At 46.6% G+C, this 284,728-nt stretch overlaps 7 protein-coding genes, 4 long non-coding RNA genes and 3 pseudogenes across 22 annotated transcripts in view; 7 read left to right on the top strand and 7 right to left on the bottom strand.

The window, feature by feature from the left end:
- Positions 1-1,895, top strand: part of LOC119618264 (uncharacterized) — a 4,406-nt gene extending 2,511 nt beyond the window's left edge. The window contains exons 3-4 of the long non-coding RNA XR_012089526.1: positions 438-691; positions 1,164-1,895. This is a non-coding gene — a long non-coding RNA (uncharacterized lncRNA). The remainder of the gene's footprint in view (positions 1-437; positions 692-1,163) is intronic.
- A 24,188-nt stretch (positions 1,896-26,083) lies between these two features.
- LOC140709131 (uncharacterized) lies at positions 26,084-27,039 on the bottom strand. The gene is made up of 2 exons (XR_012089527.1): positions 26,806-27,039; positions 26,084-26,540 (listed from the first exon to the last, which is right to left on the bottom strand). It is a non-coding gene; the product is annotated as an uncharacterized lncRNA (long non-coding RNA).
- Positions 26,421-49,481, top strand: LOC140709130 (uncharacterized). The gene is made up of 2 exons (XM_073006955.1): positions 26,421-26,893; positions 49,031-49,481. Exons 1-2 carry the CDS (start codon positions 26,643-26,645, stop codon positions 49,479-49,481), a joined length of 702 nt encoding a protein of 233 aa, XP_072863056.1. The 5' UTR covers positions 26,421-26,642.
- A 1,112-nt stretch (positions 49,482-50,593) lies between these two features.
- Positions 50,594-53,434, top strand: LOC119622546 (palmitoyltransferase ZDHHC8-like; annotated as a pseudogene).
- A 4,647-nt stretch (positions 53,435-58,081) lies between these two features.
- Positions 58,082-58,872, bottom strand: LOC140709183 (coiled-coil domain-containing protein 188-like; annotated as a pseudogene).
- A 36,148-nt stretch (positions 58,873-95,020) lies between these two features.
- Positions 95,021-97,388, top strand: LOC140709182 (putative POM121-like protein 1-like). Its single transcript, XM_073007116.1, has 2 exons — positions 95,021-97,051; positions 97,150-97,388. The coding sequence occupies exons 1-2, from the start codon at positions 95,068-95,070 to the stop codon at positions 97,386-97,388; spliced, it is 2,223 nt and encodes a 740-aa protein (XP_072863217.1). The 5' UTR covers positions 95,021-95,067.
- Positions 97,389-97,467: 79 nt separating this feature from the next.
- On the top strand, positions 97,468-100,068 carry LOC140709204 (putative POM121-like protein 1-like). Its single transcript, XM_073007133.1, is given in 4 exon segments — positions 97,468-98,880; positions 98,882-98,956; positions 98,959-99,235; positions 99,238-100,068. Coding segments are annotated over 4 exon segments (2,397 nt in total). The 5' UTR covers positions 97,468-97,491; the 3' UTR covers positions 99,894-100,068.
- Positions 100,069-104,715: 4,647 nt separating this feature from the next.
- Positions 104,716-108,244, bottom strand: LOC140709128 (uncharacterized). Its single transcript, XM_073006953.1, has 3 exons — positions 107,359-108,244; positions 106,306-106,411; positions 104,716-105,840 (listed from the first exon to the last, which is right to left on the bottom strand). Exons 1-3 carry the CDS (start codon positions 107,990-107,992, stop codon positions 105,804-105,806), a joined length of 777 nt encoding a protein of 258 aa, XP_072863054.1. The 5' UTR covers positions 107,993-108,244; the 3' UTR covers positions 104,716-105,803.
- On the bottom strand, positions 108,135-109,025 carry LOC140709129 (uncharacterized; annotated as a pseudogene).
- A 2,208-nt stretch (positions 109,026-111,233) lies between these two features.
- On the bottom strand, positions 111,234-115,508 carry LOC103223049 (small ribosomal subunit protein eS10-like). Its single transcript, XM_007975166.3, has 2 exons — positions 114,980-115,508; positions 111,234-114,674 (listed from the first exon to the last, which is right to left on the bottom strand). The coding sequence occupies exons 1-2, from the start codon at positions 115,096-115,098 to the stop codon at positions 114,296-114,298; spliced, it is 498 nt and encodes a 165-aa protein (XP_007973357.3). The 5' UTR covers positions 115,099-115,508; the 3' UTR covers positions 111,234-114,295.
- A 125-nt stretch (positions 115,509-115,633) lies between these two features.
- SPECC1L (sperm antigen with calponin homology and coiled-coil domains 1 like) lies at positions 115,634-258,804 on the top strand. 11 transcript variants are annotated; one of them, XM_037994803.2, is made up of 18 exons: positions 115,647-115,785; positions 121,476-121,579; positions 149,967-150,156; positions 158,463-158,616; positions 163,810-163,845; positions 163,927-165,440; positions 166,737-166,944; positions 172,257-172,330; positions 173,662-173,837; positions 177,526-177,689; positions 181,364-181,455; positions 190,071-190,161; positions 206,653-206,736; positions 208,820-208,976; positions 212,866-212,968; positions 252,717-252,833; positions 253,749-253,808; positions 255,609-258,804. In XM_037994803.2, exons 3-18 carry the CDS (start codon positions 150,004-150,006, stop codon positions 255,696-255,698), a joined length of 3,273 nt encoding a protein of 1,090 aa, XP_037850731.2. In that variant the 5' UTR covers positions 115,647-115,785; positions 121,476-121,579; positions 149,967-150,003; the 3' UTR covers positions 255,699-258,804. The 11 variants fall into 11 exon arrangements, 10 of the variants coding, with proteins under 10 accessions (XP_037850726.2, XP_037850728.2, XP_037850731.2 ...); XM_037994798.2 differs by having other exon boundaries at positions 115,634-115,785; positions 163,810-165,440; XM_037994799.2 differs by lacking the exon at positions 115,647-115,785 and adding an exon at positions 116,076-116,400 and having other exon boundaries at positions 163,810-165,440.
- On the bottom strand, positions 242,244-245,525 carry LOC140709127 (uncharacterized). The gene is made up of 2 exons (XR_012089525.1): positions 243,338-245,525; positions 242,244-242,638 (listed from the first exon to the last, which is right to left on the bottom strand). It is a non-coding gene; the product is annotated as an uncharacterized lncRNA (long non-coding RNA).
- Positions 258,805-264,977: 6,173 nt separating the features above from the next.
- Positions 264,978-284,036, top strand: ADORA2A (adenosine A2a receptor). 2 transcript variants are annotated; one of them, XM_037994815.2, is made up of 3 exons: positions 264,978-265,308; positions 274,498-275,100; positions 282,276-284,036. In XM_037994815.2, exons 2-3 carry the CDS (start codon positions 274,778-274,780, stop codon positions 283,180-283,182), a joined length of 1,230 nt encoding a protein of 409 aa, XP_037850743.2. In that variant the 5' UTR covers positions 264,978-265,308; positions 274,498-274,777; the 3' UTR covers positions 283,183-284,036. The 2 variants fall into 2 exon arrangements, with proteins under 2 accessions (XP_037850743.2, XP_007973388.3); XM_007975197.3 differs by lacking the exon at positions 264,978-265,308 and adding an exon at positions 267,355-269,121.
- On the bottom strand, positions 269,210-283,801 carry LOC140709126 (uncharacterized). Its single transcript, XR_012089523.1, has 3 exons — positions 283,685-283,801; positions 280,361-280,437; positions 269,210-272,924 (listed from the first exon to the last, which is right to left on the bottom strand). It is a non-coding gene; the product is annotated as an uncharacterized lncRNA (long non-coding RNA).
- Positions 284,037-284,728: the final 692 nt, after the last annotated feature.

Here is a 284,728-nt window from a genome sequence, read left to right as displayed (position 1 = left end):
CCACAGAGTAAATGAGATAGAATCTTTATGTTGACAGCTAACTTAGATTTAACATAACTGACAAAAATTAAGATTTCTGATTTCTTGTAAGAATATTTTGTATGTGTTAATACATGATGAATGTAAAGTGGTTAACAAAAAGAATCACACTTGCACTCATGGAGGGCTTTTCATGAATTTGTCAATTTCTATTTTTTTATATTTCCCCACTTCACTGGATAAAGCATATCTGAACCTGGAAGCTGATTCCCACTGCAGAAAGCGTTCTGAGTCATGTCCCTTAGCTTCGCTAGCACAGGTCCACCCGGGAGGATGGCCCAGCATCAGCTCGGCCCATGCTGTGATCAGCCACCTCCATGCACCACACCAAGCAAGCTCCCTGGGTGATTCACAGTCTCCACCACCAGGGCACTGACCTTCACTCTGTGTTCTCCTAGCCCCCTGTGGGGACCCTATACAGCACATCTCTGACGAAGACACTGTATATGACATCTGTGATGAGGACGCCGTAGACATCTGTAATGACACTGTGGACATCTCTAATGAGGCTGCTGTACCTAACATCTTGAATGACGCTGGAGACATCTGTAATGAGGACACTGCAGAAAACATTTCTAATGAGGACATTGTTTACAACATCACTAATGAGGACACTGAACAACACATCTCTGAAAAAGAAGACGCTGCCAAGGTAAGATACTTTTCTTTGTCTTGAACAGAAATGTTACTTTCCTGACTTCTTTCCAATCAGATGTAGACATGAACATCTGCCAATGTGCATTATTTATGACATCTGCAATTCCCTTGGTGTGGTGCTATTGATTGGCAGCCTCTCACCAACCCATGCCGGGCACACAGGGGCGTGGTAGATGGCAGTATCCACGATCCACTGCAATGCAGAGGTGTTTCCCTCCACAGCAGGTTTCCCCCATGAATTAAGAATTGTGAAACTGCCCATTTAAATATACTTTGAAGGTAAATTCTGTGGGTAAAGGTCTTGCCTTTTCCATAGGTGTCCTCCGTGCTAGTTTTGGGGGACTTTGACCTTTGACTCAATCACTATACCCTTTCTAATTTTCCCAAGTTGTTGAGAGAATATCAGATCTGTGTGACGTGCATGGCATCATTTCACCCTCCTAATGTTTTCTTTTCTGTAATTGCAGGAGCCATTTATATTGGAAAATGGTACATACCCTGAAATAACCCACTTCCTGAGGGAAAAACGCTGTCTGTGGGGTATAGAAACCTGATTCTGGGCTCCTTTTGGGAAGGAAGATTTGGGATCTGGTGAGAGCAGATGATTTTGCAAGTATAAAACAATGTCCAGAGAGGCTGGAGGGATGTCTGTGAACCAGAGGAAACACCAGGGGATCCTGTGTGAAGCACCGGGGCTTCAACTGGGGTGGGAGAAGTGGGTGGGCCTCTCTCTAATGACTTATCCGGATGTTTGTGTTTTAAAGATCTGTTTTCGGAGAGCATATCTGATGATGAGGATTTGTAGGTAGGTAACTACTTTCCGTGTAAGATCCAATGGGAGAGAGTTCCCAGGGGCCTTCAGGGTATCCATGCTGCTTGGGAGGTTGAGGGAGGGGGCATGAAATCAAAAAGAAAAAGGAAATATGTGTCAAATTGGATTTGGTCTTTTCCAAGTTTCTTGCTATAATGTAAGAACTCTCTTTCTGGGCTGTGAGGGTGCTGTGTGATTTAAAGGTGATCTTTCCCAAAACACCTGGCGTTTTCTCTTCTGCCTCTGCCTCTGCCAAACATCACAGCCTTTGGGTTGGACTAGTCAGCACTGCTTGGGATTGTGCAGAAGAGGTTTGGGGTTTCATCAGGAGGCACCTGTGGCGAACAGAATCTGAGGACACAACTCCCTCACAGGCACTTACTTGAACCTGGAGACAAAGTTCTCCTGGTGCATGCCCAGGGGTGCAGGAGAAATTCACGGTCATCCTCTGAACTTTTAGGACTTTAAAAAGCACTCATGTTTCCATCTGGCTGTTGACTCCTGGCTTAAAGGGAGCTCCTGGGGTGAGTGACGGAGGCGGGATCGGACCCTGGCAGTCTGACGGCAACACCTGTGTTCCTCTGCACTGGGCCTTGGACGACATTACACACCTTTGTGAGAATCAGGAATTATACACCTTTGTGAGAATTTGCATCTAGAATTGAGATGGACCTTGAGTCATATAAATAAGTTGGAAAAGATGCATTTTATTACCCTGTTTAAAGAAACCATTTATTTCTCACTCCAGCGGGATAAATGGTTTTCAGTATCTACTTAACTGCTCATTGACTCTTACTGTAGATGAGGAGGTGGCAAGCAGCCCCTGCCCTCCCAACGTTGTAGGTCCAAGGTAACCAGCAATTGGCTGGATATAATGGAAGAGGGGTGCATTCAGAGGTATCTGTATTAATGGGACTCGCATGATATGGGTGACAGTTATTAGGGTGAGAAAAAACCTTGTGAGCACAATGAAATGTTTAAATATTAAACAAAACATTGTTGAAATCTCCATGGTACTTTAATAGTTGAAGTCATTCTTGTGGTCATCACTGCCTTTCCCAAACATAACAAGCTACTTAATGTCACATGGACCCATGCCATGAGGAATGAGGGTCAGTTTGTAAAATGCCAATAAAGCCATTGCCCGTATAAGCCACAATATTTCATCCATATATTTCAATGTCCATGTGTAAGTATAGTTCAAATGTCAGAAATTTATTATTATCTAGTAGAATATGCATGGTATATCCATGAGCAATAACCATTATACTATTTCTATTAACAATTATTTGTATGATGAAAAACGCAGACTCCCATTCTTGGAGTTTTCTGAGTTTGCACACATTAGCATGACAGCCCCATGTTCACCTGACGTGTGCCAGCAGGAGGCCAGGAACAGAGGCTTTTCCTATTAGCTAAGATTTCTAAATGTATTACGTATTCATGGTTAGAAATTACTCTAAATATCATAAAAGGTTAGCAAGGAAGTTTCCCTTCCACTCTGAACTTCCAAACACCAAGTCAACATTTTTGTTCACATATCATCCCTATAATCTATGTGCAAATAGAAACGTGTGCCTGGAATGCATGCTGATGCGGGATCGTGTTTATACAAAGTCTCTGCACCTCTGCATATACCACTGGGCAATGCACCTTAGTTATCATTCCACATTTCAACTGTGAATCCATTGTATTGTTTCAGGTCTATGAAATACTGCATCCTATGACTCTTCCCAAAATTACTTAAGCACCGCCCTCTGGGTATCCATTTGTTCTGTTTCCAGTCTTGCCCTTATGACCAATGCTGTAGTGAACAGCACTGTGTTGAGTGAAGTGGTGAACGCGGCATCTTTGTCTTGTTCCAGTCCTCAGGGGGGACGCTTTCAACTTGCCCCATTCAGGATGATGTTGGCTGTGGGTTTGTCATAGATGCCTTTTATTACCTTAAGGTATGTCCCTTCTATGCTGATTTTGCTGAAGGGTTTTAATCATGAAGAAATGTGGCTTTTGTCAAATGCTTTTTCTGCATCTATTCAGATTATCATATGATTTTTGTTTTTAATTTTATTTATGTGATGTATCACATTGATTGACTTGCATATGTTAAACCATCCCTGCATCCCTGGTATGAAACCCATTTGATCATGGTGGATTATCTTTTTGATATGTTGTTGGATTCAGTTAGCTTGGATGTAGCATTTCTTATTATTCCATCTGTGGAATGTATTGGTTTAAGTAATGAAAACATGTTCTATCTTCACTGCCTAGCACTTTCTGTTTCTTTAACAGCCTTCCCAACAGGGCAGCATAAAAGCAGGAGCCCTGCTAGTCTCCCCTTAACCTGGAATCCCCCCTTCCTACAGCTTGCTCATTGGACAGGATAGACTGGGCACCCAGGCCTCAGGGTAAGGACATGCTCCATCACCTAGAGGTGCAGTGCCTGGGAAGGCCAACCGTGGAGGGGCGCTGCCAGCTTTACAGTGATAGAGGTGTTGGGAGGGACTGACCACCAGTTCATAAGGCTGTGCTTTGTTGGTGACGTCAAGGATTGTTTCGCAGATTGTTGGGGAGGGACAATCCCAAGGCCTCACCTGGTCCTGGTCCTGGTCCTGGTTTGCACAAAGGCAATAAGAGAGGAATGGTCAGGGCTGACCTGTTGCTGTGCTGGGGAGGAAGGTGCTGGGCTGAAATTCAGGAGGCTGAGGATGCAGCAGTCCCATAGGAGGTACATGACCTTCAGCATACGGTTTCTTAATTGATGATAAATGGAAATGATAAATCATTGACGATTTTTTTCTATCATTGGATATCTACTCTCTACTGCTCGTGCTGTTCCTATCTTTATGGGGAAGATGATCAATCAGTGTGTGCCATACTGAGTGGAAGGAAGGAGAGCTGCAACAAAAATTAAGGGAGGATGAGGGACGGGAGGGCCCTTCATCCAGGTGGTCACAGAGTCCTCCTGAGGGGGAAAGCTCCGTGGCTCCCTGAGGAAGGAGCCGTGAGGGCTGTGTGACTCCCACAGTGAAGTGTGTGGTATGTCTGAGGACACCCAGGCTGGTCCGTGAGGAGCCAGTGGAGAGTGAGAAGCAGCAAGGTCAGGAGGGTGGCTGGAGGCCAGGCTCTGGGTCATTCTCCATGTGATGGAAACAGCCAGAGCCCAGTGGGCTTGGAGGTGCGGGACGTGGTGGCTGATGACAGAACAATGCAGGGAGGGGTGCCAGGTGTCAAATCCTTACTTTGTTCTGGGCATTGTGCTAAAACTTCCCGTGGCTCACCCCTTTTAGGGGCTGAAAGTTGCAGAGGTTTAGGAAACTCGCCCATGATACTGGAGCCCCCATCTCCTGCCCTAGTGCTGTCCCCTTTCTCACCCAGCCAACACCTGTTTCAGGGGAACACACAGAAGTGATAACCTCTTATGGACACACAAGTAAATTCTACTGTTTTTGTTATTCACAGAAAAAAAAAAAAAATATTGGTTCATGTGGGTTGGGAAGGTGAAATACCAGAAGTATTTCTTCTGGTTATTTCCACCAACGTGAATCCTGTAGTATTGAAATGCATAGGTTAGCATTTTTGGCCAATTTACTCAGCATTCCGGGTTAAAGGCTCTTATTTTATGTATGTATGTATGTATGTATGTATTTGATGGAGTTTCGCTGTTGTTGACCAAGCTGGAGTGCAACCGCATCTCCACCTCCTGGGTTCAAGTGATTCTCCCTCAGCCTCACAACTACTGGGATTACAGGTGCTCACCACCATGCCTGGCTAATTTTTTGTATTTTTAGTAGAAACAAAGCTTCACCATGTTGGTCAGGCTGGTCTCAAACTCCTACCTCAGGTGATCTGCCTGCCTCAGCCTCCCAAAGTGCTGGGATTACAGGCAAGAGCCACCACGCCTGACCTAAAGGCTTTTAAAATTCACTTGTATAAGCTGACTTAGTTTTCTTTAACCTTGTAGAAAAAATACAAAAATGGTAGTCTCTTTTATCACACAAATAATGTCGTTTTAATAGAGTTTTTTTCTTTTTTTTTTTTTTTTTGAGCCAGAGTCTTGCTCTGTCACCCAGGCTGGAGTGCAGTGGCGTGATCTCAGCTCACTGCAAGTTCTGCCTCCCGGGTTCACTCCATTCTCCTGCCTCAGCCTCCCGAGTAGCTGAGGCGCCCATCACCACGCCTGGCTAATTTTTTGTATTTTTTAGTAGAGACGGGGTTTCACCATATTAGCCAGGATGGTCTCAATCTCTTGACCTTGTGATCCACCTGCCTCGGGCTCCCAAAGTGCTGGGATTACAGGCGTGAGCCACCGCACCCAGCCAATAGAGTTTTTTTCTAATTGATATATTATGTACTTTTCATTCACTAATTAATTGCTTACATTTGAAGTGTTTTATGAATTAATATTTAATTGCATAGATGAAGATTACTAGTCATAGGCATTTTACTAACCAGTACTCATTAAGCATAGCATGGATTCATGTGATGTTGCACGCCGAAAGAGTGAGGGTCGTGATCAACTCAGTGTGCCACTGGAGGCTATACGAGTAAACAGCAAACTGTTCTCATGAATGCAGAATGTTGGCAAACTGACAAACTGCATCTGCCACCCAGAGGGAACGCTGAGAGCAGTCACGCCCTAGGCGCAGCATTTCTTGAGATTAGGCACATCTGAAGCCTGTTAGCAATAATGTGAACCTGTGAACAATTGAGAACCTGTGAACAATTGAGAAGGCACATCTGAAGCCTGTTAGCAATAATGTGAACCTGTGAACAATTGAGAAGGGTATAAGGTTGAGCACATCAGGATATGCTGTTTCGGGCTGCACACTGTTTGTATTGATTCTTCCTATTGGAGGCGTGGTCATTGCCTTCTCCTCCTCTGGGGAGTTTATGCCAGTGCTCTTGAATAAGATTGGCAGACAATTTTTCTTTTTATACTTAATAAAAAGAAGTAGGCTCCCTACTCTTTCTCCTCGATAAATACGAAGGGCTGTAGAAGCTCAGGGCGGCTGCCCTTGCCCACTAGAAGCTGGGAGCCCTCTTCTTCTTCCCTGACCCCTTCTTTAAACAATTTCTTTTTTCCTTGGTTTTCATTTCTTCATTCGCCCTCCTTTGTTCAGTCCCGCAGTAACCGCGGCAAACCATGGGGACTGTCACAATGTGATGTCAAGGAGCTATTTTATTTGGTGAAAGGGAAAAGATAGCACAAGAACGAATGCAAGAGTGGACCAGTGGAGACACCGAGAGTGATTTGTCTAAGATCTAAATCATTCCGTTGTCTTCCCGGCCTCCTTACCATCCTCATCACTGTCATCGGCATTGTTGGGTCCTTTTAGCAGAGATTTCTCAAAATGGGCAACTCCGTAACACTTGGAAGCTTATGAATAATTCATATAATGTGTAAGAGGGCAATTTCGGAGTACCTATTTTAAAATTCCAATAACCTGGGAATTTCATCCCATGTCTGGAGTGTTTTATGTAAAATATTTCCACAATTAGGAGAAATATGTGCATGGGGATTTTCTGTGTAGCAGTGTTTTGATATAATAGAAAGTTGGGACAAACCAAATTTCCATCACGAAGGAAATAGTCATACACTGAATAATATACAGTGAATATTATGCAGGCTTTAAATATCAAAAAAGAGCTCAACGTCTGACTTCCAATGATCATGTTGAAGTGCGTCACAGCTGGTTGACATTTGATTTTCATGTGGGAACTCTGGAAGTCTGCCTTAGTGATTTTACATGCGGCTAAATTTAGCTAATGAAAAACTGTTCGAAGTATGGCAAAATGGAACTTTAAAATAGTATCTCATTAACAACCAAGTGGACCTGTTTCACGCAGAGCCCACGCATTCATCTGCCTGCCCATCACTCTGTCTGTCCACATGGGCATCATTTGTTAGTGGAACTGAGTGCCCACTGTCGAGCTGACAAGCCCATACCTCCCTGTTCCTAGTCACACATTAATTCTTCAACAAATCCCTTTTGATTGTGATTAAGCTTAGCCGCTATTTCCAATTGCTTCCCCAAATGTGCTTCTCACTGTTCTCCCATCACACCCTTCAGCCCATCCATGCAGGTTTCCTTTGCTTTTCCCACCTTACACCAAACTCCCTGTTTTTACTCCTACTTTTACCTCCACTCTAAGACAAAACAAACAAAACTAGCATTTTAAAACTTAGTTGTAATATTTCTTCCTTCATGAAAATTTCTCCAACAGTCACTCCCATGGCTCTGTGTGTTCTGCATATTTTTAAATATTGGGTATAAGGTTGAGCACGTCAGGATTTGCTGTTTTGGGCTGCACACTGTTTGTATTGATTTTTCCTATTGGAGGCGTGGTCATTGCCTTCTCCTCCTCTGGGTAGTTTATGCCAGTGCTCTTGAATAAGATTGGCAGACAATTTTTCTTTTTATACTTAATAATTTTTTTGTTTGGTCTTAAGATCATCCATGACTGGGGACTTTATCACAGCTGGGACTTCATCTATGGCTGGGGACTTCATTTATGACTGGAGACTTCATTCACATCTGGCATCTTCATCTACAGCTGGGAGCTATATCCACAGCTGAGGCATCATTTCTGGCTGGGGGTATTATCCACGGCTGGGATTTCATCCATGTCTGGAGGCATCATCCATGGCTGGGGAGTTCATCCGCGGTTGTTTTGCCAGATCTGTATCTGAGTCCCAGATACAGATTATTAAGCCTAGTAATTGTATTGAGTTCCACTTTTATAGTTTTGTAGTTTTAGTTTCATAAGTTGTTTGTTGATAATTTAATGAAATAAACTAAATCAGAATTACCCCCTTTTAATTATTTCCTTGTGTCAATATAGAAATAATGGATTTAAGGAAACACTGAGATGCCCCTGTCTGTGTTTGTGAGTGAGAATGTTGGGTCTAAAGCCTTTCTCTGGCTTCCAGAAGATTGCCCCGCCTTACACTTGCTTTCTGCAGGTTCCAGAGGCTTCCATTTGAAAGGGGCCTCTCTCCCCCACTCTGCCACACCCCACACCAGCTCTCCCGTAACCCACTGACTTTGTAAACGCTTTCTTCCACCTGCACCTCATTGAATTCAAGACTTTGGAAAATAGTCAAAAATTCTAAAAAGGTGGTAGTGGGTGTGATCTGGAAATCCATGCTGTATTATTTTTAAGGGAATCTACTGGAAACTATTAGTTTGTGTTTTAAATAAAACCATCCCTTAGCACTAGAATATCAAGCCATTCATTTTTAACAGAACTTTGAGATATAATTCAAATACCATAAATTTCACTCCCACACAGTGTACAATTCAATGGTTTCTAATATATTCACAGAGGTCTGCAAAAATTACCACAATTGAATTTTAGACAATATCATTTATTGACATCCTTACATGCATATAGATGTAGATATATATAATTTTAATATCATCTTGAATATTGTAGTATTTAATGTACTATAATATCTATTTGTGTCTTTATATTGCTGTTTTATTTTGTTATTCTGAATGACGATGATCTCCATGTACCTTTATACAGGTTCAAAATACACCTTTTTACAACTCGAGAAACTAAATTGTTTCTAGTAAATCACATAAGAAACACACATGCTATTGTTATAACAATTCAAATACTGCTTAGGTCTGTAGAATGAAATGTATCACCACCAGCACCCAGCCCACTCAGTCATCCACATCCACTTACACACAGACAGACATGCCCATGTTTTTACATAATCCTGCTTTGTGTGTTGTTCCCTGACTGGCTTTTCCATATAGAATAGAATCTGGTGATCATTGCTTATCAGTACATATAGGTCTCTCTCATTCTTACTTATAGTTGCATCATTATTCAACAGGTTATTTTACCATAATTTGGTCACTTTTTCACTGTGGAATTTTGGATTCAGTTATTTGTTACTGTTACCTACGCTATCCTGGGTATACCTGTATATTCATCTTTTTGGTACTTTAGTTAAGTGTGTTTTTTCTTTTATGATTGATTTCTAAAAATAAAATACTGAGGCAAAGTATGAATCTTTATTTTTTTATTTTTTATTTTTTTGAGACGGAGTCGTGCTCTGTCGCCCAGGCTGGAGTGCAGTGGTGCAATCTTGGCTCACTGCAAGCTCGGCCTCCCAGGTTCACACCATTCTCCTGCCTCAGCCTCCTTAAGTAGCTGGGATTACAGGTGCCCACCACCACACCTGGCAAATATATTTTTTTTTATTTTTACAAATAGCACAGGATTTTACCATGTTGGCCAGGAGGGTCTCAATCTCCTGACCTTGTAATCTGCCTGCCTCGGCCTCCTAAAGTGCTGGAATTACAGGTGTGAGCCACCATGCCTGGCCATATTTTGATACAAAATTAAAAATCTGTTTCAAAAAACTGTAATGATATTATACTCCTACCATCAGTATATGAGAGTTCCTATTTCCACACACCTTTAATTAGAGGAAATGACCAATGCTAATCTTGGCCAATTTTATGATTAAGAAATATTTCCACATTTAATTTGGATTTCTCCACTTATTAGAGAGAGTGTGCATTTTTGCACATGTTTACTGGCCATTTGTATTTCTCGCTGAGAATTTCATGATATGTTTTATTAGTTTTCTAATTCATGTAATGATACTCTATGTATTCTGCACATTTATTAATTCCATATAATTAGCAAGTTTGTTTCTTAAGGTCTGTGTTATTACTTTTGTTTATATTGTCTTTGTTTGAATAAACTTTCATTTTTACATAGCCAAATTGTTGAATATTTTCCTTACCATTTCTGAATTTTGTGACTTGCTCTCAATAGTAAGTCCTTTTAGGGCTTTATTGATTTGTTTAAAGAATGTGCTCAAATCTTCTACTGTTTAGTAATTTACTTTTTCCCATTACAGTACAGGGACATCAATAATTCCAACTAATGTAGATCAAATGTATCGTTTGAATTTCTGTGTAGTAATGCGCATTATAGATAAGTTCTGATTTTTTTAACTCTTCCCTATTAGATGGATATTAAGGTTGTTTTTAAAAATTCCCATCACTAATGACTTTTCAATAATCATCAATATACATGGATCCCACTGATGTTTTTGCTTTATATTTCTTCTTTTCTATAGTATAGGATTCTCAAAGTAGTATAACTGACCTGTGATATATTTTATTTATAATTTTAATTATACTGGCATATTACTTTCCAAAAAGTTGATCAGCTCACACTCTTATCAACTACATAAGTAAGCCTCTTCCTATGTAGGCTAAATAACACGAAAAGATTTTTTTAATAAAAATGCTAATTTGGTTGGTGAAAAATCCCGTAGGTGCTTTAATCAATGTTTTTCCATTTCAATTAGTTGCCTATTCATAACGTGTGTGTGTGTGTGTGTGTGTGTGTATGTGTATGTGTATGTGTGTGTTTCTGTTTGGCAGTTTATGGTTGGAAACACTCCTAAAAAAGGAAATCTAAACAACACACAAAATACAAAAATATATTTGATTAGTAAGAAATTTCTGCATGTCCAAAAAATTGCTAAAAATATTAAAATTGTAGTTGAAATAGCAGCTCATGAAACAAAGCAAACAAAAATACTAAACAAAAGAAACAGGCCAGGTGCAGTGGCTCACGCCTGTAATCCCAGCACTTTGGGAGGCCAAGGCAGGACGATTGTTTGAGTCCAGGAGTTCAAGACCAACCTAGACAACATAGCAAGACCCTGTCTCTACAAAAAAATTAAAAATTAGCTGGGCATGGTAATGCATGCCTGTAGCCCTAGCTCCTCAGGTGACTGAGGTGGGAGGATCACTTGAGTTCAAGAGATCAAGGCTGCAGCAAAGCCATGTTAATGCCACTGCACTGCAGCCTGGGTGACAGAGTGAAATGCTGTCTCACTAAAAAACAAAAAGGAAAAGAATACTCTAGCTTCACTTCCCCATCACAGAAATCTAACTGGCAACTACCCACAGATGGGAATACCCTCAAGAATATATATTCCAGAAACAGGAGGAATGTTGCCCAGGCTGGAGTGCAGTGTAGTGATCTCGGCTCACTACAACCTCTGCCTCCTGGGTTCATGCGATTCTCCTGCCTCAGCTTCCCAAGTAGCTGAGATTACAGGTGCCTGCCACCATGCCCAGCTAATTTTTTGTAGTTTTAGTAGAGATGGGGTTTCACCATGTTGGCCAGGGTGTTTCAAACTCGACCTCAGGTGATCCACTTGCCTTGGCCTCCCAAAGTGCGGGATTACAGGCGTGAGCCACCGTGCCCAGCCTATTGTCTACTGACTTTTGACAAAGGCACAAAGAACATGCCAAGGGGAAAGAACAGTCTATTCAATAAATGGTTCTGGGGAAAGTGGCTATTCATATGCAGAAAATAAAATTAGACCCTTATCTTACACCATGCCCAAAAATCAACCCAAAATGGATCAAAGACTTAAAACATTAGGCCGGAAACTAAAATTACTATAAGAAAGCACAGAGAGGCCGGGCGTGATGGCTCACGCCTGTAATCCTAGCACTTTGGGAGGCCGAGGCAGGCGGATCACAAGGTCAGGAGATCGAGACCATCCTGGCTAACACAGTGAAACTCCATCTCTACTAAAAAATATGAAAAACTAGCCGGGCGAGGTGGCGGGCACCTGTAGTCCCAGCTACTTGGGAGGCTGAGGCAGGAGAATGGCATGAACCCGGGAGGCGGAGTTTGCAGTGAGCGGAGATCCGGCCATTGCACTCCAGCCTGGGTGACAGAGCGAGACTCTGTCTCAAAAAAAAAAAAAAAAAAAAGCACAGAGGAAAAGCTCCATGACACTGATCTGGGCAATGTTTTTTTGGGTATGCCTCCAAAAGCACAGGCAACAAAAGCAAACATAGAAACAGGATGGCATCAAACTAAAAAGCTTCTGCACAGCAAAAGGCACAGGTAACAAAGTAAAGAGACAACCCACATCATAAGAAAACATATCTGCAAACCATACATTAGAAAAGGGGCTAATATTAAAAATATATAAGGAACTCAGTCAACTCAACAGCAAAAGAACAAGCCAATACAAGAATGAACAAAGGAACCAAACGTATTTTTCCAAAGTACACATATAAACAGCCAACAGGTTCATGAAAAAATGCTACCTCAAAGGCAAGTCCTGGGACCAATAACATCAGTATTATCTGGAAGTTTGTTCTAAAGGCAAAATATCAGGCCCCACTGCAGACCCACTTACCTGGAAGCTGCATTTTGACAAGATTCCCAGGTAATCCATATGCACATTAAAGTTTGAGATGCTTACTATAGACAGCAAGTACTGAAGAAGCTCTGGGGCCCAGAGCAGACCGGTGGCAACCTAAATCTTTAGGAAAATGCAGATTAAAACCACAGTGACATAACACCTCCCTCTCATCAGAACGAATTTTATGAAAAAGATGGAAGGTTAAGTGTTGGCCAGGATGTGGAGAAAGGGGAACCCTAGTACACTGCCGGTGTATAGTACAGCTGCGATGGAAAATGGCATGGACGTTCCTCAAAACACTAAACACAGAACTACCGTGTGAGCCAGCAATCCCACTTCTGAGAATATATCCAAGGGAATTGAAATCAGTGTGTTCAGGGATATCTGCACTCCCATGTTACCTGCGGCCCCATTTACAGGAGCCAAGATGTGGAATCTGCCTAAGTTAATCAGCCTAAGACGAATGCATGTAGAAAAGGCGGTGCATGTATACAATGATGTACTATTCAGCCTTAAAAGGAACAAAACTCAGCTGGGAGCGGTGGCTCATGCCTGTAATCCCAACACTTTGGGAGGCCGAGGTGGGCAGATCACCTGAGGTCGGCAGTTTGAGACCAGCCTGACCAACATGGTGAAACCCCATCTCTATATATACAAAATTAGCCAGGTGTGGTGGTGCATGCCTGTAATCCCACCTACTTGGGAGGCTGAAGCAGGAGAATCACTTGAACTCGGGAGGCAGAGGTTGTGGTGAGCCGAGATCACACTATTACACTCCAGCCTGGGCAACAAGAGCGAAACTCCGTCTCAAAAAAAAAAAAGAGAAAGAAAAAACTCTGTCATTGGGAATGACACGAATAAATCTAGAGGACATACTGCTAAATGAAATACAAATACCACAGAAAGAAAAATACCACATAATCTCACATGCACGTGGAATCATTTAAAAGTTGAATTTGGGCCAGGTGCCCTGGCTCATGCTGGTAATCCCAGCACTTTGGGAAGCTGAGGCAGGTGGATCACTTGAGGTCAGGAGTTTGAGACCAGCCTGGCCAACATGGCGAAACCCTGTCTCTACTAAAAATACAAATATCAGCTGGGCATGGTGGTGAGTGCCGTAATCCCAGCTACTTGGGAGGCTGAGGCAGGAGAATCGCTTGAACCTGGGAGATGGAGGTTGCAGTGAGCTGAGATTGCCCCATTGCACTCCAGCCTGGGTGACAGCGGGACAACATCTCAAAAAAAAAAAAAGAAAGAAAGAAAGAAAAAAAAAGTTGAATTCATAGAAGTAGAAGGTAGAAGAATAATGGTTACCAGAGCTGGCTAAGTGGTAGAACAAGGGAATGGAGACTTCCTCTTCAAAAGATACAAAGTTTCAGCCAAGCAGGAGAAAAAAGTTTTGAGGTCTATTGTACAGCAGGAGACTATAGTCAATAACAATGAACATTTCAAAATAACTAAGAGGAAATTTCAAGTGTATCACCATAAAAGAATGCCAAGTAAGTGAGGTAACAGGGATGTTCATTAGCTTCACTCAATTACTCCATATTGTATTGTTAAGTTAAATTTGGTCTAAAACTGCCTCCACAATTCATATTAGCATCAAACTGGAAAGTCCAGCCACAGAAGAGTAGATGAGCAAATGATGGTGCATTCGTACAAGAGAATACTACTCAGCAATAGAAAACACAGCAACACTAAGGAATCTCAAAAACATCAGTTTCAAAAGAGTACATACTGCATGACTCCCTCTGTATGAGATTCTAGAAAAGGCAAAACTAGCCTATAATGACAGAGGGCAGACCAGGGGTTGCCAGCAAAGGGGCATAGGGATTTAAGTTTATGGAGATGTTCTGTATCACAATTGTGGACGTGGTCATGAGTGTGCACACATTTCTGAAAATTCATCCAGCTGGACACTTAAAATAGGCATATTTTCTTGAATGTAAATTTTTCTCCATAAAATTTATTTTAGTTTATTTATTTATTTATTTTTGAGATAGAGTCTGCTTTCTGGGTTCAAGTGATTCTCCTGCCTCAGCTTCCCGAGTAGCTGGAATTTCTGGTGTGCACCACCATGCCTGCCTAATCTTTGTATATTTTAGTAGAGATTGGGTTTTGCCATGTTGGCCATGCTGGTCTCAAACTTCTGATCTCAAGTGATCCACCCACCTCGGCCTCCCAAAGTGCAGGGATTACAGGTATAAGCCAACATGCCCAGCCTATAAAGTTGATTTTAAAACAAGAGAAATCAACATCAACAACAAATAAATTAATTAAAATAAAGCTGCTTCCATATATAGCACCCTGTAACCTAACTTAATAGATGTGAAAGGACAATAAATCTTGGGGTCCCAAGAAGCTAAAAGGGAAAAGTCAAGCTGGGAACTGCTTTGAGCAAACCTGCCTCCCTTTCCATTGAAAGTCTCCCCTCTGCTCACTGAGATAAATGCATATCTGATTGCCTCCTTTGTAGAGGCTCATCAGAAACTCAAAAGAATGCAACCATTTGTCTCTTATCTATCTAAGACCTGGAAGCCCCCTCCCCACCTCGAGTTGTCCCACCTTCGCTTCGAGCTGTCCTGCCCTTTCCGGACCGAACCAATATTCATCTTACATATGTTCATTGATGTCTCATGTCTCCTTAAAATGTACAAAACCAAACTGTGCTCTGACCACCTTGGGCACAAGTCAGGACTTCCTGAGGCTGTGTTATGGGCGCGCGTCCTCAACTTTGGCGAATAAACTTTCTAAATTAACTGAGACCTGTCTCAGCTATTTGGGGTTCACATAGGTAAACAAAACAAACAGCAACCTAACCTGAGAATATGCCCTTGTAATAGGTAGCCCAGTCTCAGCCAATCACAGCAGTGGAGCTGTTGGCCCTTCACAGGCCGCAAGGAGGCAACTGCAGAGCTGTAAGGCAACAGGCTATCAAACAAGCTATCAACAGGCTATCAAACAGTCTATCAAACAAAGCAACAGCAGAGCTGTAAGCAACAGGCTATTTCTTCATGAAACTTACGTTTTCTGGCTATAAATATTTCCTGCCCACTTGTGGAGCAGAGATCTCTGAACCATTTTTGGTTCTCAGTGCTCCCTGGTTCACAAATCTTTTTTCTGTTCAACTAAACTCTGTCAAATTTAGTCTAAGTTTTTTCTCTTTAACAGTATACATATATCACACATCACATTGTACTACATAAATGTAATTCAATTGTGTTTTATAAATTTAAAATAGTATATATTTTTTTGAGACAGAGTCTGTGAGACTCTCTCACCCAGGCTGGAGTACATGGCACCATCATAGCTCACTGTGACCTCAAACTCCTGGGCTCAAGGAATCCCCTCACCTCAGCCTCCTAAGTAGCTGGGACTGCAAGTGCATGCCACCATGCCCAGCTAATTATTTTTTAAATTACTGTAGAGATGGGGGTCTCACTATGTTGCCCAGGCTGGTCTCAAACTCCTGGTCTCAGTGGATCCTCCTGTGTGATCCTCCCACCTCAACCTCCGAAAGAACTGGAATTACAGGTGTGAGCCACCACTATTGGCCCAAAAATAATACATAATTTCTTTCAAAACACTAGATGATTTTTTTTTTCAACTTTTATTTTAGAATCAGGAGGTTCCGTGCAGGTTAGTTACAAAGGTATATTGCGTGATACTGAGGAGTGGGGTATGCCGGAATCTGTCAAGGGGATATTTTGGTTGTCACCTCCTTTCAAGTCAACAGCTGCAACACTATTTTAAAAAATGGAAATGTAACAATAAGGGTTAAATAAATTTTGACAAATTTATAAAATGGAATACTACGGTGACATTAAAACCATTTTAGACTGTTTAATCAAGATAGGGAAAACTAAAATATTTTAATGAATAAGAAAAGAAATTATAGATAAACCATTTTTGGGTTTTTTGAGACAGGGTCTTGCTCTGTCACCCAGGTTGGAGTACAGTGGCACAATCTGGGCTCACTATAGCCTCCGTCTCCTGTTCAAGTGATCCTCTGGTCTCAGTCTTCCAACTAGCTGGGACTACAGGCAAGTGCCACCATACCCACCTCATTTTTTAATTTTTTACTGTTTGTAGGGATGGGGTCTCACTACATTGCCTAGGCTGGTCTGGAACTCCTGGGCTCAAGCAATACTCCTGCCTCAGCCTCCCAAAGTGCTGGAATTACAGGCATGAGCCATCACACCAGCCCTGAAATCATATTGTATTAACCCAGCTTTATAAAACATAAATATAAACTACTCACACATACTGGTGGCGGAGAGGGAAAGAACAGAGAGGAAATATACCAAAAATGTCATTAATGGGTAACTCTCAGAGGGATTACAAATTATTTTTACCTTTTTTCTTCATATGTCTCTTAATTTCCAAATTTTCTGTAATTAATTAATATGTAATGTTAAAATAAGCAATAATTCATTTAGAGAACAGATTACTTTTGTCTCTAATTACTTTTGTTGGCAATAGTGTTCCTATTCCAAGTTCAAAAAAATTAATAAATTAGGGATAAAGAGAAGTGTTCAAATCTTTTTTCTTAATTCTTTTTTTTTTTTTTTTTTTTTTTTTTGAGATGGAGTTTTGTTCTTTTCGCCCAGGCTGGACTGCAATGGCACGATCTTGGCTCACCACAACCTCTGCCTCCCGGGTTCAAGCAATTCTCCTGCCTCAGCCTCCCAAGTAGCTGGGATTACAGGCATGTACCACCACACCCGGCTAATTTTGTATTTTTAGTAGAGACAGGGTTTCTCCATGTTGGTCAGGTTGGTCTTGAACTCCCAACCTCAGGTGATCTGCCCACCTCGGCCTCTCAAAGTGCTGGGATTACATACCCTAGGCTATGTGCTTTCCTATACATCACCTCCATCCATCCTCAACAGCTCAGGGGCTTCGGCATTCCTCACGGATGGAGAGCAAGGTGCCTCCATCCCCATGCCCACCAGGCCTGCACGGAGTGGGGGAAAGGTAGTTTCCACAATAGAAGCTAAGATGTAGGCACTGTTACCAAGCAAGGGGGTCTGAATACTGGGCAGGCTAAAGCCACAGTTGTCCATCATGGAGCTGATGCAGTCAGATGTCCCAGTCCAGGACCTGGCAGAAGGGAGTGGCTCCCCTAAATGTTTGCTTTGCTGGTGGTGTTTTCACATGACCTCCTGCAAGGCAGCAGTTCCGGACCAGTAAATCACCATGTAACAGTACATCTAGAAATCCTAGCTCAGTGTTCTTCATAGGCATGTCATGTTATGATACACACAGAAGATGGTATTTGAGCAGCAATTATCTGAGGTAAACTGACAAGGTGCTCCTGCAGGAGGAGACTGGCTGGGAGGCTCTGGCTACCCCGGTCCTATCTGGCAGCCCTGGGAGCTGAGGGAATCAATATGGCACTTATGGGCGATGCACTGGTGAAGAAGCCCAATTAGATGACAGAACTTCAGGCCCCCTGCCCCCTGCCCACTGCCATCGCCTTAGTCTCAGCTCTGCCTGGCCCTCCCTTACCCCTCCAAAAGTTTGAAAGAGGGTCCCTCCCCATGAGGGCCAAGGCATGAGGCCCAGTAGAGTCAGCAGTGGTACCTCTGCCTTTGCCCCACCGATGACTGCCAGCTGTCTTCTGTCCACTCAGTCTTTAGGGCTTCTCAGGAAATAAAAAGCAACATTTTTTTTTTTTTTTTTTTTTTTTTTTTTTGAGACAGAGTCTTGCTCTGTCATCCAGGAATGAGTGCAGTGGCATGATCTTGTCATGATCCCATATTCCAAGTTCAAAAAAAATCACCAAATTAGGTCCAAGTGACTCTTCTGCCTTAGCCTCCCAAGAAGCTGGGATTATAGGCACCTGCCACCATACCTGGCTAATTTTTATATTTTTAGTAGAGACAGGGTTTCTCCCTGTTGCCCAGGCTGGTCTTGAACTCCTGACCTCAGGTGATCTGCCCACCTTGGCATTTCAAAGTGCTAGAGTTACAGGTGTGAACCACCACACCCTGCTATAAGTTTTCTTCCTCTTCCTCTTCCTCCTCTTCTCCTTCTCCTGCTCCTCCTCCTCCTCCTTCTTCTTCTTTTTTAGACGGAGTTTCACTCTTGTTGCCCAGGCTGGAGTGCAATGGCGTGATCTCGGCTCACTGCAACCTCCACCTCCTTGGTTCAAACGATTCTCTTACCTCAGCTTCCCAAGTAACTGGGATTACAGGCATGTGCCACCATGCACAGTTAATTTTGTATTTTTTAGTAGAGACGGGGTTTCATCGTGTTGGTCAGGCTGGTCTTGAACTCCTGACCTCAGGTGATCCACCTGCCTCAGCCTCCCAAAGTGCTGGATTACAGGCATGAGCCACTGTGCCCGGACAACTTCTCTTCTTGATAAGGCTAGGAATATCTGGCCCAAGAGGCCTAAACGATTTTAGAGCATTTATCTCTCTGCCTACTTATCAGTGACGGTATTGATTATGAAAATCAATGACTGTGCTGTGATATATTCCCTGGAGGCTGAGCTGCAATTGCTGGTGCTCACATGGGGTTTTCCAAGCAGGGCCAAAAGCAGCACTGCAGGCCTGTGATCGCTGAGGCTGTCAGAGCACAGAGGAGACATTCAGTCTCAAAGAGATATGCGTGTTCTTCTCAATCGCTTTTCTTTTCTTCCTGTTTGTTTTTTCTTTTGGTTACCGGGGAAGGGGGGCTGCTGTTTTAAAATTGTGTTTAAGTATGTTCCATACTCCATTCTCTTCCCAAATGAAAGAGCACAAATAAGCAAAAAGAAGGTAATTTCAAAATACCCAACTCCCCACTCATCCCTCCATTCACCTGGTTGTGAACATGTTAGTATTTATACTTCTCAATTCTCCTTCTTTCTAACCCTCCAAGCCTCCACCTCCTGGCAGTGAGATGATCTGACTGAAAAAGCCTGGCTCAAGGTGGAAGGAACTCTGCTCCTTTTCTGCCAGTGGGAGCTAAGATAAGAAAAAAGGAAGTTCACTTCTCAGAATACCTTTTTCATGTCCCCATGAAATCCTACCATTCTTTTGAGGGACCTCTCCATGGAACGTTCCCTGCTCTCTTAGATAGAAGCCTTCTCAGTCTGAGACGGCACTTTCCACCTGACAAAGACTCTCTCTATCCAAGTCTCACTTTCCCTGCACTATTGTTAGCTCCTTAAGGTCAGACCCTATGTCTAATTGTCCTTGGTACAGCTCTCAGCAACCACACAAGTGCCTTGCCCATCACAGACACCAAGGGATGAATGAAAGAAAAAGAATCAGACACTTAAATCAAACCGAAGTTCACATGATCTCAAATGGGAGCAAAGAGAAGGATTTGGAGTCTGTCCTGTGCACAGGACAAAGGAAGGCTTGACATCTTTCCCTTCCCTACAAGAGGCTCCTCCCCTCAGCTGTGTCTTCTCTGAAATCTGAAAATGCCGATGTGTATGCTGGCAGTTTCAAGCTCATTAGCTCCATTCTGAGGCTTTATGAGGGTATCTTCTACCACTATTCCACTTCCTAAATGGGAAGTATCGTATGCTTTCTCCCTGCTTCTCTCCCTCCCCTCCCTCCCCTCCCTTCCCTTTCCTCAGTCCTTTCCTTCTGTAGTCTTTTAACTTTTGCAATTGAAAACAGAGCTGTGTAAAAGAAGTCATATTCAGATAGAATCTAATTGGGCTGAACTTGACCACATGTAATTTTGAAGCCAATGTTTTCATTTTATTTTTTATTTTTATTTTTAAAGACAGGGTCCCACTCTGTTACCCAGACTAGAGTGCAGTGGCATCATCATAGCTCACTACAGACTCCACCTCCTGGGCTCAGGTGATCCTCCTGCCTCAACCTCCTGAGTATCTGGGACTACAGGCATGCACCACCAGGCCCAGCTAAGTTTTGTGTTTTTTATAGAGACAGGGTCTTGCTTTGTTGCCCAGGCTGGTCTCGAACTCCTGGCTTCAACTGATCCTCCTGCCTCAGCCTCCCAAAATTCTGGGATTACAGGCATGAGCCACTATGCCTAGCCTGCTGTTTTTATCTTTAACAGCAACGTGTCTGAGCAGTGGAGGAAGGCAGGACTAGAAAGGCTTCCCCTCCTCACTGCAAAAGGAACCAATCACAAAGGCAAGTTTACTTGTTTTAGTTCTGCAGAGGTATAGCACTTATTCCTGTCTAGTGCAGAGCACAGAGCCCTAAGGTCTGTGTTCAAAGAATCAAGTCCTACAGAATGTGTGTGTGTGTTTTAATATATATTTATATATGTAATATATATATTTTTATAAGTTTTTCTTAGATGTAGTGCATATGAGAATATAAGTCCAGAAAAATCCTGTTTATAAAATTTGCTGCGTTTCCCAGAGACTTTCAAGAATCCAGCCTGAATTGGCTTAGGGAAGGAGTCTTCCTGTGAGTGACAGAAGGACTCTAGAAATCCCTGTTTTGGTGATGATTGCAATGTGCAGTTGTAGACTTTATTTTGCAGTGCCTTTGTAACTAGAGATTTCTTCTTCATACTCCCATCTTGGTTTTGTCTGTTTTCGCTACACAGAATTTCTGAACATACACATATCAATCAGTTAGGGGAAAACCACCTGATTTTTAGCCATTGTATTGCGAGAAACTGATGCAGAAGTAGATTTGCAACTGTGTCAAGTTGCATTTTAATTTCCTTTTTTTGTAGAGACAGCCTCTCACTGTGTCACCCAGGCTGGAGTGTAGTGGTGCTCACTGCAGCTTCAAATTCCTCAGCTCAAGTGATCCTCCCACCTTGTCCTCCCAAAGTGCTGGGGGTACGGGTGGAGCCACTACACCCAATTTTAATTTCCTACTTCCTGGCAGGGTGAAAACATGCAAATCAGTCTGGAATTAGTTAAAAAGTAAAAGGCATATAATTCTCTTAAACCTCGCTATGAGATATTAGCCTAGAAATAAACCCCAGAACCTAGGATGATGTCTTCCAGCTCTAGGACATCCCAAACCATGGATCTCCTTAGCTTTTCTCCAGAAGACTGGGCTGGTTCCAAACCAGTCCCTTAGTATAGAAGAGGGGCAGGAACATTGAACCTTTCATGTCTTCAGTAGGTCCACATGACTATGAATGCAGCCCAGGAATCACATTTGTTCTAAACTACTCTGTTCTTCCTTCTTGACTCTCTTAGCCAACGGATAGATGGGATGGGCTTTTGAGCCAGTCCAGGCATCCTGGGAGCCGTTAGGCTACACATGGCTTGGGATTTCCCTGGAGATTGCTTAAAGTTGAATACCCTTGGGGGTCATGATAAACTGAACTGGTGGCAGTCACGGGTGTGTTATTTGGAATGCTTGGAAGGGATGGACTCAGCTCCTATTGCACCACGCTTTTTTGTTTGTTTGTTTGAGACGGATTTCTGCTCTTTTTGCCCAGGCTGGAGTGCAATAACGAGACCTCTGCTCACTGCAACCTCCGCCTCCTGGGTTAAAGTGAATTCTCCTGCCTCAGCCCCCTGAGTAGCTGGGATTACAGGCGGACTGCCACCACGTCAGGCTAATTTTGTACCTTTAGTAGACACGGGGTTTCACCATGTTGGCCAAGCTGGTCTCAAACTCCTGACCTCAAGTGATTCACCTGCCTCAGTCTCCCAAAGTGCTGGGATTACAGGCGTGAGCCACTGCACACGGTCACATTTTTTTGAGATGGGGTCTTGCTCTGTTGCTCAGGCTGGAGTGCAGTGGTGTGATCTCTGCTCACTACAACCTCTGCCTCCCAGGTTCAAGCAATTCTCCTGCCTCAGCCTCCCAAGTGGCTGGGATTATAGGTGCGTGCCACACCAGGCTAACTTTTGTATTTTTTTTTTTTTTTTTTTTTTTTTAAGGTAGCATCTTGCTCTGTCACCCAGGCTGGAGTGCAATGGTGCAATCTCAGCTCACTGCAGCCTCTGCCTGCTAGGTTCAAGCCATTCTCCTGCCTCGGCCTCCCGAGTAGTTGGGATTACAGACACCCACCACCATGCCTGGCTAATTTTTGTATTTGTAGTAGAGAGGGGGTTTCGCCATGTTGGTCAAGCTGGTCTTGAACTCCTGACCTCAGCTGATCTGCCCGCCTTGGCCTCCCAAAGTGCTGGGATTACAGGCATGAGCCACCACACCTGGCCGACCATGCTTTTTTTTTTTTTTGAGACAGAGTCTCACACTGGATCACCCAGGCTGGAGTGCAATGGTGCAATCTCCGCTCACTGCAACCTCTGCCTCAAGCGATTCTCCTGCCTCAGCCTCCTGAGTAGCTGGTGTTACAGGTGCGTGCCACTGTACCCGGTTAACTTTTATATTTTTTGGTAGAGACAGAGTTTTACCTTGTTGGTCAGGCTGGTCTGTAACTCCTGACCTCAGGTGATCCGCCCACCTCAGCCTCCCAAAGTGCTGGGATTACAGGCGTGAGCCACTGTGCCCAGCCCAGAAAGTATTTTTTAAATTGAAAATAAGACAGCATACCCCACAAATCTTCTACCAGCTCCACTGTGGATTGATTTAGATGATTCTCCCTATTGTTGCTATGTGTCCAGTTATTTCTGGGCACTTGCCACCTCCCCAGGACACTGCCCATCTCCCCAACCCAGGGCCATTTCTCAACCTAGTGCTCCTTCTCTTACTGGGGTGGGGAGGGGGATTTCCAACATGAGCACCTCCATTTAGCTGTGGATGGGATCCACTTGACATTTTAGAGCTCTCTGGGGATGAGAAAAGAGCGCGCTATGGGAGTGAGAATTAACTTGATTGACTATGGCTGGACCTGGCAAAGAACAACTCAGAAGTATTGGCCTCACAATTACCTTGTTCAGGCTGCTTAATATTAAAAGTTTGCTGCTCCCACACAATTTTGCTTAGGCTCTCCAACCCTGTGAGGATATCAACAGTCGAAAAAGAAGAAATAATGAGCCCAGTCTGTATTTGCAGGGGAGTGTTAAAACTGCCAGCGGAGCAGGATAGTTTGCTAAACAGCCAGCTGAGAACTTTCCCAAACTGGTCGGCAGCAGCATTGCACACAGAAGTTCCTTCTTCATTGACACGGGGCTAATTCTAGCCACCAGCACTCCAGTGCTACGGGGCAGTTTTGTGGCTTTTTGCTATTGAATTTGCCAGATGTATCCGAGACAGTCTCACGGGCAGAATATAAACAACAAACCAGTATAAAGAAGTCCACAGTGATTCTCCCCCTTCACCGAAGTCTTCTTTGACTTGTTTTCCCGCCCCTTGTAAGCACTCCTTGAACTACACTCCCTAAACCCCGTGGCTTCGGTTTTGCTATTTTGTATTTGTTTCCTCCTTCTCTGGTTGTTACATGTAAAAAGGTTGTGTTCACTCAGGGAGCAGGAATTGCAGTGGAAAGAATGCAGTGTGGAAAGCCAGGCTCAGTTACTTACCAGCCTTGCTACTTTAGCCAAAAGGTCATGCTCTCTGAGCTGTAGTTTCCTTCCTCATCTGTGAATAGACTTCTACCAACTCTCCTCACATGACTGTTTTGAGACTGAAATGGTATTATAGGTATAGAAATAAACGTAAACATAATAGAAATGTATGAGGCCTGGCCCGGTGGCTCACACCTGTGATCCCAGCACTTTAGGAGGCCAAGGTGGGTGGATCACTTGAGGTCAGGAATTTGAGACCAGTCTAGTCAACATAGTGAAACCCCATCTCTACTAAAAATGTAAAAAGTAGCCGGGCATGGTGGCACGAGCCTATAATCTCAGCTACTCGGGAGGCTGAGGCACGAGAATTGCTTGAACTTAGGAGGCAGAGGTTGCAGTGAGCCGAGATTGTGCCACTGCACTCCAGCCTGGGTGACAGAGTGTGACTCTGTCTCAAAAAAATAAATAAATAAAAAATAAAAATAAATAAGTAAATATATGAGACTATCTTTCATCTGGCATGCAGTAGATTCTTAAGAAACTCAAGACAGTATTGCGTTGTGGAGTTACGGTGGGGGCAACAAGAGCGAAACTCTGTTTAAAAAAAAAAAAGAATTGTATACTGGGGCAGAGAGCATGGACAGTTGGATTATGGCAGGGCACAGAGTAGAAATGGGAGCTCTGTAAGCTAGCAGCTTCTGGCAATCAGTCTGGAAGGTTTCCTGGAGGGATGCACTTTCTGGAGGTCTTTGGATTATAGTTGGAAGATGAGTTATCTGGAGTTATTAGAACAGGTATCCCAGACACCCTACATGATTTGGAAGCTGGTTGAGTGGGGGTGGGGTGATCAGCTGTTGGGAGGTTGAAAAATTCTGAAATAAAGAAGGTGGAGCTGAAGCTTGGTAGCCAAAATGTAAGCCTAGCAGGCTAGTGTAAAACTCTTAAAACAGAGCAGGCCCCAAGGAATGGTTGAAAGTCTGAAATTTGGCTTGTAGTGTGGATGAAAGCACAACTGGCCATGTGTGGTTGAATGGCGTGTCACAGACTGAGTTAGGGACGAGCACTTTAGCAGCTCTTGGGAAGGGTGAGCAGGGGGGTTTATTGCTCAAGGCAGGAATTGTGGACAGCTCATTGGGTGAATGAATTATTAATCGAAGCTTTGTCTGGTTATGAGGAGGAAGAGAGAAGGAAGAGAAAGGGGTGACTCTTAGAGTAGAAATTATTGAATACTTGGAGGTGGGGGGCTCCACACATAAGAATAATATTCTTCTCTAAGAGATGAGGGACCCAGAAAGCAGACTGGCTTCACCTTTACCAAAGGTGGGGTTGATACTGTGGCTGAAGGTAGGTGTCAGAGAGTCTATCTACTTTCAACTAAAGTTCTTTAAGATGGTGTATCATGCCCAAAATTGAAGAATATTTGCAGGTATTGCTATCCCTGTGCAAGGGATGACAGGATCCCACACCAAGTGTGTGAAGGCCATCAGACACCAAGTGCAGTCCAGTATCCTCATTGGGCCACATGACGAAACTGAGGCTGAGGGTTGGACTTACCTGCTCAAGATCATACAGATATATTTGGTTCAATTCACTGTATATTTTCTTTGTCTTTCTTTTTTTGAGATGGAGTCTCACTCTGTTATACAGGCTGAAGTGCAATGGTGTGATTTTGGTTCACTGCAACCTCTGCCTCCCGGGTTCAAGTGATTCTCCTGTCTCAGTCTCCTGAGTAGCTCAGATTATAGGCATGTGCCACCATACCTGGCTAATTTTTGTATTTTTAGTAGAGACGGGGTTTCACCATGTTGGTCAGGCTGGCCTCGAACTCCTGACCTTGTGATCCACCCGCCTCGGCCTCCCAAAGTGCTGGGATTACAGGCGTGAGCCACTGCCTCCGGCCTCTGCTCTATATTTTCTTTTAGCTCCCTCCTCTAAAAATTTGAAATTCCCCCTAATCTCTTTGCTTCCCATCTGGATAGTGTCAGAATGAAAATCCTAGTTTTATTTTGCGGCAGCTAAGAGCAGCAAACAAGTCTCCTTTATTATTATTTTTTTATTTCTTGAGACGGAGTCTGGCTGTGTCGCCCAGGCTGGAATGCTCACTGTAACCTTTGCTTCCTGGGTTCAAGTGATTCTCCTGACTCAGCCTCTGAGTAGCTGGGACACAGGCCCAGGCAACCACGCCCGGCTAATTTTGGTATTTTCAGTAAAGACGGGGTTTCGCCATGTTGGCCAGGCTGGTCTTGAACTCTTGACCTCCAGCGATCCGCCCACCTCCGCTCCACCAAAGTGTTGGGATTACAGGCGTGAGCCACCACGCCTGGCCAACGAGTCCCGTTTAAATACATCCTCCCTTCTCTCTGCAGGCAGGCTTTGATACGCCCACCGGGTTTTTCCATTGGCCGCTTCGTGTCGCTTCTCGCAGGTTGGGCTTTGGGGAATGTACCATATGGATCCTGCCGGGAGACGGAGAGGACTAAGGGGGTGGCGACAGCTTATTTCTTTGCCTTTTGCACATATCCCATGAGATTCTGGCAAGGCTGAGCGTGCAGGTAGCCATGGGGTCCCTGAGGACGGGAGCGGCCTGCCAGTTTCCGAGGTGCACTGAGATCTCTCGCCCCGGAGGCTGGGGCCCTGTGGTGCCGCCCGAGGGCCGCAACGCCCACCCTTCAGTGTGCCCACCCCTCCCGCGGCTGTGCCGCTGCTCCAGCTGCTGCTTACCTCCACGGTCGCCGGGCCTGTGGGACAGGGCGGCACGGACCGGCCACTGGGACGCCAGCGCTGAGGGGCACTGCAGCATGAAGCAGAGGTAAGGTCGGGGCTTCGGGACTCCTACCCGCGCCAAACGCCCCCGGGGAGCCGCATCCTGCTCGCGCCCGAGCTCGGGGTCTCGAGCCCTGGGTTGGCCCCGGCGGGTGGCTCTGGAACGGGTGGCCCCAAGAGCGGACGCGCGCAGAGCCTCGCGCCCTGGGAGCGCCAAGGCCAGTAACCGCCGCGGCGCGGGCGCCTCCTTCCAGCGGCGCTTATAGCCTCGCACCAGCCGACGGGCCGCGAGGACGCACGCGCGGGCGGGCCGCGAGGAAGCCCCGGTGTCCCACTGTGGTCATCTCCCACCGGAGGATGCGCGGCCAGGTGCGCCGGCGGCTCCCGAGTTCTGGGGCGGCGGGTGCGGGGAAGCGCGGGGAGGCTGCGGGCTTCAGGCGGGAGGCGGAGGGAGGGGGCTTAGCCCGGCGCCGGGCGGGGGGGTTTTGGGGCGGGGGAGGTGTTTGTCTTTACCGGCGTCCGCGGGCTCCGGGCCGAGGCTCTGCCGGGTCCTGTCTTCGCGGCTTGGCTCCCGGGGCCACCCCGTCCCGCTGCACCGGCCTGGCGCGCGCCGAGGGTGGGCTTCTGCGACCCTGGCAAGTAGGTGGCCTAGAGGATCCTGGCGCGCCTTTCCATTCCCTAGCTGCCTTCTGAGGGGACCGCGCTCTTGGAGGTCTCCCGGGCACACTGGAAATTCCCAGCTTAGAAACCACCTTGAGGAGCCCTACACGGAGCCGGGCTTGCCTGGCCTAGCAGAAAGCCAGCGGCAGGGAGAGCCTTCGCCTGGCATGGGGCACAGGTTAGCCGCCACCCCACGTGCTCAGTGATTTGTGGGGAAGAAGTGCTCTGGCAGGCCTCTCAGGCGAGGCCTCTGTGCCGCATCCCGTTAAGGGGCGGGGACCAGCCCGGTAGCTTGGCTGATTTTCCTGACTTTGAATGAAGAGAAAGTATGTCCAAGAGTGGAAACCACATTTGTGTTCTTTTAATGGTGTTTAGTGCAGAGGTTAATTGTGATTTATGTGAAATGGGTTGATGCAGAGGAATAAAGGTCAGCTGTGGACAGGTGGACAGCTTCCCCCCACTCCCCAAGCTTCTTTTTAGTGGGATGTGCATGGAGAGGATGACTTGAATATCAGGCCCCCAATGTGTATTTGGTCCCATCTGACACTTTGCTCCATATACAGTCGTTGTGCCGCAGGGATGAGGATGAACTAGGTTCTAAGCTGAGAAAGACATCTTCCTACAGTCGCTGCAGCTTGCGGGAAAGCTCCGCCTTGTGTTTACCTGGCCGCACACAGGCCAGTTCACTGTGGTTGCCTTCTCCCGTGAGCACATCGCTAGGGCCTCTCAGGGGATGACGTTCATTCCATATTTGATTGCTAGATGTACTTCTCAGGTCAGAAATCCGACCCCAGATTGTTCGAGTCCCATAGTGAGTTTTTCTTGCGCTCCAGGTTTTAAAAGTTTTAAATCTTTTTTTATAGTGTATTCAGTAGCGTGAGTCAATTTCTTAATTATAGGAAAGACATGGTTTGTGTGTTCCTCCTGTAAAGGATGTTTCAGAACTTAGACCTGGTTCCTCAGTCACGGTTGTTTATTCGTGTTCGTAATGCTAACATTTGAAACATCTTAAACTTGACTACATATTGTGATTCTTTCCCCCACCCCCCAACATGGGATGATCCTGTTCCGTGGTGGTTATTCCATGGTGTTACTAGGCGTGGAAGAGAAAATGGGCTTTGGAAATAATGTGTGTGAAGAACTTAGCACAGTACTTGGCACGTAGCAGATGCTCAATAAACATAAAAGTACATTTTCCCACTCTTCGTTAGGTTTGAGAGACCTGGGGATGATGAAATTGGTTGCAGTTTTGGTTGCATGCTCCGTTTTTAAATTAGGGGGATGAGATCGCCCCATTCCTCCTCCAACTCAAACTTCCAGCTCTCCATACATTTCCGTGGCAGATTAAAAATGAAACTCACGTCTTGGACCTAGAAGTAAAAATAGGGAAAAATTGAGCTCTTCCTCCTGGATCATGAATTGTACTTTAAAGGAAGGATGGCAAGGATGGCACATGCCCTGGAAGAGTTGTACACCATTCAGTACAGAAGAGCACAGGGTCAAAGTGGACCCTTTCCTGCGTCTGTTGAGTAGTCCTGCAGGTGAGGATTTTGGTTGCCGTTGGTTTCACATGTCCAGGTGGAACCAGATGAATTACCTAATTTCTCCTGGCACTGGCATCTGAGAAGTGGCCCAGGATGGTTGAAGCCTGACCATTGGCAGAGTGCTAGCTTTGCTGGGCCGTGCCTCTGAACTGGGATCTGCTAGAAGCAGCCATTTGCCTCCTCCGGCTTGTAGCAGGTTCCATGTGAACAGATGAAAAGGCCATCAAACCTAATGTTCTAGAAAAAGTAAGAGTCATCATTGGCTTATTTATGTTCCATAATATTATGGGGCCCGGCATTTTAATAGTAATTATGCTTTGGATTTACTACTTGTTGCTTTTTATTTGAGGAAGTGAAAGCTTTTTCATGACCTGTTATCTCATTGATTCTTTCTCGTCTCTGAGGTCGTCAAAGTTTAATAGGGTCTCTTATTCCCGTTTTATAGGCAAAGAAATGGAGGTGACATGATTTGCTTTAAGTTGCAAGTGAGTTGGTCCCTGAATTGGGATTTGAATTGGATTTTTCTTTTTCTTTTTCTTTTTTTTTTTTTTTTTTGAGATGGAGTCTTGCTCTGTTGTGCCCAGGCTAGAGTGCAGTGGCACGATCTTGGCTCACTGCAACCTCTGCCTCCTGGGTTCAAGTGATTCTCCTGCCTCAGCCTCCCAAGTAGCTGGGACTACAGGCGCCCATCACAACACCTAGTTAATTTTTTGTATTTTTAGTAGAGACAGGGTTTCACCATGTTGGTCAGGCTGGTCTTGAACTCCTGACCTTAGGTGATCCGCCCACGTTGACTTTCCAAAGTGCTGAAATTACAGGCGTGAACCAGCACGCCCGGCCCAGGTTTTCCTTAAGTTTCACTTCACTGATACCTTTAGGGGAAAAAAAATCCATACATTTTTCTTTTTACTTTTTTTTTTTTTTTTTGGAAGCAGAAGGACTTAAAGATACCAGATCATTGTGGTTATCTGATGACTAGATAGTGAATGATAGTTAACATTTATTGTTTATCTATAGGAATCTGTGCTAGGTGCTGCATAGACATTACCTCATTTATTCCTCACAGCAGCATTCAAGGTAGAACTTTTTATCCCCAGTTTTACAGATGACAAGGTTTCGTGAGGTCCTAGGTCAATGGAGTGATAGTGAGTGACAAAGCCTTGACTGAAAGCAGGGCTGGGCTCAATCCCGGGCTTTCTGATTCCAGAGTGTGTGTTCCTCCTAACCCATTTGCTAACAGGCCTTAGGGATGACTAATGGGCAAACCTGAGAGCCCCGACACCTGCTGCTGCCACCACCCCAGGTCTGATGGGTGGTGGGGGTTGGACGGAGCTTTATGTTATGTTCTATTGCAGTACAGTTTTCACACCCTGGTCTTTTCCTTTGCTAGAAGCATTCGTCTAGCCAGGTGGAGGGTCATTACTTTAGGAAAAATAATCAGAGCTGAGAAAACATCTGCATTTGCGGAGAATGAAGTATTTAATAAGACCAGATGGGCCGGCGCAGTGGCTCATGCCTGTAATCCCAACACTTTGGGAGGTTGAGGTGGGCAGATTGCTTGAACCCAGTAGTTTGAGAGCAGCCTGGGCAACATAGCTAAACCCCATCTCTACAAAAAGTATGAAAATTAGCTGGGCATGGTGGTGTGCACCTGTGGTCCCAGCTACTCTGGAGGCTGAGGTGGGAGGATTGCCTGAGCTCAGGAGGCCGAGGTTGCAGTGAGCCGAGATCATACCACTGTATATCCAGCCTGGGTGACAGAGCAAGACTCTGTCTCAAAAAAAAAAAAAAAAAAAAAAAAAAAAAAGACACTAGATAGGGAGATTAGGGACAGAGAGAATCAAAGAGAATCAAAGTGGTTTGTGGACAGAGGAAATTAGCGATACTCTGAGCCAGAGGTCATCTTTAATTTCCAGGCCATTTTGCTTAAGCTGCTGGTGGAATTGTGAAACTGGAGGCATGGCACTTGTGCTAAAATCTGTGCAGTAAATAAGGCTCTCAGTTTCTACTTCAGGTGGCAGAGTTGAAAATCTGATTCCTTTTTGGCCTTTAGCTTCCAGTGTACTTTAATGCAGTAGCTTGTGGGCATAGTGGACATGGTGGGCATGTGGTTCAGAAATTTACCTAAACTCTGGAGTTCCCCTTCTCTCCAGCCATGCACTGTGTCATCTTTGGTCCTACTCTTCAGAATTCAGCTCTAATCCCATGGAGTTGGGGGGTGATGGGTGGTGTCAGACACTCAAGTGCTTGGGCTGCTCCGATGGAGAGAGCAGCGTTCTGCCTCCGTGGGCCTCAGTTGTACGTGACTTGTTGTTTTCTTGAGGGTGGCCTTTAGCCATCTCTAGCTCTAAAGACACCACGAAACTGGAAGGAATGACCAGGAAACTGTCACCCCAAACCCTGCAGTTGATTACATTTTTTTTTTTTTTGATTGAGACAGCATCTCACTCTGCCGCCTAGGCTGGAGTGCAGTGGTGCGATCATGGTTCACTGCAACCTTGACCGCCTGAGTAACTGAGACTACAGGCGTGCACCACCAAGCCTGGCTAATTTTTTACATTTTTTTGTAGAGATGGAGTTTTGCCATACTGCCCAGGCTGGTCTCGAGCTCCTGGGCTCAAACAGTTTGCCCACCTCAGCCTCTCAGAGTACTGGGATTACAGGTGTGAGCCACCATGCCTGGCCCCATTGACTTTGTCTCATTGGCAAGTTCAACAGAGGAGAGATGATTGCCACAGTTTTAAAAAAGAGGCCAGATGTGGTGGCTCACACCTGTAATCCCAGCACTTTGAGAGGCCGAGGTGGGCAGATCACCTGAGGTCAGGAGTTCCAGACCAGCCTGGCCAGTATGGTGAAACCCTGTCTCTATGAAAAAATACAAAAATGAGCCGGGTGTGGGTGTTGCACACCTGTAGTCCCAGCTACTCAGGAGGATGAGGTAGGTGGATCATTTGAGCCTGGGAGGCCAAGGCTGCAGTGAGCAGAGATCACACCACTGCATTCCAGCCTTGGTCTCAAAAAAAAAAAAAAAAGAAAAAATTAAAAGAAAGAAAAGGCGGCTGGGCGCGGTGGCTCACGCCTGTAATCCCAGCACTTTGGGAGGCCAAGACAGGTGGATCACGAAGTCAGGAGATCGAGACCATCCTGGCTAACACGGTAATACAAAAAAAATTAGCTGGGCGTGGTGGCAGGCGCCTGTAGTCACCTGGGAGGCTGAGGCAGGAGAATGGTGTGAACCTGGGAGGCGGAGCTTTCAGTGAGCTGAGATTGCAACACTGCACTCCAGCCTGGATGACAAAGCAGGACTCCGTCTCAAAAAAAAAAAAAGGCTGGGTGCAATGGCTCACATCTGTAATCCCAGCACTTTAAGAGGCTAAGGTAGGAGTATTGCTTGAGACCAGGAGTTTGAGACCAGCCTGGGCAACATAGTGAGACCCTGTCTCTACAAAAATTTTAAAAATTAGCCGGGCATGGTGGTGTACACCTATAGTCCCAGCTGCTGAGGTGGGAGGATCACTTGAGGCCAGGAGTTCGAGGCTGCAGTGAGCTATAATCATGCCGCTGTATTCCAGCCTGGGTGAGAGTAAGACCCTGTCTCTTAAAAGAAAAGAGAAAGGGAAGACAGAAATCAGATTAAAGAGGAGAGAAGTGAGACTGTTGGTTTATACCTTGATGAAAGGTGAGGTGGAAGGGCAAGAGCTTCTGCTAAGTAGTGAGTACCTTGGCAAGGACAACAGTATCTTTTTCATGTTCTGTTAGGCCAGGTCTCTTTAGCGCCTGGCTCAGAGTGCATGTGTTATGTATGAGGGAATCTAACAGAGGAGTCTTCCTGCATTAGGCACATCTGCAGGTGTCTTTTGAATTGTGTATCTGCCAGAGTTAACCAGACTGAATTCTTCAGCAGATAGTGTTGTATCTGTACAGTGACTTTTCCTGTGTAAAGGCAAAATGAAACCTCTTGCTGTGTGGCCCCAGCTGGAGTGGTGTGATCTCGGCTCACTGCAGCCATGACCTCCTGGTCCCAGGCCATCTCCCCAACCTCAGCCACCTGAGTAGCTGGGACTACAGGCCCACACCACCACACCTGACTTAATTTTTAAATTTTGCGTAGAGACAAACTCTCTCTGTGTTGCCCAGTTTGGTTTTGAGCTCCTGGGCTCAAGCAGTCCTCCTGCCTTAGCCTCTCAAAGTGCTGGGATTATGGGCACCCCACTGCACCGAGCCCCCTGTCTCTTTTCGGTTGCCAGTTGAAGTCTGGAGGTGGCATGGGTCCCGGGAAGCCAGTGCCAGTGTTGGAAGCTTGGGAAGAGAGGAGGAGCAGCTTGGTCAGGGGAAAGATGGAGAGTGCTCACCTGCAGCCCCCAGGGGTATGGCAGCTACCCTTTAGCATGGACTGTCTGCAGCCCATAGAAAGTCAGTTTACAAAGGTTCTAGTCCTCCCTCCTCTACCACCAAAGCTCCTTGCTGTGGCTGAGAATTGTCGGGCTGTGAGGGGACAGGGACGGGTGGGAGAGCAGCACCTGGCACTGATGAGCACCGCAGCGATGGCAGCAGCAGAGATGCTTAGAGACCACTGGCTGTGCCACGCTCTGTCCTGAGTGCCCATGTGTCTTAACGCGCTCAGTCCTCACCACAGTGGACAGGCTGGGTGCTGTTATGATCCCTGCTTTTCACACTAGGAAGTGGGGCACAGAAGGCTACAAAACGTGGTGGCGTCAGGATTTAGATGAAGGCATTGGGTTTTGGACTCGTGCTCTCGCAGACCAGTTGAGGGCAACTGACTTGGGCGTATTCCACAGGATTACCTCCATCCTGGGGGTCACCCCTTCCTGTCTTCAGACCCCTCCTCCATACTTCCCTCTCTTCACTCTGAAGTTATCTCTGAAATGCTGGGAGAAGTGCATTGAGGTGAATTGGCGTATTCCTTGAAATATTCCCAGCCTGTTTCTCAGGGGGTGGAGTCAGGAGGTAATTCTGAAGCACTGGGAGGACAGCGTGGGTGCAGGGGGGCACTTAGGACACTGTGTGTTCAGGGACCTGGGGGCTGTGCCTTGGGATCCAGAGAGTGCTGAGGGCAGCCCTGCTTCTGGAAAAGGTGAGGAAGCCCTTCCCTTCCTTCTGATACCCAAGTTGTGGAACCCAAGCAGATCCATTATTGCCCGAGCTAAACTCCGTTATGATGATTCTTTTAAGAGAACGAGCTGGGCTGCAGGTGGAGGAAGGCAAGAGGAGGGAGAGCATTAGGACAAATAACTAATGCATGTGGGGCTTCAAACCTAGATGACAGGTTGATAGGTGCAGCAGACCACCATGGCACATGTATACCTATATAACAAACCCGCACATTCTACACGTGTATCCCGGAACTTAAAGTAAAATTAAAAAAAAAAAAAAAAAGAGAACAAGCCATCTGGGAATCCTAATCACTGTATATAATTGGAACATGAACTTATAGAACAGAACCTTTTACCCAGTTTGGCCGTGACTAGTCAGAGTCATTTCCCTGAGAAAAAGGAAAAAGGAAATGTTTTAACTAGTGACATGGGCTTGGGTCAGTTTCTTTCCAAAACAGATAGGCTTTCTCAAAACCACCCTTGCAGGGGTAGGAAAAACAAATAAACTTTCTGCTTTTGGTATTAAGCACCTTTAGACAGTGGGGCATGTGGACAATTACGTAAGAAAGTCGTAACAGTGACCACTTCGCCTTCCCGTGGCCAGACTGCGCACACTTCATTTCTCGTCTTCAGGTAGGGTACTTTCACCCCGTTTTACAGCAGGGCAACTGTTCCAGTGAGGTAAAGGGCCAGAAACCCAATAATTTGCAAAGCTAATGACTCCAAATCCCATGAGATAAATGTTGAGGGAGCAAAAGGAAGAGGAATGGTGCAGAAAAAGATAGTATGAGGCAGGGAAAAAATTCACAGGTGGCAGCTTGAACCGGCCCTTAGGGTGTAGTGAGCACCATGCTAGGCCCTAGCGGAAGGTGGGGACACAAACAAGCCCCTGGGCCTCAAGCACCCTCAGGGAGCCAGGGAGCAGGGGGGATTCCTACTTTAGGAATGCTTTACACACTGACTTCTTTCAGCACATTTATTGAGCACCTGTTGTATGTAAGTGCCACGTGGTAAGACAGCCTGCGTTTGCAAGAGGTTGATATTTCCAAGAGGTTAGATGCATTGTCAACCATGCAGGTGCAGTAATCTGGATTTAACTGGCCAGGAAGCCCTTGACATAGAGTGCTAAGCAAATTTATGCTAACTAGTAAAATATTCTTCTTCAAATGCACCTAAGACTGAGAATTTCTAGAATTTACCTAACTCCTGTGGCTGCTGTTTGCAGAGTGTTTGTGTTTTGCAAACAGGATCATTTTGCAACTTCTTCCTGAGGACCAGCCCTGCAGTTTGGCTGCAGGAAAGGCTGGGACCATTTCCCTTGCCTGCAGGTTGCCCTCAGGCCTGTCACTACTTTGGATCTGATGCCCTCAATGTGCTTGTCCTTGCCCAGCTACTCATCGAGAGGTGTAGGTGCCCCAAGTGGACTGGGCAGCCCTTCCCAGAGGAGCGTTTTGCGGGCTGTGCCCTATCCTGGGTGCTCTAGCAGCGGTGGATGGGAGCAGTCCTGGGCATGGAGGCGCCTCATCCATGCTTTGGGCATTAGATTGTCCATGCTGCTTCTAGGGCTCCTTTCTAACCCTAGGACCATGGTGCTGTATCTACCATGGCCTCAGAGCTGTTTGGAGCCTTGTAATAAGGTCATCAGCCAGCACGGTAACAAGTTCCCCATTCCTCCATCTTCCTGAAGTATTTCTTTGTCATGTGCTGTATTTGGAAGCTGATGTATTATTGGAAAAGGCCTAATAGGACTTCTTACTACTGGATATATTGAGTGAGATATAGTTTTTGCTTGGGTTTTAACCTTTTATTTTCTAAGACTTTGGATCTGTTTGATCAGGTCCATTCAGATGGAAATTACTTATATCTTCTAGAAATGAGTTAAACACCTGACTTCTGCTCCCTGCTATATTAACTGAGCTGACTTGCTAACACGAAGGACACTTTTTTTTTTTGAGATGGAGTCTTGTTCTGTCACCCAGGCTGGAGTGCAGTGGCTCAATCTCAGCTCACGGCAACCTCCACCTGCCAGGTTCAAGCAATTCTCCTGTCTCAGCCTCCCAAGTAACTGGGACTACAGGCACCCATGCACCACCATGCCCGGCTAATTTTATTTTTTAGTAGTATTTTTAGTAGAGATTGGGTTTCGCCATGTTAGCCAGGCTCGCCTCGAACTCCTGACGTCGTGATCCACCCGCCTCAACCTCCCAAAGTGCTGGGATTATGGGCGTGAGCCACCATGCCCAGCCCTGAAAGACACTTTTACGTGCTGCTCCTGACAAATTCCATCTGTGCATGACCACCAACCCAGGGGAAGTGTTCATGGCTTAAAGGTATCTCTTACCCTTCAAGCAAACTTGATGTATGGAAACGTGGATTTACCTTCAAAATAAACTAGTGTGTTATCTGTACTTCTTGGCTGAAATTAAATTCTTCACAGTAAAGGAATTTTGCAACAGAATTCCTTCTGTAGGAATTTAAAAATTTACCATGCTATAGACAACATTTTAGGCAGTCTGATATCCCGCCATTGGTGGGAATGGCTGCCTGTCACTTTCACCTGCCTGCCACTCTTTGTCCACCTACAGCACATACTACACATGCAGGCTCAGAGGCACAGGTGCTCCTGGCTCTGCCTGCAGCCTCCCAGCCCGGTCATCTGGGACTGTTGGTGCGGCACATGGATCTAAGTGCTGTCATGGGCTGTCAGTTGTGGCGCGTCCTGGCAGGGCCCGGCTGACCCAGCCTCTGCTCATGCAGTATTCATCTGCACGCCAGGAGCTGTCTGGACCATCTCTGCTGCGCTGCCCCACTCAGCTCCGTGTGCAGTTGCTTTCCTTTGTTGCTTGTCTCCAGGCCATTTTTGTAAGCTTTTATCTTTGCATACTGCATGACTGAGTCGAATGACAACAAACGGGTGTGGGGGGGCGCATTTGTGCAAATATATTCGTGATGAGAACATCCTTCTCAGGCCAGCGTGGTGTCTCCCGCCTGTAACCCTAGTGCTTTAGGAGGAGGCAGAAGGATTGCTTGAGGCCAGGAGTTTTAGACCAGCCTAGGCAACATACTGAGACCCCATGTCCATAAAAACACACACGAAAAACAACAAAATCAATTTTGCATTACTTACTATAATCACAAAAAAACGAAGAAGAAACCAGAGGCATTGAGAGGGGCCTAGTTAAATAAGTCCCAGTACATCCAAACAATGAAATACCATGAATTCGTGGGTTTTAAAAAATAAGGTAAATGTTGAGGATAAACTCTTCCATGAAATGCACTTCACCTCGCTCATACAAGCAGTAACTGAAAATGGGTCACTCGCATGTTAAACATAAAACTATAAAACTTTAGGGGAGAAAATCTTTTTTTTTTTTTTGAGACGGAATCTTGCTCTGTCACCCGGGCTGGAGTGCAGTGGCCGAATGTCAGCTCACTGCAAGCTCCGCCTCCCGGGTTTACGCCATTCTCTTGCCTCAGCCTCCCGAGTAGCTGGGACTACAGGCACCCGCCACCTCACCCGGCTAATTTTTTTTTTGTATTTTTAGTAGAGACGGGGTTTCACCGTGTTAGCCAGGATGGTCTCGATCTCCTGACTTTGTGATCCGCCCATCTCGGCCTCCCAAAGTGCTGGGATTACAGGCTTGAGCCACCGCGCCCGGCCAGGGGAGAAATTCTAAGAGAAAAAATGGAGCCCTAGAACTAGGTAGAGATTTGAAACTTGACACCAAAAGCATGACCCATCCAAGTATGGATACATCAGAATTCACCAACATTTAAAACCGAGGCTCCGGGAAACACTGGCTTAAGAGGATGAAATGAAAAAGTACAGACCAGGAGAGAAGACAGGCATTCCTGGGAGATATTGCGGGTTCAGTTCCAGGCTCCCACAATCAAAGCAAATAGGGAAATAAACTCCTTTACCCAATGTTTTCGTTTCCCAGTGCATATACATGTTATGTTTACAGTATGGTGTAATCTATTAAGTATGCAATAGCATTATGTCTAAAAACCATGCACATTCCTTAATTTAAAAATACTCTCTTGGGCAGGGTGTGGTGGCTCACGCCTGTAATCCCAACACTTAGGGAGGCCAGGGCAGGCAGATGTCTTGAGCTCAGGAGTTCAAGACCCGCCTTGGCAGTGTGGCAAAACCCTGTCTCCACAAAAAAAATAAAATTAGCCGGGTGTGGTGGTACATGTCTGTAGTCCCAGCTACTAGGGAATATAAGATGGGAGGATTGCTTGAGCCTGAGACGTCGATGCTGCAGTGAACCATGTTTGTGCCACTGCTTTCCGGCTTGAGTGACAGCACAAGACCCTGTCTCAAAAAAAGAAAAAAGAATATTGGTTTGCTTAATGAATTGTGATACCAAAAAAAAAAACTTTGCTAAAAATGCTAAGGATTATCTGAGCCTTTAGAGACCCCTACATAATCTTTTTGATCTTTTTGCTGGTGGAATCACGCCATGAAGCTGATTGGCTGCTGACTGATGAGGATGGCGGTTGCTGAAGGATTGTGGGGGGAGGGGGTGCTGTGGCAATTTCTTAAAATAAGACAACAATGAAGTTTGCCACATCACTTGACTCTCTTTCACAAAAGATTGATCTGTAGCTTTGTAATGCTGTAGAACTCCTTTCAAAATTGAAGTCAGTACTCTCAGATCCTGGCGCAGCTTTATTAACTAAGTTTATGCACTATTCTAAATCCTTTGTTGTCATTTCAACAATGTTCGCAGCATCTTCCCCAGGAGTAGATTCTATCTCAGGAAACCACTTTCTTTGCTCATCCTTAAGAAACAACTCCTCATCTGTTCAAGTTTGATCATGAAATCACAGCAATTCAATCCCGTCTCCAGGCTCCACTTCTAATTCTCGTTCTCTTGCTATTTCCCCCACATCTGCAGTGACTTTCTCCACTAAGTCCTGAACCCCCAAAGTCATCCATGTGGGTTGGAATCCACTTCTTCCAAATTCCTGCTAATGTGGCTAGTTTGACCTCATCCTATTTGATTACAGATGTTCTTAATGGCATCTAGAATGGTGAATCCTTTTGAGAAGGTTTTCATTTTACTTTGACCAGATCCATCAGAGGAATCACCATGTATTGTAGCTACAGCATTATGAAATATATTTTTTAAATAACAAGGTTTGAAAGTCTTTGATCCACAGGCTGCAGAATGGATGTTGTGTTAGCAGGCATGAAAACAACACTCATCTCCTTGTACATCTCCAGCAGAGCTCTTGGGTGACCAGGTGCATTGTCAGTGAGCAGTAATCATTTGAAAGGTATCCTTTTTTCTGAGCAGCAGTGGGTCTCAGAGTGGGCTTACAGTAAACCATGCTGTAAACAGATGTGCTGTCATGCGGGCTTTGTTGATTATTTATAGAGCATGGGCAGAGTGGATCTGGCACAATTCTTAAGGGCCCTAGAATTTTGGGGATGGTGGATAAGAATTAGCTTCCATTTAAAGTCACCAGCTGGGCCGGGCGCGGTGGCTCAAGCCTGTAATCCCAGCACTTTGGGAGGCCGAGATGGGCGGATCACGAGGTCAGGAGATCGAGACCATCCTGGCTAACACGGTGAAACCCCGTCTCTACTAAAAACACAAAAAACTAGCCGGGCGAAGTGGCGGGCGCCTGTAGTCCCAGCTACTCGGGAGGCTGAGGCAGGAGAATGGTGTAAACCCGGGAGGCGGAGCTTGCAGTGAGCTGAGATCCGGCCACTGCACTCCAGCCCGGGCGACAGAGCAAGACTCCGTCTCAAAAAAAAAAAAAAAAAGTCACCAGCTGCATTGACCCCTAACAAGAGAATCTGCCTGTCCTTTGAAGCTTTGAAGCCAGGCATTGACTTTCCTTCTCTAGCTAGGAAAGTCCTAGATTGCATCTTCTTCCAACAGAAGGCTGTTTTGTCTGCATTGAAAATCTGTTGTACAGTGTCACCACTTCATCAGTGAACTCAGCTAGATCTTTCGGGTAATTTACTGCAGCTTCTACATTAGCACTTGCTGCTTCATCTTGCATTTTTATGTTACAGAGATGGTTTCCTTCCTTCATCTCATAAGCCAACCTCCTCTGCTAGCTTCAAACAGTTCTGCAGCTTCCTCGCCTCTCTCAGCCTTCATAGAATTGAAGACAGTTAATGCTTTGTTCTGGATTAGGCTTTGTCTTAAGGGAATGTTGTGGCTGGTTTTATCTTCTAACCAGAGCACTAAAACAAAACCTTTTCCCATATCAGAAATAAACTGTTTCACTTTGTTACCATTTGTGTGTTCACTGGAGTAGGACTTAATTTCCTTCAAGAACTTTTCCTTTGCATTCACGACTTGGCTAGCTGTTTAGTGCAAAAGGCCTAGATTTTGGCCTCTCTCAGCTTTCAACATGCCTTCCTGGCTAAGCTTAATTATTTCTGGTTTTGGATTTGAAGTGAGGGATGCACATCTCTTCCTTTCACTTGAACACTCAAGAGGCCACTGTAGGGTTATTGATTGGCCTGGTTTCAATGTTGTGTGTCAGAGAATAGGAAGGCCCGAGGAGAGAGAGAGACCTGAGGGAACAGCTGGTTGGTGGAGCATTCAGAGCACACGCAATATTAGTTCATGGTCTTATAGGAGTGCAGTTCGTGGTGCCCCAGAACAATGACAATAGTGATGTCAAAGATCACTGATCACAGATGATCATAATACATATCATAATGATAAAGAAGTTTGAAATGTTGTGAGAATTACCAAAATGTGACAGAGACCCAGAGTGATCACATGCTGGCGGGACGATGGCACCAGGAGGTTTCCTTGATGCAGGATTGCCATGGCCTTCAATTTGTGAAAAACAGATTATACAATACAGCAAAGTACAATGAAGCAAAGCATAATAAGATGAGGGCTGCTTGGATTTGCAAATTTCAGGTCCAACCAAGTGCTAGTATCTAGAATGTACCAAGAACTCTCAAAATGCAACAGCATTTTTTGAAAATCCAAATACAAAATAGACAAAGGACACTAATAGGCATTTCACCAAGAGTATATACAGATGTCAAGTAAGCACATGAAAAGATGGTCGCCATGTTTGTTATGAACTGAATGTACATATCCCCCAGGTTCATATGTAGAAGTCCCAACCCCCTATATGGCTGAATTTGGAGTAAGAAATAATAAGGTTGAATGAGGTCATATGTTGGGGTCCTGATAAGACAGGATTTGTGTCCTTGTTAGAGGAGACCCCAGGGAGTTGGCTCCCATTCTCTCCACCTGCACACACCAAGGAAAGCCTACATGAGGACATAGTGACAGGGGTCATCTATAAGCCAGGAAGGGCCATTGCCAGGAACTGATGCTGCCACACCTTGGTCTGGACTTCCAACCCGTAGAATGGTGAGGAAACAGTTTAAGGTGTTGAAGTCGCCCAGCTTGTGGTATTTTGTTACAGCAGCCCAAGCAGACTAATACACATTAAGATCATGGTGAGGCAACGTGACACACCCATCAGCATGCCTTAAACACAATGTAGAAACAGCACCAAAAGCTGGTGAGGATGGGGAGAAAGTGGGTGACTCACACGTCACTGGGTAAATGTAACATGGTACAGCCGCCCTGGAGAAGAGTGTGGCAATTCCCCCTCCCAATAAAGCAAACCCCACCACCACCAACAAAACAGGCAACTACAGAACAACCTGGCAACTCAATCCCTGGGCATTTGCCCCAGAGAAATGAACATGTACAGTGTGGCAGAGAATTAATGCAGTCGATCTGGGATGCTCAGAACCTGCTCATTCCCAAGAGAATATCTGGCCTTGCCTGGCTCCGGGGAGGAAGCCCAGAAACCATTGAAATACTCTGCCTGATAAGAGTGTCTTTTCGTAGCTGGGGCTGTGGGCAGTTTATGCTGATGACCTGATCTATGGTGGGGCCCTGGACCAGGTGGTGTCCTTCAGGGAGATGGGCTTCATGAAGTTCTTTGAGTCCTTCTAGGGAGTCGTCCAACTCAAGGATGCCTGGAGGACCTTACCCGACAACACTTATGTTCACACAAAATCCTGGACATGAATGACCTCAGCAGGCTCGTTCCTCAAAGCCAAAACCTAAAAACAACTCCTCAGAGGCCTTTCAAGGGCCAAGAGGTTAAGGGCTGGGGGTGGGTGTGGAAATAAAGGGGAACATTTGGAGATCCGTATTAGAGGAGGAATGAACAGGACTGGGTCACAGGTTGTTTAGGACATAGGGACATACAGGATGAGGAAACTCTCCCAGAGTCCTAGACTAATACACAAATTAATATACACAGGCAGAGGCCAGGGCAGTGGCTCATGCCTGTAATCCCAGCACTTGGGGAGGCCAAGGTGGGAGGATTGCTTGAGCCCAGGAGGTTGAAGCTACAGTGAGCTATGATCGTGCCACTGTACTCCAGCCTGGGTGACAGAGGGAGACCCTGTCTCTAAAGGAATTAAAAAAAAACCACAGGTGTGATTTATTGACAGTGAGTCTGGGTCACAGCCAAATAGAGGAAGAAGACGACCAAGATTTGGGGGTTGGATTGTTTTTAATATGTAATGTCTATCAAACAACCAAGCCAGAAAATCAACAAAGCAATTCTACATCTGTGTAATTCTGAATGAAGATAAAACCTTGGGCTTATACGCATGGAGATAAGAATTAACGCCTTGGAAAAGGATTACATCACCCAGAGGTTATGTTTTTAAGTGTAGTGATAGAATAATAAGGCCATACCTGAACTGCGATGCACTACAGACTGTAAACCCAGGCAGAGGAGTCTCTGCTGGCAAACGCTGCTGGGGAGTAGCATCCAGAGAGGGAGGAGCAGGTTCTGATGTCAGGATCCAGAGAGGAGAGGGTCCTCAGAATCACAGGTGAGCCCCTCACCCGGACTGCTGCCAGGATGTCCAGGAGGATGGGCAGTGCAAAGTGGCCATGAGGTTTTTCCCACAGCAGTTCATCAGTGGCAAGAGAGAGGAGTTCTGGGGCCATCTGGCAGGAGAGTGAAGAGTGTAGGAGAAATGAAGAGGGAACGTCCAGTGACCACGGTGTCACCCAGGCTGGAGAATGCAGTGACGCAATCTTGGCTCACTACAACCTCCGCCTACTGGGATTTTGTGTCTCACCCTCCCAGCACTTTGGGAGGCCGAGGTGGACAGATCGCCTGAGGTCAGGAGTTCAAGACCAGCCTGGCCAACATAGTGAAACCCCATCTCTACTAAAAATACAAAATTAGCCAGGCATGGTGGCATGCACCTGTAATTCCAGCTACTCGGGAGGCTGAGGCAGGAGAATCACTTGAACCTGGGAGGCAGAGGTTGCCATAAGCTGAGATTGCGCCATTGCACTCTAGCCTGGGCAAAAAGAGTGAAACTCCATCTCAAACAAAACAAAACAAAAACAGCTACATACTTCCCTCACAATTTGCCTGCAAGGAAATTCCTTGCAGGCCTCAAGATTTTTACCCTAAAACAGTTCTGTTGAATTTCACCCTGGCAATATAAACTGATAGCTGATCTTCAAATACGTAGGACAGAAAGTCATCCCTCTGCTCACCTGAGACAGGTGCATATTGGATTGCTTCCTCTCTCTGCCTATTGTTTATGTAAAAATGCAAATTCACAGACCAAATTGTGTATTCAGTAAAAGGTTGATAAAAGACTCAGAAGAATACAACCATTTGTCTCTTATCTACCTATGACCTGGAAGACCCTGCCTCTTGGAGTTGTCCCACCTTTCCAAACTGAACCAATGTACATCTTACACATATTGATTGATGTCTCATGTCCCTAAAATGTATAAAAGCAAGCTGTGTGCCCCAACCACCTTGGGCACATGTCATCAGGACCACCTGAAGCTATGTCACAGGTGTGTCCTTAAATTTGGCAAAATAAACTTTCTATTAATAAACTGAGACCTGTCTCAGATATTTTGGGTTCACCGGTATATACCCAGAAGTGAAGCTGCTGAAGCATACAGCAATTCAATTTTTAATATTGTGAGGAACCATCGTACTGTTTTCCACAGCTGCTGTACCATCATACAGCCCCACCAACAATGAAGAAGTGTTCTGACTTCTCCACATCCTCACCAGCGCTTGTAATTTCTGTTTTTGTTTTTGTTTTTTTTTTAAATAGTATTCATCCTAATGGGTGTGGGGTGGTGTCTCATTGCAGTGTTGGTTTGCATTTCCCTAAGGATTGATGATGTTAAGCATCCTTCCAAGTGCTTGCTGGCCATTTGTATACCTTTAGAAAAATGTCTATTTAAGTACTTTGTTTTGTTTTTGTTTGTTTGTTTGTTTTTTGTTTTTTTTTTTTGAGATGGAGTCTCACTCTATCACCCAGGCTGGAGGGCAGTGCTGTGATCTCGGCTCACTGCAATATCCACCTCCCAGGTTCAAGTGATTCTCGTGCTTCAGCCTTCCAAGTAGCTGGGACTACAGTCATGCACCTGCTAAATTTTGTGTTTTGTGTAGAGATGGGGTTTTGCCATGTTGACCAGGCTGGTCTTGAACTCCTGACCTCAAGTGATCCATCCTCCTCGGCCTCCCAAAGTGCTGGGATTACATGTGTGAGTCACAGTGCCTGGCTGCTTTGCTCATTTTTTAAATTGGGTTGGTGATTTTTTTTGTTGTTGAGTTTTAGTAGTTCTCTTTATATTCTGTTTATTAATCCTTTATCAGGTGTATGATTTTAAAATATTTTCTTCCATTCTGTGGGTTGCCTTTTTACTCTGTTAATAGTGTATTTTGATGCACATAAAAATTTAATTTTCTTGAAGTCTAATTTGTCTACTTTTTCTTTTGCTATTAGTGCTGTTGGTGTCATATGCAAGAAATCATTGCCAAATCCAATGTCGTGAAGCTTTTCCTCTAGGAGTTTTATTGTTTCAGTCTTACATTTATGTCTTTGTTCCACTTTGACTGAATTTTTGTATGTGCTGTTAGGTAAAGATCCAGCTTCATTCTTTTGCATGTGGATGTTCAGTTTTCCCAGCACCAGTTGTTGAAAAGATTGTTCTTTCCCCCATTTAATGGTCTTGGTACCATCATTAGAAATCATTTGACTATAAATCTGGGTTCTCTATTCTATCAGTCTGTATGTCTATCTTTATGCCAGTACCACACTGTTTAGATTACTGTAGCTTTGTAGTAAGTTTTGAAATCAGAAAATGTGAGTTTTCTAGCTCTATTCTTTTTCAAGATTGCTTTAGCTATTCAGGGCCCTTTGATATTTCATATGAATTTAGGATAGGTTTTTCTATTTCTGCAAAAAAGAAAATCATGGTATTTTGGTAGGGATTGCATTACATTTATAGATTGTTTTGGGTATTATTGATATCTTAACAATATAAGGTCTTCCAATCCATGAACATGGAATATGTTTCCACTTATTTATGTCTAATTTCTCTAATGTTTTGTACTTTTCATTGTACAAATCTTTCTCCTTAGTTAATTCTCTCTTTTTTTTTTTTTTTTTTTTTTTTTGAGATGGAGTTTCGTTCTTGTTGCCCAGGCTGGACCCCATCCGGGGTCCCTGGGCTGGAGGGTCCCATCTTTGGAACGAAGTGAGACTAGGGGCCATTCCAGAACAGTGCCCAGGAGAGAATGGGCTCTGAACCGGCCACCCAGCCCCCTCCTGCTGTGTGTGGCTCTGTGCAGAGTGCATGGCTTCCCACCTCCCAGCCTGTTTGAGGGCTTCTCCCCTCCCCTCTCTGCTGCCTGGTCACCTGGAGCTCTCCCTTTGCCGCCATGGGGCTCAGTTAAAGAAAAAAACTGATCCCAGCAGATGAGGGGAGGAGCAGCCTGGATGGGGACAGAGGTGGGCATGGGGGGATGTTGTCTCCCCTGATGCGCAGGCAGTGGCTGGGGGAGCGTCAGGGGGGCGTGGATGAAAGCTCAGAATCCAGCTTGTGGGTCCCAGCTCTAGACTTCCCGACTCCCATGTTCCCCAAAAGGTCTGTAGTGTCCGGGGCACCCAGGCCCCGATCTCAGATGGAGGGGGCACAGTGTCTCCAAGTGGCTCGGCCCAGCCTCAGGGCTCCTCACACACACCCAGGGCCTCTGGAGTGGGAAACTCCTGCATCCTCCACTTCCCTAAGCTCAAAACCAGGGCAGGTTCGAAATGCCTGCTCACCCTTCTTGACACCTGCTCAGTGGAGCCCCAGGTTGGGGGTGGGGGTTGGAGGTGAGGCAGCCTCTGGCCTCACTGGAGGGAGGTGGTAGGCTGAGCAAGCTGGCAAAGGACATGACCTACAGGGTGGGTTTGAGGTGGGGAGTGATTCAGGCAGATGCCTGTGTGGCCCTGCTGACCTAGCCCAGGCAGGGTGTGACAGGTCTGCCCAGCTCTGAGGGCACAGCTGCCTCCAGTCTCCAGCTCACTCCTGATCCCCAGGACCACGTATCCAGAAAGCCTGGGAGCTTGGATCAGCTGGACACAGATGGCCTGTCCTTCCAGCACCCCTGCTAGGGCTTCCTAGGAACTGATTGGTATAGACTCCGGGCAGCAGACGGCCAGACTCTGCCCACAGGGTCCCTGGCTCCTCCCATGAGGTCACCCCATAGAACTGACTGTGCCCCGTCAAGCCCTCCCTGCTAGCCCCTCACCAGCCATCAGCTGCTCCCCCTCTCTTGCCTGTTGGGCTCTGGGGGTGATGGCTCCGCGGTCGCCTGCCCAGAGAGTGCACCACTCCCCATGCTGCTCCCCACCTGGCTACACCCTGAAAAATGTACCTTACCAAACCGTCCCACATGCTCAGCCTGAGAAGTGGACTGTGCCTTGCTGGCAGCAGACCAACCAGCTGCCTAGCCCTGCTCAACTCTGCTTCTGCACCCCTATAACTCCCTGTCAACGCTGGCCCGCACCTAACCAGCCAGCCAGCACTCAGAAGGGGGCCCAGCTTCCAGAGAGGAGGGCGCTGGCCAGGGTGCTGACCGAGGTGGCAGACAGTCAACCAGCCTATCCCTCAGCACTCCCTCTGCAGGCCTCCGCCCTGTTCCCACTGCACAGAACTGTGGGCAGGTGGAGGCCCAGGCCTCAGCCCAGAGCAACAGGGAACAGCTGGGCTTGGTGGCTGGAGAGGGTTCCGGTGCCAGAAGCCTCCAGGACAGCCCTGGCTCCCCATTTCCTCCCATGTCCATCCCATGCCCCAGAATGGCCACTTTGGCTGCTGCAGGAGGGGTGGGAGGGGCTTTAAACCTATGAGAGAGGGGGTGGGGTCACAATCTTCAGCTGTAGTAGGCCGCTCTGGATCACTGATAATTGAAGTGACGCCTGCGCAGTAAGCACAGAAGTGTCTCTCAAGGCCTCTCTGCAAGCACAGAGCAGCCCAAGACTGGAGCCTGGTCCATCCCAGCGCTGTCCTCAGACTGATGGCCAGTGCCACATGACTCGTCTGAGGATGTGATCCATCCCTGTGGTGAGAGCTCAATTCCTAGTCTGGGGGCTGCTGTGTGCAGGGACCCTGGAGGAAGAATGCTTGTGTGGGGGTCAGGCCTTAGCCTCCCACTGGCTCTGTGAGCTTTGCCTGAGGTTCCCCATCTGTGCAATGGGTGACGACGTCTCGATGTGGCTATGGGAGGACCCAATGAGGCACAGCAGGGGCTGAGATGGTGGCACTTGGCAGCCAGCACCGACTGGGGAGGTGGCAGTGTGTGCACAGCCCACCCCTTCAGGAGGCTGGGGGCAGAGTGGCTGGGGGTGTCTGGGCCCCACCTCACCTTCTGTGTGGCTGGGAATGGCATGCACTCCACAATGCCCTGGTAAGCCTAGGCTGGGACAAGGGTGACAGGGATAAAGCAGGCCAAGGTGATGAGGGCCACAGAGTGGCAACCAGAGATGTGTGGGCACACCAGGCAGAGGGCCCGGCCCGCCCAGCATGTCTCCGCCCCGCGAAGCTGCCTACCACTGGGCTGAGATGGGAGCACCGGGGCTCTGGGAGGTCCTCACTTCCTCTGGACAAGGCAGACAGGCCATCAGTCTTGCAGCCTGCTCATCTTCCTCAGGGCCACCTCCATGGCCAGGGTCAGGCAGAGAGCACAGGACTGCCCAGTCACCAGGTCTCTGTTTCATATCAGTGGACCTGGGCTCTGAGGGGGGCCATCAAGGCCTCAGGCTGGCCCACTCCGTCCTTGGGTCAGGGTCCTTCAGACTGACACAGGCTGGCCTGCAAGACCGTCATCTGCATGGTCCTCTCATGCAGGGTGGGCCTGGGGAGGACCCAGCCCGGCTGAGCTGACTCGCAGCACTTGTCCAGGTACGGGGCAGTCTGGCAGTTGTCTGAAGACCCCGGGATGCACTTAGGAGCTCATCAGTGAGGCCCGGTGGATGCCCCAAGCAGAAGGCAGAGAAGGGACACCTGCACCCCTGTGGGGTGTGTGCAGGGGCATCACTGGGTTCTCTGGCCCCATGGCCCCCCCACCCCGCCCCGTGGGGGCTGGCTTGATAGAGTGGGGGATACTAAGCAGGTAGCCTCCGAGAGCCTCTTCTGGGTTTGGAGTCCCCATTCCACAGGAGGGGAGAGGTGGGGGACCCCTGAAGGGTTACAGGTAACATCAGGCCTGGATCCCTTCCCTGGGATGGTGCAGAGAGGACCACAAGGCCCAGGAGGGCCCCCAGAACTCTCTTAAGCCTTGAGCCTGTTTCTTAGTGAAAAATGGGGTGATCGTGCTCCAGAAAGGGGTTTCTGTGCAGGGGGCCGGGGGCGGGGTTCATGGGTTTAGTGAGACCAGGAAGGGAGTGGGTAGGCAGAGGCCATCCCCAGGCCTCGGGACAAAGCACTTGCCCGCTTGAGGAGCAGGCCAACTTAGGCCGCCACACCTCGGGCCTGTGCCCTGGTCCACTGCAGCCCAGGCCGCCATCCCCTTGGCCTCCTGCAGGGGCCGCCGCCTCTTCAGGAATGCGCCGCCTTTGGGGCCGCGCCGCCAGAGTACACTGGGCTGGCTGAGAGCCTCCTGCCGCCTGGCCTGCAGCGCGCCCGCTCCTGCCGGCCGATGCCCCGAGCTCCCAGTACGCCGCAAGGTCCATCCCTGGCCTGTCGCTGACCCGCCCCACCTAGCGGGCGGGGCAGTTGGGCAGATTCCTTGCACCTCACCTGATCGCAGACGACTTTCATCCTGCTGGCGGCCGGCGCCGCGAGCGCCCCGCCAGTCCGCGCCACTGCCACCCTCGCCCTGCGCGCCCATGGCTAAGCCCAGCCCAAGCCAGGAGGAGCGGAGCGCGCCTAGCTCCAGCCAGACTGGAGCGGCTGGCGCCTGGATGTGGACCCAGCGGCGGGGAGACCCAAAGCGACTTTCGGTCCCCAAGGCGCCCGCCCGATCCCTGCGATGAAGAGGGCGTCTGCTGGAGGTGAGTGTCCGTGGTGGGGGCCTGGCCTGGCAGTCAGGCCCTTGGATGGGGAAACAGGCAGGTTAGTGGGAGCCTAGAAGAGGCAGATGGGGCAGGTGGAGCCATAGAGATTCCTGGTAGGACCCTGCCTGTGTGCACCCAGAACTGGGAGCCACGGAGGGGAGCATGGTGTCCTGGAAGGGGCTGGCATGGGACGTCCAGGCTTGGCATTTGTCCCTTGGCCAGCATTGACCTAGGCCAGATGGGCGTCTGCCCCCAGGAGCACTGTGTACCGGGATGCCTGGAATTCCATCTTACAGAGTGGAATTAGTCACTCTGTAAGGCCTATGGAAGACTTTGGAAGATTTGAGACCTGCTTGAGAAAGCACATTGCCTTGGGTTGTGTGAGTGCTCTGTGGTCACTGGAATGGTGGGCAGCACAGGGCGGTCTGTGCAGTGATCAGGAATGCTGAACAGCCCCAGGGTGCCATCCCTCCTTCTGGGCCACCCTGAGAGGCAGGCCTGTGGCTGGACCCCATGCACCTAGACGAGCCCCATCCCTAGGGACCTCTCCCCTCAAGACTGATGTTCTTCCTGGAGAGAGTCACGTGGTGGAGCAGTAAGTCTGGGCCTCCTTGGCCAAGGGTCTGAGTCTGCAGGCATGCAGGGGCCGTGCCTTGCAGGAGGAGGCAGCTCTGCTTGGAGATGAGGGCTCTGGGTACGTCATGTTCCTAGGACTCCTGGGTCCAGTGGGGGACTTGGGTCTGGTTGGCCAAGTCCATTGAGCCCACATTTACCCTGATCCTTTTCTGGCTTTGTGGTTCCTGAGGCTCTTGTCCTTAGCCCAAGCCCAAGCCCATGCCCATGTGCCCATCACAGAGGCTAGACGAGGCTCATCCTCCCTGTGGCTGCCCTGAGTGGTGGGCCCCTGGGGCTGCGTGGCTCAAAGGGCGGAGCCCTGGGTGTCTGCAGTAGCCAGCTGTGGCCTCCCTCCTGCTGCAGAGCCCCTGCCCCTCAGCCATGGATGCTCAGGGACAGGGCCGTGGGTCACTGTGTGGCTCTTATGGCTCCTTGAGGCCTAGTTCCTGAGGCCATGGTGCCAGGTGTGGCCCCCCATGGGTGCTGACTGGCGGCTGCGGGCAGGGTGGCAGGTGGGCAGTGGTGAGAATGCCTTCTCCTTACAGGTTGCAGGCCCTGATTCCCTGACCCTGGGGGACGACAGCATCCGTAGCCTGAACTTTGTGTCTGAGCTGAGCCTGGACCTCCCTGACTATGGGCCTGGGGACCTGCACACAGCCTAGCAGCCATCCCCACCACTCAGCGCCTCTGATACCTTCTCAGCACTTTGTGCTCCCTGAGCCTCAAGGCCTCGAGCTGGCGGGGCGGGGACCACGTGGCTCTTCAGCCCCTGCACTCCGAGGGTGGACCCCCCCACGCCCCACCGTAGCATCTTTGCCCCCCATGCACTGCCCAACCGCAACAGCAGCCTGTCCTATGATAGCGTGCTCAACCCTGACCCACCTGGTGGCCACGCCTGCCCCGCCCATCCAGCAGTTGGCGTGGCCAGATACCACTCACCCTACCTGCACCCTAGGGCAACGGGTGACCCACCACGGCCCCTGCCCCGCAGCTTCAGCCCCGTGCTGGGCCGCCGGCCCCCAGAGCCCTTGCCTGTCCACTACAACAACCTGTCCAGGGCCATCATGGCATCCATCCAGGAGCACAAGGACAGGGAGGAGCATGAGTGCCTGCTGCGATCCCAGGCCAACTCACTCTTCAGCGACTCGGGCATCTATGACGTGCCCAGCTTCTATACCCTGCAGCAGGCCAGTGTGCCGTCCCAGGGCCCCCAAGGTTCCGCGCTGCGCTACGGCTCCAGAGAGGACCTTGTGGCTGGTGCCCGCAACCCTGCCCTGCAGACATCACTGTCCTTGCTGTCCAGCTCCGTGAGCCATGCACCGCGGATGTCGTCCTCCCTGCAGGCTGATAAGGCCAGCAGCAACGCCCTGGGGCCCCAGTCCAGCAGTGACTCACACAGGTCAGTCACACTCCAGGGCCTGCCCTCCCTGACAGGCACTCCTGACTCACCGTCCTACGTGGGCCCCAGAGCTGTCGCTTTCATCCACACGGACCTCCCAGAGCCACTGCCCTCGCTGGCCGTGCAGAGGTGGGTGCCGGGAGGTGCGGGTGGGCTTCCTGGCACAGGGCAGCTGTCCAGTCGTCTGCAGGGCCCCTCTTGGCTGGGCACTCATAGGTCATCCCAGGGGCCTGAGTTTTTCTCTGGGGTCGGGACAGGGAGGATGCGCCTCGCCCTGCCTTGAAGGCCCTGGCTAGCCCGTGTGGCCCAGCTCTGAGGATGTCCTGGGCACAGGGTATGAGAATTGTGTCCTGAGCCCGACAACTCGTTCCCCCAGAGCTGGCACAGACCCAGCATGTGGGAGGCCGTGGGGCTTTCTCCTTGGGGCCGGTGTCATGCGGCAACCTGGGCCTCCTTTAGGCTGTGGCTCTGGCTTCCTGGGTCACTGTGGCCCTGTCCACCCAGGGCTCTCCCTGGGTCTGCTTTGCTGCATCTCTAGGAGGCTGGGGCTGAGGACATTACCTAGCCACAGAATGTGCCACCCTGGGTGGCCAGGCCCTGGCCCTCCCTGTGGGACATAGTTCCAGGAAGCAGGGACTTCCCTGCTTGTAGGTGGGGAAACTGAGGACTGGAGAAAGCAGGTGTGCTCCAGGCACCCAGTAGGTTGGTAACTGAGAAAGCAGGGTCCGCTGGCTCGCAGGCCCAGGCCCAGGTAGGAGAACTGCACACCTGCTGGGGCCAGGACCCAGGCCGCGGTGCATGGTGTCCTCATGGCGTCTGTTGCCCCATCTGGGCCTGGAAACCTCAAGCACAGGCTCAGGTGTTTCCCGTCGTCAGATGCAACCCCAGGGGGAGAGCCCAGCCCAGCCTAGGCCAGGCCACTTGGCCACAAAGGGGCTGAGGGCACAGCAGTCCATTCAGCCCTGAGTAGACCTCCCCTACCCCACAGGGTGGGAGTCTGTCCAGCTTTTGTGGAGTTGGGGAGGAGGCTGCCATTGGCAGTGATGAATGGGGAGCCCTAGACCTAGAAGTGGGCAGCATTGCAGCCAGGCAGGGATCGCAGCCCGGGGACAAAGGGCTCTCGCCTCAAGAAGGTTTAAGCGGCAAGGGTAGAGCTGCTGTTGGTCAGCGCTGGTGGGCAGGAGGGCAGCGCCTCGTTTTCCTGAGAGAGAGCAGGAATGAGGCCAGGCAGAGTGACCAGGCTCCCAGGGCAGGGCAGGGCAGGGGCTCCGGTCAGTGCCCACCTGGCTGCCCCATGCTCTCTGGGGCCAGTGCTGCCTAGGAGGGACCCAGGGACCTGGGAGGGGTGGCAGTTCTGACGACATCTGTCTGTCCTGTGACGGCACAGCCACTCCCCAGGCAGGCTCTGCATCTCCTGTCTGCTTTCCAGATGAACCCTCCGAGCCCAGAGGGCAGGGACTGCCCTGGGCCCCCACAACATGGTTACACCAGTCCACGTCCGTGTCGTCTCTGTCCTGCTGCCTCCTCCGTCCTCTGTCCCCATGAGTTCCTGTGTTCACCGTGTGCATGCATGTATGTGCTTGTTTTGATGCAGGAACCACCCTCAGCTGAAGACTCCCCCAGGTAAGCTTAATGGGCAGTCCCCGGGTCTGGCCCGGCCCCCTACGAGGCACATGCTGGTTAAGAAGGTGTCTGGCGTGGGTGGGACCACGTACGAGATCTCGGTGTGAGGACTGACCACTACCCATCCGCTGTGGTGCCATGGGGACCAGGACCCCGCAGCGCACCCCACTCCCCACCAACTTCTCTGCCCCAGGGACACAAGGCCACCCTAGCCTGGTATGGACCCATCGGCGGGAGAGAGTGCCACGCCTCCACACCTTGCCCCAGGCGCCCTGCCTGCCCATCCACTCATCTGGCCATGGGGAAGTCGGCTCACTGGGACAAGGGCCGCTGGGCTGGTCTGTGTCTGGGCCCGTCCCATGGCTGGGGCAGTGAGGGGCCTAGTCATCCTCTTTGGGGCACCCTCTCTCAGCCAGGCTTGGCCCACTCCCATCACCCATGCACCCCAGATCATCGCCAGGCCAGCCCCCAATGGTCCCTTTACGGACGGGTCCCAGGGATGGACAGAGGCATCCAGGACCTCCGCTGTCCTTCCGACACAGCCTATGGGCTCCGGGACCGAGTGTCCCCCGCCAGGCTACTCCTAACTAACGCGATGCCTTTCATGGACCCCGCTGGGAGCTCGTAGCTTGGCAAGGCCAATGCTTCTGCTCTGGCCTGTTCTGGGTGATAGTGGATAGGTGGACAGATGGCCAGCCATGTGTCAGTGCTCCAGCTGCCACTGTCCCTTTCATCAAAGCCTCAACCTTTGCTTTATGCTCTTGTGGGAAGTGATGGGGCAGGCGGAAGCAGGCACGGGGATGATGCTGCCACGGGGCCTGTGACACCCAGAGCCCCCTCCCCAGGCCTCAGGCCCTCCCTGCCAAACTGGAGAACCCTGCCCCAAGGCATGCTACGTCCCCAACCCTGGCCTGGCTGCGGTGCCCACGCCGTGGGAAAACACACTGGGGAGGGATCCGTGCTTCCCTTGGCGTCAGGGACCTGAGAGTAAGCACACGACAGCATCCACCTGCATTGTGTCTGTTTTATGTTTTTATATCTACCTCTATATATCTATAATTTTATCAAAAAAGAAAAACTTATTTTGATTCTCTCCTTGGGCAAGACCAGGGCTGTTGCTGTAGGACCCCCAGAGTTAGGGGAGGGCAGAGGCTGGGCCCTGGAAGAGTGGGTGGCTGCTGTCTGGTGTGCAGGGGTAGGTGGGTTCCTCGGGGGCATTTCTGTGGGCTTGGGCTGAGTCAGAGGCTTGGGAAGAGGGCGTGGCCGATGGTCTGTGGCTGGGAAGTGTGAGGGTCTCTTGCCTTGGGTCTGCATCAGTTCTGGCAGTGATAGGGTGTTTGGGGGAAAGACTTGCGTCTGCCGCTACCCACAGGGGAATCCCAGGAACCCAAGAACTTGGCGAAATGAAGTGTGGGTGCATAGGGGCCACCTGCTGGCTCAGGGTCATGTGGGGGCTGCTGAACCTGCTGGAACTCTCCTGCCTGACGAATGCCGGGGCAGGGCTGAGGGAGTGTGAGGGATGCGCAGCTGTTCAGGGCTGAGACAGCCTGGGCTGGGGCTGTCCCAGTGCGGGAGGGGTGCGGGCTGTAGGGCCCCGAAGCTGGCGCTGTGCTGACCACCTTTCTGCTTCTCTCTCACGGACGCCGTGGCCCACAGGGAGCAGATTGGCACCTGTACCCGTGGATGGGGGCAACGTGACCAGCCTTGGGTGCCTCCTGGGCTGCACCTATGCCACCTTGGCCACCTGGAGAACCGCCCACCACTGCGGGCCCCCTGGAGCCTGACCACCTGGGGCGCCCCCACGTGGGGCCATGTGCCGCCTGCACTTGGCTACCTATTCTTTTCCCCAGCCTCTCTGGGCCCTAGCAGGATGACAAGTAGGCAGCTCTGGGGCCTGGGACAGCCCAGCTGGGGACGCAGGAGGTCAGACTGCCATGGATCCTAGGGCAGGGCTGGATGTGAGCTGGGCTTTCTTCTCCACCAGCCACAGCTTGACAGACTCCCAGCCTGCCAGGGCCCAAGACCCTGTGTCCACGTGACCTCAGTGAGTCCCCCACCTGCTGCAGGGGGTCCAGCACCCCACAGGGGGCAGCACCAGAGCTGCGGGGACCAGCACAAACTGCTGAGCCTCCCTGTCCAACCAAGCTCTTTAGACCAAGCCACTTCCTCCTCGGGGAGCCCAGGCCTCCGTGGGTTGGGCTGGGTGTGGGGGTCTCAGGTTGCCCCTGAAGGTCTCTGCACTTCTGCCCTTCGCCTGACACATGAACAGATGCCTTAATTTCCTGGAGTCGCCAGCGTGGTGAGCCACCAGCCCCTGCCTGCCACCAGGGTCCTGTGGTCATGGCCAGCTCTGCCTGGGCCCCACTGGGACTGCCTGCACCCAGAGACGATGCTGATGGGAACTCAGAGGGCCCGAGGCCCAAGCCCTGTGTCCTCCAGCAGAGGTATGGCCTGTAGCAGGGTGGCACTCCGGCCAGCCCTTCTTCGGCACAGGGTCCCTGTCCCTGGTTTACCCTGGGCGGCGGCTCTATTTCTCCCATTTTGGGATGAGAAAGCCACAAAACTCTCCTGCATTGTTCTTAAGGGCACCCCTGCTAATTAATTCCCCAAGTAAAATTTTTGGTGTTGATCTCCACAGCTCTGTCTACCAACGTGGCACACTGTACCGGACAGGGCCCTGGGTTGGGGAGGTGACAGGACCTGGGCAGGGAGGGTGGTGGCCAGGAAGGGAGGGGAGTTGCATGAGGGGCATGAGGTCAGTGGATCAGCAGATTCAGTGCTGAAAACCTGACCTCTGAGGTCCCTGGGAGGGCCTGGCCCAGGGGGCAAGAACTGAGGACCCCCTAGTCTTTACTGCTGTTGCCTTTCAGTGGAAACCCTCCTAAGACCCCTTGAGGGTCAGAGCCCTGTGCAGAGGGGCTGCCTTCTGGAGGGCAGGTGGGATGTGGGGTGGGAAGCCAGCCCTGAGGCTGGGGTCTCCACCTTGAGGGACCCTCGCTGTCGGATGGCCCAGGTGTCCCTTCCCCAATTTCCACAGAGACGTGCTTACCGGCCATGTATGTCGTGACTCTATGTCCAGCCACAGGCCCAGCCCTCAGGACAGACCCCGCCTCTACCCTTCTCTGCACCTCCTGGCAGGGATGGTGCACAGTGGTGCCGACATGGCCACTGGGCATCTGGGGCAGTGCTGGTCGCCTGGCCTCCTCCTTGCTGGAACCGCTGGGCCTCCAGCCTAGGACAGGAGGCCATCCACCTCAAGGTGCAGGAAGGGTCCAGCAGGGCCCAGAGCTTCCAGATGGGGGCATGGCTCAGCAGGGGTGGCACCAGCCCCTCGAAGGGCTATGTTTACCATGTACACATAGGTGCCCAGCAGGGCACCCAGCAGCAGCCTCAGGGTCAGCAGCCTACAGGTGGCAGCAGTCAGGGGCAGGGGTGTGCAGGGGGCCTGGGGGGCTGGGCTCTGCCACGCAGTCACCTACCAGAGCTGGCCTGCCAGGCCCTTGGAGCTTTCCAGCTTTGGCCTCCCTTTCTGTTGGGGAGGGGAGCCCACCCCGACGGTCCAGGCTGAGGGCGGGGATCCCTGACTTTGGGAAACCCTCCTCAGACAGGGCTCCCCCCACCACAGCCCTGGCCCCTTCCTCCTGGACAGGTTCCTGCAGCCACTTTTCAGATGCCCCCTGCCCTGGACCTGCTCTGCTGGAGCCCATTTCTCCCCCTCGCCCAAGCAGGGCCCTGGGTGGGGGGCTGGTTTCCAGACCCAGAGTGGGGTGTGAGGGGTTCACTGCCATGCTTGCCATCTGCAGCTCCTTCCTGGCCTGAGTGCGGCACTGGGCCCGCTCCCTGCAGAAGCCTGTCAGGACCCCACCGCTCCACCCCCAGCCTGGCACCCACCCCCTGGCTCAGTGCTATGGAGGTGGGGGGGTCAAGGGTGGATCTGCCCTGTCCTGACCAGGACCCCTTCCGAGACCCTGCTCAGCCGACCTAGTCCCTGCCCCCATTTTACCTGAGAATCCCCAGTTAGATGTTCTCCTTCTGGTCCAGCATGCCCCGGATGTCCTTCTTGAGGTGTTGGGGACCAGAGGAGGTAAGCACAGCAGGCCCCGGCCCCGCCCTACCCGGTCTCTCGCCTGCCCAGCCCCATCCTCCTGGGTGCTGCTCTGTGGGGACCTACCAGGAGCCTGGTGGCCTGGTTGGTCAGGGCCATGTGCATCTCAGCCATGCTGTCTGGAGGATGGTGGGGTCATGGCTGAGGAGGACCCCTGGGTGGGCCCCCAGCACCCCTCCCCCTCAGCCAGGCGGGCACCTCTGTGATGACCATCTTCTCAAAGCACAGGTGGATCTGCTGCAGCTCGTTCTGAGGGTGGGGCCCAGGGTGGGCTTGGGCAGCATCAGCAGGGTGGCCGGTACCTCCCTGCCAGGCCCACCGGCCTGCTGCACGAAGGTTCCTCCCTCCCCACTGAACCCCCCCAAGGCCCACCTGGAGTGTTGCACAAAGGTTCCTCCCCCCACGGCCCCTCCCCCAGGCCCACCTGGGACTGCTGTGCAAAAGCCTCTTGCCCCTGCCACAGCTCCTGCCACAGCAGCTGCAGAGGTGCCCTGTTCCCCAAGGGCTGCATGCTAGCTGGGTCAGGAGGCTGTGGGAGAGCCCCCAGATCAGTCCCAAGGCTGTGGGCTAGTGGGGCGTTGGCTGCATGGGGTCCCTGGGCTCTGTACCAGGCCAGGGGAGTGCAGCTTGAGTGTTCGGGACACAGGGGCAGGAACTGCTGCCCCGGCCCCAGGAGGGCCCCTAGCTGCTCCCGAAGGTCCTGGTTCTGCCTCTTCTGGGGGTGAGGGGCAAAGAGAGGGGACTGCCTGTCATGGCTGCTCCTGGGGCTGGGGCCGGGGCAGGGGCACCAGGCGGTAGGTGGGTTGGGGGTGGGGGGCAGAGAGAGGGGACTGCCTGTCATGGCCGCTCCTGGGGCTGGGGCCGGGGCAGGGGCACCAGATGGTAGGTGGGTTGGGGGTGGGGGGCAGAGAGAGGGGATTGCCTGTCATGGCCGCTCCTGGGGCTGGGGCTGGGGCAGGGGTGCCAGGCGGTGGGTGGGGTGCTCACCAGACTGTGGTTCTCCTGCTCCAGCTGCAGGAAGAACTGTTCTGCAGAGCCCAGCGGCCCACACTGCAGCTGGGACAGGGCTGCCCTGGGCGAGGCCAGGGCCCCTCCCTCCCGCGACAGGGATGGGCATGGACAGGGTCTGGGCCCTGAGCCAGTGGATCCCTCCTGCCTGGAAGCCCCCTGATTTGACCCTGGGTGCAGGGGCCAGCCCCACCTGAGCCTTGCCTCCAGGTTTCCTTGTCTCAGCCCCTCAGGGTTTCTTGCTGTCTGCTCCTTGCTGGACAGAAAGATCGCAGAAGCCTCGCTTTCCACCTGGGCCCCCTGCCCCTGTCCCCTGCCCGTGGAACTGAGTAAGGTCTCGGACTGAACTGAGTGAGCAGAGGAGATGGGGACCAGGCAGGGCCACCCTACAAATCCCTGGCAGTGCTAGTCCAGGCATCCTCCATGGCTGCTGGAGGCTGCGGCTGGGGGACACGGTGGGGGTGGGGTGGGGGTGGCCGCAGGGGCCCAGGGTTTTCAGCCCCGCCATCCCTCCCTGCAATCCCTTCCTGACCCCAAGTCCAGGCTCTGGCCTGGCCCGACCTACTGCCCTCTTATTGAGGGCTCTGGGCAACCCACTGGCTCCCAGGCTGCCCCAGGCAACAGTCACAAAGGCCTGGGTGCAGCCAGGGAGGTCGCAATGGGCCCCTTCCACCTGGTCCTGAAGCTGCCCCACCTGATGACCTCACTGCCTCCAACCCACCGACCCACCATGTGAGTTTTCTTTCTTTCTTTCTTTTTATGGGAAGGGGCCTTGCTCTGTCACCCAGGCTAGAGCACAGTGACACAATGATGTCTCATTGCAGCCTCCAGCTCCTGGGCTCAGGCAATCCTCCCACCTCAGCCTCCCAAGTAGCTAGGACTACAGGTGTGTGCAACCATGCCCGGCTAATTTTTAAATTTTTTTGTAGAGATGGGGGCCTCACTGTGTTGCCCAGGCTAGTCTCAAACTCCTGGCCTCAAGCGATCTCTTGCTTCAGCGTCTGAAAGTGTTGGGATTACAGATGTGAGCCACTGTGCCCAGCCTGGTTATTTTTCTTAAGATGTAAAACAGATAATACACACACAGTGTGGATTCAAAAAATATCAAACAATAAAAGTGGCTTCCAAGCCTTTGCCACCTCTGTCTCCTGTCCCTGCAGCCAGGAGCCCTCCTCTTTAAGCTCCTCCTGGAGGTGGGCTGCCATCCCCTGCCCCTCGTTCCCACTGAAGAGGTCATCCTGTAGCCCAGCTTTTCTTTTCACCTGATGTATCTCTGAGGTTTTAAAACATTCTTTTCTAGCTATGTATTGAACATTTCCTTTATGCCAGATCAAGTACATGCCATTGTTACCCTCTGTTTATGGGTGGGGAAGCTGAGGCAGGAAGCCCTCTAGTCACTTGCCGAAGGCCACGCTGTTACCAGTGGGACCGGATTTGGGCGACTGAAAAGCACTCATCCAACAGTGGGGTCGGATTCATGCCCCAGGCCTGTTTCCTCCTGCTCCCTGGTGCTCCTCACACCATCTGCCCCACTGCCCCTCACTGCCCCTGAGTCCCAGTGCCCATGTCCTCCTCCTTGAACCCCTCAACCCTCAGTTAACCCTCAGAAAGCTGGCTCGGAGAAGTCCTCATGTGGTAGGACCAGAGCTGTTCCCTCCTCTCCCAGTCTCCTGGCCCCACTTCAACTCCTACATCAAGAGGCAGGTCCCAGTCTCCACCACTGGGCTCTGGGCCAACCTCAGATGCACTTGGCCAGTGGGCTGCTCCCAAGCTGCTATGGGCAGAGGTTGGCACAACACTTGTGCGCTGGGCCTGGACCTTTCTTGCTTGGCTCTGGGGACTGTCTTCCATGCAGGAGGCCTGGACTGGGCTGCAGGATGAGAGGCCATGGGGCAGGAGAGGCTTCTGTTGTCCCAGCTGGTCCCCAGCTGCCTGAAGATGGGTGGACAAGCCAAGACCCCCAGAGAAGCAGCCCAGACGGCCAGCTAAATGGCTGGCCATGTACCGCTGAGCCCCAGGCTGTCATGGTGGTTTTGCCACTGAGTTTTGGAGTGGACTGTGACATGGGAGGAAACACTGAGAGCCTTGCCAGGCGCAGTGGCTCATGCCTGTAATCCCAGCACTTTGGGAGGCCAAGACAGGCGGATCATGAGGTCAGAAGATCGAGACCACCCTGGATAACATGGTGAAACCCCGTCATTGTGGGATGTCAGGGACTCTGAATGGAGGAACCGGCTGAAGCCACAGCAGAAGAACATAAATTGTGAAGATTTCATGGACATTTATTAATTCCCAGAATTAATACTTTTATAATTTCTTATGCCTGTCTTTACTGCAGTCTCTGAACATAAATTGGGAAGATTTCATGGACATTGATCACTTCCCCAGTCAGTACTCTTATTTATAATTTCCTATGGCTGTCTTTAATCTCTTAATCCTGTCATCTTTGTAAGCTGAGGATGTATGTCGCCTCAGGACCCTGTGATGATTGTGTTATCCGTACAAATTATTTATAAAGCATGTGTTTGAGCAATATGAAATCTGGGCACCCTGAAAAGGAACAGAATAACAGCAATTTTCAGGGAACAAAAGAGATAACCATAAGGTCTGACTGCCTGTGGGGCCAGGCAGAACAGAGTCATATTTTTCTTATTGCAGAAAGCAAATAGGAGAAATATCACTGAATTCTTTTCCCAGCCAGGAATAACCCTGGGAAAGGAATGCATTCCCAGGGGTAGGTCTGTTGACGGCTGCTCTGGGAGTGTCTGTCTTATGTGGTTGAAGATAAGGGATGAAATATGCCCTGGTCTCCTGCAGCACCCTCAGGCTTGCCAGGATTAGGAAATTTCAACTGGGCGAATTCTAGTCAGACCGGTTGTCTGCTCTCAAACCCTGTTACCTGTTAAGATGTTTATCAATGACAATGCATGCCCAGCAGGACACAGACCCGCATCAGTCATTCTAATTTCACCCTGGTCTTGTGATCTTACTCTGCCTCTCTGCCCTTGTGATCTTTTATTGCCCTTGGAAGCATGTGATCTTTGTGACCCACTCTCTATTCATACACCCCCCACTTTTGAAATCCCTAATAAAACTTGCTGATTTTGCGGCTCAGGTCACCATCACGGTCCTACCAATATGTGATGACCACTGGAGGCCCAGCTGTAAAATTTCTCTTCGTACTCTTTCTCTTTATTTATCAGAATGGCCAACACTTACGGAAAATAGAAAAGAACCTATGTTGAAATACTGGGGGCTGATTCCCCCAATACCCTGTCTCTACTAAAAATACAAAAAATTATCTGGGCGTGGTGGCGGGCACCTGTAGTCCCAGCTACTCAGGAGGCTGAGGCAGGAGAATGGCATAAACCCAGGAGGCAGAGGTTGCCGTGAGCCAAGATTGCACCACTGGACTCCAGCCTGAGCGACAGAGCAAGACTCCATCTCAATAAAAAAAAAAAAGAGAGAGAGAGAGAGGCCTCACAGGCCTAGAAGCATCTTATCCTGACCTCACGCCTGCTGGACATCAGGCTGGGGAGAGAATCAGGGCTGAGGGCATTTTCCCACAGGACTGGAAGGCCAGTCGTGGTCCTCGGTGGTGAGATCTGGCCAGGCTGCCAGCCTTCTCCCCGCAAGCCTGCACGGTCCCCTCTGATCCCTGTGCCTCTGGGGGTCACACCAACTGCAGGTGTTTCCTTCCTCACCGTGCTGGGCACTTGGTGAGCACATTCTGCCTTGAGACCTGGCATTTCTTTGATAACATTTCTTCTCATTTCCTGCTCATTCTGGAACTCCTGTCAGTCAGATGTTGGGCCCTTTGAATTGATCCTGTGAGTCCTTTCTACCTTTGCTTGTAGATAGACTTCCTTGAATACAAACACACACTCTCTCACTGCTTTTTAAAAAGTTGGTTTTGGGGCCGGATGTAGTGGCTCACATCTGTAATTCTAGCACTTTGGGAGGCCAAGGCAGGCAGATCACTTGAGGTCAGGAGTTCCAGACCAGCCTGGCCAACATGGTGAAACCCCTTCTCTAGTAAAAATACAAACATTAGCTGGATGTGGTGGTGTGCACCTGTAATCCCAGCTACTCAGGAGGCTGAGGCAGGAGAATGGCTTGAACCTAGGAGGGGGAGGTTGCAGTGAACTGAGATTATGCCACTGCACTCCAGCCTGGTGACAGAGCCAGACTCTGTTTAAAACAAATAAATATATAAAAATTACAGACTGGTTTTGGATTTTAGCAGTCCTGTTTTTCATTTCCAAGACATCATTCCCCAAGCTCCCCTCTTCTTGTTCCAGAGAATTCTGTTCTGCTCTTAGGGATAAAGTGGGTTTGGGGGAAGACAAATCTTTTGCTTTCTACATTTTCTCTCTTGTTCTTTTTTGTTTAGTCTTGGAACTTCCCATGAGACTCAGTGCTCAAATGTCTGGCTTTTCTTTCTTTTCGATTCATTAATAGGGGAGGCAGGCAGAGCTGCCAGGCACTCCTCTCTTTAACTTGAGGAAGCTGGACAGCCAGGTCTTGGAAGGGAGGCCTCCTGCCTCCAGGCGGTGTCTCAGGCTGCAGGGCTGCAATCTGGAGTGGGGACAGTCCCGGCTCCCTCTCATCTCTGGCTGCACGGCTGCAGTCTAGAGTGGGGACAGTACCAGCTCCCACTGCCGTCCTGCCATGCTTGTTCGCAGCACTGGTATGGTCACTTCATACCAGTGACGAGGCCACTGCTTGCCAGCCACTTGCCTTCTTCCTGCCAGGCTGTCCTGCTACGTCAGCCTCCGCTCACCACCTCAAGAAGTGTCTCGAAATATTTTGTCTGCAGATGACCTCTCTCCTGTTCTCGGTGCCACGTGGGGCCTCCCCAGCAGAGGTGGCTGGACACCTGGTCCTGGCTGCTGGAGGTTGTCTGTTTAGCTGCCAGAGGGCAGCGGTAGCCTTCAGGACCCTCCCCTGGCCTCTGCCCTATTTCCTTGCTGGAATGTCATGGGTCTCAGGATGTGCTGAACTCGGAGACCCCATGGGACAACTTGGGATAGGGGCTAAGGAAGGCCTCTTGGAGGAGCCCTGAGGCAAGATGGCCTTGGGGTGGGGTGGAGGAGGCCCTGAGCAGCAGGGGAGGGGACTGCCTCCTCCTCTCTGTGTCCCTGAGTGAGTGGGGTGGGGCTGCACCTCTTCTGTGTGTCCCCAGCCTGCCAGGTGCCCCACAGGGGCCAGGATGATGAAGAGGGAGAGATCTTCATGGAGACGGGTGGCTCCTGTAATAAGGAAGACAACACTGGCTTCCTGGACGAACAGCAAGGTGGGGTCCTTAGATCCCACCATAGGTGCCCAGGCCTGGATGAGATTCCCCAGTGGCCCCAAGGAGGCACCCAGGACACACTGAATGGCCCAGTGTCCTCCCGTCACCCTTGACCCTGGGCACTACCCTCCTTGGCCTGGAAACCCCAAGCTCCCTGACGCCCCAGCCCCTCTCCCCACCTGTGCAGGAGATGGATGCTGCTGCTCTGTCAGTCAGCCCTAGAGCCCCTCCTCCTCCAGCCCCCCCACCCCTCCCTGTAGTCCTTGCCAATCGCCCTGAGCCCGAGAAGGTGGGGGACTCTTGGAGAGACGGGGCCCTGGATCCCCAGCCCTGGGGTCCCCCACTCACGGGATCAGATATGCTAGCTTAACAAAGGCCAAGGCCGGGCGCGGTGGCTCAAGCCTGTAATCCCAGCACTTTGGGAGGCCAAGGCGGGTGGATCACGAGGTCAGGAGATCGAGACCATCCTGGCTAACACAGTGAAACCCCGTCTCTACTAAAAATACAAGAAAATTAGCCGGGCGTGGTGGCGGGCGCCTGTAGTCCCAGCTACCCGGGAGGCTGAGGCAGGAGAATGGCGTAAACCCGGGAGGCGGAGCTTGCAGTGAGCCGAGATCGCGCCACTGCACTCCAGCCTGGGGCACAGAGCGAGACTCTGTCTCAAAAAAAAAAAAAAAAAAAACAAAGGCCAAGTGCTCCGCCAAGCAGTGTCTTGGATTGCGGTGGGCATGGGGGTTTGCCTCAGGTCCAGGCTCTGGGATGTCGTGCAGGACAGGGCGTGGCTGCGGCGGGGACACTGGCTGGAAGCCGGAACTCCCGGTCTCAAGGACAGAACGTGTGGCCAGCGTGGCTTGCTGGGAGAGCCGTGGCCCCGTTGCCAGGCTGGCACCTCCCTGGACATCAGTTGCCATGGAAGCCACTTCCTGCCCATGTTGCCATGATGTCCAGATGGCCTTGGGGAGACTGGTTCAGAGGGGCTGCCCTGTGCCCTTACCCCTCCTCTGCTGCCCAGGAATGGGTTGGGAGGGCAAAGAGGAGGAGAGGCTGGGACGCCCAGCATGGAGACCTGAGTCCTTCCTGCTGGAGCCAGGCTGCAGCCCAGGGCAGGGGCCAGAAGGGGCTGTTCTGCTATCCACACTGCAGCCTTGATGTTCCATGCCCTAAGCTCATTTTATTTATTTTCTATTTTTATGTTTTAAGACAGGATCTCACTCTGTTGCCCAGGCTAGAGTGCAGTGGTGCAGTCACAGCATACTGAACCTCCACCTGGGCTTGAGGAATCCTCCCACCTCAGCCTCCTGTGTATTGGGGACTACAGGTATGTGCCACCATCCTCAGCTAATTCTTTATTATTTTATTTTTGTAGAGACTGGGTCTCGCCATGTTGCCCAGGCTGGTCTTGAACTCCTGGCTCAAGTGATCTGCCTGCCTCAGCCTCTCAAAATGCTAGGATTACAGGTATAGCCACCTCACCCATGCTTGGTTGCTCCCAAGCATATCTCAAAAGCCAAGAAACAGGCCCTGAGTGGATGGAACTTGGGGTCACTGGGCCGGCCACAACCCTCAGAGGACCCCATCTCTGTGCCCCCTAACCTGGGCTCCTGGCCCACACCCACCCAGGCTGACTGGCAGGGTCTGCTCCCTCTTCAGCCCTCAGAGCTGCCCTACGTGGAGGGTTGGGGGTCCCAGAAAACCTGGGAGAAATGGCCGTGGGCCCTGGCGTGGGCACTACCCTTCATGTCCTCCCAGGGCCTGGGCTGTGGCCTGAGGCATGAGCGCTCCTTTGCCTCAGGAGGGGAAGAGGTGCCTGGTGGCCTTCGGTCAGGGCCTGTGGGGTTCCAAGAGTGGTCTTGGGCCTCCCAATTTCCCCTAGACTCACAGCCAAGAGGACAGGTCTACCGGGGGCTATATGAGGGATGCGGTGGCCTGCAGAGCGTCCTGCCCTGTCCAGGGCCAGGGTGGCGAGTGGACACATGCCCTGAGTGCCGGGCAGCCTCCCCTGCCTTCCCACCCTGTGGGGCACCCCTCAGGGGACAAAGGACAGATGGGGGCTGGGTCCTGGGAACAGGGTGTGGGGGAAGGGCAGAGTGCTGGGGATGCTGGGCCCACGACCTCCCTGTCCCTGGGGCTTCCCCATGTCAGAGGCGAGGCTCAGAGAGGTAAGGGCTCACCCTTTGTCTGCCCTGTCCCCAGTATGGCTAAGCCGCTCCCAGGGTGCAGGTAATAGCAGGCCATTTGTCTCCCTCCTGGGTGAGTCTCTGGACACAGCTTCTCACATTTTTTATTTAAGAATCAGAGAAATATAAGAATGTCAAGGAAAAATCCTCTCCTGGACAATGCAACCCCAGTAAATGACTGTCAGCTGGGGTGTCCAGGGCTCCAAGGCCCCAGGAGGTGGCTGTGCTGGGGCTGCCAGGCCCCTGACTCCAGGGTCACTGGGGCTGAACTGAACATGCCCACCCCTGCCCAGGCCCAGAGACACCCTGCCCCTGAGGAGCCCCCCACCTTCTTGGCACTCATTGCCCACCTGCCCCTTCTAGTCGGAGAGCTGAGCCTGGGGGGACAGTGTGGCAGAGTGCCTGATGGTCGGTGCCAAGGTCATCTCTCAGGTCCTTGCTGGGGCCAAGAGCCAGGACTCCTTGCCCGTCCCCATCGCTGCCCTGTGCCTGCCCAGCACCTACTGGGACTAGGCTGCCCATTGGAGCAGTAAACAGTGCTGGGCTGTGAGCTCCTGGGGCCTGTCTCTGTGTCCCAGTACCAGGCTCCTGGGTTGAGCGAGAGACGAGGGGGCGGGGCAGGTGAGGAGCAGAGCAGCAGGGCCCAGAATCCCTCCATGCCCGCCCCTCGGTCTCCCCGGACTTGTGTGCAGGTACGGGCTGGAGCTGTGGTGCAGTTCCCAGTCTCACCACCAGATAGCACCACGCCCCTGCAGACGCAGTGCCCAGAGCAGGCCAAGTGGTTCTCAGGAGCTGCAGCCGGGGCATCCAGCAGGGCAGGAAGCTCTGTCAGGGAAGGGGCAGTACTGGGGGAGCCCCCTCCCCACTTGGATCCGAAGTTCCCATGGGGGCCTAGGACAGGGGCTGGCCGGGAAGTCAGAAGTTCCCTTGCTGAGTCGAGGGTGTCTATCCCACATTTCACATAGTGACGAATCATCCCAGACACCCCGGCACTGTCCTGGGGCTGTTTGCTACCCCTCCCAAGGGGCAGGGCTCCTGTCTTGGGACCTTCTCAAGCATAGTAGCCTTCGGGCAGCCCTGGCCTGGCCCCAAGTTGTCCCACTTGTCAGTGGGCAGCGGGGTCTGGGGGTGGGATCCCAGCTCCTGTCCAAGGTTGTGACTGCCCCTGACCAGGGTGTGGCAGCCGCTGTGGCCTGGGTCAGTGAGGCCGTGGCCGGGGAGTGGCCTGGGTGTAGGCACTGCTCTCAGCTAAGAGACAGCCCATCTGGAGGAAGAACCAGGAATCAGAGGGATGGCCAGTTTCCCAGCCCACAGGAGGCCAGCTTAGGGTCAACAGGGGTCCCCTGCAGGGACTCCAAGAGGCAAACCACATGGAGAGTCACCTGAGAGGGAATGATGGAGGCTGGGGGAGGTGGAGTCCCCACGAGTTCTACAAATATGGAAGGTTCAGTGACAAGGAAAGCAGGTGTTCAGCAATGGGCCAGGCATGGAAGGTGAGGAACATCGAGCTTATAGGAGATTGGATGAGGAAGGGGTTTCTGGGGGCTGCAATGCCCTGAAAGGACATCGTGGAGGGAAGGACTTGGGCTTTAAAGAATGAGAAGGACGGGTATAGAGGCAGGAAAAAAGACAGGTAGGACATTCCAGGCTGTGAGTGGGCCTGGGGCTTGGGCAGGGCTGACCAGCTGAGAATCTGATCTGGAGCCCTGCCTCTACTGACAAGGAAGGAGCTTGCAAAGCTGCTCCTTGCTCTTGGTGTTTCTGTCTTCATTTAGCACCTCAAGGTTGAGCTTCTAGACTCCGGAGGGACCAAGTACCAATGCAGCCAAGCTCACAGGACTGATCTCTTTGTGACCAGGAATCTTGATTCCATTCCATGGCCACAGACTGACAAACACCCATCCCCAGATGTGGTGTTTGCTAAAGATGACAAGGAGAGCCAGGCAAGAGGGTGAGGGTGATGCAGTGGCAACCTGTCTGCCACGTGCACCTTCTGTTATAGGGGCATGGGGCTAGGCAGGGGTAGCAGGATGGACTCATATATGGAGGACCAACCTGTGGCTGATTGGAGGGCATTTTCCAGCTTTCATTTTCCTAGATGCTTTCAATATCATGCTCTGACCTGGTCCTTCTCTGAAAATAGCTGCAGGTGGTTGCACATTTCTGTGGGAACAATGCCTCAGACTCTGAGGTCCTGCTGAGGTGCCTGAGGACAAAATCCTCCAAGGAGCAGCTCACCCTCAGCTAGGTGAGGACAGGGGGCAGTTTTGGGGGCAGCGTTGCCCTTTGAATGGAGAGGTGAACAAATCCTACTGCTCTGTTATTTGTTTGGATTTGGAACATGAAAAAGAGGAGGATTGGGGATACTTGGTAACAGCTGTAAAAAAAATAAGTAAGGGTACAGAACCCTTGTAGGTAATTTAAGAAAATTGTTGGGGCAGGGGTGCAACTTAGCCTGGAGAAGATTCAGCAAAGTACAAGGTTTGTCTCCAAGTCCCTGAAGACATCTCACTGGAGAGAGGGACCACACTTGTTACGCATGCTTCCAGAAGCTGAAGTCAAGATCAGAAGCTGGAAGTTCTATTAGGAAGTCATTTTAGTTTTGTGTAACTAAAAACTTTTCAAGACCTCAGTTGTCTGGAAAAGGACTGGGCTCCTTTAGAAGGTGGTGAGATGCTCACCTTTCCAGGTATTTAAGCAAAATCTAGCTGACCCAGGCTGACAAACTTTCAATCAATGAAAGTTAATTGGACCGGGTGATCTTTTATGTCCCTTCCAATCTTGAGAGCCTTTGATGACAGTCTTTGAATGAACAAGATCATTATCTTTCAGATTTCAACATTTGCTAGTTATGTGGTGTGTACTCAGTGTCCACTCTGAGCCATGCTAGAGACTCAGTGAAATGGATAATAAGTCCTGGACCTGATGTTGTGTTGAACTCTTTCATGTGCTCCTTACTACCCAAATCCCAAAACAGAAACCTAAAGAAACCATGATTAGAGCTGAGTGTTGCTTTCTGAGACCCAAAAAATATCCAGGCATGTCCAAGGCACTGTGTCTCAGGGAGACATCTGAGAAAGGTGTTAACACCAACCTCTACAGTCCTGGCCACTCCATCTACCACCATTTTTCCCTTTGCATTTGGCCAGTGGTTCACAAACTTGAACATGCATCGGGATCACCTGGAGGACTGGCTACAAGAAGGTTCCTGGGCTACACTCCAACCACAGAGTTTCTTATTGAGGACCTGAAGTGGGCCTGAGAATGTGCATTTCTAACAAGTTCCCAGATGATGCTGATGCTGCTGGTCTAGGAACCACACTTTGAGAATCTCTGTGCTAGACTGTATTAGTCTCTCTCATGCTGCTAATAAAGACATACCTGAGGCCGGGCACGGTGGCTCAAGCCTGTAATCCCAGCACTTTGGGAGGCCGAGTTGGGCGGATCACGAGGTCAGGAGATCGAGACCATCCTGGCTAACACGGTGAAACCCCGTCTCTACTAAAAAATACAAAAAACTAGCCGGGCGAGGTGGCGGGCACCTGTAGTCCCAGCTACTCGGGAGGCTGAGGCAGGAGAATGGCGTAAACCCGGGAGGCGGAGCTTGCAGTGAGCTGAGATCCAGCCACTGCACTCCAGCCCGGGCGACAGAGTGAGACTCCGTCTCAAAAAAAAAAAAAAAAAAAAAAAAAAGACATACCTGAGACTGGGTAATTTATAAAGGAAAGAGGTTTAATAAACTCACAGTTCCACATGGCTAGGAAGGCCTCACATCATGGTGGAGGGTGAAGGAAGAGCAAAGGCACATCTTACATGGCAGTGGGCAAAAAAAAAAAAAAATCTTGTGCAGAGGAGCTCCCCTTTATAAAAACCACCAGATCTCGTGAGATTTATTCACTATCATGCAAATAGCATGAGAAAGACCTGCCCCCATGATTCAATTACCTCCCACCCACAATATGTGGGGTCCCTCCCACAATATGTGGGAATTATGGGAGCTATAATTTGAGATTTGGGTGGGGACACACAGACAAACCATATCACAGGCCACTGTTTTTCTTAGGTAGATGTTATTATTCCCATTTAGCAGATAAGAAAATAAGGCACAGACAAGTTTAGCCCCCTTGCCCAAGTACATGGCAGAGCTGCCAGGAACTGATATATTGAGCTGGGCCCATAGTGTTTGCTTTTACTTTTTTAGTGCATTTAAGCCAGTGCTAGACTGGGTTGGCTTTGCTTGGCCAGGATTTGGGACAGCAGATTTTGTGAACAGAAACAGCTGCTGATTTTTTTTTCTTCCTTATTACAGGAAAAGGCTTTTCCTCAAGTGGTTGATGGTGCTTTCTTTCCTAATGAGCCTCTAGATCTATTGTCTCAGAAAGCATTTAAAGCAATTCCTTCCATCATAGGAGTCAATAGCCACGAGTGTAGCTTCCTGCTGCCTATGGTAAGAATTCCAGCTGTCCACGCTGCCACTCCCTCAAACTGATGCAGCTCTTGGCTTCAACAGCTGGGCATTTCCACAGATGACATCAGCTGTTGTAAGTGCTGGAGCCCACCAGCAAAGCACACAGTGATCACCTTTCTTCTCTCTGAAAAAGGGTAAGTGAGGACCAGGCCAGTCACAGCAAGTGTCTGCCTTGCTCCTCATGTGATAAGGTTTAGGGTGGAAGAAACAACTACATAAAAAGGAAAGAGGGGATGGGTCCATTTGGTCTTTGTTCAAAAAATATTACAAATGATTGTTTCCAAAAAATGCAGTTACTACTTCAGAGTTGACATTCAGATAGATTTGAAAAACTTCAGTCCTTTAAACATGTCATGTCCAGCCTTGGTTCTGGCATCTTGACATCCAAGAATGCTAAGGTTGTATAAGTTGCAAAATTGTTGAATCATTTTATTTATTCAACAAGTATGTACTGAGTATTTATTACAAGCTTATAAAAACTGAGCAGCTGGCAGCGAGCATGGTACCAGCTTTTTGGGAGCATACACTCTAGTGGGGAGAGACAGATGAGACACGAGGTTGAGAAGATGATTTTGGAGAGTGATAGATGCTATGAAGGGCACAAGTAGGGAGAGAAGCTATCTTTAGGGAGACAACAGGTGGTTAGGAAAGGCTCCTCTGGGGAGAGATTGTTGAGTTGAGGCCCGGGTGCCGGGAAAGACCCATTATTTTTTTATTCCATGGTTTAGGAAGACTCTCTTCACTGGAAATAAACTTTTCATCTGTCCTTAGAAGAGTGGAGGCTTCAAATTCCTAATACTGTTGAAGCTCGTGTAGACAGACTGACCTCCTCATTTTAAGCTGGAGGAAGTGGGTTTATGAAATAAAGAAGTTTGTCAAACTACAAAGCTAGCTGATGGCTGTGTAGAACCAGAATCCCGAGTTCATTGGGTTGTGAAAGCATGTTCTATCATTATTAATTTGACCTCCAGGGCAATGTTTTGAAGTGGGACTAGGGATTTTTGTCCTCGTGTTGCAGATGAGGCCACTGAATCACAGCTCATGGCTTAAGTAAGTACTTTCAGTGATTTCTGGGTGTGTATTAGAAAGAAGAAGGGAGCTGCTAGTGATGACAACCACCACTGTAACTACTATAGCCAGTTCCCCTATGCCTTCCAGTGCCAAGCACAGGCCATCGAAGCAACAACTTGAAAACAGGCATGATTATCCCTATTTTAAAGAAACTGAGGCTCAGAGCAGCTAAAGTGGCTTTCCAACATCTCCCAGCTAATAAGGAGACACTGGTATATAAATACTTTTTATGCATTTAGGCTCTGTCTTATTTTATTTTATTTTATTTTATTTATTTTTTTATTTTGCTTTTGAGTCAGAGTCTCACTCTGTTGCCCAGGCTGGAGTGCAGTGGCACAATCTCGGCTCACTGAAACTTCCACCTCACGGGTTCCAGCAATTCTCCTGCCTCAGCCTCTAGAGTAGCTGGGATTACAGGTGCCTGCCACCATGCCCAGCTAATTTTTTTGTATTTTTAGCAGAGACAGAGTTTCACCATGTTGGCCAGGCTGGTTTCGAACTCCTGCCCTCAAGTGATCCACCCACCTTGGCCTCCCAAAGTGCTGAGATTACAGGCATGAGCCTGTGCCCAGCCGAGCCTCTGCCTTTAAATGCTAAGTTCTCTGCTTACCTGCTGTGTGACATTAGGGAAGTTGCCTACCTTCTCTGAGCCTCCATTCCTTCATCTGTGAAATAGGGTTAATTTTAGCACCTGCCTCACAGGTATACATCAAACAGCCTGGCATACAGTCAGTCCTCAGTAAATGTTAGATATTGGAGTTATTCAAGTGACAGAATTTGTAGAGTTCAAAAGCCTGTGTGGGTGCTGAAATTCCATGTGAATTTGCAGTTAAACCCATTGCTAGCTGTTAGAAACCACAGGAAATTCCCCAGAAACAAATCCCAGCTCCTTAATGTGCAGAGAAAGTTTTTAGTAGTTAAAATATGTTTGTGGGTAACTTGAATGACTCTGAGGGTCCCCTGAGATTCCAGGAGCTAGGTATGGTCCTAGTATTCATTTAAGTACTGGCCATAGTGATTCATTACCCCAAGATTTTCAGCAGAAAACATACCAAGAAAATTCATTTGTCAGGTGGATAGTGTTTCTGCTGCCTCACGTTTTGAAGCTGTAATTTCACCAGAATATGGTAATTTAACAAATAATCACATGAAGCACTTACTACATACCAAGTACCATTGTAAGAGCTTTACAAATATCAACTCTCTCAGTTCTCATCACCTCCCTGGGAGGAGGTACTTGTTGCAAACTCCATCTTACAGATGAGGAGCCTGAGGCAGGAAAAGTTGAGTCCCTTGCCAAGTTCTCAGCCGGAGAGGGCAGCAAAGGGAGCCTGTACTTTCAGCCACCAGCCTCACCACCACTGCCTGACCTCCCACTGTGGTTTCTCAGAGGCCCCACCCGCAAAGGTCTTTAGAAGGAGAACAACAAACGCCAGTTTCAAAATTTTCTGGTTTCTCTTTGAACTTGGTGTCAAAGCTAAGCTGGGGCCTCTTAGGCAGTCAGAGCTGCCATAATTAAATACCATAGACTGGGAGGCTTAAAGGACAGACATTCATGTTCTCACAGTTCTGGGGGCTGGAAGTCCAAGATCAAGGTGCTAATATTGGTTTGTTTGTCTAAGCTTTCCTTTCTCATAAGGACATCAGCCAGATTGGATTAGGGCCCACTCTAACACCGCCTTTTAACATAATCACCCCTTTAAAAGTACTGTCTCCAAATAGTCACATTCTGAAGTGCAGGGGGTTAAGGTTGAACGTGTGAATTTTAAGGGAGCCACAACTTAGCCCATAGCGGGAGCCTTCCCACAAGGTGGCCACTCGGGCCCCACAAGGCTGCAGATGGAATGACAGGGAACAGCTGCCTTTTATCAAAAGTGAGAAGAAGAAATTAACTATCTGACCAGCACACTGAGGCCACTTCCACACGTGGCTGTCTGGGCTCAAGGGCTCCTGCCCTTCCCAGCTTCCCCTGTGAAAGTCGGGTGCCCAGGCCCTCGGGGAGATGGGTTTACCTTCTGATGACCAGATGGCTTATGGAGGGCACTGCTTCTGTCCACAGAAGGAGGCTCCTTAGATCCTCAGTGGCTCCAACAATCCCTTGCCTCCATCTGATACAAAACATCCTGGTGAGTAGCTTGGGAGGCTGCAGTACTCTAGAGACACATGCACTTAACAGACAGCCCTGGGTAACACTCATCAAGAGCAGCCAGGGGCACTCAGTCATTCAACAGACCTTTACTAAGCATAGGTGTATTAGTCCACTCCTGCACTGCTATTAAGAACACTGGAGACTGGGTAATTTATAAAGAAAAGAGGCTTAATTGGCTCATGGTGCTGCAGGCTGTACAGGAAGCATGATGCTGGCATCTGCTCAGCTTCTGGGGAGGCCTCAGGGAACTTACATTCATGGTGGAAGGCGAAGGAGAAGAAGGCACGTCTTACATGGCCAGAGCAGGAGGAAGAGAGAGACGGAGGAGGTGCCACACACTTTTAGACAACCAAATCTCGGGAGAACTCTATGACGAGAACAGTACCAAAGGGATGGTGCTAACCATTCATGAGAAACTGCCCCTATGATCCAATCACCTCCTACCAGGCCCCACCTCCAACATTAAGGATTACAATTCAACATGAGATTTGGTGGGGCACACAGGTCCAACCTATATCAATAGACCCACAATCCCAATACACAATCCCCAACCTGGAAGAGCTCCAAAAACCCAGAGGCTTTTTGTAACCCACCCAGCAGCCAAAAGGGACCTTGACTGATTTTTGCTATCAGTCATTTTTGTTCCCACACATTCATTCATTTTATTTATCCCAGCTTTCAGATGTTTCTCTGTGGATGCATTAATGTGGGTGTCGGGATGTTGCCCCCACCCCGAGCTTGTGTGATAACATGCAACGTAGGTGCTGCATTGTCTACCTACAGTCTGAAAAGCTCTGAATGCTGAAACACACATGGGACTGAGGACCTGTATTCACTACACACCAGCCAGGCATTGGGCCAGGTTCTGGCAAGACCAGTCATTCACTCATTTATTGTTCTATCACTAATTCATTCATTCACTGCACAAACTTAGCAGTATCTGGTCTTACTCTAGACACTTGGATATAGAGATGGATTGCTTTCCTTCCTTTCTTTTCTCCTTTTTCCATCTTCCTCTTTTCCATAAACATGTATTCAGTGTGGACTCAGTGTCAATGTTCATTTTGTTCATTTGTCCATGGAACACATGTTTAGTGAGAGTCCACATTCCCCCACATTTCCCTGGGCACTGGGGTGCAATGTACGTGGACAGAGATGACAAGACACTTCAATACAGCACATACGAAGCAGAGGAATATGTAAGGCCCTGTGGTGCCCACAGAAGGGGACAGGTGGCTCCCTTGGAGAGAAGGGTTTGGAAGATTAATGGAGCTTGTCTGGTGATGGAAGGGGTGGGTGGAGAAACTGGGAAGAAACAAGAGTACCAGCTGGGAGCAGAGGAGTGTGAAGAGATCAGCTGAGGGTTGGCTGCAGCAGGAGAGAATGCTTTCAGCTGTTGTAAGCTGTGTAATGAGCATGAACTTCATCCTAAAGACTGAGAACAGAAGGAAGAAGGACATTCTTTTATTTCTAGTTTTAGAAAAAGCCCTCTGAAACTGGGCACAGTGGCTCACACCTGTAATCCCAACACTTTAGGAGACCAAGGCAGGAGGATTGCTTGAATCCAGGAGTTCAAGACCAGCTTGGGCAACATAGGGAGACCTTGTCTCTACAAAAAATAAATAATTAGCCAGGCGCGGTGGTGTGCGTTTGTGATGCCAGCTACTTGGGAGGCCAAGGCAGAAGGACTGTTGAGCCTGGGAGTTTGAGGCTGCAGGATCTCACCACTGTACTCCAGCCTGGGCAAGAGAGCAAGAGACTATCTCAAAAAAAAAAAAAAAAAAAAAAAAAAAAAAAGAAAGAAAGAAAAAGAAAACAGAAAGAAACACTACGGGTAGAGATCCCTCAGGCCCCCGTAGTGGAGGGATGTTTGATGAGTTGCAGCTGTCTGATGATGAACTGGGACTAAGGTTTGAGAGATACTGATGATATAAGTCATACAGTGGAATTCTCAGGTGGATTGGAGATGGCCTCATGGAGAAGATGCTCATTGATCTGAACCTTAGGGGAGGGGAACAACTGAGCAGAAGGATATTTCAAGTAGAGTGGAAAGTAGGTTGTGCAGGAAAGTGCAAGAGGAACGGAAGGGCATGTGTCTCTCCTAGGTGCGGTAGTGTGCTAGGGGCTGCATTTCAAACAGTAAGTAGTTTGCTGATACAGAAGGCATAGCCTTGCTCCAGAACCCTAGGACTTTGCACTCTGTCCTATGGGGGTTCACCTGAGACTCCACACAGCATCTATACCTACCTTGGACACCTCCAGCACCATGGGGTCTGCTGGTTATATGGCCAAAGAGGCCAGGCCCTTACGCCATAGACTGGACCTGCTGCAGAGGCCTCCCTTGCTCTGGCCTGATTAAAAACCACCAGTCTCCTGAGGACCTGATAAACGAGTCTGAGCAGCATTCCCCAATGTGATGTACACTGCCTCGCCTCCAAATTCCAAAGAAACCTGTCAAGGGCTGTGCTGCTGTCTTAGTGGTAGGGGTTTGAGCTACAACACCTTTCCAGCATTTCCCAGAGCACCAGATCCCTGAATCTTCATAGAATTTACCATGCTCTCTTTGCCATTTGTGCTTGGGAAAAGTTGAGAGGGAGAAGCCTGGGAGGCAGGCTGGTGCCAGGTCAGAGAAGCATCAAATGTCCTATTAAGGCACTCAGCAATGGGGCCTGGGTGAACCGACAGGACTGAAGACCTGCTCTGGGCCAAGCTGCATGCTTTTCTCTTCATATCTTGTATAATCCTCCACATCCCTACAGATGAGGAAACTGAGGCTCCAAGAGACCAACTAGCTTAGGTAAGATAATAGCTAAGGGCTGGAAGCAGCGCTGGTACCAGAGCAGGAGTGGTTTCATGGATGTTCTGCTAGTCACAGAGGATCTTGTTGCTCAGAAGGGTCCTACATTTGGTTTAATGCTCCGCTGTCACCATCTTGAAATTCTTAATGATTTTTGAACAAGGAGCCTATGTTTTTACTTTGCATTGAGCCCCATAGATGATGCAGCCAGTTCTGCGCATGAGTGACTCATTCTGTGACATGAGAGAGAGGCCTATGGTCAGGAGCATGAGACTTGGATGCAAATACACTTGCGAAAGAATCATGGTTCTTCCAGTTGGGCCCAACCACTTCACCTCTCTAAGCCTCAGTTTCTTAATCTGTGAAATGGGGCTAGTTTTGATATTTGCATCATAGGGTTGCTGTGTGGGTTAAATGAAACAATGTGGGTAAAGCATTCAGAATCATACCTGCACAGGTGAGTGTTTATTGTGTTGGCCATTGTGGTTGACCTGCATCTCTTATGACTACGACTTTTTCACAGCATGTCCCGCTCCAGTATTTGCCTTCTGTGGCTAGTGAATACTTCTATGACAAGCACTCCTTGACTGAAATCCGAGACAGTCTTCTGGATTTGCTTGGAGATGTGTTCTTTGTGGTCCATGGGCTGATCACAGCTCAATTATCACAGAGGTGAGTCTCTGAGCACCCTGCTTCAGGACCACAGCCCAGCGAGGCTGGTGGCCAAGGGGATCTATGTTGTCTACTGACTGGCTGCCTCCTCTGCCTCTGTTTCCTCATGGAGAGGGCGTTCCCAGGTGTGCCTGGATGGAACTGTACCATGATGACCTGCGCCATTCACCTGCCTTTCAGAGTCTGGGAATGTTGATCAGTTGTTGTTTCCATTCCTGCCCCTTCCTCAGGACCAGATAGAAAATTCCCATCTCTCTATAATTTTCTGGGGGCCATCCCCCAGGAGTTTTTCTTTCTAGAAATGTCTTCCCCAGCATCTTAGCCATATGTAGTAATAGAACAAACATTTTAGCTATAGGGAGTAATGGAACTTCTAAAATAATAGACTTTAAATCAACTATTTTAAATGCAGCCAAATACTCCACCCTGTGATATTAGATTCCACATTTTTCTCAAGTGCACATGCAACATCCTCCAGAACAAACCATATGTTAGGCCACCAAACAAATCCCAATAAATGTAAAAGGATGGAAATCATGCAGAGTATCTTCTTCAACCACAAGGGAATGAAATTAGAAATCAATAACAAAAGGAAATCTAGGCCGGGCGCGGTGGCTCAAGCCTGTAATCCCAGCATTTTGGGAGGCCGAGACGGGCGGATCACGAGGTCAGGAGATCGAGACCATCCTGCCTAACACGGTGAAACCCCGTCTCTACTAAAAAATACAAAAAACTAGCCGGGCGAGGTGGCGGGCGCCTGTAGTCCCAGCCACTTGGGAGGCTGAGCCAGGAGAATGGCGTAAACTCGGGAGGTGGAGCTTGCAGTGAGCTGAGATCCGGCCACTGCACTCCAGCCTGGGTGACAGAGCAGACTCCGTCTCAAAAAAAAACCAAAAAACAAAAAACAAAAAAAAAAAAACAAAAGGAAATCTAGAAAATTCACAAATATTTATAAATAAAATGGTATACTCTTTTTTAAATTTAAAACCTTGTGGTTAAATATGCTTCATAAAAAATTTACCATTTTAACCATTATAAGTGTATAGTTCAATGGCATTAAGTACATTCATGTTGTTGTAAAAACATCACCACTATACATCTTCAGAATGTTTTTATCATCCCAAACGGAAACTTAGTACCTATTAAAAATAACTCCCACCCCTCCTTCTCCCAGACCCCAATAACCACCATTCTACTTTCTGCCTCTATGACTGAGTTTTTAGTTACTTTAATGACTTTGGTTACTCAATGTAAATGAAATCATACAAATATTTGTCCTTTTGTCTGGCTTATTTCACGTAGCGCAAGTTCTCAGGGTTCCTATATGCTGTACTATACATTAGAATTTCCTTCTTTTTTAAGGCCGAATAATGTTCTGTTGTATGTATATATCACATTTTGTTTATCCATGTATTCATTAATGGACATTTGTGTTGTTTCCACCCTTTGGCTATTGTGCAACAAATAAATGGGCTGTTGACTACAATTGGCTATTGGCTATAATGCTGCAATGAACACAGTTGTAGAAATATCTGTTCAAGTCCCTGTTTTCAGTTATTTGGGGTATATGCCAGAGGTAGAATTGCTAGATCATATGTAATTCTATGTTTAATTTTTTGAAGCATTGTCATGTTCTCCACTGTGTCTACACCGTTTTACATTCCTACCAGCAATGCACAAGGGTTGCAATTTCTCGACATCTTTATTTTGTTATTTTCTGTTGTTGCTGTTTTTTAAATAATGACTATTTTAATGGATTTGAAGTAGTATTGCATTATGGTGTTTTTGTTGTTGTTGTTGTTTTGTTTTGTGTTTTGTTTTGTTTTTGAGACAGAGTTTTGCTCTTGTCACCCAAGCTAAAGTGCAATGGCGCAATCTTGGCTCACTGCAACCTCCGCCTTTTTGGATTCAAGCGATTCTTCTGCCTCAGTCTCCTGAGTAGCTGGGACTACAGGCATGCGCCACCATGGCTGGATAATTTTTTTAAATTTTTAGTAGAGATGGGGTTTCATCATGTTGGCCAGGCTGGTCTTGAACTCCTGACCTCGTGATCCACCTGCCTCAGCCTCCGGAACTACTTTTCTAGCCATCCTGTAAAGGGGTCACTTACCCCTGAGTTGCTGGCTAACTCATTGGATAGAGCAGTCAGACCTTGCAATGCCTTTGTTATACTTCCCTTAGGGGCAGTGTGGTTTGGGATGAAGGAGCAACATTGAGTTTTAATCATGATGCAAACTCCTCCTCTTTCTGCTAATATCATGTCTAAGACTATCCTATTTTCCTAAGCCATCTGGCTAGTAGCCCATAATTGCTCAGCTATTCCTTTAACAGCATCTCTTGTGTAGTTAATAAAGCACTGTTGGTTGTAATAGATGTAGTTTATCCAATCTACATTTTTATTGTCACCCACCAAAATATTGACTCAAATCCTGCAGCTATTTGATTTCAGGCTTTAAACTGATCTGGTACTCCCCGTGGGACTCCAATTGCGTCTAATTAGACATGAGAGTTGAAAGACCCATAAGGGGCTTCTCTCACTTTACGATGTCTTATTTTTCCTTCCTCTAGTTGATGAATTGCCAAGGTGAGAGGGATAGCCAACTGGACTAAAGCACAAGTGCCACTCCAGTTATCCGGCAGAGTGTCCAGTAGGGGTCCACCACAATACCACCACACATCCACAAGGCTAGTCCCATTTACCCAGCACAACACACACATGCACGCATGCACATGCCTGTTAACCATCCTGCCTGTTTCCCTAGCCAGCTGACCTTTGCAATCCGGGAAACAGCCCTGGCTCTTGGCCTATGAAGATTTTATGGTGCTGTGCTCCCAAAATGTAAAAGGTAAGGATTAGTTCTTCTCCTGATCCACAGATCAAACACATGCCCGCGTGTGACACCCACCAATTCTGCAGACAGAGAATTTTTTGGCCACTCCTAGGTTTTGCCAGGGTCAGGCTGCAGCCTCTGAAGCCCATTTCTGGTTCAAGATGACTTGCAGATTGTGATGGGTGAGGCTGGAGCATGCCACGCCTCACAATAGATCTCATTTTTGTTTAATATGTATAACGCCCCTGCATCACCTCAGCTGTACGTAATATGTCTCTTGTTTAAATGGCAGTTATTTGGGGTTATTGCTTTTTTCTGGGGAACACCCTCTGGTTTCCCATGTGGAACTACATGACGTGGAGAGTAAAATCCTAGGAACTGGCCTTAACTTCTAAGCAGTTGGGTAGGGCTTGGAAGAGTGGGCATATCTGGGGGCTTCAAATGAACTCCCCCAAACCTCTCCACCTCCATCAATTTACTCAGCAGATATATGGAAAGCACATATTAAAGCAGGCATTGGGTCACAGCAAGCCCATGTCCTACTAGGCCCCTCACTCAGCTTGGTCTGTGAACCATGGGATTGATCAGGTGCAGATTTTGTGGCGGAGAACACTGAACTGGGAGGCAGAAGTCTGAGAATCCAGTGGGTGACATTTGTGGATTCCTTGTGGAAAGACAGGGGGTGGCTCTCGGGGAGGGGCTCTCTCATGCACCCTTCACTGTGGCTCCACACTCTGTGAATTCAGGATTCTATAACATTCTCCACTGCAGCCTAGGCGAATGCAGTGTTTCTGGAACCTCAGTTATTCTCATACTAATATCATGGTTTTTTGCCTTATCAGCGTATCATCTGTACTTCTATGAGCAGTTTTCTTTAAATGAAGTCACTCTTTTTACTTCAGCATGCTCACTCAAAAAGGAGACTTCATACCATTTCCTTAAGTGCAAAACCTGTATAACTTGCAATAATTAGAGGTATGCAAGGAAAACGTGAGTGCAGTTTTTAAAATTAAAATGAAGGTAAAAATAAAAAGTACATAAAGAAATGACAGTAAAAACACTTCTAGTTTACAAAATTGTATCACCGAAGAAACTCACTTAATGGGAAAAGTGAACCACTGAAGGCAAGTTAGTTACATGAAAGCAGGGACAGCCGTGATCACCATCATGACCACCAGGTAGGTGACAAGCCATTGGCTCTGGCAAGGGTCACTGTCACCAAAGTCATTTCCTTGAGCTTCAGGGAACATCTTCCTGTTAACATTCAGTTCATCAGGCAGGAGTTGTATTATGTTTATACCTTCCCAGGCCCATGATGCTGTGTTATACCTAGGGGGTCAGACTCCCTGAGGTCAATCAGGTCCTGGGACCGACTGGTCAGAGCATCTGGTGGAAATTTTGGCCTGGCGATGGGTCGTAGAGAAGAGAGTTGTACTTCCGTGGGCATAACTAGTCAGCCTCATTGGCTCAAACAACTGGAAATCGGGCCATGTATATTCATCAGGCAATCACCTTGAGACTGCTGAGCAAGACTTATTAGTGAGAGTAGGGTAAACTATGGTAGCAAATAGGCCCTAAATTTCAATGGCTTATTTTCCGCTTAGGTAAAGGCCTAGAGTGTTGTTCAGGTCAATAAGGTGACTGTCCTCCATATGGTCATTCAGAGATCTAAATTAGGGTGTCGGCAAACTTTCCCTATAAAAGGTCAGATAGTACACACTTTGGGCTTTGCAGGCCATGGGCTGTCTGTGGCAACTGCTGTGGTAGTAAAGGTAGCCCTTCAACAATACCTATGCAAATGGGCATGGCTGTGCTTCAATAAAACTTTATTTTTAAAAAGACAATGGGCCAGATCTGGCCCTCAAGCTGTAGTTTACTCACTCCTAATCTAGACTATGGTGGCTTTGCCATCCTTAACTCATGGTTTCTGAAGTTGCCATAGGTGTCAATCCCCCGTCACCTGGAAAAGGCAGGAGCAGAAGTGTGACTATGAAGCATTTGTATGGGCCAGGCCTGGCTGTGGCACTCTCCACTCCCACTCAGAGGACATTGGCGAGAACTTATTCACATGCTCAATCTAACTGCAACCAAGGCTGAAAAATGTAATCTGGCTGTGTACAAAGGAAAGTGGGACAGATTTTTTTGTTGTTGTCTTCAAAATTCCTTTTTTTTTTTGTAATTATACTTTAAGTTCTAGGGTACATGTGCACAATGTGCAGGTTTGTTACATATGTATCCATGTGCCATGTTGGTGTGCTGCACCCAAAACTTGTCATTTACATTAGGTATATCTCCTAATGTTATCCCTCCCCCTTCCCCCCACCCCACAACAGGTCCTGGTATGTGATGTTCCCCTTCCTGTGTCCAAGTGTTCTCATTGTTCAATTCCCACCTATGGGTGAGAACATGCAGTGTTTGTTTTTGTTGTCCCTGAGATAGTTTGCTGAGAATGATGGTTTCCAGCTTCATCTATGTCCCTACGAAGGACATGAGCTCATCCTTTTTTATGGCTGCATAGTATTCCATGGTGTATATGTGCCGTATTTTCTTAATCCAGTCTATCATTGATGGACATTTGGGTTGGTTCCAAGTCTTTGCTATTGTGAATAGTGCCGCAATAAACATATGTGTGCATGTGTCTTTATAGCAGCATGATTTATAATCCTTTGGGTGTATACCCAGTAATCGGATGGCTTGGTCAAATGGTATTTCTAGTTCTAGATCCTTGAGGAATCGCCACACTGTCTTCCACAATGGTCGAACTAGTTTACAGTCAGGTGGGAGAGATTTTAACAGACTGCCAGCAATCCTTGCCACGGGTAATATGCATTAAACCATGGACTCGATAGTAAGCTTTTTTTCCCTAATACACAGCAAAATAAATACTCATCCATTATATAAGTGCTTTATAGATTGTATTCTATCTAAAATTATCTTGCATAACTCCAGGAATAAGTGCACTATACTCTGATAAACACTAAGTTTTTGTATTTCTTTGATTCAAATCACAAAAGCTTCATTATAAACCCAGATCCTATTCGTTAGCACTACTCTATTAAGCCTTCCTTTAGCCTGTTAAGAGTAAAATGGGAAAAAAATGATTCAGGAAGCAATGTAAAAATTTAGACTCAGAAAAGCTAAGATTGAATTATAATCTGGAAAGAGCTCTGTAAATTCAAACTATAGATTACATTGTCAACATCCAGGTGAATAGAGTGGCCTCCATAGAGAGGCAAGTTCTGTGTGTTTTCTTGCCCTGAGAACTGTCGGTGTTCATATATGTTAATACCCAAAACTGTGATGTCTCTTGATGGTACTGGGTATTGAGAGATGGGCAAAATTTGGAGAGGCAGAGAAGAAATTAGCATTGGTACAAGGCAGATTCAGGGGCTTCTTGGGGAGGCCAGTTGGACTGGAAGGGTGAATGGAGGACAGAGAGCTTCAATGCCAAGCTAAGGAGAACAGACTTCATCCCTGGACAATGGAGAGATGCTGAAAGGCCTTAATTCTGAGAATGACCTTAATTCTGAGAATGGAGAGATGCTGAAAGGCCTTAATTCTGAGAAGGGTGCTCCTAAAAGTAGAGCCTGGCAAAAGCAGCCAAGCCATCTGGAGGAACCAGTGGTTATTCGCAAGGGGAACCTCTTACTCACTCATCAGGAGGGTAGAAGGTAAACTTCTCCTTTTCAAAGGTGCCTAAGTCCTACGCTTGTGAAAGCTTGGCTTTGGGGCTTACACAGGACACAGCAAGCATAAATGACATAAGCTTCTCCAAGAAGCTGGACTGCACAAAGGTCTGCCCAAATCCCAGGAGCTACTGATGCTGGCCCTGTGTTCTCACTTTAGAAGGTCATGCAAGGGATGAAATCTCTAGAATCCTTCATGGGCTGGGTCGCAGCTGGGGTGGGGAAGTTGTAGCTCTTCTGAAACTTCACACATAGCTGTCCTTCTATGGAGGCCAGGAGCACATCAGGGTGGGTACAGCCCACAGTCCTCTCCATCCCACCAACCAAGCTCCAAGGGGTCTTCACATCCACAAAATACCTTTTTGACAGATCAACAGCATGCACACCAAGACACGCAAATTCAAACCAGATACCGAAATGGCACCTACTGAATTTGCAAGGATTTTTACCACTACTCTTTTGGTGGTAGTGCCTAGTGGCAAGAATATAGAAAAACAGGAACTTTCACCATTGATGTGAGAGATCAATTAGTTCAAGCTTTCTTGGGGGCAATTTGGCAAAATCTATCCTAACATTTCAAAGGAGCATCCCTTTTGCCCTAGCTATTTTTTATTAACCGTGTTCTTTGTGATCTCCATTCTGATACTTTGACATCCAGGGCTTTACTGCTCCTGGAGGGACTGCTCCTCCCAGGTTTAGCCAATTCCTAGAGATATAAGCCACTTATCTCTTAGTGTGCCTTTCATATACAAACTCACCAATCCAGAGCCCACATCCCCAACCACCTCCTTTGTGGGGCTCTCACATCCTGTGGGGCCTCCTTTGTGGACTAATAGCCTCACATCCTTATCACCCCAGGAGCTAGGTACCAGATGGAACAGCCCCAATGCCACAGAGCCCACTGAAATTGTTCGAACTAACCAATCCTAAACCTGCTCACCCTGCCTCACCTCTTCCTTCCCATGGAAACCACAGCAACACCTCTTGCAACATCCCCCATCCCCACCACCTTCTGACAGACTCCAGCGTTCTCTGTGTAGCCTCCTGCTCCCATGGCATGGAGTGCACCCTTGTCTTGGGATATGCGAGTAACAAACTACTCTTTCTTTCTTTCCTTTCTCTCTCTCTCTTTCTTTCTTTCTTTCTTTCTTTCTTTCTTTCTTTCTTTCTTTCTTTGTCTTTCTTTTCTTTTCTTTTTTTTTTTTTTTTAGATGGAGTTTCACTCTTGTCTCCCAGGCTGGAGTGCAATAGCATGATCTTGGCTCACTGCAACCTCCATCTCTCTGGTTCAAGCGATTCTCTTTCCTCAGCCTCCTGAGTAGCTGGGATTACAGGCACCCACCACCATGCCCAGCTAATTTTTTTGTATTTTTAGTAGAGACGGGGTTTCACCATGTTGGTCAGGCTGGTCTCGAACTCCTGACCTCAGGTAATCCATCCACCTCAGCCTCCCAAAGTGCTGAGATTACAGGCATGAGCCACCACACCTGTCCCAAATTGCTTTTTCAATGTCTGACATCTGATCTGTGGGCCCTGCCATACCTAAATAATAATAAAACCTTTATTTTAAAGCACTATTCTCTAGGAATAATTCTGAATGAGCCCAAAGATATATGTATCAGATGGTCACCTCAGTGAAGTTGACAATAGTATAAAATAAGAAATGATTCGAATGGCTAACAATAGTAGATGGTTAAATAATTTAAGAGTATTATACTATGGGATGCAATGTAGCTGTCAAAAAGGTAGAAAAATTGTTTTTAAATGTTTGTGTAAATGAAAAATGGTTCACCACTTCCTGTGAAAGAAGAGGGATCCAAAAATTTTTATTTCCCCCTCCAATTATCCTTAAAAAAAAAAACAGTGAAATGAAGTTTTTAAAGCTACAAACCCACACAGACAAACTGTGGAAGAAGAGATGACAGCATTTTGGACACCGGAAGGCCAACTTTTTTGAGACGGAGTTTCGCTCTGTCTCCAGGCTGGAGTACAATGACGCAACCTTGGTTCACTGCAACCTCTGCCTCCTAGGTTCAATCAATTCTCCTGCCTCAGCCTCCCAAGTAGCTGGGACTACAGGTACCCACCCCCATGCCCAGTTAATTTTTTGTATTTTTAGTAGAGGCAGAGTTTCCACCAAGTTGGCCAGGATGGTTTCGATCTCTTGACCTCGTGATCTGCCCGCCTTGACCTCCCAAAGTACTGGGATTACAGGCATGAGCCACCATGCCCGGTCAAGAACTAGTTTTAGAACAGAGAAAGTAAACGTTAACTCATGGAGAGAAAGACACCATCATTCACCTATGCAATCAGAATAGACAGAAAAGCCTCCCTGGGTTTAGAGGTACTAGATACCTGTGAAAGTTTGAGTATAGGTATTCCCCACTTACGCCCATGGGGAGTGCACCTCTCCCCTTGAGCTCCACCCCAAGGCCAAACTTTCCTGCAGGCTTTCTGTCTCTGCCTGTGCTAGAACTGGGCTGACCTCAGGAACTCATTGATTTTGGATCAGCAATTCCAAATCTGAGAAACTGTCTGTCACAAGTATGCTTAGTTGCCCATACTGATATATGCTCAGAGGCATTCATTATAACAGTCTTTATGGTGGGTGAAGATGAGAAAAACCCAGGCTATCTCTTGGTGGTGGTGAATGTTTTAAAATACAAACCAACAGAAAATAACACTTCCCAAGGGAACATTCTTACAGTGACTATGACCTAAAACTTGTAACATTCATCACCTCTCAAATCTGGTGAGCATATTTAATATATAGTAGCATTGTGAACTCATTAAGTATTTGCATAATTATAAATAGAAAACACATGAAAATAAAAGGAAAGTTTACAATATAAGCAAACAAATGTAACTGACATTTAATTCACTGCTCTGATTAGCAGTGCACTTATTTATATTGGTAATTGAGTTTAAGACTATATGCATGCTTTTTTTCTTTGTCTCACATTTTTATTTTTAAAATAAAATTGAATATATTTAAGTGGACAGCCTGTTTTGATTCATATATATGAAAATCTACATGTGTGTTTGTATATATATACCCTACATGTGTGTTTGTATAGATATACACACATAGTTAAAAATTACTACAGTCAAACTAATGAACTCATCAATCTTCTCATATAGTTAGATGACAGCACTTGAAATACACTCTCTTCACAAATTTCCAATATACAGTATTATTAACTATAATCACATAACTGCAGCTTTGTACTCTTGGACCGACAGATCCCCTTTTCTCCCACCTCCCTGTCTCTGGTAACCACCATTCTACCCTACTTCCATGTATTAAACTTTTTAAGATTCCGGCCAGGTGTGGTTGCTCACGCCTGTAATCCCAGCACTTTGGGAGGTCAAGGCAGGTGGATCACCTGAGGTCGGGAGTTCCAGACCAGCCTGACCAACATGGAGAAACCCAGTCTCTACTAAAAATACAAAAAATTAGCAGGGCATGGTGGAACATGCCTGTAATCCCAGTTACTCGGGAGGCTGAGGCAGGAGAATCGCTTGAACCCGGGAGGTGCAGGTTGCAGTGAGCTGAGATTGTGCCATTGCACTCCAGCCTGGGCAACAAGAGAGAAATTCCATCTCAAAAAAAAAAAAAAAAAAAAAAAAAATTAATAATAATTTACCTCAACACTCCACTATAATGAACACACCACTATCGTCAATGGGCAGATCATCCAGACAACAAAAAAATCATCATTTAAGCTGCACTCTATACCGAATGGACCTAACAGAAATTTACACAGCTTTGTACGACTCCACGACCTCACAAGGCACATTCTACTCAGTAGCACATGGATTATTCTCCAGGATAGGCTGTGTGTTAGGCCAAAAAGCAAGTAATGGCACATTTTTAAAAACTGAAATCATATCAACTATCTTTTCTGATCACAGTGGAATATTACTAGAAATCAGTAACAGCAGGAACTTTAAAAATTGTACAAATACATGAAAATTAAAACATGCTCACAAACCAACAATAAATGAAAAAATTCAAAATTCATTGAAATGAATAAGGGAAAGTAAAAATTAATTGAAACAAGAATAGAAACACAGGGCCGGGCGCGGTGGCTCAAGCCTGTAATCCCAGCACTTTGGGAGGCCGAGACGGGCGGATCACGAGGTCAGGAGATCGAGACCATCCTGGCTAACACAGTGAAACCCCGTCTCTACTAAAAATACAAGAAAAATTAGCCGGGCGTGGTGGCGGGCGCCTGTAATCCCAGCTACTCGGGAGGCTGAGGCAGGAGAATGGCGTAAACCCGGGAGGCGGAGCTTGCAGTGAGCCGAGATCGCGCCACTGCACTCCAGCCTGGGGCACAGAGCAAGACTCCGTCTCAAAAAAAAAAAAAAAAGAATAGAAACACAACATAACAAAACCTGTGGGATGTGGCAAAAGCAGTTGTTAAGAGGTAAAGTGCATAGCTATAAATGCCTAATCAGTAAAGTAGAAAGATCTCAAATAGCCAACCTAACAGTACACTTCAAGTAATGAGAAAAGCAAACAAAATTAAATGCTAAAATTCGTAAAAAGAAACACATCATGAAGATTAGAGATTTTAAAAATACAAACTAAAAAAAAAATTACAAAAAGACAACAGAACAAAGAAGTGGGGGATTTGTTTTTGAAAAAAACATTGAAAAGCTGTAACAAGACTAGGAAAGAGAGAAAGAAAACTGCAGTAAAATCACAGATGAAAAAGGAGACATTACAATTGATAACACAGAAACACAAAGGATCATAAGAGATTCCTAAAAAACCTATATATAAACAAATTGAAAAAATCTAGGAGAAATGGATAAATTTCTGGAAACATAGCAATTTCACAAGCTAGAATAATAAAAAACCCAAACAGACTAATAATGAGTAATGAAATTAAAGCGGTAATAAAAATCTGCCATCAAAGAAAAACAGAAAAATTATGGTTTTACTGCTGAATTCTACCAAACATTTTTAAAAGAGGTAATACCAATTTTATTCAAAATATTCCCCAAAAAATGAAGAGGAAGGAGTACTTCCAAACTTGTTCTATGAGGTCAGCATTACCCTGCTACAAAAAAAATAAATAAATAAACAGACCAGGACACAACACAGAAAGAAAACCACAGGCAAATATCCCTCATGAACGCAGATGTAAAAATCCTCAAGAAAATACTTGGGGATTCATTGGAGGAATATGAGAATGAGTCAATAAACACAAATAAGTAAATGTCATACATCACATTCAGCGAATCATGAACAAAAACCATATAATCATTTCAGTAGATGCTGAAAAAATAAAATTAAATATTCCTTCATGATCAAAACTCAAAATAAGTACAGAAGGAACATAGCACAATAAAGGCCGTATATGACAAACCCACAGCTAACATCGTAATCAGTGGGGAAAAGTTAAAAGCTCTTCCTCTAAGATCTTGTTCAAGTGTGGCTACTTTTACCACTTTCATTCATCATGGTCCTGGGAGCCCTAGCTAGAGCAATTAGACAGGAGAATGCAATAAAATCCATCCAAATTGGGGGGAAAAAAGTCAAATTGTTCCTGTTTGCAGGTGACATGATCATATATACATAGAGAACCCTAAAGATTCCACAAAAAAACCTACTAGAAAAAATGAATTTAGTAAAGTTGCAAAATACAATATCACTATATAAAAATGAGTAGCACACACATGCACCAATAGTGAAACACATAAAAAAGAAATCAAGAAAGTTGTTTCATTACAGTAGCTAACCCCCCCAAATAATGATACCTAGGGATAGACATAACCAAGAAAGATCCTACAATGAAAACTATAAAACATAGATCAAAGATATTAAAGTAGACACAAGTAAATGGAAAGATATCTCCTGTCCATGCACTAGAAGAATATTGTTAAAATATCTCTATCACTCATTGTGATCTACAGAATCAATGCAATCCATGTTAAACTACAGACATTCTTCATAGAAACAGACAAAAAAAGATTCTAAAATTCACATGGAAATGCAAAACACCTCAAAGAGACAAAAGAATCTTGAAAAAAAGAAAAACTGGAGGCATCACACTTATTTCAAAATATACTACAAAATATACTATAAATCCATAGTAACTGCAAATCTATAGTATCATATCAGAACAGCATGGCACTGTCAAAAAAAGGGGCAGGGAGAGAGAGAGGAAGACAAATGACAGACAGACATAAATAAATGAAACAAAATAGAGAACTCAGAAATAAATTCACGCATTTACAGTCAACTCATTTTTAACCTAGGCACCGAGAACACACCCTCTGGAATAACAATCTTTTCAATAAACTGTGCTAGGAAAACCCAATACCCACATGTAGAAGAATAAATCTACATCGTTATCTTATCATATACAAAATTCAACTCAACATAAAGATTTAAATGTAGGACCTGAAACTATGAAAGTACTAGAGAAGAAAACATACGATAAATGCTTAATGAAATTGGTTAGGAGAAGGAATTTTCAAACAGACATCAAAAGTACAAGCAACAAAAGCGAAAAATAGACAAATGGAATTACATTAAACTTAAAAGCTTCTGCAAAGCAGAGGAAGCAATCAGTGGAATGAAGAAACAATCTAGAGAATGGAAGAAAGTATTAGCAAACTATGCATCAGGCAAGCGGTTAATACACAAAAAGCAAGACTACTGAAAAGCAAAAAGACAAGTAATCTAATTTAAAAATCAGAAAAAGATCTACCCAAAACCTTTGGTCCCCCACCATTATTTCCCCACCTTCTTTTCCCTACTGCTTTCGGCCCCCTCCCTCTCGCCACCCCTTTTTCTTTTGCCATCTACCCCAAAACTTTTTCCCCACCATTTTCCCCCACCAACTTTTCGCAAAGCCCTCTCCACTCCACCGCTCACCACCATCTTTTCCCCTCTGCCTGGCCACCCTCTTTCCCCCGTCACGCTCTCATCACCCTCTTTTGCTCCTGCATCCACCCAAAAACATTTTCCCTCATCTTTTCCCAAAGCCTTCTCCCCACTCCTGCTGCTCACCACCCTCTTTTCCCCTCCATCTACCCAAAAACTTATTTTTCCACCATCTTCTTCCTCACCCTCGGTCTGCAACGACTTCTCCTGCTCGCCGTCCTTTTTTTCCCTTTGACACTCACCGCCCTCTTTACCCCTCCATCTACCCCAAAACTATTTTCTCCTCTCCTACCTCCTCAGCTGCGCTGCCATCTCTGTGGCCGCCACCAACCGCAGCGAGGCGAGGCGCGCTGTCACAGGCCCCAGCCTCCAACGTGGGGCATGTTGCTCTCCCATCTCCTCATCCTCTAACTGGACAGGAGCAGCTCTCCCTGCCGGCGGCCCTCCTATCGCTCCCGGGACGCTGCAGTCTCGGTAGCCGCCACCTACCACAGCGAGGCGAGGCGTGAGGAGAGCCACAGTGCCCGTGGGCTCCAGCCTCCGGCCTCCGGCCTCCAGCCTCCAGCGTGTAGTACGTAGTAGGTGGCTTCCTAAGCTAGCAAGGAACAGCTTGGCGGGCTTAGGCAGGAAAGCATGGAGTGGCCTCACTTCCCACCTCAGCAGGATTCCTATACTGATGTTAGGCAATGGGGTTCCTGGACTACATGTTCTGATTGGATGAGAGAAAAACCTGTAGGCCTACTCTGATTGGACTTTATTTTCATGCTCAGATTGGTTGTCCTAATGCTTGCTCTCATCCAATCAGAACATGACAGTAAAGTCCAATCCAGCTTGAGTTAATTTTTTCTAAGGTGTAAAGAAGAGGTCTAGTTTCAGTTTTCTGCATAGACTCGCCAGTTTTCCCAGTACCATTTAATGAATAGAAGATCCTTTCCTCATTGCTTGTTTTTTGTCAGATTTGTCAAAGATCCGATGGTTGCAGATGTGTGGTGTTATTTCTGAGGTCTCTGTTCTGTTCCATTGGTCTATATATCAACATCATTGATCATCAGAGAAATGCAAATCAAAACCACAATGAGATAACTTCTCATGCCAGTAGGAACTGCGCTGATTAAAAAGTTGAGAAACAATAGATGCTGGCAAGGCAACATTCATTCCTGATTAAAAAAATGCAAAACTCCACGTAAATAGAGGAGAATCTACTAAACTTGATAAATGGCGTACATGAAATATCTGTAGCTATTATACTTAATGACATAAGACTGAATATTTTCCCCATAGGATCAAAAATGAGACAAGGAAATCCACTCTTATCACGATTGAAATTGCCTTTGCAAAATTATGACTGAGACAGTGAGAGATCTAACTTAATCAACTCCATCTTGCTTCTAACCTCCAAGTTGTCCTTGCTCATTCCTGGGTGTAGACTGAACTAACTTCGGGAGAAACTTAGTTTATAGTTTATAGTTTAAAACAAAGACGGTAACAGCCCTTTCCCAAAGCAGACCTCCTTCTTGCTTGGGCACTAGATTGCCTTCATAGGACTCACATTAGCCACAAGATTAGAAATTACGGTTTAGGAGTCATGCAGCTGAAGTCTAAAGATTCTGACCCTCCCTAAACTGCTCCTAAGATCAGTGCTGGAGAAATTTTGCAGACCCTGCACTTGATGGATCAGCTGGCACCATCCAGATGGATTAACTGGCTCATCTGATCTTGTGGCCCCCACCCAGGAACTGACTCAGCTCAATAAGACAGTTTCAACTCCCTTTGATTTCATCCCTAACCAATCAGCACTCTTGGCCCACTGGCTTCCACAAACCCACCAAGCTGTCCTTACAAACTCTGCTCCTCAAATGCTCAAGGAGACTGATTTGAGTAATCATAAAAAACTCCAGGCCGGGCACGGTGGCTCGCCCCTGTAATGCCAGCACTTTGGGAGGCCAAGGCGGGTGGATCATGAGGTCAGGAGATCTAGACCATCCTGGCTAACACGGTGAAACTCTGTCTCTAGTAAAAATACAAAAAATTAGCCAGGTGTGATGGCGGCCGCCTGTAGTCCCAGCTACTCCAGAAGCTGAGGCAGGAGAAAGCCTAGGGAGACTCCGTCTCAAAAAAAACAAAAACAAAAAACAAAAACAAAAAAAAACAAAAAAAAACCAGACATAGTCTCACTCTTTTGCCCAGGCTGGAGTGCAGTGGCCTGATCTCGGTCCACCACAACCCCTGCCTCCCGGGTTCAAATGATTCTCCTGCCTCAACCGCCCAAGTAGCTGTGACTACAGGCGCGTGCCACCATGCCTGGCTAATTTTTGTATTTTTAGTAGAGATGAGGTTTCACCATGTTGGCCAGGCCGGTCTCCAACTCCCGATCTCGAGATCCGCCTGTCCCGACCTCCCAAAGTGCTGGGATGCATGAGCCACTACGCCTGGCCTCCTTTTTTTCTTTTCTTTTCTTTCTTTCTTTCTTTTTTTTTTTTTTGGTAGACGGAGTTTCGCTCTTGCTGCCCAGACTGAAGTGCAATAGTGCGATCTCAGCTCACTGCAATCTCCACCTCAGCAGGAGAGCAGGAATCTTCAGTGATCCACTGGCGGATCTGCAGCCATTGTGCACCCCTCCTCTTCCAATGTCTTTTTTGTGCGCGCCTCTCCTTCCAGTACCTACTGCAGGAGCGTCCCCCAGCCTCCCGCCATTGCCAGCAAGTGCTGAGATCCGCCGTCGCACTCCAGCCTGGGCGACAAGATCGAAATTCCGTCTCAAAAAAAAAAAAAAAAAAAAAGAAAGAAAGAAAGAAAAAAAAACGGCCGGGCGCGGTGGCTCACGCCTGTAATCCCAGCACTTTGGGAGGCCGAGACGGGCGGATCACAAGGTCAGGAGATCGAGACCATCCTGGCGAACACGGTGAAACCCCGTCTCTACTAAAAAATACAAAAAACTAGCCGGGCGAGGTGGCGGGCGCCTGTAGTCCCAGCTACTCGGGAGGCTGAGGCAGGAGAATGGCGTAAACCCGGGAGGCGGAGCTTGTAGTGAGCCGAGTTCGCGCCACTGCACTCCAGCCTGGGCGACAGAGCAAAGACTCCGTCTCAAAAAAAAAAAAAAAAAAAAAAGAAAAAAAACGGATGAAAATTTTGGAAAAAATATGGAAGAAACCGAATGGATTTCTAGTTCAACTAAATCGTAATTATTCAGTATCTATTTTTTGCAAGAAACCATGTATTTCATGTCCACAGTCAGGACCACAGTCTAGCTCTCAAGTGTGGGTGTTTCCTAAGCAAACTGAAGAACACAGGCATAAAAGTGCATTAAGTTCATAACCATTTACCTCTTTTTTGCTGTTGTTTTTAAGAGGGAGCCTGCCTCTTTCTGTTGTCCAGGCTGGAGTGCAGTGGCGCGATCTCGGCGCACAACCACCTCTGCCTCCCTGATTCAAGTGATTCTCCTGCCTCAGCCGCCTGAGTAGTTGGGACTACAGGCGCGTGCCACCATGCCTGACTAAATTTGTATTTTTAGTAGAGACTCGGTTTCACTATGTTGGCCGGGCTGGTCTCCAACACCTGATCTCCGTGATCTGTCCGCCCGACCTCCCAAAGTGCTAGGATTAGAGGCATAAGCCACCACGCCTGGTCTCTTTTTTTCTTTTTCTTTTTTTTTTTTTATTTTGAGACGGAGTTTTGCTCTTGTTGCCCAGGCTGGAGTGCAATGGTGTAATCTCAGCTCACTACAATCTCCACTTCAGCGGGAGAGCAGGAACCTTCAGTGATCCACTAGCGGATCTGCAGCCACTGTGGGCGCTTGTTCTTCCTGCGACCTTTGTGCGGGAGTCTCTCCTTCCACTACCTATTGCATACCCACCCCCCACGTCCGCCTCGCGCCATTGCCAGCAGGTGTCTTGCACAGGTACCTTGCCGCGCTAATCCGTTAATCGCTCTGTCACTCTCGGCATTCTGTGCAGCCACCCACTCCCTCAGGTTTAAAAGATGCGTTGCCTGGCAACCAGCAGGTGCCTTTCCCGCTGGTATCTTGCCAGGCTAATCCCTTAAGGTCGCTCAATCACTCGCGCCCTTCTGTGACGCGCACCCACTCCCTCAGGTTTAAAAGGCGCGTTGCCTGGCAACAGAAGAAACTGCTCGCTTAGCCTTCGGCCGAGTTGGCAGCTCAACGAGGACCTCAGAGCCCAGCTCTCGAGAGTTCAAGCGTTGGACCATTCCCCACTGCTCCCAGGAGCGGTTGCCTGGGCTCTCTGTGCCCCTTATTCCTGTCCCGGCCTGCGGCTGAGGACCTGCCAGTAGGGCTCAGTTGCCTGGAGCCCGTTCAGCCCATCCCCCAGTTCACTTTGTTTGTGGGATCTCCCCGTTGCTCCTGTCCCTGGACGGAGTGGCAGGCCATCCAACAAGCATCCAGACACTTGGCATCAGTGGTGTCAAGACAACTCCAAGAAGGTTTTCCGTGATCCTTCAAGCCCTGCGTTCCTTCCTGGTGATCCTGCCTTCAATTTGATTGTACAGGTACCACAGCAAGCCAGTGCTGTGTGCTCCAAATTCCAGGGCGTCCTGCAGCTCAGCCCCTGCACTGAGCACAAGGAATCTCTGTGGGGCCAGGAGCAGGGAGTCACCCCTTTGGGGCCCACAACACCCGGCTGTCCCCAGACTCGTGTCCAGGGAAGATCCTGTTAAGGGGACCTCAAGGAGAGCGGGGCAGGGATGCCTGAGCAGGACAAGGACCCCAGAGTCCAAGAGAATCCTGATGACCAGAGAAGGGTCCCCATGGTCACCGGGGATGCACGGTCTGCATTTCAGCCCCTGCGGGACAATGGAGGCCTCTCTCCCTTTGTGCCCAGGCCTGGGCCACTGCAGAGAGACCTCCATGCCCAGAGGTCAGAAGTCAGATATAACCAGAGATCCCAGACCTCCTGGACGAGCTCGTGCACCAAACAAAATGCCATCTCGAGCTCCTACAGCTCCACGGGAGGCTTCCCGTGGCTAAAGCAGACGAGGATGGGGGAGCCAGCCTTATCCCACTGTCAGCTGACCCTCAGTTCCTCAAAGACAGTGAGTGAGGCCAGGCCTCAGGCTGTCCCTTCGGGTCACACCCAGTGTGAAAAGGCAGCGGATACAACACCAGGGCAGACACTCACCCCCAGGACTGGCTCCCCCAGATCCCAGGCCTCTAAGTCCGGTAGACGCAAGTTTCCCCTGCTGCCACGCAGGCGAGGGGAGCCTCTGATGCTGCCACCTCCCTTAGAGCTGGGGATCCGGGTCACTGCTGAAGACCTGGACCTGGAGAAGGAGGCGGCGTTCCAGTGCATCAACAGTGTACTGCGGGGTGAGGCCAAGGCCATCTGGGACTGCAGACCCTCACAGCCTTCCCACACTTTGTCCTCACTTGCAACAGGGACTTGTGGTCTGTTTGCTGTTTCTAAAGCACCCAGGATGGATGCACAGCAGGAGAGAGACAAGTCCCAAGACTCCCGGGGCCCAGTGGCTCCCCTAGCATCTGCTGCAGAGGCTCCCTCTACAGCTCCTGTGTCTGGGAAGAAACACAGACCATCAGGCCCCCTATTCTCCTTCTCAGATCCCCTTCCTGCCACCTCTTCCCACTCCCAGGACTCAGCCCAGGTCACCTCGCTGATTCCTGCCCCCTTGCCAGCTGCAAGCATGGATGGGGGCATGAGAAGAGCAAGGCCTGGCACTTCTGCTCCTGCAGCTGCTGCAGCGGCCCCTCCCCCCTCCACTTTGACCCCCACGTCAGGGTCCCTACTGAGTGGACTGGATGGAGGCCCTTCACATTTCCGGGCCTCAACCACAGCTGCAGCAGGTGCCCAGAGGTCAGAAGTCAGATATAACCAGAGATCCCAGACCTCCTGCATGAGCTCGTGTCTCAAACGACATGCCATCTCGAGCTCCTACAGCTCCATGGAAGGCTTCCCGTGGCTAAAGCGGAGGAGGATGGGGGAGCCAGCCTCATCCCACTGCCAGCTGACCCTCAGTTCCTCAAAGACAGTGAGTGAGGGCAGGCCTCAGGCTGCCTCTTCGGGTCACACCCAGTGTAAAAAGGTGGCAGATACAGCACCAGGGCAGACATTCGCCCCGAGGACTGGCTCCCACAGATCACAGGCCTCGAGGCCCCGTAAATGCAAGTTTCCCCTGCTGCCACGCAGGCGAAGGGCGCCAGGCCCCCTGTTCTTCTTCTCACATCCCCTTCCTGCCACCTCTTCCCACTCCCAGGACTCAGCCCAGGTCACCTCGCTGATTCCTGCCCCCTTGCCAGCTGCAAGCATGGATGGGGGCATGAGAAGAGCAAGGCCTGGCACTTCTGCTCCTGCAGCTGCTGCAGCGGCCCCTCCCCCCTCCACTTTGACCCCCACGTCAGGGTCCCTACTGAGTGGACTGGATGGAGGCCCTTCACATTTCCGGGCCTCAACCACAGCTGCAGCAGGTGCCCAGAGGTCAGAAGTCAGATATAACCAGAGATCCCAGACCTCCTGGACGAGCTCGTGTCTCAAACGACATGCCATCTCGAGCTCCTACAGCTCCATGGAAGGCTTCCCGTGGCCAAAGCGGAGGAGGATGGGGGAGCCAGCCTCATCCCACTGCCAGCTGACCCTCAGTTCCTCAAAGACAGTGAGTGAGGGCAGGCCTCAGGCTGCCTCTTCGGGTCACACCCAGTGTAAAAAGGTGGCAGATACAGCACCAGGGCAGACATTCGCCCCGAGGACTGGCTCCCCCAGATCACAGGCCTCTAGGCCCCGTAAATGCAAGTTTCCCCTGCTGCCACGCAGGCGAAGGGCGCCAGGCCCCCTGTTCTTCTTCTCACATCCCCTTCCTGCCACCTCTTCCCACTCCCAGGACTCAGCCCAGATCACCTCGCTGATTCCTGCCCCCTTGCCAGCTGCAAGCATGGATGGGGGCATGAGAAGAGCAAGGCCTGGCACTTCTGCTCCTGCAGCTGCTGCAGCGGCCCCTCCCCCCTCCACTTTGACCCCCACGTCAGGGTCCCTACTGAGTGGACTGGATGGAGGCCCTTCACATTTCCGGGCCTCAACCACAGCTGCAGCAGGTGCCCAGAGGTCAGAAGTCAGATATAACCAGAGATCCCAGACCTCCTGGACGAGCTCGTGTCTCAAACGACATGCCATCTCGAGCTCCTACAGCTCCATGGAAGGCTTCCCGTGGCCAAAGCGGAGGAGGATGGGGGAGCCAGCCTCATCCCACTGCCAGCTGACCCTCAGTTCCTCAAAGACAGTGAGTGAGGGCAGGCCTCAGGCTGCCTCTTCGGGTCACACCCAGTGTAAAAAGGTGGCAGATACAGCACCAGGGCAGACATTCGCCCCGAGGACTGGCTCCCCCAGATCCCAGGCCTCTAGGCCCCGTAAACGCAAGTTTCCCCTGCTGCCACGCAGGCGAAGGGCGCCAGGCCGCCTGTTCTTCTTCTCACATCCCCTTCCTGCCACCTCTTCCCACTCCCAGGACTCAGCCCAGGTCACCTCGCTGATTCCTGCCCCCTTGCCAGCTGCAAGCATGGATGGGGGCATGAGAAGAGCAAGGCCTGGCACTTCTGCTCCTGCAGCTGCTGCAGCGGCCCCTCCCCCCTCCACTTTGACCCCCACGTCAGGGTCCCTACTGAGTGGACTGGATGGAGGCCCTTCACATTTCCGGGCCTCAACCACAGCTGCAGCAGGTGCCCAGAGGTCAGAAGTCAGATATAACCAGAGATCCCAGACCTCCTGGATGAGCTCGTGTCTCAAACGACATGCCATCTCGAGCTCCTACAGCTCCATGGAAGGCTTCCCGTGGCCAAAGCGGAGGAGGATGGGGGAGCCAGCCTCATCCCACTGTCAGCTGACCCTCAGTTCCTCAAAGACAGTGAGTGAGGCCAGGCCTCAGGCTGTCCCTTCGGGTCACACCCAGTGTGAAAAGGCAGCAGATACAACACCAGGGCAGACACTCACCCCCAGGACTGGCTCCCCCAGATCCCAGGCCTCTAGGCCCCGTAGACGCAAGTTTCCCCTGCTCCCACGCAGGCGAGGGGAGCCTCTGATGCTGCCACCTCCCTTAGAGCTGGGGTTCCGGGTCACTGCTGAAGACCTGGACCTGGAGAAGGAGGCAGCGTTCCAGTGCATCAACAGTGTACTACGGGGTGAGGCCAAGGCCATCTGGGACTGCAGACCCTCACGGCCTTCCCACACTTTGTCCTCACTTGCAACAGGGACTTGTAGTCTGTTTGCTGTTTCTAAAGCACCCAGGATGGATGCACAGCAGGAGAGAGACAAGTCCCAAGACTCCCGGGGCCCAGTGGCTCCCCTAGCATCTGCTGCAGAGGCTCCCTCTACAGCTCCTGTGTCTGGGAAGAAACACAGACCACCAGGCCCCCTGTTCTCCTTCTCAGATCCCCTTCCTGCCACCTCTTCCCACTCCGAGGACTCAGCCCAGATCACCTCGCTGATTCCTGCCCCCTTGCCAGCTGCAAGCATGGATGGGGGCATGAGAAGAGCAAGGCCTGGCACTTCTGCTCCTGCAGCTGCTGCAGCGGCCCCTCCCCCCTCCACTTTGACCCCCACGTCAGGGTCCCTACTGAGTGGACTGGATGGAGGCCCTTCACATTTCCGGGCCTCAACCACAGCTGCAGCAGGTGCCCAGAGGTCAGAAGTCAGATATAACCAGAGATCCCAGACCTCCTGGACGAGCTCGTGCACCAAACGAAATGCCATCTCGAGCTCCTACAGCTCCACGGGAGGCTTCCCGTGGCTAAAGCGGAGGAGGATGGGGGAGCCAGCCTCATCCCACTGTCAGCTGACCCTCAGTACCTCAAAGACAGTGAGTGAGGGCAGGCCTCAAGCTGCCTCTTCGGGTCACACCCAGTGTGAAAAGGTGGCAGATACAGCACCAGGGCAGACATTCGCCCCGAGGACTGGCTCCCCCAGATCCCAGGCCTCTAGCCCCGTAGACGCAAGTTTCCCCTGCTCCCACGCAGGCGAGGGGAGCCTCTGATGCTGCCACCTCCCTTAGAGCTGGGATTCCGGGTCACTGCTGAAGATCTGGACCTGGAGAAGGAGGCGGCGTTCCAGTGCATCAACAGTGTACTGCGGGATGAGGCCAAGGCTATCTGGGACTGCAGACCCTCACGGCCTTCCCACACTTTGTCTTCACTTGCAACAGGGGCTTCTGGTCTACCTGCTGTTTCTAAAGCACCCAATATGGATGCACAGCAGGAGAGACACAAGTCCCAAGACTCCCAGGGCCCAGTGGCTCCCCTAGCATCTGCTGCAGAGGCTCCCTCTACAGCTCCTGTGTCTGGGAAGAAGCACAGACCACCAGGCCCCCTGTTCTTCTTCTCAGATCCCCTTCCTGCCACCTCTTCCCACTCCCAGGACTCAGCCCAGGTCACCTCGCTGATTCCTGCCCCCTTGCCAGCTGCAAGCATGGAGGGCAGCATGAGAAGCCCAAGGCCTGGCACTTCTGGAGCCAGTTCCAGCCCTGCAGCCACGCCCACGGGCTTTGGGAGCAGAGATCCAGCCCCAGCTCTGAGTTCCTTCAGAAGAAAACAGGTAAAGAGAAAGGCCCCGAGCACCACCCATGGCAATGGGGCATGAGGGGGCCTGAACACCAGGGGGCCCCCCAGGCTGAGCACATCCATGGTGACTGCGGGAACTGGCACAGGGAGCAACTCTGTTGGGTGGCACTTTTGTCTTTACTTTCCATCACATCCCTGGGGGACCATTTAAGCAGACACCTCCAGTTGCAAGTCAGGGACCCAGTGCCACTGCAAACAAGGCAGGCTGCATGTGCAAGTCTGGGCCAGCCTCTGACCCTAGCCACCCCACTTTCCGCGTGGGCACAGCAATGAGGGACCTGGCCTCTAAGGCTCCCTCGTGCGCTGTCAGGGTTTCTACTGGACACAGGTCCAAAGGACCATCGTCCAGCTCATCCTTCTCCATGTTGGGCTTTTGAGCCCGTCATAAATTCCTTGCCTAGAGTGAGGTCCAGAAGAGTTTTCTCCTTCCAGTATTTTTGTAGTTTCGTATCTTAACATTCAAGTCTTGGATCTATCTCGAGGTGATTTTTGTATATGCTGAGAGACAAGGGTCCGGGTTCATTCTTCTGCATGTGGCTGCCCAACCCTCCCAGTACCATTCATTGAAGAGGGTGTCCTTTCCCCCGTGTGTGTTTCTGTCGGCTCTGTCAAAGATCAACTGGCTGTGAACATGTGGCTGTGTTTCTGGGTTCTCTCATCTGTCCCATTGATCTAAGTGTCTAGTTTTATGCTAGGATTATACTATTTTGGTGACTACGCACTTGTCAAACATTTTGTAGTTGTAATTTGCAGTGTAATGGGATGCCTCTAGTTTTGCTGTTTTTGCTGAGGATGACTTTGGGTCTTTGAGCTCTTTTTTTTTTAGTCCTTTTTTGTGAATTTTAGGACTTTCCAATTCTGTGAGTGGTGACATTGGTATTTTGGTAGGGGTTGTATTGAATCTCTAGACTGCTTGGGGCAGTGTGGTCATTTTAATGCTATGAATTCCTACCATGAGCATGAAATGATTGTCCATTTCTTTCTCTCCTCTTAAACATTTTCTCAGTGTTTTGTAGTTTTCCTTGTAGAAATCTTTCACCTCCTTGGTAAAATTTTTTCTGTGGCATACATTTTTCCATTTTGTTGCTATTGTAAATGGGATTGCCTTCTTAATTCTTTCCCAACCACACCATTATTGGTGTATAGAAATGCTGCTGATTTTTGCTGTTGTTGTTGTTGTTGTTGATTCTATATCCTGCAAATAGCTGTATTAATTTATTTATCAGGTCTAGGAGTTTTCTGGTGGAGCCTTTACATGTTTCTAGATCTAAATCACATCTTCATCAGACAAAGATAATTTGATGTCCTCTTTTCCATTGTGGATGCCTTTTACTGTTTTCTCTTGCCTGCTTGTGTAATGTCAAATAGGAGTGGTGAGAACTGGCATCCTCATCTTGTTCCTGTTTACAGAGGAAAATGCTTTCAACTTTTCCCCATTGTGTAATAGGTTAGCTATGGCTTTGCCATATACAGCTTTTATTGTTTTCATGTATTTTTTTTTTAATTTTTGTTTTTTGAGACAGAGTCTCACTCTTGCTACCCAGGCTAAAGTGCAGTGGCATTATTTCGGCTCACTGCAAGCTCCACCTCTGTGGTTCACCCATTCTCCTGCCTCAGCCTTCTGAGTAGCTGGGATTACAGGCGCCCGCCACCACACCAGGCTAATTTTTGTACTTTTAGTAGAGATGGGGTTTCACCACGTTGGCCAGGTTAGTCTCAAACTCCTGACCTCAGGTGATCTACCCACCTCAGCCTCCCAAAGTGTTGGGATTACCGGCATGAGGCACTGTGCCCAGCCCGGCCATTTTCAGGTATGTTTCTTCTATGCCTAGTTTGTTTGTTCCTTCTTTCAAGCCCATCTCCAGTCCAGGGCAGCTCCCCTGTAAGCTGGGTGAGCTACTGAAGCCAAGGCGGGAGGCGGCTGACAATACCTATGGCCCATGCAGAGGTGGTGGAAAGGCTGGACTCAGCAGCAACACCAAATCCCGGACCAAGCAGAAACCACCCAAGACTGAAGGGCTCGTGCCAGAGCGGTGGCCACAGGTAAGAACCCAGGCCCAGGCTGTGTGTGGTGGGAGTCCTCCCTGTCCCAGGGCTCAGCACAGCAAAGGAAGACCAGCTGGGTCACCCTGGAGGCCATCTGTCCCTGTCCCACCTGCAGAGTCAGAACAGCCTCTCCCCAGTGGGGATCGTCTTTCTCTGCCAAAGCAACAGTGGTCCCTGCCCCAACCAGACTGCCCCACTCCGTGGAGTTACGGCTGCTGCTCCAGTGTCCTAACGCTGCCCAGCTGGCACTGCCTGTGCTCACCCGCACCCCTCAGGCCGGCCTTCCCTGCAGCCTGGGCTTAGCCACCTTGGCCTGATTGAGCATTGAGGCCTCCTGGGCACCCAGCCCCATCACTGCACCTGCTGCTTCCAGCCCCACCTCACCGGCTCAGGGGTTCTTCCCAGTGGCGCTGATCATGAAATCAACATGCACGCAAGTTGTCTCAGGGAACTTTATTGAAAGTGTTGGCAGTTCTTTCCCCCACGGCGGTATGTAGGTGGCTGAGCTCAGATTGCAGCAGCTAAGACACCAGCCATTGACCGAGAGAAAGCCAGGCTGCTTCAAACCCAGGGCCCGAGGCAAAAAAGCATCACTTCTGGTCAGGGAGTCTTGAAGCCATGCCTTGTGGGAGGTCACACTGGCATCTAGGCCTTTGCCTGCATTGCAGAAGGAGAGCCGGGTCCCCTCCTGGAGAATGCTGCATTCCCCAGTCCCGTACCAGTTTTACCACCACACAGGCTTTTGAGGCAGGAGCTGTTGACCCAAAGCGACCATCAGCTCTGGGGCCCTGTGGGAGAGGAGCACTTTTAGAACATGGAAAAGTGTGGTCATCCCATCATTAGACAGCACACATCCTACATAAATAAAAAGTCGCACGGGGAAGGAGGTTGGGGAGGGAACAAAAAATTGGTAGAGACACTGATAGATTGGTTTTCAGTTTCAAGGCGACAGATGCACATCATGAGACCAGAGGAGACCGAGACAAGGGCTGGATTTGGTTTTTCTAAGAAAGATGTGTTTCCTTGCAGGGCTGGATGGCCACTGAGACAGAGATGGAAGCCAGGACAGGGGAGCTCACAGGGCCCAGACAGGTACAGAGAGCAGAGGCTCCTCTTCTGTCCTCACCACCCATGAGGGTGACACTGCTTGCAAATGGTGGCCGTGCTCTCCCAGCAAGAAAAAAGCACAACAAAATCCACACCGCACACAGACACAGACAGAAAACCTTCAAATGACCCTGACTCTGTTTTCTGCTCCCTGCCTCACCAGGTCCACAAGCAGAGAGGAGTGTCAAGTGCACGGCCCCGCTGTCAGCCTCCCCGATGAGCTGCAGGCTCAGCAGGAGCTGCCCATTGACACACAGGGGAAACCCACTGCTTTCACCTTGGGAGCGGTCGCCAGACAGAGCCACACTGGGTGCTGGTGTCATCCAGGGACCCCACACACTCTCTTGAATTCGATCCTGCTTCCCTCTGGGCAGCTGCATCTTTTCCACCTGCAGGACCATCTGGAAACTCGGCTCTGCTCTCCCTTCTCTCCTCTCCCTGCCCCAAACCCCTCTTTCTAAAAAAGTGATGCAGTGTTCATGGGGTTATTTCTTGAAAATACTTGGCGGCCTCCATGCTTCCGTTTTCCTTGAGCCAGGTGGTCATGAGGATTTACAAAGAATGCCTGGGCTCCCCCGCAGGTGCCGGCAGAGGGGGTAGCGATTGGTCCTGTGCCTCCACCTGCTCTGGGAGGGAATCTTCCATCTCTAGGGCTGGCCCCTTCCTAACCCTCCACGTATCCTGTTCTCCAGAGACTTTGGAACCCCACTCCTAAGAGCAGTGGGGCCAGGCGCTTAGAGGAAGAGCAAATGCTGCCAGGACACGGATTATCCCCAGAGTACATTCCAGCATTGTATTAGGTATCTGGATCTGTTAGGAAAAAAAAAAAAATTAGAAACTATGCATAACACTTGAAAATATTCAAGTATCAAAAGCTTATTTAGGTTGAAAGTTTTAAAACAAGTCATCAACAAGCTGCTACCAAGTGGAGACTTTTACAAAAGTTGAGCGAGTCTGCTGAGCTGAGAGGACAGAAATGAAGTCACCTGTGCTGGGGCAGGGGCAGGGACACCTGGGGCAGGGAGTGTGTGGGCAGAGAGAAACCAGAGAAGTCCAGGTCTGTGGAAGCCAAACAGGAGAGCGTGCGCTGGAAGGGCGGTCAGGATCAGGGGACGAGGTCGCTCTCCCTGGAGAACGAACCCTAAAGTGCGTAGCCTGGGACTCCCTCCCTGGGGGTCCTGTCCCCCAACATTTCACAGCCTGCCTGGAGCTGCCTTCCAAGGAGGACAAACATGGCAACAAGAGACCCATTTCTGCACAACAATCCTTCTGGAAAGAAAAAGAAGCCAAGAATGGAGTCAAAACGCTACCCAGTGCTGACTAAGCCTCTCAAACCCTGTTCTAAATGGAGTGTGGTTTCTAAGTTAGGGAAATGGAAGAGGCCCCACCCACACAGGGACAGGGCCATGGCCCCACAGGATGAAGCAGCAGCATTTATTCAAGATACAACAGTGAGGGAATCTGATCACGTTCCCTTCTCCCTTGAGAGGGCGTATCTTGACAAGTGATCCAGTAGAAACCTTTTAAACTCTGTAAGTTCTTAAAAACCACTGTCTTCACCCTGTCTCCCAGGGCCAGGCCTGGACTCTCAGATGCACTGGCTTGGCACGCCCTCAGGTGGCCACATAAAAAAAAAACACAATCTGAGGGCAGCCTGGGATTTTCAGACTTGGGCGGGATCTGCCCAGGCCAAATGTCCTTCTGCTTTGGGCCGCTGTCTCTTGGCAGATGGCCTGACACTGAGGCCCAAGGATGCCTCAGAAAATCTTGATTCCCACTCTATGGATGGCCTGATTAGCCAGAGGTTTCCAGGCTGTCTGTCCACCTCCTGGAGATGGACTGGGGCCTTTAGACTTCAGTGGAGAGGAGGATGCTCTGTCTCTTGCTGTCCGGGGCAGGGATGGTCTCCAGCTGCAGGAAGTACAGCAGCACCTGGACCTGCCCGGGCAGAGTGGGGAAGAGGAGAGCAGCTCAGAGGGGGGCTCACAGCTGCTGGTGGGGAGGTCTTTGGGGCCTAAGCCTCCAAGTCCACCTCAGGTGCTGGAAACCCCTGCTGGTGTCATGAACCCCCTTACAGTGAGACGGGGGTGGGGTGGGGTCCTGACAAGGCATGACTTCGTAGGGGGGTGTATATTTTAGAGATGCACAGGGCCTTGCTCTATCCCCCAGGCTGGAGTGCAGTGGCTCCATCATGGATCTCTGCAGCCTCTAACTCCTGGGCTCAAGCGATCCTCCTGTGTCAGCCTCCTAGGTAGCTAGGACTACAGGTGTGTGCCACAATGCCTGGCTAATTTTTCTTTGTATTTTTTCTAGAGATGGGGATTGCTACATTGCCCAGACTGGTCTCAAACACCTGGGTTCGGTTATCCTGCCTTGGCCTCCCAAAGATTACAGGCATGAGCCACCACACCCGAACACTTGAGGTGATTTTAAGCTTCCAGCAAAGTGCACCAGCAGGACCAGGAGGTGGCCTGGGCCCCCCCACGTCACTCCCATCCATGCAGACCTAGGCAAGTCCCTCTCTCTGGATCTCTGCCACCACTACATACAATGCAAGTAGAAAGATGGGCAGGACTGGGGGTGGAGAAGGTAGAGGCCACGTCTGTCAGGCTGGGTGGGCTGGAGCCTCTCTTCCCATACCTGGGACATGATCTCCAAGGATCAGCTGTCAGTCATGATGATGGGCTGGCTTGGATTGGCAGGGAGCTTGCTCTCCTTCTCGGAGGGATGGAGCAGTGTAGGGCCAAAGACAGCAGTGAGGTTGTACAGGGACATCTTATTGACTGCCTCCTTCTCTGCCATACTGTAGAGGACTGAAACAGTGGGTGCTGTTTCAATACCACCACCGAGAGAGACAGAGGGGCTGTGCCATGCTGGAGTCCTCAGGAAGGGAGTGACCTCACCCCTGGCTATGCTGCAAGCTGACTCCAGCCCTGGTACTTCCAAGTCTCAGCGGCCCAGGAAAAAGGGCCAGCTCTGGGCTGGTGGGGAGGTCTCCTCTATGATGTGACTGGGAGGGAAGAGGGTGGTTCAAGTGCACTGCTGGCCATGACCAAAGCTCTGAGTTCTTTGTTAAGACCACAGTGCAGAGGGAGGAGGGTGGCAAAGAGGAGAGGCAGGGGCAGGGGTGGCAGTGCTGCTAGTCCTTAGAGGCAGTAAGTGACTGCAGAGAGGGGTCGGGGGAAAAGGTCCTCAGTCTGGAGGTCTGGTGGGAGCAGAGGGGCACCCCATGGCCTGGAGACCTGGAGCCCCCCGCAGCCATGGGAGAGCTGGGCTACCTTTTCAGGTGGTCCAGAAGGAAAAGAAAGGTGAGCAGGTTGGCCTCCGGCAGGGACAGCAGCAGGTTGAGCATGCAGCTCTCCTTTGCAACTGGGTCTGAAAGAGCTGCAGGAGGCGATGGGTTACTCTTCTGTGTCATAACCAGCCAGAGACCTCTCCCGAGGTGGTCACATGGAGCACCTGGGACATGAGTCTCTGCACAGTTTAGGCTCGTCATCATCCCCACACCCACAGCGCTGGCTCCCAGTGAGGACCCTGTGAGGGGCACCTGTGTGGGATGTGAACCACCTGAACATCTTTTCTCTACCTCACAGGGGTCAGCAGCACCCAGCAAACAGCAGCAGGAGGAGCCGTGAGAACAGCCGCTCATGGGCAGAGCTGCCCTTGGGCAACTCCTGCCACCACCCCCTCCCCAGGGGAGCCCAATGCAGGCAAGGCTCAGTGTGGAATGAAACAGGGGAGTGAGGGACACAAGGAGGTGGGAAGTGGGAGGGGGCCCCAGCCCCACCAAGTACGCAGAGACCCCCTCATCGTCCTGGACACCACAGGGCCACCTGCATGCTGGGAAAGCAGGTCTTCTGTGCATGGGCCTGGGGGAAGACCTGCCCTAAGGGTCATGTGGAGACGACAGGTGCTGCACGTGTCAGCGCCCGCTTTAGACATCAGCCTGCAGGTTGACTAAGGGTCAGGCCATGTTTGAACCCATGCTTGACTGGACCAGGACCCGTGGCTAGAGCACTTGGTCACCAGTGTTTAGCCCTGGTCTGCAGGAAGGAGGACAGCAGACTTTAGGACCCCACAGCACGGCAGTGCTGACCATTTCACCCTCTTGGTCTCCTTGAGGAATAGGGACGGGGAGCCCTCTGGGGATGGGCGAGGTCTTCCAGGACAGGCTTGATTTTGGTCCCCTGTTTTCTGAGGTTGGGTTAAAACACTGACCATGGCAGAGGGGGCACAGCTCGGGTTCCCACACATCACTTTTCACAGCCTCCAAGGGCAGCAGTGCACGTGGAGGAGACGTTTCCCATGAGGCCAAGGCCTCCAGTGCTCACCAATGCCCTCGGCGAAGTTGGGGTAGAACGCGTCGGTGAAGAGGGGCTCGGGCAGCTCACGGAAGTACAGCTTCAGCGTGCCTGCGATGGCGTTCACGTCCATCTTGCTCATCATCACCGACACGTCCTTGTTATCTGGAAAGAGCACGGAAATGCAGCGGCCTCCTTCAGGATCCCGAGTGAGTCTCCCACCACCCCTGCCTTGGCTAAAGCACCGTCCCTGCCACGCAGACCACTGTGCGGGTCCCTCCTGGGCTTTGAGCAGCTCATCTGACCCCTCCCAAGAGCTGTGCGTGGTTCTGTGTCTGCAGAGTTGATGGGGGTGCGTGGGCATTCCCATTCCTCTCCCCTGCTTATTCCGAGGTGACGGCCAGGAGGAGGCCAGCACGGCAGGACACAGCGCCTGTGTGGGAATCGGGTGACTCTGCCCTGTACATAGCAACCACCCCTGCACCAGTGTCTTCTGATGGCAGGAAGGCTGTGGGAGAATCTGATTGGTTTCAGTGTTTGAACCGGTGTCTTCCTTTGGACCCAATTGGTCACTGGTGCTTACATCCTCACCACAGGCCAGGTCTATTCTGGGCCCCCAGAGTGAGCTGAAACTACCACAGGCCCTCCCAGGGGTGCTGGGCATTCTAGGGGTCCTGGTCAGGGTCGGTGGTGAGTGCTGCACAGAAGGGTCTGCAGGCACAAAATCCTGTTGCTTTGAAGATGCTGGAAAGGACCCTCTGGGGTCTCAGTGCCCTCCCCTGGCATTTGAGGCAGGTCTGGGTCCTTCAAAGCCTGTGAGGGTTTGTGAGATGGAGGTGGAGATGCTGCAGCCCCGGCCTGAGCTGGGTCCCATCAGTGCCCTCTTCGCACCGCATCCTCACACAGGGCAGTGGACAGACCACACTGAGTCCTGGGCTTCCACCTCCTGTCCACCCCCAAGGCAGGAAGGCCAAGGCCCCACGGAAGCCCCTGGTTCACCCCAGCAAGTGGCATGAGTGGGTACGATGGTGTAAAAACTGGCTTCTATAGAAGCTTTTTCTACAACTCTTGTTTTCTCTTTTTTAAAAATAATAAAACAGTAAATGAAGAAAAGACACAGAGAAGGATGTGACATGCCCGGGCCATGGAGCGCTCTGAGATCACATCGTGGACACCACCGCCCACACCTCCATCCTGTCCTGCGCAGGCCGACACTCACTGACGTCGAAGGCTGCCGTCAGTGCTTGGATGTCCGTGGCCACTCCAGACACGCGGTAGATGCCCACGTCCTCCATGCCTCGGCGCTCAATCTCCTCCATGTGCTGGCGTACAATGTAGGGCACCTTGGACCTCTGTCTCCTGCGGGAGGAGGAAATGTTCTCAGTGTCCTGACAGCCCTTCTTGGGCCACAACACAGGAGGCCTGCCCCCTCTCTGCATACCTGGAGGTGGGGTGAGGACGGTGACAAAGGCGCCCAGGTCTGGGGCTGCACACAGAGCCTTCTGCATGTCTGTGCTCCCTCTGCAAGCCCTGTCCTCATTGCATGTACTTTCTCAGGAACCTGTCAAGCAGCTAGAACCCCTGAGAGTCACACATGATCTTTGTGGGAAGGTCAGGAGGCCTGTCTAAGTAAAGTCAGCACAGAAAGGGCATCTGATAGATTCCAGGCCTGGGGTTAGCAGCCTGTGCCCTCAGCTGGGAGATCAGACCCAGTGTTGGTCCTGCCACCCACGTGCTGTGTGAGAGGAGAATCCCTGACCCCTGCCCTGGGCCTGGGCCTTAACACACATCCGAGGAATGAATGAAGGGTTGCCTCAGCACCAGTGCTCCAAGTCCTGTGATGCTACGTGCTTTTCTCCTCTGAGTCTTAGCAATGAACAATTCCAATACTGCCACACAGGACACTAGAGTAAGAATACTTCAAAGTAAGTGCTGTGCTGAGGCCTTAAATTTACTTTTGTTTTGCAACTAGATTTACCAGCACATCAAAGCTGCTTCTCAAGCCACCCTCATTAGCAGTGGTTATTTGGGGGAGCTACTGCTGGAGTCCTCACTGCTCATGCCCAGAGCCCTCCCAGAGTGCTACGCAAGTGGCTGCCGTGCAGCTGAGGGTGGGACGTGCTGTTTAGACACAGAAAGGAGTGCAGGGTATGATTGATGGAGGCCCCAGCCTACATGACCGGCAAGTTCAGGGACCCAACTGGATTCCATCCTGGGGAAGCAAATGAATTCTCAGAGGAAGTGGTCTGTGTCTGCAAGAACTGCTCTCAAACCCAACAGGCTTCTCTTGGCAACTGACTCATAACAAAGGGTTCAAGATCATTTGAAAAAAAAAAAGGGGGGGGAGCCAGGAGGCAGTGGGTCCTGGAAAAGTAAATTGTTTATTTTACAGTAAGAAAGTGATTAAATATATATATTTTTTACAATGGTGGAAAATTAGAAGTGATTGTGAAAATGATGTCTACCCATGTTGCTGATGAGTAGGATGTGATTTGGCTCTTTAGGAAAGTGAATTTGTAGAACTTAAGAATATTGATTTATAAAGGGCATGGCCTTTGACCCAGTCCATCTTATGCAAATCTGGATGCCATAAATAATATTTAAAAATAAAAGTATTGGGGTGGAGGTTGCAGTGAGCAGAGATCACGCCACTACACTCCAGCCTGGTCGACAGAGTGAGACTCTGTCTCAAAACAAACAAACAAACAAAAATAAAGAAGTCATTCCCAATGTTGCTCATCAGATTATGACCATAAATATCCAGGATCAGACTAATGGCTAAAGAGACGGTGACGCATCAACACCAGGCAGAGAACAAAGCAGATTTTTTTTTTTTTGGAGAGCCTCTAGGAACTTGAAAAATATATATGCCACACTCTTAAGACTCGGTGGTTCTTAATCAGGGGTGTTCATTAAAATGCTGGAAAGCTGAAAAGACTTCCAGGTCCCATCCAAGGAGATTTTGCTTCTGATTGACTGGCTAGTGGCCTGGCCGTTGGTATTTTGAAAAAGCCCTCCAAGTGATTCTTTTACTTACACCCCAGATAGAAAACCCCAAATTAAAAGTGGAAAAAAACCAGACACCAAATGGCATTTAAATAAATGTCAACTTTAATGCCACAAAGCATCTGATTGCATGTGGAGAGAAAGAGAAGGAAAGAGGGGGCCGGGCGCGGTGGCTCAAGCCTGTAATCCCAGCACTTTGGGAGGCCGAGACGGGCGGATCACAAGGTCAGGAGATCGAGACCATCCTGGCTAACACAGTGAAACCCCGTCTCTACTAAAAAATACAAAAAACTAGCCGGGCGTGGTGGCGGCGCCTGTAGTCCCAGCTACTCGGGAGGCTGAGGCAGGAGAATGGCATAAACCCGGGAGGCAGAGCTTGCAGTGAGCTGAGATCCGGCCACTGCACTCCAGCCTGGGTGACAGAGCCAGACTCCGTCTCAAAAAAAAAAAAAAAAAAAAAAAAAAAAAAAAAAAAGAAGGAAAGAGGGTGCTATATCTGGATAACTTAGAAATGTGCTCCCCTAGCAAGATATCTACCAAAATTAGAACCATATTTGAGGATGCTGGTACTGCGAGCAATATATAAATGATGCATGTAATGCCATTTAATATGATTGTATTTTTAAAAATGAGTTGAGTGGTGTTTTCTAGCTGTCAGTTTTTCCAAATATCAATATAGAAATTAGTCTTCTGCAGCTGCAGAGGCAATTCAGTTTCCAGCTTGCTTGCATGTGGCCTGGAGCCATAACGTGGCCCAGATCATCTCTGATCCACCCCTCCCACAACCACCAAAGCCAGTGACAACCGAATGCCTTGGACCATCTGGTGAGAGATGTAGCTGCAGTAAGAGTCCTGCTGTGAAGTGACAAGAGACTCAAGGCCTAGTTTTGACTTACTGTTAACTTGCTGACACTGCATACTTCCTAAGTGATCTTGGGTGAATCCTTTCACCTCTCTGAAGTTCACTATGAAATGAGAGGTCAATGGTCAAACTTAAACACCTTCAGATGTTGGGTAATATCAGTGAGTAAAATGGACCAGGCACAGCACAAAGCAGAAGGGTGCAGACTGTGGCAAGTTGAAAACTTATGCCTCTGTAAAGGGGGCAGCCACCACTCAGTTCCTGCAGATTACTCTAACTTTGCTAAGGACAGTTGCCCAGGTAGTGCACTACAGAAGGGTAACACTTTAGAGGGGGTGTCATTTGCATCATAGATGCAAAATTCACAGGTGAAGACTGATGTAGTTTGTCCCTAAAGTTTTGCTTTGATTTGCAGATATTTATCCATGGCAGTTTCCTGGAAGATGTCTATAGAAGATTTTGAGGAATGGGCACCTTGTAATTTGCTATTAAACTAAACCCCAAGGGCCCATTATAAGCCAGCACGGTCCTAGGGATTCCACACTCATTCAGTTCCTTTTCATCATAGGAGGTGGGTATTTTAATATCAGGTCCACTATAAGAGGTGGAGGCCGGGCATGGTGGCTCATGCCTGTAATCCCAGCACTTTGGGAGGCCTACGTGGGCAGATCACTGGAGCCCAAGAGTTTAAGACCAGCCTGGGCAACATGGTGAAACTCTACCTCTACAACACATAAAACAATTATCCGGGCTTGGTGGCATGTCCCTGTAGTCCCAGCTACTCGGGAGGCTGAGGTGGGAGGATTACTTGAGCCCGGGAAGTCAAGGCTGCAGTGAGCTCAGATTGCACAACTATACTCCAGTTTAGGCCACAGAGCAAGACCTTGTCTCAAAAAATAAAACAAAACAATAGAAAGAAAGAGAAAGGAACAGATCAATATGTACAATAAAGTACCATTTGTATTTTTTTAAAAAAGCAAAAGAACATATTTATTTGGATATTTGTTTATATTCATAAACTATCTCTAGAAAGATACCAAGAAACTGAATATATTTGGTTGCATCTGAGAAACTACAGGAATAGGGATGGGGTTGAGATGGCGCCTTCTGAATTTTGAAATATAAAAATGTGTTGTCTATTTAGAAATAAATGGGCCAGGCGTGGTGGCTAGGCCAGGTGCGGTGGCTCTCGCCTGTAATCCCAGCACTTTGGGAGGCCAAGACTGGCGGATCACTTGAGGTCAGGAGTTTGAGACCAGCCTGGCCAACATGATGAAACTCAGTCTCTACTAAAAATATAAAAATGGCCAGGCGTAGTGGCTCACCTCTGTAATCCTAGCACTTTGGGAGGCTGAGGCAGGAGGATTACCTGAGGTCAAGAGTTTGAGACCAGCGTGACCAACATGGAGAACGCCCATCTCTACTAAAAATATAAAATTAGCCTGGTATAGTGGTGCATGCCTGTAATCCCAGCTACTCATGAGGCTGAGGCAGGAGAATTGCTTGAACCCGGGAGGTGGAGGTTGTGGTGAGCCGAGATTGTACCATTGTACTCCAGCCTGGGCAATAAAAGCGAAACTCTGTCTCAAAAAAAACACAAAAAAAACAAAACAAACAAACAAACCCACAATATTAGCTGGGTGTGGTGGCGGGTGCCTGTAATTCCAGCTATTCCAGAGGCTGAGGCATAAGAATCGCTTGAACCTGGGAGGCGGAGGTCACAGTGAGCCAAGATCAGGCCACTGCACTCTAGCCTGGGCAACAGAGTGAGGCTCAATCTCAAAAAAAATGATAAATAAATATTATTAAGACAAAAATCATGATGACATTACATAAACCAGGTTATGCCAGCCAGTGATTTTTGAAAATATCAAAACAGTTTTATAGAAAAACATAACTTCAGGCCAGGTGAGGTGGCTAACGCCTGTAATCCCAGCACTTTGGGAGGACGAGGTTGGCGGATCACCTGACCTCAGGAGTTCGAGACCAGCCTGGCCAACATAGTAAAACCCCAACTCTACTAAAAATACAAAAATTAGCTGGGTGTGGTGGCTCACGCTTGTAATCCCAGTTACTCAGGAGCCTGAGGTAGGAGAAGCACTTGAACCTGGGAGGCGGAGGTTGCGGTGAGCCGAGATCGCGTGACTGCAGTAGAGCCTGGGCAACAGAGAAATTCTGTATCAAAAGAAGAATATAACTTCAAAAAAAATGAAGTAGGAAGAAACAGAAAAGTTTGTCTAGATCTAGAACCATTAAAGGAATTGAAGGTTTATTTTAAAATCTGTATCCCATCCCTTCAAAAATCTCACAAAAAACAAAACCAAAGAAAAGCACCTGGCCCAGATGATTTTATAGACAAGCCCAGCAAACATTAAAAACAACATGAAGTTTTTATCTTTTACATAATTTTTTTAAATTAATTAATTAATTAATTTTTGAGATGAAGTCTCACTCTGTATCTCAGACTGGAGTGCAGCGGCATGATCGCGGCTCTCCGCAACCTCCACTTCGGAGGTTCAAGCGATTCTCCTGCCTCAGCCTCCAGAGTAGCTGGGATTACAGGTGCACCCGGCTAATTTTTTGTATTTTTAGTAGAGATGGGGTTTCACCATGTTGGCCAGGCTATTCTTGAACTCCTGACCTCAGGTAATCTGCCCACCTCAGCCTCCCAAACTGCTAGAATTACAAGCATGAACCACAGCCTACATCATCTTTCAGAAAAAGAAGCAAATGGAATTCTCCCCAACTCATTGTGAATTTAGTATAGGCTTAATACCAAACCAGACATCAATAGTACAAGGAGGTAAAAGTATAGACTAACTTCTTATGGACATATATGCAAAAATGCTAAATAAAATATTAGCAAATAATCCAGCAATGGATTAAACATGTATCACGACCACGTTGTGGTTTTTCTAGGAAACTAAGATGATGTAATAAAAGAAAAAACTATTAAAGTAGTACAAACTATCAAAGGAAAAAAACCTGTATGATCATTGCAACGGGGTCATTTGCGACATCATATAATTTTTTTTCTTTTTTTTTTTTTAAAGTTTTTTGACTGTAAGTTTATTCAATGCAAAATAATCCTTTTCAATTTTACTGAGGTGGCTGACTGCGTCCACGACCAAATCCGCCTGTAAACTGGAATTCGGTTGTTGACCCAGTCCCAGCCTGGGTTTTCTTGTCCGCACGAGGAGGCACAGCACTCCCTCTGTATGTATCTCTGTCGGCTTCCCCTCTCGTGAGTCTTGCAGGTCGCTCACCCTTCAGACCTTTAGGACTAGGCCTGCCAGTCCCTGGACGGCTGCAGTGTAGGGTGGCAGGCACAATCTCCGGGGGCAGATGAAGATAATCACGAAGATACTGGATACCCTCATTGATAAGGTACCAGTAGAAATGTCTCCAGGCAAACTGTTCCTTCATGTAGTAGCCTCTGGACTTGAAAGACTGCATGGCCTTCATGACATGAACGTTGAGCACATTCTTTTTTTTTTTTTTGAGATGAGTCTCACTGTGTAGCCCAGTCTGGAGTGCAGGGGTGCGATGTTGGCTCACTGCAACCTCCGCCCCCCAGGTTCAAGCAATTTTTCTGCCTCAGCCTCCCGACTAGCTGGGATTACAGGTGTCTGCCACTGCCTCCAGCTAATATTTTTGTATTTTTAGTGGACACGGGGTTTCATCATCTTGGCCAGGCTGGTCTTGAACTCCTGACCTCGTGACCCGCCCACCTCGGCCTCCCAAAGTGCTGGGATTACAGGCGTGAGCCACCGCGCCTGGCCGGGCACATTCTTATCTGCCGGTTCCAGGTGCTTAGGCAGGTGGACATCCTTCTTGACCACGGTGACTTCCTCCTTAAAAAGGAGTTCATAAATGGCAAGCCTCTTCTTAGGCATAAGCATTCTGGGGAGGAGCAGTCGCTAAGGCAGCAGGGTGGCCCGGATGGGGGCCGATGGAACTCGAACTCTACCAGAATTTCTTTAATATTATATATATTTATATTGCTCACTTATTTGTCTGTTCCTTATGTACCCGGAGCGCCAGTAGGACAGGGCTTTGTGTTTTCCTCACCACTGTCTGGCTCATGCCTAGGACAGTCCTTGGCACACGGTAAACACGCTGAGGAGCGCCTCTGGGACTTGCTGACTCTGAGCATCATTCCGCAGGGTCTAGTGGGGCCTCTGAAGCGACCGGTCTTGCCAGGCTCCAGCCCAAGACCTGACGCATGCGCACCGGCTGGCCGGCTATTTTTTTTTTTTTTTTCCTTGAGCGACCGAGTAGCAGGGCGCCTGCGCGACCCAGTGCCGGAGGAATGCGAGCTAGAGATTGGGGAGACAGTAGCGCCTGCGCAGTGAAGGAATGTGGGCGGGGCCCACACGGCGCCTGCGCAGGCGGCCGCAGGCCCGCTGGGCGCGAAGGGGCGGGCCAAGGGCGGGGGCCGCGAGGGAGGCAGGGCGGGCCCGGCGAGTGGCGCCGCGGGGTTGGCTGCTGCCCTGAGGCCGAACTCAACGGGTCTCTGCTGAGCCACCGGGTGAGCTCTCCGCCCAGCCCAACCAGGAGCTTGCGAGGGAGCGATGCGGTGCCGCGCGGTAAGAGTCACGGCCGGGTTCCCGCAGTGTTCGCTGGCGGGTTGGTTTATCGCCTCAGCGCCGCCCGCGCGGCCGCGCCCGGGCGTCCCCGCAGACCCCGGCAGGCCCCGCGCCTGCGCCGTCCCTACTCCTGGGCCCCTCCAGTGTGTCCCGCGCCTGCGCCTTTCTGTTCCCGCGCCGTCCTCATTCTGGGCTCTGGGGTTCTTGGGACTACCCGCAGCCTTCGCCGCGCATACCCACGGGCCTCCGTCCGTTGGTGTTGGGGTTCAGCTGGTTCTGCGACCCTGCTTGCGGCTCGTCTGTGTGCGGACAGGTCGGGTGCGACCCTCGTGCTGGCCTTTCGGGCGCTACAGGAAAAAGGCTGGGGCTGCCGCCCCATCTCCTGGGTCCCCTGCCTGGGGCGGGGACGGCGTTATTCAGTGGCCCCAAGGGCGAAGCGCGGGCAGCAGGGGCCGCGGGCGGCGGACCCCAGGCCTGCTGCGGGTGCTGCTTCTGCTGTGGCCGGCGCCCCAGGCGGACGGAACGTCCTTTCTTCTTGAGAGGAGGTTAATTGCATCAGGTTGGATATGAATAATCCGGTGCCTGGCTGAGGAATTTTGCGTTTCCAGGAATTTGGTAATTGTAGTACTTTAAGTAGTTAAGTCTAAGACATCATAGTCACCCGGCACGTTGGGCAAGCTGTCCTGGAGATGACGAAAAGAAATCAGTTTCCAGTAGTTTTAGCACATTTACAGAACACGCAAAAATTCTGTGATCATTCAAATGCAGGGAACCTTGATTTGTTGATGTCCTTGATCATTTGTCCCAAGTACAGGAAGGGCGAGGAAAAGGTTCCCGTGAATACTGCCCAGGTGATTTCAGGGAACAGTGTTTTCTTTTGTCCAAAGAGCCTCTTAAGCCATTGATATATTTCCCAAGCTCATAACAGATACAAGCCTTTAAAAAATGACGATTGATCTAACCCAGTAGGACACATCTTGCGATGAAATCAGAGCTATAGGCTTTGTAGACAACAGCAGTCATTTCTGGTGGCTTCGGGGAGTAGAGGGGGACTGCAGTTTTGCCAATGTAGGTGATACCAGAGGGACTTTAGTAATTTTTTCTTCATAATTAAAAGCCAAGTCAGGCGCGGTGCCTCACGCCTGTAATCCCAGCACTTCCGGAGGCGGGGGCCAGCGAATCACCTGAAGTCAGGAGATCAAGACCAGCCTGACCAACATGGTGAAATCCTGTCTCTACTAAAAATACAAAAATTACCCGGGCGTTGTGGCGCGCGTCTGTAATCCCAGCTACTCAGGAGGGTGAGGCAGGAGAATCGCTTGAACCGGGGAGACGGAGGTTGCAGTGAGCCATTTTGCGCCACTGTACTCCAGCCTGGGCGACAGAGCCAGACTCCGTCTCAAAAAAACAAAAACTAGACATAACAAGACAGCGTGGTGGCTCACGCCTGCAATCTCAGTAGTTTCGGAGGCCGAGGTGGGCAGATCACTTGAGGTCAGGAGTTCAATAACAGCCTGGTCAACATGGTGAAACCCCGTCTCTACAAAAAATAAAAAATTAGCCGGGCGTGGTGGCACATGCTTGTGATCCCAGCGGCTCGAGAGGCCAAGGCAGGAGAATTGCTTAGGAGGCAGAGGGTGCAGTGAACCGGGCTCTTGCCACTGCATTCCACCCTGGGCGACAGAATGAGGCTCCCTTTCAAAAAAGGAAAAAAACCCCAAAACACAGCCGTTACAATATACATGTATGTTATAAAATAAACCAATATAGAAGGGTATATAGTGAAAGGAGAAGAACTGTTGGTAAAATTGTTTCTATAAATAAATGACTAATCCAGTGTTTTTTTTCTCCATAAAAACACCTTTTCCCCTTTGATTTAGTGTACACCACAGAGTCACTTAGCCGACTCAGCGACTTGTTAGATAGCTGGAGAATGCTTTCTAATGGTTGCAGGTGTGTAGGGGTTTTCTTGACATTTTCAGTAAGAAGGTGAATGCTGTGCCATTGGAAAGCTTTATCACTGGTGCACGTTGGTAGCCAACCAAATACTTGAGTGTCAAGTATGGTGTCTAGTGATTGGAGAATAACCGTAATAATTACAATTACAGTTGTAGTTAAAGTGAAGTTTGTATCAAAATTTCTGTTTCAAACATGAACTTTTAGGAGGTGTATCTGCAGTGTTTCCTCCTCAGATGTGATTTCTCTGAAGCAGTGGTTCTCTATAACTGACTTGACACACAATGCATCTGATATTTCGAATGATTTAAGTGATAGTATCAAAATTACTGTCATATACATATTTAAATCACATGACTAACCTGCGTGTGGTATTACACACACTGCTCAGCTCAGTAAGGGAACAGAAATAAGAAAAAAAGGACAATATTGGGAGTCGTTTTATACAATTAAATTTATTCGATTGAAGGACTATCCTTTCTAAAAAAGAAGTCCTGCTTTCTTGGTGTTAAAATAAAGCATCTTTTATGAAATGATGGTGATAGTAAATGGTGATATATGGTAAATGTAAGTAGCAAATACAAGGTTAGTTATTGTGATTTTTAAAAATAAAGAGAGCCAAGAGTCTCTTGTTTTGCTGCTGCTGTTAGGAAGTTCAGGAAAAAGTTCCTGGGGCTTTTGCTCTTAAGAAGATTCAAATTTAGAGTATTTCTTAAGAGTAAATATGAGTTTATTTCAAGGTCATTTGTCACAGTGTACTGAGAAGTCCATTGAGAAAGCTGTTAAGTTTGTCTGGCATTAAAGATGTTCCTATTCTGATCATTGTTAAATAGATCTTTTCTTATTAGATATAAATGTCAGGAGATATTTTATTTTGAGACTGAGTTTCACTCTTGTTGCCCAGGCTGGAGTCCAATGGCTCGCTCTCGGCTCACCACAACCTCCACCTCCTGGGTTCAAGTGATTCTGCTGCCTCAGCCTCCCAGGTAGTTGGGATTACAGGCATGTGCCACCACCCCTGCCTAATTTTGTATTTTTAGTAGAGACAGGGTGTCTCCATGTTGATTAGGTTGGTCTGGTACTCCCGACCTCAGGTGATCTGCCCGCCTCGGCCTCCCAAAGTGCTGGGATTACAGGCATGAACCACCTCACCTGGCCCCAGGAGATTTTTTTGTGTTGTGGTGTGCCAACAAAATAAGCCTAGGCAGGGAAATTCCTTCTGGTGGTAGGAATTGTTAGTACTGAATAGACTAGCTGCGAGGTAAAGAAACCCCACGGTGTTTTCTATCAGTTCAGAAATCACTGTGACCTCAGTCTTTTGCTGTGAAATAACATGACCATTAAGAAAGTAGGCTTAAATAATGTATTTCGGGTGTGTTGAGGGGGAGGGACAGTTACGATCTGTTCCAAAGTGAACACAAGAGATGATCCCTGTGTCTGTCAAGCCTTTAAAATTTATAGTGCTTTTCTGTTAATCTCAAATAAGGTTTAGAGTTATTGTGACATAGTCTTAAAACCTGCAGTACATCAAAAGGCACATTTTTAAAGCATCTTGAATTGAAATTAATAATGTAATATCTACTTCTTTAGAATAGTAGTTTTTACATTCTGAAGACTTGACTGCTCTCAGCCACTTCTGAGTTCTCTATTTTCAGAGATAATTTGGTAACTCCATAAAGGAAATCTGTAAATAAGAGAAGAGAGTGAATATCTTTTAACAGTGTTTTTCCTGATCTTTTCTAACATCTTCGTTGTGGTTCTGTCCTTTATTTTTTGGTTAAATCCTGAGGTTTACTTCTGCCTGTATCTTCCCAAACTATTAATCTGTTCACAGTCACTCTCCCATTTAAACCCTTCAACCCACTACCTTCGTAATAAGGTCTCCTTAGCTTGGTATCCAGAACACTTCAATACTGGCCTTTGACCCCTGTTCTCCTTCCCCCATCTCTGTTTAAGTGCTTCACTGAGCTGCAATGAACAGCTCTTGGCCCCTTGAAATCTCTCCAGTCTCCTTGTCTCCCTCTGCTGGAATATTCTTCTCTCACTTCATCTGATCATTGCCTTCAAAACTCAGCTCATTTTATTTCCCTGCCCTTTTCATGTCCCTTGTTTTCCTCCAATTAAATTAATGTTCCAGACTCAAAAGAAAAACAGCTCAGCTCAGGCATTACCTTGTCTGGAAGGCTTCCCTAGTCCTCCTGCCTCCTGCAGACTTGTCTGGCACCCTGTACATTCGGGATTTGGCACACTGTGTCTCGTCTGTGGCCTTCACTGCACGATGAGACCGTAAGTGTGTGGCTTGACAGAAAGTTGTTCAATCTTTTGTGCTGGTACAGTGCTGGGCATGGCACTGTTACAGAGGAAGTGAGCCACTTAAATCCTGCCCTTAGGAGCTTTTATTCTAGTTGCACTTGACCCTGCCAGCTGTGAGACACCTCCCAGTAGTGCATACCAACTTTCAAAGTCTATTTAATTGTATCTTAGCGTCTGATTCCAGTCTTATTTCTTGAAGGAGGGGAGTGTCTCTAATGTCTTATTTTAGCACCCAGAGACCAGGTAGGCATCATTTTTGTCCCAAATTCTGGAAGGAATGTGCATTTGGCACATATTACTTCCCCTTTTTTTCTTGTACACTTTTCACCTTTTTTTAAAGTTTGATGTGTTTGAATAGTAAGGGCTTAAGAGATTAAGATTAAATTTCAACTTTGTCTATTGTGCGTACAGCCTAAGGAAAACAAAAAGTTAAAGAGGTAAAATATATTGCCTCTAAAAAGAAGACTCATTATTAAACTTTTTTTATTTTTAATTGTTTTCAGAGACTGGGGCTCACCCTATTACCCAGGCTGGAGTGGTGAACACAGCTCACCATAGCCTTGAATTCCTGGGCTCAAGGGTTCCTCTTGCCTTAGCTGTCTCACTAGCTGGGACTGCAGGCCTGCACCAGCACACCTGGCTCATTTTCAAAAATTGTTTTGGAGAGTCATGGTCTCACCGTCTTGCCCAGGCTGGTGTGGAACTCCTGGGTTCAAGCAAACCTCCCGCCTTGGCCACCCTAAGTCTTGGGATTACAGGTGTTACCCATTGTGCCCAGCCTAAACTTTTTTAAATGCTGAGCTGTACACAAAAGAAAGTAAAGGTGTTGGTCAAGCCTCGGAAAGAAGTATACAAAGAAACTGGTGGCAGCCTGGATGTGATGGCTCATACCTGTGATTTCAGGGCTTTGGGAGGTGAAGAGGAGAGGATTGCTTGAGGCCAAGAGTTCGAGACCAGCCTGGGCAACATAGTGAGACCCTGTCTCTACAAATAAACATTTTATAATTAGCCGGGTGTGGTGGTACGCACCTGTAGTCTCAGCTACTTGAGAGGCTGAGGCAGGGGGATCTCTTGAGCCCAGGTGTTTGAGGCTGCAGTAAGCTAGGATCACACCACTGCTCTCCAGCCTGGGCTACAAAGTGAGACTCTGTCTCTAAAGAAAAACATGCTGGTGGCATTGTCAAGATTTGTCAAGAAATAGCCATGACACTGGGCCCAGTGGTGCGCACCTGTAGTGCCAGCTGTTCAGGAGGCTGAAGTGGGAGAATCTCTTGAGCCTAGGAGTTTGAGCTCAGCTTGGGCAGCATTGCAAGACCCTAGTGTCTCAAAAAATAGGTCAATAACGTTTATTTTAATTAAACAAGAAAAATAAATATCTGCTAAAATTTAAAGCTATTCTGTTCTTCCTCTCTCTCTTCTAGTGTTCTCGGGGAAGATCCCAACTAAGCCATTTTCCAGTGGTACCTCTTCCACCATGAATTCCTGAGGCAGTCTGATGGGGCTACTTTATTCCAGAACAATCACCGTGAGACCTTTTCTCCCAATAAATGCCGCTTTTCTCTCCTTAATATAATCTCTTGCTTACAAAACACTGGTGTCTCCTTATCATGGTTTGGTTCTACCCCACTGGGCCCAAGAATTCTTGCCCAGGAGCAATTGAATTTTCTTCTTTCATGCTTTTTGAAACTTTGGTGGAGTAGAGCCAATTTTAAATCTTCTGCCCCATTTTTTCGTTGTTTTTCTCTCCCTTCTGCATTTTCCGCAAACTCCATTGAATCATTGCAGTTACTTAGGTTTGCTTCCTCTCCCCCATTACAAACTACTTGCTGGATTTTTCAACCCTAGTTCCCTCATTTTTATGATTTATGCTCATTTCTTTGTACACTTAGAGTTGCTCCATCCCCCAACCCATGGCCTCTGGCCCTGGATTATTGTTTTAGTCTTTTATTTTTTGTCTTTTTCTTTTTTTTTTTTTTTTTTTTTTTTTGAGACGGAGTCTTGCTCTGTGCCCCAGGCTGGAGTGCAGTGGCGCGATCTCGGCTCACTGCAAGCTCCGCCTCCCGGATTTACGCCATTCTCCTGCCTCAGCCTCCCGAGTAGCTGGGACTACAGGCGCCTGCCACCACGCCCGGCTAATTTTCTTGTATTTTTAGTAGAGACGGGGTTTCACCATGTTAGCCAGGATGGTCTCGATCTCCTGACCTCGTGATCCGCCCGTCTCGGCCTCCCAAAGTGCTGGGATTACAGGCTTGAGCCATATTTTTTGTCTTTTTCTACCCCAACACTTACCTTCCTCTCCCAGTCTCCTGTACCCTATCACCAGGGTTGTCATTAGCCTTTCATATTATTCCTCATTATCCATGTATTCATTTGCAAATAAGCATATACTAACAAAATAACAGGTTTATGGAGATAAAATTCACATACTTTAAAGTTCAGGCTTTTAAAATGTACCTTTCAAGTGGTTTTTGGTATATTCACAAAGTTATGCATGGATCACCACTATCTGATTCCATAACATTTTCAATACCTCAAAAAGAAGTCTGTACTCATTAGTAGTCATTTCACATTCACCACTCCCTCTGGCTCTGGGCAGTCACTGATCTTTGTGTCTCTATGGATTTGCCTATTCTAGGTATTTTATATAAATGGAATCATTCAACATGTGACTTTTTGTCTGGCTGTTTTCATTTAGCATAATGTTATCAAGGTCTATGCCTGTTGTAGCGTGTATTAGCACTTCATTTCTTATATAGCTGAATGATAGTTCATTATTTGTTCATCAGTTGATGAACATTTGCGTTTTTGCCACTTTGGGCTGTTATGAATAATGCTACTGTGAGCAAGTATATACAAGTTCCTCTGCAAATTTTTGTGTGGACATAATCCTTTCACTTCTCTTAGGTATATATGTAGGAGTTGAATTGCTGGGTCATGTAGTAGCTATGTTAAACATTTTGAGAAACTGCTAAAATGTTTTCCAGAGCTGTACCATTTTACATTCTGTGTATGAGGATTCCACGTTCTCCACTTCCTCACCAGTGTATGGATTTTGGGGTATACTTTTTAAAAAGTGGGATTAGGCTGGGCACAGTGGCTCACACCTGTAATCCCAACACTTTGAGAAGCTGAGGTGGGAGGATCACTTGAGCCTAGTAGTTTGAGACCACCCTGGGCAACATAGGGAGACCCTGTCTCAACAAAAAATTATTTAAAATAAATTAACTGGGCGTTGTGGCACACACCTATAGTCCCAGCTACTTGGGAGGCTGAAGGACAAGGATTCCCTGAGCCCAGAAGTTTGAGGTTGCAGTGAGACATGATGGCACCACTATACTATTGCCTGGGTGACAGAGCAAGACTCTGCTTCAGGGAAGAAAAAAAAAATTGTGGGATCATATTTTTGACACTTTTCTTCTTGTTTTCTTAACTTCATACTTCTGGAAATTCCATTAAATTAGCTGGTATCACTCTAACTCATTGTGTTTAATGGCTTTATAGTAATACTGCATAATATAAATATACCATTCATTCATCAAAGTTAGCAGAAATTGACTGTTACGAGTCAGGCACTGCTCTAAGCACTGAACAAAACACACAAAAACTTTTGCATTCTTAGAGTTTATTTTCCAATGGAGGGGGTGGAGGAAGGTAAGAATTTAGGAAATAAATTAATTACATGTATAGCATAGGGTTTCACCAGTGAGTGCAGCTTGAATCGTTGGTGGCTTTCTTAATAGTATAAAGTACTAAAGACAAAATTACTCTAAATGGTGTTACTTAAATTACTGTAGTCGGTATTAGTATGAGTCACTTTGCACGTGAAAGTGGAAACACTATCATAAAATGAAAAATAGAAAACAGCTGGTATATGTGGATCTGGAGTTTTTCTAGGACATAAACTGATGAGCTAGAAAAGTAAATGTGTCCATCCTTGGTAGCAAAGTTTGTACATTTATACACTTTATCCAAATCCTCTTAATCTAGTGATTAATAGACACTCTTCACAAAAGGATGAGTGAGGTATATGTGTATGTGTTGGAAGGTTTTGATGGATGCAACTAAGAGTACTTTGGGGAACATGGCAAAACTTTCGGGCCCATTCAAGAGTCTTGTTTTCTTCTTGAGCTTTTATGTATTTATTATATTGCCCTATTAATTATTGAGATTGTGCCTTACAGTAAAACTTGCTTTAAATTGTTGACGCTGTAATTTAAAATAATCTGGGTCACCTAGAGTGGTTAAGCCTGGAAGAAATTATGTCCTTCCTGCCAGGGCAGATTGTATAGAGATATTCCTGTGCTAACCCCTACTCTGTTGGGCCTAGAAGTAATGCAGTTCAATGTTTCTGTTCTGATTTTTTAAAAAAATTTGACTTTACTTTTAATTTTATTTTTATTTAGAGACAGGGTTTCATTATTTTGTACAGGCTGGTCTCGAATTCCTGGGCTCAAGTGGTCTTCTTGCCTCGGTCTCCCAAATACTGGGGCTACAGGCATGAGCCACTGAACCTGGCCTTAACTTTGAAATGAAGTTAGAAATGTACATTTTATTATTATTATTATTATTGTTATTATTATTTTGGAAACAGGTCTTGCTCTGTTGCCCAGGCTGGAGGGCAACAATGGTGCAATCATAGCTCACTGCAACCTCCACCTCTAGGGCTCAAGTGATTTTCCCGCCTCAGCATCCTGAGTAGTTGGAACTATAGGTACTTGTCACCACAGCTAATTTTTATTTTTGTAGAGACAGGGTCTCACTATGTTGCCCAAGCTGATCTCGCACCCCTGGGCTCAAGTGATTCTCCTGCCTCAGTCTCCTAAAGTGCTAGGATTACATGTGTAAGCCACTGTGCCCAGCCTAGAACTGCACGTTTTAGACACACATTTACTCAGCTTTCCTCTTGCCTGCCCAAGACTATCCAGCTGTATTTTTGTGCCTCAGAATCCTTTCACATGTTCTGCTTTTACTGGGAACTCATAGGCAGTAAGATCAAATGCTGACCTTTGAGGCATCTACACACTTCCAAAACCTGCGTCCTCTTTCATATGCCACTGTATTTATTTTTTTTTTGAGATGGAGTCTCAGTCTGTTGCCCAAGCTGGAGTGCAGTGGCACGATCTCGGCTCACTGCAGCCTCCGCCTCCTAGGTTCAAGTGATTCACCTGTCTCAGCCTCCTGAGTAGCTGGGATCACAGGCGAGTGCCACCACACCCAGCTAATTTTTATATTTTTAGTAGAGATGGGGGTTTCACCATGTTGACCAGGCTGGTTTCGAACTCCTGACCTTGGCCTCCCAAAGTGCTGGGATTACAGGCGAGAGCCACTATGCCTGTCCTTATTTGCCACTTTAAATTGGAGGAGATGAAAAAATTAAGTATCCCCAAAAGCTCAGGGTTTCCTATTTGGGACTTCAGTTAGAGATCCATTTCTTGGTTTCCAGGCTGGGCACAGTGGCTCACATCTGTAATCCCAGCACTTTGGGAGGCCAAGGAGGGAGGATTGCTTGAGCCCAGGAGTTCAAGACCATCTCGGGCAACATAGTGAGACCTCATCTCTACTAAAAATAAAAAAAAAAAATTAGTCGGGCATGGTGGCACTTGCCTGTGATCCCAGCTACTCAGGAGGCTGAGGTGGGAGGATCCCTTGAATCTGGGAGATTGAGGCTGCAGTGAGTTGTGATTGAAGCACTGCACTCCAGCCTGGGTGACAGAGTGAGACCCTATTTCAAAACAAACAAATGAAAATATTTGTTTCCAAATGGCATGCAAGGCAGGTAGTAATCCCTGAGTGTTAAGTCAGCAGATTTTGCCACTTCATTTTGTGTGCTAACTCAAGAAATCAGGACACCTGATGAGTTGAGGTGTTCAAGCTAAAGCTCTGCTATGCTCCCTCCTTCATAGGCTGTTCTGCTTGGGCCTCCCAGTGATGGAGGACTGCCTCTTTGCTCGCTAGAGTCTCTGTAGTTTTCTTTTCTTTTCTTTTTTTTGGAGATGGAGTCTCGCTCTGTCACTCAGGCTGTGGCACAATTTCGGCTCAGTGCAACCTCCGCCTCCTGGGTTCAAGCGATTTTCATGCCTCTGCCTTCTGAGTAGCTGAGATTATAGGCATGTGCCACCACGCCCTGCTAATTTTTTGTATTTTTAGTAGAGACAGGGTTTCACTATGTTGGTCAGGCTGGTCTTGAACTTCTGACCTCAAGTGATCTGCCCACCTCAGCCTCCCAAAGTGCTGGGATTACAGGTGTGAGTCACCACACCCGGCTGTAGTTTTCCATTCACCACAGTTTGTGACAGTCTCTACATCGTGAAGTGACAAGTTCTCTTCCCTTTTCCTTCTGCCCCCATCACCTTTTTCTTCCTCATTTCTTTTTTGAATTATGCTGTCTTGAATTGGTGTCTAAAGGATGACATAGCAGACAAGGGGACTGACACATGAACTCTCATGCGTTACTGAGGAATTTCTCAGTGCTCTATCTGCATCATCTGCTCGCTCTCTCCTTCCTAGATGCTGCCTGCCAACCTGCTTTGAGAAATTGGAAATGAATTGGGGTGTCATCAGCCTCCCCTTGTACATATAGAGACAGCATCTCCAATGCCTTGATTTGCATAACAACAAATAGTGTTTTGCTTACCTACTTCCACACAAACTGCTGATACGGTTAGGATTTGGGAAAGGGGAAGAAGGGAGTTTTGGGTTTTGAGGAGTAGCTGGGACTTGAACAAAGAAGAGGTAGTTATGAACATTCCTGGGGTGAGGGAATTAGCTGAGGGAGAATAAGGCTTATAATAAATTAGGGATTGACAGACTGTCTATAAAGGGCCAGATAGTAAATGTTTTAGTCATTGAAGACCTTAACGTCTGTGTTGCAACTAATCAACTCCATCATTGTAGTGCAAAAGTAACCACAGACACTACAGATATGAATGGATGTGACTATGTTTCAATAACTTCTTTTTTTTTTTTTTTTTTTTGAGACAGTGTCACTCTGTTGCTGAGGCTGGAGGGGCAGCGGGGTGATCACAGCTAATTGCAGTCCTGACTTCCCAGGCTCAAGTGATCCTCCCACCTTTCTGAGTAGCTGGGACTACAGGCACACGCCACCACGCCCCACTAATTTTTGTATTTTTTGTAGAGGTAGGGTTTCACCGTGTTGGCCAGGCTGGTCTTGAGCTCCTGAACTTCTGGGCTCAAGCCATCCACCCTCCTCAGTCACCCAAAGTGTTGGGATTACAGGCATGAGCCTCTGTGTCCAGCCCAAAATAGTCTTTTGATTCTTTTTTTCCCCCACCCATTTAAAAGTGCAAAACATTCTTAGTTTTGGGGCCGAAAAAAGACAAGTGATGGGTAAGATTTGGCCCTGGATTGTGGTTTGTTGACCCCTGTCGTAGAGGAACAGGAAGCAGAGAGGACTGGTTATAGGGCCTGGGAAACCAAGCCAGGGAGTTAGGCTTAAGGTAGTGTGAAAGAGGAAACCATTTTTGTAATATAATAAAAATTTTAAAGGAAGGATATTTTATATTTATATGTGTTCCTGGAAGCATCTCAGTTTTTATTCAAAACATATTTTCACTATGGAAAATTTCAAACATTTACAAAGTAGGGAGAATAATGAAATACCAAGTGATGTATTTATCATCTACCTTCAACTATTACCAGTCCTAGGTCCTTTGCATTTCTGTGTTTTAGAATCAACTTATCACATTCTACAAAAAAGCTGGCTGGAATTTCTGTTGGGATTGTTTTGAGTCTGTAGATAATTTGGGGGGAAGAATTGACTTCATAATAAAATTGAATTTTCCAACCCATGACCATAGTATACTTCTCAATTTATTTAGTTTTTCTGTAATTTTTCTCAACAATATTTTGTAGTTTTCAGTGTACAAATCTTTCCAGTTTTTTGAAGGCATGTGGTCAGATTTACTCCTAAGTATTTCATATATTTTGATACTGTGAATTTCAGCTTCCAGTTATTCATTGCAGATATGTAAAAATACACTTGGTTTTTGTATATTAATTTTGTATCCTGAGACCTTAATGTAATTCATTGTCAAAGCTTTTTTGTGGATTCCATTGGCTATTCTGTCAATGCTGTCTGTGAATAAAGACATGTTTACTTTTTTCTTCCCAATCTGAATGCCTTTTTTTTTTTTTTGCTTCCTTTACTGCACTGGCTGGAACTTCTAAGTACATAATGAATAGAAGTATAACTGCCCAATGGGTTCACCTTGCTCACCACCTAGACAGAGCCGATTCATCAAGACAGGGGATTTGCAATAGAGAAAGAGTAATTCAGGCAGAGTCTGCTGGGTGGGAGACCAGAGTTTTATTATTACTTAAATCAGTCTCCCTGAGCATTTGAAGAGCAGAGTTTTTAAGGACAGCTTAGTGGGTTGGGGGAAGCCAATGGGCCAAGAGTGCTGACTGGTTAGGGATGAAATCAAAGGGAGTTGAAACTGTCTTCTAGCACCCAGTCAGTTCCTGGGTGGGGGCCACAAGATCAGATGAGCCAGTTAATCCATCTGGATGGTGCCAGCTGATCCATCAAGTGCAGGGTCTGCAAAATATCTCCAACACTGATCTTAGGAGCAGTTTAGGGAGGGTCAGAATCTTGTAGCCTTCAGCTGCATGACTCCTAAACCGTAATTTCTAATCTTGTGGCTAATGTGAGTCCTATGAAGGCAATCTAGGTCTGCTTTGGGAAAGGGCTGTTACCGTCTTTGTTTTAAACTATAAACTATAAACTAAGTTTCTCCCAAAGTTAGTTCAGTCTACACCCAGGAATGAGCAAGGACATCTTGGAGGTTAGAAAGCAAGATGGGGTTGATTAAGTGAGATCTCTCACTGTCTCAGTCATAATTTTGCAAAGGCAGTTTCAATAGTGGTAAGAGTGGATTTCCTTGTCTCATTTTTGATCCTATGGGGAAAATATTCAGTCTTATATCATTAAGTATCATATTTCATATATGCCGTTTATCAAGTTTAGTAGGTTCTCCTCTGTGGAGTTTTGTATTTTTTTTAATCAGGAATGAATGTTGGGTTTTGTTTAGTGTTTTTCTGTGTGTATTGAGAAGGTCATATGGCTTTTCTGTTTTAGTTTACAATGTGGTGAGTTACACTGATTTTTGATTTTTTTATTTTTTTATTTTTTTTAAGATGGGGTTGCACTCTGTCACCCAGGCTGGAGTGCAGTGGCATAATCCCGGCTCACTGTAACCTCCGCCTCCTGAGTTCAAGCAGTTCTCCTGCCTCAGCCTCCCAAGTAGCTGTGATTACAGGTGTGCACCACCATGCTTGGCTAATTTTTGTATTTTTAGTAGAGGCGGGGTTACGCCATGTTCGCCAGGCTGGTCTTGAACTCCTGACCTCAAGTGATCCACCCACCTCAGCCTCCCAAAGTGCTAGGATTACAGGCGTCAGTCACTGTGCCCGGCTGAATTTTTTTTTTTTTTTTTTGAGATGGAGTCTTGCACTGTTGCCCAGGCTGGAGTGCAGTGGTACGATCTCAGCTCGCTGCAAGCTCCTCATCCTGGGTTCATGCCATTCTCCTGCCTCAGCCTCCCGAGTGGGTGAGACTACAGGCGCCTGCCACCACGCCCAGCTAATTTTTTGTATTTTTAGTAAGAGACGGGGTTTCACCGTGTTAGCCAAGATGGTCTCGATCTCTTGACCTCGTGATCTGCCCGCCTTGGCCTCCCAAAGTGCCGGTATTACAGGCATGAACCACCACGCCCAGCCTGTTCGGCTGATTTTTGAATGTTAAACCAACCTTGCATTTGTGGGATAAACCCTAATGGGTTATGATGTATTATCCTTTTTTTTCTAGATTGTTAGACTCAATTTGCTAAAATTTTGTTTGTAATTTTAACATTTATTTTCATGAGAGATATGGGTCTATAGTAATGTCTTTGTCAGATGTTGGCATCAAAGTAATGCTGGCTTCATAGAATGAGTTGGGAAATATTCTCAGTTTTCTGGACGAGTTTGTAAAGAATTTGTTTTATTTCTTTAGTGGAATTCCTGAGTGAATCCATCTATGCCTGGGGTTTTCTTTGTAGGAAAGTTTTTAACTACAAATCCAATTTCTTCAATAAATATAGAACTATTCAAGTTATTTATCACTTTTTGAGTGAGCTTCAATGTCTTTCAAGAAATTCATTTATTTTATCTAACTTCTTGAATTTACTGGCATAAAGTGGTTCCTAATAGTCCCTTTTTATCCTCTGATAGCTGTAGAATCTGTAGTGTTGTCACCCCTTCCATTCCTAATGCTGGTAATTTGTGTCCTCTCTTTTTTTTCTGAGTGTGGCTAGAGGTTTATCAGTTTTATTGATCTTCTCAACCCATTTTTGGTTTCATTGATCTCTGTTTACGTTTTCTATTTCATTGATTCTTGCTTAGATGTTTATTCTTTTCTTTCTTCTCCATACTTTGTGTTTCATTGCTCTTCCTTGTTTCTTAAAGTAGGAGCTGATTTGAGTCTTTTCTTCTTTTCCAACATAGATGTTTAGTGTTATAAATTTCCCTTTACTGCTTTAGGGGTAGCCCACAAATTTTGACATGTTATGTTTTCATTTTAAGTTCAAAACACATTCTCATTTTAAGTTCAAAACACATTCTAATTTCCCTTTTGGTTTCTTCTTTAGTTCATAGATTTAGAAGTATGTGAGTTCCCGAGTATTTCAGAATTTTCAGAGATATTCTATTATTTTCTAATTTAATTAATAGAGAATCTTTGTTTTTTTTTTTTTTTTTTTTGAGACAGAGTCTCACTCTGTTGCCCAGGCTGGAGTGCAGTGGCGTCATCTTGGTTCACTGCAAGCTTCGCCTCCCGAGTTCACGCCATTCTCCTGCTTCAGCTTCCTGAGTAGCTGAGACTACAGGCACCCGCCACCATGCCTGGTTAATTTTTTTGTATTTTAGTAGAGACAGGGTTTCACCATTTTAGCCAGGATGGTCTTGGGATCTCCTGACCTCGTGATCCACCCACCTTGGCCTCTCAAAGTGCTGGGATTGCGGGCGTGAACCACTGCACCCGGCTGAGAGTCTTTTTAAAAAAATACAACTACAGTGCTATTATCCCATCTTTAAAAAGCAACAGTTCAGAAAGAAGGAGGACAATTTGAAAGAATACAGAAAGGATCAGAGAGATCTGTGTCAGTCAAGAAAGCCTGATAAAAGGCCAGTGGAGTGACTCATGCAGAGTAGAGGGAGTGGATGAGAAGAGAAAGGGAGAGACACCTAGTCACCAGGGACAATCAAAGGAAAGGTAAGCATAAGTTTGTAGTTGATTGAATGAGGAAGATGGAGGAAGGTAAAAGAAAGCTGTGTTGAATTAAACTCTGGAGTGATCAAAACTGTGGTGGTTAGGATTGGGAGAGGGTGGCACACACTTAGATTGGAGTGATGAAGTTTGTAGTTGTCAGAAGAACCTCTGAAGTTTCTCTGCTTAAGTTGGAGTTGAAGCTGTCTTGGGGATTGTAGTGGAAAGGGAGAGGTATATGTCTAAGAAAGAAGTAAGTTTAGGATAAAGGGAAATTTGTCATTCTGGTTGTAGTGGGAAGGAAAGGAGATGGATGCTTATTGTAATTCTGTGTGCTGAGCATTTTCCTTGTTAGTTTCCACACATTGTTTGATGTGGTTCTTATAGCATCCTATGTGTTAGCTGTTTCTACTTACAGACGAAAGACTGAAATTTATGAGTAATATGCTCAGAGCCAGATAACTAATAAGTGGTGGAGTTGTTAGCATTTGAACCCAAATTCTACCCAACCACAGTCTGAGTTCTTTCCACTTGGTATGTAAATTCATGAATACATGCCAGTAAATGTACCAGGCTGCTCCTATTCAAAGAGCTGCCTTCTGTGTATCACATGGTCTATGTTAAGTGTTATGACCTAAAACAATACTGCTGTTTTTTTATTTTGTTTTGTTTTGTTTTTTGAGACAGTCTTGCTCTGTCGCCCAGGCTGGAGTGCAGTGTTGCGGTCTCAGCTCACTGCGAACTCCTGGGTTCAAGTGATTCTCCTGCCTCAGCCTCTCAAGTAGCTGGGATTATAGGCGCCCGCCACCACGCCCGGCTAATTTTTGTGTTTTTAGTAGAGACGGGGTTTCACCATGTTGGCCAGGCTAATCTCGAACTCCTGACCTCGTGATCTGCCTGCCTCAGCCTTCCAAAGTTCTGGGATTACAGGCGTGAGCCACTGTGCCTCGCCTGCTGTTCTTTTTTAAAAAGAAAATCTTGATTTTGTGTTTTGAAGTCCCTAGAAGGGATTGTTGTTTATTTAAGCTAAAATAATCAGGTTACTCATTTATTCAGTAAATCAGATTCGACAGGCAGCAATCTCAGAGGCATGTGTATATGTGTAGGGCTTTGGTGATTTTTTGGTGGTGTTTGTAACCTAGAATATAGTTTCGAAGGCTTAGATTTAAGACTTCTATCTGGTAAAGTGGGGGTAAGCGGCAGTGAAATCTGCATGGTAGTCTATTCTTAATACCTGCTGTTAGTAAACTTTTACTGAAAGTCAGAGTTTGCTTATGTCATACAGTATTGTTCTGAAAGTTTACTTTTTAAAAATGAGAATGAAATATTGGGAAGAAACATCACAGTTATTTTACGTGTTCTGGTTTTCTAGTACCTGATTGGTTATGTTATATTGACATTCTTGCATGTAATTGCACTTTACTGCTTGAACTTGCAGTACTTTGCTCCTGAGATAAAGACATAGGTGAAGCTTATCCTAGGTTGGCAACAGCAAAATTAGTGTATTAATAATTGAGTCATATGGTGTGTTTCGGCATTTTAACAAGGAGGTACAGACCATGACATTTTGAATTTGAAAGGAAGTACTTTTTACTGTTTTCCTCTTTTTCTGTCTTATGTCTTTGTCCTACCACTAAGAAGTAAGTAAAGTTCTAGACTCAGTTATAGGATGTCTTAATAACAGGCAGTGAACTGTGTCACTGATTAACTGACCTATCTAGTCAGAGTTAGAATTTACTTCTGACATTCATGTACTTTTCAGCAGTAATTCAGGCTATTCACATCATAGCTTTGCTTTTGTCTGTTTTTCAAGTAACAGGCAGGCTGAGGCAGAAGAATCACTTGAACCCTGCAGGCGGAGGTTACAGTGAGCTGAGATCACGCCACTGCACTCCAACCTGGGCTACCAAGCGACTCTGTCTCCCAAAAAAATGAAAATTAAAAATAAGTAAATGTGAATTTCAGATAAATAGTGATGACCTTTTTGGTTTAAGTATACACTAAATGTTGTCTGGATAAAAGACACTTAGGTGAGTGCTATGGCCAGAAAGGTAAGAGGGATGAGGGGGCCAACCGACTAGAGACAAGGGAAGGTATCACTAAGGACACGGCAGTGGAGCTGAGTCCTGAAGTGACCCATGAGCAGTCATTTGTCAGGGAAGACAATGGTTAGGGGTTTTCAGGGGTAGGAACAGTAGGAGCCAAAGTGTGGGTATGTGAAAGTGTGTGGCTATGTGTGCATGTAAAATGGAAATGAGATGGAGGGATGGGTTGGAGCCTGGATTTGAAGAAGCACATATCGGCACTGGGGTATTTGGCCTGGGACAGGGAGGCATTATTTTACAGGGGACTGACTTGGTGGGATGTGTGCTTTACAGTGTGGACAAACAGCTGTGGCACAGAAGGATTGTTGGCTAGGGGAGGGCGACAGGAGGCTGCCAGAGTTGTCCAGCTGGATTTCTTTCCTGACACAGACAGGCTGGCATAGGATTGGTGGGGTAGAGGAAATGGGGAGGAGGGAATGCCGCAAGGTCAGGAACTTCCTCCAGTCGCCAAGAGGCGTCTTGACTGTTTAAAAATGTCTCTGAAGATTTAGCACACCAAGGCCCTCTATAGTCCCAGGGTATAGGCCACCCTCGAGATTAGAAAGAAACCCCTGGGAGCTGTGGTGGGATGGATGTGGCTTTTGGAGGTACCCTTATTCAGACTCCTGCTGTAGCATTTGCCGGCTATGGAAGCTTTGGGATCACTTTTTACAGTGGACCTGATATTATAATACCCACTTCCTATGATGAAAAGGAACTGAATGAGTGTGGAATCCCTAGGACCGCGCTGGAATATAACGGGCCCTCGGGGTTTAGTTTCTTTCCTTCTTGCCAGTGAGGTTTCAGAGGGACTGGAGAACGGTGGATTTTGACCATCCATTTGGGGTTGTCAGTCTGTGCCAGGCCAGCTGGGGACTACAAAAAGGAGATACAGGTAAGCAGTGAGGCCTTGTGGTTCATTCTTAGATTTCATTCTGGGAGATCAGAGAGAGCCCTTCCTGGAACTGTATCCTTTCCTGGGGAATATGGGTGGATATCTGAGGGCCCTGTGCATAGCTTTTCCCTTCTCTTTCAGCTCTGCCAGCTGCCAGAACTGCAGCTTTCTTAGCAGATTGTCTGTACACATGAGACCTTATTTATGGGATGGTTTACAGAAAGACAAATTGTTCCTTCCAAGTTTAACCAGTCCTCTTATACCAAGGTTTCCCAACCTTGGCTGTATTGATATTTGAAGCTGTATAATTCTTTGTTGTGGGGGGCTGTCCAGTGTTTTGTAGGAAGTTTAGCAGGATTCCTGGCCTTTTACACACTCACTGTCTGTAGCACCTTGCCTCCCACCCAGTTGTGACAACCAAAAATGTCTACAGACAGTGCCAAATATCCCCTAGGGTACAAAATTACCCCCTACCCCTCATTAAGTACCACTGCTTTATACTCATTAGACACAAGGAAAAAGAACTTCTTAGCATTTTTTATTAATTTCTTTTTAACCTAACCAGTGAAATGCTTGTTGGAAAAAAGACTTTGTTTTTACTACACTGAATTTGAATTCTATTTTACTTTATTTAGTTTAGAAAGACTTCTCAAATCTAAACTGTTAAGCTTTTTTTTTTTTTTTTTTTTTTAGACATAGCCTTGCTCTGTCGCCCAGGCTGGAATGCAATGATGTGATCTTGGCTCACTGCAACTTCTGCCTCCTGGGTTCAAGCAATTCTTCTGCCTCAGCTTCCTCAGTAGCTGGGATTACAGGTGTCTGCCACCACACCCAGCTAATTTTTGTATTTTTAGTAGAGACAGGTTTTCACCATGTTGGTCAGGCTGGTCTTGAACTCCTGACCTTGTGATCTTTCTGCCTCGGCCTCCCAAAGTGCTGGGATTACAGGCATGAGCCACTGCTCCCGGCCAATTGTAAGCTTTTTAGAAAGGATTTTTTACATTGTTATACTTGAACCATTAATGAAGTGCAAAAAGAAATGTTTCATTTAGTATTTCACATCAGAGGTTGTTATAATTGTACAAATAGATTGATGGTTTGAATTAAAACTATGGCCGACAGTTAATTTTATTGATCGAATTGTGCAAGTTTAAACTGCCTGCCAAGAGTCTGAGCATAAAGCTGTGGTTTGAAAGGATCCTGAATAAACGTTTTCTTTTTGTAAATATTCAGAAACTTTGGCTAAGAAGGTGGTGGCCAGAGGAGACTCAAAATTTCTTGCATTCTGGCAGTTTGAACTTTGGGAACCAATGTGTTTTGGACTCAATCTGGAAAAATCACTTATGTACTGTTGCCAGACATTCTTTTAGGCTGTCCTTTTCCAGGCTTGTCACTTGTCTGGAATGTTAAGTGTTGTCAGTAGTTTAACGTCCTTTCCAGCAGCTTGCATTAAAATGAGAGAAGATCTCCAGAAATGGATCTGAAGAGGTCTTGGCATAAGATTAGGATTTTTATTTTGTTGTTTTTCAAAAAGTAGAAAGGAGAAGACTCATATGGTTCTAAGTTTAAAAAATCCAGGAAGCTTCTAATCGTTTCTAATTATTTTCTTGTGTTAAGTCTCATAGAATAATAGAGAGAAATCATAAGTTAGTATGAGTGAGCTTTTCTTTGGCCCAAACAAGTGAGAATACAGTTGTGCTCTTTAGTGGCCATTTGAATTGGTATTACTGATAGCTACCTCCTTTTTTTTTTTTTTTTTAAAGCATCCTATATGTAGTTGTGGTTGGTCTAGCATCCTATATGTAGTTGTGCTTGCTTTCCTCTCTAACCAAAGTTTCTTTCTCCTTTCCGTCCACGTGGGGTTATTATGAGAATCAGTGCCCTAGTATTTGTGCAGTGTGGGCTTTCCACATTGTCTAGCTGGTGCTTTCCAGGCAGCTTACTTTCATAGTTAAATGACAATGGCAACATCAACAAAGTGTCTCTGCCTCCTCATTACTCCCGGCTCTCTCCCCTTCGTACATTTTTGAGAAGTTCTTTATCCTTTTCTTTCCTACTCAGCTTTTTATTCCACTCCACTGCAGCATGACTTGGCCTCCGTCCCTCCACTGGGGCTTCATTGGCCCTGCCCACTATCACCTTATCATGATTAAAGTGGCCACTCAGGTATGACTGAGCAGTCTTTCTCCTGTGGATTCACCTTGAGACTTCCTTAACTGGTTGGACAGGCAGAAAGGAAGGAATTGTGAGAAGAATGGGATTAAAACAGAAAGGAGCTGCATTTTCCTTCCGTTGCCATGAGGGTGTTTAAGGGGGAGTGCCTATCTGGGGTGGGGAGAAGATATAGAATACAGTTTCTTTCGTCTTGGAGTTGGAGGTAGAAACAGGGGAGGTAGATGTGGATGCCATCTTTCCTTATAAGTCATAATCGATATCGTTGATTCCTGGAAATGGGAAACTACCCTGTTAAATGTACTACACGTTACAATTTTAGGCATGGTGTAAAATCTGTCTTTAAAAATTAATAAAGTACTGTCTTGTAAAAACAAGCATTTAAAAGTTATGCCTCCTCAGTCAGTAAGCATTGAAGTTTTTTGAGCAGTACTGGACTTCTGTCTGAATTCAGACTGAGCAGAGAATCACATATCTGAAGGCATCTTACCCCTGCCTCTCTCTCCCTCATGTCTGTTTCATGCACCCTGAGTATATGCTGACTTGCACGTGTGCATTTTTTGACATGAGAAGGCTCAGTCTTTCCCTCTTAGTAGTCCTTGACTTTTTCAATGGAGCCTTACTCCAAGTCTTTAAAATGTGTACATAAAATGCACCTTTCTGAATGTGTGTCATAATTCACCGTAAGAAAGGTTATGTATATGTTGAGGAATATAGGTTCAATTCATTACATTATGATTTGATTTAAACACTTCTTACTGAGTTTCTTTTGAAAGTTTTGATTGGCGTTTGGTAAGACACATGATTTTATCAAATCGATTGTTGATTTTGCTTCAGTTAGCAATATTCACTTTCTGACTCTGATGTGGCCCTTTCCCTGAGTTACAGTTTGCCTTGACTGTGTGGTTCTTTCTCCTCAGTGTTTTAAGTCTGTTCTTCATTTACAATTTAATATGATCTCTACATTTTGAAAATGAAGTTTGTGAAATAATAGAGATAAATACATTTAGATTGTGTAGGTTAAAAACCCTTTTTGGATTTTCAGTGGGTATTGATAGGCATAAAAAGTCATAATTAATAAGCTGTTTCTCCTAAATTGTTTGATACCATATTCTGAAAGTACAGATTAGGAAATGAAATTTTCGAACTTCTGAAAGCTACTAATCCACTCTCCTTTATAAACAAGGCTCACAGAATGTGGGTGACTTGCACAAGGTCACATAGATGGTGCCAGACCTGGGACCACAATCCAGATCTCTTGATTATTGTTCCAGTGGACTCCCTACTATATATTTTCATAATATGTAATTTTCAGTGGGAAAAACCCAGAAGCTAATGTTGTTTGTTGACAACTGTGGGTCATGGTATATAATTTAATATAAGTAGTAGGTAAAAACAACCTTTAGTCATTCCTTATAAAGGGTTTCTTTTACAAAGTGTCTTTTGAATTACTGCTTTTATTTTAATAAGGCAGTAGTCATACATGGGGCATGCAGTATATTCCTCTGTAAATTGTGATAGCTTATGTTATCTGGTCTTTACTGTGGGCTGCCAACCTGCTAACCACTTTAGGTTCATTATTTCATTGAATCCTCTCAACATCCTTATAAGGAAGGTGCATAGTATTACCAGCCCCATATTACAATGAAGAAACAGATTTCAGAGAGGTTAACTTACCCAAGGATACAAAAGGATACAGATTGGATCATACATGGTTGGGCAGTCTCCTGGATAGTAGTGTTTTTTGTTGTTTCGTTTTTTGTTGTTGTTGTTTTTGAATCAGCACAGATAATTATTAATTAGGAAATTTAAATGGTTTTAAATAGCAGTACATCTTGGAAACATGGAGGGGAAAAGATTCTAATGGAGGTGAATAGGAGGAATTTAAAGGAAAAAGTAGTGACAGCAATCAAGATCCTGGCGTGACAACAGAATGGAGGGATTGGGCACTGCCCCTGTAGTTGCCAAGAAGAGTTCTTGTCCCACCTTGTGCCAGGGCTGAAGGTGCTTCTCAGCCAGGGAATGGCCTCGGAGCTCCCTTGTGGTTTCCAGGACAATTTGTGTTGTCCTCTCTTCAGGGTGGATCCTTCTGGATGCAGTATGACAGTAAGATAAATTTATAATGTCCTTTTGGCATATTTCTGAAACTTGACTGGTGCGTTTTTCATGGGTGGATGATTGGCAAGGGTGGGGTTTCTGAATCACTGAAATAAGTTGCCGTCCCTGACCTTGGATTGTTGTACCATTTTTCCTTTGACCTTTGATCTGTGATGAAATAACTTCTGGAACTGGGATATCAGGAGTTACGTTCTTGTTGATTTACACGTTATTTTTTTACAAGAACTCTATAAATTAGATTTTATCAGTTCTTTTTTATAGGAGAAGAAACAGATTTGCAGATATATAAAGTGATTAAGTGATTTGCCCACAGTCACACAACTTGTATGGCAGAACTGGAGCTTGAACCCAGGTCTCTTGACCTTTAAGTTCAGTTCTCTACTCACTGTATGGGAGACCCCGAAAGAGATGCTTTTGGTGTGTCACATAGCCTTACCATTGCTTTGTCCTCTGTAACGCCATCATTATGTGAATTATCTGACATTACAAGAGTCAGAAGGTGTCGTAGAGATGCCTTAGAATCCAACTTCCTTTTTATTGTAGATGAGAATACTGAGTGGCCAAGTGACTTAGATTGAAGACAGCACTTGTTAGAAGGAAGACTAATGGGTTTCAAGTCAAAGTCAGAATTTAAAAGTATCCTAAAGGCTGGAACCTTGAGTTGATTTACCAAATAAAAATTTTAACAGATAAAGGTTTAGGTTTTTTAGAATACAGATTACACAGCAACGAAGAGGAAAAGCTGGGCAAGGTGGTGTGCCCCTGTAATCCTAGCTACTTGGGAGGCTGAAGCGGAGCTCAGGCTGTAGTGTGCTATGATCGAGAAAAAAAATTAAGAAGAAAAGGAAAGAAGTGGGGTATTGCTTACTGTACAATTTTTTCAACATTTCTACATGTTTGTAAAATTTCAAAATAAAACTTTAGGGGATGCTGGGCGCAGTGGCTCATGCCTGTAATCTTAGCACTTTGGGAGGCTGAGGCAGTCGGATTACAAGGTCAGCAGATCGAGACTATCCTGGCCAACATGGTGAAACCCCGTCTCTACTAAAAGTACAAAAATTAGTGGGGCGTGGTGGCACATGCCTGTAGTCCCAGCTACTCTGGGGGCTGAGGCAGGAGAATCCCTTGAACCTAGGAGGCGGAGGTTGCAGTGAGCCAAGATTGCACCACTGCACTCTAGCCTGGCGACAAAGTGAGATTCCATCTCAAAAAAAAAAAAAAAAAAAGGAAAAAAGAGAAAAGTAGTTTAGCAACAGTTTGTGTGGAAAAAGACTTGAAAATATTAGATAATCATGAACTTATTATGAGCCTCTGGAAGCTCCTGGAAAAGCAGATTTTTTTTTTCTTAGATTAAGGTAGAAGCAGCTCAGTGTCTAGAGCGAGGGAAATAATAGTCTTGCTGAGCCCTGTGCTTTCTAGACCAGATCTGTCTTGTGTCTGTGTCCACTTCCGAGGTGCCTGTTATACTATGAAGCCAGTGGACACAGGGTACTGAAATCTGGAGGAGTGGATGGGGAATGTGTGGTGCTGACTTGGAAGAAGGGCCAATTTAGGGAAGCACTATGGTGGTCTTCAGATACTGGGGGAGTTGTGGAGTGAGAGTGGTACTTTTATTTTGAATATAAAGCTTAGACTAAGGGAGAGCAGAGACATTACAGGGAAGGAGATGCCCATTCTGTTTTCCTCACCCCTGACCCTCCCATTCTGTACCTTCAGTACAGCAGCCCAGGTTAGCCTTTAGGAACTGCAAATTGGGTTATAGGACTGCACGGCTTTTATTTTTTTTTTTATTTTTTATTTTTTTTTTATTTTTTATTTTTTTTTTTTTTGAGACGGAGTCTCGCTCTGTCGCCCAGGCTGGAGTGCAGTGGCGCAATCTCGGCTCACTGCAAGCTCCGCCTCCCGGGTTCACGCCATTCTCCTACCTCAGCCTCCCCAGTAGCTGGGACTACAGGCGCCCGCCACTGCGCCCAGCTAATTTTTTTCTATTTTTTAGTAGAGACGGGGTTTCACCATGGTCTCGATCTCCTGACCTTGTGATCCGCCCGCCTCGGCCTCCCAAAGTGCTGGGATTACAGGCGTGAGCCACCGCGCCCGGCGCTGCACGGCTTTTATTACCGTCCGGTGTCACATGAAGTCCAGGGCTTGACTGGTCTTCTGGCCCTTGCCGACCAGTCCTCACTTTGACATTTCTGTATTCTAGCCATACTGTATTCTAGTCAAGTCCTTAGAGTTCTTCAGTTGAACCTATGTTTACTCTCACACCTTTGAGGTGTACCTCCTACTTTATTTCCCAAAGTAAGACAGAATTGGGGATCTTTCTGCTACCATTGTATCCTGTACGTATACTTGCCCTGTTTTTTGTTTTTTTAAAGTAGATTTATAAAGGATGGGGACCGGATTTGTTCATTTACATGTCCTGTTTCTTCCTCTAGACTGTGAACTCTTTGAAAGTAGGTATTTTTGTCCTAGCCTTTTTTTTTTTCTTGAGATGGAGTCTCGCTCTGTCACCGAGGCTCAAGTGCAGTGGCATGGTATCGGCTCACTGCAACCTCTGCCTCCTGGGTTCAAGCAATTCTTCTGCCTCAGCCTCCCGAGTAGCTGGGATTACAGGCATGCACCACCGCACCCAGCTAATTTTTTATATTTTTGGTAGAGAGGGGTTTCACCAAGTTGGCTAGGCTGTTCTCAAACTTCTGACCTCAAGTGATCCACCCACCTCTGCCTCCCAAAGTGCTGAGATTACAGACATGAGCCACCATGGGCAGCCTGTCCTAGTCTTTATATGCCTATATATTTGAGCCCTTCTTGACTAGGTTCCCAGAGAATTGGTGCTTCGCTTGCCTGGACACAGAATAAACGTTTATTGATAAATAAATGTTGTGCCCACAATGACTTGCCTCATAACTTTTTAGTAGTCAGGATCCTGCCATAGTAGACTCTTGTAACTACAAGAATGTTTTTTTGTTGATGGTGTTGCACGTAGAGTTTCCTATACAATGGCTTCTGAGATATTTTACATTTCTAGTAAAGAGTCTCTGAGTTGAATTTTAAATAGTATATGTCTACCTTCTGTGGAAGGTAAGAGATAGCCCTTTGTTTTCCTCAGTAGGTTTTAATTATGTGATCTCCTTGTAGAAGTAACGGAAACTCTGGAGTTTCCTGTGTGGTTGTGAATGTGTAATTAGCTTTCGGCAGGGCTCCCAGAGCTGTGAACCCTGTCCTGAGGAGCACTGGGACATTCTAGTGAGCGTTCAGGCCACCCAGATTGCAGCCTCGTGAATGAAGGGTTTATTTCTCTAATGAGAGTGGTTTGTGTCTTCACTCAAGTAATGTTTTAATATAAAATGATGACAAATATTTTAAATTTAAAAATAGGTATCTATAAATTAATATGATTTTTAAAAACAACTTCAATAAATGTTTAAAGAAGTCATTTCAATACATTTGAATAATTTAGTGTAGACTCAAGGAGTGCATGTGCAGGTTTGCTGCATGGGTATGTTGCAGGATGCTGAGGTTTGGGGTACGGATCCCATCACCCAGGTACTGAGCATAGTCTTTCAACTCAAGACCATCCATCATTCCCTCCTTCCAATTAGTACGATTATAACTTAGAATTTTACTTTTACAGCTCTAATTTAATACGTATTGATCTAGACCTGGCAGTAAACATTCTGCTCTAAGAAAGGTTTTATGTTAAATAACATGGTCGTTAGTCCCGTCAAAATGAAAAATTTTCATAAAGAATACCAGCACGGGCCCGGCGCAGTGGCTCATGCTTGTAATTCCAGCACTTTGGGAGGCCGAGGGCGGATCATCTGAGGTCAGGAGTTTGAGACCAGCCTGGCTAACACGGTGAAGCCCCGTCTCTACTAAAAATACGAAAATTAGCCAGGTGTGGTGGCAGGCCCCCTTAATCCCAGCTACTTGGGAAGCTGAGGCAGGAGAATTGCTTGAACCAGGGAGGCAGAGGCTGCAGTGAGCCAAGATCGCGCCATGACACTTCAGCCTGGGGGACAAGAGCAAGATTTCATCTCAAAAAAAAAAAAAAAGAAAAAAAAAGTATACCAGCACTGATGACAACGTTGGACAAGTAGACAAATCTAGAAGGGGCAGGTTGAGCTGTGTTGTTTTAGTGTTGTTACAGTTTGTTTATATGTTGTGAAATATTCATTGAGATCAAAATCTCGCATTCCTAACTTGTGTTATGTGTGTATTGGAGGACATATGGAGTGGCAGAAGCAAAGTGGGTTTTGGGTTCAGACTGTTGTCGCTCAAGAATGAATTGACCTGGAGAGACTTACTTACAATCTCTGATCCTTAGTTCCTTCATCTAGAGATACCCACTTAGGCTCTTGTGAGGATTTAGTGAACTGTACGAGGTACTGCACAGGACATGGTGCTTGCTGCCTGGGAGAGGCTCAGGGCTTTCAGTGCCTTTCCCTGTTATTTTGGGAGCAGTGCATCTATGTTGGTGTTTTTAAGAAACACTGTTTGACAAATACATGGGGCATACATGGACTATTGTTGTTTCAGATTATTCTTAGAACACAGAGGCAGGATCCACAATATTTTTATGAGGAGAGCTACTTTCGCTCTCCCCTCCCCCGCCCCAGACCTTGACTTTACTGGACTAGAGGTTTCAGTGATATGTGCTGATGTGATACCCTTGAGCAAAGTTGGAGAAGAGATAGTGGTAATTTCCACCACTTCCCCTTCTCCGAGACACTGGAAGTGCTGTGAACTGTGCTCCTTAGCTCCTCCACTCTGTAGTCTCTGCCTGGGGGCTCCAGAGGGGCTCTAGGAGGGAGTGTCAGCCAGTGATTCCTCCCCCTTGACCAGGTGGGGACCCAGGATCTTCTGGTGAATTCTGATTTGTTTTTTTATGAGCCTGAGGGTCGTTTTAGGAATTTGTGGAAGCATTTGTGATTGTCTCAATGGTTGATGGAAGCTATAGGCATTTAATAGGTAGAGCCTGTGGAATTCAAGGCTTAATGTGGTGACAGTTCTGTAAAGTAGAACTTTTCATGTGATCTGCACAGCTTTATCTTTTTTTTTTCTTTTTTTTTTTTTTTTGAGACCGAGTCTTACTCTGTCACCCAGGCTGGAGTGCAGTGGTGCGATTGCAGCTCACTGCAACCCGAGTTCAAGCGATTCTTCTGCCTCAGCCTGCCTAGTAGCTGGGATTAAGCCTGGGGTCAAGGGATTAGATTAATCTACACAGCCTTGCCAACATCTATTGTTTCTTGATTTTAATCATTGAAATTCTGACTAGCATGAGATGTTTTCTCATGGTGGTTTTGATTTGCATTTCTTTGATGATCAGTGATGTTGATATATAGAACAGTGGAACAGAATAGAGACCTCAGAAATAACACTACACATCAACAACCATCTGATCTTCAACAAACCTGACAAAAACAAGCAATAGGGAAAGGATCTTCTATTCATTAAATGGTACTGGGAAAACTGGCTAGCCATATGCAGAAAACTGAAACTGGACCCCTTCCTTACACCTTATAAAAAATTAACTCAAGGCCGGGCGCAGTGGCTCACGCCTGTAATCCCAGCACTTTGGGAGGCTGAGGCGGGCGGATCACAAGATCAGGAGACGAGACCATCCTGGCTAACTCGGTGAAACTTCGTCTCTACTAAAAATACAAAAAATTAGCCGGGCATGGTGGTAGGCACCTGTAGTCCCAGCTACTCGGGAGGCTGAGGCAGGAGAATGGCATGAACCTGGGAGGCGGAGCTTGCAGTGAGCTGAGATCGCACCACTGAACTCCAGCCTGGGTGACAGAGCGAGGCTCCGTCTCAAAAAAAAAAAAAAAAAATTAACTCAAGATGGATTACAGACTTAAATGTAAAACCCCAAACCATAAAAACCCTAGAAGAAAACCTAGGCAGTACCATTCAGGACATAGACATGGGCAAAGACTTCGTGATGAAAACACCAAAAGCAATTGCAACAAAAACCAAAATTGACAAATGGGATCTAATTAAACTAAAGATCTACACAGCAAAAGAAACTATCATCAGAGCAAACAGGCAACCTACAGAACGGTAGAAAATTTTTGCAATCTACCCGTCTAACAAAGGTCTAATATCCAGAACTTACAAGTAACTTAAACAGCTTTACAAGGAAAAAACAACCCCATCAAAAAGTGGGCAAAGGGTATGAACAGACACTTCTCAAAAGAAGACATTTACGTGGCCTTTTTTATTTGGTATAGATGCTCCTTTTTTTTTTTTAACATGGGATTACATCCTGTAAACCCCTCGTAAGTTGACAATGTCATAAGTTTAAAATGCACTTATCATACCTAACATACCTTAAACATGGTCAGAAGACTTACATTAGTCTACATTTAGACAGAATCATCTAATACAAAGCCTATTTTATAATAGTTTTGAATATCTTATGTAATTTATTGAATACAGTACTGACAGTGAAAAACAGAATGGTTGTATGGGTACTCTAAAGTGTGGTTTCTAAATTGCTTTCACATCATTGTAAAGTTGAAACATTGTAAAGTTTAAAAATAGTAAGTCTGGGGTCATCTTTGTATTGCTTTCAAGGTTCACCCATATTATAAGATATATCAGTATTTTGTTCCTTTTTGTGGCTGAACAGTATTCTATTGGATGAGTATAACACATTTTGTTAATTAGGTTTTGTTTCAGAGACCGATAGAGCAGCAGGAAAGTAACAGTCTATTTCATTGTCCCGTATGGTAGCCACCAACCACATGCAACTTTAAATTTAAATAAAATTTAAAATTTGGTTCTTGGTCGAGTGTGGTGGCTCACACCTGTAATCCCAGCACTTTGGGAGGCTGAGGCGGGCAGATCACCTGAGGTCAGGAGTTCGAGGCCAGCCTGGCCAATATGGTGAAACTGTCTCTACTAAAAATGCAAAATTAGTTGAGCATGGTGGTGTGCACGTGTAGTTCCAGCTACTCAGGAATCTGAGACAGGAGAATTGCTTGAACCTGGGAGGCATGGGTTGCAGTGAGCCGAGATTAAGCCACTGCATGGTGACAGAAAGAGACTCAGTCTCAAAAACAAACAAACAAAGTTCAGTTATTCAGTCACGCTAGTTACATTGTTAAGTGTTTAGTAGCCACAAGTGGCTAGAGGCTACCATTAGTATAGATAGATACATATAACATGTGTATTATTGCAGGAAGTTTTTTTTTCTTCTTTTTTTTTTTTTTTTTTTTTTTTTGAGACGGAGTCTCGCTCAGTCGCCCAGGCTGGAGTGCAATGGCGCGATCTCAGCTCACTGCAAGCTCCACCTCCCGGGTTCACGCCATTCTCCTGCCTCAGCCTCCTGAGTAGCTGGGACTACAGGTGCCCGCCGCCACGCCCGGCTAATTTTTTGCATTTTTTAGCAGAGACGGGGTTTCACCGTGTTAGCCAGGATGGTCTCGATCTCCTGACCTCGTGATCCGCCCGCCTCGGCCTCCCAAAGTGCTGGGATTACAGGCTTGAGCCACCGCGTTAGAGTCTTTCTCTTGTTGCCCAGGCTGGAGTGCAGTGGCAACATCGTAGCTCACTGTAACCTTTAACGCCTGGGGTCAAGGGATTCTCCTGCCTGGCCTCCTGAGTAGCTAGGACTACAGGTGCATGCCACTTACACCTGGCTAATTTTTTTTGTTTGTTTGATATTTTGTAAAAGGGATTTCACTATATTGCCCAGGCTGGTCTTGAACTCCTAACCCCAAGTGATCCTCCTGCTTTTGCCTCAGAAGGTGTGAGCCACTGCGCTTGTCCTCCCCTTCCCTTCCTCTTTTTCCTTTTCTTTTCTTTTTTTTTTTTTTTTTAAGATGGAGTCTCACTCTGTTGCCAGGCTGGAAGTGCAGTGGTACAATTTTGGCTCACTGCAACCTCCACCTCCCAGGTTCAAGCGATTCTCCTGCCTCAGACTCCCAAATAGCTGGGACTACAGGTGTGTGCCACCACTCCCAGCTAATTTTTGTATTTTTGATAGAGACGGGGTTTCACCGCGTTGGCCAGGATGGTCTTAATCCCTTGACCTCGTGATCCGCCCGCCTCAGCCTCCCAAAGTGCTGGGATTACAAGTGTAAGCCACTGCCCTGGCCTTTTTTTTTTTTTTTTAAGAGACAGAGTCTGTCACCCAGGCTGTAGTGCAGTGATGTGATTCTAGCTCACTGCAGCCTCGAACTTTGGGGCCCCAAGCAGTCCTTCCACCTCAGCCTGACAATTATCTGGGGCTATAGGTGTGTCCTACCATGCCTGACTAGGAAGTTCTATTAGACAGTGATGGTCTAAAAAATGTTAATGTTTTTTTCTTTTTCTTTTTTGAGACAGAGTCTCACTCTGTTGCCTGGGCTGGAGTGCAGTGGCACCATCTTCGCTCACTGCAACCTCAGCCTCCTGGGTTCAAGTGATTCTCATGCTTCAGTTACCTGAGCATCTGCAATTACTGGTGTGTGCCACCACACCCAGTTAATTTTTGTATTTTATTTTTATTTTTATTTTTTGAGACAGAGTCTTGCTCTGTCACCCAGGCTGGAGTGCAGTGGCATGATCTCGGCTCACTGCAAACTCCACCTCCCGGGTTCATACCATTCTCCTTTCTCAGCCTCCTGAGTAGCTGAGACTACAGGCGCCCCCCACCACGCCTGGCTAATTTTTTGTATTTTTAGTAAAGACGGGGTTTCATCATGTTAGCCAGGCTGGTCTCCTGACTTAAAGTGATCCATCCGCCTTGGCCTCCCAAAGTGCTGGGATTGTAGGTGTGAGCTACCACGCATGCCTGGTCGAAAATGTTAATTTGACAGAGGCTGGAAGGGTAGGCTGAGAATGGTTGAGCATCTGAGTGGTACAGTAGAAAGGAGTGCAGGCACGGAAGGTGGTAGAAAGGTGAGAAGAAAAAAGTTTGGGGAGCCATTTACACGACATAAGACTTACAGAAGAGAAGCTAAAAAGTGAGAAGTTGTCTAGGTGCAGTGGCTCACACCTGTAATCCCAGCATTTTGGGAGGCTGAGTGGGGCAAATCACCTGAACCCAGGAGTTCAAAACCAACCTGGGCAACCTGGTAAAACCCTGTCTTTACTAAAAATACAGAAACGTAGCCAGGTGTGGTAGCGCATGCCTGTAGTCCCAGCTAGCTTGGGAGGCTGAGGTGGGAGGATCAGCCTAGGAGGCAAAGGCTGCACTGAGCTGAGATCGCACCCCGGCACACCACCCTGGGTGACAGCGGAACTATGTCTAAAATAAATAAATAAATAAATAAATAGTGAGAAGTTGAGTAAATAGTGAGAGGTTGAAGGAAAGGTTCTTAATAATTTGATTTGGTTTTTCTACAGTACCTTGAGTTAAGTGAATGCATCCAATCTAATTCTTTCATTTTAGTAGGTGAGAAAAGCATATGTTACTGGTTAGCAGGGATCAGTATAACTGTATGTTATACCTGTCAACGGATGCTGCTTGAATCTCTCTTGGTCATTTTCAGTATTCCCTGGAATGGGGTAGGAAATAGATGAGAGAGCTGAACTAGAGGGACCCTGGGCAGATTACTCAACTGGATTAGGAAAGTAGAAAGCAAAAGGGTTAAGAGTAGATAGATAATTTGATCATTACCATATGCATCATTTTCTGTAAGGGATAACTAAGAAGTTGGGGAAAAGCTACAGGAGCATCTCTGAGGGTTTGTTGTATTTTGATTGAGGTTAGTGGCAGCATTCTTCTTCTCCAAGGCCTTACCGTGTTGAGGGTAGAGCACAGCCCCCTTCACGCTGTCTCACTATCCTCCCACCAAACCAGTTGATACAGATTGTTTTATGTAAAGGCAAAATAAATCTAGAGTGCTCAAGCACAGTCTAGGTAGAACATTCAGTAAAGTCATTGGAATGAGCCTTTGCCAAAAGGTTATTTCCTTTTTATTAGTGTATAGAAATCCTCATAAAATAGACCAGCTTCTTTTTATGCTCAATATGGTTTATCAGAGTCATCATACATAAACCTTACATTCAGAATAGGCTCTCATTTTTTATAATTTTATTACTCACCCAAAATGATCCAAGATGTCTTTCTAAACATTATCACAGAGACTGCTTTTTCTAGTTCAGTTAACAAATGCGTATTTAAGAGCTTATCTGGCTTCAGCTTTGTGTGTTGTCAGTGTTATTTCAAGTCCTCTTAGCTGTGAAATTAAGTATGTACCACTTAGGTGGAGGAAAACTGTTGCCATATTGCTTCCAGGTATATAGAATGGTTTTGTTTTCTGAACCAATATTGGGGCTGATGTTTTGAGAAAGAATTTCTGGCTGGGCACACTGCCTCATGCCTGTAATCCCAACACTTTGGGAGGCCGAGGCAGGAGGATCGCTTGAGCCCAGGACTTCGAGACCAGCCTGTGTAACATGGCAAAACCCCATCTCTACAAAAAATTAGCTAGGCTTGGTGGTGCATGCCTGTAATCCCAGCTACTTGAGAGGCTGAGGTGGGAGAAGCACCTGAGTCCAGCAAGTCGAGGCTGCAGTGACCTGTGATTGCACCACCTGCACTCCAGCCTGAAGTAAGGCTGTCTCAAAAAAAAGAATTTCCCTGCTGCCTCTTGATGAGAGAGGTATACTTGGAAGTAGGTTTAGATCCTGAATTTTGGGATTTCTGAGATATTCTGCTGACTTATATGGGATATTACAGCAAATATTTGAAATTAGGACTTTGCTGGATAATTTGGAAAGTATGATCACTTTTAGATACCTGCAAATGGCTAATTCTGAAATGCCAGGATGATTATTGCTTTATTAAATGCTGAAGATAATCTACACTGTGTTATATTTAGTCATTTCTGTTAGAGATCTTCTAGGACATTCTTTTTACTAAATGAGCTAGAATGTACAAAATAACTTCAAAATAGTAATATTCAAGGATAAAACCTTAAATAAGGTGTGTTCTGATTTGTATATCTAAGAATTTTTCAGCTGGGCATGGTGGCTCACACCTATAATCCCAGCACTTTGGGAGGCCAAGGCGGGCGGATCACAAGGTCAGGAGAACGAGACCATCCTGGCTAACATGGTGAAACCCCGTCTCTACTAAATATACAAAAAATTAGCCAGATGAGGTGGTGGGCACCTGTAGTCCCTACTGGGGAGGCTGAGACAGGAGAATGGCATGAAACTGGGAGGCGGAGATTGCAGTGAGCCGAGATTGCGCCACTGCACTCCAGCCTGGGTGACAGAGCGAGACTCCGTCTCAAAAAAAAAAAAAAGTTTTTCAACTTTTCTGTAGTGACATCTAGCCTTCAAACAGTTTTATCATATGGTAAAATTCTTTGAAAACAAATTTCTAAAGAGCTTTCTTCCAGTTACGTTCTCAGTGTAATGCCATTTTTTCCCACAGATTTGCTTGTAAATGCATCACGAAGAGGCAGCCCAGAATGAAGAAAGCAAGCAGGAGTGTTGGCTCAGTGCCTAAAGTGTCTGGAATAAGTAAAACGCAAACAGCAGAAAAAGTTAAACCTGAAAACAGCTCTTCAGCTTCTACGGGAGGCAAACTTGTAAAACCTGGAACAGCAGCATCATTGTCAAAGGTATTCATGTGGTGATGTTTGAATACATGATGGGTTTTTGGAGGACTGAATTTAAATATGACGTTTAATATATTAAATGAGCATTCTTATGGGTGTGCCCTCTTCTGGTGCTGGGAACACTTGGCCTTTGAAGAGAGCTTACAGTGGGGTAGACGTAATTGGTGTTTTTGGTCTGTCTTTTTGAATGAAACCAGACAATAGGCTTGTTCATGAAACAATAATTAAGCACCTGCCTTGTGCAGGATGCTGTAATTGTGTGAGCTGGAGGTACACTCTGCCCTCAGGGAGCTTGTGGAGAAAAGGATGGAGGCAAGGCACAAACATGACTAATGAAAATACCCAGGGAGAATGTCAGATACCCTGGAAGAGCAGTAAAGCATTGTGAACAGTTTCAGGTAGATAAATAATTGTTTCAAGCCTGGGAAGGTTTTATGAAAAGGGCATGTGAGCCAAGTCTGACAGTCCTGTGACCCCTAGACAGGTGTTTTTATCTGCCTGTCTCTCTCACCTTCACTGCCACAAATTGCTGTTTTTCTTCTGGCAGCTGGTCCATGATGATGATGATATTATTATTATTACCATTTTTTTAAAAGAGATGAGATATTAGTATTACCATTTTTTTAAAAAAGGGATGAGATATGTGCTGCCCAGCCTGGTCTCCTGGTTTCAGTGGATCCTCCTGCGTCAGCCTCTCTAGTAGCTGGACTAGGGGTGTGCGTACGCAAACACAACTGGAAACATGATCTGTTCAAAATCCTTTTTTCCAGGCAGGGCCCTGATAGATCATGGCTTAATTATTTTAAGAAGGAACCCTGGAACAGGTGATGAGGAACTTCCTTATATGCGTTGAAAGATCTAACAGGAAATGCTGGTTTTTCTATTCTAAGGTTGTTGGAACTGAACCCAGGCTTATTCCTTTGGCTTGGAGATGCACACAGATTTTCTCCTTGCTATGGCCCTGATGAATTGTTGGGTATCATTCTGTGACCTGGAGGATGGTACCAGGAATAGACCCTTGCCCAGCTTCCATTGTCTCAGTGACCACACTGAATCATTTTGTTGGTGGCAATGCTGCTGCTCTTTGATGTAAGACAGGTGACATTTTCTGACCTAACTGGTTATTCAGTTGCTGGGGCTCTCTGACGTGGAGTGCCTGTGTGACTAGGTGACCTGTTATTTACGTGACTGGAAGAACAGGTTGAAATGTTGGCATTGGATGTGCACTGCTGCCTTCCTTCTGTGGCCTCTTCGCCAGTGGCCGGCAGTGTTTTTGGAGGTTTACTATGGAATGTGCACTGAGCAGGCATGTTACATCTTCTGAGTCTTGGATCTGGAGTTGCTGGGAGTTAGGTCTTGAGCAGTGAGTACTTTTCCACTGTAAAGCAAAACTGTACACTTACTCTTGCCAGCACATGCCAGCTGTCCATAGCTTTGGCTCTGCTGCGTTGACAAGTTTGTTTAAGTGGGATGTGTGAGTGTGTGTGTGTGTGTGTGTGTGTGTGTAGCAGGAAGGTCAGGGCAGAGGTAAAGCTATTTGGCAACACTTTTCCTGGAGTGGAGCAATTGCCTTCACTTAAGAGAGGGGAAGGAAAAAGTCCTTAAATGGAGATTAAAGTAAAAACAGAAGGAAAAGGAAAATCGTGAAAAGAAACAATAGAAAACATTGAAGGGCTTTGAGACCCCACAGACTAAAAGTGTTATTTTATTTTTCTAACTTTTTAAATTTTACTATGCTTCTCTGGCACCTAGATACTTCCTACAATTTGGATTCCTTTAACTGTCATGGAGCATTGATGATTAACTAGATGAATGAAGTGTTTGGCTTAATTATTGAGACAGCATGTGCACACACCCATTCATTTATGGACACCCACACCTGTGTGTCTGTCACAGCATGATATTCTCCTGACTCTCTTCTTGTAGTGACAGGATATGCATTTCTTCACCTCTCTCATTTCAAGTATTGTTTGAGGCTAGATGTAGTTGAGGGTTAAGGGGAAGGATCCTTTTGATCCAGAACACTTCACTGCTGGTTGGAGCTTTTGTAAGTACTAAACACTACTGCTGCTCACAGTGAGTTTTGGGGACATTATTCCCACTTTTGTCAGGAGCTGTGTCATTGGGCTTGCAGCCTTTGTATGCTTAATTCTTCTTTGTCACAGTCAGTGGAGAGGATTATTTTCCATGTAGAGAGGGTTTCCTGCATGCCTGCACTTTGCAGGGTTCACTTACTATTCAGGTGTTCATGATTAGTTCTTTTGGAGTAATATACTTTTCCATTATACTGATGATAATTTTTTCTAAAAATTACAGATATGAATTAATAAGCTTCAATTAGAATCTATAATTGATAACTCTCCATGATTATTTGTGGTCATACAGTGTAGACGTTTAACAGTATGAACAATCCACCTCTGAAACTTGAAAGGTAAAATTTGATAACAAATCTTCAAATTTGAGAGAAAGATGCAGACTGTGAAACTCCGGCTTGACCTTGAGAAGTATATGTACCTGGTTGTAGTATTTCAGTATTTGTGTCTGGAATGTTTGTACTAAATTATTTGCATTTTGCATCAGTTATAGAGTAGACTGAACATTTATTCCTCCATCAATTTCATGTTTTTAGACTTGCCGATGGGGGATGTTTATGTGTGGGAATGCACATGCCTTTACAGAATTTTGTAGCAGAAATTGAAATAGGGAAAAATAGCAGAGAGCCTGCTAGTAGCTTAGGGTAAAAGGTAAGTTGGAAAATGCAGAGTTGCATTTTGTTTTATTGTTACTTTTTTTGTTGATGTAAAGCATACATAGAGCAAAGTCCACAAAGCATAGGTGTTGAGGTTAGTGAATCATCATAAAATGAAACATAACCTGCAGTCACCACCTAGTTCAAGAAACAAAACATACGTGCCCCTCAGAAACTTCCACCATGCCTCTGCTTAATCATTGCCCTTCCTGTCCCCCCGCAAGGTAACTACCATTCTAACTTTTAGCACCAGAGATGAATTTTGCCAGTTTTTGGTCTTTACAGGAATGTAGTCATACACTATGTTCTTGGTGTGTCTGGTTTCTTGTCTGTCCTGTTGTATCTAGCAGCGGTCGCTTCCTTTTCATTGCTGGATAGTAATCCATGGGATGAATATACCACAGTTTGTTCATCTCTTCTACTATTGACAGACTTTTACTACTATTGGCAGACTTTTGGAGTTTCTTCTTTGTGGATATGAGTATAATTGTTATGAACATTTTTATATGTTTGTATTAATACACATGTGCACCCATTCGTGTTGGTTCTAGAACGAGGAGTGAAATTACTGGACCATAGGGTATATCTATGTTCAGCTTTAATATTATAGATAGAAGAAAATCACTTTTCACCCTGGTTTTAGCATTTTTTTTGGATAGTCCTTTCCCAAATCAGTTAGTACTGAGATTTTTGCCACATGGTACGTTTTCTAATTCTGTCATTCCTTCTACATGTATTAGTTGGCATTCTGCTACAAGGAAGAATTTTTACTTTCCCTTGTTTTATATATTCATTTATTTTATTGTGAATTCATAGATTCTTACTCAGTGGGGTATAAATTATTAGGATCATTTAGTTTTATGCCTAGATTATCCCTGATTTGTCCACTGGGAGCCCCGTCAGGCTGGTTCCTGTGTCCTTTTGACGTGTGCCTGTTACTCTTTGAGCACTTCCTTCATTTCTGGCACAATAACTTTTGTACCTTTTTAGTCCCAACCCTAGAATCAGCCATTTCTTCAAGGAGGCCTTGTTCCTTTTAGCGGAGGATAGTACTTACAAACCAAGACCTGGAGGTTAGATGTGTTAATTGCTTTTGGGACACACACACACAAACACACACACACACACACCCCTATGTCAATTTCCATATCTGTATCTATTGAAATGTGTGAATTCACCCTGATATTTCCAATTCCATCGACTTAAAGGGTTTATAACAGCCTTTCCACATCCTATAATTGTAATCCATTTATCCAACACTGAAACACCGGGCTTTTACAACCTATATTTACTTGTTTTCTCCACCCTAGAATGTACAGAAAATAGGTTTAGAATTATCTGTACAACTGTGAAAAACAAATTTATCAACTGAAGTTCATTTTTTTTTTTTTTTTTTTTTTTTTGAGACGGAGTCTAGCTCTGTCGCCAGACTGGAATGCAGTGGTGAGATCTTAGCTCACTGCAACCTCTGCCTCCCGGGTTCAAGCGAGTCTCCTGCCTCACCTGAGTAACTGGGATTACAGGCACGTGTTGCCATGCCCAGCTAATTTTTGTATTTTTAGTAGAGACGGGGGATTCACCATGTTGGCCAGGCCGGTCTTGAACTCCTGACCTCATGATCCGCCCACCTCAGCCTCCCAGAGTGCTGGGATTACAGGTGTGAGCTACTGCAACTGGCCTGAAGTTCAATATTTGCATACTTTTGTCTTTGGCTTGAGAGTTTGAGGATTTATGGTGAAAATACTACTGTGTTGAAAAAATACTTGGGTTATGTTGTTCATTTGAAATATTTAATCTGTTTGTTCCTATCCTATTCCATTTTAGGCTTTTCCTATCTTTGTTTAAATTTTATTTATTTGTTTATTTTAAGCATATGAAACACTAACATGGCTCCATGAGTTAGAACTATATGAGAAGATATATTCAGAAAAGTGTCCCTCCCCTTACCCATTCCCTCTTATGTGGTTCCCACCCACCCCAGATGTTAACAGGCAATTTAGTTTTTGTTTATTCTTCTCATGTTTCTTTTTGCATAAATGAGCAAATACACATTTTTTACTTCCTTTTTTACACAAAAGGTGGCAAAATATATTCTTTTGAACTCTGTTAATCTTTTCAGTTAGTGTACTCTAGAAATTTCTCTCCATACCAATTTGTAGCAGTCTTTCTTTTTATTGCTGTTTAATACCTCATTGCATTCACTGAAGTGTACTGCGTATGCTTTCCTGTGTATACTTTAAGGTGTACCAGTATTTTGCAATAAAAAACAATGCTGCAGTGAATAATTAGCCATGTGCATATGTATTTTTGTATTATTGGAGGTGTATCTTCAGGTTAAATTCTTAGAAGTGAAGTTGCTAGGCAGAAGGTAAATACATGTGTAGCTTTGTTAGATATTGCATGATTCCTTTCATAAGACTGTCAAGGTGCATCCCCTCAGCTACTAAGGAGAGTGCCTGTTTCTCCATATTCTTCCCAAAAGAGCGTGTTTACCAATCTGTTAAGTGACAAGTGCTGCTTATTTTGCATTTCTCTCATTATGAGTTAGGTTGATCATCATTTTCTCTCTCTCTCTCTCTGTGTGTAAATTGATTGTGTGATTCATTCATTTTTCTCATTTTTCTGTCTTTTTTTGGTCTTTTTCCCCTCAATTTTAAAGCATTCTGTATGTATTAGGGACCTTAACCATTTATTTGTGAGATATTGCAAATATACTTTCCCATTTTTTTATGTTTTAAAATTATATTTATGATTTTTTTGGTTGTACAAAACATTTTAGCGTTTTTTAATTAAGAGGGTTTTTTATTTTTAAGATTTTAATTTGTATGTAGTCATGATCAAGTCTTTGTTTTACAATTTTAGATTTAAAATCATAGAAAACCTTGGACTTTATGTTTGATATGGTGTGAAGTAGGTCTCAGCATTTATTTTTGCCCCCATTGTGTATACACTTGACCTAGCACCATTTTCTGGAAAATTCTTGTTTTCTGCACTGCTGCTTTGCTTATAAATCAAGTGTGTATAAATATGCAGTTTCTTTATGGACTCTGTTTCACTAGTTTATTCTTGTTCCAGTGCTGTACTGTCTTAATTATTACAAGTGCAAAGTTTGTGATTTGGTGCCCTTATGTATATTTAACTTTGTCATTACCCAAAGGCAAATTGTAACCAGAGAAGTGTGATGAGTCATCCATTTAGACATGACAATGTGGGGTGGTTTTCAATGTAATTATTATCAAATGGAAGAATATTTAATTTATGGAGGAAGAAAAATTAGTTCAAAGATAATTTTACTTTTATTAGCAGGATATAGAAGAAGATTGAAAATACAAGAATGTGTCAAGTTTATTTACTGGCTAACAGAGGAGGGACAAATTGGCCGGAAAGTGGTATGACTTTCATTGTGTGACTTTTCGGCATCATAGTTGATGGCCAGTTTTTGTGAACAGAAACAAGTCTTAAAGAATATGAATAGGCTAGGCGTGGTAGCTCACACTTGTAATCCCAGCAGTTTGGGAGGCCAAGGTGGGTGGATCACTTGAGGCCAGGAGTTTGAGACCAGCCTGGCCAACGTGGCAATATCCCATCTCTACTAAGGATACAAAAATTAGCTGGGCATGGTGGTGCATGCCTGTAGTCCTAGCTACTCAGGAGGCTGAGGTGGGAGAATTGCTTGTACCCGGGAGGTGGAGATTGCAGTGAGCCGAGATCGTGCCAGTGCACTCCAGCCTCGGTGACAGAGTGAGACTTTGTCTCAGAAAAAAAAAAAGAAAAAGAATATGAACAGTCCTTGAAATTAATGCATTGTCTCCTCTCTTTTTATATATTCTAGATTTCATAATGTAACAGCCCTAAACTACCAGAGTTGAATTCTGTTTAATTCATTGAAAATATTTATCCCTTTTTCTGTCTCTTTTTTGGGGGGTTGGTGGGGAAAGGATCTCACTCTGTTGCCTAGGCTGGAGTACAGTGGTGTGATCACAGCTCAGTGCAGCTTTGACCTCCTGGGCTCAAGCGATCCTCTCACTTCAACATTCCCAGTAGCTGGGACTACAGGCATGTGCCACTTTGCCCAGGTAATTAGTTTTTAAATTTTTTTGTAGAGACGGAGTCTCCCTATGTTGCCCAGGCTGGTGTTGAACTCCTGGGCTCAAGTGATTCACCTCAGCCTCCCAAAATGCTAAGATTACAGGCATGAGCCACTGTGCCCCGCCTTTTCTGCCTCTTTTTAACCTAATGGTACTGTATTAGAACTTTCATAATTGAATAGCAGAAATATGCTCCATATGGATTCACTGACATTTAGAACTGGAAGAGACTTTAGAGATTAGTTACTTAAGAACTATCTTAACTTGTAGAAATGAATTCAGCTTGATTATCTGAGAGAGAGCACGGTTCCAGATTGAAGATAGTGTAAGTCAGTTGGCTAACTCATGCCAAAGAGAGAAAACTTTTGGGTTCTTTTTTTTTGAGACAGAGTCTCTCTCTGTCGCCCAGGCTGGAGTGCAGTGGCGCAATCTCCACTGACTGCAAGCTCTGCCTCACGGGTTCACACCATTCTCCTGCCTCAGCCTCCCGAGTAGCTGGGACTACAGGCACCCGCCACCTCGCCTGGCTAGTTTTTTTGTATTTTTTAGTAGAAACGGGGTTTCACCGGGTTAGCCAGGATAGTCTCGATCTCCTGACCTCGTGATCCACCCGCCTGGGCCTCCCAAAGTGCTGGGATTACAGGCTTGAGCCACCGCACCCGGCCAAGGGTTCTTTTGTTAAAAAGTAGTTTTTCTCTTTTTTTCCCCCACATATCTTTAACTCCTCTGTGTTCCCTCCATTTCTAGGAGAAGTAAAAATGTTTCTTCACTACGTTTTAGAATAATAAATTTATAGCCAATTTATTATCTATAGTATTTTTTTTAAGGCTCATATTTTTAAAATTGCCTTTATAAAATATAAATATTGCAAATGGTCTTTCTCAAGTAATAATGATCGTTTAGACAACAGAACCCTTGCTCAAGCTGTAAAGTCTCTAGTTTTTAAATTAATATTTTATGCATGTTTTAGAAAATACTTCCTTTCAATTGTGACTAAAATTTGAGTACTACAGAATTACAAAGTAAAAAAGTAAATTTCAGAATAAATTCTTTTAGATACTGGTCTCATCATGGAATCACCTTAGAACAATGAAGATTATTTGACTCTCAATGATACTTCTTTCTAGAAATTGCAAGATGACACTTCCTGTGGCATTACAGGACTTCCCCAAGATATCATGTGCTATCCCCCATCATCTGAATCTGGCATGTGTGGACACATAGCAGGCTTCCATAAAGTCTTTGATTACATGTATGATTTTATTATTTTAAAAAGAAGCACATGATTGTTTATAAACCTCTAAAGAAGTTCTGTTTCTGTAACACAGTATGGTGTGCTGCTTATTACCTGTTAGAAAGTTTTGGTAATAGGGCTCTTGAACTCAGTATAAAAGTCATGAGCTTTGTTGAGTCTCAAAATATCTAATCTTGCTTGATCTAGTAAATTTGTTTTTATTTTCTGTTGCTTCTAGACCAAGAGCAGTGATGACCTTTTAGCTGGAATGGCCGGAGGGGTAACGGTGACTAATGGTGTTAAAGGAAAGAAAAGCACCTGCCCATCTACAGCACCTTCATCGTCTGCCCCTGCCATGACCACCGTGGAGAGCAAATCCAAGATTAGCACAGGTATGGGTGACACTCAGTCTGAGACTTCAGCTGCTTTTTTGTTTGAATAGGCAGGATACATTGGTGTTTACAGTGTTCCATCTGATTATAGGAAGTTTTAGACATAGAAAAGTAGGTGGATTGATATTTCAGCCCAATATACTCATGATACCCATCACCATTATCAACTCACAGCCAGTTGTAACTCGTTGATACCCACCTTCCCCTCTTGTTATTTTGAAGCAGATTCCAGACATCATATCATTTTGTCCATAAATATTTTATTATCTTGGAAAGAGAAGGATTCTTTTTTGAGACGGAGTCTTACTTGGTCATGCAGGCTGGAGTGCAATGGTGCGATCTCAGCTCACTGCAACCTCCGCCTCCCAGGTTCAAGCGATTCTCCTACCTCAGTCTCCTGAGTAGCTGGGATTACAGGCATGTGCCACCAAGCCTGGCTAATTTTTGTATTTTTAGTAAAGATGGGGTTTCATCATGTTGGTCAGGCTGGTCTCGAACTCCTGACCTCGTGATCTGCCTGCCTCAGCCTCCCAAAGTGTTGGGATTACAGACGTGAGCCACCGTGCCTGTTCAAGGAGAAGGATTCTTTCAAAAATATAATCATAATACCATTATCAGTCCTTAAAATAACTGATAATCATTCCTTAAATCATAACTTGAATATTCGATGAGTATTTAAATTTCCAACAGTCTTATAAGTATTTTTGTTTTATTTACTGTCTATGTTTGGATCAGAACTCATGTAGGTCCATATATAATTGGCTGATGTGTCTCTTAAATCTTCTTTTTTAAAATCTATGGGTTTATCCTGATTCTTACAGTTTAATTTTTGTGAAAGCTGGTCATATGACCTATAGAGTTTCTGAGTATCTAGATTTTTATATCACAATATCCCCATGATGTTTTTGCCCATCACCCTTTATTGTCTGTATTTATTGTAAATGGCATTGGAGCCTTATGGGACAGATTCAGGTCCCTGTCACCCCATTTTGAAAACAAAACAACCAAAATACAAGACTCCTTCATAGGTGGTGGTGTGTCCATCGATCAGGAAACACATAGTTTCTGATTGTCCCTCTTTAAATGATGTTAGAAGCCTCTGATGATTAGTGCCTAGATCCATTCATTCTAATTCTGCCATCTTTCTTCATTCAGTAACAGGTATTTGTTTCTAGATTTGATGGAGTTGATAAATTAATTTATCCTACAGTCCAAGGAGTGATGCTTTCATATTTTACTTCTTACATTTATAGAAAAAGAACTTTAAAACTTCTAGTAAACATAAGATCAAGTATTTGTAATAAAGCTTATGAAGGCAAATTGTAAAAATTACATCAGATCCTTTTCTGTCATCGTAATTTAGGCTCTTAGCCCCTCTTGTGTGTATTAGACTTTCCTAGCCCAGGATTACCTACTGTCTTCATTTTTGCTTTGACTTTTTGCAGATTCTTCCTTCCATTTCAGATTGGGCCCCCCTGTTAATGATAATAGTTGTGATTAACAAGAAGGAATATTGAAGTCCTTACTTTGTGATTTACAGGCATGATTTCATTTTATCCTTACTGTAGCCCTATGAGAGAACTAGTATCCTCATTTTAGAGATGAGAAAGCTTAAGTGTCTTGGCAAAGGCCATGCATTTATTTGCTTGGTAAATATTTATTGGGGATCTGTTTTGATAAGGCCACAAGGCTGGTGGTGGGGCAAGGTCTTTTACTCCCAAGCCTGGGGTCATCATCACATTTAACATTGTAGCTGATGTGGTAGGAAGGAAATTAAATACTCTTGCCATTTATATGTCTTCTGGTTTCCTGCCTTTAGAATTGTACTGGGAGAGATTCCATGTGTTTGTATACTTAGTTTCTTGCTGACTGATGTTACCTGACCTCAGGATTCAGTTATCACCTCACCGGATTAGCTGCCCCAGTATGGCTTTGTATGTTTATTTTATTTTGCTGGGGATGTCATAACAAAATACCACAGACTGGATGGCTTAAGCCACAGAAATTTATTTTCTCAAATCTGTAGGCTAGAAGTTTGGGATGAGGGTGTTAGCAGATTTGCTTTCTCCTGAGATCTCTTTTTTGGCTTGCAGATGGCTTCTTTCTCTGTGTCTTCACTGGTTTGTCCCTCTGTGTGTGTCCTCATGTCCTCCTCTTACAAGAACACCAGTCGTATGGATTAGGGCCCACCCTAATGACTTCATCTTACCTTAATTACCTCTTTAACTTAATTATCCTATCTCCAGGTGCAGTCACATTTGTGGTTTTGGGGTTAGGGCTTCAACATATAAATTTTTTGTGTGTGGGGAGCACAGTTCAGCCTGTAACAACATCCTTATTCTTCAGTTCATCTGCTCTACCTTTACCTCCACCAGTGACAGTTTCCTAAGACTGTTTGATTTCAGTGTATCAATTCACTTGTCTTTACCTCAGATTATTCTGTCTACTCATTACAGTAATCCATAGAGGAGTTTTTCTTCTTTTATCTTTCAAACTTGAACAAATGTTCTTTTTTGTAAGGATTTTTGATTTAGATAAGGATGAAGTACCACTTACAGAACTAGGGAAAGGAATTAATGTTGGGGAAAAAAGTTACCCCAGCCAGGTGCGATGGTGCATGTGTGTAATCCCAGTACTTTGGGAGGCCAAGGTGGGCAGATCACTTGAGCCTAGGAGTTCAAGACCAGCTTGGGCAACATGTCCAACATGGTGAAACCCCGTCTCTGCAAAAAAATACAAAAATTAGCTGGATATGGTGGCGTGTACCGGTAGTCCTAGCTACTCGGGAAGCGGAGGTGGGAGGATCAACTGAGCCCGAGGGGGTAGAGTTGCTGTGAGCTGTGATGGCACAACTGCACTCTAGCCTGAGTGACAGAGCCTTAGAAAAAAAACAAACAAACTGTGTTATGCCATCTTTTTCCATTTTTGGCCTCCATATGCAGTTGTTTCTCCCAGTCTGGTTACTTTTGCCTTTGATATCTGTCACAGATTTCTTGCCTCTTCTCCATTCTTACTGCTGCCCCTCAATGGAGGACTCTCTTACCTCATTGGTCTACTTGCCCACATTCCTCCTCTGCTGCTCTGCTTTCTTCCTAAGTATTCCACTTAGTATCTGTATTAGTCACTTCTCAGTTTGCTGTAAAGAACTGCCCCAGACTGAGTAATTTATAAAGAAAAGAGGTTTAATTTACTGACAGGTCCACAGAGATGGTGAGGCCTCTGGAAACAGAATTATGGTGGAAGGGGTAGCAAACACGTACTTCTCCACATAGTGGCAGGAAGGAGAAGAATGAGAGCCAAGCGAAGGGGAAGCCCGTTACCATCACATATCATGAGAACTCACTGTCACGAAAACAGCATGAGGGTAACCGCTCCCATGATTAAATTACCTCCCAACAGGTCCCTCCTGAAACACATGGGGATTATGGGAACTACAGTTCAAGATGAGATTTGGGTGGGGACACAGCCAAACCATATCAGTATCCTCTAGATTTTCATAAAATGCAATTTTCCTTACATTTCTTTCCAACTGAGGATCATTTATTGACTTAGTGTGACTCACTGAATTCTGCCTGTCTTTCAGAACTCTGTATGAACATTCCCCAGCAGCTTCCGTTAACTGTGTGACTGTACTTTTTCTTTCTGTGTGCCATGTTCACTTCTGCTTCCTCTCCTTATCTATCTTCTGGCCAGCCTGAATTCTGCACCCTCCTGTACACCTATTCTGTTAGTGGCTATCTCCCTATATCCATGGAGATCATTTGCTCCCTGTTACCTCTACAGCCTGGATCCCACCACCTAATGAACCAACAGGGTCTTTAAAAATACTTATTGATTAGATGTGGATCTTATTTTTTAGCATAAAAATTCATTATTTCTTAAGTATTTACAGGTATCTAAACATATTCCTGGCCAGGTGCGGGTGGCTCACACCTGTAATCCCAATACTTTGGGAGGCCAAGGCGGGCAGATCATTTGAGGTCAGGAGTTTGAGACCAGCCTGGCCAACATAGTAAAACCCTGTCTCTACTAAAAATACAAAAAAATTAACCAGACATGGTGGCACACACCTGTAATCCCAGCTACTTGGGAGGCCGAGGAAGGAGAATTGCTTGAACCTGGGAGGCAGAGGTTGCAGTGAGCCGAAATCGCTCCACTGCACCGCAGCCTGGGTGACAGAGACTCCATCTCAAAAAACAAAAAAAGAAAACTTCCTGTTCTTTTCATATTAAATAAATGATTGTGTCAGTTTTCACAGGTTTAAAATTTTAGTAATTAAGTAATCATGTGATTCACATAGATTTGATTGACACATCATCATTATTTAACATTAGTGCTTTGTTGTTTTTTACATTTAGAGAGACAGTATAACATACTGGTCAAGGTACAAATTCTGGAACCAGACTGCCTAGGTTTGAATTTTGACTCATCTATTTATTACCTGTGAGATGTTGGCAAATTATTTAATATCTGTGTCTGAGTTTCTTTATCTGTAAAACAAGGCGATAATAGTACCTACCTCAAGTGTTGAATGAGACTTATATAAGTTAATGTATGTGAAGTGTTAATGTATTTGTATAACCAAGTGCTAGGTATATGTTAGCTGTTGTTATAGTTGTTACTATTTATGCGGCATTTTATGATGTGAAAACGTTTTCGCATTTACTTTGGTCAGAGTAAAATTTTTGTTTCTTGTAGGTAGCTTAGATTTTTGGTTTGCCCACAGACTGCTTTTCCCTTCTTGCCCACCTGTGATCTCCCTTCACTATCTGTGTACAGTTAGTTTACCACTGACTGGCTAATCCTGGAGTCATCTTCGCCTGTCTTGCCCTAGAATATTATGCCTCTGGCCAACTGGTTAAAACCCTGCTTCTGGATTCAAGTTAATATATATCATTTAAATATCAGCTTTATAGAGATGTAATTCACATTCCTTAAAATTTGCTCTTTTAAAAAAAATATAAAATAAAGTGTATAACTTATTTCTCCTTGATAATTAAAAGATGAATGATCTTCTGGTTTTGAAGACATTGAACTTTAAAGTAACAGACTCTAAGGCAAGATTATTGTATATCTAAATCATTGTGTAAATCCTGGATTTCATCTCATTACACCTGGGGCAGGAACTGTATATTCTATGTAGCCTTTTATTGCTAACATTTTTGCCTTACATTTTTTGTATTAAACACATAGGCACAGCTTCTTCAACCAAGCGGAGCACTTCTACAGGTAATAAAGAATCCAGTTCTACTAGAGAAAGATTACGTGAACGTACCCGATTAAACCAGAGCAAAAAACTACCTTCTGCAGGTCAGGGAGCTAATGACGTGGCATTGGCCAAACGTTCCCGCAGTCGAACTGCTACAGAATGTGACGTTCGTATGAGCAAGTCTAAATCAGACAATCAGATCAGTGACAGAGCTGCTTTGGAGGCCAAAGTGAAGGATCTTCTCACACTGGCAAAAACTAAAGACGTAGAAATTTTACATTTGAGAAATGAACTGCGAGACATGCGTGCCCAGCTGGGCATTAATGAGGACCATTCTGAGGGTGATGAAAAATCTGAGAAGGAAACCATTATGGCTCACCAGCCGACTGATGTGGAGTCCACTTTATTGCAGTTGCAGGAACAGAATACTGCCATCCGTGAAGAACTCAACCAGCTGAAAAATGAAAACAGAATGTTAAAGGACAGGTTGAATGCATTGGGCTTTTCCCTAGAGCAGAGGTTAGACAATTCTGAAAAACTGTTTGGCTATCAGTCCCTGAGCCCAGAAATCACCCCTGGTAACCAGAGTGATGGAGGAGGAACTCTGACTTCTTCAGTGGAAGGCTCTGCCCCTGGCTCAGTGGAGGATCTCTTGAGTCAGGATGAAAATACACTAATGGACCATCAGCACAGTAACTCCATGGACAATCTAGACAGCGAGTGCAGTGAGGTCTACCAGCCCCTCACATCGAGCGATGATGCACTGGATGCACCATCCTCCTCAGAGTCGGAAGGCATCCCCAGCATAGAGCGCTCCCGGAAGGGGAGCAGCGGGAACGCCAGTGAAGTGTCGGTGGCTTGCCTGACTGAACGGATACACCAGATGGAAGAGAACCAACACAGTACAAGTGAGGAACTCCAGGCAACCCTGCAAGAGCTAGCTGATTTACAGCAGATTACCCAAGAACTGAATAGTGAAAATGAAAGGCTTGGAGAAGAGAAGGTTATTCTGATGGAGTCTTTATGTCAGCAGAGCGATAAGTTGGAACACTTTAGTCGACAGATTGAATACTTCCGCTCCCTTCTAGATGAGCATCACATTTCTTATGTCATAGATGAAGATGTAAAAAGTGGGCGCTATATGGAATTAGAGCAACGTTACATGGACCTCGCTGAGAATGCCCGTTTTGAACGGGAGCAGCTTCTTGGTGTCCAGCAGCATTTAAGCAATACTTTGAAAATGGCAGAACAGGACAACAAGGAAGCTCAAGAAATGATAGGGGCACTCAAAGAACGCAGTCACCATATGGAGCGAATTATTGAGTCTGAGCAGAAAGGAAAAGCAGCCTTGGCAGCCACGTTAGAGGAGTACAAAGCCACCGTGGCCAGTGACCAGATAGAGATGAATCGCCTGAAGGCCCAGCTGGAGAATGAAAAGCAGAAAGTAGCAGAGCTGTATTCTATCCATAACTCTGGAGACAAATCTGATATTCAGGACCTCCTGGAGAGTGTCAGGCTGGACAAAGAAAAAGCAGAGACTTTGGCTAGTAGCTTGCAGGAAGATCTGGCTCATACCCGAAATGATGCCAATCGATTACAGGATGCCATTGCTAAGGTATTGTTTAAATAAATTAAAATGTTCCGGACAGCATTAGGCAGCTGCCATGCACAGTATTTACTGAGAACCAGGGTCACTGGTTTGGTTTGGTGTGTTATTAGCTTTTTTATAAAGCTGATATTTTTAAAACTTGAGAATGGTTTCCTTTTATTAGAATACAGTGAAAAGTATTCTTAAGATAATGTCACTTTCTCTCACTTGTATTTTGTTTCTATTATCCTGCCTGTTAAGAGGATGTGGCTGGTATTACAGCTAAAACCAGAATTTGTCCGTAGTTCTGAGTATGCCTATGGAGTGGGTCGTGAAATTTTACCTCCCCCTACCTCATCTCGAATCTGTTCTGGTGTACTATAGGTGGAGAGTCAGTATTCCAGTCTGTAGCATCAGCAGTGCATGTTTCCTCTTCTCCTGCTATAGAAATAGTTTTTCAAATAGAAATCTGTTGAGAGTTAAAAAATATTTTTGGCATATAGAGGCTCCTGTTTCTCAGAGGCCTGTGATTTATTGCTGGCAGGGACCTTAGCGATTATCTGTCCAGCCCCTTGTTTTACATGCATGCAGCATAATAGTGAGGACTCAGTTGGAACTGCTACCCAGTGCCGCTGGCATTCTGGCCAGGGATCTGTACCCCATGTGGTTGCTGATGAACTGTTTATTTCCATGAGTTATCTAGTTATTCTAGCTTACATTTTATTTGTTTGTTATTTTAGTGCAATGATTTTTAAATAAATTTTAATATATCTTTGGCCAAAATGTAAATAATTTAGGTTTTAGGGTTTTTTTAGTGATCACTTTTAAAGTTACAGTTTAGGAGATTGGTATTATTTCTTGGCACATGTATGTTGAGAGGCTACTGTGAACTAATATAATACTTTTGTAAAAACACTATTTGAGCTTTGTTTTTCCCTTTTTCAGTTTGATACTGGAACCGTCACAAATATGACACCATTTTTGTTAGGACAACATGTTATTCATCAAATGTACATGCTTTCAGTCCAAACTTTAGAGAAATGAAAATTTCCAGTCTCCTTGTAAATAATCTGATTAAGTTCAATGATACATCAATATAATTTCAGTCAGTGTTACAGCAACAGTTTATGTTTAAGCGTATTATATAAAATCTTACCATGGAGTGCTTTTTCATACTTTTTAACAGTTACTATACAGGTTGTTTTAGTTTATCCATAGTGCCTCACACTTAGTTCCCCTTAGAAACTGTGTGTACCTCAATTCTGGAACTTACCTTAGAACAACTCTTAACTTTTCTAAATCTGCATCATGAATTTTATATAGGTAGAGGATGAATACCGAGCCTTCCAAGAAGAAGCTAAGAAACAAATTGAAGATTTGAATATGACGTTAGAAAAATTAAGATCAGACCTGGATGAAAAAGAAACAGAAAGGAGTGACATGAAAGAAACCATCTTTGAACTTGAAGATGAAGTAGAACAACATCGTGCTGTGAAACTTCATGACAACCTCATTATTTCTGATTTAGAGAGTAAGTGATAAGAACTTTTCATTCTTTTTTATCTTACTCTTTTAAACATGTGGGGATAATTTGCATTTAGTAATAAAATAGGGCTAGGCACGGTGGCTCGTGCCTGTAATTCCAGCACTTTAAGAGTTCAACACTGAACCAGGCTGGGTGCAGTGGCTCACGCCTGTGATCCCAGCACCTTGGGAGGCCAAGGCAGGCAGATCACTTGAGTTCAGGAGTTTGAGACCAGCCTGGCCAACATGGTGAAACCCCGTATCTACTAAAAATACAAACATTAGCTGGGTGTGATGGCAGGTGCCTGTAATCCCAGCTACTTGGGAGGCTGAGGTGAGAGGATGGCTTGAACCCAGGAGGCGGAGGCTACAGTGAGCTGAGATTGTGCCAGTGCATTCAAGCCTGGGCGACAGAGTGAGGCTCTATCTCAAAACAGAAAAGAAAAAGTCACAGATTGATCCTGTGTCCATGGTAGCTGCCTGGCAATATCAGCATGATTGATGGGATATAACCAGAGTGAGAATGGATTATTTTTTGTCAGAGAGTAATGGGGTTCATAATCAATAATGAGACTCAAAGGTTATGAACCCATTGTTAAATGGGTAGGGCAGTGCCCAGAGTTGATCAGAACAAAATTGGTCTAATAACATTGAGAATAGCAGTTTGCCTGACCTCTAGAATAAAAATAACATTGTAAAAATTGAATTATAATTTGTAATTTAAAAATAGGAAGATCATAGTAGTAGTTCTTTTCCTTGGTAGACTTGAGTGTTGCTTTTGAGTTGAAGACAGTAGATGGCAGTGTCTCTCACAGGAGGAACACTGAAGAGGAAGAAAACTGCCATTAGAGGTTCGAGAGTCGAAGAGTAATGCTGCTTTCTTGTGTGACCACAAATCATAGTAGATGGCAGTTTTGCAAACTAGTCTTCACAACAAGAACTTAAGCACAAATTCCTTTGTTTCCAGGAAAAAAAAATACATTCCGTTTCAGAAGTAAAAATATAGACATGATTGTAAAGATTGTGAAGTTTAAATCAAATCCCTACAGACACTTTTAGTGCACTTTATTCTGTCTGAATATTTCTACTGGCTGCCACTTTCCCTTTTATTTAAAAGGATTTATTTATTTATTTATAAGAGGTGACAATAATAAAAATGTAGTGCCAGGGGGCAGAAAAACACCTTTTAAAGAACAGTGATTATGTGAATTCTGTGCCCATGAATGAAAAGGTCAATAAAGAGAAAAAGAGCAAAAGAATGAATGCAACTTGAGGATTTACGATCAGTCTAAGATGATCATGTAGCTTAAAATGTCACCTGAGAATCAGAATGCCAAATGTTAAAAGTGAACTGTCCTGAGATTTGCTGTCATTTGTCTTGTGTATATTATGTTTAATTATAAGTAGATGTGTGGTATCCTTTGTGACAAGAAAAAGAAAACAAGTTTTAGCACATTTCAAGAGAAATTATGCTCCTAATATTTTTTGTTTGCTTGCCTGTTTTTTGTTGCTTGTTTGCTTTTTTGAGATGGAGTTTCACTTTTCTTGCCCAGGCTGGAGTGCAATGGCACCATCTTGGCTCACTGCAGCCTCTGCCCTCTGGGTTCAAGCAATTCTCCTGCCTCAGCCTCCTGCGTAGCTGGGATTACAGGCACCTGCCACCACAGCCGGCTAATTTTTTATTTTTAGTAGACAGGGTTTCACCACGTTGGACGGGCTGGTCTCGAACTCCTGACCTCAGGTGATCGGCAGATATTACAGGCCTGAGCCACCACTCCTGACTGCCTGTTTTGATTATGAAATATTTCTTGCATATAAATGGATACAATGTAAATGAAAGGTGTAACTCTTAGTGTTTTCAACATTAGAAATTTTTCAGCTTCTATCCTTACCCCTCGTCTATGTACAAAACCCTGAATTTGTCTATGTATGAGGTCTCAAGGAACCAAGTTCCCATGCTGATTCCAGAGCCATGCTTGCCTCCAGAGATAAGGATCAGGGCATTAGACTCACCTACTCAGCTTGGTGTCTGCTTTACCTAAACCAGATTAGATGGCCTATTTGACCCTTAGTTTGCAGATTGAGTCTGAAGTAGCTTATATATGAGACAGGCTTTAAAGTTTAATCTTTTGCTTATGAAGTCATCTACCTTTGTTGTCTCAACACAAGACTAGCCTTTCTGTCTCTGAGAGGATGAAGATTATATCTTTTTTGTTTCCTTTACATCTTAAGCACTTAGAAAAAAGCCTGGTACAAAGTTGGTACATATGACACATTTGTAGAATTAAAGAATAAATTTTGAACCTTTTTATTTCACAAGACCTGACTTTGTTACACAGTTTTGGGGCAATGAATGAGAGCAAGTTAACTACTGGCTGCCAGAATTGCCGCTGCCACCAATGTTTTATCTCATTTATTTCTCATCCAGCTTTAGAAAACACAGCATTATTATTTATTTGTAATAATTATTATTTCACATATAATTGTTATAAATATTCTAGGCTCTATGTTGTTAAAGTGAATTCATGCCACTTAAAAATATCAGAATACTAGCCGGGTGCGGTGACTCATGCTTGTAATCCTAGCACTTTGGGAGGCCAAGGCAGGTGGATCATGAGGTCAGGAGTTCAAGACCAACCTGGCCAAGATGGTGAAACCCCGTCTGTACTGAAAATACAAAAATTAGCTGGACGTGGTGGCAGGCGCCTGTAATCCCAGCTCCACAGGAAGCTGAGGCAGGAGAATCACTTGAACCCAGGGGGCAGAGGTTGCAGTGAGCTAAAATCACGCCACTGCATTCCAGCCTGGGCAACAGATTGAGACTATGTCTCAAAAAAAAAAAAGAAAAAAACCCCAAAAATATCAGAACACACACATATACCAACATCAAATGTAAAGCATAGTGGCAAAAAGATTTTCAAAGAGAAGGTTTTAGTGGAACAGGGATAGAGAAGGTTCTAGTGGAACAGGGATAAAGAAGATGATGAGCCATGTAAGAAAAAACATCAGCATACTCATACTTTCGGGTCTTGATTAAAAGCCAATAAATTATTAGCTAGAGGAAGAATTTTTTTATTACATGTGTCATTGCAAGCAAGTGTTCACTATGCCTGAGTTCCTACTACTAAGTATAAGGAATGGGAGAGAATGTTATTTACCCAGAAACACTAATGTCTATAGTTACTTTGTCCCTAATGATAAATTGTTAAGTTCTATCAATAGGATACTTACTAAAAAAAAGAAAAACCCTAGGTAATGATTTCAGCATTGCTTTTTATTACTGCTACCATCAGCTGGCACATTCATATATTTATTGCTTTTTTTTTTTTTTTTTGCCGTCAATAAGAAATTTACTTGTTTTAAAAAAATTCAAATGCTGACATTGTCCAGAAAAATTTAACAGGTTTATTTATAATTATTATAAAGTTGAACTACTGAAACTTGTTCACTGAAACATTTTAACTTGTATTAATGCTTTACGCCTCTGCATTTATATTAAAAATTCACACACAAATGAAAATGGAAAAACTGCCAATACCTGATTTCTGTCCCCTATTTTTCCACTCGCAATCATATACTTATGTACCTTTTGACCCCATGGGAAAAAAATTATCTAATGTTCAGAACTACCAATAACAGGAAGAAGAGTTGTTTTTTTTTTTTTTTTTTTTTTTTGAGAATGAAATGTTTCCCATCATGGTGGATTCTTAAGCACGTTCTCCACGTATGCGGCGTGCTAGCTGGATGTCTTTTGGCATAATTGTTACACGTTTGGCATGGATAGCACACAGGTTAGTGTCTTCAAAAAGGCCAACCACATAGGCCTCACTTGCCTCCTGCAAAGCACCCATAGCTGCGCTCTGGAAGCACAGATCTGTTTTAAAGTGCGGAGCAATGTCTGGCACCAGACGCTGGAAGGGAAGTTTGCGAATCAGAAGTTCAGTGGACTTCTGATAACGTCTAATTTCACGGAGCGCCACAGTACCAGGCCTGTAACGATGAGGTTTCTTCACCCCTCCAGTAGAGGGCGCACTCTTGCGAGCGGCTTTTGTAGCCAGTTGCTTCCTGGGTGCTTTACCACGGGTCGATTTGCAGGCAGTCTGCTTTGTAGGAGCCATGGTGCAGAGACCTCCTTACTTACCCCCCTTCTCCTTCGGCTGGAGCTCGGTGAGCGAGAGGCGGCACTGGCGTTGGAGAGCGACGGCCTATTCCATTTTTAAGATACCATTATTACAACTACTGAGTCCGTGAGGTCATCACATGGCTTCTTCTGCCTTTGAAGTGTTTTTAGTCTAGTGGTGCAGACAGGTGTGTCAAGAGATGTGGTAATGTTGGTGGCGACATGATGGTACAAGGCTGCTTAAGACACAGTTGGAACACAGAGAACAGCCAGGGATCTACTGGGGTGGGGCTGTAGGTGAATCAGGGTAAAGGATTTGCCACCAGTGTGTAAGTACCCTTTCTTGCCCTTAACCAAAAAGTGATTCTCTCCTGAGCTGTCAAAGTAATCAGCCGTGAGCGATTTACTTAGTGGCAGCTATCAGCATAGCACCCTCCTAAGGCATTTCTCTCTTATGCTTGGATTTTAGAGTAGAACCTCCAAAGAGAAGGTGACTTCCCTTTATGTTTCTGGTTCCAGGGAGACTAGCCTGTGCTACACTTTCATCCTTGTATCCTCACTCTGTCTAGAATGGTACTTTACATCTTATTGGTGTTCACTGAATGCTTTTAGAGTGAATGAAATTGTTCTAAGAAAATTCACATTATGGGATAAATAATTTGAGGAATTATTGATTTACTTTATAAATATATTCTTTATTTTTTAATAAGATTTGTATAGGATTAATTTAAACAGCAGCTACCCTGGGTATTATATTTTTTACTAATTTTGATTTTACTAATTCACTTCTGGAATTTATTCCAGTGTGTAAGGAAAGATATGCTTATATAAATACTGCAGATTAACAATGTTTATGATTAAAAGTTCATATTTTAGTCACAGTCAATATTGTTTTGACTGGTTATGTACCAACAAAGTGAATTTCTAACGGTTTTACTTTTTGTTTCAAAATTAAGATACTGTGGAAGGAAGTGATTTAGAAATTGTGATTTTTTAACTTGATATTTTCCAAAGAAAGTAATATTGGTTATTACTTGGATTGCACATTTTTTCTATTAAAGTTTTGTATTAAAATTTTTTTGTAATCTTTGGACAGGATAACTTTTTTCAAATGTCATATTTAAGTACCCCTTTTCTTTGCATTATTCCTCTGAACTTTGTTGTGAGAATAGATATTTAAACTTTGGTGATCTTTTCAGATACAGTTAAAAAACTCCAGGACCAAAAGCACGACATGGAAAGAGAAATAAAGACACTCCACAGAAGACTTCGGGTAGGATAAATCTTCATGTATTATCTTGTTAGAAAACAGTTTTCTGAAATTTGAGGTGTAGTCATTGACCATATTATCACTCATCTTAAGCTTTGGATACAGTGATAATACTGGCCCCATTGGGTTTTGGGCAGAAAGCAAATGCTGCCATTTCAGATTGGGATTGCTGCTAGATTTTGGGTAGAAGAATGTACTATAGGTTGCGTATCCCTAACTAGACATTCTGAAATCTAAAATATTCCAAAATTTGTAACTCTTTGAGTGATGGCATGATGCTCAAAGGAAATGCTTATTGGAACATTTTGGGTTTTGGATTTTCAGATTTGGGATGCTTAGCTGTTAAGTATAGTGCAAATATTCCAAAATCCAAAAAATCTTAAATCTGAAATGCTTTTGGATAAGTGATACTCGACCTATAGAAATTTATGGTTAGTAATTTTAGAAAGATAGATTTGGGGAAAAAGTGTTCTATTTTGTAAAGAAAAGTTATTAGCTTTTGATTATAAGGTGCCCCAAACTAGTCTGTTTTCATACATTTTGTGGCTGTGATCTGTCTTGCCTATAGCAATGCAGCCATGATGCAGGGAGTGGGGAGAAAGCTACTCAGTCGTTTGGGTCATACCACAGTTGCTCAGGCTGCTTTCATCGTGTAAGAAAATTGCTTTAGGGGTGAGGAGGGCATGGGGCTCAGGCATGGCCCAGCTGTGGCTCTGAGGGAGGTGAGTCCCAGGGAGACTTCCCCACCCGGCCACACCCACATCCTCCATGACTGTGGGAAGCAACAGACCACGTAGTTCCTTACCGCCTCTTTGTATAATTTTGCCTGCCTATATTGAGTTTAGTGTTTTTCTTCTGGCTTCCTCTTCCTTTTCTTTTGATTTTTTTTTTTTTCCTGTTAGGTTTTGATGTCAGGATATTTATAGTTTTTCACTGTATGGTTCACATACCATTATATACCTTCTTGTGCTTTTCAGAGGTAAAGATCCATACATTCTAGATGATGTTTATTTTCATAAGACCTGCTTTGAAACTTGCATGAAGAAGGGAAGCTTGACACTATTTTCATTAATATCTATTGAGCACTCTGAGTACTTGATGCCTCAGTAGGCAGATCAGCTGGAAAATCTTTTCCTTATTAAGAACAAGTTCACTAATAATAGTTGCGTTGCCTGTTAGAAATAGATAATAGCAATTCTCTGTGATTAAAAAAATGAATCATCATTTGGAAGCATTAGTGTGTTACAGCAATCCAATCATAAACAAATTTTATTCCTTTTAAATAAATCTTGATTGCTCTCTTTTGGAAATAAAAAGTTAGTTTTTTAATATAGGAAGAATCTGCGGAATGGCGGCAGTTTCAGGCTGATCTTCAGACTGCAGTAGTCATTGCAAATGACATTAAATCTGAAGCCCAAGAGGAGATTGGTGATCTAAAGCGCCGGTTACATGAGGCTCAAGAAAAAAATGAGAAACTCACAAAAGAATTGGAGGAAATAAAGTCACGCAAGTATGTTCTGAGAAACCAGTTGTGTACTTCTGTTTCGGTAGAGAACATTTAAATCCCAATTTTTGATGTGGTACTATGGAAAAAATGGGGAGTTTGATACTTACTGAGTTTGGATCTGATGGAAGTTACTCAGCTTTTCTGGGTGTCATTTTATGGCACATGTGAACTAGTGTAGTCTATGTGGATCTTTCAGAGTTGTCAGTATCAGTGATCCACAACTCTGAAGGGAGTGAGGATGGTCTCTCACATGATTCTCCTTTCCCCCAGCCCCACAGTCCAGCCCTGTTAGTTTTCTTTAGATTGTAGCCTCATGACTAAGGATGTGGACTCTGGAGACAGATATTCTTGGCTCGTGTCCAGCTCTGCCTCTTACTAGCTGTAATCTTGGTTAGGAATCTTGACTTCCCTGAGCCTCAGTTTTCTCATCTTTAAAATGACACAATACTACCTGCTTTACAGTGTTGTCATAAGGATTAAATAATATAATGCCTGCCAAGTGCTCAGGGCAATGGTCAGTATACTTTAGCTAGTATTTTTGGAGACCCAAGGAAAGAATGTAAAGTGAGTTTCTCTCTGTCACTCACTTGAGGAATTTTCACTTGTTTTATCTTATAATCAAATGAATCTCCACTGTAGTTTTTTTTCCCCCATGTAACATAGACATCATTGGAAACTGATGAAAATTATTAGATGAAATGACATTTGTGACATGCGCTGAGATCCACAGTGAAATACCATCTAAGAGTGGGGGATAGTATTTTTGTGTTTGAGGTTATTACTAAGAATTTGATTATTCCTTAGTTTGAGTAATTATTAAGTAGGCGTAGGAAGAAATTTAGAAAACTAACAGTATATCTTTAAAAAATGGTCGTCTTATTGCCTTGCTCTAGTGAATGGCTCAGAGAAAAGTATTGCTAAGCGTTTTTTATTGGATTCCTTAAGCAGAACATGGAATGAGACAGATTATTATTTCTCTACTAGTATAAAACATGTATTACTTTTTTCTTTGTATTATTAAATGAATAACGTATCAGAAATGCTTCATTCTATAGTTATCCTGAGTGAATGAAATTCTACTGTTAAAGTTTCATTCCTTTGGATCTCAAAAATTCATAAGACTTTGAGACACATGTTTTTAAAACGCCTTCTGAAAGAGGTAGCATCTTGTAGGGCAGTGGTTCTCAGAGTAAGGCCTGCAGATTCCTGGATGTCCCTAAGGCCCTTTAGGGAGTCTGTGAGGTCAAACTGTCTTCATAATACCATCACATTGTTTGCCCTTTTCACTGTGTTGACTTCTAAACTGTTAGAGAAAAGCAAGTATAAACTGTTGATGAACCAGGATCTTGGCAATAAATTGCACTTATAGTCATTATACTCTTCACCACCACATACTTGCAATTTTTTTTTTTTAAATGCAGGTTTCACTTAAAGGTGTCCTTGGTAAAACCGTAAAGTATGAATTTTACTACATCCCCGTCCTTGAGTATGCTCTTTAGCATTCTGTGTGACAAAATGGGAAGTACAGAAAAAGCACTTCTGCTTTATCTGCTGTATACTCAAGACTATACTGAAGAGTGAGGTCACGTTGAGGAAAGTGCTGTAATTAGTTTGAGCTGCTTTCTTTTTTCATTGAATGCCATTTTTTTACTTGAGAATGACAGACAAACTGTGGATGATTCAGACTTTGGTATTATTTGGTGGATATTTTGTGAAAACAATTAAGACAGCCTATCACTTAATGGAGAACAACGGACAGTATTCACTGCCAGTGATAAAATGTGGGCTTTCAAGTGAACGTTAGGATTTTGGAAAACTTGTTATTTACCATTGGTGAGTTTGACAGCTTCCCATAAAGTGTCTTCTGATGAGATCATTGCGACTTAAAAAAAAATGTGTAATGACAGCATTTAGAAAATCTGTAAGTAAAACAATATTTTCCTTACAGCCAGTCTATGATGTTAAACAAGATTGATGAGTGGATTTTAATGGACAGAATAGGAAAAGTTCACTTATATGGTTTCAGATTCCACATTGGAGCTAACTTTTAAGTTACTACTTGTTGCATTTTAGTGCAGTTATCAAATAAGAACAGCTACAGTTATCTAAAGGGGCTATTAAAATCTTCCCTTTTCCACCTACCTTATCTATATGTAAGACTTGCTTTTTTTCATATTAAAATAGGTTGAATACAGAGGAAATGAGAGTTTAGCTGTGTTCTCTTAAGCCAGACATTAAAGAGATGATTTAAAAATGCAAAGCACTGTTACTCTTCTTACTAATTTTTTTGTTTTGTTTTGGAAAGCATAGTTATTTTTCATAAAAATAAATAAGCCCTGTATTTGTTTTAGTTTTAGATGAATTAAATATTTTTATATATTCTTAGTTTTAATGTAATGGAAGACAGCTCTTATAAACAAAAGGTTTTTGGAGTCCTTACTCGTTTTTAGGAGTAGAAAGGGGCTCTAAGACCAAAAAGTTTGATAATCACTGTTATAGATTCTTTATTAAAAGTTCTAGTCAGCTGGGTGCAGTGGCTCACACCTGCAGTCCCAGCACTTTGGGAAGCCTAAGTGAGCAGATCACCTGAGGTCGGGAGTTTGAGACCAGCCTGACCAACATGGAGACACCCCGTCTCTACTAAAAATACAAAATTAGCCGGGCGTGGTGGCGTATACCTGTAATCCCAGCTATTCGGGAGGCTGAGGCAGGAGAATCGCTTGAACCCAGGAGGCGGAGGTTGTGGTGATCTGAGATCACATCATTGCACTCCAGCCTGGGCAACAAGAGCGAGACTCCATCTCAAAGAAAGAAAAGAAAGTTCTAATCATGACAGCTAAATGACCTTAAGATCTTGTGGTACATCTTGAGGCAGAATACTGTCAGAAGGCCAAATGGCCACCAAAGACGAATTTTTCCTAAGGACTGGCTTAATTTTTATTCACATACTTGATAGTTATATGACATGTACAAGCTCTGCAATTGTAATCTCATTCCAGATGAAAGAATTCTGTGTTAGTCAGTGTAGTGAATTCAGAATGGGCCAGAAATGAAATGGAATTGATTTTTTCAGATGACTCAGGATGCATCACCCTGAGCTTCTAGGGGACTCATGTTACTAATACGGGTCTAGGCTTTTTTTTTTTTTCTTTGTAGAATTCTATTTGAAGACTACACCACTTGCCTTGTTCTTATTTTTATTTTTTTAAAGAGTGTGGGCTTTGGTTTCATTTTTTTGTATTTCCATGTCTAAGCATAACATACTAGCTAGAGCCAGTATAAATTAATATTATACCACTATAAATTAATATTATACAGTATCATGTACTGGTGAACCTCCGGACTCCTGAGAAGGGCCTTCTCGGCAGCACAGGACCTGGAGAGTCTCAGCTCTGAGCCAGTCTACCTCCTATTTTACTGCTAATTGATTACTGATGTCCTTACCTTACACTTACTCAGATGAAAATGGAATTTGATGGTTGTTTAACTTACTTAGGATAACCTGATATAAAAATTTCAGTATCATTTCCTGGTATTTACCAAGCAAATGAGAACATTAGACCAGGTAATCTACTAAGCTCAACCGATACAATTTTTTTAAACTGATAGTTTTTAATGCTTTTCAGCTGGGAGGGGAAAATGTGTATGTTCTAGTGCCTGTGTAAAAATGCTCTTATTTCAATATTTTCAGGCAAGAGGAGGAGCGAGGCCGGGTATACAACTACATGAATGCCGTTGAGAGAGATTTGGCAGCCTTAAGGCAGGGAATGGGACTGAGTAGAAGGTCCTCGACTTCCTCAGAGCCAACTCCTACAGTAAAAACCCTCATCAAGTCCTTTGACAGTGCATCTCAAGGTAATTAATTTCTCCTGCATTGTGCCAACTGCACGTGATTGTGTTTACTTACCTTATATTCTCTGGTTTAATTTGATATTCTTTACTGTCTTACTCTTAGTCCCATTAACTTTCATATAGTATTAATGCACTAGACTTAACAGAAGGTGATATTTAATAGGTTTGAGATCTCTTCAGCTTCAGAGGTGTTAGTCTCAGACAGAATCCTTAATCTCATGCAGAGATGTGTCTTCTCACCCTCGTTGGATCACACACATTCCTGTTACTTTAAGTATGTTCTCTATGCCTAAGAACTTCCAGGTGTATAACTTTAGCTCTTCCCTTCTTCTGAACTCCTCAGTCATGTCTATCCGGATGCCTACTTGACATGAACCCTCAGGTGTCTCCTGGACATCTAACGTCCAAAAAGCAAACTCTTGTCTACTGTCTTCACCTTCTCCCTGTGCATAAATGGCAGCATCACTCCACCAGTTACTTAAGCCAAAAGTCTGGGGATCTTCCTTAAATTCTTGTTCTTTCTTACTGCTATATCTAGTCTATTACTAGCAAATCCTGTTGATACAGCCTACATCATGAATGTCTTTGCTCTGTCTTCTCTCCATCTCTAGCGGCACAAGCTTTAGTTCAAGCCACCATCAACCACTAATTTCAGTAACCTCCAAATTAAATCTCCCTTTTTCATCCCATGATAGAAAGATCTTTTCTTTTCTTGTTTAAAATCCTTTAGTTGCTTATTAGAGTTGAAACAAAATTCAGATACCCAAATGCCTCCATGGTCTGACCCCTGCCTGTTCTTTGCCTCAGTTGAACCACTCTTCCCCCACTCACTATAGTCCTACACGGCATTTCAGGTTCTGAATCAAGCCGGGCTTTCTTTCATACAAGCTCTAGAAGGCTTACTCTCCCCACTTTCAAATGACTGACTTGTTTTCATCTAACTTCCTCAGCCCTGGGAAAGGAAAAGGGATGTGGTGTTTTCAAACAATTAATTGTAGTATGTCCTAAAGCTCAAATTTTTGTCTAGAAATTCTTTAAACTTTATTAATAGGCTACTAGAATCTGTATTCTGTGATTATACACAAATGAGTTCTCATTGACTTAAAAGCACAGCAAAAGTCACATGTATAGTCCTACACACTGTTGGTATAGACATTCTGGAGGACTGTTAGGCAATACCTGCCAGTTTAAAATGCCATGTTCTTAGACTCTGAAGTTGTTACACTTAGTACTGGCACAAGTATTATGTATAAAGATAGTATTATGTATAAAAAAACTCTGTATATGTATACATATACAGTATGTATACCATTGTTTGGAAAAATGGAAGACCTAGAAATCGCTTAAATGCCTATTAAAAGAATTAAGACAATTACGACCAATTAATACAGTAAAATGCTATGCATATTTCAATAAGGATGACATAGATCTCAAAGTACTGATGTTGAAACATGTCTGTGATCCTTTATTCAAGTGTGCCACCTGAGCAGTCACTTTGTGCGCTGCAATCCTTTATAGTAAGTTGCAGGCCAGTACATATATATAGATATATGTATATATCTATATATACCTCTGTGTGTGTGTGTATATGTATATAATGTGGGTGGTCTTGTTTTTTTAAGGTACGTAGATAGCTAAGTGTATTTGCATTTAAAGTGTAAGAAAGATGTACCCAGAACTGTTGTTAGTGGCTACCTCTGGGTAATATGATGGGGTAACATGAAAGCAGAACTTTAAAATATGCTTTGAGCTGACAAGTGCCTGTAGTTCCAACTACTTAGGAGGCCCAGGCAGTAGCATGCTATCACTGCACCTGCTAATAGCCACTGTACCCTAGCCTGGACAACAGAGCAAGACTCTGTCTCTGAAGAATAAAATATATATATGTTTTGAAAATCAAAATGATAACGGAATGTCTACATTAAATTAAAATTATACACCTATTCAAAATGTTAATAAAGCATGCTTTAATGCACAAAACTGCTTCATACTAAAGTTTTTTAAAAGCCTTATATGTTATTTTATAATAAAATATATGTAAATGACCCAGCAATTCCACTCCTAATTATACATTCAAAAGAACTGAAAATAATCAGACAAATACAGTCCCTGACTTAACGATGCTTTAACTTTTGATTTTTTGACTTTACAATAGTGCCAGTAATACACATTCAGTACAGCTTTCAGTAAATTACATGAGATATTCAACACAGCCTATTTAGTATAAAATAGGCTTCATGTTAGATGATTTTACCTAACTGTAGGCTAATGTAAATGTTCTGATCTTGTTTAAGGTAGGCTAGGTTAAGCTGAGATGTTTGGGAGTTTAGGTGTATCAAATGCGTTTTTGACTTGCTTATGATGGTTTTATCAGGACATAACTCCATCATAAATTGAGAAACATCTGTGCTTGTACATCAATGTTCATAGTAGTACTGCTCATAATAGCTAATGGATGGAAGCAACCCAAGTATGCATGCATTCAATGAATGGATAAACAAAATGTGGTATATTCATACAATGGAATACTGTTCAACCACAAGAAGGAATGAAGTAGTAATACATACTTTAACATGGATGAATCTTTACAACATTATGTTAATTGAAGGAAGCCAGATACAACAGGTCACATATTGTAAGATTCCGTTTATGTTAAATATTCACACTGTGTCAATCCATAGAGACAGAAAGCAGATTGCCAGAGGCTGGCGGGACAGTGAGTAGGAAGTGACTGTTAGGATACTAGGTTTTCTTTTTGGAATGATGAAAATGTTTTGGAACTAGGTAGAGGTGATGGTTGCATAATATTGTGAATGTACTAAATGCCACTGAACTGTACATTTTTAAATGGTTAACTTTATGTTTTGTGACTGTTATCTCAGTAAAGAATACATATAAAGATACCAATTCTAAATATAAGTAAATAGATTTGTGTTTATATTGGCCGCATTAAAAAAGTCCACAGTGATCTGCTTCATCTTGCCACACTGTGTGATAGGCCTGAGTTCATTCTGTATCCCATTTTTAATTTAATTCAGGATCAAATGAAGAATCATTTTTGCAGCCTTTACCAGAATCTGTGCTATGCTCAACTGTCTAGAAATTAATAAATTCTAAAAACATAAACTACTTTTCAGCAGTTTATTCTAGAGAGAGAGAGAGACTGATATGCCAACAAGTGATTCCACATCCCTGCGTTAAATACAAATCAGAAAATATATGTGACGTGATGGACTTTGCAGGAGGAATTGAGGAAAGACAAGCAGGAGTTCCTCATTCTTTTGTTTAATATGCAACTATTGAACATCCTTTACCTGCCAGGCTTCTTACCTGATATAGTTATGTAAATACTCCTCTTGGGTTTTAATACTTGAATTTCATTGCTTTATGGAGAATTTTAGCTACATAATTAAATAACAAAAACGAAATGACTGCCATAACATGGGTTAGAAATAAGCATGACTACTCTACGGATGCAAATAATTCACCTGATGGGAGGAAAAGCACCTGTGTGCTAAGCCACAGCTACAAGTGTTCAGCAGAGGCTAGACATCAGCCAAGACAGTGTCCAGGGGGGTTTGAGAGCGTTTGGTAATCAGGCGAGTCCTTAAGTGGAGACTAGTTAAGCTTCCACTGTACAGTGACATTATTTCCCTTTTTGTTTGTTGTTTTTGTAGTACCAAACCCTGCTGCAGCTGCAATTCCTCGAACGCCCCTGAGCCCAAGTCCTATGAAAACCCCTCCTGCAGCAGCTGTGTCCCCTATGCAGGTGAGTGCCTGGAACCACAGGAGGCTCTTATGGCCTCAGAATCTGAAAGTTGAGGCCTTTTCTTCACACTCATTTACACCTATATTCATTGGGTAAATGACTACCTCAGCAGGGATGTATCTAGAATTTGTTTCCTAAAATACTGTAAATATCTTTAATTGAGATAAATTATGTAAGTGTAAATTGTGTTATTCTGATAGACTCTAATAATGATAGCTAACAACAGTTGAACACTTGCTTTGTATTCTACACTGTTCTGAATGCTTTATAATGTTAGCTCATTTAATCCTTACAGCTCTTGGGTATTAGGTGCTATTCTTATCTGTATTTTTCACATGTGGTAACTGAGGCCCAGAAAGGTTAAGTAACTTGCCGAGGTTCAGCAATTAAGTGGTAGAGCTGGGGTTTAGAGCTAGGCTGTCTGGATTCAGTGGCTTTAGTCACTACACTAAGACACAGAAGTGTCTGTGAGTAGAATATGTGGTTGCCATGTCTCAGCCATTACTGCATAGCAAATCACTTCAGAACTTAGTGGCTTGAAAGAACAATTTTATTAGTTTTTACATTTCTCTGAGTTGACTAGGCAATTCTTTGCTGGCTTTCCTGGGCTCATTCCTGCAGTTGCATTCACAGAGAGGATGGGATAGGGCCTGGGCTCAGCAGGATTCCTGGGCCGCTTTCTCCATGTGATTTGTCTTCTCAGGCTCCTTCACAACATGGTATATCCAGCTCCAGGAGACTGAAAATGGAAGTTAGCAAAGCCTCTGAAGACCTAAGCTTGGAACTTGGACAGTGACTCTTCTGTCCTGCTATTTTAATCCAAGCAAGTCACAGGGCAGCTGCGATTCAGAGTGGAAGGGGTGCACAAGGCATGAATTCAGAGAAGTGTGATTCATGAGGGCTGTTTTGTAACAGGTCCAGCACAGGTCATTATTAATACTTTAGAAACAAGTTTCAAAAGTTGCTCCTCTGTGCCATTGGGGAATGCAGATGAGAAGCGGGGCAGAGGACTTTTCGGGGCAGAGGGCTTTTCGGTAGCGCTCAAGAGGCCCCTCATTGTGCATTTTATTCAGCCGCTTTTGGACAGTATAGCTGAGGCGGAGTATTTCCTCATAGGTGAGAGCAGCCAAAGGAAACATGGCCTAACCCCCATTATCCTGTGATACAGTGTAGCCCCGGCTGCACCTCTTCCCTAAAATAATGGTGCTGGGGAGCATTTTCATTTCCAGTTGAGACATTTGTACTGTGTTTACTAGCGGGCTCCTTTTGCATTTATATTGTTGTGAGTTAGTGGCTTTGCATTTGCATGTATATACAAGATGTTATGTCTTTTTTTTTTTTTTTTTTTTCCTGAGATGGGCTCACTCTGTCACCCAGGTTGGAGTGTAGTGGCACAATCTTGGCTCACTGCACAACCTCTGCCTCTCAGGCCCAGCCAGTACTCCCACTTCAGCCTCCCAAGTAGCTGGTACCACAGGCGTGTACCACCCATACCTGGCTGTTTTCTGTGTTTTTGGTAAAGACAGGGTTCTGCCATGTTGCCCAGGCTGGTCTTGAGCTCCTGAGCTCAGGCAGTCCACCTGCCTGGTCCTCCCAAAATGCTGGGATTACAGGCATGAGCCACCACGCCTGGCATTATGTCATAATTTAAAAAGAAGGGAAGGGAATACCGTATTCCACCAATTTAATGTTTTTGTTTTTGTTTTTTGAGACGGAGTCTCACTCGGTTGCCCAAACTGGAGTGAAGTGGCATAATTTTGGCTCACTGCAACCTCCACCTCCTGGGTTCAAGTGATTCTTGTGCCTCAGCCTCCAAGTAGCTGGGATTATAGGTGTGCACCACCACACCCAGCTAATTTTTGTATTTTTGGTAGAACAGGGTTTTAACTATGTTGGCCAGGCTGGTCTCAAATTCCTGACCTCAAGCAATGTGCCCACCTCAGCCTTCCAAAGTGCTGGGATTACAGGCGTGAGCCACCGTGCCCAGCTGATTTAATGCTTTTTTATGTGCACCCTATTAATCAAACTTCATCTAAAATTCTGAAGTAACAGATAAAAGCAACATAAAGATGCCAAATGTAATAAACTTCAAATAAGATGAACTTTATTTAAGTGGTGTTTGTCAGTTGATGTTTAATGTACAAGGTGTCACTTTGTAAATCTTTGTAAAGTTAGGAGGTGAAAAATATTTCTATAAGTTGCAAAAAACTAATACTTAGGAGCTACATTCAGTAGCTTTTTAGTACATGATTAGTTAGTACAGTGCTTCTCAAACCTAATTGTATATAAAAATCATGTGGAGAGTTTTTAAGCACATAAAATTCCCAGACCTCATCCTGGTAAACCAGAATCTCTGGGGACTGGGGCCCAAGATTGGAATTGTTAGTTTTTCAAAACTCCCTAGGTAGGAATTCTACTCCTAGCTATGTGGGAGTAATAGGCTGGATTATTCTGCCATCACAAACAACTATTAATAGATGGACAAAATATAGGAAGCAGTTATTTTCAGACATTGTACATAACTGTGGTCCCTGAACAAAAATTTTAAAATGAGGTAAGTCCTACTGTGGCTCACAATATTTTCCTGGAGGCAATTTCCAGATGGTGGTGCAGGGAAGATGAACCTACGTGGAGCAGGGAAGAGAAAAACAATTGGATCTGAGTAGACACAAATCAACATTCGAGGAGAATGAGACTGCTTGAATTTGCAGGGCAGATACTTGGAGGAGGGAGCTGCATAGAGAAAGGAGTATAGAAATCTGCATAGGCATCCCTTTGAGTCTTTGTCTGAATACCAATCTGTACCTGCATTGGGTGAAGCCCCACAAGGCTGGGCAAGAATAATTTTCCAGAAACAATTTCCAGGAACAGGGAGCTATCAGGCAAACACTTCTGGTAGTTTACCTAGGGCAGGAAATCGTTTGAGTTCTCACCAGCCGCTGTAGAGACACCTCTTTGAATAGATGGCATTCAGTATAGACTCCTAAAGGACCACCCCGAAAGTATCATAGAACTAAATAGACTCAGAGTAAATACTATTCTAGGTCTGCCCTAAAAGATCTTTAAAAATAAGATGCAGAAGGACCTAGGAGGTCCCTAAGTAGCTGTAGTAGGCAGCCTCTAAAATGTTCCCCAGTGATCCCCAATTGGTGGTAGTTGCTCCTTGTGCAATTTGCTCTTGTTGAGTGTTGGCTGCAGCTCGTGATTTGCTTCCAGTGAATATAGCAAAGCAAAAGAAATGGTAGGATAAGGTTATCACTTCTAAAATACAGTTATAAAAAGCTTTGCTTCTGCCTTGAATGCTCCTCTTGCTATCACTTAGAGCCAGTTACTCTGGGGAAACCCAGTTCCCATGTTGTGAGCCAGCCCTGCGGAGGGGCGCACATTAGGATGTGTAGGAACAGATCTCCTGAAGCTTGCCAGCAGCCATGTAGATCAGCTTGGAAGCAGATCTTCCTCCAGTCAATCCTAGAGATAACTGTAGCCCTGCTGACAACTTAATTGCCTCCTCGTGCTAGACTTTGAGCCAGAGACACTCTGCTAAGCTTTCTGACCCACAGAAACTATGAGATCATAAATGGATTGTTTTAAGCCACTAAAGATTTGGAATAATTTGTCATGCAGCATAGATAGCTAATACAGTAGCGTACTTATTTGCCAAAGTCATAATTTTTAAAGGAACACAGCAAAATATAGTTAGTGTAAAATACATAATCTGGCATGCAATAAAAAATTACTAGGCAATGAAGAAGCAGGAAAATGTCACCTGTAACCAGGGGAAAAATCAGTCAATAGATGCAGGCTTAGAACAGATAGAAATGATAGGATTAGCATGCAGTGATGTAAATATGATCTCTGTGTTGAGTATGTGAAGGGAAGCATGCACAGATGAAGAGAGAAGTGAAAGATATGAAAAAGAATAGAAGAAAGCCAGGTGCGGTGGCTCACGCCTGTAATCCCAGCATTTTGGGAGGCCGAGGCAGGCGAATCACCTGAGGTCAGGAGTTGAAGACCAGCCTGGCCAACATGGCGAAACCCCGTCTCTACTAAAACTACAAAAAAAATTAGCCAGGCACGGTGGTGTGTGCCTGTAATCCCAGCTACTCAGGAGACTGAGGCAGGAGAATCGCTTGAACCCAGGAGGCGGAGGATGCAGTGAACTGAGATTGTGCCATTGCACTCCAGCCTGGGTGACAGAGCAGGACTCCGTCTCAAAAACAAACAAACAAAAAAAACGAATAGAGGAAAAGATCAATATATTTGAGGACATAGCAGTAGAATCTTCCATAATGAGTAGCAGAGAGGAAAAACACTGGGGAAAAAAATGAACAGAGGCCCTGACTTGTGGGATTAAATTAAGTGGTCCTACATACCTGAAATTGGAGCCCAAGAAAAAAAGGCAAGTCAGGGGGCAGAGTAGGAAGTGTGTCTGAAAAAAACATTTGCAGAAATAGGCCAGGCGCAGTGGCTCACGCCTGTAATTCCAGCACTTTGGGAGGCCGATGTGGGCAGATCACCCGTGCTCAGGAGTTTGAAACCAGCCTGGGCAACACGGTGAAACCCCGTCTCTACTAAAAATACAAAAAATCAGCCAGGCATGGTGGTGTGTGCCTGTAATCCTAGCTACTCGGGAGGCTGAGGCAGGAGAATCACTTTAACCTGGGAGGCAGAGGTTGCAGTGAGCTGAGATCACACCACTGCACTCCAGCCTGGACGACAGAGGGAGACTCCATCTTAAAAAATAAAAAATTTTTTTGGAGAAATAATAGCCAAAATCCATCCAGATTTGTTGGAAGTTATATACTCATAGATCCAAGAAAATCAGGAAGCTAAAGCAAGATAAACATATATAAATATACAAACACCCTCATCCTCCTGTCCAGTAAGGCATTGCTGAAAAACAGTGATAAGAATTTCTTAAGGACAGACAGGTAAGAATAATCACAGACTTCTAGTTAGAAACTGTGCAAGTCAGAAGACAACAAAATGGTTGGGGTTTTTTTTGTTTGTTTTTGTTTTTGAGATGGAAGTTCTGCCACCCAGGCTGGAATGCAGTGGCGTGACCTTGGCTCACTGCAACTTCTGCCTCCTGGGTTCAAGCGATTCTCCTGCCTCAGCCTCCTGAGTAAATGGGACTACAGGTGCATGCCATGGCACGCGGCTAATTTTTATATTTTTAGTACAAACATGGGATTTCTCCATGTTGCCCAGGCTGGTCTCAAACTCTGGTCTTAAACTCCTGGACTCAGGTGATTCACCTGCCTCGGCCTCCCAAAGTGAGCCACTGTGCCCAGCCCAAAATGGCATCTTGAAATGCCAAAAGAAAAACGCTGTCAACTTCGAATTCTATGTATTAACAAAAAGATAAAATTAAAATTTTTTAGACAAACAAAAGCTGAGGGAATTCATTATCCACAGACAGTTGGGAGAAAGTGAATGAGGAGTATATGGGACTTTCCTGTACTATCTTTACAACTTCCTGGGAGTCCATAATTATTTCAGAATAAAAGTTTAAAATAAAAAGTCTTCCCACATAGAAAATTCCAGGCCCAGGTGGTTTTACTAGTGAATTGAATCAATCCTTTGTGGAAGAAATAATTCCAGTTGTATATAGTCTCTCAGAAAACAGAAGAGTGAAAGGACTTTCCAGTTCATTTTAGGAAGCTAGCATTACCTGATAGCAAAACTAGACAAAGACATTGCAAAAAAAGAAAACTGCCAGCCAATATTCCTCGTGATTATAGATGGTTATAGAGGCAATATAAAAGCACACATTGACAAAACTGAATCCAGGAATATATAAAAATGATAATCCATCATTACCAAGTGTGATGTATCCCAGGGGTACAAGGTTAAAATTTGCATCAACAGAAAAAAAAAAAAATTTAAAAAATCATTAATCTCAACATCTTTAGAAAACTGTTTGACAAAATTTTACATCTGTTCATAGTAAAACTCTTTAGCAAACTAGAAATAGAAGGAGACCTGTGGGAACTCCACAGCTAACATCATACTTAATCTGGAGACTGAATGCTTTCCCACCAGGACCAGGAGCAAGGTAAGGATACCCACTCTCACCACTTTTGTTCAGCATTTTGCTGGAGCTCTTGCCCTGTGCAATTGCATAAGACCAGAAAAAAAAAAAAAAGGAAAAAAAAAAGAAAGCATACAAGTTTGGAAAGGGTAAAGTAAAACTGTCATTGTTTGCAGATAATATGATCATTTATGCAGAAAATCTAAGGAGTCCACACAGAAGCTTTTTGAGTTAAGCAGTGTCAAGGTTTACACGAAGTCCTATACAAAAGTTGTTTTTCTCTATATTAGCATGAATAATTGGAAATTGAAATACTTAGCAATAAATATAATGAAATGTATGCACAACCTGTGCAATGAAAACAATAAAATATTGCTGAGAGAAATTGAAGAAATGGAAAGCGATGTCATTTATAGATTGGAAGACTCAATATTGTTAATATCTTGTAGTAGTCCTTTAAATTGGTCTGTGGATTCAACACAATACCAATTAAAAGAGCAGTGCTCTTTGGGTAGAAATTGACATGGTAGTATTAAATTCATATGGAAATGTAAGATCCCTGAATATTCAAAACGTTGGGGTCGGGGGTACGAGTGGAGGTCAGATTTGGAGGACTTGTACTACCTGATTTCAGCATTAGATCAGTAGAAGAGAGAGTTCAGAAGTAGGCCAGTTGATTTTCTACAAAGATACTAAAGTAATGCAACCGGTAAGGAATAGTCTTTTGAAGAAAACATTCTGAAATGACTAGGTAACTGTATAGAAAAGAAATAACCTCAGCCCGTACCTCATGAAATACACAAAAATTGAAATGGACTATCGACTTAAATGTGAAAGCTAAAACTACAATTTTTACGTGAGAACGTGAGAGAAAATCTTCATAACCTTTAAGACTGCAAAGATTTACTAAGATGTAAAAAAGCATGAACTATAAAAGCAAGTTGATAAATTGGGCATCAAAACTTAAAACTTCTCTGAAAGACATTAAGAAAATTAAAAAGCAAGCTACAGACTGGGAAGAATATATTCATAATACATTTACCTAACAAAAGATTTACATTCAGTAAGAAGACAAACAACCCAATAAATAATGGGCATAAGATTTGAAAAGGTCCTTCCAGGAGAAGAATACAAATGGCCAATGGCACATGAAAAGATGATCAACATCATTAGTCATCAGGAAAATGGCAATTAAATCCGCAATGAGATCCTATTCTATATTATTCCTAATGGCCAAAATCTGAAAGGTTGATGAGCTGAAGTGTGGCCGGGATGTGGAGAAGCTGGACCTCGTCCACATTTCTGGTGGGAATATGAAATGAATAGTTAGAAGTTAGCCAGATAAAAAGGACTGGGGGAAAGCTGTGGGAATGAAGCACAAGAAAAACATAGACAAGCAACATGGTCTGCATGGTAGTAAATAAGTAGGTTCGTGGTATTTGAGCATCATGTAGAGGTAGCCAAGAGAGCTGAGGGGTTTTAAGTGTTTGTGGTGAATTCTTTTTTTTTTTTTCAGATGGAGTCTCGCACTGTCGCCCATGCTGGAGTGCAGTGGCGCGATCTCGGCTTACTGCAACCTCTGCCTCCTGGCTTCAAGCGATTCTCCTGCCTCAGCCTCCCAAGTAGCTGGGATTACAGGCACCTGCCACCACACCCAGCTAATTTTTTGTATTTTTTAGTTGAGACGGTGTTTCACTATGTTGGCTAGGCTGATCTTAAACTCCTGACCTTGTCAACCACCCACCTCGGCCTCCCAAAGGGCTGGGATTGCAGGCATGAGCCACCGGCCCTGGCCATGGTGGATTCTTCTGGCTGCTTGCATATGCAGAAGTCTGGAGATGAGGAAGCCAGTGACAAGCTATTGCTGTAGTGCTGCACTGAGATGACAGACTGTACTGGGCAGTTGTTGTAGTAGCATTAGCAAGCGGGTGGCAGAATTGAGATCTATTTGAACGAGGACTTGAAGACCAGTACAATTACAAAAGGAGCACGTCTGCATTTCATTTTGCAACATGTTTTTATATTTACTGAATTGGTTTGTGATACTTTAAAGATTCTCTTCCAACAAAATAATGAAACCACATTCAGAGTACCAGTGGTTGCCAGGAGTCAGTGATATGGGGTTGGGGACAGGGAGAGGGGTGTGACTGTAAAAGGGCCCCAGGAAGGATCCTTATGGTGATGGAAATGTTCTTTATCTTGACTGTATCAATAATATATAAATGACTATATAAGATACGACTACATCAATATTTTGGCTACTGTCAAAATCTTGCTGGTGGTATTTTACTATAGGTTTATAAGATATTACCATTGGGGGAAACTGAGTAAAGAGTACATAGGATCTCTCTATATTCTTAACAACTGCATATGAGTCTATAATTATCCCATAATAAAAGTCTAATTTTTAAAAAAAGTATATTGATCACAGTCCATGCCTGTAAGGTGTGTTACAACCTTACTATAGCAGTATGGAAAGAATTAATACAGATTTATAACTAAATACCTACTCTCTGCAGCGTTTACTTTGTGAGTCCCAATACTCGATTTAACTTCGATATTGTTTATCTTATGATTTCAGAGACATTCCATAAGTGGACCAATCTCAACATCCAAACCCCTGACAGCCCTGTCAGATAAGAGACCAAACTATGGGGAAATCCCTGTTCAAGGTACATGTAATATGCCATAACATTTCACCTTTTTTGTCAGTTTTTGAGTTGTTCTGGCTTCGTTGGCAAACTAAATTATTTTCTTTGCTCTTGATATTATTTCAATCAATCTGGTATACCTTTGTATCAGAAGTTCACTAATAAATATATCTAAATTCCAAGAGGAGAAAGTAGTTGTTAATGAATGTATCTTTCCTGACAGCTGTCATAATGGGTCATAGAGAGTGTACACCATTGCTAGGCACTGTTTTCACAGTTCCTCATGGCATATGTATTATTGTCATCCTCGTTTTACAGATACCAAAAATGAGGCTTAAAGAAGTTAACTAAGTCAATTCAGGTTAACACAGTTAGTTACTAAGCAGTAGCCCAGGGCAGCCTGACTTCAGAGCCCATTCCTTAGATCTCTGGGCTGTGTTTTGTTACCCTGAGGGAGCTGAGACTCTAGAAGATGAGGCTCAGCAACTCTTTGGAGCCCTTGGGAGGAACTTGCTGTTTTCACGCAGCCTTTTTTTTTTTTTTTTTTTTTAGTTGGAGTATCACTCTGACTCCCAGGCTGGAGTGCAGTGGTGCAATCTCGGCTCACTGCAACCTCTGCCTCCCGGGTTCAAGCAATTCTCCCACCTCAGCCTCCCGAGTAGCTGGGATTATAGGCGCACACCACCATACCCAGATAATTTTTGTATTTTTAGTAGAGACAGGGTTTCACTATGTTGGCCCACTGGTGATCTGCCCACCTCAGTCTCCTGAAGTGATGGAATTATAGATGCAAGCTACCGCACCTGGCCTTCCATGTAGCTTTTTATGGCAGAGCTGGCACCAGAACCCAAGTATCCCACCTTACAAGGTTGAGGCTCCTTCTCTTACCCGCACTGCCTCTTCATGTGCGATACTGAAGTGCAATGGAAAGATGAACTGCAGCATTGGGGTGTGGTGCTGGGAAAAGCAGTGCTTCATTTGGGGTGGGTGTGGGAATGTTCCCAAGTGTCCCCTCAGGGCCTGGGGCTCCTCTTCGCTGATGCAGGCCAGTTACTTCCATGCGTCAGGAATTCTTGGTTGTGCAAGTTAGGCTCTGTATGTTAGACTAGAAGGTTTCAACAGGTTTTGGGTCAGAAGTAAGCAGAATTGTGAAAAGTATTCAATTAGAGAACCCAAAGGACTGGCTCCATGGGCTTCATGTCGTACCAGTGCCTGAAGAGTTCAATTTGGTTGTGGAACTGGCCCTACACCTGTCATCTTCAGTGTTCTGATAAGCTGGTTGTGTACACATTTAGGGGCAATGGAGCACAAGATGCTACCTTCCTGGCACGAAGACTTGCCTTCTGCCCTGCTTCTTGGCTCTGGTTCTTTTGTCAGTCATGAACTAAGCTCTTTTCTCCCGTCAGAAGATTTTGCTAAGGGAACAAATAGTGGAAGGTTTAAAGTTTCTTAACCCAAATACTCTGCATCTCTCCTTCCTCTCTTTACATCCCACCTCCCAGTTGAACCCACAAAGAATTTTCATGTGTGCATTGCAGAGATCTTGGCCTCGCCATGGCCTAGTTGTTAACCTCAACCTTTTTGGTGCTGTCTCCTCACCTGTAAATTGATAGTGAATACCTAGCTGACTAAGTTCCTGGGCTCTTAACACCCGCAGCTGCTGAGATTGTCAAGGACTGCTGTGTCCCCAACCCAGCCAGCTTAGTCGTAATCTGATATGACCTGTCAGTGGCATTTGGCACTGCTGAGCACTCTGTCTTCTAGGACATTCTTTTTGGTTTCCCTAATACCACACTCCTGTGCCTTCTCTCTGTCAGGCTGCTGCTTCTCCCTCTCCTTTGTGGCTTTTCTCCTTTTTTTTTTTCTTTGTTTCTTTTTTTTGTTTTTTTGAGACAGTCTCACTCTGTCACCCAGGCTGTAGTGTAGTGCAGTGGCACAATATCAGCTTACTGCAACCTCCGCCTCCTGGGTTTAAGTGATTCTCCTGCCTCAGCCTCCCGAATAGCTGGGATTATAGGTGTGGAGCACACCACCCAGCTAATTTTTGTATTTTTAGTAGAGACAGGGTTTTGCCATGTTGGCCAGGCTGGTCTTGAACTCCTTACCTCAGGGTAATCTGCCAGCCTCAACCTCCCAAAGTGTTGGGTTTACAGGCGTGAGCCACCGCACCCAGCCTGGCTTTTCTGTTCTTCCTGACCCGTACATGGAGGTGTGGCCCAGAGCTCAGTACAGGGCCTTTGTTCTTTGTCCTCACTTTCTTTGTTATTGTATCCTGTCTCATGACTTTAAATACTATTTTTGTGCTGAGGACTTGTCAGTTTTGCATCTCTCGCCTGTTCTCTGGACTCTAGATTCATGTATCCAGTTGCCTACTTGACATCTCCCATTTTGATATTGAATATTCTCAGTGTCTCCAGGACAAGATTTCCCCCATTTTCCAAACTTGTTCTACGTGTAATCTGCCTTCCCCGTCTCCATTCATGGCAGTTTCATCCTCAGAAACCTTGGAGTCATCCTTAACTTCCTTCTTCATCTTAGACTTGTTCAGTTGTTTAGGAAATCCCACTGACTCTACTTTCAACATATGTCCAGAATAAGAGCATTGCTCTTTTCTCTACTGTCACCTCCCTGGTATAAGCTACCATCATCTCTCAGCTGGGTCCTGGCAAAAGATTCCTAATCACGCTCACTGTCTGTTCTTGACACTGTAGCTTGAAAAACAGGAATCAAAACCTACTACGCTAGTCAAACTCTCTACCACTCCCCATTTCTTTTAGAGGAGGAGCCAGAGTTCTCTCAGGGACCTCCAGACCCTCACAGCCTGGCCTCAGTGTCCTCTCTAGCCTCTTCACTTTCTTGCTCACTCTGCCTCACCACATGGGCTTCTCCACTGTCCCTGAGCAGTTGGGCGTACTCCTGACTTGGACACCTTGTACTGGCACTTCCTCTACTGGAACCTTCTGCTGGATCGAATCTCCTCAGCAAGGCCCTAAGTACCTTATTTAAAGATAGAAACCACTCATTCTCCCACACACCCCTTTCTCTGCTTGCTCTCCTTATCACTGCCCCCCTTCTAACATCCCATATGATTTGTCTATAATTTTTATTTCTTTCTCTCATTTCCCTAAATTGTAAGGCCCATAAGGCAAGATTGGTGTCTGTTGTGTTCACTGAGGCATCCTCAGCACCTGTAGAAGTACTGGACTCTTGATAAAAAATTGTGAGATGAGTGAAAGAAAGAAGAGTTAAAGTTTGTAAAGTGCTTAGCAGAAATTCTTTCCCATGGTAAATCTTTGCTGTTTGTTTTTATTACTATATGTGTGAACTTTTTCTGAGTAGCTCAAGTGGCTGAGAATGATAGCTCTCACTGGCCCACAGTCAAATATTTTAGACGCCTGAGTTGCCTGCAGGATTTTGCTTAGCTGCCAGCAGATAACTAAAGCACCTATACAAGTTGTGTCCTTGGCATCTTTAAAAAGCTCTATGTGTTGAAGGCAGAGATGAAAACCAGGAATTCAGGAACATTTTCACTCTGCTGCTTGGTCGGTATGCCCTAGTTCTGTCAATAGTCAGCCTTTTGACTTTCTTGAGTCTGCGTTAAGTGTAGTCAGAGCCAGTGCAAGCGTGCAGCAGCCTCTGAGAGTAAGCGTAACCCTGTGCCAGTGCCCTAAAGCTGTGAGTCCAGCCTGGGCACAGTGGTGTGGCTGCAAGCCTGAGAAAGCCCAGGAGGAGAGACCCCTATCTGAGGGCACTGAGGTGATCCTGGGGCATCAGAGCACACTGGTGCTCTATGTTCCAGGTGGCCTCTGAGGAGAGTGGAGTGTTGCACTGGGAAATGACTCAGGGTCTTCCCATATCTCCTGAGCTCAGCTGAAGCCAACCCTCAAGGCCTTCTCCACTCTCCACTGCTGCTTTCCAGGCTTATCTTGATGGGGTCAGAGCAGGGCGAGATTTACCAGGGGAAACCAGCACCAGTTGTGTGTCTCAAGCTTACCTGAGTCACTTGTTAAAATATAGAATCTTGGGCCTCCCCTCAGATCTAGTGATGTAGACTCAGTCGCTTGGATATGCCATTTTCACAAGCACCCCAAGTGACTCAGGTATAAGTGACTTTGGAATATTATTGGGCAAAGACAGCGGTTTAATTATTTCTGTTACCTTGGCTTTTGTGGGTGGAGAATGGGTGTGGAAGGTCTGTAGGCCAAGGTTATTGAAGACACAGATTAAATGCGTTAAGATTCTATTCCTGGCTCTCATTTTGTCATCTGGTGATGCATCAAACGGTAGTGCCAGCGGCATGGGGTACATGCCGTCAGTGTACGTAAAAGCTGGTCTCATTCTCCACTTCAGTCTGTTGTCATGCCTTAGTGGAGCCTGGTTGAGACATTGCAAATACAGGAGAAAGGAAACACACTTAGGTGAATCTATATCACAGTAGTTGATCCTGTGATCTTTTATCATAAATAGTCATTCAAGAAAGGAACCACTCAGAAAACTAAGAACAACCAAATGATTCGTGGTTTTCCAAATTGTGATGAGAGTAGGATTTCTGAGCTCTGTCTTAACTGCTTTTCTTCCTTGGTTGTCTTATTTACTTTGGGATGAATTTAAAAATACAGTATGTAGTTTTCATTTTAAAAATGTCGGTGTCCTCATTACTGAAGTTTAAAAACATGCTGCCTCTTGGAAAATGGCGTGAACCTGGGAGGCAGAGCTTGCAGTGAGCCGAGATTGCGCCACTGCGCTCCAGCCTGGGGAGCAGAGCGAGACTGTCTCAAAAAAAAAAGATGCTGCCTCTTGCTCTACAATAGTTTTTTAATCTATTATCCTTTAGCATCATGCACTTGCAGGAAAATGTTTCATACCAGAGAAATCTTACTATAAATGCACTTAATCAAATGCTCTTTTGTTGGTGTTACCGGCAGTTGAATTAAATGGCTAGGGTCATGACTGGTGCCACCTTAGTGAATCTTTGTAGATAGTATATGAATATTAGCATTTGTGCCCTAAGCTGAAAAGCACAGATTCTGCTACCTGCTACATGGATACAGGTAGTTGAAAAGTGCACAGTGACCAGATGAGCTCCAGAATGTTAAGCATAAACCTCGGCTGGCTGGTGTAAATGGTTGAGAAGCCTGGGATTGCCCAGTGTCAGTGTGACACTATCACTGTGTCTCTCAGCTCAGGCATATAGATATCTTAAGAAGTTGGTTAGTCCAAGTGTAGTTGTGTTCTGTAAGGAAATTCATACCATTATTACCTGTCTAAATTGTGTTACTTGAGGTTAAAGATTTTTGTAAACTGAGTATTTTGAAAAAAATGATTTATGTTAAGGATACATGCCATAAATTTATATAAAATTAGGAGGTTTTACTGGAAAGCCAAACCTTCTGCTCAAAAAGTTTCAGAGAATTGTCTTTTTTTACTCTAAATCAGATTTTGCCTCAGCTTTAGATCTAGCCTTAGGCCATGAAAGTCCCAGGATACAATGAGATAGAAATCCTACCCCACTTCACTTTACAGTCTAATTGCATATTTAGTCACTTCTCCTTCTTCTTCCTCTTCCCTGTGGTTCTTGGTAAAAATCAGAATATCTCGGCTCCTGTTTTCTCCCCAACATATTATGATAAAAATTTTCAAACGTAAAGAAATGTTGCAAAAAGTTGTGCTGTGAATTATCCACATGCAGCCTAGATTCTGTGGCATTCTTTTATATTTGCTTTATCACACAGTAAGTTATAATCACTACCCTTCAGCATGTATATCAGTATTTAAGGTGTTCTGTCTCTCTGTATGTTTAAACTCTTCCTTTTGAAATAAGTTTAGACTTAACAAAAATATTATAGTTCCTTCTAGCTTCCCTTATAGGAACATCCTACATAACTGTAGAACAATTATCAAAAGTAAGAAATTAATATCAGTAAAATATTATTAACTAAGCTACAGAATTTATTTGGATTTTACCAGTTTTTCCACTAATGTCCTTTTTAAATTCTTGGATCAAATCGAGGCTCCTACTTTCCATTTAGTTGTCTTACCTCATTAGTCTCCACCAGTCTGCAACTGCTTCTCACTCTTTCCCTGTCTCGCATGACCTCAATACTTTTGAAGAATACTTGTCAGTTATTTTGCAGAATGTCTTTCAGTATGGGCTTGTCTGATATTGTCTTCTGATTTAAGTTGCGTTTATGGGTTTTGTTTTTTTTTTTTTTTTTTTTTTCGTTTTTTTGTTTGTTTTGTTTTTTGAGTTTTTTGAGATAAGGCCTCACTCTGCAACCTCCGCCTCCCGGGTTCAATTCTCTTGCTTTAGCCTCCCGAGTAGCTGGGATTACAGGCGCATACCACACACCCAGCTAATTTTTTTGTCTTTTTTGGTAGAGATGGAGTTTCACCATGTTGTCCAGGCTGGCCTTGAACTCCTGACCTCAAGTGATCCGCCCACCTTGGCCTCCCACAGTGTTAGTATTACAGTTGTGAGCCACCATGCCCAGCCTGAGTTTATGTTTTAATGGAAGGGATACTGCGGAGGTGATGTGTCCTTTTCAAGTTATTTTATCAGGAGTACATGAGATTGACGTGTCCTGTTACTTCTGATGTTAAATTAACCTTGTTCACTTGGTTTGGTGATTGTCTGCTAGGAATTAGTAAATATCTTTGTGTTAGTCCGTTCTTGGATTGCTGTAAAGAAATACATTAGGCTGGGTAACTTATAAAGAAAAGAGGTTTAATTGGCTCACAGTTATGCAGGCTCTATAGGCGGCATGGTGCCAGCATCTGCTCAGCTTCTGGTGAGGCCTCAGGAAGCTTACAGTCATGGTGGAAGACAAATCAATAGCAGGCATGTCACATGGAGAAAGGGGGAGCATGAGAGAGAGGAGAGAGGTGCCACACACTTTTAAGTAACCAGATCTCACAAGGACAGCACCAAGCCATTCATGAGGGATCTGCTCCTATGACCCGTAGCTCCCACCAGGCCCACCTCCAACACTGGGGATTACATTTGAGCATGAGATTTGGAGGGGACAGACACCTAGACTATATCAGTTTTGTTCCTTCTTAAGCTTTCTCTCACTGATTTCAGCACTTATTTATGCATTTTGCACACAACAGTTATTACTGTGGTGTTTCAGTAGTGGCTTTCTATTTCCTCATTCCATCTGTAAGGAATTATTTATATGTATTCTATTGACATCACTCATTTATATTGGTATAGACTCATGGATATTTATTCTTTGGATTATAATCTACTACCATTTTTATTTGTTTTGTTGTCAGATTATTCCATCAGTAGCTGTTGAGAGATTTTTCACATCGATTCCTTGTTCTTTCAGTGCACCTTCCCTCTACCCCTGAAGTACTTTCTGGCACCACGAGATGCTCCAGCCCCATCTTGTTTTTTTTTTTTTTCCTGCACCAGCCCTGGAGTCAACCATTTCTCTAAGGAGTTCTGGTTACTTTTTTTCTTCTTCTTTTTTTTTTTTTTTTGAGACAGAGTCTCACCCTGTCACTGGAGTGCAATGGCTTGATCTCGGCTCACTGCAACCTCCAACCCCTGGGTTCAAGTGATTCTCCTGTCTCAGCCTCTCAAGTACCTGGGATTATAGGTGCGCGCCACCATGCCCAGCTAATTTTTTTGTATCTTTAGTAGAGACAGGGTTCACCATGTTGGCCAGGCTGGTCTCGAACTCCTGACCTCGTGATTCACCCACCTCGGCCTCCCATAGTGCTGGGATTACAGGCGTGAACCACCGCGCCTGGCCAAGTTCTGGTTACTTTTGTTAGAGAATAGTATTTAGAAACCAAGATCCACGCCAGGTGCAGTGGCTCATGCCTGTAATCACAGCACTTTGGGAGGCTGAGGTGGACAGATCATGAGGTCAAGAGATCCAGACCATCCTAGCTAACATGGTGAAACCCCGTCTCTACTAAAAATACAAAAATTAGCTGGGCGTGGTGGTATGCACCTGTAGTCCTAGCTACTCAGGAGGCTGAGGCAGGAGAATTGCTTGAACCTGGGAGGCAGAGGTTGCAGTGAGCCAAGATCGTGTCACTGCACTCCAGCTTGGCAACAGAGTGAGACTCCATCTCAAAAAAAAAAGAAAAAAAAGAAACCAAGATTCAGGTGCTAGATGTGCTCATTGCTACTGGGGTTTCACAGCCTTTAGTCCCTCTCTGGATAGAACTAGGGAAATTGTATGTATATGTACCAACCCATGGATATACACTATCTATCCTATCTGTCTGTCTGTCTGTCTACCTACCTACCTACCTATCTTGTCTATCTACCTGTCCACCCACCCACCCACCTACCTACTTGTCTACCTATCTTATTTATCTCTCTGTCTGTCTGCCTATCTATCAAGAGCTGTAAGTTTGTACTGATACCTGACTCCAAGCCATCACCAATGGGTTCATTCCAGAATTTTCCCTTTCCTTACTTATAACTTCTTTCTTTTGGGGTTGAGAAACCTGGCTCTCATTATCTGCAGTATATTTATTTATTTGTTCAACCTTAATATACATATACAAAGTTACTTAAGCCAGTTCCTTTTTCCCTACTCCCTTCAGTTGGTCTGTCATGGTTTTGTAATGTAGTTAGATTAATTTGTCATAGTCCGCATTCTGTTCTCCTCCCCTCCTCCCCCTCCCTCCCCACTGTTCTGTTTTTTGTGTTTTTTTTAAAATGTATATACAGTAAAATTTACACTCTCTGGTATACAGTTTTGTGGGTTTTGACAAACGCATAGCCATTTGTCTGTCATCATAGTTACACAGTTCTGTACTCAAGAGTTCCATCACCCCCAAAATTCCTTCATGCTACCCCTTTGTAGTCAACCCCTTCCATACACCCCATTCCCTAGCAACCACTGATACGTTTTTCATCCCTATAGTGGTGCCTTTTCTAGACTATAATATAAATCAAATCATACAGCATACAGTTTTTTTTTTTTAAGTCTGGCTTCTCTCACTTGGCAGCATGTTTTTATTTTGCTGTTTTTGGGCAGAATATTTTATAAATATCAGATCTAGTTGGTTGTATTGTTCAAGTGTAGGTCTTCTATATTTACTCATTTCTGTCTGCTTGTTTCTAGGAATTACTGAGAGAATAGTCTTGAACTCTGAAAGTCTGGTTGTGGATTTCTATTTCTCCTTTTAGTTCTATCAGTTTTTGCCTCATGTATCTTAAAGCTCTGTTGGTAGATGCATACCCATTTGGGAATGTGTTATGTCTTCTTAGAGAACTAGCCCCTTTATTTTTATGGTTTTTTTTTTTTTTTTTTTTTAAATCTCTGATAATATCCCTTGTTCTGAAGTCTTTCTTTTCTGATATTGATATAGCTACTCCAACCTTCTGTTGGTGCTTGCATGATATATCTTTTTCTATCCTTTTAATTTAATTTAAATATATGTCTTTAAAGTAAGTTTCTTGTAGACAGTATATAGTTTAGTCTTTCTTTTTTATTCCTTCTGACATTTTGTCTTTTAATTGGTGGATTTAGACCATTCTCAGTTAATATGATTATTGTTATGGTGAGATTAAAATCTACCACCTTGTCGTGTTTTCTATTTGACCCACTGTTCTGTTTCTTTTTCCTGTTTCCGCCTTCTCTTGGGTCCATTGACCATTTGTTATTACTTTGTTTTATCTCTCCTGTTGAGTTATTATTTGTATCCATTAAATTCTTTCAGTGGTTGCCTTAGGTTAAGATTTGTCAACCTTGCCCTTATTGGCATCCACATAACTGTCTGTTGTGGAGGATTGTTTTGTGCATTACAGGAAGTTTAGCAATATCCCTGCTCTCTACCCACCAGAGTGCCAGTGTCACCCCCATCTCCCCAGTTATGACAACCAAAAATGTCTCTAATTTTTTATTGTCACAACTGGGGAAATGGGGGTGATACTCTAATAATCCCCTGGGGGGGCAAATTTGCCCACAGTTGAAAACCAGAGATATGGTTTTCACAGTTTTATTTGTCTAATTTTAGCAGAGAGATGGAAACTATAAGAGAAAATCAAGTAGGAAATCCTAGCCAATCTTGCATATTATCTGCCTTTTCCCTTAGAGACTTTGTTTCACTTAATATCATGTTTTCAAGGTTCATCCATTTTGTGGCATGAAACAGTTTCCTTTCTTTTTAAGGCTGAGGCTGGAAACTGACTCACACCTGTAATCCCAGCACTCAGGGAGGCCAAGGCAAGAAGATTGCTTGAGCCAAGAAGTTAAGACTAGCCTGAGCAACATAGTGAGACTTCATCTCTATAAAAATAAAATAAATAAATAAAATGATATATTAATCATAGTTATTTTAAATGCCCTATAGATCCAACATCTGTGCCATTTGGTTTTATTGATTACTTTGTGTCCTGGTGTAGTGAGCTGGGATGTGGGCTTTTTCTTGGCTTTTTGTATATTTTACAATTCTTTATTGAAAGCTAGACATCTTACATGGATAGTAGATTGATTTTTATGCCTTGAAATGGACACCTCTTTTCTTCTACTTAGATCTTTAAATGTGGGAGTTTGAGTTAATCTGCTCAGGAGCTGGGCTGGGTTTGAGGTTTGTTGTTGTTGTGATTACCCCCAGTGCAGAACAGGCTTCCAGTTTCTCCAGTAATACTTTGTGTTTAGAGTGGGGAATAGTTTTCCAGGGGGCTTTTATTTTATTTTATTTTATTTTATTTTATTTTATTTTATTTGATACAGAGTCTCGCTCTGTCGCCCAGGCTGGAGTGCAGTGGCTGGATCTCAGCTCACTGCAAGCTCCGCCTCCCAGGTTTATGCCATTCTCCTGCCTCAGCCTCCCGAGTAGCTGGGACTACAGGCGGCCGCCACCTTGCCTGGCTAGTTTTTTGTATTTTTTTTTTAGTAGAGACAGGGTTTCACCATGTTAGCCAGGATGGTCTCGATCTCCTGACCTCGTGATCCGCCCATCTCAGCCTCCCAAAGTGCTGGGATTACAGGCTTGAGCCACCGCGCCCGGCCCGGAGGGCTTTTCTTAATGCCTGTTCCAATTTCAGTTTTAGGCTGTCCTTTGCGTTTCATCTTAGAACTCTCTTACAATGCTTTCCACTGAGTTTTCCTATTTATTCATTCACTGAGGGTGTATTTTATTGGTCATATTTGTAATAGCTGCTTTTAAGTTCTTTTCTGCTATTTCTAGGACATAGGCCATCTTCAGGTAGGTTTCCATTTCTTTTGAGTATGGCTCATTTTCTTTTTTCTTTGTATGTCTAGTAATTTTGAGTTGTGTCTTGGGTGTAAGGATCACATATTGTAGAGTTTTTTTGGTTTGTTTTTTGTTTTTTTTTGAGGCAGGGTCTCGCTCTGTCACCCAGGTTGGAGTGCAGTGGTGTGATCCTCACTCACTGCAGTGTCGACTTCCTGGGCTCAAACCGTCCTCCCACATCAGTTCCCCAAGTAGCTAGGGCTACAGGTGTGCACCACCATGTCCGACTAATGTTTTTGTAGAGATGGAGTCTTGCTGTGTTGCCCAGGCTGGTCTCAAACTCCTGGGCTCATGCTCCTCCTGCCTCAGCTTCCCAGAGTATTGGAATTACAGGTGAGAACCACTGCACCTGGCTGAGAGACTTGATTCTATTATATTTCTCTGCAGAATATTAGTTTTTGTTTTAGCAAGCAGTTAACTTGGCTCACCTCAGACTCCAAACTCCCTGCAACTGAAATACCTGTTCGATTATTTTGTGCGTAATTCAGCTCTTTGGAGCATGAGTACTTGTGGACTTCACAAGTCAGTGAAGGATTTGAACAGAGTTTATATACAAACTGTTGGCTCTGTTTTCGTGGCTCTCCCTTTCTGGTATTTTTGCCACACCCTCACTTTCCATCTGCTGTGGTTGTCCCAGGATATGTTGTCTAGTTCTTCAAGACAGTAAGACTGGGTTTTCTACCAAATTTTAGCTGGCCCACTTGGCTTCAATCAGCAAAAGCTACTATTTTAAAATCTATTTGCCTATAAAGTTGATTTGGGAAACAATAAAGGCAAAACTACCTGTAACTATTTCTGCAATTAGAATTAACTAGCAGACCTAGTATGCCCATGTTACGTATCTGTCTGAAGTAATCAGAATGTATCTCTGTTTACGTTTATCCCTTTATCTGAGCCCTGGATCTGCTCCTCTTGGACTTTCTCAGATGCTGTTAACCTTATGCTCTTGATGGATTATTTCCTTCTCCTGTATCTTCAACTTTACGCTCTTTACCGGCTAGCTCCTTTCTGTCATTTAAAAATACATCTTTCCTTTGTTAAGAAAAACAAAATCCTCCCTCTCTTGCCCACTAGCTGCTATACTTTCTTCCTTACTCTTGCTCAATTTATCTCCACATCTTTCCTGTCTCCCACTCCCTCCTCAGCACATTCTAATCTTATTTTTGTCCCCACCAGTGTATTGAATTAATTGCCGTGACCAAGATTACCAGTAACCTCCATGTCACCAAGTGCACTCCCACGCCATCACCTATGTGCTTACAGTTTCCAAACAATATATTCACATCAGACTTTTCTTTTGCACTCTCTCTTATTGCCTGGTCCACATCTTTCCCTAGGTATCTCAAAGGGTTCTCAAATTAAGTGTATTCACATTTCTTCCTTCCATAATCCTCCTCACCTGTCTTACCTCTATATGTGGTACCTCCTTCCTTTTTACCTTCATATCCATCTGTCGGCAAGTCTGTTGATTCTGCTGCATCAAAGAGCCCTTGAATCTGTGTACGCCACATACTCACTGGTACCACCCAAGTCCAAGTCACCATCATCTCTTACCTGTACACTCTAACTCATTGTCCTGTATAAACTGTTACCCCTCTCCAATCTGCTGCAGCCAGAAAAATGCTAACGTGGTAAAACCTCCATTGGCTCCACTTTGCCAACTAGATAAAGTTCAAACACCTTAACCTGGAGTTTGCCTATGTGACTCACGCTTGCCTGAGCTGGCCCTCTGGCCTACCTTTGAAGGCTTACCTCACTCTGCTCTTCCCCTCCCTCTGAACATCACCACAGTGTCCTAGATTTCTTTGGGGGTATGCTAAGCACTCAGTTGGGAACACTCTTTTTCTTCTAAGCTCTCCTTTGCCTGCATAAAAACTATTAATTATCCTTCTAATCTCAACTTTGCTGTCATTTCCTGAGGAGACCTTTCCTGTTCTCCCCTTAAGACCGGGTCACGGTGCCCGCTATGTTCCCAGAACCCCTGGTACTTGTTTTTTTCTTAGCATCCCTCACTCGTAATGACTTTTTGAATGTTTGCTTCTACTCTAGACTCCAAATTCCATGAGATCAAGTTTGCTGTCTCCTTTCTTTTTTTCTCAGACCTTTGCACCAAGCCAAGTGCCTGGCAAGTAGTGGACACCCAAATGATTTTTGTTTAATGAATGAATGAAGACAAGAATAGCTCCACATGGCAGTAGAATAGAATCTGTTACTGTAAATATAATATCTCCTGCCTGCTACACTCAATTGTAATACACTAATCTTATTTCCTGAAGAGAGATAAACCAACAGTTTGACATGAACATGGAAGCCAGCCTACTTAGTAGAGTAGGTAAATGAACCTGTGTTTTTACTGTGACAAATGCCTCTGGGTAGATTTGATTCTCACAGTGGAAATACTTCATGAAATGGCAGCAGTCTGGATTGTGGCTGTTAAAATTTAACACAAATAATTTTTAAAAGAATAACCTGTTTGGGTTCTCAGTGCGTTTTTATGTATTTTCAAAAAGTAGGTGCGGGGCTGTGACCGAGACAGTCTGTCAAATTGAGGCAGACTTGGATCCTTAACCATGCAGTAAGAAACAGACTCAGCCAACATTGGGCACATGTATCAGCAATACATTTCATGAACTTTTTTTTGCAATTGTGCCTATAGTGTGCATTGTAAAAACTTAGACACGTTTTCATGTAGAGAATGACCAAGGCTTATGCCTGTGTCTATAACAAGCACCTTGTTTTGATTTATTTGTCTTTTCAACCTTCATTTTCACTTTCTTAACTTGCTGTGTTTTTCTTTGGGAGACTAAAATTTTTAGGGAAATAACCACCATTTCAAAATTGTAGAATGGAAAATTTGATTAAATGTAAATTGATTTTTGTTTTTTACTATTTCCATGTTCTTTTGACTTTGTTTTGTCTGTCAGATTTTGTGCATAATATACTCTTCCTGTATGGATAAATGCCAACTGCCAACAGAGTTCAGAATTCTGATTGATGCTTGCTTATGGGCTCTTTGCACAGAGATGATGTTTGTTCAAGATAAGAACACTGTAGGGACTCTTTAGCTATATACATCCCATCTTTGTTAAGCTCATCCTTCCACTCCCCTAGGCCTCCAAAGTAGTAAATAATTATAACCAAATGTTCCTCATACCCTTAGAAAATAAATTTTAGCTGGGCTTGGTGGCTCATGCCTATAATCCCAGCACTTTGGGAGGCCAAGATTGGAGGATTGCTTTAGCTCAGTAGTTCAAGATTAGCCTGGGCAAGATAGTGAGACCTCATCTCTGCAAAAAATTAGCCAATGGTGCGTACCTATAGTCCCAGCCCCTCAAGAGGCTGAGGTGGGAGGATCACTTGAGCCTGAGAAGTCAAGGTGGCAGTAGCCAGGATCATGCCACTGCACTCTAGCGTGGGCAACAGAGCATGGTCCTGTCTTAAAAAAAGAAAGAAAAAAAAATGAGGCTGGGTGCAGTGACTCACTCCTATAATCCCAGCACTTTGGCCAACATGGCAAAACCCTGTCTCTACTGAAAATACAAAAATAAGCCTGGTGTGGTGGCAGGCGCCTGTAATCCCTGCTACTCAGGAGGCTGAGGTGGGAAAATCACTTGAACGCAGGATGCTCAAGAGTTTGAGACCAGCCTGGGCAACATGGTGAAACCTCGTCTCTACAAAAAGTACAAAAACCAGTCAGGTGTGGTGATTCACACCTGCAGTCCCAGCCAGTTGGGAGGCTGAGGCAGGAGGATCACTTGAGCCTGGGAGGCAGAGGTTGCAGCGAACCAAGACTGCGCCACTGCACTTCAGCCTGGACAATAGAGAGAAACCCTGTTCCCCCCCCCCACCAGCCCCCCAAAAAAACAAAAAACAAAAAACAAAAAATGAGAGAGCAAGAAGAAGAGGAAGGAGGAGAAGGAGGAAGAAAAAGAAGAGAAAGGAAATTTTGGAGTGAAGAATATGTGTTATCCTTAAGAGATAGCATGATATGCCATTACTTTTGACATCATTATATTTTTAGGAGGGATCATGTTTAAATTGTCAGTTCTTAAAAAGGATTGGTGGACATTCTTGGCTGAGAGTCTTCATTACATACAAGGTTTGGTGTTTTCTCTTAGCCCAGTCACACACCAGACGCTAACCAGAAAGAACAATTCTGATTGTCCTTGTGACTGTCTCCCTGTGTCCTGGTCTGAAGAGTCTTGTCAGGTTGTAGCCCTAGGTAAGAAGTGTGCAGGAAGAGAGTCAGCAGGGCAACTCCGGTCTGTGTTTGGCGGGTGCTGGCAGGGAAGCAGGTCCCAGGGAAGTGATGTTCAACTGAGACCTGAAGGGTGATCAGGTTAGCCAGGATTAGGAGGGAACAGAGGAGGAGGTGAGGGGACAGCTGGTGCCAATGCTCAGGGTACTAAAGGAACTCCCAAGACAGCTTGTATTTAGAGAACAAGGGAGGAGTAGAACAAGGTGAAGCTGGAGATGGTCGAAGCAATATCTGATTGTGTCCTTCCCTGAAGGCTCAGAAATGTTTGACGCTTCCTTGTTGCCCTCAGACTAAAGTCCACATGTCAGGTAATGAAGGTTTTCCTTAATGAGCCTCATCCTCCTTTAAAGCCCCTTTCCGTGCTGTCCTATTTATTTTCCACATACCCCATGTTTTAGCCATACTTGCCTTTATTCTCTAACTTGAATGTCTTTGTACCTTTCTCTGACTGTTGTCGGCTAAAATATAGTTCCCCACCTTTTTTCAGTAAGGCCCAACTTAATGTCATTGGTTTTTTTGAAGCGCCTTCCCTGCTGCCTGAAATCAAAGAGAATGTCTTCTCTGTGGTTTGATAATACTTTTGTCATTTCTGTTACTCTAATTATCCCATCCTGACTTGTCTGTGGTTGTATATATTAATATGTATAGCTTCCACACTAACTGTAGGCACGTGAAGGCAAAGCTTTTATTTAGTTTGTAGCTTAGACCTAGTTGCAGTAGAGGATCTTTGAATTTTGGTGGAATTGCATCAAACAGGTAAGTGGCAGCCCGGAATTTAGAAGTATTCGTCTGTGTGGGGCGTCTCATTCCTAGAGATAAAACATTGAATGGGATGTTCTACTGTGTTCTGTGTATACACGAGTTGTTTTGGATAAACAGACTATGGGAAATTGTTGAAGTTCCCTGGATTGAGAAGAAGGATGAGATTCAAGGTTGAAAGAAGTGAAACTCACCTTCTTTGTACCATTATTACTTTAAAGTTCAGCATCAGATGTCTTTATTGGGATCCTTTCTACTTTGTACAGAGCATCTGTTAAGAACATCTTCAACCAGCCGGCCTGCTTCCCTCCCAAGAGTGCCTGCGATGGAAAGTGCCAAGACCCTCTCAGGTGATGACTTTGATCTGAATTTTTTATTTTTATTGTTTGTTTTTTAGAGACAGGATCTCAGTATGTTGCCCAGGCTGGTCTCAAACTCCTTGCCACAAGCTATCCTCTCACCTTGGCTTCCCAAGGTGCTAGGATTACAGTTGTGAGCCACTGTGCCCAGCCTAGCTAGGCTTTAAATCAGTGGGAGGTCCTGTGCTCAGCTAAAATTACCGTCCAAAAGCATTTTTCTATGTGTGTGTTCTTCAGATTCTTTCTCAGTCTGTTTCCTCTATTTGTATAAAGTTCTGAGAGGTTTTCTCATCCAGTTTCCTAGCACACCACTTAAAAGAAACTACTGATTTAAGGACTATAAAGAACAGAGATTGAATGAAAAAGAAAACATAATTATAAAATTATGCCAGAAATATATAAGCATGTCATTTGAAGATCATATAATAGGAGAAAATATTTGTGCCCTTTGGATCTTTAAGGGCATTGCTTTACTAATGCAGAGTCACATTCTGCTTGTGGTTATCCTAAAATCATTGAGAAAATTGTAGCCAATAAAGCGGGGGTTGGGGGTGGGGGCAGCAGTTCTCAGTAATCAGGGGAAAACAATTACTGACAGGTAACATTGATTGCATTAAATCTGCCCAGGAATGATAGAGTCAATGGCTCCTGCAGATCTACCTTCTTCTGAGGTGAGAAAGAATCTGAGGTCAGGAACTTTGTCAACTATGTAACTTGTCACTGTGCTCAGCCCTGCGTTCTGAGCACCTGGCAATACTCAGTGCTGCCTTTAGAAAGCTGCTGTTGTGGATCTGATACCAATGGCTGAAGTGCCTGCTCCCACTCAATGGTTCTCAGAACATTTTGTAATTCTAATACGGTAGTACAATGTCTTACTATGCCAGACTTCAGTATAGGACTTTTCCAAAAGATTGTTGCTATTTCCCAGCAGTTGACTTGATACATTTTGGTTTTCTGTCTTATTGATTTAGTTTTTTAAAATGTGCCCTGAGGCCAGTTGTGGTGGCTCATGCCTGTAATCCCAGCACTTTGGGAGGCCTAGGTGGGCAGATCACCTGAGGTCAGGAGTTCGAGACCAGCCTGGCCAACATGGCAAAAACCTGTCTCTACTGAAAATACAAAAATAAGCCTGGCGTGGTGGCAGGCGCCTGTAATTCCAACTACTCAGGAGGCTGAGGCAGGAGAATCGCTTGAACCCAGGAGGCAGAAGTTGCAGTAAGCGAGATGCGCCACTGCACTCCAGCCTGAGTAACAGAGTGAGACTCCTTCTCAAAAAAAAAAAAAAAAGGACCCTGACCTAGCGTTACATGTAGCCCTATAATAAAGCATGTGTTTCCTTTCTGTCCCTTTAACAGTGTTTTTGGCTGAATTTAGAAGGTTTGTGTTGTGTGTGTTGGGCAGGGCTGAGTAGTTACAAGTCTGGTTATAATTCACCTTTGGTTTTTAGTTGTATTTGTAATTAAATAGCAATAGCTGTTTATGTAGTACTCACTATGTACTTGATAGGTACTGTGAGGGGTATAGAGATGGAAAAGGCACACTCCTTGTCTATAAGGAATGTGGAGTTCAGTGCATATTTCAACTATGCCTTTTCACAGTTGTTTTTTGTTTTTTGTTTTTGAGACGGAGTCTGTCTCCTTCTCCCAGGCTGGAGTGCAGAGTGGCGCAGTCTTGGCTTACTGCAACCTCCACCACCCCGGTTTTAGCAGTTCTCCTGCCCCATCCTCCCATGTAGCTGGGATTACAGGCATGCGCCACCATGCCTGGCTGTTTTTTGTATTTTTAGTAGAGACAGGGTTTCACCATGTTGGCCAGGCTGGTCTGGAACTCCTGACCTTAAGTGATCTGCCTACCTCGGCCTCCCAAAGCTCTGGGATTATAGGCGTGAGCCACCGCGGCTGGCCTCACAGATTTTTTAATGGAAAAATAAGAAATACTTTCCTGTTATCAGTATTAGTTTTTCCTCCCGTATGGTAATATCTGTTGTTTTTGGAATCTTCAGGAAAAAAAAAAATCTCAAGAACTCAGTCTAAAATGTTTTTGCTATAAAGTGCATTATGACTGTTTCTCACAGTGTCCCGACGAAGTAGTGAAGAAATGAAACGGGACATTTCTGCACAGGAGGGAGCGTCGCCAGCCTCTCTGATGGCTATGGGAACCACGTCTCCACAGCTTTCCTTATCCTCTTCTCCAACAGCATCTGTGACTCCCACCACCCGAAGCCGAATAAGGTAGAGAACAGTAAATATTCATGCATTTCGTGTGTACCTCTCCTGGCCTTTTGACAGTAAATGATCAAGTTGTAAAACGATGGCATTTGAGCACTGTGATTTTTCTTTTTCTGTGTGTTGTTTGCTAATCTTTCTTCTATCCAGAATTGGGTAAATGGAATAGAAGACACTGACAAAGTAAAAGTGATAGCTGTATCTTTTTTTTTTTTTTTTTTTTTTTTGAGACGGAGTCTGGCTCTGTCGCCCAGGCTGGAGTGCAGTGGCCAGATCTCAGCTCACTGCAAGCTCCACCTCCCGGGTTTACGCCATTCTCCTGCCTCAGCCTCCCGAGTAGCTGGGACTACAGGCGCCCGCCACCTCGCCTGGCTAGTTTTTTGTATTTTTTAGTAGAGATGGAGTTTCACTGTCTTAGCCAGGATGGTCTCGATCTCCTGACCTCGTGATCTGCCCGTCTCGGCCTCCCAAAGTGCTGGGATTACAGGCTTGAGCCACCGCGCCCGGCCTTTTTTTTTTTTTTTAATTAGAGAATGGTTGCTTGCAAAAGGAAGTATTATGAAATTTAAATACTGAGGAATGGGTGGAGTGTTAGGGAAGGCATCCCAGAAGGTTAGAATTTGAGTGGGGCCTTGAAGGTTGTAGACAGGGAGGGTGGGGGGCATGGTTGGCAAAGTACAGTAACTTGAGGGAATGTACGAAAGGGATGAATAAGTGAGGAGTGTGGAGGGGGATGCTGTAGGTAGGTGGTTCTATAAATTCAGTAGAGTGATACAGAAGGCCAGAGGAAGGTGTACCTACCATATCAGGGAACAGTAGAAGAAAAGATTGACTAGGCAGGGGATGGCAAAGTGATGGAACTTTTTTAAAGTCAAATTGAGTCACTTTGATGTAATAGAAGCTGTAAAGTGGTGTAAATAAATTATCATGTCTGGATCAGTGTGATAACAGTGGAAAAGAAGTGAAGAGAAGTTGGACCCAGGAGATTTCTCATAAAGAAAAATGATTTCAGCAACAGATCTTTATAAAAGGAATGCAAGAATAGATGATATCAAAGATGGCTGTGTTTGTTTACACTGGGAGTCTGGGAACATGGTGCTACATTAATAATTGATTAAAAGTACATGAAAATCCAAGTATATTTTATTCGTAGTTCTCTTAGGACTAAGAGGTATTAAGAACTTAGGGGGAAATACAGATGTCAGAAATTTAGCATACATTGTTTATAGGGATGAAGAAAACTGTTGACAAACATTAAGAAGAATGAAAGGAAGCGGCCGGGTGTGGTGGCTCATGCCTGTAATCCCAGCACTCTGGGAGGCCCAGGTGAGCAGATCACTTGAGGTCAGCAGTTTAAGACCAGCCTGACCAACATGGTGAAAGCTCATCTGTACTAAAAATACAAAAATTAGCCCGATCTGGTTTTGTGTACCTGCAGTCCCAGCTGTTTGGGAGGCTGAGGCACTAGAATTGCTTGAACCTGGGAGCCAGAGGTTGTAGTGAGCGAGATCGCGCCACTGCACTCCAGCCTGGGCTTCAGAGTGAGACTCTGTCTTAAAAAAAGAGTCTTGGCCAGGCGCAGTGGCTCATGCCTATAATCCCAGCACTTTGGGAGGGTGAGGCGGGCGGATCACGAGGTCAAGAGATTGAGACCATCCTAGCCAACATGGTGAAACCCCGTCTCTACTAAAAATACAAAAAAATATTAGCCGGGCGCGGTGGCGGGCGCCTGTAGTCCCAGCTATTCGGGAGGCTGAGGCAGGATAATGACGTGAAACCAGGTGGCAGAGCTTGCAGTGAGCCGAGGTTGCACCACTGCACTCCAGCCTGGGCGACAGAGTAAGACTCCGTCTCAAAAGGAAAAAAAAAAAGTCTTAAAAAAAGTGAGTTTTATGTAGAGCCATGACAAGTTTTTGTTTTTTGTTTTTGATGTCCCTTTTTGCATCCATTCACATAACTGTGTCATTCTCTTTCCCTGTGTTTAGTGATAGTATAACAAACCTCTTGGAATCCTTTAAAGCAGGCTTCTCCAACCCACAGCCCAGGACAGCTTTGAATGTGACCCAACACAAATTTGTAAACTTTCTGAAAATATTATGAGATTTTTTCTTTTTTGCAATTTTTTTTTTTTTTTTTTTTAGCTTATCAGCTATTGTTCGTGTCACTGTGTGTAGCCCAAGACAATTCTTCTACTTCCATTGTGGCCCAGAGAAGCCAAAAGATTGGACGTCCCTGCTTTATTTAAAGCAAAGCAGGAATGTTACAGGTTGGCACATAAAAATGTGTATTTCCTTCAAGGAGGCAGTCTGACTGCAGGTAGAAAAGTAGCATTTTTCCTTTTGGTTCTTAGATAAATAAAAATTGTTACTATATCAAGGCTCCTCTCAATTAGAAAAGCTTGAGTTGTAAATGTGTCCTTTTTGATTTCCTGGCATACTTTGGAGGGTGAATGCTAACAGAATAAATATACTGAGGAATACTAAGCTGCTTATAACATATGAACCTTTAGGATATTTATTGGGCTGCTAAGTTCACAGAACATGGGACTAGAGTCTCCACTTTGCTATAATCACTGAAAAATAGGCCAATCTTTTAAGCACAGGCTGCTAGTCAAGCTGAGGTTATATTACACAGCACTCTCTTTCTCTGGGTATTCCTTGGTGTTCTGTTCCACTTCCAAACTGTGACCAAACGGGAAGATACGATGCAGAATGAGTAGAATTGTAAGTCTCCCCTGCCCCTTCACCAGGGGTGATTGCAAAACCTTTTTTGATTAAAGGTCTGGCCTAAGGCAGGATATTTATTTTGACTACAAGGCAGTTGATAATGCCGTAAAGTACCCTACATAGATTTTTTTTTAAATGAATCATATGTATAGCCACAGAATTTTAACCCCCCAAACTTCTACAGTGTTTTTACTTACTATCATGTAGTAAACTCTGAAGTTCCTTGAGGGGATAGGGGCCCTGTGTTGTTCACCTTCAGTTGCCTACTGCTTGCACATTGCCTGGCACAATGGTACTCCATAAGGAGATGTTGAATAAGTGAGTTTACAGAGAAATTCCATTTTTGAGCAAGGCAAAATTCTAACTGCCTAAAATCAAAAAACAGCGTACAACATAGCACTAAATACATCTGAGACATTTCATGGAAGTTATAAATATTGTCCATGTGTATTGCCATTTTTTGTCTGTTTGCTTCACCCATTGTAGATCCCTTGAAGGCAAGAACTGTTATGCCTTAGAATCCTGCACGTTGCATAACCTTACCCTGTATATTTTACAAGTAATTTTAAAAATGATGAGATGATAAAGGACATAAATGGTTATTTTATTATTTTTTGAGACAGCGTCACTCTTGTTGCCCAGGCTGGAGTGCAATGGCGTAATCTCAGCTCACTGCAACCTACATCTCAAGGTTTCAAGTGATTATCCTGCCTCACCCTCCCAAGTAGCTGGGATTGCAGACACCCGCCACCATGCCCAGCCAATTTTTATATTTTTATTAGAGATGGGGTTTCACCATGTTGGCTAGGCTGATCTCGAACTCCTGACCTCAGGTGATCTCTCTGCCTCAGGCTCCCAAAGTGCTGGGATTATAGGCATGAGCCACAGTGCCCGGCGCATTTTATTAATTTTAAATGCACTTTGTACTGTCTTTGCCACTTTCTATGTGGGTGATTATTATAGAGTCCCTTTCTTCAGTTAGCAGAGAATTCTGACAATAGTGCATCTATAGGACCATAAACTAAAAATCAAATGTATGGAAAAACATATCTTGCCTTTGTATTGCCTTACCATGTACATTTCTCCTGTTTAAAAATGCAAACTAAGACTTTTCTCTTATTGTGGTGCCCAAACAAAAAATATTTCAACTTTGGGTTACTTGTTTTCAGAGAAGAAAGGAAAGACCCTCTCTCAGCATTGGCCAGAGAATATGGAGGATCAAAGAGGAACGCCTTGCTGAAGTGGTGTCAGAAGAAAACAGAAGGCTATCAGGTAATCATATGATTCTTTTGTCCCATGTGAGAGTAATTGCCAAATCAACTGCTGGAGTGTCGTAGCTTACTACCTGTCACACATTAGAAATGATAAGTCCTGACCAGGCATGGTAGATCACACCTATAATCCTAACACATTAGGAGGCTGAGGCGGGTGGATCCGTTGTGCCCAGGGGTTCAAGCCTGGGCAACATGGCATAACGCTGTCTCTACAAAAATAAAAATAATAATTAGCTGGCATGGTGTTGTGTGCCTGGAGTCCCAGCTACTTGAGAGGCTGAGGTGGGAGGATCACTTGAGCCTGGGAGGCAGAGGCTGCTGTGAGCCGATCAAGAAGAAATGATGAGTCCTATACAAAATGTTAGAAACACATTCTTAAAGTCCAGCCGTAACTTGACTATCACTTGGATGAAGTAAGTTTGTTACCTTTCCACAGCACCCAGTATTTCCAGTATTAAGCATCTGTTGTAGCACTTTCTTATTTAAGTCTAGGTTAAATGCTTTTTTTAAGTTGCATTAAATATAACTTTGGAGAGTGAACTCTAATTCTCCATACAAAAGAGAAACCTGTAGAAATCATCCATTCTGCTAAAAAATACAATTTCGATTTCTAGTGTCCTCACATACAATATTAGTTACAGAGATTCTCCCCAGCTTGCAACTGATGCTCTTGATTGCATTTCATACTTTGGCACAAATGCACAGAAGTACAACACAAAAAGGGAATGGAGTTCTGTGTTCCTGATCTCTTCACATCAGACCTCATCTCACCAAAATGGCATAAAAGGTGTAGCTACAACATTTGTATACAAATTTCATGCAAAAGAGGTAATAACATAGTAGAGGAACAGATTAATTAAGAAGATCTGCCATTAACAGGTCCCTTTTGGGTGAATTTGTACGTGACTTTAAGTGATGATCCTCAACTCATTTAAGATTAAAGAGCCAAGCATATTGCAGTGGACATACAGAAAAGTCATGATAATCATTGAGGATTTACTAAGACTCTCCATGTCTCAGCTTCAAGCCAGTGGCAAGTAAAAAAGAGAAGAGAAAATAATTTTTAAAAAAAGAATCTCCATGCCAGTTTCCGCTGGCTAACAAAGGAGATAAGTGGTGTTGGCAAAGATGCGGAGAAATGGGTAGGCTTATGCCTTGTTGGAGGGGACCTATAAAATGTTGTAACTGCTGTGGAAAATAGTATGGCAATTCCTCAAAAAAGTAAACAATTACCCTATGATCTGGCAATTCTACTTCTGGGTGTACACCCAAAAGAATTGAAAGCAGAGATTTGGTGAAATATTTTAGGCACACCCATTTTTGTGGCAGTGTTATTCACAGTAGCCAAAAAGTGGAAGCAACCCAAGTGTCCGTCAATAGAATGGATCAACAACCTGTATTATATGATAGAATGGAATACCATTCTTCCTTAAAAAGGAAGGACATTCTTACACATGCTACAACACGATGCACATTGAAGACATTGTGCTAAATGAAACAAGCCATATACAAAAGGACTACTACTACATGATTCCAATTATATGGAATACCTAGAGTTAGTAATATTTATAGAGACAAAAAGTAGAATGATGGTTGCCAGGGGCTGGGGGAGGGAAAAAAGAAAGGGGGTGGTACATAGTTTAGTTTTACAAAATGAAAAAAGTACCGGAGATGGATGGTGGTGATGGTAGCACAATCATATGAATATACTTAATGCCACTGAACCATATACTTAAAGATGGTTAAAATGATTTATGTTTATTTATCACAATAATAAAACTCCGTTGCAAAAAGGAAAAAAAGAAATGATTGAGATAAGACCAGATAGATAACCAGCAAGGGAATAGAAGACTTGAATAGTACTGTGTACTAAGCAGACCTAAAGACATTATACAACACTGCACCCAATAATAGCAGAATACACATTCTTCTCTCAGGTGCACATGGAAGATGGCAGGTTAGGCCGTGTGTTAGGTTGTAAAACTAGTCTTATTAAATTTAAAAAGACTGAAATCGGCCAGATGTGGTGGCTCGTGCCTGTAGTCCCAGTATTTTGGGAGGCCAAGGTGAGAAGATCACTTGAGCCCAGTAGTTTGAGACCAGCCTGGGCAGCCTCAGGAGGCCCTATCTCTACAAAGATCAAAATGAAATAAATAAAAAGATTGAAAGCATGTAAATGTTCTTCATTTTTTTCTGATCACTATGAAAGATTAGAAATTAATAGCTGAAGGAAAATTGGAAAATAAGTGAAAATTAAAGCACACACTTTAAATAACCAATGGGTCAAAAAATTAATCACAGGGGAAATTAGAAAATACTCTGAGAACAAAAATGAACACAGCATACCAAAATTTATGGGAGGCAGTGAAAACAGTTCTCAAAGGGATTGATTGATTAATTGATTTAGAGACAGAGTCTCATTCTGTTTTCCAGGCTGGAGTGCAGTGGTGCGATCTCGGCTCACTATTATTCCTAAATAGTTTATTCTTTCTGATGCTGCTATAAATGGAAATGTTTTAATTTACTGTTACTGTAAATGCAAGTGAATTTTGTATATTGATCTTTCATCTTGCAACTTTTCTGGATTTACTAGTTCCAAGTTTTTATGTGAATTCTTAAAGGTTTTCTAGATATAAACTGGATGTGATGGCCTACACCTGTAGTCCCAGCTACTCAGGATGTCGACGTGGGAGGACCAGTTGAGCCCAGAAGTTTGAACCCAGACTGGGCAACATAGTGAGACCCCATCTCTTAAAAAAATCTAGATATAAATCACATCATCTGCAGATAGAGATCATTTTACTACTTCTCCTATCTGGATGCCTTTTCTTTCTTTTTTCTTGTCTGTCTTAGCTAGAACTTGCAGAAAAATGTTGAATAGAAATGGTGATAAAGAATATTCTTTCTTGTTCCTGATCTTAAGGGTAAAGCTTTCAGTCTTCACCGTTAAGTATAGTGTTAAAGCGTGGGTTTTTCTTTTTTTTGAGACAGAGTCTCACTCTGTCACCCAGGCTGGAGTGCAGTGGTGTGTTACTGGCTTACTGCAACCTCTGCTCCCAGGTTCAAGTGATTCTCATGTCTCAGCCTCCCAAGTAGCTGGGATTACAGGTGTGTGCCACCACACCTGGCTAGTTTTTGTATTAGTTAAAGATGGAGTTTTGCATATTGCCTAGGCTGATCTTGAACTCCTGGCCTCAAGTGATCTGCCCACCTTGGCCTCCCAAAGTGCTGGGATTACAGGCATAAGCCACTGTGCCCAGCCAACTGTGGGTTTTCATAGGTACCCTTTCTTAGACTGAAAAAATTACCTTTTATTCCTAGTTTGTTGAATTTTTTAAAGTCATAAATGGTTGCTGGATTTTACCAAATGCTTTTACAGTGTCTAGTGAGATGATCATGTGTTTTTTTCCCTTTATTCTAATAATATGGTATTAGGAGGCACAAGTCTAATACACTGAAAAATACAAAACATTGCTGAAAGAAATTAAAGAAAATCTAAATAAATGGAAAGACATCCCTTGTTCATGAAGTTTTGATACGTGCTGCAACTTGGATGAACTTTGAATAATTTATGCTAAATGAAAGAAGCCAAACATAAAACTTCAATCTAAAAAGACTTCCACACTCAGGCCTGAAAAATCTCATGCTTTTTGAACGGCAGGAACGTGAATGCTGGCAGTTTCGAGTTGGTTATAGAATTGAAACCTCAAGCATAAATGAAAATTACACACTTAGTTTTTTTTTTTTTTTTAAGAAAGAACATTTTTTATTGAGATATGCTACACAAGATACAATTCATCCACTTAAAATGTACATTTCAGTGGGGGTTTTTTTTTTTAAGTGTATTCAGAGTTGTATAACCATTACCACAACCAGTTTTAGGATATTTTTACCACTCCATCAAGAAATCCTATACCCATTAACAGTCATTCTCTATTTACTACAGGCAACCACTAATTTACTTTCTGTCCTGTAGATTTCTTTATTATGGACATTTCTTATAAATGGAATCACACAATATGTGGTCCTCTGTGACTGACTTCTTTCACTTAGCATCATGTTTTTAAGGTTCATCCATGCTGTAGCATATACTAGTACTTCATTCCTTTTTGTGGCCAAACAGTATTCCATTGTATGGATATGCCACATATTTATCCATTCTTCTGTTCAAGATGGGGTTTGTGTTGCTTACACTTTTTGGAGAGTTATTATATATGCCACTGTTACGAACTTTTTTTTTTTTTTTGACATGAGGTCTCACTATGTTTCCCAGGCTGGTCTCAAGTGATCTTCCCACCTCAGTCTCCCAAGTAACTGGATCTATAGGCACATCCCACCCTGCCTGGTTTGTTGTAGACATTTGTGTACAACAAATTTTTACATGGACATAAGTAGTTTTCTCATCTTCTTATCCATCTTCTAGCCTACTACCAAAGTGTTTTTGAAATTGATCTTGTTCCTTCTCTTTAAGCTGCTTCATTTGTTTCCCCTTTGTCATTTGGTTAAAGTCCATGATCTTGGCTTGAAGAGGCAAGACCCCATAGTTTATTGAACATTTTAATTTTAAACCCACTCCTTGATCTGTGAGCGGCCGAATGGATGTTATATTAGCAGACAGGAAAACAACATTAATCTCCTTGTATCATTGCTAGAGCTCCTGACTAACTGGTTACATTGTCAATGAGCAGTAATATTTTGAAAGGAACAGTGGGCTTAAAATGTTCAGTAAACTATGCTGTCAGCAGATGTGCTGTCATCCAGGCTTTGTTGTTCCATTTACAGAGCACAGGCAGAGTAGATGTAGCGTAACTCTTAAGGGCCCTAGGATTGTGGGACTGGTAAATGAGCATTGGCTTCCACTTAAAGTCACCAGCTGCTTAGCCCCTAATGACAGAGACAGCCTGTCCTTTGAAGCTTTGAAGCCAAGCATTGACTTCTCCTCTGTAGCTATGAAAGTTTCAGATGTCATCTTCTTTTAATAGAAGGTTGTTTTATCCACATTGAAAATTGTCGTTTAGTGTGGCCACCTTCATCAGTGATCTTAGCTAGATCTTCTGGGTAGCTTTCTGCAGCTTCTGTATCAGCACTTGCTGCTTCACCTTGCACTTGTATGTTATGGAGATGGCTTCTTTCCTTCAATATCATGAGCCAACCTCTGCTAGCTTCAAACTTTTCTTCTGCAGCTTCGTCACTAATCTCAGCATTCATAGAATTGAAGAATTAGGGCCTTGCTATGGATTCAGATTTGGCTTAAGGGAATGTTGTAGCTCGTTTGATCTTTTATTCAAAGCATGAAAACTTTCTTCATATCATCAATAAGGCTGTTTTGCTGTCTTATCATTTGTATATTCACTGGTGTAGCACTTTTAATTTCCTTCAAGAACTTTTCCTCTGCATTCACAACGTGGCTAACTGGCACAAGAGGCCTAGCTTTTCAGCCATGTGGCTTTTGCCATGCCTTTCTCACTTAGCTTAAGCATTTCTAGATTTTGATTTAAAGTGAAAGATGTGCAAGTCTTCCTTTTACTTGAACACTTAGAGGCCATTGTAGGGTTATTAATTGGCCTAATTTTAATATTTTTATGTCTCAAGGAATAGGGAAGCCCAAAGAGAGGGAGAGAGACAGAATAACAAGTCAGTGGATCATTCAGAACACACAGAACTTTATAGATTAAGTTCACTGTCTTATATGGGCACAGTTCATGGCACCCGAAAACAATTACTATAGTAACATCAAAGACCACTGGTAACAGTTATAATAATAATGAGAAAGTTTAAAATATTGCAAGAATTACCAAATTTGACCCAGAGACATTGAAGTGAGCACATACTGTTGGCAAAATGGTACCAACAGACTTAATTGATACAGGGTTGCCACAAACCTTCAATTTGTAAAAAACACAGTATCCATGAAGCACAAGAAGATGAAGTACCATCTAAGGTGTGTCTGTATTTTCTTCCATGCTGTTAGGTGTCTTCATATAACCTAAGTTTTAAATTTTGCTAGACAATAACTTAAGTAATTTTAGAACATTGTAAATTACTTCCCCTTGAAGGATCACTTGTGCTTTGAGACCAGCCTGGGCAACATAGTGAGATCTTCTCTCTACTAAAATTTAAAAAAAAATCGCCAGGCATGGTAGCAATCCTCCCACCTCATCCCAGCTACTTGGAGGGCTGAGGCAGGGGGATTACTTGAGCCAGGAAGTTGAGGCTACTGTGAGCGATTATCGCGCCACTGCACTTCTGCCTGGATGACAGAGCAAGACCCTGTCTCTGAAAAAAAAAAATTTTACTCCCTCTTTGATTATAGAACTTTCCCATGGATCAAGTTGATTAAATGGAGATAATTCAAACATTAAGTCAATTATTCCATGCCTCTTGGGTTCTTCTATATTTACCTTAATATATAGAGAGAAATATATATACACACAAATCAATTAATAATTTGAAGTTTTTTCCATTTGGTACTTAAAATGCAGGGGGAAATATGATATAGGATATCCTCATACATAAGGAAAATTCTTTTTGTACACTTGACAGTCTTTGCTACAAACCCAATTCTCTGCTTTCTTACTTCCTATGGACACTTTGATGACACATATGTATGGCTTGTGGGAGGCAGTTGGCTTTTGTTTCCTGTGAGACAGATATCTATCTGTTCCTTCCCTTTAGAAGCAAAGAGGATACTGGTTCTTTCATTTCAAGATCTGTAAATTAAAATTGGACAGCCTGAAATGCATAATCTTTTTGTTTGTTTGTTTGTTTTTGATATGGAGTCTTATTCTGTCACCCAGGCTGAAGTGCAATAGCACAATCTCGGCTCACTGCAGCCTCCATCTCCTGGGTTCAAGCAGTTCTCCTGCCTCAGTCTCCACAGTAACTGGGATTACAGGCGCCTGCCACCATGCCCAGTTAATTTTTGTATTCTTAGTATAGATGGGGTTTCACCATGTTTGCCAGGCTGGTCTCGAACTCCTGACCTCAAGTGATCCGCCCTCCTCAGTCTCCCAAAGTGCTGGGATTAAAGGCATGAGCCACTGCACCTGGTTTGAAATGCGTAATCTTTTAAAACTGAAAGCCATATCTAATAGTGCTCTTAATTTGTCAAGAATCGTATAAGAAGTGCCAGTGCCCTTTCCCTGTCTAGCTATAAATGGACGATCATGTCCATCCTTTGGAGCCAGCAGTTTTGGTTCAGTACTTTGGTCTCTGACTACTCACAGTCTGCAGAAAAGAGCAGGTTGTGACACTTGACTGGTTTATGAGAGCAGAAGCTGTTACGTGACACTTAGCACATACTGCTCCCAGAGGCCCCAGATGGATCATTAATGCTTGGAACGTGCGTGCTTTATGAAGAAGCCATCTAATCAACGGAGATAGATTCCCTAATACCCATATCATCTTTCGTTAACTCTCTTAAGAGTCACCCTAAAATTACTGTGCTGATCACTGTAATTTCATTAAGCATCCATTACAAAACAAGCCCTGATGAGTTTAGCTTTTATTTAACAAATACATTTTTCTCTTTTAACTTGTGCCCTGCCATTTATCATACATTGAAGCTTTAGAGTAGTAGAATATTCATGTTGAAAATGTCTTGGCGTTCTGGTTTATTATCAGGTTTACAGATCTGGGACTGAAACCCCCACAAGGATAAATGGCTGCCTCAAGGGTATCTTGTGAGTCCAGGGCATTATGTAACCAGCTTTCAGTATTATTGCTTTAAGGGTTGGGTCTTTCTTTTTTTTCTCTTTTTTAAAAATCAGTGCCTGTGTTTATACACAATCATGTTTTTAATTTAAATATGAGACTAACTCTAATAATTTTTAAGAGCTTATCGTGAGAAGTGGTAATCCAATTCCCTATTTCCTTATCTCTAAAATTTCTGCTGTTCAGAGACAACCACTTTTAATCTTTTTAGTCTTTAGGGGTTGATAGTACAAGGTTGATAATACAAGAATAACCAACTGGAATAAGGAAACTATTTATACTTTCAGTAAACTTTTCTTTGGTTTTAGATTTTATATCTAAGAGCTTGTGTTGCATCACTGTTTTCTTGCTCTGGAAAACCCTAACTGAATGTAATCAAGCTGCCCCTAAAGGTTGATTTGAGACCTTTATTTTGAATGAAAAATCTCATTGTTTTCTGATAAAATGCTAGACCTAGAAATGGATTGGTTAAATCTAAAGAATAATGAAATAACTTAATCTAGTACAAAATAGTTGTAATAAATGAACAAAATATTTTAGTATTGCCTGAAGTAATTTAATCTCAGATTAGCATTGAGAATACAGTTTTACTGGGGGATGTACTTCATTAATATGTGGGCCACTGAAGAAAAGATTAGATATTTCTTACTGGAGATAAGTAGAATTAAAAGAATTAATGGGCTGGAATGGGTTTAGCAGGCATATATTTACGTGTTATGCTTTACTTGCATTCTAAGCTCTTTTTCCTAATATAAAAGCTAATAATTGGCCGGGCACGGTGGCTCATGCCAGTAATCCCTGCACTTTGGGAGGCCAAGGCAGGCGTATCACGAGTTCAGGAGATCAAGACCATCATGGCTAAGATAATGAAACCCCATCTCTACTAAAAATATAAAAAATTAGCCGGGCATGGTGGCGGGCACCTGTAGTCCCAGCTACTCAGGAGGCTGAGGCAGGAGAATGGCATAAAACCAGGAGGCGGAGTTGCAGTGAGCCAAGATCACGCCACCGCACTCCACTCTGAGCAACAGAGTGAGACTCTGTCTCAAAAAAAAAAAAAAAAAAGCTAATAATTTATCAGATAGTAAGTTCTGTGTCAGGTAGTGTGCTGAGTGTTTAAATAGAAGTTATGGAAAACAAGTAGTTTCTATTCTCAGGAAGTTTATAGACTAGTCAGTAAAAAAAATATGAGTAATTAAAATTTAGTAAAGTAAAACTTTTGTTTATGGTTATAAAAGAATATCAGACCAAATCTCTGACGAGGCTACTGTAAAAACTGTTTAAAATACAAAAATAAATATCTTTGAAGGCATTGGGGACTAACCAAGGCAGCCAGGTCAAATTTGGCAGGAGCCAAAATTGTAGAGAAAAATTCTATTGAGCCCATATTTACTCCCGCTTTTTTCCCTTAGGGCGGTGGCTAACTCTTCACATGGGATAGAGGCCAGACAAAGCAGTGGTCCAGAGTTTTTTTCAGAATCACTGAGTAGCAGGACTAAAATTTGAATTGAGGGATTCTAAGGCACCCAAGATGTTGAGGGTCCGAGATCCCAGGAAAAAGACAACCTTAAGAGTAATGAGGCCGGGTGTGGTGGCCCACTCCTGTAATCCCAGCACTTTGAGAAGCCAAGGTGGGCGGATCACGAGGTCAGGAGATTGAGACCATCCTGGCTAACACAGTGAAACCCCATCTCTACTAAAAATACAAAAAATTAGCTGGGCATAGTGGCGGGCACCTGTAGTCCCAGCTATTTGGGAGGCTGAGGCAGGAGAATGGCGTGAGCCTGGAGGCAGAGGTTGCAGTGAGCCGAGATCACGCCACTGCACTCTAGCCTGGGCGACAGAGCGAGACTCCGTCTCAAAAAAAAAAAGAGTAATGAACTCAGCCAACATGGTGGCACATGCCTATAGTCCCAGCTACTCAGGAGGCTGAGGCAGGAGGATTGCTTGAGCCCAGCAGTTCAAGGTTACAGTGAGCATTGATCACACCACTGCACTCCAGCCTGGACCAACAGAGTGAGACCCCATCTTTTTGGGAAAATAAAGAGAAAGAGAGAAAAAGAGGATAGTTAACTCAACATTTGACTTAGCTTTTGCTGTTAAGGTATTTTTCAAATTCAGAAGGAGAAATTCAGTAGAGAGCTATTACCAAAGCCTAAAAAACTTAAGCACAGTTTTTGTTCTTATAGGAGTAGGTAGACAAAAAAAATTAGATTTCAAGGCCAGCCAAAGAGGAATGGCAATGTGAAATATTCCAGGCCTTCGGTTGAGACCTCAAAAGAATTATGTCCTACAAATAAAGGTTGACCAGAAGGTATCAGCTTGAAATCCAACTTCAAAATTTTGATTGGATGAGGTGATCAGCCCTTATTCTAGTTACCTGCCAGGAGAAACTTAGCCTCTATACTCTTTGAAACATGGTATCCTGCATTCCATCAACATACCAGGCATGACCAGGCACAGTGGCTCATGCCTGTAATCCTAGCACTTTGGGAAGCCAAGGTGGGAGGATTACTAGAGGCCAAGAGTTCAAGACCAACCTGGCCAACATAGTGAGACCCTGTCTCTATAATTAATTAATTAATAAAAATACCAGGCATGCCAATAAGCAGGATCAAATGAATGAAAATCAAGAGAAAGAATGAGTAACAGGAAAAGAAGAGGTGATCCAGATATTGAAACTCTTAGATAGGTTTTTTTTTTTTTTTTTTTTTTTGAGAGGGAGTCTCGCGCTGTCGCCCAGGCTGGAGTGCAGTGGCCGGATCTCAGCTCACTGCAAGCTCCGCCTCCCGGGTTTGCGCCATTCTCCTGCCTCAGCCTCCCGAGTAGCTGGGGCTACAGGCGCCCGCCACCTCGCCCGGCTAGTTTTTTGTATTTTTTAGTAGAGACGGGGTTTCACTGTGTTAGCCAGGATGGTCTCGATCTCCTGACCTCGTGATCCGCCCGTCTCGGCCTCCCAAAGTGCTGGGATTACAGGCTTGAGCCACCGCGCCCGGCCAGATAGGATTTTTAAATAACCAATTTATGAGTTTAAGGAAACAGATGAAGAGATAGAGTTTTACCGGAGAACTGGAATCTGTAAAATAGAATCAAATGAAAATTTTATTTTATTTTTTGATTTTATTTTTTGAGACAGAGTTTTGTTCTTGTTGCCTGAGTACAATGGTGCGATCTCGGCTCATTGCAACCTCCGCCGCCCAGGTTCAAGTGATTCTCCTGCCTTAGCCTCCTGAGTAGCTGGGATTACAGGCACCCACCACTATGCCTGGCTAATTTTTTTTTTTTGTATTTTTAGTTGAGATGAGGTTTTGCCGTGTTGGCCAGGCTGGTCCCTTAACTCCTGACCTCAGGTGATCTGCCCACCTGGGCCTCCCAAAGTGTTGGGATTACAGGCGTGAGCCACCGCGCCTGGCCAGGTGAAAATTTTAGGACTCAAAAATACATTAGCTTGAGTTAGGAACTCCCATACATGTGTTTCACAACTACTCAACACAGAGAAGATTTGTGAATTAGAGGATTAATCAGTAAGAAATATCCACAGTGAAGCGCCGAGAAATGAAAGGATGAAAAAAACATAGTGTAATGGAGACAAGGGACATAATAGAAGGGTTAGGACACATACAGTTGGGTTATACTAAGAGAAAAGAGAGGGCTAGGAGTGTCATAATAAAGTGCTAAAAGTCAAGGACAGTGAAAAAATCTTTAATTGCTAGAGAAAAAAGATATTAGGTTAAGAGGAATAATAAGATTGACAGCCGATTTCTCAATAGAAAACAAAAAGAGGATTTGTCAGGCCCATTCTGAAAGAAAAAGGAAGTTCTTGTAGCAGAAAGAAAATAATCCCATAGGGAAACAAAATTTCAGGAAGGAATAAAGAACAGTGGAAGAGTAAATGTGAAGGTAAATATATATGAATATTGACTGCAGTGTAATAAAAATATCTTGTTTAAAGATATATGTAGGTTGAAAATTTAAGATAAAATGGTTCAAAAGTTAGGAGGGGGACAGTAAATGTAATTAAGGTGTTGCAAGGTCTTTGAATTGTACAGAAGGTTAGGAAATTAATTTGTCATAGACTGCATAAGTGAAGGGCTGCACACTGTAAAATCTCTAGGGCTACACTCTACTACAGTTGACATTGGCTGCATGGAGTTTTTGAGAACTTAAAATGTGGCTATTCTGAATTGAGATGTGCTGTGATTATAAAACACTAGATTTTGAAGACTTAGAAGACTTAATGTAGAAAAAAAGAATGTAAAATACCTCATTTAAAAAATACTGATTACATGTCGAAATGATCATATTTTAATATATTTGATAAAATATATTTATATATAGTTTTGACTTTTTCATTGTGGCTACTATAATATTTAACATCACATGTTAACAATTAAAGTAATAATGGAAAATACGAGGCTAATAGAAGATAAATAGAATATTAATACTTGATTCATCCAAAATAAGGCAGGAAAGGAGAGAAAAGGAACAAAGAACTAAGGATATAGTAATAGATGTAAACCCAAATATGTAAAAATCACATTATAGGTAAATAGGCTGAATATTCCAGTTAAAAGACAAAGATTTTCAGATTAAAAACAATAGACCCAACCATAATTTGTGTACAAGAGACTCACTTTAAATGGAAAGACTGAAAGTAAAAGAGTTGGAAAAGATGTACTATGCAAGCACTAACCAAAGGCCTGCTGGAAGAGCTATACTAATTTCAAAGCATCATTTCTCAGAAAGAAATATTACTAGAGACAGAGATTGTCCGTAATGACAAAGGATTAAAACAACAACAATAGCCAAGGCACTCTTAGAAAACAACATTGGAAGACTTCATGCTGCCCAGTAAGACTTTATAGGCACTTAGAGCACATCATAAATTCATATGTATCAGGTAACATAGCCCCAGATAATATAAAGGAAAACTGATAGAACTAAAAGGCGCAATAGGCTTATTTGGAGATTTTAACACACTTCTCTCATTAACTAATAGAAAAAGCAAATGAAATTTAGTAGAGCTATAGAAGATGTAAGTAATGCTATTAACTACTTTGTCCTGACTCATCTATAAAACACTGCACCAGACAACAGTGGATTGTACATTCCTTCTAATTGGCCACAGTATATTCATCAAAATTGGCCACATGCACTCTCAAAAGATTTCAGTGAATTAAAGTCCTTCAGAGTAAGTTATCAAAATGGAGGGGAAAATGTGATCTAATCAAATGAACAAAAGCATTTGATAAAATTTAACTCCTGTTTATTCATTTCAAAAAAAAAAAAAAAGCCCCACAGAAAAATTTCTAACAAACTGGGAATAAAGGGACTTTTAAAAAGATGATAAAGGGCATCTACAAAAAGTAATATTTATAGTGAACATTAAGCTTAATGGTGACTTATTGAAAGCTTTCTTCCAGAGATGAGGAAAGAGACAAGACCCTGCTCTCATCACTTATATTCAGTGTTATATGTAAAGCTCTATTGGCAGCCGGAGGCAGGAGGATCCCTTGATGCCGAGAGTTTGAGACTTGCCTGGGCAACATAGTGAGACCCCTGTCTCTACAAAAAATTAAAAAATAAAGTTCTAATCAGGGCAGTAAGGCAGAAAGAGAGGTCAGAGGAATAACAATTGGAAAGAAAGAAATAAAATTCTATTTCCAGACATGAGTATGATGTAAGAAATACTAACAAAGATGCATGTAAAATATGAGAATAGGAAGCAAAAAAATTTCAGGATCTAGTTTTTTTTTTTTTTTTTTGGAGACGGAGTCTCGCTCTGTTGCCCAGGCTGGAATGCAGTGGCGCTATCTTGGCTTACTGCAAGCTCCGCCGTCTGGATTCATGCCATTCTCCTGCCTCAGCCTTCCAAGTAGCTGGGACTACAGGCGCCCGCCACCATTCCCAGCTAATTTTTTTTTGTATTTTTAGTAGAGACTGGGTTTACCATGTTAGCCAGGATGGTCTTTATCTCCTGACCTCATGGTATGCCCGCCTCGGCCTCCGAAAGTGCTGGGATTACAGGCGTGAGCCACTGCACCTGGCCCTCAGGATCAAATTTTTGTTAGCATTTAAAAAATAAATTATAGCTAGGCTTTGCTATGCCTGCAGCAGATTAGACAAAGAATGCCTGATTTAAAAAGCTGATAATACCAAGTGTTGGCAAGGAAGCAGAGAAACAAGAACACTTGCACCCTGCTGATAGGGCTCTAAACTGTTCTAGCCAGTTTGGAAAACTTTGGCAGTATCTGCTGAAGTTGAATAGTCTCCATAAGAATCAAAAGCTGGAAACAACCCAAATAATCATCAAGACGTGAATGGATAAATGAATTGTGATATATAAGGTACTACAAAACAAGCCAAATAAAAAAGAACAAACTGTTGCAACATGCAGCAGCATGGATGAATCTCACACATGTAATATTGAGCAGAAGCAGCCAGATGCACAGGAGTCTAAACTATGATTCCATTTAAATGAAACCAAAACAGTGGTGAGATTAATCTATTATGATGTCAGAATAGTGGTTATCTTTAGGGAAATCGAGGGATCCTTTCTGGGATTCTGATTACATTCTGTATCTTGATTTGGGGGAGGCGGCTACATGGTATATTCACTTTGTGAAAATTCTTTTAGCTTTACTTATCATTTGGGTACTTCGTGTATACTGAGCAAAAATTAAGGGAAAAAATTTTTTGGGTATTGTCAGGAATGTTGTCTCCCCAATTATCTGTGGTTTTGAGGTTTTTATGTCACATGTTTCTGATATTTTATACTTCTTCATTTATTCCAGATGATTTATTAAGATTCATTAGATTTCATTTTCTTTTCTTTATAAAACAAATAATTTCTAATACTGTATTCGTTTTCTATTACTGTTGAAATTACTACAAATGTAGTAGCTAAAACAACACATATTTTTCATCTTAGAGTTGTGTTGGTTAGAAGTCCAACATGGCTCTTACTGGACTAAAATCAAGGTGTCAGCAGATTCTTTTCTCAAGGCTTTAGGGGAGAATCTATTTCCTTGCCTTTTCCAGCTTATAGAGGCAACCATGTTTCTTGGCTTGTGACCCCTTCCTCCATCTTCAAAGCCAACAACAACTGGTCAAGTCATCACATTGCATCACTCTGACCATAGGTTATCTGCTTTTCAGGCCTTGTGTGATTTGATTGGGTCCACCTGGACAATTCAGGCTCATCTTCCTCTCCTGAAAATTCTTAATCACATCTGCAAACTCTCTTGCCATGTAAATAAACATGTTCATAGGTTCCAGAGATTAAGACATCAACAGCTTATGGGCCTACCACAGATGTCTTATAAATTATTTTCTGAGAGTTGAATTTCTCGGATTTAGTTGTGTTATTTTTTTTATAACTCCCATACCATACAACTCACCAAATTGGACAGTTCAGTGATTTTTAGTATATGCACATAATTAGTTGTATAACCGTCATCACAATAAATTTTAGAATATTCTCACCACCTCACAGCCCTAGGCAGCCACCATGGGTTTGCCTGTCCCAGACATTTCACATAACTGGAATCATTTGTGGTCTTTTGTCATTGGAGTCTTTCATGTACCATATTTTTGAGGTTCTTCCACGTGGCATGTGTTAGTACTTCACTCTTTTCTATAACTGATTTTTTTTTTGGCGGTGGGGGGACAGAGTTTCACTCTTATCACCCAGGCTGGAGAGCCAATGGTGCGATCTTGGCTCACTGCAACCTCCGCCTCCTGGGTTCAAGCGATTCTCCTGCTTCAGCCTCCCGAGTAGCTGGGATTACAGGCGCCTGCCACCACACCCAGCTAATTTTTTTGTATTTTCAGTAGAGACAGGGTTTCACCATGTTGGCCAGGCTGGTCTCGAACTCCTGACCTTGGGTAATCCACTCACCTCAGCCTCCCAAAGTGCTGGAATTACAGGCATGAGCCTCTGCGCCCGGCCACCTGAATGATATTTTATTGTGTGGATATATACCACGTTTTGTTGATCAGCTGATGGACATTTCCACTTTGGGCTTTGACCTATTAAAAATAATGCTACTGTGAACACTTGTGTAGTTTTGTTTGTTTTGTTTTTTTGAGACAGAGTCTCACCATGTCACCAGGCTAGAATGCAGTAGTACAGTCACAGCTCACTGCAGCCTTAACCTGCCAGGCTTGAGCAGTCCTCTCACCTCAGCCACCCAAGTAGCTGGGACCACAGGTGCGTGTCAGTACGCCTGGTTAATTTTTGAATTTTTTGTAGAGGTGGGGCCTTACTGTATTTCCCAGGCTGGTCTCAATCTCCTGGGCTCAAGCAGTCCTCCTGTCTTAGCCTCCCAAAGTGCTGGGATTACAGACGTGAACACCATGCTTGGCCTTCTTTTTGTTTCTCAAGAGACAAGGTCTCACTGCTCTGCTGCTCAGGCTGTAGTGCAGTGGCATAGTCATAGCTCACTGTAGCCTCAAATTCCTGGGTGCAAGTCATCTTCCCACCTCTGCCTCCCAAATAACTATGACTGCAGGCATATGCCATCACACCCAGCTAATTTTTTTAGTTTTTTAATTGTAGAGTCTTGATGTGTTACCTAGGTTGGGTTTAAACTCCTGGCTTCATTTGGTCCTCCCACCTCAGCCTCCCAAAATGCTGGAATTATAGGCATGAGCCACTGAGCCCAGTTCATGAATAATACTTTTTTTTTTTTTTTTTTTTTTTTTTTTTTGGGAGACAAGAGTCTTGCTGTGTCGCCCAGGCTGGAGTGCAATGGCGTGATCACGATCTCGGCTCACTGCAACCTCCACTTCCTGGGTTCAAGCAATTCTCCTGCCTCAGCCTCCCAAGTAGCTGGGATTACAGGTGCACGCCACCATGCCCAGCTAATGTTTGTATTTTTAGTAGAGACAGGGTTTCACCATGTTGGCCAGGCTGGTCTCAAACTCGACCTCAGGTGATCCACCCGCCTCGGCCCTCCAAAGTGCTGATTACAGATGTGAGCCGCTGTGTCTGACCAATAATACTTCTTAGTTTGTTGTTTACCTTTGGTTGATTTGCCCTAAAATGGTAATTTGTGACACTTTTGTCCAGGTTTATATTTGTGTTTTGGGAGGGGGGTGGGGTTTTTTTTTTTTTTAGGGAAAGGATCTATCTGCCTCTTCGCTCTACCACAGCCAGACGTTTCCTAGCATGTGTCATTTTGGGATTCTTTCTTATTTTCCCCACCCTCTTTCCTAAGCAAGGAAAAGAAGTACTTACCTTTATTCTCCCAGAATTGTGTGTCCCCCTAGATTGAAGAATCAATAGAGTAAGAACTAGTGAACAGATAAAAATAGCTCAGTCCTTCACAGCTTCCTTTGTAATAATACAAATAGGAGACAAATAGGAGAAAAAGGAAATGCTCTTTATAAATGGTATGAAGTATTAAGTATGGTGCTTGCTACCTGCACAGAGAGCAGGCATGAGATTGGTACTTGGTGTTACTCACACTCCCTTAGGCCACTACTCATTCCCACCATTTCAAAGCCTATGGGTTGAGTAGATTCTTAGAGAAAGGTGACTTTCCTGACCTGAAGAGACTAGGCCTGAAAGCACAAGTTTCTTCTGATGCTTCCTAGACACTACATACTGGAAAAGACAAGGGAATAGAGATGCTTCCTTTTCACATGTGATCCCTCTTTCCCTTATGTGTCCAGCCTTGAGGGGGAGTGTTATTTCTACTCATCCCCTACCCCCACTTTAAAAAAAAAAAAAAAAAAAGGACTTTAGTTTCCTCGCTAGAAAACATTCCAGAATGCCACTCTTCCTTTTCTCACCCTTCCACCTTGCTAGCATCCTCTCTTCATGATCAGTTAGGACTGGGCTAGGGGTGGGTGGGATGAGAAAGGTTAGAGAAAGCTGGGAGTTCTTCCAGTAGACAGAATGCCATTAAAATAATGCATTAGGAATTCCTCATAGTCCAAGTAGAGCTTAGTTTAATTTCCTCTTCTGTAACTGGAATCTTAGGTCATAGGAATGACTTCCCAGAGTTAAAAAATAAAAAAAGGTGCTGGCAGTAGATAAGACTTTTGATCTGAATCAAATCTAGGTTGAAAGTCTAAATCTTTTCATTTTACATTGTCACTTGCATGGAAGCTAAGTATACAGAAAGATCTTATTGTTTGTAAATATCACTGTGTTCCAGGGGTTAAAAATACTTGAACAAAGGGGAACAAGAATGGCCAGCCTTGCCGTCCCACCCATTCTTTATGTGGACTGTGTCTATTCATAAGTTCTCCACAGTGAAGCAATAAAAACTCCTGGAGTCTAATCATTTTCTTTCCTGATGACAAGATATCTTCATCCAGAAGGCTCAACCGTTGACCAAGAGCTTCACATTTCTTGGAGCCACCAGGGAATAGAAACAGCTTGTATCTCAGGGCTCTTCTTGGGCATGTGTTTTTTGGGGTTTTTTTTGTTTGGCTTTTTTTTTTTTTTTTTTTTTTTTTTTTTTTTTTTTTTTTTGAGTCAGAGTCTTGCTCTGTCACCCAGACCGAAGTGGAGCTTTCTCGGCTCACTGCAACCTCTGCCTCCTGGGTTCAAGCGATTCTCCTGCCTCAGCCTCCCAAGTAGCTGGGACTACAGGCGCGTGCCACCACGCCTGGCTAATTTTTTGTATTTTTAGTAGAGACAGAGTTTCACCCTGTTAGCAAGGATGGTCTCGATCTCCTGACCTCGTGATCCACCCGCCTTGGCCTCCCAAAGTGCTGGGATTACAGGTGTGAGCCACCCTGCCCAGCCAGGCCTGTGTTCTTTACTGCACACAGCAGAAGTTAAGTGAAGGCTTTTCTGTCCCAGTGAAGTGAAGGAACTCTTTCTTGTTTTCAGGGCATTCCTTTTAATGTCAAACATAGCAGCTGGGAAACAAAGTTTTCCCAGAATCACAGTGTACTTACTGCATTCTGTTTAAACATGATCTTGATAGCTACTATTAATATCTATTTCCAGAAATTTCAGGGCTGTAATTTTAAAAATCAGTTGCTAAGTGCCATTACCATAAATGAGTTTGATCAGTGTATTTTGTGTATGGTAGATGGGACTACTCAGTCAAGGCTTTTCTCCCCTGGCTGACACAAATTAGATCTTCCTAAACAGGGGAAGGAGTGGGGGCCTTGCATACAGTACCAGTCCTTAAATGTTCATTTCACTCCCTCACTGTGAGCATCTTTCAGAGCTGCATTCAGGACCAGTACATTTGGATTTGAAAAGATAATTAGGAATGGCACCCTGGCAGAGGCATGGTCTGTTGGCAGCAACAGCAGTAGCTTGGATGTACCTCTTGTTACTTCACCAGCTAGATGAGCTACTGGAGGTGGTGGAGGTGGGCAGGCCTGAGCAGTTTGAATGGAACTCCAGAGGTTTGTCTTCCCTTTAGCTCAAGGTTTTGTTCCTTTTTCTTGCATTCTTTTTCCATTTAACTCCCACTAATGACATGGAGAAAACCTGCTGAATGTAATAAAATGGTTTGTTTGCCAATGCTCTTGGTTAGCTTTAAGATAATTGTCTTAGGATGCATTTCCTTAGATAAAATGTGAAGTACTTCATGTGAATCAGCACCCACATTCCATTCTCAGAAGTTAGAGGAAGTCAGACTTCAGACAGCCCCTAGGAATCACAAACCTAGGGCTTCCATTTCACATCTGCAAATCAGAAAGGAGCCATGCTTGCCTAAGACCATACAATTGGATCTCCAAGCTCCCAGCCGCTGGCTCTTTCCACGGAGCTATCCAGCCTCCACGGCAGTGTCCCAGACTCTTCAGTAAGTTTCCAGTAAGTAGGTATTTTTATTATGAGTAATGCTGAGATACAGAAATCAGATAAGTAACATTTTCAAGAGCTGCTTAATTATTTTGCTAAAAGCAGAATCATTAAATTCTCTGGGTCAAATAATCTTTATATATCATCTCAAACAACAGGCACAGTTCTTGACTTCTTGCATCATGAGAAATCATTGTTTTCTTGTGCTTCATCCACTTTGGATGGGATGACAACATGAGGATGTGGCCTCCACAGACAAGTTGGAGTTCAACAGGTTGATTTCATTAGATACATGATTGCTCTGGATTTTCACAAATGAGTTTAGCCTGAGGTCATTCTGGCAATTTATGGTGACCTCTCCATTTGAGAAGCAGGTTATTTGTAAAGATGCCCTGTTGCTGCGTCATGATAAATGATTATGGGAAGGGTAATTAGCCATTAGACAACTAGGGCGGGGGAGAGAGAAACTAGTTTCCTTTCTGAATGCACTCTTTAGATTCAATGAAAGGAGACTGGTTATCTATAAACACCACCCAGAACTTAATGGCTTAACATAATGACGTCTATTTATATCCTGAGTCTACAGTTTGGGTGGGGCTTAGTGGGGATATCTCATCTCATCTCCGCTCTACTCAGCTCAGTGCCACTGGAGGTGGAACTAGCTCATGGCTCCCTCCCTCACAGGTCTGGTGGCTGTTGGCGGAGACTTTCACTAGACCTTGGCCAGAGCACTTCTATGCAGCCTCTCCCATATTTGGCCTGCGCTTCCTCAAAATGTGGTGGCCACATTCCAAGGACAATTGTTGAGAGAGAGAGACAGGCATAAGCCACCCCACCTTTGACGACACAGTCTTGGAAGCCACGCAGCATCTCTTCTACCATACAAGGGGAAGGAAATAGGCGCCACCTTTTGATGCGGCATAGCAGACTTCTGAAGAGGATGTGGGGCCAGAAATACTGCTGTAGTCATTTTTGGAAAATCCAATCTGCCACAGAGACTGTTATCTCTTACTTAAGTAACTAGAGAAGCTAATAATGTGACACTGACCTGAAGGAACCTTATGATGCTTTTTTAATGTTGCCTCACAAATGAGAGGGAATCTGGGTAGATGAGGCAATGTGAGGGTGAGGTTAAGTGGTGGCATGGGGAAGAATGCTACATGATGTAAGCCAGGTGTGTTTGCAGCAGCGGCGCTTTCTAATGATTCACCTAAGATTTAGCTTATACCCTGGAACATACAACATGACTATCTGCCAGTTAGCATCCACCCAGGATATCTTCCATCAGACATAGCTTTTCACCGGGGTCCCTTGGACTGTGCCTGGACTGTATCCAGTTCTGCCATGGTTTACACCTGTACTACATTCAGTTAAAAAGCTCTACAGAGAGAGACTGTGCGGTACCTAATTGTGTTTGTGGCCCTGGGCTTCCTTTTTTCTAACAGTTGTATTGAGGGCCGGGCGTGGTGGCTTATGCCTGTAATCCCAGCACTTTGGGAGGCCGAGGCAGATGGATCACCTGAGGTCGGGAGTTCAAGACCAGCCTGACCAACATGGAGAAACCCCATCTCTACTAAAAATACAAAAATTAGCCAGGCATGGTGGCGCACGCCTGTAATCCCAGCTACTCTAGAGGCTGAGGCAGGAGAATCGCTTGAACCCGGGAGGCGGAGGTTGTGGTGAGCTGAGATCGCACCATTGCACTCCAACCTGGGCAAAAAGAGCTAAACTCCGTCTCAAAAAAAAAAAAAAAAAAAATAGTTGTATTGAGGTATAGTTGACATATAATAAATTGTGTATATTTAAAGTTTACAATTTGATAACTTTTGACATACATATACATATATGTCACATATATATGCCTGTGAAAGCTATCACCACATGATAGACACACCATCACCATGAACATTTCCTCTTGCCCCTTTGTACTCCCATCATCCTGCTTCTCCCCCACATCCCACATCCCCCATCCCCACACAGTGACTGATCTGCTGTTGCTGTATATTGTTTGTATTTATTATAATTTTATATAAATATAATCGTAGTGTGTACAATTTTAGGGGAGTTCTGGCTCCTTTCACTTAGCACATTGAGATTCATTCATGTCATTGTGTGTAACCGTAGCTCATTTGCCTTTTTTCCCTGCGTGTTAGTCCATTTTTTGGGTATGCCACAATTATTAAGCCATTCGGCTGCTGGTGGACATTTGGATTGTTTCCAGTTACTGCTTATTGTAAGTAAAACTCCTACGAACATTCACGTGCAAGTGTTTGTATGGTGTCTTAGTCAGTTCAGACGACTGTAACAAAGTACCATAGCCTGGGTGGCTTATAAACAACAGAAATTTATTTCTCACAGGCCTAGAGATTGGAAGTCTGAGATCAGGTTGCCAGCATGGTGGGATTGTTATGAGGCCATCTTCCAGGTTGCAGACTGCCATCTTGTGTCTTCACGTGGTAGAGATAAAGAGAATGAGAGAACTGTCTGGGGTCCCTTTTAAAAGCACACTAATCCCGTTCATGGAGACTACCCTCATGACCTCATTACCCCCCCAGAGAACCCCAACTCCCTATATTATCACATTGGGGGTTCGGATTTCAACATAAGAATTTGGGGAAATAGGAGTATTCAGTCCATTGCATATGCATATGGACATCTGAAAAGTGGACTAGCTGCTGGATCATGTGGTAGGTGTAGTCTTCCAGACTGGCTCTACCCTGTCACTTTACCACCAGCAGTGAAGGAGAATTCTAGTCCTTCAAATCCTTGCCAAGACCGTGTGGTCAGCCTCTAGACATTCAAAAGATATGTAGTGCTGTTTCACGGTTTTAATTTTGCAGTTGCCTAATAACTAATGGTGTTGAGCATCTTTCCACATGCTTATTTGCCACCATATATCTTCTTTTTTGTTTTGTTTTGTTTTGTTTTGAGGGATTTTTTTTGAGAGGGTCTCGCTTTGTCACCCAGGCTGGAGTGCAGTGGTACAGTCATCACTTACTGCAGCCTTGAACCCCTGGGCTCAATCAACCCTCCTACCTCAGCCTCCAAAGTAGCTGAGACTACAGGCATGCACAGTCACACCTGGCTAACTTCTGAATTTTTGTAAATAGGGTTTCGTCATATTGGCCAGGCTAGTATCAAACTCCTGGGCTCAGGTGATCCACCTGCCTCAGCCTCACAAAGTACTAGGATTACAGGCATGAGCCACATAGCACCTGGCCAGAAATTCTTAATTTTAATGACATGCAATTTATACATTTTTTCTTTTATGAAGCATACATGTTTTTGTGTTGTAAATAAAAAATGTTTGCATAACCCAAGATCACAACGATTTTCTCCTGAAAGTATAATTTTATACATTTGGGTCTCTTCCATTTTGAGTTCATTTCCCAGTACGATGTGAGGTGTAGATTGAGGTGAACTTTTTGCCCTGTGGACTTAAGTTGGGAAGATTGCATGTGATAGAGTGAAGGATTTAAGAGCACCTTTAAAACAGCCTGGTCACGCTGACACATACTAGATGCCCCAAAATACCAGAGAGGAACTGAGGGGAAAGGAAGAGGACATGTCTTCTCCAAGGAAGGGATATTTCATCAGGGTCAATGACAGCTGCTCCAGAAAAGACAGAGGAAGAAGAGCAGATTTGTTTAAGAGACATTTTCATAGATTGCAAAGGAAAGGATTTGGGGATCCACACTTTTTATCTCAGTACTTTTCAGAGAAAATAATTTTTTTTTCTTTTTTTGAGATAGAGCCTTGCTCTGTCGCCCAGGCTAGAGTGCAGTGGTGTGATATCAGCTCACTGGAACCTCTGCCTCCCAGGTTCAAGCAATTCTCGTGCCTCAGCCTCCCAAGAAGTTGGGATCAACAGGCATGTGCCACGACGCCTGGCTAATTTTTTTGTATTTTTAGTAGAGACAGGGTTTCACCATGTTGGCCAGGCTGGTCTTGAACTCCTGACCTCAAGCAGTCCATCCCCCCTTGGCCTCTCAAAGTGCTGGGATTACAGATGTGAACCACCACGCCTGGCCCAGAGAAAATACGGATGAAAAAAAAAAAGGCTTTGATCTTCTTGGGCTGGGTGTTAGACCTCAAGTCATCAAGTAAGGCACGATTCTGCTCTTGGCCTTGGGTGTCAAATGACAGAGTGATTCTTTGGGTTTATACCTTCTGCAGGGAACTGTCAACAGATGCATCTTTGCAATGCTAGCTCTCTCCTTTAGGCATCTAAACTTGTGGAAATTTTTCTTTTAATGCTTTAAACCAGTCATGAAATACATACTTAACACTTGCTGTGCACAACCAGAGAGGTAAATACAAGGAGGAATAGAATGCAGTCTAGAGCATGAAGAACTTTCTGGTTTTTTGTTATTGTTGTTTTCTGTTTTGCGTTTTTCATTTTTGAGACAGAGTCTCACTCTGTTACCCGGGCTGGAGTGCATTGGCTCACTGTACCCTCCGCTTTCCAGGTTCAAGCAATTCTCCTGCCTCAGCCTCCTGAGTGGCTGGGATTACAGGCGTCTGCCACCACACCCAACTAATTTTTGTATTTTTAGTAGAGATGGAGTTTCACCATGTTGGTCAGGCTGGTCTCGAACTCCTGACCTCAGGTAATCCACACGGCTCGGCCTCCCAAGTGCTGGAATGACAGGTGTGCCACCACCCCCAGCCTCAAAGAACTTTCAGGATTAATTCTGAAACATTATTATTTCCAGGTCTTTTAAAATTATGCCTTTTCCAGGGAATAACCTTTTCAACGCTCCAGTTTGTGATTAAAAACACTCATTTACTGTACTGCATAGAAATTGAGTTTCGGCCGGGCGCGGTGGCTCAAGCCTGTAATCCCAGCACTTTGGGAGGCCGAGACGGGCGGATCACGAGGTCAAGAGATCGAGACCATCCTGGCTAACACGGTGAAACCCCGTCTCTACTAAAAAAATACAAAAAAACTAGCCGGGCGAGGTGGTGGGCACCTGTAGTCCCAGCTACTCGGGAGGCTGAGGCAGGAGAATGGCATAAACCCGGGAGGCGGAGCTTGCAGTGAGCTGAGATCTGGCCACTGCACTCCAGCCCGGGCGACAGAGCGAGACTCCGTCTCAAAAAAAAAAAAAAAAAAAAAAAGAAATTGAGTTTCACGTGGCCTCTGTACTTCTGCTGCCATTGTGTCCCTCCACAGGGTCCTCGATGGTCTATCTGGCTGTACCCTACTGTGTTTTAATTCCAAGGCAACAGCAAGAAAAGCTGGTAACCAACTCGTATGTAAAATGAAACCCCAAAAAATAAGTATGGGGTCAGGAGTAAAGTGCCACGCAGGGCTGCTCTGCTTGAACACTGGCTCTTCTCTGGGGTCCTGGTGACAGCCCTGTCAGTCACTTTCTTCCATATTTGGTCCAAAGTAAAGTATTTTATGGTTTCCCTTCATTATTTATTGCGCTAAAGGAAAAGTAAGTAAACCATTGAGCACTGAGTTAAGGGCTCTGGAGAGAAGTACAGGAGGGTGGTGCCACAGGTGTGCACCTTTTTTAGTAGTTTTGCCATTTTCCCTCTGCCAAAACAGTATCTAGTAGGTGTAGAAACTAATACACTGACAGATTGAAAAGAATGCTTCAGTTCCTGCTGTAAGCAATAAAATAAGTTCATCGTAAGGTGAGCACACTATATTGAGCATCTCTTTCCTGATATCATTTCCTTCCTAAGCTGCTGCAAGCCCATGGTGCATTTCACATCCAGACTGCTATGCTCAGATGGCCTGGATGTCCCAGGTCAGACTAAATGCACTGCCTGTGATTTCAGAAATAGGAAGTGTTGTGCCAGGGAAGACCAGTTGTCCTTCTAGGCTCCCATTCTGTCTCAGCCCGTGTCAGGTGCTTGGAGGGTGAGGTGTGTGGGTGATATTTCTCTGAAATACCAGTAACAAGAGACTAATGATGCATTCAGAAAGTGCATAAGGTTTCACCATCAATGCAATGGTCTAAATCTTGCTCTGTGTTAAATTAATAAAATACTATAGTCTCAGTCTGGTAGTATATTTTTCAAATATTAGTATTTGAATGAGTCCAAATACATTCTTTGCCCATCCTGTCTGCTTTCTAAAATGTCCTCATATATTTTAGCAGACCTCATTTTTAGAAGTGAAGCATGTTTTTTTCTTTCTTTCTTTCTTTCTTTTTTTTTTTTTTTTTTTTTTTTTTTTGAGATGGAGTCTCACTCTGTCGCCCAGGCTGGAGTGCAGTGGCCGGATCTCAGCTCACTGCAAGCTCCGCCTCCCGGGTTTACGTCATTCTCCTGCCTCAGCCTCCCAAGTAGCTGGGACTACAGGCGCCCACCACCACGCCCGGCTAGTTTTTTGTATTTTTTTTAGTAGAGACGGGGTTTCACCATGTTAGCCAGGATGGTCTCGATCTCCTGACCTCGTGATCCGCCCGTCTCGGCCTCCCAAAGTGCTGGGATTACAGGCTTGAGCCACCGCGCCCGGCCTTCTTTCTCTTTAAATTCTCTGGAGTTTGTTTCTGGATGCAGTTTCCTTACACCACTATGTTATTCTGCAAACCTTTGTCTGAAGAGTGTGCCAAGTTTACCATTCAGCACTTGGTCAAATTAAGCTCACCCCTGAGCAGCCTAAGAGAGAGAAGCAGAGTCATATAAGTGCAGTAAATTGCAGTCCACACCCTGGAGACCCTGTGACAGAATTATCTGTGGCTGCTCGCAGAGCCATCAAATCTTCATCTTTGGCACATGGTAAGATGTCCTGAAATCTGGGGGTACTGACTAGAGAAAGGGACTCAGGAACCAGCATAGCTGTCTTCTGGTGTTCAAAGGCCTCTCCTGGGGCCAAGGGTACAATCTTGTGTTTCACACTTTTGTGTCATAGAAAGTGGAATCAACACCATATCAGGGGCAAAGAGCAGGGATTGGGGGAGAAGAGGACAGGATGTGTTGAGCTTCAACTGGAGGGCCTTACAGATGTCATTTTGTCAAATCTTCCTCATTCATTATTTTTTCCATTGTGCATATGAGAAGAGTGAGACTCATACAAGTTAAAAACAGTGTGCTCACAGTCCTACAGGCAGTACGAAGTGCCACCAACAATCAAAGCATAGATCCATGGGACTTTGAAACCTAGGATACTTCAGCAACACCACTCTGCTTTTCCAGTGACCTACAGAGACATGGCTTTCAAATCAGTATAAAGAATTTCCAAGGACTTAAAATGGAGGAGGAGCCAGCCTTGAGGAGTCAGCCTTGAAGCTTCTTCCTGTAACCACAAGGTTCTAGCATAAACTAAAGAGGCCTTTCTCAGAGAAGGCATCTGAACAGGGTTTCTTTGTAAGTCATGGCTAGTGACACCACTCAGATTCCACCACATTCATCTCTTTGAGCGTGAAGACACAATTCGTGACATTTGTCGTGAGGGTAAATTAAAGAAGGCCCCCCTGGATGTTTTGGAAGGCCTATTTTTTTTCTCCTCAAACACTCCAGTTCCCCTAAAGAGGCCAGGAAAGCTTTTGGGGGTTAGGATGAGGACATGACTCTGTGCCGTTACCTCCTTTCCTCCCTCACCCAGTCCATTCCTCAGAGCACGCACCAGGGCAGATCTTGCTTGAGGATTTCCGCGAGGGTGTTTTTCAGTTGAGATTGCATGTTAGTGAGTAATACCCCTGCCAAAGCTAAACTAAATCTGTGGGAAAAGACAGTATTCTTTCCCAAGCTGCTAATAAAACTGCTCATGACATGCTCAGAGTTCATCAATCAGCTGTGACCCAGCCAGTGGCTCCTGCCTGACACCCATCTCTGCCTGGTGGCAGTTTCCTGAGTTACCAGAAAGCAGACATCATGATTCCTGTATGCTTCTCTATGAAACGTCTCCCTCTGGAGGGGGTTATGGGGACATTAATCCCTATTTCTTAGGGTGACATTGGCTGACCAATTTATTCTGAACTGTCCCCTCAAAACAGGTTCATTTGACTAAAAAAAGTTAAAGCATATTAAATCCAAAACATATTATACTATAGATTTTGTTTTTGTGAAGCTTCAATATAGTTGAAGCTATATCTGAGAAGTGTGCTTGCTACTTTGAGCATATGGGCAACGTAGTTGTGGTTAAATATGGCTGCTTCTCTCACAGAATCAGGGATGGCTTCCCTTTCTCAGGACTAGCCATTTACAGAGGATGACATATATCAGGTTCGTTTTGCCATACCAGAGGTGTTCAGTTTCAAGCTGACTAATACCCTGCCTCCTACCCTTAGCTGCCTGTTTATTTTTAAGGAATATATCTATTTTTAAATTTTTTAAGTAGAGCTATAATAAATTCTCATAGAACCCATGCTCATGCATCATCTGAGTTTTAATGTAACTTCTCAGTAAACACGCCAGGATAATTTAGTTGCTTATGAGATCCACCTAGTGTATAGAGTTACTGGGCATAAACTATACTTCAGAACATCTGGCAGCCTCTTTTATTTGAGTAAAACATATAACAAAAATTTGCCATTTGATCATTTTTAAACAGACAGTTCAGTAGCATTAAGTGCATTTGCAATGTGTATTCATCACCACTACCTAGTTCCAAAACTAGATTACCCCAAATGGAAACCGCCTAGCCATTCATCATTCAGCTCCTTCCCCTCCCCAGCACTTGACAACCACTTGTCTACTCTGTCTCTGGATTTGACTATGGATATTCATGTAAATAGAATCATACAATATGTGGCCTTTTGTGTCTAACTTTCACTTAGCATAGTGTTTCAAGATTCATTCACGTTGTAGCGTATATTTTGTACTTCGTTCCTTTTTATGGCCAAAAAAATACTCCATTGTATGGATAGACCATATTTATTCATTTGTCAATCGGTGGGTATCTGGGTTGTTTCTACCTTTTGGGTTTTGTGACTAGTGCTTCTGGGAACGTTCCTGTACAGGTATTTGTTTGAACATCTGCTTTCAGTTCTTTGAAGTATAGACGAGGAGTGGGATTACTGGGCCGTGTGTTAACTCTGTTTAACTTACTGAGGAACTGCCGAACTCTTCCTCAGCAGCGGCATCATTTGCCATTCCCACCAGCAATGTCTAAGGATTCCAGTATCTGCATCCTCACCTCGTTTTTCTTTTCTTTTAAATAATAGCCATCCTAATGGGTGTGAAGTGTCATCTCATTGTGGTTTTGATTTGCATTTCCTTAGAGACTAACCGTGTTGAGCCTTCTCATGTGCTTGTTGGCTATTTGTATATCTTCTTTGGGGAAATGTTCTATTTACGTCCTTTGCTCATTTTTATGTTTGGGCAACTGGGTTGTCTTTCTCTTGTTGATCGAGTTTATATTTGTTTGTTCTTAATGGAAATTTTCAAATATGCACTAAAGTCATTAGAATAGTAAAACAACCCTCCTGTACATACCCCTAGCGACAAGTCATCAGCACAGGGTGCTGTCACCACGCCCACCAGGAGGATTCAGAAGCAAACACCAGCCACTTAATGTCACCCCACACTTAGAGCTCACTCCTCCCATTGTGTCATAATCAGTTTGCTTGAATTAAGATCCAAACAGGATTCTCACATTGCGTTTGGATAATATGTCTCTTTTAGGTCTCTTTCAGTCCGTAAATTTTCTTTTTTTTCCTGTCAGTTTCTTTTTGAAGGAACGGGATTGATTGTGCATCCTATAGAGTGACCCACATTTCAGATTCTGTTGGTTCCTTCCCCTATGCTGTTGTCAGTGGTGTAAACTGGTAGGCAGAGCTGGAGGCTAGATCTGATTCCAGTTCATGTTTTTGGCAGAAACACCTCAGCTGTGGAGTTCTGTCCATTCGCAGCAGGACTGGTTGCCTCTTTCTGTGATGTCACTGCCTCTGATAACGAGGTCAGTAATTCTGGGTAATTCTGTCACTCCTTCATTAAGCTTCCTCTTTACAGGGAAACCCCTTTGTCAGCTGTTCAGCTGCCTTGACTATGGTTTGGTCAGAAAAGTTCTATCAGGCACTTGTTCCTCTCCCTTGATTTTCCAGCACTAAGGTTCACGAGTGGTTTCCAAGCCAGGCTGGGTGTGTCTTTGTAGGTATCACCATAAACTCACCAATGTCACATTTTAGATGTACCACCCATTGTACTTAACACCTACCTTCAGGTTTTCAAATGGCGAGCCTTCCTCTTGGCTGTGGACTCGGATCACCTGGGGACCTGTAAAGAAAATTCGGCCCTGACTCGCCCACACCACGGAGTGAACGTCTCTGCCGTGGGGCGAGCATAGGAAAACCCCAAAAATCTCTGCAGTGATTCTAGCGCACAGTGAGGATTAAGGGTCCGTATTAGATCAAGAGCAAAGATGTACAGGGCCTGTCTCCAGAGGCTGCCGGCTGCACCTCAGCCTCCTGCCCTGCCTCCCTTCTTGCTCCCTCTTTACCACGTAAGTACCAAGACCTGGGCTCCATGATGAGCCGGGCAAGACTCTCCCTGAAAATGTGCTGCTTCCTCTTCCCCTTTCCTCCCCTTCCCCTTCCCTCCCCTTCCCTTCTCTCCCCTCCCCTGACCTGGAGCAGAGATTGGCCCTGCTTCAGGGAAGAGATGAGCACTGTGGTCCCCAGGGCAGCACCCTTAGATCAGCAGCTAGAGGACCTGGCCAGGTTACCTCGCAGGCACCACTGGCCCCAGGCGGGTGCCTGTTCATCACTCCCAGGGCATCCTGTGTTTAACTGCCACTACCCAGAGATATCAGTCAACAGCCTTGATGGTTTTTTGACTCTCTTTCAGACATTGTGTCTTCTCCCACCATACTATGCAGAAAAGGAACCTCACCCACCTCACTCAGGCTCCCAAACTCTGCCCCATAGTATAGGGGGGGCGCCGTGATCCAGGGTTTTGTGAGTAACTCACTCTTACCTCATGAGGCTGGGCTGTGATCCCCAGCAGGTTTCATTCTGAGTGCACCGGGTTGCAACTCAACAGTGTGGTGCCCTTGTGAAGCTGGAGGACCAGTGAGGACCACCTCTGCCTGAGGGTGGACCTGGGGACAGCACTCTGTGCGGCTTAGACAGGCATGAGGAAGTGGATGCTTGCATGTGTCAGCAGAGTGATGAATCAGAGCCCTTGGCTTCTTGCCCTGTGCCCATAAAAGTGGCATTTCCTTAAATAGATCAGAACCTTAATAACTATTTAAAGAGCATGTGGTATTTGGGAGTATATTTTATGGCCCTTAATTAAACTTCAAACAAATTAAAACATTTAGAGATCTTTTATGACATATTTTTAATCTTTTTTGTGGAGATTTGTATAATCTCTTGGCTTTCACATCCCACCCTAAGGCCACAGACAGAAGGCAGGGTCAGATCTACAGTTGGGGTTTCCATCCTTGGTCAAAAAGCAGTGAGTGGAAACCACCCAGCCAGTCCCTTGGAGGGGCGAGGCTGTCAAGAGTCTTTATGAGGGTAGAAAGGACACCAAATGGCACTGTGAAACAGGCCCTGTCTGTCCCCTGTCACATCTCTTAGTCGACATTTCCTGGATGAAGGACGTGTGCCCTTAGGAGAAAATGGGGCAGAGCTTCTCGTTTGAGTCTGTGCAGAGGCTGTTGTGAAAGTTTGTTCTGGCACATGTCATCTCTCTTGTTTTGTCGACCCTAATCCAAACATGGAATTATCTCTAAAATGACCTGAAAAAACTAAATGCAAAATCTGAATTCCTCAGTAAGAAACTTGCATTATAATTAGTAAGTAATATGTTTTCTATGTCTCTAAGAAGAAAAAAATTAACCTTTTAAAAATAATAGAGAGATTGGCACCGTTGCCCATGAATAGTGAACAATAGAAATTCCTTCCATTAGTGTGCGTTTTCCCCTCTAATAAGTGAGTTTTGGCTTTAAGAATAGTTTACTTTAAAGGGCTCTGCTGGCCTCCACCAGAAGCTGTTTCTGTAGGAATCAGGACATAAGTGCAGAGTGGAAGGCCCTTGACCCTCCAGCCCCTCCGCTCTTCAGCAAAACATAAATGGCCTTCTCTCAGAGGGAAACCCCTGGAAGATAAGGACTTTCCTTATGCACTGAAAACGCCACTTTTACAAAATAGAAATGCCATTTCTAGGCAAGCTCTGTGAAATAAACTTGTAAGAAGGGATATCTGTGAAAGTTGTAATGCCATTATAGCTCATCTAATTTCATGCTCTTCTGGCTTCTGAAAATTTGATTTGCGAGGCATGCGCCCAGAGTCCCAGCTACTTGGGCAGCTGAGGCAGGAGGAACCCTTCAGCCCAGGAGTTCAAGCCCAGCCTGGGCAACATAATGAGAGACTCCCTCTCTTTTTTAAAAAGCACACAGAACTGGTTTGTGACTGCTCTTCTCTTTATTCGCCATTGCTCCTAATGCTTCATGGCAACTCATATGTTTCTAACTGCAGGAGATTGGAAGTCCTTGTGGCCTCTCCACATCACTGCTGCATTGACCACTCTCTCCTGTTTTAAATACACTCTTCCTTTGCCTTCCGGTTTTTTTCCCCCAACCCCCAGCCCTTCCCTGTGTTCCATTAAAAGCTGTTCTTCTCAGCATGGCCATTACTTGTTGGAGTTCTGAGGGGCTGGATCCGAGGCCTCCTTCTTGCTTATGGCCTACTGTGACCATCCCTAGGGGATCCCACACAGGACTCTGATGATGCCGCACTTTCTGTCTCTCTGCACTGCTCTTCTGACTCACGTGTCAGTACCACCAAGAAAGCACCTTTGGTTTTCTCCAATGTATCTTGAACTTAAGGTGACAAAAACACACCCCTTATCTGCTCAACGCCCACCTTTCTCCAGTGAGCTCTGCCCCTGTGAAGGCCACCACCAGCGTCTGGTTCTGCCCACAGAAGCCAAAGGCCCATCCCGAGCACTGCATGTGCTATCCCTCCTCATAGCTAGTCTGTTGCCAAGTCTAGTCTGCTTTAGCTGCCAAGTATCTCCGGAGCACTCCTTCTCCCACCCACCACTCCAACCCAACCTGATATGGACCTCTGCAGCCACTGACCAGCTGGCCTCTGACTTTCCTCCCCCTGCTCCTGGCTGTTCTTCTGACCCCAGTCCAGCCACACTTCCCTTTAAACCTCCTTGAGCCCTGGCCCATGTCAAGTCCATGTGTCAGCCCTGTCCAACAAGATGCCTACCCAGGACACCCCAGGTGAGGACTCATTGAGTGTGCAAATGAGTCCTCAAAAAGAGCAGCCCATCCCCAGGCCCTCTGCCCTTTCCCACAGGCTGTCCCTAGATTTGTGGCCATGGCCACGTCCACCTGTGGATTCCATGCTGGGGCCACAGATTTTAGGGTGTCACTGTGTCTCCTGCTCTCCAAGGTGGAGGTTTCCTGTTACTGTTAGTGGAAGAACATGACTCCAGGCCCTTCATTCTTCTATTTGTATGCCAATCCCAAGAAGACCTTTGCAGGCCTGCAGAAAACACATCCACACACTGGGCGGCCATGGCCCTCCTGTCAGGATGGAAAGCTCTGCCTCATGGCATCCAAATGGCTTTGAAACAAGTGATTGTAGAGCATGTTTCCTACCATTGTGTTTTGAGTGAGAACTTCCAGAAGTTGGGATTTCAAGCTAGTTTGTTATCTGAGTTCCTCATCCTAATCCCCTTAGAGAGAAGGGGAGAGGGAGGGAAGGAAGGAACCACACACCAGGGCACTGGTATTGCTCCATGTGCAGCAACACACAGAGCGGTGGAGGCAGGTGGACGTTTACAGGTCACATGAATATGATAAGGGTCAGCAGAATTGTGGCCACTGCCCCAGAGCAAGGCTCCAGGAAGGAGCAGCCTAGGGACATTCTCAGTGATTCTGTTGCGTATTGGTGTTCTGGTTTGGACTCATGCCATCTGCAACACAGCAGCTATCTCCTCTAAAGTAAGCAAACTAAACCCTAAAAATACCTTACAGGCCGGGCACGGTGGCTCATGCCTGTAATCCCAACATTTTGGGAGGCCGAGGCGGGCAGATCACCTGAGGTCAGGAGTTTGAGACCAGCCTGACCAAATGGTGAAACCTCATCTCTACTAAAAATACAAAAATTAGCCGGGCATGGTGGTAGGTGCCTGTAATCCCAGCTACTCAGGAGGCTGAAGCAGAGAATTGCTTAAATCCGGGAGGCGGAGCTTGCATTGAGCCGAGATCGCGCCACAGCACTCCAGCCTGGGCAACAGTGCGAGACTCCATCTCAAAAAAAAAAAAAAAAAGAATACCTTACATGTGTAAAGCACATCACAGTTTCAGAAAGGGTTGAGGACTCGTCATCTTGTGTGAGCTGGGATTTGCACACCCGCCTCACTGAAGTCCAAGAGAGCCAGGGTGGTGTGCCCAGGAAGTGTCAAACCTGGCTCGAACCCCTGCCCCCAAGTTTCATACTGGTGGTGATGAGTTGTTTTTATCCAAGACATAAAAGCTTTAGCTTTTTTCCTCAATTGCCAAGAAGATCCAGGGTGACTTTAGCCTTCCTGGGAAGGTAGGGATCACAAGTTCCAGGGGCCACCAATCCGCAGGCAGATTCACCTGCCTGTACCTGTTGCCACCTTAGAAAGCAACAGAAAGTTTAGTTCCAGACCTCATGCGGATGGAGACAGCACCAGGCTGCTCCCAGGCTCTTCTGTGGGGTCCAGGCATGGAGCAGAGGCATGAGGGACAGATGGCAAGAGGCAGGTCTGGGGGCTGCCTGCAGACACTTGATGAGGGCCCCAGGATCAGGGGAAGAGTGCTAAGCAGGCAGTAGGGAGGGCAGGGCAGGAACCCTTGCCTCAAGCATCCTGTGAGCAGTACCTCACTGTCATTCTCATAGTCATCCAGAGCAGTCTGGAAGGAGGCTGAGGCTCCGAGAGGCCAAGCACAGAGCTGGTCTGTGGGATCATTCGTCTCTCCCTGTGCTCCCCTGGCAGCCCGGAGCCCACTGTGGTCTGGGTTTGGGAATAGCTGGTGGGTTGTATGAGTGGTGGCGGCTGGCAGGTAGGGATTGGAGGTGGCCTCACTGGGTGCTGTTCACACCTATGGAACAAGGGTCTTGACTGGCTGAGGAAGGGAGAAGCCATTTCTCTGCTGATTCCATGCGATTTTCTGTTGTTTCATGTGATTCCTCTCCAAGATACTGATCCTGTCGTCATATTAACAGGCCGTGGTAGCCATGTGGAGGGGAGCTCTCTGCCTTCCTGCCTGGCGTTCTTGCACCGTGCCTTCCGAAAACCCAGCTTCGTTGTTCTTATATTTAGTCAATATGACTTCATTAGCAGTTAGGCTTTTCAGCCTGGAACGTTTCAAACCACGCAACAGCCAGTGATGTTGGGAGCAGAGGGTTGCAGGCTTCTTCCTCACTTCCCTGGAGGAACCCATTTTTCAGAGCCTGGCTCATTCTCCCCACATGATCTCTTTGGATGCGGGAGGAGGCAGAGTGGCCAGCAGGCGCTCAGGCTTCACTTGGACTCCCTACTTTCTGGCTTCCAGGTTATCACGTAGGGTGCCTTGGAGCCATGTGGAGCAGTCTGGCCTGGCTGCCCTCCAGCCCACCAAGGGTTAAGGGAGGTGGGGGCCCCAGCCAGCCTTCTTTTTGGGCTTTAGTTGTATTGATAGGAAATTTCTGTTGTCAGGTACTCAAACGTGAACTTTCTCAGCCTGGAACTGAAGGAGCCATTGTTTTCCTCCGGTTCAGGTCACTGTGGCATGCTTTGTAAATGAAGCCTCTCTTCCCAGAGGTTCCAGGTGGGGCAGGGGTGCTGGAGCAGCAGCTTCTTCCCCGGCGTGGTGTTGGGTTTATCTTGAGGAAGTGGAGGCGGAAGGCTGGGGTTCCCACAGCCAGGAGGATGGGACACAGGAGCCTCTGCCTCCAGGCACTGTGAGGCAGTGAGGCCAGGCACGTCCGCGACCCTGCCAGAGCTGCCTGCATTTCAGGGAGCAGAAGGGGCGGCTGCGGCAGGAAGTGAAGATTTGTTTTCCTCCAGAAGTGAATGTGACCTCTGAGGGCCAGGCGCTGCCATTGGCCTCGCACAGAGCTCCACACATTATTGAGAAGCTTCCTGGCCCCCTCTCCCTGCCAGGATGCCTCTTTCATCAACCGCTTAGTCCCTTAAACCTGGCTCTTTTTTTAGTACCTTTGATAGACTTTTTCCTTTGCATTTTGAGCAAGGGGACCTTGCATTTTCGTTTTGTAGAGGGCCCTGCCAATTATGGAGCAAGTGAGTCCCAGCCCATTCTCCATGTCTTGCATACTTCATTCCTGCCTCTTCTCCATACCCCAATTCTAGACTGACTTCACTGTGGAAAGGTGCACAGAGCATTAGGAAATCTTACCTAGATGACTAAAGGAAAGCAGGCCCATCCTCCTATAATACACCTCACTTTGAATGATCTCATAGACCTGCTCTGTGGCCTGGGTGAGTGTCTTGGCCTCTCGGAGCCTCACCCTCCTTCCAGACTGCTCTGGGTGACTGTGAGAGTGAAAGTGAGTACTGCTCACAGGATGCCTGGGGCAAGGGTTCCTGTCCTGTCCTGTCTTCCCTGCCGCCTGCCTAGCGCTCCTCCCGGTCCTAGTTTCCTCCGTAAAGAGCTGCTTTCTGAGATTCCAGTGAGATCAAAGAGATGAGATTGCATGCGTGTGCATGTGTTCAGGGGTCTTCAGTCAGCAGTAACTGTCAAGCCCTGTTTGCCACAAGGCACCTTCTTCATTAGGTCTTCAGAACTCTTTATGGGGTGGTAACTGTTAAATCATGGCCAGAGCAGAGAGCCGCGTGGAGGGCGGGCCAGGCCTCTTGGGAATGTAGCAGGTCTTACTCTCAGGACTGCGTCTTTGTGGCCAGAAAGTGTGAGGACTACTACTGAGGCAGAGAGGATTCTCACCTGGGCCAGGTATTTGGGGAGGGCTGATGTCAGTGAATGACTGGTGGCACACTCTGAGGTAGCCAGATCAGACTGTTGGTACACCAGCCACCACAGGCTTGCTGCCACCTTCCCCTGCGACTCTTGGCAGGTTTGCATTTCCTTGTTCCTTAATCTGGTCACTTTCCTCACAGCAGTTTATAACAGTGTCTCTGGGTCGTATCAGAGAAGCTGGAAGTAGCAGATGGTCAGGTTAATGAGAGGAAATGGCCTATGAAAGTAACTCTTGGTGCTGCTGTCCTTTGGAAGGCTCATGCTTTGCACAGCCACTGGAGCGTTCTGGGTACGTGCAGTCAGGAGCCAGACAATAAATACATTTTGATGATGCAGGTGATGAGAAGTCAGCCTCATGCTCCTCCACGTGGTCTGCTGCTTTGTAAGGACACCTGCCTAGAGCTGTGAGGCTGGACTGATGGTCTCCCTTGCGGGGACGGCCTGCGCAGCCTGCTTTACTTGGGTCCTCGCTGGGTCGGACACATCCTTGCAGTTCCGAGCCTGGGTTCCCATGGCCTCCACCTGCCCCTGTCTCTGAGTCACAGGTCCCTGACTTGGTGTTAGGTCCTAACGGTATATAAAGAGAGGTCAGGATTCATAAAGTGCTTTTGTAAGCTTTGTAAGACTCTATACAGATATAGTTAATAATATAATGATAATCATAGTGTTAATGTTGTTCTGTGAATCACTCGTTCCCGGGAGGAGGATAAAATGCTCCCCAGGAGCTGGACGGTTTGCCTTGAATAGTAAAATCTGGGCTTTCTCGGTCACTTAGGAGGCTGGCTCTTGGTGCAGTTGAAGGTGGCGTAAAATAATGAAAGTAGGACAGGGTGGTGGGGAGGTGTTCTTTTTCAGCTTGTGGTGTCTGCATAAAGTATTAATTAGGAAAATTGAAATGTGTAGATTCATCTTCATAAGGACTCTTGCAAATAAGGGTAAAGGCTACATACCAGCTGAAATGCAGAATATTTTATATGATAAAATACTCTGGGCCAGGCAAGGTGGACTGCACCTGTAATCCCAGCACTTTGGGAGGCTGAGGTGGGAGGCTTGAGCCCAGGAGTTCAAGGCTGCAGTGAGCTATGATTATGCCACTGCACTCCAGCCTGGAGACAGAGTGAGATCCTATCTCTTTAAAACCTAATAATAAAGGCCGGGCACGGTGGCTCAGGCCTGTAATCCCAGCACTTTGGGAGGCCGAGGCGGGTGGATCACGAAGAGATCGAGACCATCCTGGCTAACACGGTGAAACCCCGTCTCTAATAAAAAATACAAAAAATTAGCTGGACGTGGTGCTGGGCGCTTGTAGTCCCAGCTGCTTGGGAGGCTGAGGCAGGAGAACAGCGTGAACCCGGGAGGCGGAGCTTGCAGTGAGCCGAGATTACGCCACTGCACTCCAGCCTGGGTGACAGAGCGAGACTCTGTCTCAAAAAAAAAGAAAAGTAAAAATAAAATCTGAATTATATATTCCTTTTATAGTTACAAATACTTTAAAATGTGGAATAAGGTGCCCCTTAAAAGAAAGTCAAGGCTGGGTACAGTGGCTCATGCATGTAATCTCACTGCTTTGGAGGCTGAGGCGAGATCGCTTGAGCTCGGGAGTTTCAGACCAGCCTGGGCGACATAGCAAAACCCCATCTCTACAAAAAAATAAACAGAATTAACTGGACGCGGTAGCACGTACCAGCCTATAGTCCCAGCCACTCAGGAGGCTGAGGTAGGAGGATTGCTTAACCCCAGGAGGTCGGTCAAGGCTGCAGTGAGCCAACTCCACTCCAGCTTGGGTGACAGAGAGACCCTGTCTCAAAAAATTTTAAAAAGTCGAGGTGGTTCCCCAAGAGTTGGCATGGAGAGCACACAGCCAGCCTTAACTGGCTCCTAATGCAAGATGGGGGCAGTCAGATGGTGACAGCTTCAAGTTACAGAGGTGTTTTGGTTTGTGGTTTGTGTGTTTTTTCGGAGATGGGGGGTCTCACTGTGGTGGCAGGCTGGGGTGTAATGGCTGTTCACAGGCACAGTCATACCATGCTGCAGCCCTGAACTCCTGGGCTCAAGGGATCCTCTTGCCTCAGCCTACTACTCAGGAGTAGCTAGGACCACAGGCACGTGCCTAGCAGCAAATTGCAAAGGTTTTTGATGAACTGCAAGTCTTTGCTTAGAGTCCCTGATCTGGGAGGTCAGGCTGAGTCATAACTTTTCTTAACAGAACAGCCCTGCCCCACTCCCGTGCCCCATGCTTCTCCCTGGCAGAGTTGAGGCCACAGCCTGCAGGGCTGAGGAGCCCTGTACACATCCCACCTCCCCATACCGGATTCTAACAAGACCAACTCACAGAGGATCAAGGCATTTAATCAGACCAATAAATTGCCTCATCAAAGACATCTTTAAGCGAAACTTGTATTTTCAGATAACTTTTTTTAACCACGAGTGTGTGGTGGGGTACACTACAGCAGTCTCCAGTACATGTGATGCGTGGCATGGACCAATGCTCAGGGGGCCATGTTGTCGCTCTCGGCTTCTCACCATCCATCAGAGCAGGTGTCGTTGCAATGAAAAGGGCAGAAGGTATCTTCATGTGTGGGCACACTTTGAGATACACCCTGACTTGGAGGATCTTTTACGTGCTTCAACAACCAATGGAGAATGAGTTATATTTTAATACATGGTGCTTTAAAGGTCATTGATTACTGGCAGGGTGTGGTGGCTCGCTCCTGTAATCCCAGCACTTTGGGAGGCCGAGGTGGGCGGATCATGAGGTCAAGAAATTGAGACCATCCTGGCTTACACGGTGAAACCCTGTCTCTACTAAAAATACAACAACCACAAAAAAAATAGCCGGGTATGGTAGCACGTGCCTGTAGTCCCAGCTACTCGGGAGGCTGAGGCAGGAGAAACCACTTGAACCTGGGAGGTGGAGCTTGTAGTGAGCCGAGATCACGCCACTGCACTCCAACCTGGCAACAGAGTGAGACTCCATCTCAAACAAACCAAAAAAAAAAAAAAAAAAAAAAGAAAATCAATGACATGAGTCATTGATTATCACCCATGTCCTCTGGTCTGTACTGTCACCCCAACAGGTCATGGTAGAGGCCAGCTTCAGCAGCCTAGGGGCCTCTCTTTGTAAGCAACAACTAGTAAGTCAGCAAGACGCCACGTGTTATACCAGGCCCAGGCGTGACCACGCAGGGGCAGCCATCTACAGCTGGTGGGTGGGACGGGTTGGGGAGTCATAGGTACCAGGTAGCCCTCGAACATGCCCGCCCTGCCCTGGGTTTTGTTTTGTGTTTTGGAGGCCGTGGAGGATCTGAGGCCTCCTGTGTCCTCCTTGGCATCTCCTAAGAGGGTCCTAGCATGTGTTGGTTACATGTTTTTCTTCCTTTCCTTCAGAATATTGACATTACAAACTTCAGCAGCAGCTGGAACGATGGGCTGGCTTTCTGTGCACTCCTGCATACGTATCTCCCTGCCCACATTCCATATCAAGAACTGAACAGCCAGGATAAGGTAAGCCATGGAGGGCCAGCTCCTGGCACCCACCTCACAGGGTTGGAGGGCTGAGAACCAAGGGCAGTGCCTGCCATCAGCAGGTCACATGCCACAGCGCTGGCTTGCGATTGCCTCGTGCCAACTGGGTCTTATTCTGGATCAGGTCATTCATGCTGAGCCCACCAGTCCCTGACCCACCTTGTGTGGAGTATTTGGTTGGTTCAGAATTCCCCAAGCGATATCATTCCTGGTGGGAGCAGCCAGTCCTTCCTGAGTGACTACATTTAGGATGAAGAGCTTCACCGGGGCGGGCCAAGAAGGCAGGAGTAGTCAGGCAGTGCTCCTGCCTTCTTGGCAGGGCTGACCAGGCCAGGCCAGCCTCCTGCCACCTTGAGGAGGGCTGTCACTCCATGGCCCATCCTGCACTGTGGGCCTTAGAACTGGCAAGAAACAGCAACCCTGTGCACTCCAGGGCATGGGGACAGGGTCAGGGAGAAGCCCTGCCCAGATGGCCACTGGAGAGGATCCAGGCCTGCAGCTCCCGCCCCAGTCCCCTGCTTCCCCCATGTCAGCCCCCAGCTCTGCAGACAAGCCTTGAAGATCCCTGTGGGGGAAGCTCATTTGATGAGTGTTCCTAACTAGCTTTTGGGGGCGCTTGTTCAGGCACCATAGCATTGGTGCGTCAGAAGTGGGACTCTTCAGGAGTGAGGAAAGAACAGGTGTTGGTGGGTCACTCTGCAGCAGGTCGGGAGGGGAGGGTGGTCGGGCCTAGTGCAGGGTACTTGCTGCAGACGCAGAAGCTCAGGCTCCCAGCGTAGGTTTGTTGTGGCATCAGGTAGAGGTAAGTGTGCATCTGTCCCAGGCCGTTGTGGAGACCACGTGACTTTCTCCGTGCCTTGTCCATGCACTCCTGTGACATGGTTTCTTTTACAGAGAAGGAACTTCATGCTGGCTTTCCAGGCAGCTGAAAGTGTTGGCATCAAATCCACACTGGTGAGCCCTTGTGCCCCTAAGTCACTGGCAGGGCCCTCCTTCTGGCTACGAAGAGTTCAGTCCTGTTTAAGCTGAATCCTCGTGGGCGTGGGGTGGTGTGGCTGCCTGATAAAAGGCAGCTACGGGGTGTTCTGGGGCCAAGGGAAGGTCCCATTAAGGGTGGGTGCAGATGTGGGATCTTGCATCCTGGCGCCCAGCACTTTATCTCACGTAAAACGCCCTGAGGATCCCCCTGAAAGGGTGGGAGGCCTGAGACCATGAGCCCAGCCAACCTTACCTGGGATGGCTCCTCACAGTCACTTCTTCCATAAGGGAATCCCTTGGGTCAGAAGAAAAATGTCACATGTTTATAAATCTCGCTGTCAAAAACACCACGCCAGCAGGTCCATCTGCCTTATCCATCTAGAGGGAGAGAGCAAGGCAGCTCCCAGCCAAGGCAGGCGGCTTTAGAGGCTCCTGCACTTCCTCGTGATGGTGTGGGGAGCCACTGCTCACAGGACAGAAGTGTGGAAACCCGGCGTGTTCTCAGGTTTAGGCCTCTCACGCTTCTACCTTGCCGAGCCCGACTTCCCGGGAGAAAACACAGCGTCCGAATCCAAAGCCAAAGCTTCTACACCCAGAGACACTTTTATGAAGTAAACTGAGTGCTGCAGGATTGCACAGTACACACAGACCATCGGGATGCTCAGAAAGGGCGGAGAGCCCACAGGCCAGGTCAAGCCCCAAACAGTCCTAGATCTGGGGCCCTCCAGGGCCACCTCCTCATCCCCGTGCCCCCACCCTAACTTGTAGCAACTGGAGGTGCTGTGAAGAAGCATTTACACCCATGTTCACTCAGAGTGTTCATGCCACAGGTACATCTAAATCCCTGGAAATGTGCTTTTTTTAGGGTGGCCTCTGTTCAACTGTTGTACAGGGAAAAATAAGTTAAATATTTCCCCATTCCTGAATATTTTACAACACGTGTAAAGTTCCGATATATTAAAAAGCAGGCCTTTTTCCCACCCTCAAAAGCTTCTATAGTCAGGATTCTTGGATTGACCAGATAGGTTTTCGTTTTCTGCACCAAGTCACCAAGGGCGCCCTCCTGATCCTGCGTGCTCAGTCGCACGTCCTGTGCTCCTCACCCACGGGAAGGGAAGGATCGCTCAGGCTGGCCCCTTGGGACACTCCCCACGCCCTCAGCAGCAGCAGTGTATCACTTTTTGAGGCCTTCTGTCGCGTGTTAAAGACTGTGAGACACTGGAGTGGGATGGGGGTGGGTCCACGGTTTCCCAAGTTTGTTTTCCTACAACATCAGTTCACTGGTCACAGGTCACTGGCGTTCAGCAGAGCACAGTCACAGAGCAGAGTCTTGGATGATTTCAGACTGTTGCCCGTGGTGAAAGCCATCAGAGTTGGTTCTGGGAACCCCCGACACAGAAAAATTCTCCTAGGCCAGTGCCTGGGGCTGAGAAGGGCTCTCAGAAGGGCCTCCCAAGGAATAGTTTAAGAAAAGAGGCAGGTGCGGGGCGGAGGGAGGAAGTTCCCCCGCCCAGACTGGATGAAACCCCGTTCTGCAGAGCCGTGAGCAGGGAGGCACCTTGCCTGTCGCTCTGGGGCTGGGGTGGGTGGCCTGGGTACAATGCTGATGCCCAGGGAGGAGGTGCTCTTGACCAAGCTTTAAAAACATGTAATTAGTCCTAGAAAATCTTTCAAGGCCCCATCCAACCCCAGAAGCCCATGTTGCTGTGGCGGAGCCCATTGGGACAGCCTGGAGGTGACCTGCAGTTCTAACCAAGCCTCTTCCTTGTCTGTCAGGACATTAATGAAATGGTACGGACTGAACGGCCCGATTGGCAGAACGTGATGCTGTACGTGACGGCGATCTACAAGTACTTTGAAACCTGAGCATGCTGGGAGGAGCCGCCCCAATAGTGGGGGTACCCCTCCACAGTGACCGAGCGACACCAATGCCATTAGCTACGCACCCCTGTAAAGCTTCCAGCAACTCCAACTCTGAGCTGCCCCGCAACGTGTGAGCCTCCAGCTTGGGGCTTCCGTATTGGCAGAACTCAGCTGTGTGGCCCACAGCTCCCACCAGGGCCCCTCCCACATGACCCATCCACTCAGGTCATATGGGCTCAGCACACATCCCACAGGCCAGTGGCTGCTGGAGTTTTCCTTCTGAAAAGAATATTGAACTACACTAGTGCTCCAGGGCACCAAACAAAAAGGGCTTCATGCACAGCTGAACTTGGGAAAAGGGATTCAGTTCTGTGGGAAACTCACTGGGGTTGATGAAGGCTCGGCCGTGGCACTTCCTGACTATTGGCTGGGGTGGGTTCTGGCGCTGATGAGAACGCAAGAGAGTCAGTGCCTGGCAATTCCCAGCGCCCTGGGCCCTTCACTGTCCTAGTTCGGAGGAGCATGTCACCACAGACGGGTCAGCTGCCCCACACCTGACGGGGCTGTCCCGGCCGACGCAATCCAGGCGTTTTCAGCCTGAGCTAGGAGAGTATCTAGAGGGTGTGGTGCAGGCGGCCCGGGGCTGGGGGTGCTGCTGCTGCTCTTGCGCGGCTGGGCTTTTTGGCAGGAAGCAGTCCCACGGTCCCCTTGCCTGGAGACTGCGACCTGTCTTCCAGCCTGGAAGGGGTTTGGAGTCCCAGCTCTGGCTTTAGATTTCTTCACCATAGGGAGTTTTTCTAGTTAAGATTTTTGTTTTGTTATGAGCAATACTGGAAAAAGTCGCTCCTGTTCTGTTAGTACCAAAGTTACATTCTTTCAATAAGCATAGACATCTAAATAAGATCTGTATGTTAGCATGGTGAGAGCAAGGAATGAAGCAGGAGATAGGAGAAAAGTAAACAACTTTAGGGAGCCCAGGCAGTGTCATTTAAACTCACTGAGTCACTAAGACATCATCCTCCTAGGCCAGAGTTTAAGAAAGTGCCTTAACTCTTCTTGTGAGGGCAGCCACTGCCCTCCATGGCCAAGGCAGGGGCCTCGTTCAGGGCTCAGTGGTTGAATTGTCTCCCGCCACCATGCCTGCCCTCCCCAGCTACTGGGTCCTTGCCCCCTGTGCCCACCCTCCCCAGGTGCTGGGTCCATGCCGTTTGAACCAAAGCCTTATTTAAAGGTGGTCACTGGAGATGCTTTTAGGCTGGAACTCAACAGCTCTTTTTGGGAATAGGGATCTCCCGTGTGCCTAATGCAGCAGCTATTGGTTTGAACAATGTCCAGACAAGACGTGTAGCTTTGAGAATACAACTGTGTGTGGCACCTGTAAAGCACTATGAGGAAGACCAGCCACCAGTGGAAGTGGGTCACTGCCCCACAGACTGGATGCAATGAGGGGCTCCCAGGAGGCCCAGCCAGCCCGACTGTGGGTTGAGGGGTCTGCATTCAAGCACGATGTTCTAGACCAGGAGTTTAACATGCCTGCGTAGCTTAGAACGTGGTTATTAGGAAAGGGGCTGTGTATGTGGGTGCGGCTGCCAGCACACCTGGTCACCAGATGGCCAGAAACTGCCCATCAGCCCTGCCCAGACGTCAGGCTGGGAGCTCAGGCTGCTACCGCCAGCTGGATACCCTTTGGTGAAATGCCCGTTTTCAGCTAAGGAGAGGCCAGGCAGGCAAAGTCATGCCACAGAGCATAGCAGAGACCCCCGCAGATGCCTGGCCCAGTCCCCCTGTCTGAGTTGTCTTCTTGTTGCTGTTCCTCTGTTGATGGCCAGCTCTGCTATTGGCATGAGCCACTGATGTTCGTGTGAGAATTACTGTTTTTATATGTCTCTCCATTTAGGTGTCCTCAGTTCCCATTTTTGCTCTCATTTGCCTTCACAGAGGCCAGTCCACCTATCCAGACCCAGCTGACTGGTCATGGTTTGGTTTATTTATTTTGTCCTTCAGGGGCTGTTTTGCCCTAAAAATGAGGGGACTTCCCCGGGTCTGCAGTTCCCAACTTTATCCTTTGCTGGCCATGTGAGCCCAGCCCTGGTGCATCATGGGATGAGGGGGTAGGGATCCCCAGGATCTTCTAGAGGAAGGTGGCCATGGATGGATGGGCTGTATCTGTGTTTTCCCTCTTGGAGTCTCATGGGTCCAGCATCAGGCCTGGGGTCAGCAACAGGGAAAGAGGGTGGGCATGGGGAGGGCCTGGCCCTGCCTATCTAGAGGCTCACCTCGGGCCCCTCCTTGGGGAAGGTTTGCATGCAGAGCTGCATGGGAGAGGGTTCCAGAAGCATTGCCTTTTGCCTCATCTAATAGGATCCTTAGAACACTGTGGGCTTTAGGAATGACTATAGATGCTCACACGTTTAAAGTGACATTTGGAGATGCTCTCAGTCCTGTGGCACCTGGCACGAAGCCTCCAGGAAGCCACTTTGCCTCTTCTCCCTTCAAGCACAAGCTTTACTGCAAAAGGGCCAGTCGCGTTTCTATTTCTCTCGATCCCAGGCTTCTGTGGACTGACGATACTTTTAAATGTTGTTCTAGTAAATATTCTTGAATGTATTAAAATGGCTGAAACAAGAAGCTTGGGCTTTTCTAGCTTGCCCTCCCCTCCCTGTCGTCCCTCTGGCATCACATAAACCAGAACCCAGCTGCCTCCTGGGACTGGCTGTGGAGAGGAGGGCATCTCTGAGCTAGCCTGTGGCCCTACCCCAAGGCACACTTCCTCGTGTGGGAAGATCCTGACCAGGAGTCCTGGGTGGTCTCCCCTGGGCCACAGCACATCACCGTGTGGCCTGGGGCTGTGGGACAGTGAGCCCTGTAACCACTGGGGTTCTGTGACAGATGACAAGACCCCAGAGACCGTGGCAGAGCTGCCCCTAGGAGAGTGGAAGCCCCTACATATCCCGGACACATGCCTTCCCCAGGGACAAGGGGAGTGTGTCTGGAGGGGTTTTGTTTGTTTTGAGGCATGTATCATCTTGGAAATAATTGTCAGGATGTATAAAATAAGAAGAAAAGTATACTACCCAGAGGCAACCAGATAAACCTTTTTTTCTGTGCATTGTTTTGGTTTTTGTTTGTTTTTGAGACGGGGTCAATGACGGCTCACCACAGCCTTAACTTCCAGGGCTCCAGCAATCCTCTCGCCTCAGCCTCCCAAGTAGCTGGGACCACAGGTGTGTGCCACTATCTCCAGCAGGTTGTGTGTGTGTGTGTGTGTGTGTGTACCACAGGTGTGTGCCACTATCTCCAGCAGGTTGTGTGTGTGTGTGTGTGTAGAGATGGGCTTTTCGCCTTGTTGCCCAAGCCAGTCTTGCACTTCTGGGCTCAAAGCAATCCTCTTGCCTCTGCCTCCCAGAGCCTTGGGGTTACAGGTGTGAGCCACTACAGTGATTGTGAATGCACTGAGCTGGCCTGGAGAACACTCATCACGTTGTCCACGTCACGTGCAAAAGGCCCATGGTGGTGGTACCTCCTGCATACGAGGGCATGTAGTGAATGCCCTTCCCAGGTGGACTCCCCAGGGTTGGGAGCCCAGCAACTGCCTTGCCCTTGAGTAAGCTGGGCGTTGCGCTATGACCTGCAAGTGCTCATGAGCTGCACCCCTGGGTGCCAATAGCCGAAGGCACCCTGGGGTGGGCAGCGGGCAACAGCTGTAGAGCTGGGAGCTGGGTGTGGAAGGACTGGGGCAGGACTGGGCTTGGATTCAGCTCCTCCCTGCTCAGCAGCCCCTGCGTTGTGTCCTCTGCTGTGTGGAGGGGGTTCTCCCCTAGTGGTCAGCAAGCATCTGTGGAGCCTGCAGGGCAGGCCTTGTGTGCAGCGGCCTCCACACGTCAGCAGGGGACTGCCATCCCCGCCAGCGCACCTGGGCCTTGTCGTGGGCAGCACAGACTCCGCCGCCGTCCCCAGGATGGGCAGTCACTCCCAGACCCTCCGCCCGTCCCGCCTGCAGTTGCAGCTGTCTTGGATGCTGACTAGGGTGGCCCTGAGGGGATCCTTCTGTCCCCAGTTACTGACTTGCAGGGCCTGTCCACAGTGCCGCTCCCCTCAGTTTGGAGCTGGCTCTGCTGCTTCCCAGGGCAGCACCTCTGGGGAGGGCATCTCTTCTACCTTGACTCAGAGAAAGTTCCAGGATCTCTGAGGGGCAGCTTAATAGGTGGAAGGGGGAAGCTTTGAGATTCCAGGGAGAGGAGAGATTCTAGAAGGATCCCTTACACCCCTTCAGCACCATGAAGGGCGTGCGGTCCTGGGCCCAGATGCCATGCCCTGCCCCAGCAGCCCTGCCTGGCCAGCTCTGTGGCCCCAGCCCCACGGGGCCGGCACTTCCTGCAACCTGGGGGTAGCCTGGGTTCTGTTTTAGGTTGTCCCTTAAGTGAGGAACCAGGGCAGACAGAACCGGTCTCTACATGCTCAGAGCCGCTTCCTCATACATCAGGTGAGGATAGACTCCTGGGTTGCTGAGATTCGGGGCTCTGGATTCCAGCAAGAGCTTTGACCCCAACAGGTCTGGACCTTACTGGGCATCTACAGGAGGCTGGGCTGAGCACAGGAAAGGACTCCACCTCCCTGGCCTGACTGGCCCCCTCAGGCTGAGAGTGCTTCGTCGGGGGCATCCTGCTGTGAGGCAGGGGGAGGGGTGTGGAGAGACCAGGCGCAGCCTGCCAGTTGACCGCACCAGGCCCAGAGCAGGAGCTGAAAGGTCTGGTCTTTTGTCTCCACCCTCCTGTGTGTGTGAGGAAGGGGTGGCAGGGGGTCTGCAGTCTTAAGAGCCAAGCAGAAGGCCGGGCGCGGTGGCTCAAGCCTGTAATCCCAGCACTTTGGGAGGCCAAGACGGGCGGATCACGAGGTCAGGAGATCGAGACCATCCTGGCTAACCTGGTGAAACCCCGTCTCTACTAAAAAATACAAAAAAACTAGCCGGGCGAGGTGGCGGACGCCTGTAGTCCCAGCTACTCGGGAGGCTGAGGCAGGAGAATGGCGTAAATCCGGGAGGCGGAGCTTGCAGTGAGCTGAGATCCGGCCACTGCACTCCAGCCTGGGCGACAACAAGACTCCGTCTCCAAAAAAAAAAAAAAAAAAAAAGGCCAAGCAAAAAAGAAGGGCCAGGGCAGGCACCCACCAGGCATGAAGCAGATGTGCCCGAGGGGAAGGACAGGCCATCACAGGACTGGGTTGCACCCAAGACTTCTGCCAAGATGAGCACTGAGGAGGCGGCAGAACACAGGTCCTCCCCAGGTCAGCCACTGACACTTGGGATGTGCTGGGGTTGTTTCCATCTCTGCGAAGCGGGGCCCCCTCCTGGGCCCTCCTATCAGGCACCCTCTCTGACATGGGGTACAGAGGCCTGGCGGGTCACGGGGCTGGGGCCACAGGAATAGTGGGCAGGTGGCTTAGAGCCATCAGGGTGATGAGTGGCGAGCCCCGGCATGAGGGCTGAAGAGGACTGTCACGGCCCACCCTGGAGCCCGGGCTCCACTCCCCTTGGGGCCTGCTTTCCCATCTATGCCAATCATCCCCACGGCCGGGTTGCTAGCAGGTTGCTGTTTGTCCTGACACCCAGAAGCAGAAATGGGGTGAACATCTTGAGTGGGTAGGGGCGAGTTGGAGGATGATGACCAGTGACTTGGAGATCACTTCCTCCGTATGTTTCTTCTGCTTTTGCAGGACATCTGTTAGGATAAACTGGAGCCCTGTGAGGTCCCTGCCCCACTGGAGAAGTTGAGGAGCACCCCGGGTGACCCAGGCGGTTTCCAGGGACCCTTTCCCTACTCACCGGCTGCTTGTCCTGCGCCTGGCGTGTCTTGCTCCTGATGCAGCTCAGCTGGCCTCAGAGCAAACAATGAGGGCCAGAGGCCACCAGGTGCATCCTGGGCAGGAACAAAGGGCCGGAATCCTGGAGCAGGGGAGGCCCAGCTGGCCCCGCCGCCTGGCCTGAGGATCCCGGAGCCTGGATGGAAGGAAGGGTGGGCGCCCACAGCCTTTTCAAAGCCTGCCTGGGGCTGGGCAGGGAAACCAAGACCCGGAGACAGAAGCCAGGGACTGCCAGGGGCCTCCATGTGCCCACCAAAGGGCAGTAGTTGCACTCGGAGGACTTCTGCCCCTCAGCCTTGTTGCTCCCTTGGGCCTGGGGAGGTGGCCCAGGCACCTGCACAGGGACCTTCCCCAGCCCCACAGCCTTGATATCTGAGGACAGCACTCAGCTGAGGTGGGTACGGGGCTGGCGAGGGGGCAGCAAGGCCAAGACTGAGGAGGTGGCCTTAAGGTGTGTGGTGCCGAGAACACAGGCCCCTTCCTGGAGAAGACAAGCCGGCCCGTGGGGCAGGCAGTATGGGGACAGCCCTCCCAGGTGCCGTTCCCCATTCCTGAACTGGGCGGCCTGGCCTGTGCCCAGTCCCTGGGCAATGGCATTGCTGGAGACCTGGGCCACAGCACCTGACAGATGACACAGGACCGTGGGGCTCTCTGCCTCTGAAGGGCCAGGGAGGAGCCCAGTAGGGGAAGGGTGGGGGCCTGGCCTGAGCCTACCCCTCACAGCCTCCTTGGCGCTGGCTTCTCATGGGTGGCTCTGAGGATTGTGGAACTGGCTCTGGGGCTGGAGCCACTCCAGGCCCTGCCTGACCATCCCCGGTCTCAGGACACAGTTCCACTGGCACCAGTGCTGAGGAATGAACTGCCCCTTGAGCCCTAGAGGTGCATGTTAAGGGCTTTGGCACTGTGACCCTGAGGACCAACTTTAGAACAAAGTCATCACTTCCTGCGTGAGGACGTTGCAGCTGCGCCCCGCCTGCTGTGGGACTGGCGTGCACGTGGCTAGACCATGCATGGGAAGGTCCACACAGGAAGGTTGCGGGCCCCAGGATGGGAATGGCAGAGGAGTCATTGGGGTCCACACTGGGGGACAAGACAGACCCTCAGAATCAGCTGAGAGCTGGTTTCTGCCTCGTGAGCCACCTGAGCCCCTCAGGAAGACTCAGGACGCTCCGTGCATGTTTGCTGAGTAAGGGCTTGAATGACTCTGGGTCCATCAGGTGTGGGCGGGAGGGGTTTATCTCCACTACAGGAGAGGTTTTACCTCATGGGGAGCCCCAGAAGTAAGGATGGGGAGCCAAGGATGGGGGCAGGGGAGGGCCCCATGGCCATCAGCATCCCTCACCCCTACCTTGTGGTTTGACTTAACCTCCAGGAGGGGGCAGGACAGACACAAGACACTCATTTTACAGTGAGGATATGGGTCCTGGAAGGTCTGCAGGAAAGCCCAAGCTGCTGGCCCCAGGGCGATGTCCCCACCTGGAGGGGGAGCTCCTCCACTAAGGAAAGCCAGGGCCATGGGAGAAGGAGGGCAGGCGAGCTCCTTTGAATAGAGAGTCAGCAAAGGCCAGGATGGGGGGGGGCACCAGGGCTAGGTCTCTTTGGAAAGACCTGGGGACAGCACCCCAAGAGTCTCATGTGGGTCTCGCCCTTCGGAGTTTAACTCAAGCTATCTGGGTCCCCACACATCCCAGGGTTTCCTCCTCCGCCTTGCGAGGGCCCCACTGGACATTAGGGAACACAAGGACCAGGAGAGCTGGGCTAGCTGAATGGGAACGGGGGCCCAGGCTTTGATCCCAGGAATACACCAGGGAGGCTACCAGATGCTCAAGGCTGCATCTGGGCAAGCAATGGTCACTGCCATGGGCCTCATGCTCCTCCCAACACACTGGCCAGGTGCCTGTGTGCCCACTTCCCACCCACCCTCTCCTCCCTGCAGTGAGTGGTGGCTGCTGTGATAGAGATCGTGCCCCCAGTCTGCCTTCAGCCTTAGGGTCCAGCCTGGCCTTGGGCAAGCCCCTCCACCCTGGGCCTCTAGCCAGGGCCCCACTGGTCCCCAGAGGTTCTAGAATGCAAGAATTCCCAAAAGCCTTTGGCCACCAATACCCCGGCTGTCTGACATAGCTTGTCCGGTCGTGAACAAAATTGGGATTAGTCTACATCCCTTCAGGTGCAAGGGTAGAAGGCGGGTTCCCTTGGACAGCTTGGAGGGCTGGACATGAAGCTGTTCCCAATTGGAAGCCTCCAGAAAACAGGCAGGTGGGGGGGGGGGGTGGGGCGTGGGAGAATTCCCAGCCTCAGGCTCTAAAATTCCCAGTTAGTCTGTGGTGCAGACAGGACTCTCTGCCTCCTTGATCAGGGAAGGGGGGAGGATCAGGGCCACACTGGGCACTAGGAGCTGGAAGAACAAGGGGGTCTCTGGCCCAGAGTCTGGGATGGGGAGAGGCAGAGGGGGCAATGGAAATTGGGGACGCATCTTTGAACTGAGATACCAGCTGTTGTCAAGACCAGCCCCTGGGCCAGGCTAAGGAAGGGCAGGGCTAAAGGTGGGGAGCCGAACAAAGGTCAGGCAGGGCCTTGAATGCCGTGTTCAGGAGGCTGGCCTTTATCCCTCAGGACCTAGGGAGCCATGGAAAGATTTGAGGAGGAGCGGGCACTGGGCACAGCTGGACACTAGGGAAGGGGTGACACAGGGGCATGGATCCAGAGGCGGCGGCAGTGAAGACTTCTTCTTATTTATTTATTTGAGACAGAGTCTCGCTCTGCCTCCCAGGCTGGAGTGCAGTGGTACGATCTCGTCTCACTGCAACCTTCGCCTCCCGGGTTCAAGTGATTCTCTTGCCTCAGCCTCCCGAGTAGCTGGGACTACAAGTGCATGCTACCACGCCCATTTTTAGTAGAGACAGGGTTTCACCTTGTTAGCCAGGATGGTCTCCTGACCTCGTGATCCGCCCACCTCCGCCTCCCAAAGTGCTGGGATTACAGGCGTGAGTCACCGCGCCCGGCTGGCATTGGGGGCTTCTTAAAAAAGAGGGAGGCTGGGCCCGGTGGCTCACGCCTGTAATCCTAGCACTTTGGGAGGCCGAGGCGGGTGGATCACCTGAGGTCAGGATGTCGAGACCAGCCTTACCAATATGGTGAAACCCTGTCTGTACTAAAAAATACAAAAATTAGCCGGGCGTGGTGGCGGGCGCCTGTAATCCCAGCTACTCAGGAGGCTGAGGCAGGAGAATCGTTCGAACCCGGGAGGTAGAGGTTGTAGTGAGCCGAGATCGCGCCACTGCACTCCGGCCTGGGCTACAGACCAAGAGTCCGTCTCAAAATAAAAAAAAAAAAAAGAAAGAAAAAAGGGAGTGTGGGGGTGGGACCCGGAGCGCTCCAAGGGGCGGGGAAGGGGACTCCCAGGCCCGAAGACTCTTGGAAGGGAGGGGGGTGTGGCGCTGAGGAGGCGGCGGGACGGATACGAGACCGGGAGAAGCGCGCTGGAGGGCTGCGGGCGGGGGATGTGGCGCGGTCCAGGCCCGTCGCGGCCTCGTCCTGACAGGGACACCTGCGGGCTCGTCCTTCCAGGATCCCCTGCGGGCCTCGGGGGCCGATGCCTCGACTCCCCCTCCGGCCTCGGTTTCTCCGCGCAGCGGGGCGGGGCGGGGGCAGCGCGGGTCTCAAAGCTGCCTGCAGGGGGCGCCCGTGAGCGGCGCGGCCGGAGCCGGAGACCCAGCGGCCGCCGAGACAGCGGGAGCCGGCGTGCGAGCCGCAGGTCAGCCGGGGTCCTAGGTCCGGGGTGAGGGGTCCTGGGTGCCGGGTCCGGAGTGCGGGGTGCCGGGAGTCCGGGGCTGGCGGCCGGGCGGCGTGGGGCCGTCGGGGGTGTAGGCCCGGGAGGACTGGGAGGCTGGAGTTCTGCTCCCCTCAAGGTTCCTTTCCCGCCGCCCGGAAACCAGTTACCCGGCGCGGGGTCCGAGTCCTGCCCCGCGTTGGCCGCCCGCACGGCCCGTGAAGGGCCCAGGCACAGTCACGCCCCAGGCGCAGTTGCGGCGCCGCGTGCGGGACCCTCCGAGCCGTCCCAAACTGCAGCGGAAGGCGCGCGGGGGTAGGCGGGGAGGGAAGGCAAGTGCGGCGGCCGGGGCAGCGCGGGGTGCGGAGCCGCAGGTAGCGGGCGGGGAGCGTCCGTCCGTCCGTCCGTCCGTCCGTGCGCTGCAGACCGGCCCCGCGCGCGATGAACCTTCCAGGAGCTCCTCCAGCGGGAATGGGCAGGGGGCGTAGAGGCGCTTTCTGAGGGCTGGCGGACCGGACCCCGGGGCGAGGGAGGATCCCCAGGTGGAGGAGCCGGGCGGATACCGGTTCCCCGGGAAGGTGTGGCGCGGGCAGAGGCACCCGAGCGCCCGGGGCGCGCTGAGAAAGGGGGAGTCGGGAACGCTGGGCCGAGCGCGGGCGCGTTCCTTGGACAGTGGTGGCGGGAACTGGGTTTGGGGGACCCAGGAGACGACGGGGGACGGGCGGGGGTGGGCGCGCGCCTCGGACTGGCCCCGGCTGTCTGCCTGGCTGCCCGCAGCGAAGGTAGGAATGGCGGGAATGGTGGCGGCTCTCGAGGGATTTGGCGCAAGGCGGCCCAAGGGCTTGAGGAGGAGGCCGCGGGCCGGCAGAGCTGAGATCCTTGTGTCCCGCACTCAGACTTTAGTTGCCCCGACTGTACCATGGGAGGAAGAGGGAGACCCAGGGCTGGGTCCTAGGCTGGGGGAGTCTGGGCGCTGCAAAGAGGAGCAGGTGTTTGTGGCCCTCGTTGGAGGGTGGACCGCAGGTCAAGCCAGCCCTCCGTCCCCATCCTGAGGCACCTCCTCTCCTGGGCTGTGCCCGCAACAGGGCCCTCTTCTCTCCTGCCAGGTGCTCAGGTCGCCTCCACTCTGCCTCTGTTGTCGGCTCCCCCTGGGTTCCCCGGCGGGGCACTCTGCCGAAACTACCTAACGGGCCAGGGCTGCCCCGGGGCGCCCCAGCCCTGGAGACCGTGGTGGAGGGTTCTGTGGAGAACCGCGGGCCTGGGACGCTATTGCTGGGTGGGGCTTCCTCACTGGCCCTGCTTTGGTCGCTCCTGGAGGCCTTGGGTGGGGCTGGGAAGGCCGGGCCCTGTGGGCAGCATCCCCCAGCCCCCATCCTGGCAGATCCATGGCAGGGGCGCCTCACAGGCTAGTCCATGGCCATGGTGTCAGTCCCTCCTTGTTCTGCGCTTGCTTTTTGGGGTTTCCTAGGCTCTCCGTAGTCCTAGTGTTTCTCAGGCAAATCCCAGCCACTACTCCTCCATCTGCGTCCCCTGTTCCCCCAGTGCTGAGCTGGCTGAGCTGTGAGCTTTCCTGCTCCTTGCCTCAGGAAGCTAGGGACAGCCCAGTCACCTCTGACCGGAGGCGGGCCTTGGGCCAGGCTGACCTGGCTGGTCTCAGGGCTGTGCTGGGCTTCTTCCCATATTGGCCTGTGAAGTACAGATCCCCAAATATGCCCTGCTTCCTGCCTCCAGGAGTCCGCGACCGAGGAGGGCGATCAATGGCAATGACTGCCTTATGGGCAACCCGAGGGACTGGAGATTTCAGTGCCCTTGTCTGGGTTCTGGTCTTGCCTTCTTGACCCACTCACTGGGCAGGTCACTGTCCCCTGGAATCTGATATCTCATCTGTAGAACAAGGATGATGATCTTAGCAATGCCTAATGTGGAAAGGCCTTGGCTTGGGGGCGAGTGGGGGAAGGTTTAGGGCAGACCACAGGGCCAGTTAGGGATGTGTGCTGGAGCTGGGGAACCTGGGAGGGAGGGTATTAGGCTTGAGGGTCAGTGGACACCACAGGGATTGCTGTTGGCAGAGGGACACGTGAATGGCAGTTGGCCTGGGAGCCAGCATGTGTCTTGAAGGCATCACGTCCTGCAAAGTCCAGGTGAGGCCTGGGCAGTGCCTGCCGTGTGGGACCACAGCCCCTGGTGGCTCTCAGTTGTGTCCTGACACCCAAAGAAGGTCTTAGTACCTCTCACCGACCTAATTCCTGAGCCACCTAACCCCAAATGAGCTAGAATTGCCTTCCCAACCGTGTTTGCGGGGTCTGTCTTGTCTATTGCAGTGCAAACTGGTCCCTGAGCACGCAGGAGAGCAGAGGAAGGACAGACAGACGGATGGATGGATGAATGAAGGCGGGAAGCATAGGCTGAGGGGATTTAGGGCGTGTGTGGTGAGGATGCTGTGGAGAGGAGACCACACAGGCAGGAGCTGAGCTGGTGAAAGGGAGGGTTCTAGCTCCCAGGAGAAGGGTCTGGGCCATTGGCAGGAGGGGCTTGTCCTAGGAGGTGGGTGGTCCAGAGGTTGAAAGGAGCAGAGGAGCCCAGATGGGGAAGGGAATGGAGCTGGGGTGGAGAGAGGAGCCCCCACACGACTGCCCACCTCCTGCGCAGGGCCTGGGACTCTGGGTGGTGGGAAGAGGCAGTTTCGTGGCAGAGAGGGAGGCCCGGGCCCCTGTAGCCTGGACTCTGTGGATCTGGCCAGGGACTGGGGAGGATCAGGTGGAGGGAGGAGCAGGAGAGCAGCTGCCCCTTATCCCAGCACAGGGGGCGATGGGAGCCCAGGGAAGGCAGGACCCTGGCTTCGGGCCTCCGCAGGCATTTTCTCTGCTAGAATCTCTCGCTACCTCCCTCCCTTCACCTTCTCCTCCAAGTCCCACCCAGATGCTGCTTCTGTGAGTTGCCATGGGGATTCTCTCACCACACCCCCCACCCCCCACAGGGGAGGCCTGTTCCAGGAGTCACTGGGCAGGGGCTGCTGCTGCTGCCCTTCTATGCCCCACCCCTCAGATGTGCCGCTGCAGCCCCGGTCTTTGGTATCGGCCGTCACCTGGTGGAGAGGCTGCCGGAGCTGGCCAAGCAGAGGGAGGCCGATGGTGTCACTTGGTGTCTCCTCTGGCGTATGGGCAGGAGATTTCTCCCCAGAGGCCCCGGGCTGGTGTTTGTCTGCCCCTGTGTCACAGGAGGACTCACCTCTGGTCCCTCAGTGGCCTCTGCAAACCCTGAGCCAGCCTGGGGGAGGCTGCTCAGTGGGGAAGAAGCAGTAGCCAGGCTCTGCTTGGTCACCTTGCCCTCCTGTCAGCCTCCAGGGCTGCTTTGTCACACCTGCCCAGGGACCCAGCAGCCGGTCCTCACCCCTCCCATCCTCAGTGCAGACACCCTGGGGCATTCTGAGGCCCTGCACCCAGCACCGCCCCTTCAAGCCTCCCACAGGGTCCCGCCCAGGACTACTGGGCTCTGTGTCCTCGGGGCCATCTAGAAACACTCCCTTGTCCCCCCTTCAGCAGCGTAGTACGTGTTGCCCGCCATTTGAGGGAGGTGCAGGTGCCAATCCTTCACGTGACGTGATGTGGTTCACCACAGCCTGTGTACATGTGAGCAGCCGCGTGCAGAGGGGAAGCTCTCCCGGGCCTCGGGGACTGTGACATGGAGCAGGAGCCGCCCCCAGCCAGGCTGCTTTCAGCACAGCGTGGGCCCCCAGCACCTTTGTGCGGGGTGTGGCCCCTCGGAGGAGGGCTGTCAGGCGAAGCCTCGTATGAGGGGGTGAGTGGCGCCCAGGCGGGGGGGGGGGGGGGCTGTGGCCTCCCTGGCCCCTAGCCTGGACACATGGGGGTGTGGGGAGCAGGAGCTGGGGCCCCCAGCGCTGGCCCCAGGGCTGCGATGTGGGGGCTGCTCTGTGAGGCAGGCTCAGGGCCTTAGCCTCCAGCTGCAGGGAGCTGGGTCTTGGCCCCATCTTGCCCACATCCTGCCACCAGGAGCAGAGAGCCACAGCCGCACCCGGGCTGTGGGGGAGGGATGCCAGGCGTCTCTCTGGGTCCTGGGCCCAGCCTGCACCCAGCGCCTAAAGTAGGGGCCACCGGGCAGCCCCAGAGGGCAGGAGGGAAGCAGAGCCCATGCTGGGTGGCTGGTCACCACCGGGCAGTGAGGAAGGCACCTGCGCTGATGAGTTTTTGGGGAGGGTTTGGGGATCCTGGGGCCCTGGGCTGTGGGAGGTTCATGCCCAGGCCCCCCTGGGCCACCCCAAAAGCCAGTCATAGTGGGGCCCACGACCTGCCATGCCCCTGCCGAGCTCCCGCAAGCCACTTGCTGATGCTTCTCAGTCTACCTGATGCCTCTCAACCATTTCCTCCTAGACTAGGTCTCTTCATGGCATTTCTGTGAGAATTCCTCAGCACTAGCTTCAAATCCCCAGTCGCCTCTTCCACCATGTGTGTGCCTGAAGCCCACCACATGCCTTATCTCAGCCCCTCTGTTTTTCAGTCCCTGGATTTTGTATTATTTCTTGTTCATATCCACCTGTCCTTGTTTCATTTCCGCCAGTCGGTTCAGAAGTTCTCATTCTTGTCTACAGATGCCATTCTTTTCTTTGCATCTTTGGACATCCTAAAGGTCTCTAAAGTCATTATTAGATTACTGTATTACCTTCCTTTCTGCTGGAATGAATTCATCTCCATATTTTTTATTCTGTTGCTTGCCTTTCTTAGCCTTCATTTACCTCTTGCGCTTTGAAATTGATTTGCGACTCCTCTTAGGTGAGCCAAGGTTTTGGAGACTGGGAGTGGCCTGCAGTGCCTGAAACCGCAGGGCAGCAGCCATCTCCCAAGAATGTCCTGGGTCCTTTCCTCCTTTGAGGTCCCCTGCCATATGCTCAGGGCCCAAATGGGGCCAGGCACAGCAGTGGGGGGCATACCTCCCTGTGGCCCAGCAGTTGGGGTGCTGCCAGGCCTGGTGGAGGTGGTAAACATTTGTTATGGGAAAGTAGCAGGAGGGTTCTAAGGCTGGGATTCTGAAGCCCAGGAAAAGGCCAGGCATGGCTGGAGCAGGTCCGAGTCCCTGCACTGTGCCCTGTACGTTGCCCTTAGCCGCACTCAGGAGCAGATGTGCAGGGCACTGCCTAGAAGCCGGTGGGCACCTCCGTGCAGCAGGCTCTGGGGGGTACAGCCACCATCTGGGCATGTGTACAGAGGGCCTTGCTAGTGTGACATACAAGGAACCAGAAGACATGAGCCAGAAGATGTGTGGGTTTTGATTAAATGGAGTTTTAATTAAAGTGGCCGGGTTGGGGAAGGTGAGGAGGAAGGCAGCAACAAGTAGCAGTTTTGAGTCTGACCTCGTGGAATCCTATAAGGCTGTTCTTTCAAGAGGCATTATGCACATTCCACAGCATGTGTCCCCTGTCTATATGGGGCAGCATCTGCCCTCTGATCTGTCCCCAACAAGGGGCAATCACAGAGAAGTATTACATTATTAGTATTTAATTTCCCCTCCTGGTTAGCAACAGATGACTGAAGGATTAATTAGATGCACAGAGCCAACAGAGAGGGATAGGAAATTGCCAGATCCTGGCCCCATCCCCTCCCTGGGGCCTCCGACCTTCCTGTCACTCTGGGAGGCTTCTGAGGGAGGGGAGCTGGAGGCCCAGGAGGCTTCCTGCTGCTGTGCTCTCTGTGGGTACAGCCCCAGCCCTATGCCACCTTCCAGTGCTCTTGGTAAGGCTGAGAGAGGTCGCTTCACGCCTTTGGGCCTCAGTTTCCTCATCTGTAAAATGGGTTTCCTGGGACCAGCAAGATCACAGATGACAGTCATTTCCCAAGCTCCTAAGCAGACTGCACAAGCTGTGTCTGAGGGTCCAGTGCAGTGCGTGACCTCTAGGCAGGTGCCTCCTGGGATGCATAAGGTTTGGCAGCTCAGCAGTGGCTGGCATCGTGGCCAGCTGACTCTGTTGCTCCCCAGTTCTGGTCCACGACACATTAGTAGCTTGAAACTGGGCACAAGGGGAGAATTTACACCACAGAAATCAGGCAAAGCCTGTAAGTCAGGGCGCCCCGGCCCGGGGCCGATTTGCCAGCCTATGGTAGTTCCCAGCCTTTCCCCGAGGAACGCACTCCTCCCCTGCCTGCCCCGAGGGTGCCTCTGACTCCACCGATCTGCTTTGCTCAGGACTGAGAAAGGCACAGCTGAGAGTGGATTCTGGCTTGGCAGGGGCCCAAGTTGCCTGTGGGTCCGGGCAAGCCTCACCCGGGATGTGCTGGCAGCAGCTGGGAGAGCCTGCAGGAGTGCTTAAGGAGGGGCTGAGGGAGGGGATGGGCAGCGAGGTGGCCTGTGTGGACCCTGCCAGCAGGAGCCATGGGTGTCTTTAGCCCCGTGTGAGGCCGGCCAGGGCAGAGGGGTCTGTTGCCCTCACTGAGGCTGGTGGGCAGCAAGAAGTTGGCTTCAGTGTAGTCAAGAAGGTTATCAGTATCTAGTGCTGTTTAGTGTGGGGACCCACAGCACAGAAGGTGCGAAGACCCTGAGAATGGGGGTACACAGGCAGGTACCCACAGCTGCCAGGGAAGCCTTGCCAAACAGAGGCCCCAGGCATCCCGGCTGGCATGGCACCAGTCCAGCCCCTAAGGCGGGTGCCGATGATATGACCCCACCAGCAGGGCTCTGAGTGGTGGGACTGGGGAGTCCTCCCTCACCTGGGCAGACATGCTATGTTCCACCTTGTCTGCCCCCAGCAAGGCCCTTGAATCTGGAGTGTGGTCTGGGGCTGCATCAGCTTTCTAGCCTGGGATGGTCAGATTGGCAGAAGGTTGTGGCATCCTTCAATGCAGATGCCCTAGAGAGGGCCATGGTGGGACACAGGATCCCTGGGTAGAGGTGGCTCCTCAGTGACCCACTGGGCCTCACTGGACAGTGGCCTGTTGCTGCTGCTGGTGGTGCTGGGCCTGGGAGGCCACCTTGGAACCACAGGCCAGGCACCTGGGTGGGAGGCAGCCCGGGCCCAGCACCAGCTCCACTTGTACCCATTGGGCAGGAGCTATCATGAGTCAGGTGGGCCCTGGTGACTACTGCTCAGGGAGAGAGGCCAGGAGCATCAGGGATAACTGTGTTCCTTGAGTGTGGCCAGAGATGGTGCCAGGAGACCTGGTCTGGCGCATCCCTGCCAGCGACATGCTTTGTGAGTGGCTGCCTGGCAAGTGCCCCATGGAAAGCAGGGGCTTGGGAGGACTCAGCCCTCTCCAGCTGCTGCAGGCCCTCCGTTTTTGCAGGGTCTCTGGTCTCTGCTCTCTCCTTCCTCCTCCTGCTTCTGTGTCAATGCTCCATTCCAAGCCTCCTAGTAGACGCAAAAGGGCCTGTTGGGTGCAGGAGAACCTCCAGTCCCAGGTATGGCTGCAGCCTGTGCCAATCCTGTTCCAGCCACTTGAGGTGCTGACAGCATTGGAGTTGGAGGGAAAGTTGGGGTCTGTTTGAGCTCTGTCACATGGACAGAGGGGTAGAGGGGAGCCTGACCCTTTGAACAGGGCTCAGGACCAGGAGTGACTTTCTCTCCAGGTTGCCAATCCTGCTCCGTCCCTCATGTCCTGAAAGAGAAGAGATCTTGATGAGGTGGTTGCCCGAGTCCACGTGAGAGGCAGCCTCTGACCTCTTGTCCCCAGGCAGGCAGTGGTGGCTGGCCATACACTCACAGGGCCCCATGAGGGTTCAAGACTGGAGGGGGTAGATTTGAGGGCCTCTTAGCTCTCGGAGAGGGGCAATTTAATGGGCAGAGGTCCGTTTGGACCCAGACCATTCACAGGCTCGAGGGGGACACTGGGAATTGGGGCTGGGCTCAGGCCTGCTGGGGAACCAAGACTTCTGCTTCTGAGGCATGTCAGTTAATTCCATTTTGACTCTAGGGGAGCCATTTTAAATGTTTATTTCCTTCTCATAGAATCATGTGTGAAAGCTGGCATAGCCCCTAGAGGTCATTTGGGGTCCAACTGCCTCACCGTATCAATGAGGAAACTGAGGCCCAAAAGAGAAAAGCATTCTTTCCCAGAGTCCCTCACTGAGTCCTGGTTCCATACCTGCTTTCTGCCGGGGACCAAACTCCAGTTAGTCATTCCTGGTGTCAGCCAGGCAGAGGAGCAGGTGAGGGAGAGGATGTGGGAGGAGGGAGGTGAGGCAGCTCCCTCCGAGTGGAAGCTCACAGTCAGCTGCAGCACCGCCCCCGGCCCTGACTGCAGCTGTCTGGTGGGGGCACCTGGAGGCAGCGGGTTCGGGCGCAGTGTGAGAGGGCTTACCCTCTGCGGCAGTGGGAGAAAGGACCAGGCGGCTCCCCACATCCTTCCACATCCGAGCTCCAGGGGTCTCTGGCCTGTCCTTTCACAGGGTGGCTGGTGTCCCTTAGGTGGGTGCTGGTAGTTCCTGGGAGAGCTGACGGGATGGAGTGGGCCAAGGGGGCTGAGAAGCTGGCCTGGCGAGAGAAGGTGGGTGGGACTGGGAGAGCCTGGGAAGGGAGGGGCTTTTCTGGGACGGAATGTCATGGGGCTGGCCACGATCCAGGACCCAGGAGACTGGTCAGGCTGCCATAGGAGACCTAAGAGGCTGAGCATGGGGGGCCAACACAGTGACAGACTTTAACAGTTTCCTGGCCCCCCAGGAAAAAAACAGACTGCAGCTGATCCTTGGCCCTGAGTTTAGAGTGGGAGGCACCGTGACCCCAGTGCGCAGAGCAGGGAATGCAGGGAGCCATAGATAGTGCTGGGGTGAGCTGGAGTCCTGGCAGGCGCCTGGCCATGGTGCTACTCGTTCTGCAGAGCCTGGGAGAAGGGGCTGCCTCCTTGGGAGGGGTTTGCGTGAGAGTCTTAGTGGGAATTCTATTGGACCAGGGGAACCAGTCTTGCTCAGTGACTTCTCTGGGTGTCCTCTAAAGTGAGGGTCAAATTCCCACCTCTCTCGCCTCCTGGTTATGACCACAGCAGACCGGGCAGGGCATGGGGCTGGGCAGAGTTGAGGGCCATCCTCAGGCTAACACCTGGCCTGTGGGTGGGGTGGGATCTGAAGCTGTAGGGTCTTCAGGGGGCCAGGGTGGGTGTGGGGCTAGGGGTGGCACTTTCTGCAGGGCCCGCCCTCTGCAGATGGTTCAGCTCCTTATCGGCTGTCCCTTTGCAGGTGCCTCGGGAACCCTGAAGCTGGGCTGAGCCATGATGCTGCTGCCAGAACCCCTGGAGAGGGCCTGGTTTCAGGAGACTCAGAGTCCTCTGTGAAAAAGCCCTTGGAGAGCACCCCAGCAGGGCTGCACTTGGCTCCTGTGAGGAAGGGGCTTAGGGGCCTGGGCCCCTCCGCCTGGGCCAGGCTGGGAGCCAGGCGGGCGGCTGGGCTGCAGCGATGGACCGTGAGCTGGCCCAGCCCGCGTCCGTGCTGAGCCTGCCTGTCTGTGGCCGTGCCCATCATGGGCTCCTCGGTGTACATCACAGTGGAGCTGGCCATTGCTGTGCTGGCCATCCTGGGCAACGTTCTGGTGTGCTGGGCCGTGTGGCTCAACAGCAACCTACAGAATGTCACCAACTACTTCGTGGTGTCGCTGGCGGCGGCCGACATCGCAGTGGGCGTGCTCGCCATCCCCTTTGCCATCACCATCAGCACCGGGTTCTGTGCTGCCTGCCACGGCTGCCTCTTCATTGCCTGCTTTGTCCTGGTCCTCACGCAGAGCTCCATCTTCAGCCTCCTGGCCATCGCCATTGACCGCTACATCGCCATCCGCATTCCGCTCCGGTGAGCAGGGCCAGGGTTACATCTGTGCAAAGGCTGTTGGTGCCCAGGCTTTGGTCTGTGCCCGGGGCCAGGGTGAGCCTGGGGTCAGGGCCTAGTCTGCAGTGTCAGCATGGTGAGCTGGTGATGGGGCCCCGGGCTCAGCAGGGGCTCCCCAGGGCCAGCACGTGGCCAGCAGTCATGCTGAACTGACTGATCCCTGTGGGCGCAGGGCAGCCTGGCCCTCCCAGGAGGCCTGGGTTCCCCTAGGCTGCCTGAGGCCAACTGTGCTCTGGTTTTTGGCAGATGAGTGTGGCCAGGGTCTGGCATTGGGCTTAGCAGGGAGCTCTGGTCCCAGTGACCCACGTGCTGCCAGCGGGTGTGTCTGGGCCATTCCTCACACATGAGCAAAACTCCCTGCATGATGCTGGGGTGGAGCGGGGAGCCAGGGGAAACCACAGGACCTCAGTGCTAGGAGCCGCCTGCCACCTGCATTCCCCCAGCTCCTCTGGGCCAGCCTTGCAGTGTGCATATTAGGAAAATGACCCAGAGAGGGGAAGTGATTTGGCTGAATGCCACAGTGAGTCACTTGGACCTATATGCAAATTTTTGTTGCTCCTCAAGTCACCAAGGACTCATGGTTTTGGAGACAGCCAGTGTGCTCAGGGGCTGGCTGTTGGAGGGGATTTTTATGGTGAATCTTTTGTGAAGTGACTTCAGCCAAGTATTGTGTAAATGAAGATTTTCCCAGAGGCTGAGTTTACTCGGCGTGGATTCCACCTACCCAGGCCATAGATGAGGCTAGAAAGTGCATCCCTCCCTTGGGGACTTCAGAGGCCTTCTGTCCCACCTCCTGGCCCTGCCGCCACGGAGCTGGATTCCGCAGCCTGGGTGGTTGTGGGCCCTGAGGCCATGCATGAGGCTTGAGGTGGTGCCTCTTGAGAGTCAGGGAGCAGAGTGTGCCATCTCTGTGGTGAATTATCTGAGACTGGTGGGTGCCTATCTAAAGAGGAAGCCACAGGTTGAGGGTGCCCCAGCAGGAAGGAGGACCCAGCTAAATGAGCAAATGGAAATTTAGAGTGTCAAACCCAGGGGGCCCTTAGAGGTCATTTCCTCTCATCTTCTGGATGGAAAATGAGCCTCAGAGAAGAGAGCCAGCTGTTTCTGGGCCACACAACGAGTTGGTAGTGGAGCTGGGGCTAGGCCTGGAAAAAAATGTGGCCTGACCCCCACTGTGACTTCAGTCACTGGGGAGTGGTCATGGGCAGCCTGTCTCCCGGAGCCTGCACCAGGTGGCCATCCCTGTCACCTGGGCTCTAAGCGGGAGCAGGAGCTACATTGGGCTGCTCCAGGGAAGGGGAGAAGTCTGGACCTCACACTGCCCTATCAGATGCTCTGTATCCCAGGAGAGTCTAGAACCCTTGGCAAAGGAGAAGGGGACCCTGGCCAGCCCTGACAGGGATGGAATTAGGGGTTGTCTGACTCCAAGTGCAGTCTCTGGGGAGCCTCCATCCATTGCTCTGCAACGGGCAGAGCAGAGTTCAGGTTCGTTCAGTGGCAGCTCAGAACACGGAGGCCCAGGAGGGGCCCTGTCTGCAGGTGCCCGGGTGGGCCAGAGAACAAAGGACTGGAGCTGACTTCAGGGAACCGAGCTGAGTCTGCACACTGATGGGATGCTCTGTGGGGAAGCAGAGGCCAAGCTCTCATTTTTTCTCTGATTCAGAGGGCGTGATCAGGGCTGCTGTTCTCAGTTTAAAGGAGCTCAACTTTTTTTCTCTTTTGTCTCTCCCTTTCCTCCTCTGTTTTCTGAGAGTTGAGAGAATGGCTCCCTATGAAGTAAGACAGATGTGCTGTGTGGCTGTGGAAAGTTAGCTGCCTCTCTCTGGGCCCATTTCCTCATCCATAAAATAGAATAAGTCTCTCTGCCCCTCTGAGCTCACAACGGTGTTCTAAAGGTCCAGTGAGTGGATGGGGTGACAGGGACCCTGAGGAGGGTTGGTGGGGTAGGGAGGGTGGGGATTCAGATCTTTGGGTTCAGAGCCATGGACCTGCCGCCCCCTATCCTCTACCCATCTCATCCCAGCTTTCTTGGAGCTGGACTTTAGTTCCACCCAGACCTTGAGCCATTTGACTCTGCTCCATGAGGCTCTGCAAGGCTTAGGCTGGTCTCTTCTGCAGGGGGCCCTGGAGAGGATGACGACGATGATGTTCATCCTCCCTCGTGGGCAGAGAGCTTTACAGCTGCCAAAGGATGTCAGCTCGGCATCTCCTGTCATCCTCTTGGCCTGCACTGTGGCCAGGCGGATGTTCTGACCCTCCTGTTACTCATGAACTCATGGGGAGGCCAGAGCAGGGAAGGACATCAGCGTTCTTCCCTCTGGTGTCTCCTGATGTGGATGGACTCCAGGGCCCTTCAGGCTGTTCCTGGTCCTTAGGTCCCTTCGCTTTCCTGTTCCTCAAGGCCCCTGGGCTGCTGGGCATTTGGAGGTGTCCATGTGGCTCCCGAGAGCAAGCGGGGTATGAAGGGAACTTGGAGACACTCTGGCCTGAGCTGGAGTTGCAGCCTGGCTCGCGATCCTCCCTCCTCCTTTCTCAGCTGGGAATCCAGCCTCCTCTACATGCCGTTTCCTGCTCCACTCAGAAAGGTCCATTCAGCTAGCCCTGGGTCTAGCCTCAGGCCTGCCCCACTCTCCATTAACCTTTTTTTTAAAAAAAGAATTCAGGCCGGGCACGGTGGCTCAAGCCTGTAATCCCAGCACTTTGGGAGGCCGAGACGGGTGGATCACGAGGTCAGGAGATCGAGACCATCCTGGCTAATACGGTGAAACCCTGTCTCTACTAAAAATACAAAAAACTAGCCGGGTGAGTTGGCGGGCGCCTGTAATCCCAGCTACTCGGGAGGCTGAGGCAGGAGAATGGCGTGAACCCAGGAGGCAGAGCTTGCAGTGAGCTGAGATCCGGCCACTGCACTCCAGCCTGGGCGACAGAGCGAGACTCCGTCTCAAAAAAAAAAAAAAAAAGAATTCAGTTTTGGAAAAATCTATTATTTTCCAAGTTCAAGGAACCTGTTGGGCTAGCACAGGGCCTAGTCGAGGAACTCTGTGAGAAAGACTCCAGGCCACAGGCAGTGATGTAGCTCTCTGTGTCCCCAGAGGATAGAGAGTTCAGGGCGAGAGACACGGGCTGCTTTTCCCAGTTCCCAGGGGACTTTTGCCTCACTGTCCCCTGGCTCTCACAGCAGCCCCTGGTGGATGCTCTCACTGGTTGAGGAACAGGCCAAGGTGCAGGTGGCAGTTGGTGGTGAGGCCCGAAGTCCTAAGACTTCTAAGAGGGCAGGATTGGGAGAGAGGGCTCCCTGGAGGAGGTGCCACCCAGTGGGTCTTGCAGGATGGGCAGGCAGGGTCTCACTGGCATGAGTGTGGGGGCAGCAGGTGTGTCAGGTGAGAGGCAAAGCCTGAGACAAGACCCTGAGGAAGGAATGAGCATGTGAGCACTGGTCAGGGAAGGGTGGCCTGGCTGCCAAGTGACAGAGAGAGATGAACAGAGTGGACAGGAAGCGTGGAGGCCAAGTCAGGCCTGTTCATACCGGGGGAAGGAATGGAGGTTTCCCCTGTTGGTCCATGGCTCTTCAGTTCTTGGATCAATGACTCCTTTGGACAACTTACGAAAGCTCCACCTACTCTTCAGGGTGGGACATGTGCACATAAAGCCCCACCTGGAATCATGGGGCATATTCTTGGACCATAGGGTTAGCCCCCAGTGTGGGTAATGGAGATCCCCAGAAAGGGGCAGCCTGCAAGCCAGAGGACACAGGGCTGCAGAGGGCACCTCCACAAGGGGTGGGCAGCAGCTCTGGGACCCACATTCTCTGACACGCCTGGGCACCCCAGAGTGGCGGCATGTCATGCTAGACGGCCTTGGCATCCCTTCTAGCTGGAAGGTCAATGTTTGGGGTCTAGGAGGGCAAGACGTGAGTGTATGAGTCACAGATGCAGCCCAGGGTACACTGCTGGGCCTGGCTGAGGCTCAGCTGTGATTCCATTTGGGCCCTGATGTTGTCCCCGCTCCCTGGGCACCAGGGTCCAGGGCTCTCAGCCTATGGGGATTTCTTTTAAATAAACTTACTCTATTTGTGTTTTTTTAAAAAAAATGAGTAATGTTTTGCCCACGCTAAAACATTAAAAAGGAACAAAAGAGTATAGTATAGTAGAAAGTTGTCCTCCACACCCCCCTGGTTCCCCACCCCCAGTTCCCTGCCTGCAAGGCCATGTTAAGAATCCTTCCAGAGATATTCTTTGCATATATAGTCAAGTGCTATTAAGGTATGTTTTGTTTCTGTCCCCACACGGGGCTTTCTTTGCAGAGTGCAGTGGAAGACTCCCCTTGTGGGTTCCCTCTTCTGTACAAGTAAACAATTGGACAGACCAGGGATTTCCATACTGTGTTCCCAGAAGCCTTCGGGTTGGCTCTGCTGTCCCCACCAATTCACTGATTCAATAAACATTTAATAAGCCCCTTCCCTTCCCCAGCAGCTTTACCTCTGTGACTGCCTGGGAATGTGGGCGACAAGGTTTGCTGCCGAGAACAGTTTGAAAACCAGCAAAGCAGGTGGCCCAGGGCCCAGGCAGCTCTGCAACACCCCTGTGGCTGCTTGGCTCTGCTCTGTTGCCTCAAATGACAGGAAACTCACTATTGCCTGAGGCAGTCCATCTCTCCTGTGAACAGCTCAGCTGAAAAAGTCTTACCTACCCTGAGCCACAATCTGCCTCCCTATAATTTCCACCCACTGATTCTCCATTCTGCCCTTAGAGGGCAGAGTGCTAACAGGTCCAGGACTTGGTCCCATTTTACAAATGAAGAAACTGAGGCTCAGAGAGACAAAGTTTTAAAACATTCCTGTTTACAGGGCTGGAACCCAGGGAGGGATATGCTTTGCTCAGGAATAATGTCAGAATTAATATAGCTTCCCAGTCAATGAGGACTATATAAATTACTGTTTGCAAAGCACTAAGAATGGTGTCTGGCACAGAGTCAGTGCTATGTAATGTAGATGTGACAATGAGAGAGCCTGAGATTTTATGTTTGCGAGTCCAACAAGAGGCAGGGCAGTGCCAGCTCCCTGTTGCTTGGAAGCAATGAGCAAGTCTGTGACCCTCCTGTTGAGGCCCTGTTGCAGGTAACCAAGCCCCCATGGAATGGAGCTGAGGAGCTCCTGAGAATGGGCTTGTCTGGTTACTGTTTGGATTCAGAAATGACCTAAGAAATTCAGAACAGACAGACTCACCTTGGCCTGAGTTGCCTCTGGGCTCTTGGAATGTCCACGGCAAGTCCATTCCTCTCCTCGGGCCTCAATTTACCCACCTGTAAAACAAGAGGATTGGACCACATAAGAGATCAGAAGCCACCAGGGTTTCTCTTTTTCTCTGTAATTTGAATAAGTTAACAAAATTTAAATCTTAGGAGATTATACCCAGAAAACCATCTCCCCAGCCCCACCTGAGATCTGGTAACAGCAGGCACGCATTTTGCATGGCGGTGAAGACCAGGTAAATGCCCCACCAGCTGCCTCCTGTGTGTGCTACCTGTAGGCGCCTGTTCACTACCCGTGGATGAGATGGTTTCTGTGGATGTTCCCAGCTCCAGAGTTAAGTAGAGCACATCTTTCCTTGCACTTTTTTTTTTTTTTTGGAGACAGAATCTTGCTCTGTTGCCCAGGCTGGAGTGTAGTGGCTCGATCTCGGCTCACTACAAGCTCCGCCTCCCAGGTTCATGCCATTCTCCTGCCTCAGCCTCCCGAGTAGCTGGGACTACAGGTGCCCGCCACCATGCCCAGCTAATTTTTTGTATTTTTAGTAGAGATGGGGCTTCACCATGTTAGCCAGGATGGTCTCGATCTCCTGACCTCGTGATCTGCCTGCCTTGGCCTCCCAAAGTGCTGGCATTACAGATGTGAGCCACCCCGCCCAGCCTTCTTGCACCTTCTGAGTGTCCCTGTCTCAGAGCTGACAATGCAGAGATGGATGTAGGAAAGCCCTGCCCCCGAGGGGCCCAGATGTGGTAGGGATCTGCTGCACTTCAGTAGGAAACTTCTCTGAGATCTCTATCCTGGACTTGAAGGATGGGTAGGGTTTCTGCCAGGTAGAGGGGAGTGTAATCTGGTCTTGCCAGAATCAAAACTGTTAAACAGAAGTCATCCCTCAGTGATCATCAAGGTTGCCTTCCTAAATTAGGGGATTTTTTTTTTTTTTTTTTTTGTCCATTCTTTTATGAAATCTATGCCACCTTTCCTACAGGGCTGAGGTCTGCTTCCTGGCTGGCAGATCCAGCCATTTCCCAAGTATAAGACTGGGAATCGGTAGGCTTGGATTTCTGTCTGGCTCTCACTCAGTGATTTCAGGCAGATTCCTGTCCCCCTGGACCTCAGTATTTCCTTGCAAATGTTAAGATGGCCATGTAAATGTTAACACGTAATTCTCTCATTTCTCTCCAGAGGGCTGTGGGTGGGTTTGGAGGGGAGAAATGGCATCTCCTTTGGCCTGGGACCTCCTCGCCTCTTTTACCCCCCATGCTGCCTCTTCGCAAGGGCTTCTAGAGACCCCAAGTCAAATGGCAAATGGGGAAGAGAAGACAGGGTATGGAGTATAAGAGGTCTAGATCCCCTACAGGTCTGATCTGGCTGGTACTGCCCCTAACCAGTGAGGCCACCCTCCAGACCCCTTCCCACTCTCCAAAGGGAAGCCTGTCGTAGCCTTAACCAAGATCAACCAACATGGAGGTGACTGATCTTGGTTAAGGCTGCGACCAACATGGAAGTGATTGATCTTGGTTAAGGCTACAACGCATTTCCCTTTAGAGAAAAATAATGTTTTCTCCCTCAAAAAATCATGCGTTAATTCCCTCCAACCAAACTAAGTGCCAGGACTACTCCAAAAACTCCTCAATGACCATCTGGACGTTTGTACATGGGTTTCCATTTCTTGGGTGCCTGCTCTCCTGTTACCTCCCAGCAGCCTGTGAAAAAGGCAAGGCATATTACTTCCACTTAACAGAAGAGGATGCTGGGGCTAGGTGGCAGGAAATGACTGGTCCAAGACCTTATAGTCAGGAAAAGGGGAAGAGGGTGCTGCTCTGGGGTTCTCAACTCTTGCCCTGCTTAACCCTGGTTTCTCAGATCTCTGATGCTGGTCTCTTCTCCCCAGGTACAATGGCTTGGTGACTGGCACAAGGGCTAAGGGCATCATTGCCATCTGCTGGGTGCTGTCGTTTGCCATCGGCCTGACTCCCATGCTGGGTTGGAACAACTGCGGTCAGCCAAAGGAGGGCAAGAACCACTCCCAGGGCTGCGGGGAGGGCCAGGTGGCCTGTCTCTTTGAGGATGTGGTCCCCATGAACTACATGGTGTACTTCAACTTCTTTGCTTGTGTGCTCGTGCCCCTGCTGCTCATGCTGGGTGTCTATTTGCGTATCTTCCTGGCGGCACGACGACAGCTGAAGCAGATGGAGAGCCAGCCTCTGCCAGGGGAACGGGCACGGTCCACACTGCAGAAGGAGGTTCATGCTGCCAAGTCGCTGGCCATCATTGTGGGGCTCTTTGCCCTCTGCTGGCTGCCCCTACACATCATCAACTGCTTCACTTTCTTCTGCCCCGACTGCAACCACGCCCCTCTCTGGCTCATGTACCTGGCCATCGTCCTCTCCCACACCAATTCGGTTGTGAATCCCTTCATCTACGCCTACCGTATCCGCGAGTTCCGCCAGACGTTCCGCAAGATCATTCGCAGCCATGTCCTGAGGCAGCAAGAACCTTTCAAGGCAGCTGGCACCAGTGCCCGGGTTTTGGCAGCTCATGGCAGTGATGGAGAGCAGGTCAGCCTCCGTCTCAACGGCCACCCGCCGGGAGTGTGGGCCAACGGCAGTGCTCCCCACCCTGAGCGGAGGCCCAATGGCTATGCCCTGGGGCTGGTGAGTGGAGGGAGTACCCAAGAGTCCCAGGGGAACACGAGCCTCCCAGATGTGGAGCTCCTTAGCCATGAGCTCGAGGGAGTGTGCCCAGAGCCCCCTGGCCTAGACGACCCCCTGGCCCAGGATGGCGCAGGAGTGTCCTGATGATCCACGGAGTTTGCCCCTTCCTAAGGGAAGGAAATCTTTATCTTTCTGGTTGGCTTGACCAGTCACGTTGGGAGAAAAGAGAGAGTGCCAGGAGACCCCGAGGGCAGCCAGTTCCTACTTTGGACTGAGAGGAGGGAGCCCCAGGCTGGAGCAGCATGAGGCCCAGCAAGAAGGGCTTGGGGTCTGAGGAAGCAGACGTTTCATGCTGTGAGGCCTTGCACCAGGTGGGGGCCACAGCACCAGCAGCATCTTTACAGGGCAGGGCCCAGCCCTCCACTGCAGAAGCATCTGGAAGCACCACCTTGTCTCCACAGAGCAGCTTGGGCACAGCAGACTGGCTTGGCCCTGAGGCTGGGGAGTGGCTCCAACAGCCTCCTGCCACCCACACACCACTCTCCCTAGACTCTCCTAGGGTTCAGGAGCTGCTGGGCCCAGAGGTGACATTTGACTTTTTTCCAGGAAAAATGTAAGTGTGAGGAAACCCTTTTTATTTTATTACCTTTCACTCCCTGGCTGCTGGGTCTGCTGTCGGTCCTGCTGCTAAACCTGGCACCAGAGCCTCTGCCCGGGAGCCTCAGGCAGTCCTCTCCCGCCGTCACGACTGCCATCCACTTCTCAGTCCCAGGGCCATCTCTCGGAGTGACAAATCTGGGATCAAGGACAGGGAGTTGTAACAGAGCAGTGCCAGAGCATGGGCCCAGGCCCCAGGGGAGAGGTTGGGGCTGGCAGGCCACTGGCATGTACTGAGTAGCACAGAGCTACCCGGTGAGAGGCCTTGTCTAACTGCCTTTCCTTCTAAAGGGAATGTTTTTTTCTGAGATAAAATAAAAATGAGCCACATCGTGTTTTAAGCTTGTCCAAATAAGAATGGTGTCTGAGTTCGTTTCCTACTCCATAGCTAGGCCTGTGCACACATACCGGCATGTGTTGTGTATGAGAGAGTGTGTGCGTATGTGCAGACACCCTGCCTGCCCCAGGGGCCCTCCCCAGGCTCCTGTCCTCGAGGGGACAGGCTGCCTGGCTGCACCACAATCCAACCTGCATTTCTATGAGGGCCCACAGAGGCTGTGGGAGAAGGGGCTTTCCCCAGCAACTCCCTCCCTCCTTATCTTCCTACATCTTTAAGGGAAGATCTCTTTGTATGTTACCTTCTCGGAACTGTGACCTGCTACCCCTGCCCTGCTCCACCCTTTAGCAGAGGTCACAGAGGTATCTGCAAACAGATCTGGGCAGGGGCTATATACACTGCCTTCCCCTAGAATCCCCCTCCTTCTATTCTTAACAAAAGAAACCTAGAAGGAAGGGGTGTTTTTGCTCTGACCCCGGCCTCAGGGGTCTCCTGCCTGAGAAGGTGGTGCCATCTTTCTGTGATGGAGAAGTTTGAGGCCTGGAAGGCATTTAGCAACCTGCCCCTGCCTGAGGTTGGCGGGGAGCTGTGATTGTCCCGGTTTGGTCTCACTCACTCTGGGTTTCCAGAAAGAATGTTTGAATGTCAAGGGTAATCCTCACATAGCCCTGTGAGCCCTGTTTTACAGATGATTAA

The sequence above is a fragment of the Chlorocebus sabaeus genome, chromosome 19 (genome assembly GCF_047675955.1).
Source record: "Chlorocebus sabaeus isolate Y175 chromosome 19, mChlSab1.0.hap1, whole genome shotgun sequence".
NCBI lineage: Eukaryota > Metazoa > Chordata > Mammalia > Primates > Cercopithecidae > Chlorocebus > Chlorocebus sabaeus.
The sequence above is the reverse complement of the archived record's forward strand: the minus strand, read 5'-3'. Positions and strand labels throughout refer to the sequence as shown.

What these genes read in the sequence shown, in the direction of transcription:
- LOC140709128 (XM_073006953.1), bottom strand. Translation starts at nt 107,992, where the DNA reads ATGCCCAGCACCCCTGGGAGGGCCTGTGGTAGTTTCAGCTCACTCTGG. An exon ending in CAACTTCGCCGAGGGCATTG is followed by an intron (nt 106,412 to 107,358) that starts GTGAGCACTGGA and finishes CGCCTCCTGCAG; the next exon opens with CTCTTTCAGACCCAGTTGCA. An exon ending in CTTCTGGACCACCTGAAAAG is followed by an intron (nt 105,841 to 106,305) that starts GTAGCCCAGCTC and finishes CCACTGTTTCAG; the next exon opens with TCCTCTACAGTATGGCAGAG.
- LOC140709182 (XM_073007116.1), top strand. Translation starts at nt 95,068, where the DNA reads ATGGTCACCGGGGATGCACGGTCTGCATTTCAGCCCCTGCGGGACAAT. An exon ending in ATCACAGGCCTCTAGGCCCC is followed by an intron (nt 97,052 to 97,149) that starts GTAAATGCAAGT and finishes TCCCACTCCCAG; the next exon opens with GACTCAGCCCAGATCACCTC.
- ADORA2A (XM_037994815.2), top strand. Translation starts at nt 274,778, where the DNA reads ATGGGCTCCTCGGTGTACATCACAGTGGAGCTGGCCATTGCTGTGCTG. An exon ending in GCCATCCGCATTCCGCTCCG is followed by an intron (nt 275,101 to 282,275) that starts GTGAGCAGGGCC and finishes TCTTCTCCCCAG; the next exon opens with GTACAATGGCTTGGTGACTG.
- SPECC1L (XM_037994800.2), top strand. Translation starts at nt 150,004, where the DNA reads ATGAAGAAAGCAAGCAGGAGTGTTGGCTCAGTGCCTAAAGTGTCTGGA. An exon ending in AAGTGCCAAGACCCTCTCAG is followed by an intron (nt 206,737 to 208,819) that starts GTGATGACTTTG and finishes TGTTTCTCACAG; the next exon opens with TGTCCCGACGAAGTAGTGAA. An exon ending in ACCACCCGAAGCCGAATAAG is followed by an intron (nt 208,977 to 212,865) that starts GTAGAGAACAGT and finishes ACTTGTTTTCAG; the next exon opens with AGAAGAAAGGAAAGACCCTC.
- LOC140709130 (XM_073006955.1), top strand. Translation starts at nt 26,643, where the DNA reads ATGGGGTCCCTGAGGACGGGAGCGGCCTGCCAGTTTCCGAGGTGCACT. An exon ending in CACTGCAGCATGAAGCAGAG is followed by an intron (nt 26,894 to 49,030) that starts GTAAGGTCGGGG and finishes GGCCTCCTGCAG; the next exon opens with GGGCCGCCGCCTCTTCAGGA.
- LOC103223049 (XM_007975166.3), bottom strand. Translation starts at nt 115,098, where the DNA reads ATGCTTATGCCTAAGAAGAGGCTTGCCATTTATGAACTCCTTTTTAAG. An exon ending in CCGGCAGATAAGAATGTGCC is followed by an intron (nt 114,675 to 114,979) that starts CGGCCAGGCGCG and finishes AAAGAATGTGCT; the next exon opens with CAACGTTCATGTCATGAAGG.